At 41.9% G+C, this 243,793-nt stretch overlaps 2 protein-coding genes and 3 long non-coding RNA genes across 13 annotated transcripts; 1 reads left to right on the forward strand and 4 right to left on the reverse strand.

Moving 5' to 3' along the window:
• Window positions 1-120,544: 120,544 nt before the first annotated feature.
• On the forward strand, window positions 120,545-230,989 carry LOC146438834 (uncharacterized). Its single transcript, XR_014850514.1, has 2 exons — window positions 120,545-120,605; window positions 229,909-230,989. It is a non-coding gene; the product is annotated as an uncharacterized LOC146438834 (long non-coding RNA).
• Window positions 121,990-123,732, reverse strand: LOC146438835 (uncharacterized). Its single transcript, XR_014851204.1, has 2 exons — window positions 123,075-123,732; window positions 121,990-122,571 (listed from the first exon to the last, which is right to left on the reverse strand). It is a non-coding gene; the product is annotated as an uncharacterized LOC146438835 (long non-coding RNA).
• LOC146438836 (uncharacterized) lies at window positions 126,057-177,379 on the reverse strand. Of its 8 annotated transcripts, none has more exons than XR_014850511.1 (10): window positions 177,226-177,379; window positions 174,568-174,683; window positions 163,118-163,186; window positions 148,830-148,938; window positions 145,662-145,753; window positions 145,132-145,205; window positions 144,715-144,798; window positions 138,924-138,975; window positions 138,707-138,848; window positions 126,057-138,252 (listed from the first exon to the last, which is right to left on the reverse strand). It is a non-coding gene; the product is annotated as an uncharacterized LOC146438836 (long non-coding RNA). The 8 variants fall into 8 exon arrangements; XR_014850509.1 differs by having other exon boundaries at window positions 126,057-136,841; window positions 137,953-138,252; window positions 138,707-138,975; XR_014850512.1 differs by having other exon boundaries at window positions 126,057-126,425; window positions 126,731-138,252; window positions 138,707-138,975.
• On the reverse strand, window positions 187,724-209,151 carry HAO1 (hydroxyacid oxidase 1). The gene is made up of 8 exons (XM_085053968.1): window positions 208,969-209,151; window positions 202,472-202,623; window positions 195,692-195,947; window positions 193,229-193,404; window positions 192,675-192,766; window positions 189,992-190,150; window positions 189,687-189,756; window positions 187,724-189,313 (listed from the first exon to the last, which is right to left on the reverse strand). Exons 1-8 carry the CDS (start codon window positions 209,103-209,105, stop codon window positions 189,243-189,245), a joined length of 1,113 nt encoding a protein of 370 aa, XP_084910094.1. The 5' UTR covers window positions 209,106-209,151; the 3' UTR covers window positions 187,724-189,242.
• On the reverse strand, window positions 213,374-235,560 carry TMX4 (thioredoxin related transmembrane protein 4). 2 transcript variants are annotated; one of them, XM_085053969.1, is made up of 8 exons: window positions 235,338-235,560; window positions 225,586-225,701; window positions 222,382-222,427; window positions 221,630-221,758; window positions 220,830-220,875; window positions 218,996-219,097; window positions 217,262-217,325; window positions 213,374-216,840 (listed from the first exon to the last, which is right to left on the reverse strand). In XM_085053969.1, exons 1-8 carry the CDS (start codon window positions 235,520-235,522, stop codon window positions 216,554-216,556), a joined length of 975 nt encoding a protein of 324 aa, XP_084910095.1. In that variant the 5' UTR covers window positions 235,523-235,560; the 3' UTR covers window positions 213,374-216,553. The 2 variants fall into 2 exon arrangements, with proteins under 2 accessions (XP_084910095.1, XP_084910096.1); XM_085053970.1 differs by lacking the exon at window positions 235,338-235,560 and adding an exon at window positions 227,253-229,730.
• Between the last annotated feature and the right edge of the window lie 8,233 nt (window positions 235,561-243,793).

Consider the following 243,793-nt stretch of genomic DNA (forward strand, 5'->3'; position numbering starts at 1 on the left):
TGTAAGCACCTTTGAATTTTCGGCCCACTGTGGTGCTAATATAAATCACCTAATATAAAACACTGAGACATGAAGAAGATGAGTGAGTTTCCCAGGAGATGCCATAAATTCTGGGGCAATATAGGGATCTCAAAATGCATATTACAACCCAACTTGCTGAATGTGGAGAAATTAAAACAAGCCAAAGATTGTAGATTCCTGGTTTGCTGAATATTCACACTCCACTGCTTAACCCAAAAGCACAACAAGCACGCAAAAACCTGGTACAGTTCAGGTGTAGATACTCCAAGCTTTTACTACTCTGCCTCTAAGAGGTGCTTCCTAACAGAAATTTAATCTCAGTTTAAATGTTTTCACACGTCACTCCTCCAGCATGGCTGTAATTTATCACCTGTTTTCTTTCTTTTGTGCACAATATGTACAGCAAGCACCAAAACCACTTGTATTACTGAACATTCTGGTTTCACCTGAAATCAGCCTTTCTGAGCTCATCTTAACTGTGTCCTCGTGACTCTACATGAACTTCAAAGAGCAATTCAAGGACCACACAGCTCTTCCTGCAAACAAGCCAGTAGGACAAGAACAACCTCTACGAATAATGTCGTAGAGGCAAGACCACACAGAAGATTCCTTCAGTGCCCTTTGGGCTTAAAGATGTAGGGGGTCTGAACTTCCCGCTGCTGAGGCCGATTGGCGGCAGCTCCAAGAATCCCCCATGCATGGCGTGCGGTGAGCTCCATGCCCACATGGATGGGTGTAGAGCTCCAGATGATCTCTGTCGATCAGATACCTGCACTGGGTCTGCCCCAGCTTGCAACACACCCTCCTCAAAGCTCAACGGAGCCCAGAGAGAGTTCACACCCCAGTACCTGACAGGTTGCCAGCTAAGGCAGTCTCGTAGCCACTGGGAAAGCTTTGGGTCCAGGGGGCTGCTTCACAATAAGCTGGGGAGGTTCTACCCTAGACAATCCCCAAGGCAAGAAACAGCATCACCCCTTAGATGAGTGAAAACAAAAAACAGGACACACAAACCATCATGATGTCCATCTTTGGGAGATGCTGAAGATGCCCACAAGTGAGGGATGGAGGGAAAACATCTGGTTTAAAAGCCCAACAGTTGTCAGGTCACCAAGTAGGGTAGGGAGCCAATATTGAGGGAGTTGTGAACAGCTGAACTATGAAGCTTCACTAACAAGTACTTGTGGAATCATGGAAGAAACTGATGGAAAGTGAGAAGATCCAGAGAGGGGCTTTGTGACAGTGGTATATGCATGACAATTTTTGCACATAGTCCTATGCATGTCCTGCCTCTGGGCCTTCTGGTCAACAAACACATCTTGCTGGGCAGCAGAGGCTCCAGGCTTGGTGTTTGAAGACACTAGACTGTGAATAAAGACAGGTGCTTGAAGACAGGAGACTGGCCTGAATAAAGGAATATGGCAATTCACCATGTTTGTCTTTACACACTGCCAATAGGTGACTTGCAATTGTCTTAAAATGAGCAGTCACTAACTATATTTTTGTGATTGGTAATAGCTAAAAGTAGTGATTTGAAAGTTCACCACAGGCCCCATGTCTGGACTGTGGTCAGAGAAATTCAGACAGGAGCTGGGATGATTAGTTTTGGCCCAACACACAAGCTATAGGTACAGCTTTTTCTAGCATGGTCTGATTTTTGTCAAGGAGCTTATGGTTTGAGTTAATCTGCATTTTCTCATTGCCCTGGGTTCAAAGAAAATTTTCCTTTGTTTGACAATGGAATTTTACCCAAAGTGAAAGGAGGAAGTTGAGAGTGGAGAGAGAGTGTTAATATTCTTGAGAGGAAAGACTGGAAGTGGTGGAACAGCTCTGCTGGGCAGGTCAGGAAGAAGTACTGGCTGCTTAAGCTCAGGAATCAGAGGTGCATCCTCAGACACAAAAATGCCTTGCAGAAAATGTAGTTCCAGCTTAGTTGTATGCTTTGCTCTCCTGTATCTACCATGACCCGACACAATCTTTTCTTGCTGTTGACTTATTTCCCCTTCACTTTTCCCAGAGCATGGAAAATACCAATATTTTTACTATTTGTTCTCATTTGGTATACACTTGTTACTTAAAACACTCAAATTTGGTGATGTTAGATTTTTCTTCAATCCTTTCCAAGGCTGGCTGCAACCTTGCATAACCCCTGAATGAAACATAAAGGTTACTGATCTAACCTGCAGCCTTCCAGTACCTGAAGGAAGAATACAAGAAAGATGGAGAGAAACTTTTTACAAGAGCTTGGAGGGACAGGACGAGGGGGAATGGCTGGCTTCACACTGAAAAGGGCAGGTTTAGATACCATATTATGAAGAAAGCCTTTACTGTGTGGGTGGGGAGGCCCTGGCAGAGGTTGCCCAGGGATTCTGTGGCTGCCCCATCCCTGGAAGTGTCCAAGGCCAAGTCGGACAGGGCTAGGAGCAACCTAGAATAGTGGAAGGTGTCCCTGTCCATGGCAGGGGGATTGGAACTGGATGACCTTTAAGGTCCCTTCCAACCCAAACCATTCTATGATTCTATGATTCAACTGCTCGAATATTTCCTGGTAAGGAGCCCCAAAATAAATCACAACTCTTGCTAAAGCAAATTTCTCTGAAAATGTGTTTTTTCAAGTTGCAGCGTTTATGAAGAATGCTGACGTGAGCATTCATCTCTAGAGCCAGCTATCCTCAGAAGGACATGGAGTCATACTCATTTATTCCTGCTCCAAGAAACAAGCCTTCAGTTTTCCAAGTGGGTAGAGCTTTGAAAAGAAACTAGGAATCCCCGTGAATCTTCTGTGGTGCTCAAGCATGAGCTGCAGTTTGCATTTGAGTCCTTTGTCACTGAATTTCCTCATTTGCACAGAAGCCAAACAGGGCAGCCCCTGAGTGAGGTCCCTGCCAAGACACTGATTAAAAACTCACTCTCTGCACCTGCCTATTTATTTTACTACTCTGCACCTGTTTCAGAAGACTGGTTTCAAGAACCTCATTATTTCTCACTTGTCCCTGGCCTCATTCTGACAAATTTCATGGACAAAATGCCACATGTCCATTCTAATGACCATCACAACAGCTCCAGCTCTGAGCAGTCTTCAATAATTTCTCAATTTTTTTTCCTGCTCACCAAATATGTAATAATGAACAGTCCTACAGCAGGCTGAAAGTAGAGTGAATGCAACTTCTAGAAAATGAAATCTGCTTTTAAGAAACTAAATCAAAGCCAGGAGAAGATACAAAAAGAGGAAAAAAGAAGAAGAAAAAAAACCCCAAGAAGAGTATACCTGAAGACAGTGAGTGACCTTTTCAGGTTCTCAGAGTTTCTATCTAGAAATTTATGAATTCTGCACCTGGAGAGGCCTGCAAAGCCCTTGATTGTGTCTCAGGCTCTAATTTCTGTTCTGTATAAAAGGTAGAGGGATCCAGCATTGACTCATTGCTGATGGTGTTGCCTCTGGCCAGACTGGAGCCCTTGCTCAAGACAGTCTGGGGACAGACTACTGTAACTCCAGGCTTTCTTTGAGCCCTTTTCTTTCCAGCCCTCCCTGTAGGTTCTCCCTGACTGCCTTATCTGTTTCCCCACAAGGTGTACTGGGAGCTTGATGTCTTTTTGCTGATCAGAAAAAGAATAAAATTCCTTTTCTCCTTGGACCTGTGGTGTCCTGGGCAGAGGACAGCCCGTGGAAACAACACTCTTTGAGGTTGTTCTCTCAAGGCAATACATGGGAGCAGCTCTTGTAAGAGGTGCCATAAATCTGTTTTATGGTACAATTGACAAGAAATCAGTGACCACAGCAAAAAACACCCTGCCTAGACCTGGTGAGCATGAAGTGCTTCTTCACCCAGAAATTGTATACTTTGTTTTCTATGGTATTAGTTACACATGTACAAATATACTTCTTACAACACCACCTGTATCCATACAGGCGTTAGGATGTGAAGTTACAACCTTCCCTTTAAGATACTGTTCTGCTCCTTCCCAAGGAACCTTTTCACATTGTCGCTGCAGTATGGGAATGCAGGGTTGACAAACAAACAGGTATTTTAAAGAGATTCCAGCAAAAAATTTTAATGGGGAAATCAAACACTAATAGTTTTGTTAAGACAGGTTTTCCTTTAATCCTCCATCCAGAAGACATTCAAAGAGGATATTGTACCATGTGCATTTTCAGAGGCACAGCAAGGAGCAAATATTACCAAATTCTCACTGGTTATCCAGCTTAAGCAAACCATCTCCAGGAGAGAGCCAGCTGTGCCATACAAATAGAGGATTTATTTACATGTGTTGGTCCAGGCAGATGTGAAAGGTTCTGATCCAGCTAGCAAAAGCTCTAGTCTCATTAGTGCAAGCTCATATGTTATAAACCAGGACCAAACTCAGAGAGGAAAACTCAGATCTTGGATCTGTACCATCAAAGAGAGAACAAAGTTTACCCAGTGAGTCACAAGTCACAAACCAAGTGTGTATTAATCTTCCCCCTGACACATTTCTTCCACCCATCAGATCTAGCATTGTGCTGGTCTAACAGTGAGGATACATCATGTCATTCCACGACACATGATGATTCCCAGATGTTCAGAGAGCTCTGCTACCCAGTGGAACAAATGGGTGTTTACAGTAAAATAAGCACCAAATTTAGCAAAACTGAAGATGAAGTTACAAGTTAATTAGTGCAAGAGGGCCTAAGCCCCATGATATACGGCACTCATATTTCTTCAGTAGATCCAGAAGAACAAATTGAAAAAGAGTCCAACAATTGAATAGCAGAAAATCAAAACCAAAAAAACCCACCCAGAAAGTCACCCTGAGAGAAGCCAGAATAAATAACACCACTGCCGAGCTCTGATGTAGCTCCTCTGGTGGAGTCCCTGGTGATGAATAAAAGGAGCTCTGAGTCAGGTGCTTGTAAATACAGCCATATGTAGCACCAAATCAAGGAGAAAGAGAGTTTGGAGAGGAAATAGGGTCTAAAAACATCTTGGAGAGTCTGTGGACCTCTCAGCTGACTGTAAGAGCTCCTGATTCAGGCAAGAACATCACAAGTGTTTTTGAAGGTTATTTGCTCTTAAATTTCTCTAGTGGCATGTTAAGGAGCAGCTGGAGAAGGTGGACACCTACCTGAGACTGTAGAAGGAGATATGAGCTTGGGCCTCACTGACCTACACAAACTGAGGCAAAACACAGCTTTCCACTGGACTGCCTTGGTGCTGATGTTTCAAATCTAACATAAGGAGTGAAGAACGGCAAACTCTCAAACCAGGGACACTGCTAAACTCCAGTGAGATCAAAAATAACTCTCTTTTAAAGGCTATCCTTCTAAAATGCTCAATGTTCCCAAAAGTCATTACAGCTCTCCAGGTTTTCTGCTAAATCTTCCTTCCTCTCCCAGACATTTCAGTCAGTACTGAATGGAACCATGCAAAAAGAACCCAACCCACTCATTCTCTGGCACTTAATGTCAAACCCAGGGGGCAGGAGCAGCCCATGGATCCCATGGCACTCCCAGCAGTGGGATCCCAGAAGAGCTCACTGGAGACAGAGTTCACACAGAGAGCCAAATGCCAGCACTGTTCCTGGATACTTCCCTTATTCTGTGCTAGAGAACAAATTCATTTTCCATAAAGTACTAAATAGGCCAATTTTTAATCTGGCCTGTGGTGCTGAAAACAACCTGCAAAAAACAGGTGGCAGCCTCCTTTCATGCTAGCCAAAAGACAGATAAAAATAGACTTGAATTGCTATTGAAAATATGGTAAAACAATCCTTTTCCATCTGCTAAAACAAACCCTAGGAGTAAGTGATCTAACAGGTCCCCATAACCAGACACTGTGAGCGAGGCATTGCTGCTCATTAAGTAAGATGCATGTGACAGCAACTGATTGCCTCTATGTCTTGAAGGCATCAATCAGAGCCCAAAGCTGAGTGTGCACCTTTGTCCTTCACAAGTCCTGCTGGAACTCTGCCCATTCCTTCCTAAACGTTTAGAGCAGCATTCCCTCACAAGCAAAGGCCCTTCCTCTCCTGCCATGTCTGTACTCCCTGGCCATCCCGGTGTTAAATGCCTGGTGCCATCTCCTCACTTTGAAGTTGGCCACAAGTGATGAATTCAAGATGTAAAACCCCGGGCATTTGCAGAAAGGGTTTTTACAAAGCCAAGATGCCCTTCCATAGAGATTAGACCTGAAAGCTATAATTAACACATCCCTGCTGCTGTTATGACAGCCTAGCCCTGATCACCCACACTGATGTTTGGCTTGCCAGAGTGATCCCAAAGGAAGGGATCCTCAGCACTGTCTAATTATCCCAAACTTCAGCCTGTTGCTCAAGAGGGTTGCTTCTGTGGGTAGACTGCTTAAAATACCCCATGTACCCAGGCATGGAAACAAGGACTTCCCCTTAATCCAAACACAAGGAGTTTAATCAAGTCAGACTGTGACCTGTCCCATCCAAAAGGGAGATAGAATAGTTTTTGTTTAAACAAGGGGGAAAAAAAAGCAGCCAAATCCTTGTCTCATTTGTGGTAATGTAAATCTAGAATAACTGGATAAGTATAACCGAAGTTAAAGCTTTTATAAACAGGTATAAATCAGATCAGCTTAAACACATGCGAGTTTTTAAGACTCTTTGGCATCTTTTAAACCACAGTTTCTGGTTAGATGCTCTGTCAGGCTGAGTCCAGCCTTTCAGCTGCCTGTTATTTATGGGACTGTTCACAAAGCTGAGTGGTCACCCCACAGGACGTGTTTAAGATCCATTTGCATGACACTTAGCAGATGTGTAAACTGAAAGGCTGGCAGAAATTTGAGTGTGCACAACTGGATGACAGTACTGTCTCTTAAAAAATGAAGTATCAAATAGAGCTATTAAAAAACCAAAATTAAAAATCAAGATGTCCACCCCAGGAAATCATGATTTTTCATTTCTCATTGAGATCAAACATTCAGTGTTTTTTCCCCGTAGAATCAAAAGTTCAGAACATTTCTTTTTTCTAATTTAAACTGTTGAAATATTTTGACTGAAAATAAACATTTCGACATTTCCAAGTCAGAATGTATACATGTGGTTTGTCAACAAAATTAGGTTAGAAATTGCAAAGGAAGAGGTTTTCATGTGAGGTTTATATTGTACTTCCTGCTTTTTGAAGAAACAGTGCAATCATGTCCAGGTCAAAAAGTTAAGAGGTGCTCAAAAATGCTAACAATCAATTGCCCACTCTCCTTTAATCTCAGATCAGTTTTGAACTCAGATCAGTTTGGATTACCCCTGATTTTATTCATTATAATTCATCTACTTTTCCAGCTGCATAGGTAGATACAGAGACCTAGGCTACTGATGATTTTCATGTATGACCCAGGATTAGAAGTGAGGAAATACACAAAAATATTATTACCTTTGAATGTGTTTTCTTGAAGCTAAAGTTTTGTTTTCCAGCTTTTCAGGGTGAACACTGGATCCCATTTCAGATGGGATCTGTATTTACCCCACTTGGACATAGCTGAGAAATTTCAACATCAAATCAGTTTAGAGCTGTGTGAATTCCTTCCAGATACTACTTTTCTTGTATGTAAAAAGACTCAGAACTCAGGGAGCACCTGAATGACAACTCTGCTGCCACAGGGACAGGTATAGCAAAGGATCTGAATGAGCAAACTACTGTCCATGCAATTATTTTTAGCATTTCTTTGTTTTAACTGCAATGCAGAGAATAGGAGTTCGGGCAACAGAATATTTAAAATCTGTGCCCTAAATGTGGAATGGAACTGCATGGCCAGAATAATTAAATTTGTCTCGCTTTTATTTTAAACTCCTACATCTTGATTCTGGCAAGAAGCTGAAATGCCCAGAATAATTCCCTATTCTCAATATCTCTGGATTGCTTTCAAGCAAGGCAGCTGGAATCAAAATTATGTCCATCTACCCCTATATCTTACTAGTCAAAGCTTGTGTGAGTTACAGAAATTGTTGATGCTTGTGCAATCAAATTAAGATCATATTTTGATCTGAAAAATATAAGTGTATTTTATGACTTTGCAAAACTTAAATCAGAGGTTTTTTTAGAGAGATGCTTGTGTATAAACCCAGTAAGAAACCAAGACTATTTTTCTCTTCCATACACCTACCTCTAACCACCATGTTATTTAATATATATAACATATATAATATATATAATATATATTATATATATAATATATATAATATATAATATATAATATATATATATATACAATATATACAATATATACAATATATATATAATATATATATTTTCTATGATAATAAATCACATTTCTATAATTAATTGGTCCTTTGGAAATGGTGTCTTATCTTACAGATTCTCAAGCACCCATGAAAAGAAAAGAAAAGAAAAGAAAAGAGAAAAGGAAAAGAAAAAAGAAGAAAAGAAAAGGAAAAGGAAAAGGAAAAGGAAAAGGAAAAGGAAAAGGAAAAGGAAAGAAAAGGAAAGAAAAGGAAAGAAAAGGAAAGAAAAGGAAAGAAAAGGAAAGAAAAGAAAAGAAAAGAAAAGAAAAGAAAAGAAAAGAAAAGAAAAGAAAAGAAAAGAGAAAAGAAAAGAAAAGAAAAGAAAAGAAAAGAAAAGAAAAGAAAAGAAAAGAAAAGAAAAGAAAAGAAAAAAGAAAAGAAAAGAAGAAAAATTGATACCAGGTCTAGACTATAAGAGAAAATACCTGAAAAATATTGCAAAAAATACTGAAGATAGAATATCTTGTTGTGGCATCCTGTGTATCCAAATGAAAAGGTTCTGAGTCTCAGGGAGCAGCTGACACTGAGCATCACATCCTAATATCCAGCAGAATGGCCAAGCAACAATGAAAACATGCAAAATCAGGAAGCAAGTTTGAAAATGTAAGCAGTTGTTTTTCTTGTTAAGCATAAATTTCATGCCATTGGATTCTCAATTAATTTTCTATTGAGAGAACAACCGAGATCCAAATATTTGATGTAACATTCAAGTATTTTGTAACACAAGCAGTCCATACTTCTCTCATTTTTGCCTTTTACAAACCCTCATAATATTTTTCTCCTGTCAAGGGCTTGAATTTTCTGGATGGAAAGAGATGCTGCAGACAAATGGCTGAGATGCAGCATTTAATCTATTTGAAAAAAAATCACTCCAACATCAAAGATTCTTTGCTAAAATAACAATTAATTGACTCCATGGATACAACAATAAGCTTCCCCTTGCGCCACCATTGTGACTTTCAGATAATGGTAAATTTAAAATCCTTTCTAGCCAAGCAGTAGACCAACTTTTATGGGAGTTTGAACAGTTGCACAAAACCAAAAAGAAGCATTTTGGAGGAGAGGATAGTCCATCTCGTATCTTTGAAGCTTTTGGTACAGAAATAGCCACGGGAAGTGGAAATAAATGCAACAGATGAATATAATGTATGCAATACCCTTTAATTTGGCCCAGTGAATCCAAAGGAGTAACTTTAAAAGTTTAGGGGTTCCGGAAGTACACATGTTGGACACATAATTGAAAAGTCTTCAAGTAAAGCAGAGGATTGCACTAATCCAAACAGCCTCTGAATTTCAACTTGCTTCAACTCACTTAAATTCACTTCTGAGTTTGGTCCTGGGAATGGCATCTGCTACATAGTAGCTTATCTTCTTGGGGAAACTAGAAAAATGAGTGGTACTAGAATCACCTCAGAAACTTGTGTTTAATTCTAACAGTATTAAACATGTGCATGAGTGGAACAGCCTAAGAGATTCCAGAAAATGAGCAAACTGCTGTGGAAACGTGCGTTGTCTTTCAATTGTCACAAGGAACACTAATCCCAAAAAGCTGAAGCTCCCCATCATCAGGGAATAGGAGTGTCATTTGCAAGGGAGCAGCAGTCACTAAGCAAAGAGACAAGCGTCTTCAAGAGTTTGAACTTGTCCAGGAATGGGACTGTTGATGTATTTCGTGCAGCATCACACACTCCAGAGCCAGAATAAAACAAAGATCTGACATGTGGGTTCCCAGACAAAGTTCAAATCATCCTGCCGTGAGATACCTACATGGCATCACACTGTTTCCCTCATAGTTTGTCACTGCCTCCTTGCATCGTCCACATGTTGGAGAGGAAGGAAAGAAAGTGCCTGCCTGAAAGGGGAGAGGTGGGATAGCGCAAGAAGATCCAGGAACTGGATATTTATGATCCAGTTATTCAGTCTCCAGGAGAAGCCTGCAGTAGCAGCCAGGGCCCTGAGTTTAAAAACTGGATGAGTATAATCGGTCTAAGATTATTCTAGCATCCCATATCCTCACCCTAGCTGGAAGTGCCCTGACTTCATTTTCCCACAGGTAGGAGGAACAAAGGTTTGTCATATTAAGTTCGGAGCCTTTTGCCGAGCAGATGGATGGCCAACTTCCTGCTCTCTTAGGTAAGCAATAGAGAAAATTATACTGTAATTCAGAGAGTTTCAAAATGAAATGGCTTTTGGCAATGCTTAGACTTGTGCTAATACCATAGCAGTTATTTCTGTCAGCTTCAGAGTACTGTGCTGTGGCAAATTAATGGAAAAAAAGATGAGAGTCAGTTAATTGCTCTGGGATTTTCTCTCTGAATGTTCAGACTAGATTAAGGAAAAGGCCTTGCCCTTGCCTGTATGGCTTCTTATTTCCAATTGGTGTCACAGCAGTGCTGGCCTCACTGCTCCTATCAAAGGTCAGTCAATGTTTCCACTATAAACCTCCTTTACTGCAGATTTCACATAAGTGTGTGAGTTTAATTTACTCTGGACTGAATCACAGTTCGTCTTGACCTGGAAATGAAGGTGTTTTGATCTGCTCCTTAAATTTGTATTCTCATTTTGGTATTAACCTGGGACATGTTCAAAAAATATGATCTCTATCAGCCATTCTTATTTAAAAAGATTCCAAGCATAGATGCTCCCCTTTGGATAACTGATTCCTTCATAACACCAGCCAGTGGTTTCCTGATTCAATTCCAGAGCAATATTGGCAGCTTATTGCATGTTATCTGAGAAACTATGGTTATCAAGATTTATTATTCAATAGAGGGTGGGTCACTTCTGAAAAAGGAGAAACTGAAAGGAAGGTATTATTACTTGGAACAGTTTCAGTGTCCAAACAAAAAGTTATATTTCAAAATGGGCTGTGCACACAACCAGCAATTGGACACAGCACAATCCCCAGGACAGATTATGAAAATGATTTTTGCCATTGGGCAGGAAACAAAACAGCGCTGAAATCAAAATCCTGTATTCCCCAAACGTCTCTAGAAATTAAGCACTCAATGGGATATCTCCAGGGCAACAGATCATCCCTTTGTAAAATGAATAATCACCAAGGAATTATTTGTGAAGTCCCCTCATTATACACCCACACACATCTTCCTTCCCACTGAAGCAATAGCTCCCGCTGTCTATCTGTTGCCTCCCTCTATTGGGAAGAGGCCTCCTCCCCAGGTAGGAGAAGCCAAGTGCCAGCTCTGGTGGGCTATTCCCTGTTCTGCCTTAGCTGGGGCACACAGGACCGTACAGCTCCCTCTCCTCCCCAGGGCTGAAGCTGGTCACCTGCTCCCTCTTCCCCTTGTGGGCAGAAGAGCCAAGGGAGCCTTTTCTCCATCTAGAAAGGAGTTGCATTCAAAGAGGAGGAGGCTTACCAGAAAATTCAAGTTTGGTGTCATGTGCCTTTCCTTGAGCTGTGTAAGAGATGACAGTGGGGATACCTAAGAATTTGAAAATAGTTGTGTATTCCATGTTACAGTATAAAAAGCTGTCACAATTTTCAACAGGACAAATCAAAGTGTCTCCTGATCAGTCACATTTTTATTCTCAGGGAATTATTTGGTGGAAATTTTCCAATTTGTGAGGTTTCGCTCTGAACAAAGCAAAAGCAAAATTCTTTTTCCACGGTTATTTGCATTCTTTGCCCATCCCTATTTTCAGCTTTAAGTCTCTCCACACGCACATAGGTTTGCTCATCCACACCTGCACACCTGGTTCTCCGTTAGGATTGCCTTGGCATGGCCCCAAGAGCAGTGGATTTTGAAGCCAACACCCATTTCTCATGCAGAGGACAATCCCACACCTATGGCTATGCTTTCAAACTATCTAAATGCACACGGGGCATCTGCAGAGCTCAGTTGCAGAGGTGTAAATTTAGATTGTCACGACAATCTTGATGGAAATCATATTAAATTCTTACCGCATCAGGGGTAGGATTTGGTTTAGCTCAGGCCATTTGGAGGAGGTCAAACTAAAGGCAAAACTTCCTGTGTGGATTTTAGAGCCAGAATGGCCATGCAGGGACTTCTGCCATCAGGCTGCACAGTTTACCAGGTCAGGTGAGAATGGCCTGTGTATCTCTGTAGCAGTTACAAGTAAATTGCATTTTCATGCTCTTCTCCTCAGACCTAAGGATTAGAAACCTGATACTTCAAAACAAAACTGAATGAGCTGATGGCTCACAGGCTTCCATGAGCTGGCACCAGAGCTGCAGTTCAGGGAAGCCTAAACTTCAACATGGAAAAAATTCTTTACTCTAAGGGTGGTGAGGCCCTGGCACAGGTTGCCAAGAGAAGCTGTGGATGCCTCATCCCTGGAAGTGTTCAAGGCCAGGCTGGATGGAGCTCTGAGCAATGTGGTTTAGAGAAAGGTGTTCCTGTCCACATCAGAGGGTTGGAACATGGTGATCTTTAAGGTCTCTTCCAATCCAAGCTTTTCTGTGCTTGAATGATTCCATGTTTCTATGTTACAAACACTGACACAAGCACATGCTTGGATTGCAGGCAGCATCAACATGGTGATACCACATACAAGTAAGACTGGAACATGTTCAAATGATGGGCTGAGTTCACTCATTCACCTCTGCCAGTATCAATCCATGTAGCCATGCCTTCCAATCATAATTAACCAGTATTTTGCCAGTCTGACACCAAAGAGAGCTTTTACAGTCCAGCCAGTCATGGAATACCCTGGGAGGACACAAACACATATGAAGAAATGGGACTTTAAGCAGCGCAGCTTTGTGTGTCTCCACATTCATCACCCTCTGCTGGGACAGCAGGGAGGCAACTCAGGGAGAGTGGGAAGGATGAGTAAAGGGAACCATGCTGGAAGAGAGTCACTAGAGAAAGTATCTCAACCCAAAAGGCCCCCTCAGGGTATCCCTCCAAGGAGAATGAGGTCCTTTGGCTGGCACACTAAATCAAGCTCTCTATTCAGAGGGAAGAATTATTCACATTTAGGCTTGTTAGCAAAGCGGGCTCAGTCCAAAACAGAGGGACAGCTCAATAGTAAGTTGGATCTGCAAATATTTGCTTTAAGTGAGGTTTGGCTCCCATTACCCACACAGAAGTTAAGACTTTCTACCTTTTCCACTTTGACTGACCCTCTTACTACTTACCTCATCTGAAAGTGCATGACTCTTACAGGTCATTTTAAGGTGTGGGGGTATTTCATCCTCCATTTGGCAAGGGCTTCTCTAGCTTGTATTTCTGCATCTCTGCATTTATAGGATGGAAAACCCTCTCCCTCTGAGCCCATGTTGTACAAACAATGAGAAAACCTCCTATATTGTCCTAACCAAACAAGCTTGAACAGAGCCAACAAGATTTCAGTATAAGCTGTTTCTGTAGGTTAATTCTATTGCATAACTTAAACGACTGACAATCAGCTACAGAAGAACAAAAGATGTGTTGAACAAGAGAGGGGATCTTTTTAAGTCACACCACATCATTATTTGCTGTTTCAAGCTCAAATTTTCAGTGCCAGAGCACCGCAGAAACACGGGAGGAGACATAGATGGTCCATTACTGTCTCAGCTGAGTGGTCATTGTGTCCAGCTGCTAAGTGACTGATGCCACTGCTCCTTTTACTTTCCTGTCCATTTGCTAAGGGTCTGACATATGCCAAAGTTCCACTTATTTACTAACTTTTCAAATTGCAATAGGGTGTGCTTTTATTCACCTAAATTACCTCGATTTTCTTTTCCTCTTTTTTTTTTTTTTTTTCCAGATGGAAACTATCTGGAAAGGAACCCTTCAGCAAATAGAAAAACCAGTAACTTGTGGGATGAGTTCAGGACTGCTTGGGAAGAAGAGACCCAGGGAGCACACATTATTTATCTTGCTCCACTTTTTTCCAAATGTGTTTTTATATAACATGACAGGTTATCACTTCTTGCCTTTGGCTACAGATGGGTAGGACTGCAAACAATCAAAAGCAAATCAAGAACAGTCTACAGCAGACACACCATTGTATTGTCATGGCATCACTCCTACTCACTTCATTAGTCAAAGCACTCCCTTGGTTTGGTTACTTGGATGGAGTAGCTGGGTGGAGACGGAGTGTGTGGGTGGATGGCCCTTCTCCAGCAGAGCAAACACTCTCCTCGGGGGACGTCTCTTACGACAAGGAATTCCTCGTGACATCATGGGCTGCTTGACGCGGGAGTGATGTGCCCAAGCTGGAATAGCTCCCATTGAGTTTTATAACACAGCCAAAATAGGATGAGCAAATCCTACAAAGATAATCAATTCAGGGGCGTGGCTGTACTTATACCAGGATTTTTCCTTCCTGCCTTTCCCAGTGGTAAGATGGGTTTCAGAAATGCAGCTTCGACCCCAAGAAAAGCCAGATGCATATACTGATTGTGACTAACAGAGCTTTCCTTTTATTGGGTTTATGCACAAAATACCAAGTCAAAAGTTTTCCCTTTCAAGATCAATTAAAAGAAATCTCTTTCATATAGCCTCACAAAATAACCCAACAGTCTTCAAGAAAGGATGAAGTAGTTTTAAAACTAAGTCAAACGTGCTTTAGATCTTTAGTATTTAAAAAAGGGTTGGCATTTTCTTACTAGAAAAAAAAAAAAAGGAATGGCAAATTTGGGCTAAATGAACTAAGGAATTGTTTGTCCTGTCTAATTCATGAAAAACCCAAGAGACACTTACTCAAATGTTTCACATCTCAAAAATGTTCACACAGTGTACAGACCAGGCTGGCATCATCATCCACAGAAGACATCTCATCAAAACATAACACATTCTATAAATCACACAGTGAGCAGCACTATGGTGATGAGATATCCTTTTTGCACTGTTTTTGGTTAACAAAGCACAGCAATCCCTGGCCAGGACTACAGAACATGACAGGACAAGGCAGACCAGGGATATACGATCTTCTCTAACTCCTGGGTAGAGCATTAGGGGCAGGAGCTTTCAACTCCAGTTTTCTGTGCTTTACTTGGCTTAGAACAACTGACAAGGGCAAGTCCTACATACTTTTGTTGTTTTCAGTTCAAGCAATTGGGAAAGGACAGGTGACTATAGCTACACACATCTAAATGGGTAAAAAATATATCCTGCCATGATTAGAATAGAATAGAATAGAACAGAACAGAACAGAATAGAATAGAATAGAATAGAATCGTGTGATGAGATCCGACAAGCTACATTTCACAGGACCTGATACAAAAAACCAATCAGCTTGCCTCAAAAAGTTAAATTTTTGTTTTCTAGAAGAGATGCAATTAAGGAAGAACACACAGCTTTAGTGAGATGTCATAACCTGGTATTAGCAAAATAAAATTCCCAAATAAACCTGAGCCGTTATTTCAAGGGAAACATTGTACAGTAATTATAATTTAGTGAGAAACTAAGTTGAAACTGCAATTGAGAAAATTAGGGGAACATGCACTGTGGACACATCTCTGCCTTGGATCTGCTCACAAGGAGCTTGGTGAGATAGAAGAAGGAAAGATTTGGCTACGGGTGAAAAGAATTCCTCCTCCTGCACTACGAAACAGCCTGTAAACCCAAACCCAAACTCACAGTACGAGCATTTCCAATAATAGGCAAAATTACAACACACAATTATCTGTGTTACACAAGGGCTGAAAATCTCATTTGAAACAAATCCACAGGTTCCCCAGGAGGTGAATCTCTGCTGCGGTTCCTGCAATAGTTCAGGATCTCTCCCCAAGCATGAGCAGGGAAGGTCTGAACCCAGATGTCCCCTCTTTCCAGGACACCGTCCTCCCAGGTTGTATCCTACTTCTCCTTTACACCATGCTATACAAACACATCCTCCCAGGCCCCAGCACACCTTTCCCATTATTTGAAATGGTTTTCACTGTGGAGCACATGGGCATTCTTACAAACATGTGTAAGAGCTCCAGGGGCCGGGGGAGCTGCAGCCCCTGTGGCAGGCAGCAGGAACACAGCCAGCCCACCTGAACAGAGACTCGCCCTGAGCAATGCTTATTCTTAGATTAGATGCACACAACAGGGAGATCTCCCTATCTGAAAAATGCATATTTGGAGAGGTACACCTCCTGCCAAGGCTTTCCCAAGGGGTTCCCAGGTGCACCTATGTTAGCAGGGGTATTAGAGAGAAGGTGAAAACAAACTCTGGCATGGGAGAGAGGGAACACACTAAATTCCCCTCTTAATCCCTGATATTTAAGGGATCACTTTAAACCCTGCAGCACGAGATTTGTGATTCATGACAGCATATGTACTTTATTTGGGTTATTCCTATTATTCCTATCAGGGCTTCGTATTGTATTTTCTCCAACAGGAGCTCAATAGCCGATGAAAGCAGCACAGGTGACTGGCAATTTTCTGCGATCCTTTCCCCTCACAATCCCATTCCTCACTCTAATTTAATCAGGTGTTTTTAGCCTGCTATATCATGCTTTACTCACCAAGGCACGCTACACATAAGGCTCACCTACACACTGTGTCACTGGCATCTTAAATCACCCTTCTGGCTCCAGGGTAGCTCTAGGAGCATCAGCATGTACTGACTATCCCTAATTAAAATTCAGCAGCACTGGAGCAGATGAATTGTGCAACCCCATTGTTCCTGCTGTGTGGTTGCAGGCATTCATATAATCTTATTATGACTTTTGGGTGGTTCGCATACATATTTACACTTTAATTTTCTGTGCTGTAGGTTCAAAGAGGAGCGTGTGAAATAGTAATATATGGCTCTTGGAACTGGGAAAAGATTAAGAGTCTCCTAAAGAAAATACAGAGTGATCTGACATCACCATGGTGTAGAATTAACACTGGAGCAAAGCAAAAATTCTGTAAACTGTTCTGGGAAAATCTGTATTTTTTTTTGGAAAAAAGTGATGCCTTTGAAAATCTTCAGGCTAAATAAAGATTCTATTTTAAGCTCCAGTGATGCCCTGGAGCCCTTTCCACAATGCAGATACCCACCGTGTTTGCCACCAGATAAATCCAAAATGGAATTGCACTGCCCTCCTTGGGGATCTTCCCTGCGTTTCATTAGGGACCTACACTATCTACATCAGTCGTCAAATATCAGCAACTGGCAAAACGAATAATATTAGAAAGAAATATTTGGACCTATTTTCCCATGAGGAATTTTGCCTTAAGGAATCCATTAGAAAGAGGTGAAGGGAAAACATTTCCCCGTTTGTTGTGAAATCCTTCTCCAAAAGGATTTACATCGACAACCCAGGGATACCTCAAAATATTTGAAACTTTGCATAATACTTACAAAACAATACAGATGAGCAAGCTTTGGAAGATTACAAGGAAGTCTGGCTGCTGGTGATTCCCAGAAAAATGCTTTCATCCCACAAATACTGTTGAGGGAGGGATAAGGGAAAAGGAAAGATTCAAGGAACCTTGACCTGACAGGGAAAGAAGTCCCTCCATACATAACTGTGCTCAGTTAACCCACTGGCAACATCAGCCCTAGCAGCTGGCAAAGACATTAACAACCCCAACAAGGAAGAATGCTTGGATTTGGATCATCAGCATTATTAGTCACCTTTCCCTTTCAGAAAGTGTGCCCATGGCATCCTCAAGGTTTCATAACATGGATGGATTTGTGCTTTCCTCCAGTTTCCCCTGATGAACCCCAAAAGAAATGTGTACACCTCAGCATTAGCTCAGAAGGAAGATGCTCTGAGCTCTTCTTTTCATAGCTCACCTACACTGTTCCCCTGTGCATTTATTTACACAACTGTATTTACATTTCTATTTGAAGTGTATAATGCACATCAGGATTTAATGGCACAGACAGGACAAGAGTCAAAAAATTCCAACCTATTTCTCAACTACAAGGCTTTACTCACCCCAGCCCTTGGCTTCTCTACAAGGACCACCAACAGAGGCAACAGCTGAAGACAACTGCAGGAATTTTCTTTGGAATATGAACATGAGGAATTCAGCTGACACTGGAGGGATTCTGGACTGTGGGTTATACACCTGGCAGGAAGAACCAGCTATTTAGAAGGCTACCTCTGGGGATTTTCCCTTCGTTCCCTCACCCATAAATAAAAGCAGCCCATCACATAAGGTGGTGCACACCCCACATGGCTTCTTTCCTCTTGTCCCTTCCACCTTCTCCCTTTTAGTAACGTAGGAGAAGTACAGAGTAGCAGGAACAGCCGTGAATTTTCTCCTTTTTGTGGTTTAATGCTGCAGTGTGTGATCGCTGCTTTCTTTAGTCACAAGCTGGCAGGTACAGCTTCAACAAGGCTGCTGCAGTGGAAGTTCAATAGACAGTCTAAAAGGGGTGGCTGGCACCGATGACTTAAACAGAAAACCTTGTGTTTACTGGTCCAGGATCAAGGAAACCTTGCTGGCCTAAAGCTTTCCTATATATATTAACATACTTCATTACATAAAGTCCTTAACCATAATGAGTGAAACATTACCAATGGGAAATCCATAAAAGTCAGAATCCACAGAGTGGAATGTTTTGATTTATTTTTGCCTACCCTCTCCCAGGAGACAAAGCATAAACAATATTATACCTTTCCTTGAATTAATTATTTGTAAGCTTTTCCCCATCAGACTTCCCCCTTGTTGCAAAATAACATTCCTCCCTTCAGGAAAAAAAAAAAAATCTTTAAATTCCAGAGGAAACATCTTAGCACCTTTTATGTGGCCCAAAATAAATAGTCCATAACCCAGTAAAATCTTTATTAAGAATAATGGGCAAGGAAATGGCTAGAAAAATAATTTCTGAAAATCCAACAGCAGAACAAAACAGGAAAATGTCTGGGGTTTGCATCTGTATTTTACCAACATACAATTTCTAGTCCACTGCTTTCTCACCATATGAATATTGGGCTTTACTTCATCACACTAATTAAACCTTTTGGGTGTTAGAGGCTACTTTCAGAAATAAATATTGGGAGGATGTTTATGGATAGAGAAATATGACAAGGATGCTCTAAGTACAGAAAATCCAAATAAAATCAGTACTGAGGGAAACACAAACAAGCATCAGTTCTAATGCTTTCAAAATTTTTGAGATTTCTACATCATTTGAAGTTGCACAAATCACCAGTGTTCACAGTGCACAAAGAAATTCTCTCTTATCCTTTTATGTAAAGTACACATATAAGCTTTAGCTTTATAACAGAATTCTTTTGTACCATGACTTCAGAATTTAAAGTTGTGACAGATAAGCAGGCAATTTGAATGTGTTGGAAGGGTTTCAGCACAGCTAAAATATATTGGATGCTTTTTGCTTTAGAATGTGTAATTTCTCAGTACAGCTTTTTCATATAAAAGTATATCTTTTCTTTGATATTTCATGCTGGTTTTTTATCACATGGTTAAAAGTATTTTGAAAGACAGTTTTTTAAAAAATCCAATATTAACAGTGATTTTTTTTCTGAGACACTTTCAGAAAAAGTTCATTAAGATCTTTTCCTAAGACAAATAACAGTCCTTTTGTTTCACATTCTATAAAACCCAGGTCAGAGGAGAGAAGTGCTTCTAGTGGGATGTGCAACGTAGCACACAGGACATGCAGAACTCTTGACTGGAAGCTGAAGCTCATCTTGCTCAAGTAGGAAACACTTTTTTTTTTTTTTTTAACAAATGAGAGTAACTTCTCCTGGGTGTTATAATTCTATCATCACTTGGAATCTGAAATCAAGATTGGATGCCTTTCTAAAATATGCGCTCATGGCTCAGTCCCAGATTAATGTCTTTGATAGTTCTTTTACTTGGTAGGAAATAATATAAAAATAGCAAGGTCAAATTCTTTGCCTTGTTTTACACCACAGGTCAAAGTGGACAACCACAATTCCCTGAGGAACCTTGAATTCACTGCCATCATCAACAACAGTAATAATTACTGTGTGCCTGGGCTATTTGATTCAAATCCTGACAGCAAGCAGTGGAGAAGAGCATGAATTATCATCAGAGCACAAGCTGTTTGAGTCCTAACTCACTTCACAATTGAGATTTTAGGAATTCTCTCAGCTCTGATCTATTACTGTGGTGCAAAGCAATTAACTCCAGTGTTAGTATCGCAGATAAGGGTTTCTCTTTAAGCAGATATCAGGGATCTACGATCTATTTTACATGCAGCAGGGAAGACATCTTTTTTCAGCTGAATCTGGCAGGTTAGGTTCAGCTATTCAGAAGTCTTTGGAAGAAGAAAGATCATCATAACAGGCCACATGAATAGGGAGACAAAGCTGATGCTTCCACATGTTTCCAACAATGTACAATTCTGGCCAATTCTCCACTGCAAACTAAAGCAGAGGACAGAGGTCTGTGATATAAGATGTACAATGAATTATAAGTTCTGATACTTAATAAAACTCTCCTGAAAGTTGGCTTGTTACCCCTTCTGGAAGGGAGAGCTCCAAACTTGTGCTCCATAATGCTGCTCAAGGTGGGTGAATCACCTTTGAGTGATGTTAGCTCAGAATAACTGCAGTGACAGATTGGCTTTAATCACTGCTGGAGCTCCTCAGTTAGTGCTAAGATGACTAAGGCTTTGGCTCTGATTTACTGCTATCCTCTAGAGAAGATGAAGATTTTTAAATAGTGGGTATAGTAGCCGATAGGTGCTGAATGCTCTCTTTTTCCAAAGATTTATTTTGTTTTTCCCACATGGAAAACGTGGGCCATCAAAAGATGCTTCAGAGCCAGTGTTTAAAAATAAGTTAGCACACTGCCCACGTCCACTGTGGAAGGCAGTTTAAATAACTGGGATCATGCTAAAACTGCATGCAAAATCATGTCTATCACCCAGATTTCTTCAAAAGCTGACTGAGGAGACAGCTGAGGGCTTGGCAATATCATCATCTCTCTCAGGCCAGCACCTCTTGCACTGGGCAGAAGGCAAGAGTGTTCCCCGTGGATACCAAAGAAGATGCACATGTGCATCTTGCTTTGCATATTTCCTGCCTTGGATTTACAAAAAGAATGAAAACCCAGCCAAGTCATTGCCCCATAAAATTTGTTGGCCACGGGAGGTGCTGTACATAGCAGGAGATGCTCCAAGTCAGCTGCGGGTGCAGAAAAGCCTCCCCTGCTTTCTCCTTCTGGCAGAAATGGGGATGGACACATCATGGTGACAGTTTGTCTCTGCAGGACAACCTGCACACCCTCTCTGGCAGTCTGCTCTAGATTTTGCAGGAGTCCTTTAAAATCTGAGGAGTTTTTGTACAGCACTTTTTTCCCCCCAGGTAAAAGCTTTCCTTTTTCTAATAAATGTTAGACATGAGAATATCTAAGACTGACAGTCCTTCTTTTCCCTGAGGGCAAAAATGTGGGAAAAACTGCCCTTGTAGTTTAGAATTTTGGAAGTTTTGATTCTTTTCAGAGCGTCTGCTTTTTTCAAATTGTACACAAGGCCAGAAAATAACAAATTGAATGGCAAGGCAAGGAGGAGTAAGGAGGGCAGTACAAAAAGCCAATACAGCCTTTCAAACTTCTCCAGTCCTGGTTGCTGGGAATTGTGACAGACAAGGTCTTTTCAGTGCAAGTGCATGTTTCCAAGGTGGATCCCACAGCTCCATCCTAACTGTGTCCCTTCCAATTCTTGCCAGCCCTTGGCTTCCCAGCTGGCCAGTTCTTCCCTGTCTATGTTCCTCCTTTTAGGAAACGACTTTAATTTATTTACTGAGTTCAACTCATACTTTAAAATCTAATTTTTTACATTAAGAACTGTTTACATAAGCACACAAATGGTTTCTCCCTCACATAAAAGCCCTAAAACTGGTGGAACTGCCTAGAGTCCTCTGATACTCCTTTTCTAATCATATAAGCTGAGACGTGTCTCCTATGTTCACAGCAGCTTTTGAACCTCTTAATCTCAGGACTAAGAGTTTCACAAGGGTAAATCCTCTTGGCTCTGGAAAAACATCTCAGGGCTACACACATTTTTGGCAACACAGAAAACGCTCTAATGGCCAGCTGCAGTTCTGAACCTGCCATCTGCGGGGAGGATAAAGACTTGGGTGTTGTTTAGTCTGGAGGAGAGGAAACTGAGGAATGCATGTGACAAAGAGTCTTCCAATGTGTTGGAACTTCTAAGAAGAGAGGAATGATTAATTGTTCTTCATAGCCAGTGGAAAGAGGAGAAATCAGCATAAGCACTAGCAAAGACAACTCAGGTCAGATATTAGAAAAACATTTCAGCTGTGGTGATGAAATACTGGAAGACGCAACTTGAGAGTGTGGAATCTCCTCCACTGAGATTATGCAGACAAAATTTAGATAAATACCACTTCACAGGCAACTCAGAAACGTGGAATTTCCTCTGCTGGAGTTTTAAAGAAAACGTTAAGACAAACACCTGGTAGGCATGGCTGAGCTACACCTGATCCTATTTCATCCAGCTCAACAACTTCCAAGGCTCCTTCCAGTGACTCCATGATTTACAGGGCAGTGGTAAATTCTCATACAATGGGTCCACCCACCCCTCACTGCACGAGACGTTGAACACACACACACACTGTGGAGGAGCTCCAAGGAGCTAAATGTTAAAAAAGGAAATGGAAAACAAAATTGCTCAAGTATTGGTGCATATAACAAATCAGCAGCAGAAAGACAAGTATCATCTCTGGAATCTTAGAACTTCCAGTGCAGTCACCCAGTCACTGGGATATTTCCCATCAGGTGGTTCTTAAGAGACCATCCTTCATCAAAACCTGTATCAGCCCTATTATCTTCTTCCTCTCATTTTCCCTTTGCTTAATGAAAGGAAGCATATCTACTTGATGGCTGGAGTGCAATTAGCAGCATCCTGCTCAGCATGGCTGAAGTTGCCTATTTGCATTTTAATATTTTTCCTATTACAGACCTCCCTGTGCTCTCATAAAAAACACAGCCTCTAATCCCCTATTAACTGTATTTAGCAAACCTCAAGTGTTTCCTCCATTTGCAATCTGGCTGGGCTTCAGCCCCGAAGCAAATTTCAGGTGGCTGTGGTCTAAACATTAACTCTGGTCTGGAGCGATTTGAATTACAAACCAAACAGACTGTAAATGGAATCCTAAAGTGCAGTCAGACCTCAGTCTGGCTTTGTTCTCCTGAGCCTGCAAACCTCCTCTTGCACTGCTCCTGGGGCAGTCCAAAAATGGGTTGTTACTAGTGGAGAGGAAGCGCAGGTGTTACATTAAAAGACTGCAAAGGGAGCCATTTGGTACCAACAATATAGATTTATTACTCATAAATTTTTATAATTTCCTTGCGTTTTGTGATTAAAAACATATCATACTTTGATTTCCTAACCACCTTCTGTGTTTTGCTTCCAAATTTTTGACAGCCAGTTAATTATGAAGTTTTCAACTTACTTGCCCAAGTCTACCACACATGCATTTGCCGCATTGCAGCTAAAAGAATTCAGCCACAAATATACCCCTTTTCTCCAGCTGCAGCAGTTATGACATGACGAGTTCTTTAATTATTGACATCCTCCAACAATACAGAAGCATCATCTGTTATGCAGGAGGCTTCAGCTTCTATCCTCATAAAAAAAAATCTAAAAAAACCCCAAGGACCAAATTAAGCCTGTCTTAGTACCTCACTCAGACTGAAGACTTAGAGGAAAAAACATAGGAAGTGGAAAAGGCCTGTGATTTTATCCACACAGCTGGCATTTTGTGGACTGCTTTTAACACTATGCAAGAAGTGATCAGGTAGACTTTTGAATTACTAGACCCAAAGAAAAGGTTTGAATAACAAACTAGAGTTATAATTATTGGCAACAAATCAGCTGAACTTTCTTTGCAAGAAAGAGACTGCTGATGTGATAAAAGAGAGTTGGCACACTGGATGAGCAATCAGTGGACGTCTAAGACTCAGGAATAAATCCTAATAATTATAAGAGGTGTTAGTTTTATATTGCAGGCTGAAATCAATGGGACTTTTCATGTACTGGAAATCAGGCATGTGCTTCAATTGCTTCCTGAACCAGAGGCTGATGGCAGAAAAGGATAAGCATATGCCGACATATTGCTCCAGAGATACTGCTTATGGCCAAGCTTTGCTCCTGTGTGCCCTCAAAACAATCCCACTAATCTACCATGATGAATGAAGACTACTCCAAAATTCTTCTTTGCTAAATTTGACTAAAGATTTCCCTATTTGAGGTAAGACTTGGATAAGCTAAAAGTTCAAGTTCTAACACAAACTAAAGTCCCAATGCAGGGAAGGACAACATATGGAAATATGGCCAAACACCACACAGGAGGGATGCAAGTATTTATGAGCATTCATTTATGTCCCAAGCACTTCTTCCCCTCAATAGCCTTGATACACTTGTTTTGTTTGCTGTAAGCTGGCATTGCTCCTCAGGATATTTTATTTGTGGGAATGCACATGAAGCACCTGTTTCCATGCCCAGTGTGACTGAGCTAAGGTCTGTCTAAAAAAACAACTGGTTATTTGCTATTCCTTGCTCATTATTCCTTCTATGTCAGATGCTTAAATTTGATCTTGCATGGGTGGGAATTCTGCCATGCTAAAAAATGCTATGTGCATTTTCTATCCCAAAACATTATCCAGCACTAAAACACTGCTTTGCAATGTGTCAGAGTCAGCCATCCAAGTCATAGAAGCTGTCCTGTGTCTTCAAAACTTTTCCATGTCTTCAGGCAGGTGAATGCCAGGGTAGAGAACAGCCTCTGCCTCCCAGCTCTGCAAGCGCCACAAGGGACACACCTGTCACCTCTCCAGCCTGTCTTGGTGAAGAGCCCACAGACACAAACCTGACTTACTCTTGGGAAATCAATAGGAAAGCTCAGCAGTGAGGCTGGATGCACCTGAAAACCCTCCCTCTCAGCACACAAGAAAGAGTCAATGCTGGTGAAAAATCCATGTGTGCCTTCTCCTCCACTTGAGAAAATATTCTGCAACAGAGAAGTTTTTTTCCTGTTCAATCTCATGAACTACCTCTGGTAAGAATTGCCTGGAGGCTGTAGCCCAGAAGGAGATTTACATTTTCACATAAAGCAGAGAGGAGAAAAAAGCTGACTGCGCTACGCCCTTGTTTCTGTGCTTCAGTGGCAAAGCTTTGCTTAGGCAGCCAGGCTGAATGCCCTGGCTATGTCAGGCAGCTGAGACTCAGGGTGTTGACAGAGGAGGTCAGATCTTCTGGAAAATGCCAGTGTCCAGCAGAGCTGGGCAACGTGGCACCATGGAAAACGAAGGGACAAGGACATTTCCACAGCTGTGCCCCCAGCAAGGGCCTGGCACAACACAGCTCTGCACTTCCACAAAGACCTTGGCCTGGTTATGTTTTTGACCTCCTCTAAGAGGCTGGAGCATTTCTGGCCTCTGCTCTACACAAAAATTATTTAAGAAAAACGGAACAGAATTCAATGTGGTGCTGTCAGACACTTGATTAATATCTGCTTACGTCAGTCATATCCCTTTTCACCATCCTTCCCCATGGCCCCTGTGGTTACTGGCACCAGCATACTCATCACTTCCACACTGAATCCAAACACCAAGGAGCTGTGAACACAGAGGAAACACTTCTGTGCAGCCTGCCCAGTGATTCTGCTTCAGGCTCACTCTGCCCTTGTACAACCAAAGGGGTACTGTGATATTCAGAGGCACAACACTACCTTTTTTCTCCCTCTCTGTGGTTTCTGTGCTACAATTAATCTAATTTCTAGTGACCTGGCAAGAGAATGCTTTCCATGTAATTTGGCAATGACAGGTCAACGCGAAGCATTAGCTTCTACGTGCCAAGAAGTGGATTTTCCCAGCATGGCTCCAGGTGCTAACAACAGGATGCAATGCGACCACCAACACCAAAGACTCAGCAGTGAGAAGGTGTATTTTTAAACCATGGAAATAACAAGTTAAAGTAGGGTTTTGTTCTAGATTATTCCAGCTGGTTTAGGGCTCGACATTGCAGCTAATCTCTAGACCCATGCTGATTTTGCTATAATTTAAAATGTTTTATAATTATTTCATAATCCATTATCCAAGTAAAATTATTTTTAGCTTTGTCCTGGGTATGGAAGAGGACACGTTTCAGTTAGAGGCCCCAGCTGCAATCAGATACCTGGGGTACCAAGCACAGGCCAAGATACAGCCCTTTCTTCCAGCACCATGCAGGGAATTTGCCTCTGTGCCCTCCACTTCTAAAACATCATAAACTTATTACCTGAGTACAAACTGAAAAAAATCTCAGCCCAGACTTTTAGTTTAGCTTCTCTTGCTTAATGAATTGAGGTCTAAATAATATTTGAATGCATTCCCTAAATGCCTAATTATTTATTCTTTTGACATGCACTTGAGAGGTTATGTTTTATAGCCGTGTCTGAACATAATAGACTCCAAAATGGATTTTCTTCTACAGCTGTGTAAAGCTTAGGGATTGCAGGCCACAGCAGGTTGTACAGATATTTCCTTCAGGTTCAGTCCACAGTACTTTTGAATGCCCAAATTCTCTTCACATTTCGGGTTCAAGCAAATATTGGAACTAGTAACAAGTCCTTGATCTTGCAGAAATAAAACTAGTAAGCTGAATATTGCATTATTCACCTGCACCACCAGTGAGGGAAAGCTCCAGGTTGACCTAAATATGGCTGAGCAACCTAACAAAGCAGTTTAGTGGTCAAGATCAACATGAGTATTCGGACAAGTTTTACATCGCTTGGATTCCACTGTGATAATTATTACAAAACTCTTGGGTTATTTCTTTCCTCAAACTGAAGAGAAGAACTCAATTTTTTCACTTCCCAGCCACTTAAAAGAGCTGAGCTGATGCAGGCTGTCAGTTAATGGCAATGCCTCATAATGCCGATATCCACTGAGGTAAAGGAGTAAGTCCTAGAAGCTTTTCCCAAAATCTCCCTCTGCCACAGTGACAGCACTAGTTTTACCACAGCATCAGCACATACTATGGTCCAGCATAAATTTCACTGTCATTGGACATACCAATTTATTGTGGTCAATATTACTTACCTCTGACTCTTTTTTTTTGCTAAATAAAACCTACTTTTAAGGGAGGAAAAGGAAAAATGAAAACCAGCTATGGACATAATAGACCCCTTAAGTTCTTCTCCTGCCCCCTCCATTTTCCTTGCACCCTCACACTCCTTTCCAGCCACATAATACATCCGAAGTATTATACAGGTGTCTACTTAGATCTACTCAGAATTTCCAACTGACAGGTCTTATTTTCCAGCTGGAAAATCCTTTGGGTCTCCGTCATTTTTTCAAGAAAAACAAAAAACCTATTGGGAAATTAAAATAAAATCCTGTTGGTTATGATCATCTGGCTGTTCAGTGGAAAGACATAAAAGTCCCAATGGAACAGGCATGGAGCACTGGAAAGAGATAACACTAGAACCATTCAGATGCTAACAGCCTTCAGGGGAGCTCTGCAGGCTTTCCCAATCCTCTCCGTAGCTACAGTTCAAGTTGCCTCTTATTAAAGGCTTTGACTGGCGTCCCTGAGATTTGGCCATTAATTTTATTGGCCTGCTTCTGCCATCCACGAATGCAGTGTGATTCCCACCCAAACTGATGGAAACTCTCCTTTTGAAGTGCTCTGCAACAGCATACAAAGCTCTGCAAAGATATGCATGGAAGAACTTCCAAAGTGGACATCAGGGCTGGAGGAGGAAGGAGCAGATTCAGTCTCCCCATGGCCCACATGACTTTGCAAAGGATCCTGACAGCTACGGAACAGCCTCAATCATTGACTGCAGGAGCAGCTGAAAATGAGGCACAGGGAGAGTTCAAATGGGCAAAGAAAAAGGGTTCAGCTGCAGCAGCGCAGAACCTAAAGGCAGCTCTCCCCTGCTGCGGGGGGGAGGGCTGCCCCAGAACCGGAACACGCAGGATGGTCTCTCCTTGGCCACGAGCGATGGGACTGGTCAGACTGGGTCGTTGTGGAAGCGTCGCAGGTTTAGAAAGGCAGCTGTGCCATTCTAGGCTCCATGTGGTTTATTGGGATAATAAGTGAGGGCACTGGGGAGTGGGGGAGGGGAGAGGAGAGCCGAGGGGGGATTTTAGCTCCGTAGAGCCTAGAATCCAAGAGGCCTGGTTCCGGGTCCCGCTGGGCTTTTATTCGTGGTGTTAGGAGGCGGTCCTGGCTCACATCAGCCAGTCTGGAAGGGTCAAGGGGGAGGGATCGGGGAAAGGACACACGTTACAACATTCAGCTTGGCAAGGAAGAGCAGCCCCACAGAGCTAGTTTTATTGCCCTGAAATACTTCATGTCATCTTCATGATCACAAAATAGTTCGAGTTGGAAGGGACCTCTGGAGATCACCCAGTCCAACCCCCTGCCCAGGCAGGGTCACCTGGAGCAGGTGACACAGGAACACGTCCAGGTGGGTTTGGGATGTCTCCAGACAGGGAGACGCCACAGCCTCCCTGGGCAGCTGTTCCAGTGCTCTGCCACCCTCCATGGACAGAAGTTCTCCCTCATGTTAAGGTGGAACCTCTTGTGTTTGAGTTTATGGCCATTGCTCCTCATCCTGTCACTGGGCACCGCCGAAGAGTCTGGCACCATCCTTGGCATCTCTTTGAGATATTTATATGTATTCATATATTTATATGTATTCATATATTTATATGTATTCATAGATATTTCTGTGATCCACTCTGTCCTCTTTGCTCCAGACTAAGACTCAGTCTCTCCTCACAAGAGAGATGCTACAGATACCTCATCATCTTTTTGACCCTACGCTGGACCCTGACCAGTACGTCCTTGTCTTTCTTGAACATGCCCTATCCAGATCCTCAATTTGTAGTCTTAATTGTGATTGCAAAGGTATTTCCAGATCAGTTCTTTTCTACAAGGGCCCTTCACAGCACATACACTTTCCATAATACTATAACTGGTTTATTTAGGGTTATGGCCTCCTAATTGTAAGCAGCACCATTATGTTGGTATTCTGTAATGTGGACAACTCTCTTGGCAAAGGGATATCCCCTCCTCACAGGAAACAACTATTTCAGAAAAAAGGTGGAATAGAATAAATGAATCTGGATTGAGGGGATATTTGTTACCTGTAGCAGAAAAAGAGTACAGTATTTGTTTGTGAACAAAACCTAAAATTTTACTCTTTTTTGTTAAAAACAAGAAAAGGGCTGTTTTTTGTGTTGTTTTGTGGGGGTTTTTATGTATACTTAAATAATTTCAGTCCTTCAATTAAAGACTATAAATTGTTTCAAAGAACAAAACTTGGTAGGTTTTACAGGATATTGTCAACTGGGCAACAGATCTAGGGCGTTGGATATTTACTGGATTATGAAGAATTAAAATCTGCCTCAGTGTTGGAGCCATAGACACTGACAATGGGATCAGCATGGCAGGAAAGGCGTATAGAAGAAAAGAGGATGTGGTGTGTGGATTTAAAGATTTTGGCACCATTTTCAAGGTCTGCAATGAATTTATAAAATTTGTTTTATTACCCACATTAATGGTGTTGCTGAGTGAACTATTGATTTATATAGGTCCTCTCCAACAAATTTTCAAAAGTAAGTTTGGCTATGAAATACAACAACACCTCAATAAATCAATGACTTGTGTCAGAAGTGGAGGAGGGAGCAAGGAAGCTGTCATGGAACAGGTGCTGATGTTTAAAAAATAAGATTAATTGCTACAAAACATCACCAAATTGAAAAAAAGCTTTAATTCATCCGGGAACTGAGCACACAAAACCTTGTGGAATGAGCACCATTACCTAAAAGTTAAGAAATCCAAACAATAACAGTAAAAATTATTCTTTGATTCCGGGTGAACATTTGTAGAATAGGATGCAATAACTGCCGCAAGGGAACTCTGAGCACTCTTGACTCAAGAGACCACACTGATACGCAACCAGAGGCACAAAAAGGCTGATAAATCAGGACACCCCTGTGGGCCACTGACCCCATTCAATAAGCATTATGGACCAGAGCTGGTTTGGGGTTTTGGGTAGGGAAGTTACACAGGCATGGGCTGTGGATGGACCACTTGCTTTCAGAGCCACATGAGAGTTCTTGGCCAGCTTTTTTAGTGTGGGCCTGGCAAGCATAAGATGAGAGAAGCATAGATTGTGTCCTTTTCAGAGGTGTGGAATGAAGGGATAAGAAGGCAGGCCTGTAGATACATTGAGCACATAAAGTTATTTAAATGCTGTAAGAAGAAGAAGATAAGACTTCTTCAAAGGTTTTGAGGAGTGTTTAGGTTTCTAAATCCTTCAAATTTTCAGGAGAGCTGAGACTGTAAATCACTTCTGATATGTCCACAGGGTCACATGTGCTTTACAAAAACTCTGGTCTGCAGTGATTGCTCTATGTCATACCAGGAATTAATCCAGCTCTCCCAAATCCCAGCATAATACTTAGAACCAGTTTACTTACTGCTAAGACTACATCCCTCCTTCCTACCCTGAACTCAGCATGGAAACATTTCTAAGCTCTGGAGCCTTTGCAGCTTCTCGCTGTAATACCCCCACACTCCTGATACTTTCTGGTTCGACACCAGCAGAGGGAATGACCATTCCAGTCTACATCAGGACTGGAATATGGGCTTTTTGGTCCCATTAAACTTCTCAGATAAAATTCTTATTGTCCTGCTTCAATCCATTGAAGCTTTGCCTTGAGCTGTGCTGGTGCCAGGATTTCACAGTTCCTGTTTTACCCTCCAAACAATGGCTGTATCTCAAAGATTTTGGTTTGTTTTTTTTTTTAAACACACAGTAGAACAGCAGCAGCCACCACAAAGTTGGACATTTCACAGCCCACAGAAGGGGTCTGGCAGTAGCAGCTGGTGTTAACTGCAGAATTACAGAGGGGCTACTTAACAGGAGCTACTTAGCCTGGTACTTCATGCGCAGAGCTTTTTCCACCACAGACACTGGAAAAAGTGTATTTGCCAACTAAAATAATCCAGGCAGGTCCCTTATGCCCAAGCAGAGCTAAGGAAAGCAGCATCTAAGATCTTCCACAGAGAATCACAAAACCAGAAAATATTCCTGACATCTGGGATATTCAGGGTTTCCCGCCCTGTGGAAGTCAACACCAAAATGCCCATTGAGTCACAAAGGGTCAGGATTTCATTTTCAGATTCCACAAAATAGTCTTAGACTCCTTTGGCTCAGGATGAAGGACTGGAACAGCCAAGTAGGCAGCACAGTCTGCTCCTGAGTAAGAAGAATAGGCCAAATTCAACAATACTGAAAGCCCTGCAAGCCTCGTTTACATCAGGCCTGGACCAAACCCAATGCCTTGTCTTGTTCTGTGGCATTAAGCAAGAGCTGCTCTTGGATTTGTGATCCTCATTCACAGCACTGCTCCTGCAAATCCTGAGCAGGAAGCACAATTTTCCTACATGGCTCTTATTCCAGGGGCAAAAAGTCACTGGGATGCCACTCAATAGGGCCTTTTAGGCTTGGAAGACAAGAAATCTGCTAAGAAAACCTGTTCTATGGAAAAATCTTCATCAAGATATCACTTTTCCATAAATGAGTGCTGGAAAATTTTGTGTGGAAGCTGTGTTTTCTCCTAGGAATTGAAAATACCTTCTCTGCTGTCATTGTTCTCTGGTGGTCTGCTTAATGAGGTGCTTTTGCCGATGGCATCCCAAAGCACGCCATTCCCATTCATGGTGCTGAACCATGCTCTGGGTCATGGATCCCCAGGATGCTGACTCATTTCCTGTGCCACTCTCATCCCTCATGGCATCACATTGGGTCGTGCAGATATTGAGTGTCTCCCTTTCTGAGCAGCCTCCACTGGCACATGTCTGACAGGACTCCAAACACCAAGCAACCAAGACTGTGCAACAGTCCTTGGCTTTTTTATCTTCCCACTATCCTAAAGCACAGCAAAACCTGCACTACGAAACAAACATCTGGTGTTTAAGACAGAATTCATTAAATTCTGCCAACGCATCCACAGATATTACAGAGTACTGTCCGGGAACCCCACACCAAAAATTCTGCGGTTCGAGAATCCCAGAATCTACTCAGGTCAACGTGCATCTGGCCTAAAACAACTGAGTCCGTGGGGTTACTTCAGATTTTGTGGGTATGGTTGGGATTACTCTCCCTTGACCTCCCTAATTCAACTAGAAGTGAAGCAGAAATAGTCTTGGCAATACCAGGGATCAAATCTCAGCTGGATACCATAGAACTACATTAGAATGTCAGATACAGCTAAAATTATGGAAGATTAAGAAAAGGTTGAGACGACTTAGATAAAAAAGCGAATGAAATTACCAGGAAAGTTTTCTGAAGTCTTCCTCTTGGAAAAGAACTATTATTTAAATTCTTTGGTAGTATTTATTTTGCAGAGCAGTGCACAGAAACAATGGGCTCAGATAAAAATAATCAGGCACATTTTGATTATGCTTAGATAACATAATACTCCTGAAATAATTCTCACATTAACTGAAAACCTCCTGGCTCTGCTGGTATTAGTTTAACCTACATCACACAGACAAAAGATGCTGAAGGTTTTTTCTATTATGACATAAAAGCAAACAAGATAAAAATATTTGGCTTTGTCTTTCTCTGCCTTTTCTTTAGGGATCAGCCAAGATTATTTGTGTGCTGGACAAAGGGATGCCTGCACTGATGCTTAGTGTGTTGATATTTTTCCATAATGCTTAGAATGTCAACCAGAAGGATAGTCTTGTGAAATGTAACTCTATTTCCCAGCTTGGCAGCAGCACCCCCGTGTCAGACCTAGATTGCCCTCCCAGTTCTGCTTCCATCCCAAGGCTCTGATTAATGCTCCTGTTGTCTCTATCTCATCCATTTCAACTGCACATTTGGAAGTGGGGCTGCATGTCATTGAGAGTACACTACGGAAACCTCATTTTTAGACAAAGCTTCTGATTCCTGCTGGAAAATGAGTCACAATGATCGCAGACAACAAGCATCAAAGGAAAACATTAGCGGCATCCCAAATTTGGCAACACAAGTCCAGCTTTGTTTCTAAAAACCAGGAATGTGTGCTCTCTTTTGGAAACTGCAACAAGGTGCAGTGTGGTCAGGTTGGTAGCACAAAGAGAGCCCACAGAATTAGGTATCTTTTGAAATGATCTGCTGATGCTAAGGGGGAGAAACACAACCAACTGCTCAGCTGAGACAGCTTTGTAGAGACCAGCCATGCCCGATTCCCCAACACCTTCACTTCTGACACCAACCACAAAATGAATTGCAACATATCTCCACCTGGCTGAAGCCAAAGGCTTGGGCAGACTGGAATGAGTCATTGGTGTTACAGCAGCACAACATTATGACAACATAGCCCAGCAAAGTCCAAATTCAGGTAATCCCTAGGGGTGGAGAGGAAAGTCCAGGAAGGCCTTTCCTTTCCCTAGTAATTACCCTTAGCTGTGCCACTTCCTGTAACAAATAGTTACAGAGATCCATTTCTGTCCCTTCGGACCCATCACCTGCTCCAGCTCACACCGCAGCTAAGAGACCACCTTGAACTGTCTCTGTCAACAAACCACACCATGAAGACCCACATCAAGGATGTCCAGCTCCTGCCATGCTCCCCAGAGCCCCACCAAAAGACATTCCAATGCTCCCAGGAGGTCTGCAGAGCACTGTGCATCTGCACAAGATGGAGGGCATGCAGAAGGCTCTGCCTGGAGCCTCCCAGCTGGCTTTGAGGTTTTGCTGTGTTTCAGACAAGGATTCAGCCTTTCAGGTGCCTATAATAATTAGAACTGAACCTCTGAAACCTGTTGAGTTTCACCCATCTCTACACATGACCACCTATAAACAGTGCACAGAAACCTGCCAACATTAGCAGCGAGCACACAGGACCTGACTTGCTACAAACATTGGTTAACATTTACTTTTGCAGCCACTGAGGAAACCAACTATTCAGGAAAAGATCTCCTTTTTGTTCCTTGGAACTTTATTTTCCTTTGGAATAATTGATAATTCATGCAGTTCTACAATATTGTTGTTCAGGTTCTAATCAAACCCTTTCATTTTATCTTAAATAGCAGAGCTAAACTATAAACTCCAGCTACTCCTACCCTCAAATAGATGATTTCAAAAAGTCAGTAGTTAAAGGAAATTAGTACATGCTCTTATTGCAGATTTTAGCAAAACATCCAAGTAGAATTTTTAAAAATTCATTAAGCTTAATTTCAAAATACATTGTTTGCTAAACACATATAATTCTGTTTCTGCCAACTGGTCTCATAAGGAAAATCCACACATGCCTTTCTGGTTACCCAGGGAAAAAACCAACATGAAACACTTCTGAATCCATGGGTGGTATCTCACCAGTGAGGGAGAGACATCAGTGCTCACAGACAAGGAATAGTTGCCCTCTTGCAAGTGTGGTAGGTTCTGTTTTTCCAGCCTCGGCCTTTGGGTCTGAGAGTTACTGAGGATTTTCCATCCTGACTTTTGATTCAAATCAAGTCCAGATGGTACCACTCAGAGTCAGCATTATCTAGAGACTTTTCAGTGGCTGGTAGAGCTAAAAAGGTTTTGAGGTTAGGAGGGGTCAGTCTGATATCCTGAACAAGAGGAGCACACCCCACCATTCCTGCACCAAACCATTGCCAGACAGCCGAGCCACAGAAGAGCTTTAAAAAACACACCCAGTCTTGTTTGAAAGACCATTGGGGCAGCTGGACTAGACTGATGCAGATTACCAGATCCAGTAAACTGCATTTGCACTGTCTGGTATCGATCTTACAAAATTGGCTCTACTTCCCAGCTCTGCTGTGCAGGTCAGGGTCGGTCCCTTTCTTCTTGACTCCCTAAGATTCAAGTACACGTAGGGGAAACCAAAGAAAAGTATTAGAATAAAATGTTGAAGCTGTCTCTAAAAACCAGAAATAAATCCCTGTTTCTCAAAGTATGTGTGCTTCAATTTTATTTCCCCCTGTATTTTCCTTGCTCAGCTAAAGCAAATTCCGTCCTTATCATTTCCCACTTTTTCAGCTCTATTCTTCAGGGATTTTTACTTTATTTCAACCAGCTCTGAGGTTTTTGACTGTCTGACAGTGCTGAAAGCTACAAAATTTCTTTTGTGTCTTCTTGTGCTTGCCTCTTTCACTTGTGCAAAATTTGGTAAGCTTTGAAAAGTTACAGAATGATAAAAGCAAAAATGGCATGTGACACCACCCTCCATATGGAAATGGGAATATCAGAATCACCTAAACTGGCACAGCCATTTGCAATATCAAGGTATTTTTCCGTCAGCATAAGCAAAATCCACCAGGAAAGGTAAAAGAGATACTATTTCCTTTTCCTTTTGTAAGCACCCTAATTAGCTTAAGCTATTGCGAACCGTGGAACATTGTACTGATTTATTCACAAATAGTTTCAGAAGTCACAGAGATGACCAGGAAAAACAGACAGACTGCTTCCCTGGATGCTGTGTGCTACCAGCCTGGCTAAATAAAGGAATTACGATCCAGTTATTATAGTAATGGCTGTAGGCAGGGAACCAGAAAACGCTGGTACGCCAGTGGTTGACCCAAGGTGTCCCCAGAAGCACCAGCTCTGTGCCACAAATCCTGAGACAAGAAGCTGCAGATTCCACCATCTGAGCACCCAAACACCCCAGCTCAGACACGTGCTCACTACTAATGCAAACATCCACCTTTAAAATCTGCCCTCAGCCACATGCTACTGAAAAAACACTCTTCCATGATTTCATTCTTCCTGTTCCTATAGGTCATTATTTTCCACAGAATGGCCACCTCCAATCTTTTTAACTGGGCTCTATCCCATCTCCAGGATCTCTGCCCTCAAATCAGCCTGGTACTTAAGTAGGTACTGAACTTTCAAGGCAAAAATCAACTTTCTGAAATGATCCATTCAATATTCAACATTTGTACAAAGAAATGTAAGGACATTCAAAGTACTACATGACATCATAGCTTAGAGGCAGGACAGACCTCCAGCCACAGTTCCCTTTAGCTGCTGTCATGTGGCTACAAATCAGAAAGCACAAGATGCTCTGTTATTTCACTGTTAGTAGCCCTACTCCACTGTGCAGAGAGATTTAATTCCATCACAGTCTATATTCTCAGAGAAACAGATCCCTCCAACATGACAGTATGGAAATTCAGGATATTTAGTTATTTAAAAAAAAATACATTCAGCATGAAGCATTTCCCTCCTTATCGTAACAGAAGATTTAAGAACATACTTGATTTTCAGTGTATGCAGAGTCCCCGTGATACAACTGCTTAAATCAGTACATCTGTTTTAATGTGTTTATAATTCAACATTGGGATAAAAATTCATTCTGATGATTTAGGGTAAAATAGAAATTATTAATTTAAGTAAACTAGAAGCTGGATAATAATAGTAGTAATAATAATAATAATAATAATAATAATAATAATAATAATAACTTTTGAACTGATTTAGAAAGCCAGAGATTGGATAATGATTTACTAAGATTTCCCTGCTGAAGACAATTTATTATTCGCTTAATGATTTTGTGCCTACCTGGTATCGGGGAGGATAGACAGAAGGGAGCCAAATAATTGAGAAAAACTACTGAGTGTGACCGAGCATCCTGCCTTTGGACCCCAGAACAGGTTGGTTCTCAGGCTTGGACTTGGACCAAGAACCAAGGGAGCATGCGCAAGGGAACAGGGAGAAGAGTTCATCATGAGGAAGACTACTGATTTTGCCCTCATTAATCATTTGGGACCCTTGCCCACAATTAATCTGAAGACACTGCGCTTGCGCGAGCATATTTAAATGAACTTTGAACTCATTATAATACGAAGTGGGGATAGGTAATGAATATGTATAGGGGCTTTGTTTAACTTTATGCATATGTAATCTGTAACCTAATATAAACCAAGTGAAGTGCCGCTGAGGGTGTGCATGCTTTTGGAGGGGCTACCCCCCATGCACCCCAGCTGGTATAAATGCATACCTACTTCATAACTATCTGAGTTGTGGAGTCAATTCCGTGCCTCACTGGGATGAAATTTGGCAGAGACACTGTAAGCCTGGAAATCAATTTTTGAACCTTTTGAAAAACTTAGTTCAGCTATATTTGACTTTTCTAGAACATACATTTAATTAAGAGATTGCAGACATTTTCTTCTTTTGGTTCTCCTGTGATTTCAAACCAGCTTTGTTTCTCCAAACCCAAATTTGCTCTGTGATGAATTGAAGACTAAGGGTTTAACCAGTTTGAAATAAAGCTATAAAAACAACAACTGAAAAAAAGGGTCAACCTTGTTTCATCTCTGCACTTTCCATGAAACCAAAGCAAGGAGCAGTTGTGACAGAAATGCTGTTGGTCCCAACTCGTTTTTTATCCATATATTTGTGGAGCTGCTCCAAAGAGGGATCACCAAATTTGAGAGAAGACCTGGCTCAGCAGTGTGAGGGGCAGAAGGCATGGGACTAAAGGCAGGAAAACTGCAGGAGAGCATATCCCAGCTGAGATTCAGCTTATCTGACAGGATCTTTCCTTGGGTGATACATTGACTTTCTTTGGCTGCCTCTGCCATTAATTGAACTCTTGCTTGTGACTCTCAGGGTTGAACTGGACTCATTAAACTTTAGAAGACATTTGAGAGCAATGTAATTGTTTCTGAAGGCATCACCATCCGTGGTGGAAACACTGAAGGCAGAAAGCAGCTCCCCTTGGCCACAGCTGGGAGAACAGGCTGAGTCAGCAATTCTCCAGCGCTCCTCAAGACTTCCTCTGCCTTCAGGCACTAATTTGTCTGAAGACTTTTGTAAGGTTTTTGCTAAAAACAACCAGGAAGCCTATGAAAATGTGCTTTACTGGTAACACTTTCCATCTGTTCCCTGGGAGGCAACAGGCAGGGAATGGTGTGTTTGGAAACACCTCAAACTAAAGCGCTGGGGCTGCCAGGTCTGCCCGGGTTTTTTAACCGTGTGGCTCTCAGTGACTTCACTGAGGGAGCAAATTTTAAACTCCTACCCCTCAGAAAATGGGATTTTGGTACTCCTTATCTTACACTTGGCTTTCAGGCAAGAGTTTCCACAGAAGATTCCAATGACAAATGCAGTGCTGTAGGTGCAATATTCCCACCTGTTCCTTGGAGAAGCATCACTGTATACAGTGCTGGATATAAGAACTGCCTTGGGGTGGTGTTTTTTTTGGGGTTGTTCCAGAGTTTGGTTGGTTGGTTGCTGTGCTGGTTTGGTTTTGTTTTTTGTTTATTTGGGGGTTTTTGATTGGTTGTTTTTTTGTTATTATTTTTCTACAGTGATATACCTGCCTCTCCCCTCATTTACAGCACCATGTAATATCCAGCATGGAATAACTTTTAAAATTAGCCAGATCATCATCCTGGAGAGAAAAAAAGGCCAAACTCCCAAAAATTACCAAAAATATAGCATTTAAATAAAAACAACCCCAACCAACCAAGAAAAAAACCACCAAACACAACAATTTCAATGGCACACTTCATTTTACTAGCTATTTCATTCAATTTCTATTTTTATCCTGTTAGAGCTGATGAAACTTTTCTAAATTTTGAAATTTCACCTTTTTTTTTTTTTATTCTGGCAATCAAGGAATGTTTCAAAAAGGTCTTCAGGGAAAATATAAGCACTGAGTAACAACAACTCATGGAGCTGAGACTTCATTCTAGAAACAGGCAACTCAAGGACGATAGAGGTATTCCTCTAGTTCCTGTACTTAACAGAAGTATTTTGCTCTCATTAGTCTGTGTTTTATTTGCCATATAACCTTATTTTTATTCCCTATTGGACCTTTTCCCAAAGTTTTAAAGTATATTTATTATTGGAAATCTTCAGCTACTATCAAATATCCACAGCAGAGAAATGAGCTGACTATTAATTCCACTTCAGTGCTCTGTTACTAATTCACAAGTTTTTATCTTAACTGGCTGACTATTCAAGCCACATTCTTAACCTTCCTAATGACAAATGAAGGAAATCATATGGCTTTAATACCTAAAGAGCTGTTCAAAAGAAAACTAACATACACAGTCTTGCACCCAAAAGATAAGGAACTGCAGAAAGTAAAAGCTACACATCTTGCAGTAGCTGTACTTTAAACTAAAGCCATTTCTAGTGCCAAACTAGGCTTGAAACATAAGTCTCAGAAATATATTCTTTTTCCATATCACAGTATTTCAGCCAATTTTTACCAGCCAGAAATCATGGGAAGAACTATCTTAAACCAAGCAATGTTTTCAGTAGGAGCCAGCCCTCCAGCTGCTGCACAAGGTGAAGATACCACACTGTGCTTCACTAAGTTAATTCAGTTTGATGTTCAATACAGACATGGCTTTCTTATCTGCTCGGGAAGACTGGCAGAGCATGAGCCACGGGTTCTGTTTTACACTTTTCCTTGAAACACTGAAGGTCTTTAAGGCAGCAATGAAAAACAAAACACAAAGGAAAAGCAGTTGACCTGGGAAAAGAGAGATTTAGAGTAAAGAAAGTTGAAGTGATCTGTGCTAATAGCCAGGATTGACAGGAATCTGAGTCCATAAAATATTTGCTTAAAAGTGGTTTGGGTTGAACTTTTTTTTCTGGATTTGTAAAATTAGAGGGTGAAAGGAACAACAGATTAAAGAAGTCAATCTCCTGTGAAGCTCAAACCAAGTATGGATTCAAATCAAATCAAGGAGAATCCTTAGTTTGTCCCACATCCCCCAAAAAATAGAAGCCCCCTGGCATTATGGAGAAAATTCCAAGGCTTTCAGTACAAATTCCCCCAGACCCATGCCAAAGACAGAGAGACTGGGATGTTTGCTCAGAAGCAGCAGGAACATTAGCAAATGTGCGTCAGTCACCTAACATCCCACCTGGATGGATTGGCTGGAGCCAATTTCTGATGCTTCCAAGAGAAGGGAAAAAACCTCAACCCATCCACAAATAAACCAACAAATGAATCATGATCAACAACAGCAAAAACAATAAACAGAGCCATGTTGTTCATATGAAAGGAAAATAAATCCTCACTGGTTCCTGTGAGTCTCCTTTCTTGTGTTCTGGCTCCCTCAGCCAGAAGGTAAGTGCCACCATACAAACAACTACCAGCACAGGCTGCAGCACACCCTTGCAATAAGTTCACTGCAGCATCTCCTGTAGAGCACTCTGGGCATGTTTACAGCACATGAAAGGATCCTGGATCAACACATATTTATAAGATTGGTCTGTCTGAGATTCTCCATGAAAGAAAGCTTAGGGGTTTATTACATTTCCTGTGGAAGATTCGCACTTCCTAGAACTGTCTGGTTGTTGCATAAAACTTTTAGTACTTAGCAGTGCTCTGGTTACACAGGGAGACCATGCTCCAGGACATCAGGGCTTCTCCAGGACACAGTCATTCCCTGCATTTACACCTTCTGAATGGCTGATCTCTGCTTTTATTTCAAGTCTCCTCTATTTCTCCTCTCTGTGCAGTCACCAGGCCTCTTTGAACTTTGGAATCAGACTGAGTACATTAGGTAATCCACTGATATGAAATTCAACCCATTTTCTCCCACTCCTGTGATCCCCTTCACTTTTCCTAGAGTTTTTCTACTCCATTTCTCCTCCTACCCCTTCCTTCTCCCCACATTTGTTTTTAGGCTTATGAAGCAGGAAGGAGAGAAGGGAAAACAGAGGGGCAGGGTCAGCAAAGCTGAGGTCAGCCTTGACAATTTTCTGCAGTATGAACTTGTTGCTATTCCCTCTCTGCCGAGCTGGTGCTCGGGGCTCGGAAGGCTGCACAGTGCCATTGTCACCCTGCCAATGCTCTTTCCCCACCAGGCCAGTCCTCATTAATGAAACCCAGCTGGGCTCCACTGACCTTGAAGCAGGTACCCCAGGGCTTGCAGCAGCTCCTCCTTAGACATCAGCCTTGCTCAGCCCACTGGAGGGTGAAGGCAGCGACTGAGGGCTGGCAGGGCCGGCACGTACAGGCTGCTGAGGCAAGGAAAAGGCAGCCAGGGCAGTTGGCATTTCCCCCGTGTCACACTCCTTACCCTGCTTCCCCCAAACATTAGGACATGACATAGAAAGGAGTTACAGGCACCTGCAGCAGATGATTCCGCTTCAATAGAGGAAGCTTATATGATCTCAAGGTGAAGCACGGAATTAACTCCACAACTCAGATGGTTATGAAGTAAGTATGTGTTTATTCCAGCTGGGGTGCATGGGGGGATAGCCCCTCCAAAAACATGCACACCCTCAGCAGAACTTCACTAGGTTTATATTAGGTTACAGATTACATATGCATAAAGTTAAACAAAGCCCCTATACATATTCATTACCGATCCCCGCTTTGTATTATAATGAGTTTAAAGTTCATTTAAATATGCTCACGCAGGCGCAGTGTCTTCAGATTAATTGTGGGCAAGGGTCCCAAATGATTGATTACGACATGATCAATAGTCACCCTGTTCCCTTGCGCATGCTCCCTTGGTTCTTGGTCCAAGTCCAAGCCTGAGAGCCAACTTGTACCGGTCCTGGGGTCCAAGGGCAGGATGCTCGGTTACACTTGGTGGTTTCTCTCAATTATTTGGCTCTCTTCTCTCCATCCTCCCCGATACCAGGTAGGCGCAAATTCATTAAGTGAATAATAAATGGATTGCAGCAGGCATATCTTAGTAAATCATTATCCAATCTCTGGCTCTCTAAATCAGTTCAAAAATATTATTACTAGCATCCAGCTTCTAGTTCTTTTACATTAATAATTTCTATTTTACCCTAAATCAAAGGTAGTGAAGGAAACTAATCACGGTGGCTCTAGGAAAACAAATAAGCGCTGAACAGGTGCCAGCAGTGACTTAGCACTTCCGGTCACCTCGCAGTTCATTTCCAGTACAAGCTGGGAGGTGAATACAAGAAAGTTTTTTTTCCTGTTCTACATGTGTCACCCTGCAGAGGTCTTGGAAATAACAAAGTACAGAGGAGAAAGGAAGCAGCTGAAGTGGCATGTTCATGGAGTGAAGGGACGAGAGTGTTATCCTTCAGGATCTTGCAAGGGCAGCACACCCAGAGCCGTATCTCTGGGCACTGCAACCTCATTGCCAGTTCCAGGTGCAAGAGGTGAGCAGGTGGTTACTGTGGGTACACCAAAACATCTTCACACTGACCGTGGGGAGCCCTGCAATCAAAACCTTCTTCAAGAGTTAATAACGAGTTAGTTAATAATGCTCCGGAGGTTTGCACTGGAGAAAACAACGCAAATTATGGGAAGCCCGAAGTTTATCAGCAGATCAGTACCATGAGCAAGTCTCAAGGGGGCTGCTGGGTTAAAATCACCTAACTTTGAAATAAAGAAAACAAAAGCAAAAATATGAGCTGCACTAATGACCATAGATCTGGCATACAAATTGCAACAGGCTATTGCTGTTTATAATGTTGACCTTGCTTTTTTTCATAAATCCACTGTGAAGGACAGACATACCACCTACTGCCTCATCCACCAGACTAAGGACTGAAACTATTTTTGGCATTCGTTATGGTCCAGGTGGCCCATCTGGCCTGATTCACTTCACCAGTTTTCCTTTCCATCTGGGAATTTTGACCCTCGTGCTTTCCAACTAATTGTATCACATTATCTCCTTTTTGTTACCCACTTCCCTCGCTGCAAAAGGTTGCAAAAATCTCATGCGCTGTGTTAGAAAGTCTCAATTAACCTCTAACCTTGCTTCAGTGCATGCGGCTTGGGTTACTTCTCACACCCAACCGTGGGCCCATTAACACGTTGTCGTAAAACAAAAACTGTTTTGACGGGCTGTAATTGCTGCTAAGTGATGCCGAACAAAGGCGCTCTTGTCCCGGGGCTGAGTCCCGCTCCCAGCCCCGTTCCCCGGCCCGGGGCTCAGCCCCCCCGGATCTCTGTAAGCGCCGGAACGAAGGCGCTCCCCACCGCTATGAGCTGATGAAGGGGCCGCAAGACACCCCGCGAACGCGGCACTGCCCCCGCAAGACCCGCAGGAAGATTTGGGGGTGGGTTTTACCCCGCTTCCCTCTCCTGCCGCAAACATAGTTAGTTTATGTTAGCTGGAAAAGGTCGGAGGTGACCGAAGGGCAGGGCCCTTTTTGTTTTTAGGCAAGATAGTGGAATAATTGCTTGACGCTCAGATCTGCAGGTGCTTTATAAAGCTCATTTGGTGCTGGCAGCCCGCAGTGAAAGCTGATTTCCCTGGAAAACGCCGGATTCCATGTGACAGGGTTTATTTGCTGTGGCAGGAATGATTGTCCATTCATGCCATTCATCATTACGGTACCTGTTACAGTCAACACTTACTTGAGCCTCCAGTCCTTTTAACGCTTGCTGTCCTTCTTCCCAAGGCTGGGTATCTGCAGCTGAGGCAGGACCGAGCCTACACATGCAATTCCAAAGAGGACACAAGGATGCCAAAGGGGTTTGTACCTGCCAGCTCTTCTGCTGTCCCACCAGGACACCGAGCAAGCCCTCAGGGACAGTGACAGAGCCACAGGGCGCCCTGCGGGGACTGACGTGATGAACCAAGCCCTAGCCAGCCCGACTGTGACTCCAGGCACCCTGGGACAAGTTTCCTGGGCGAACCAGGTATTTCAGTCCCAAACCACCCCTCAGTCAAGCTGCAGGAATGGCAGTGTCCATTTTGCCAAGTGTGCTCAGCTGTAAATACACAGCAGTTTGTCAAACGTACCATGATAAAAGCCCCTATGCTGAGGGCAAAATATAGACTAAGCATTCCAGAGCCCTCCTTCAGGCTGAAGGGAGAATTTTGCTGGAACTTTGTTTCTTATGCCGATTCAAATTCACATTTCAAAGAAACTATCCAGAAGACAGAAGTGACACACTTCAATGCTCCCTGCATTGGTCTAAAAAGTTATTTTCTATTTTGTCCTCATTGTGTGCAGCTCTTGCATATGAAGCTTCTCTGGCAGACAGCCTGGCAGTGTCCTGTCCTTAATGCAGAAACTTCCTCCTGCTATTCAGCCTGACTTTTTAGATGCAATTTAGTCTCATCACTAATTGTCCTACCTTCCACCAGAACAGAATTATCCCTCCTTCTTCTGCAGAAGCCTGTGCACGGTAGAAAATCTTTTTTACACAGTAGAAGATCCTCCTTACATAGCAGCATCAATTTCCAGATCACAATCAGAAAACTCCTTGTCCTTTGCGCAAAACAGTGATGGTCAGCCCCTGTTTGTAACAAACACCACCCCATCTTTTTTTTAATCCCAAACATCCCCTCATTCCTTCAAGTGTCTAGTGGCTGTTATCTTTTTTTTTTTACCCTAAATAAAAGCTGAACAGCTTTAAGCATTAGCATTTCAAAGCAGCCTGCGCTTGGAAACGCACCAAAATAGCTATTCCAGATACTCTGGAATAGCCGTTTTGGTTAATTTCCAGGCATAGACAAGCCTTAAGATTTCACCTCCTGATGTTGCCTGCGAGGGGTTGCTGACCCTAAATCTCAGCACTAACCTCCTGTGCCTGGAGGTACCACCTGGCCTCTAGGAAATCAAACTCTCTCACAGCCAACAATTACAGCTCAGACATTTCCACATCAGTATTTCTGGCCTACTGCACTCATTACTGGTTTATATCTTATTTAGCTATTTATCTCCTGGCTGAGGAACAACATTTCTACATTATCTGAGCCCTGATTAATAATGCACAGATATTACCTAACCAGTGTCAACTGGCACTCCTCCATGGATCTGCACAGAGCAGCTTTAATTTCTATCAGGTGAGGATCTGGCCTGCTTAAGAGTGTGTTAACAGAAAACAAAGCCCAAATGTGTTTTATCTCCAGTGATAAATGCTGCATTACACAGTGCATGTAGCATGTACCTTCTCAGAAACCTGATCTTGGCTGTAGCACATACTGGGCACAATAGGTGGAAAAATGAAGATATGTACAAGTAGGAGCGGTTAGAATTGCCAAAAGCCGTCAGCTGAAGCCTGAATTTAGGCAATTAGTTATTGCCTGAGTAACAAGTGCCCAGATGTATTGGGACAGACAAAAAATCAGGTCTCTGGCCCCCTTTTGCAGCCAAGGAAGGAAGGCCCTGAAGAGAGATATTCACAGGTGAAAGCCAGGCACCTCAGAGCAATCCAGAGCAAAGATAAGGTAGTGCTGGCTAAAGACAGAGCAGGGCATAAAAGCGAGAACCCAATATTTCCCTGCCTGTTTTGTAGAGCTAATATATCCAGGGAAGCATAAGATCCAAAATACAGGTGCAAAAGAAATGGAAGGTGTGCAGCTCAAAAAATGTCAGTTTTCTGAATCAGTTAGTGAAGTTTAGCACCTAAAGTCACACCTAAATCCCCTCCTAGGTCTCATTTTGTGGCCATTGCAGGGTGCTTTCCATCAGTATTTCACTCACGAGCTGTAAAACCTGCCAGAGGAATGTGTACAACCACACTGTTCCTCCTCCCACAGGTCAGGGTTTGTACCTGTAACTGCAGGAGGAATCAGCCCCTGCAAATAGGACAGGTGAGTTCTCTTCCTGGCACTGCTGGGTATCCCTTTTCTGTCTGTTCTCACCTTTCTTTTTATATTGCAAAGTTCTCCACAGAGACAGAAGATGCAAATTTCTTTTTCAGGAGATCAATGTTACAGATATTTCTGCCATTAGACATTGAAATTTGCATAAACAATGCAGGGAAATTATTTATTAAATGCATTTTTACTCTTCAAGGAAGCACTTTTAGGAAGCTTTCCCCAGGGATAGCACTACGATTGAGGAGAAAAGGTAAGAGCAGTGTTTGATTCTCATATCCCAACTTTTGGCCTGTGTAGCTGCCCCTAGAGAGAATGTTCCTCTGCCCCTTTCACCCGTGATTCACCAGCATATTCCACTAAACTGCTGAAGCAAAGCCTATAATTAGGTTATTATCTTTAAGAGAGGAGTCTAATTGTAGGACAACAAATGCCAAGCACATGAAAGATTACTCGTGTCTTACGAACAGATGATGATACCTTCCAGCACATGCTCCTTTCTGTGTGTGGAAGGCTCGGGTGCCAGTTTCAGACAGGACTGGATCACTGACAGCTACTCAAAAAGACATCTGGAAGAGGATGATCTCATGTGGTGAAAAGGGACAATAAATTAACTACATGAACAAAATCATTTTCCCGGCAGCAAGGAAAAAATGAAAAATAATTTAACTGTATGTAAGTGGACTTCCAGTCCAGAGGTAGAAACATATGGGAATCAATAGCAGAGGCGGGAGGACAACTGCCATACAAAGGATGCGGGGAATTGAAGCAAATTAATAGCTGTGGGAAGATGAAACAAAGATGACTCAATTGTCAGGCAAATAATTTTGTTTCCCCCCACAGCCATCATTACCAGTTATTTGATACAGATTCCCATTAAGCTGCCTCAAAGTAGGTCAGAGAAGTTGGACCTATGGGTTGAGCAAGGCCTGAGGTAATGTGAGCTGTTACACAGAATGGCTCAGCCTCTGGAGCACAGCTTGGGATTCACCTCCTGGAAGGTATTTTGCAGACATGCAGCTTGAATTGGACTCCTAAACCCACAAACTGACAGGGCCCAGCTCTATCAGGTCTAAACTCAGTGAGAACTTCCAGGAGATGTGCCCTGAGGAACACAGTAAAGAGTGTCACACAGGACTCACAAACCAAAAGTGCTGGTTTTCTTAAGCTGTTTGTCAAAAGTTTGCCATTACCATCAGATAAAATGACAGTTAAAATGAGCCATCTTGACTTGGATGCCTTACTGTGGAGGTACTAGTTCAGGAATATATAGAATTTTTTTAATCAAAGCTATTAATTCATGCCCTGGATCAAGCAATCAGATGCAGGGTTTAAGAAAATTTCAACCCTTGTGGCAGAAGAGTGACCCATCCCATTTCTCAGCCCACTCACACATCTGCCTTGGTGACCTCCCGCAGCAGTAAGATTGACAGAATAACTAATATACTGTGTGAAGTAGTACAGTAAAGCCTTGCTAATATTCCCTTTGCTAATCCACACACCTCATAATTCACACGCAGAAAGCTGTGGTCTCTTCCCCCTTCTCTGCTAAGATTTAAATTGCTTTAAAGAGGTCTCACATTACTGAGAGTTCAGGAATATTACCAAATGTGCTCCTGGACATTTCTTCCTGTACCTGAAGGATAAACAGAAATCATCACAAACATTCACACAACAATGGACCGAACCCACAGCTTTACAGTCATTTCCACAGCTGTTAGAATGAACAATCAAAAGGGCATTGTTTCATCTTGTGTTTCCTATTTCATCTAAGCAAGCTCAGTTAGTAATATTATAGAAAGGCATAATCTCATTGTGAAAGAGAGAATTGACCCAACTGTAATGTTTCTGCCAAAATTGCAAAGGCCTCGGGAAAAGTCCTATTAAACACTTTCTCTGTGCAGAGTTAGTTCATGCTGTACCTTGAGTTACCACCTCACACAGGAGAGGAATTCTTAACTTTGGGATAGTTTGGAATAGACATTGGAATAGTGAGTAGATGACAACTTCTAGTTCTCTACTGTTTTCCCATAACTCCTGCTGGGAAGAAGGAAGGACAACAAAGTTTTCCTGGATCCATTAAAACACAGTTTGTAGAGCAGTCCAGGCCAGAAGAACTATCTTGAAAATGTGGGAACCTATGAATTGATTCTTTCATTAGTATTTACAGGAGAACTGTTGTGTCATTTCTGAGCCCAGGAGAAGTTCAGCCTTTGTCCTCCTGGCAAAATAAGTGGGTTACTCCTCTACCCAAGTTAAACAAGCTCACATCCCTTCTCCCCTCCTGGGAAGAAGCATGGAGAAGAACTTGCACAATCTCTTCGTCTTACTCATTGTGTGTCCTCAGTACAGCTAACCACAGAGCTGGGGACCACATCCAGGGGCCATAGCAGCCATGGAAAAGATCCTTCTGAAATCTATCGGAGTAAAACCTGCCAGACCCTCTGTGTTACATCTACCACTATATTAACTAGAAACTCACCAACCAGACACATGAGTTCCTAGCTAGTTTTGTTTCCTCAAGGTATGCAAGCAATTCAGAACCTGCTCTGATAGACGAGAAATTCTGCCTGTTTCTGCCAGCTCTCTTCCACCACATTACTGGAGCCCAATGAAACAGACCTTTCCTGCTGTGTCCGGCAATAACATCTGCTCTGTTGGCTGCCCTCACTTAGCTCCAGTAACCTTCAGCTTACAACTGCTTACTTAAATAACAAGCAAGCAAAACCTCCCAGCCCCCACTTTAATAATTAAACTAAATAACTGAAAATAAGTTGCAAACACTTTTCTGACATCATGTTAGCACTGTGCATTACAGAAGAACACTTGTCCTAAAGTTGAAATTTGGCTTTGGGGCCAAGTGCCTCAGCTCCTCAGTGGACTCAAATAAGTTCAGGCTGCTTCATCCTCAATTTCTTCTCTTGTGGCTGCAAACAAACTGCTGGGAGTCAACAGCAACTCCACCATATGTTGCATATGAAATCCCCCAGCACAATAATGATGTCAAAATACTGCTACTGGCCCCAAAACTTCTTTGCTATCAGTCACTCCTCAGCAGGAACAAGCTTCCATCCCCTTCTCTGGGGCTCATCCAGTTGTCCCAGGAATCAGGCTGATTTCCTTTTCTAAGCTTATGTATTACAGATGTCATAAAAGCAAGCTTTGTGTTGTGTTTTATTCCATTGTATAACCTCTTACTGGAGTCACTTGGGTCAGGAAAAGGGATTATTCCCCTCTAGAGCAGCTCTGTTGTTTTGACCCTGGTACATGAAACTATTTATTTTAAAATGAAAGCTAAACAAATAAATGAAAGGCAATGCAAGACCCAAGAACTTGTTCTTGTTTGTTTGTTCTTGAGTGTTGGAGGCTTTAATTTTTTGGGATGGGTGGGGAGAGAAAAAGGGTGAATGACTGTATTTTTATGGGAATATCTCCTTTTTCAGAAATCTGTAGTTAAGAAAGATCTTTTAAGCTAAGAAATCGAAAAAGAACTTCTGGAAGGAAAAATTACAGACTATCTACTTATGCAGCTAAATTCAGCATTTTTTCAGCTCAGAGTAGATTTTATCGAGAGTCAGGACTTCCTGGCAAACATGAGTGAATACAGCAGCATTCCAGCCTTGCCTGCTGTCTGTACTGGCCTTGCCACTTCGTACTGAAATTTCTGCAAAACACTCCTGATTGGGATTCCTGTGATCTACCGCTTACAAGCTGCTCTGAATCAGATTTCTTCCTTGAGCAATTTGACTCCTGTCAAGTTCAAATATGGATTTTCTCTTTAAAAAACAGTAAAATTGTTTGTTTTTCCTTCCTTATCCTCTTCTGCAGCAAAGCAGGTGAAGATTCAGAAAGATTCAGCTGAGAAGCCATTCAGCAAACCCGGGAGTGGGCAGGGATGAGCTCTGCCCTGGGCAGGGGTCAGATTTTCAGCTTGCCTCTTTGCCTTCCCCCTAAATCTCTGTGCTGCCTGTTAAACATTCCGTTTCTTCAGGGCTCAAACCATCCCAAAGAGAGCAGAGAACATCATCACCCTCTAGGTGCTGCAGAGCACTCCTGGAAGAGCTGCTCAGGCACTCACTGAGAGCAACTCAGAGGTTTTTGCAAGGTGTGAAGCAGGAATTATTTCAAAACTTGAAGCATCTGCCACATATTCATCTGTAATTGCTTCAGGTATAATCCATAAATCAATAATTCCTTAATCCTTCTTCTGTCATCAGACTACCCTTGCTGCCTAATCCTGCTCCCTGAAGTAACACATGGAGCTCTTTTGAATCACTACTACTGCCACAAACCTTGAGCAAGAGGCAGAGTGTACTGAGCTGGCAGAATTGGAGCCAGACTCAGGAATGAGTCTGATGGGGTCCAGGAGTTTCCATTCATGCTGGTGGGTGTGAGAGGGAAGATATCCCTTAGAGCTTCTTGGCATTTAGTAATATAATAAAACAAGCCATCCCTTATATTAGTGGGCACCTCCATTGGAAGTTCTCACATGAGTAGTCCTTTCCAGCTAATCTCTTCACAATTTGTCTCAGACCTTGAGCTGTGCCCTGTCTGCATCCACTCCGCCAAAGGGAAATCACACTCTTTGCAGCCCAGCTCTGCCTCTGGCCACAGTGAAGGAGCAACTTTAAGACTCTCTGCTTCATGACAGCCAATTTTATACAAACTTACTTTGTTCAGAAAAGGGCTTTGATAGAAAAGCTGCAATGTGATTAGTTAAGATGCAGAGTTCCTGTAACAGAACCACCAAGAAAGAAAAGTCAGCATCATTAAAAAGAACCTACTTCTGCTTCCCTGCTTATGAAGTTAGACCTTTCTCCCCAGAACACTATTATTTGTTTTATCAACTTGTTATATAAAAGCTGTTCCTCTTGGGGAGCACTGTGCACGCACACACACACACACACACACACAGAGAGAGAGAGATAATCACTAATAAACTGCAAAGCTCTGGATTTCACAAATTAATTCTGGCTTTATCTTGACAATCACGATCTGCCAACAAGTTCTCAGGTCCAACCATGACATTTTTGGTCCCATTAAAAGCAGGAATTTTAATACTTACATTGCAATTCCATACAATAAAGGCTGATGTTTAAAAAAATATTTAAAGTGAGCTGAAAAGCTTTTATTTTTTGTATTTATAAAGGAAATAATTGCTATTTTGCTTGGGAAATTAAGTTTACACACCTACCTAGAACTTAATTTGTTTCTCTTTTCTTAATACCTATAAATTGTATTTCACATATCTTCCTTTCATAAGCCCCTAAATTTGTCCTAGAGTAAATGTGTGCTTGTTTAAAGTAGTTTAACACAGTGGCTCAAAACCATTGGGGCTGTCATGGCAGAATTTTGAACTTCATGCTCCCAAGAAATGCATGGCCTTAACCTTGCCAAAACCCCCTGTTTTATGTCTAAATGGTCACAGATTTAATAATGGGCTGCAAAAAAGACTTGCCATTAACTACCTCCTTTACTTTGCTCCTAGTTAACAAAATACTTATGTCCACAGTGGATGCTGTAAGAATTGAATTAGTTATCTAGGATAATCTGCCCACATGAGCAAATGGTGTCCCACTAGGCCAATACAGAAATTAATTGTGGGATTCTTGTCAAATCCACATTGTTTCCTGGCGCATTTGCAAGCCACTCAATTAGACACCTTTCAAGGCATTTGCTGGTCTAAATGTAGCTAATTGCTCCAGTTCTGGCCGGGGATGATTCATCTCCCAGATGTCTCAGACCCCTCTGCAGCCCTGCTCAGCAAAGATCAATACATACACCCAGCCAACAGGATATTCCTGTGAACAGGGTATTTTTACTCATATGAGCCTCCCTTTTATATGATTAATCCCAAACAAGGAAGGTCTCCTGATTCATGCTCTTGACGCGGCAGCTCCTTTAGGTCTTGCTGGCTTCCCACACACGAGGGACTAGGCATGAATGCAGCCCCTTTGTCCGTACTCTCCAGGTGCAGCACTATTCACACTTGAGCCTGACAGCACAACACAACAGTTTTTATTTGCCACTCTCCTCTGTCAAGTATTCTTTTCTCTTGTGCCACTTCCTCATTTGTCCATATATCAGTGGCAAGGCTGGCCAAATTGAAGATGAATGAAGCACAAAGAAAGACTGTAGTTTCCACAGTGATGCTCTATGGGAAAGCAGCGCATGGTTTGGTTTTTTTTAGAGAGTCCTCAAAGGTCACTGGTAGCACTTGTAGCTGTGAGTCCCGGAAGGAAAGACCACAGCATTTGGTCCACTGGTTACCAGCTTTCAAGAAGAAATCCTCATGGGCTGAAATCCTCAAGAGCCATGGGGGAAAGGATGAAAAATAGAATAATCCTGACATTTCTTCCCCAGCTCCCTTTGTAGATGAGTAAATTCAGGCATATAGGAACGAGGGAAGCAGAGGCAGCTTGGTAATTCATTCCCCATGGAGTATGGCACAGAGTTGTAGGTGGGAGGTGTGTTCTTCCAGCCTTGGTGGATGGCTGCGACACAAAACTTTAACTCCATGTGGCGCAGCACCTTTGGCTACATAAAACCTCAGTGAGGCGTCCTCACTCCCCTGCTATTAGCTCAACCAGCCACCGGATGTCTTCATTGCTCCATGCCAATAGCCAAGGAACAGCATTACCCAGGAATGGGAAACAGGTCTCTTAAGGATGGGGATACACTAAATGACACCTGGAAGATCACAGCTCACTCACCAAACCTGAGTTTTAGCAGAAACCTATGTGCAGTGGTTGGACATAGCTTGAGGAACAGGTTTTTGTTCAACACAGTGCCGGCTGTCCCTGGAACCTTCACTTAACAGGACAGGTTGTCTGTGTTTCTCCATCAGCAAACTGGAATGCTGGATACCCCCCAGGGGAAGTGTCAAGAGAACTGCACAACATCCAGAGAGCATTTGGAATGCCGAGGTCCCTACTCCAGAACTGCAAGGATCCCTGTCAGGCCCTTGCCCGTCTGCAGTTCCCACTGTCCCTCTGCTGTTGAGTGCGTGGCTCAAGGGACTACAAGGGGGAAGAACTGTCCACCCTTGAGAGATGGTTCCCACCCAGCTCTGTACATCTGCATCCAGCTTCAGCAGTAAAAGAAAAGGGAGGAAAATGAATTGCATTTGAGTGACATATATAAATACATATACACAGAGACAGCTGCTGTAAGCTCTAGTTGTAGCATGGAGGTAGGCAAAGGCCAGCACTGAGCTGGACAGCACCACCATAAACATGCATAGTGGAAAGACAGCACATACCTACTGTCTCCCTGCAGGTCCCTGGAGTGTGTCTGTCAGTTAATTAATTTCTCTCAGTTTCTTCTTTTTCTCTCCTAGTAACCCCTCCTTTCATGTCTTTCCTTGTCAATCTTTTCTTCTTCTTCCACTGTTTCACTAGTGTTGGTAATGCTGGATCACACTCAAACCATCATCTCTCCCCAGGATCAGTGCTGGGCACTAAAAATTCCTCTATGCCTCCTGAACTCTATGTGAAAGAGGACAGAAAGTCTCTCTCAGCTGCCTGCTCATCCTTATCAACACCTGCCTCCATGGAACCTCACATTGCCAGTTGTTACTGGAGACACTTCAGAACAGTTCACAGGAAGGAACTACACCAGGCGGTGGTTCCCAGCTTTATTGCTTTCCTGCCCAGGACATGTGCTGCCAGCACTTGGCTTAGGCACACCTAGAAATGCCTTTTACAATCCTGTACCAGTCAGGTTTGTCAGGGATATACTCAGGTAGGAAAGGCTGAAGAGATGTAGCCCAAATACAACACTGAAGTGAACGCAGTTTCAGTAAAACATGGGTTTGGGATCTCCCAAGGCCTCAGCATAGCATATAAAGAAATTTATCTTTCTTATCAAAACTCTTCATGTGCTAGCAACTGCATATTTGTTTAAGTGCTTTCATATGGTTGGGTCTGTCTGACACAACAGCCATTCAAAGCCCCTGCTGACTCAGAACTTTCTTGGCAATTCCACTATTCCTTGGATCAATTCTGCCTTTGGGGGAGATGTAACACAGCACTGAAAACAACCCACTTAGGGTTTCTCAGCTGTTATTGACTCCTTTGGTATGTCCATTCCATTCACTCAAAAATTACTGCATCAGCAAAAGCCCCATCACATTTCTAATCTTTTCTATACCATTGTATTTAAGTCACCAGGATTATTTTCTTGGTGCAACAAATTAAATAAGCAACCTAGACACTTTTATGCAGTTTTCTAATAAATATTTGCACTTTTAGTGAGGTGGTAAGCCTGTCTCTTTCTGGCAGATGCACTATTTTCATTTCTAAAGAAGCTGAGGTCCCGGTGTCAGCAGACGGAGTACTCAGGGCAAGACTTCTGGCAAGAATACTGAGCACCTTTGGAAAGTTTCACATCCAAAAAGTCTGATATTTCCAGTGAGAATTCTATGGTAACAGCTTGAGTGGTCAAACACATGATATTTTAAATGTGCAATCATATTTTTAATAATAGAATCATGTTATTTAGTATGTTATTGCTCCACTGTTATCAAAGAGCAAGGGAAAATGACTTCAGTATGATACTCCTGAACACAGACTGCAGCTACTAATAGTAAAATAGATGCTGTGGTATATCTTAATTTTATTTTCTGGCAGCTTTTCTTTAATTATTTAACTTGTTCTGACTAATGATCATCTTATTTTCTCTACCACACTGTCAGGTTTTCAGGCATTTTCTCCTGGTTGCTATTTCAGATGGAAAGCTTTAGGAGCTCTTTTAAGCGCTCCAGAAAATTAAACATTAACTGAGTCTTTTGTTTTTGCTTTTAAAGAATAAATCTAATGAGAAGTAGGTCTAGCTGAACCCTGTTTCCCCAAGCATTATTCCTGAAGTCTGTTAGCACCTTGTATCTCTATTTTTCTCTTACCACTGTAGTGTTTACAAGGTCTCTAAGTATGTATTCACTTCCCAATTATGCCAAACAGACCAACTCAAACAGGAGATACCATTCCCAAATTTGAGCAAGTAGCTCTTTGGGGCAGCTATTAAAAAAAAAAAAAAAAAAAAAAGAGGAAAAAAACCCAAAACCACCAAAAACTGAACATCACTCAGATCCACTAATTCAAATTGTTTTTGGCTTACTTCCAGGCTATGTCTTAAGCTTTGAATAGGGACTAATGCAGAATACACACACAGAAGTTTATTATTCCACTGCTGCTTGGAGAATGTGTGCCAGAGAGAGCAGGGCAACATGTGTAAGGGGACAATAACCCCTTATAGCAAAGTTTTGCAATTTAAGATGAAAAGTAGGTGTTCTGCTATGCTGACAATTGTAATCCTTGTTATAACAAGCAGTGCTACAAATCCTTGGACACCGTCACTGGAGCTACACCCACGTATGATGCTGCTTGGGTAACACAGCTGTGGGGCTCAGCTGCTTCTGCTGGAAAACAGAAGCTATCGGGGCTCCAGGGTCAGCAAGAGGCCTGGGTTACTTCCCTGAGCTATCAGGGCTCTGGAAACACATGGCTGCTGTCTAACGAAGCCTGTTGCAAAGCCATTCCAGGATCCAATCCCTGAAAACAGTCCCTCCCCACATTGCTATTAACTCTTCTGAGCACTCAGAACCAACACGGGGCCTTTGTGGCTTTGATTTACACCTGTATTCAGATATAAGCCTTCTGGCAAAGATCCAAACATACCCTCTTTCATCTCTCTGTTTCTCCCTGGCATTTGATTTTCCACCTCCAAAAGTTTATACGGAAAAGCCAGAAATCACAGCAATCCAAGAGGAGAACCTATTTCTGATGGCAAAGAACCAGGCTAACACCTGAGAGTTATGGCACTACAGAAAACCAGACTACACCAGCAGTCTTAATGGAATAATCCCTCCTTAGGAACAGAGGGAAGCTTGGTTAAGGAATGTCAAAGAATTGTTAAGGAATACACTTCACCACGGAACTGGAACTCAAGTATTGAGCCATAGAATGAATTGCTGTTCCCACAGATGGGCTGTGGATGGGCCAGCTTAGCTTGGAAAAACCACCTGCTGTTCTGAAGACACAGCTCATGGCTACATCTTCCTTGTGGGCCATGAGAAAACTGAGGAAGAGTCTCAGCTGTGGGATACTTGGATAATTTTTTTCCCCCTAAAACTGAGCCAATAGAAAAGTGATTTGCAGCTGAAATCAAGGGTTGGTCTTGATCAATCAATCAAAAGGGACGTGGAGGATGATCACACTATTGCAGTTTACTAAACCTGCAATGTGAAAAAAACGAAGCTGGTCCCCTGACACAGGCTCCACATACAAAAATTCAGACAACATTGATTGCTGCAGGAAGAAATAGAACAAAATCATGGATTTTTACATAGTCAAGTTGATGAGATGCTCAGCAGAACTACAGTGTGAATTATCATATAATTGATACTAACATGATTATTATTCTTACAGGAAAATTTATTTGTGCCAACAAAATTGGTGTGTTTTCCCTTTCTTTCATAATTCCTTTTTCTTTTAAGAAATGTAATTACATGTCCACAAACACCATGCCTGCAAAGGGAGCATGCCAGAAAGCTGTCAGCCTTTTTACTCATCCTGCCATGCTGCCAGATGCAGAATGCATTGATTTTCTGAAACCCATGAGGTGTCTCATTTTGCTCAATTCTCCACATCTGTGTGAAGCCACACGTGCAGAAATCAACACAGGCACTTTGTTAAGGTGGCAGCTCATAAGATCACTCAGTTTAGTTCCCTTCCATCACAAGTCTCCTACATTGCTAGGCTAGAAAACAGCATTGAAAGAATGAGAACTACTATTTCCACAGCAGATTACTCCAGACCTACTGCAGCCACCTGAAAGGCAGGACTGCACAAACACAAGCATACAAAGTAAGAGTTTTGCCATTCCTGGATTCCTGTGGAACAAATCTGGAATTTTGCCATGCCTTTTTCATGACAATGTTTTTGCTATCTTCTACCACCTGCCACATTAGTAGGCTACCAGAAATGAAAACCTAAGTCATCTTAGGGTAAACTTTGTTATTCTTTATTAATGCTCTATAAATCAGTCCTGTTATAAATCAGGGAATGTTCATTAATCAATTCTCAAAAAAATATTTCATTTGGCTAAGAGTGTCAAATCATGAAAGTAACAAAGCAAAAATTAAAACCATGTGCTAGAAGTGGGTTCATGACAGCATGCTTACGTCAACAAAGCCTCGTAACTGCACAAATAATTACCATAGATCATGTTAACTTTCATTAAATAAAACCATGCTGAAAACCAGTAGTACAATCCTTATAAAGCACACATGTTTTCTAATACATTTGTGTACTCAGGGCAGCATTTTGCACTCAGTTAACTGCAAACTTGAGTTGCATATGTGTAAATGTGGGCAGAACTTTTCCTGCTGGCTTTCTATACACAGATATTTAAAAAAATATTTCTAGTAGTTTGCTTTGTAGACAGAACAATGTTATTTTCATTTTAAGACAGACTACATTGCTGAGTGAGAGAAACAGAGGACCAAAGTTCAGGGATATGCAGACTTCACTCCTTAGCCTGTTCCCATCCAGTTATTTAATCTTTGATAAGGTATTTGTAACAAAGTATTTAAACCTGATTGAGATCAGATCATCAGTTAGTGTGAACTGATTTGTCCATTAATTAAGAATATATTCCTTGTCTATATATGACCTGGAATCAACTGGGCCCTGGTTTCCTTAACACAAAGTTAGGCAACACTATCTACATTTACAAGAAGTCAGTAATAAAAAGCTGTGCTAAGAACACAACAGAAGTAAATCTTCCCAGAGAAGAAAAGTGAAGATAACATATCAGTTCCCTTTGCAAGATAACTCTGCCAGTGAGAGAGTATTTAGCTGGTATCACTGTCAGTTCTAGAGCATTAGAAAAGTATTTGAAAAAAAGAAACCAACACATTTGTCACACACAAGTGTAAAGCAGATCTGACCCCAGAGCTGGACTAACAGAACATCATGCTCACTTCCCTAGACGACAGCAAACCACAGGAACCACATGAGTTTCAAATTCCAGCCTGGACCCATTTAGAGGCCAGTTTTCTTCTTTTCCCTTGTTTCTGTTTACTGATATTTATGTTTCAGCCACTCCTAGAAGTTCTAAGTGATATCACAGTGCTGCTGAACTAGGCAACGTAAAAAATAAATACAGCAAAATAAAACATACTGAGGCAATCTCCAAGCAATTGGAAATTAAAGCCGACAAGACAGGAAGCAAAAGCTACATTATGTTAATTTTGCTTACCCCATGCTTAAGTCAGTGGAAACTGGAGAGAAGGTACTGATACAGGGCTAGGTGAAAAATACTAAAAATAATTTTAAAATTAGTTGAAATTTAGGCAACAAAACACAACCAAGTGATACACGTGTGGATCATCCAGGTGACAGCAAGCTGGGGTAACACAACTGTCACCAAGGCATGTGCAGCCTGATGGTACAGCAGTGCAATCCTTTGCACTGTTCCTCTTGTTGCAGGGATGTCCTGGATGCATCCTGCTCACAACTCTAATGTTTTCCAATCACAGTAGGTGCATGCCTGGTCCTTAGAACTGCAAGGAACACAGAAGCAAGCCCTCATAAAAAGGCTCAGAAGGCAGGGGGAAACAAAAAGAGTGAGTCTCTCCATATTGCTGCTTCTAGAACATCTTCATGTTTTGCCAGTCAAGCCTCTCAGGGCTGCTGGGGGCTGATCCATCACACTGGAAAGCCTAAGGCTGACTCCAAAAAGCAAAACGCCTGCCAAGCACAGGGCATGGACACCTGAGCATTGCCTCAACCTGTTTGTGCAAGTTTCTCATATTGAAGTTTCTATGCACTAATGGTTATCAAATGGGTGGCTGTTTAATTTACACAGCGAAGCCTACCCTGTGGAGCTCATACTTTAACTATTTTAAACAAACATTAGCTACAAACTCTAAAATGGGGCACTTACGAGGGCTTTTATATACATTCAGTTATCTAGGAAAAAGAAATAGAAAAGAAGATAATTTAAGCCTTGGCATGGATGGAGCTTCATCTCTGAACTTTAGCACCTTATGCTTATTAATCAGTTGTGGCCTGAATGTTGGCAGAATCAAAAAACATTCTGCCAGGATTCTGATCAGAGATAAACACCAACTGTATCTATAGAATAAACTCTGATTCGCTGCACAAAATTCAGGTTATGCAAAAGCCTCTCCTGATCTGCAGCAGGACAACCCGTCCAGTGTTGGGGCAGGATTGAAAGCCCCTGACGTGCAGGGAAAACAAATGCCTGCCCTGTCACAGGCCTGGTGCACATAGCACCCATTTGCTGATGAGCTGCATTGATTCTGTGAAGTGTCCCATGAAATAGGCCTTCAAAGCAGTAAAGAAAAATCCCACCCCGAAAGAGGACAACCACTGTGAAAGCTACAGAACCTTCTTTGTGTGTCTGCTCTCCCCTTCAGGCCAAGGCCTTTGCCATGAGCGCACACAGCAGGACAGAGAGAAGCTGTGGTTATTCCCCAGATCCTGTGGCCACTTCCCGCATTCACCTGACTCTGTATCTGTGTTCTGAAATTTCAGAGCCAAACTCAGTCCTTTAAATCACTCAGAACTTTAGGCAGGCTATTAAGGCAGCAAGATGCTGGATAAGCACAGCTACAAGCAGCCAATGTAGATCTCCATCACAGGGGTGACAGGAGAAGTCTTTGCTGAAAGTTTCCAGATAAAATAAGAAGCTGAATAATTAATCAGAAAGAACTTTTTATCTCCACTTCCCTTCCTTGCCTTCTTCACATTTTTTTCTAAAGGGAGGGGAGGGGAGGGGGAGAGGAGGAGGAGGAGGAGGGAGGGGAGGAGGAGGGGAGGGGGAGGGAGGGGAGGGGAGGGGAGGGGAGGGGAGGGAACATTAACATCTCTAAGGGATGTTGAAAAGCAGGCAGCAGTCTGTGCATGCACAGCCTAAAAAGTGTGAGCTCTAGAATGTCTCTGCTTGCACATTCACACAGCTGCCTTCTCTGTAATTTCCCACACACACTTCAAGAATATGACTAAATACGTTAAACTTCACTTTCCCCTCACCCCAGGGAAAATTGGATTTTTAATTAGAGGAAAATGTCTATTTTCCTTGAACATAGTAATTACATTTTTTCCCCCCCAAGTCACAAAGTTCATTTGGGAAAGTTTTACCTGAATGTTTTTGTTTGGCTAAATTGAGAGGGAGGTTGGTGGTGGAAATAAGTGAGGGCAAGGGGAAGTTTTTTCTATATTTTTATTTTGGAATAAAAATTTGGATTTCCTGAAAATGTTGAGATACAGAGTGTGAAAAAGTCTCAAAATTACACTGGAAAATTAATTCAAATTACACATGTATGTTAGTATTTAGTGAACACTTCCTTCCCCAAGGAGGGGGTCGGTCCATGGGATAAGCCAGCTTATTCTTCTCCTCCCTCAACTTGGCTGTAACTCTCCAGCTGATTCAAGCAAGAGCACTTGTGTGCTGAACTGCTGGATGGTTGCTAATGCAGACCGTCACTGATTTCACATTTATCCACATGACGCTTTCTGAGAGCAGCCTGACGCACAAGCTAAGCCTCTGTTTTAAAACCAAAATCATCAAGTGCTTTCAATTCAGGAGAAAGGAGTTCAGGGACACCAAACCCAGTTCCCCCAATGCTAGATACAGCTGTGTGACAAAGAGGGGAAAAAAAGGTTCAGTCCAGATCACTTAATCAACAAAATTAGTCTGAATCCAACTTTTACTGAAGGCTGAAGTACCACACACACAACAAGGGCAAAAAGGGCTTGTTTCTGAAAACATAACATTATTTATGGGGTGGACTTGCTTCACACTAAAAATCAGGGCCACTGCAGGTTCACAAAATAGAGACAATTTTCATCTGTTAGTTTATGTCCAAGGGGAATCTGTGTCACTGGAAGCCATATGATATTCCCAGGCATTAATCTTGTGTTCAGGACTTAACCTTGTTCACAGAATAACTGGATGTATGTTTAATGGAGAATCCCATTAGAAGGGGGGTTTATTAATGTTTTTCTTCCATGACTCCTGGAACTTAACTGCATGTTCAACACAAGTAATGAATGTGTTTTGGGAAGAAGATGAAGAAGTGGTCATGATATAATGATCGATAGGATGTAGGTAGCTAGGAGAACGGAATGTGAGCCAAAGACTCACTGAATCCAGCAGGCTTTGGATAAATTTAAGGTTAGACATGTATCTTGCAAACACGCCAAATAAAAAGGGCAGAACTGATCCTTTTATGGAGCAAACAAACACAGATGGAAGAGCCCTTGGAAGATGTTTGAGGGGTGGAGCTGTGATAGGAATAAAAATGGCATGGTCATGCAAAAAGGTCGCCCTCACTGATGCTCACTGACACCCCGTTTCATTTTAACAATGAAAAAAAGAGGGTTATGGAAGCTTTTCAATAAACTGAGCTTGTTTGGAAAGAAGAAAATGGCCACAGACCATATTATGATGGAAAATGTCCTCCCTATTAAAAAGAATGCTTAGTTCAGGCAGAAAACATCCTCAGAAATTGAGCCACATCTGCCCTGCCCTGCTCTTCCATGCATGCTGCTAAATCTTACCCATTCCATTTCCACCTGCACCTCAACTCTGCTTCCTCTTTCCCACTGACCCCTCAGATGTGGAAATAATAAAGGAGAAACGAGAAACTGCTCTTGTTTCCTGAACCATACCAGCTTCTTCTGAATTTATTGTTGAGATCTATTTTTTGGCAGGAATAACAAGAGAGGTCAAGCTGGAACACAGCTGCAGGTGTGCAGCTACAGCCCACACCACTGCTTTGTGTGGAGATAAAGGAAAACATGGGAGGGTTTAAACTGTGCCTGACAGGCTAGAGGCTCTTTTATCTCTCCTTGAGGGATGTTGGAGGGGAGCAGCTCAGCTGCTGCTCCACCAGATAAATTTTTCCGGCTGATTTCTGGGAAAGCTTTGATTTCTGATTTCTGGAGAAGCTTTGTATTACAGCTGATCCACACATCTGGCCATTTCTCCTCTGGTTTTCTTTGCATATGGTGTTGGAAAAGCCAACGAGAGCAAGCTAATCTGAAATCCAAACCAAGTCAGCACCAAGAAGAGACTAGAATAAGGGTTTGATATTTTCACTAGTACAAGAAAACAGAGAAGCTCTTCATGTTCAGCAACAAAACAAGTGCTGTGAGGGGTGAAGAAGTACTGACACTTTCACTAAAAAAAAGACATTGATATAAGACTTATATTTTGCTGATGTCTCACTTTAGGCCTTACAAATCCCATTTGGGAGTGGAGCAGAACTTGCACTAAGCATTTGGGAAATTTGTTATTTGGGAGAGGCAAAACCTGAAGCCCAGCAAGAAAATAGGACAACTCTGCCCAACATTTCTGAGGGGACAGCAGAGATCTCACAAAACCCGGTTACCTTTGATTCAATTTGTGACTGCAAACATATATATTTCCTTTCCACAGTTGCCTCTCAATGTCACCACTGCACAAATGTAGTGAAACGACTTTGCTCCCAACAGTTCCCACTTAGAGTTCCCACTTTTCTCACCTAAAAAAGTGACTGCAATACAAGAATTCAGTTTTGGGAGGGGAGGAAAAATCCCCAGATCCCCAGCTCTCCCAGAGAGCAAGTGCATTTCTGCTGTGTTTTTGGACTGGTGAATAGGACTGAACACTTTAGGAAATGCAGGCTACTTTATTTTCTTCAACAGGAACACAAGTCAAAATTCAGCTGTCTTTTTGTCTGCCCCAAAAGCCTGAAATTCAGACTGAAAGCAATAAGGGCACATCTGTACTGGTGGTGCATACATCATGGAGAGGGATCTGCCAACCAGGAGTGTATCCTGGGGAGTATATCCCAGTCTTTTTGTACATCTTACCCATCATCTTTACATCAGGCTCCAGCTCCATAAAATCTTTGCCTTAAGTACAAATTACATTCCAAGCAGGTGTACATCAAGTTTCTTTCTGGAAAAGTGAACTTGAAAGCATAATTAGGCCAGCCCTGCCCTAACTATTTGCCCAGTGACTTCAACACAACTACAAGCAGCATAATTCAGAATATAAACCAAATATATAAGTACACAGACTGGATTGTTGTGCTGTGCCTTCACTACAAGTCCCACCAAACTGCCATTTTTGTAAGTATTAGAAATACACTTTTAAGACCTTCTAGTTCCAGTACTCATTGCTCTGGTCTAAGAACAAATGTTGTCTCTCAGTTATTTAAATAACCCTTGCTCCTGAAGCATTCATGTCCCCAGAAGCTGCCACACTTTTTCTTGGCTGGGGAACCAAGACACAGACTTGTGATTTGTCCAAGGTCATATAAAAAGATATTAATAGAGCAAATTTATGTCATGGCCAACATCTGGTGTAGATTATTTACAAATAAGTTGGCTCTCTAAAAAAAATAAAATAATGGTTTTTAGGTTTGTTTACAAAGTCGTTTCCACTGTTTTATTAAGAGCACATGGGGCCATGCTTCCAAACAGCAGCATTAAAAATAGACTAGGATTCATGGTGGATGAAATTCAAGCTTTGGTTTTGATAAGCATCCAGAAAGTCAGGATTAGCCAAACTCCTTTGGTCAGCCAAGAATTTATAGAAAGACATTTATTATGGAAAGCTAGGGTACGAGAAACCTAAACAGAAGCAAGCCAGAGTCTCACAGACAAATCCATCTGCCATGTAAAGGTGGCCTGGGCTGCCAAGGCTCAACATGCAGGACACCTTACAGGAGTGAGAGGAAATCATCAGCTACAAGCACTGGAGTTAGAGCAGAGCACAGAAATCAGGTCAGTGTGAAGGGAGATGGATGATTTCCTCTGGGAACCAATTCCCATGGATTTTTGTCAGGCTGTGGTCAGCCTTTATCCACCGGTGTCTGGCAGCCTGACCACTGTGCCCAGTCATGGACAGACTGCAATGGCTCTAACACCAAATGAGCCCTTGCCTTGCTGGAATCAGTGTCAGCACTGCTGACAGCGTCAAAGCAGCTGTAAAAATCCTCTGTTTGGACACCAAGGGGTCGGACACTTGTAAAGAACAGTATGTGACTGACATCTTGCCACCAAAAGGCAGGAAGGAGAATGAAAAATGTCTAAGCATTTGATCTGAAGAATTCAAAGAAGGTCAAATGTACTTTATTACCCACAGTACCAAAGTACAGCAGATTTTCAGATGAGGATGTTGGATAAGGATTTGCCTTTTATATCAGCACTAAATTTTCCCTGTGAAATAGCCTAATTTGTCAGAAGCTGGAAATCTATAAGTCTAGCAAAGAGTGATCTCCAAGATGTCCAGGTCTGTTCCACTTCCATTCATTGCATAGGTAACCCCACCACAAAAATCCAGCTAAGAATGTTCACTGCTTACACTGGATTGAGTTACACTTTGTGATCTGAAGAAACTGGCCAGGTTACAGAAGGAGTAAAGGAAGAGTATCTAGTATTTAGGAATTAATTAAAAAATCCAGATTAAAAGAATGAGAGCACATGGAAAAATAGTAGAAAAGCATATGAAATCTGCCAAACCCAGGATTCAACAGGAAAGAGAGCATAACTGGGGAGTGTTCCTGAGCATGAGTGGGTGACCTTCACATAATAGCATCAACTGGATGCTTGCATTTTGATTTTCCATTTGATTTTCAAATAGACAGCAAAGGTGAAATGCTCAAATATTAACTTAGAAGGTTGGTAAAAGAGCTTAACCAAACCTCGCTGTGTGCAGTTTCTGGAGATTTTAACTACCTGTCTACACATCTGTAGGAAATGTGTGAGTTTACCTTGGAACCACAACCCTCTGTTCATAAACCTGGAACTAAGATGTACTGAAACAGCTTGCTGTCTTTTTAGGACTCTAACATTTAATCCTGTCAGACCTCTGCCAACCTGGAAATGGTTGGACCCATTTCTGTCACAGCCAGGAAGGATTACTGCATTCTTTCTCCTGAATTATTTTTACAGAAACTTCAGTTCACCCAAAGCTGAGGACCTTCCTGTGAGCTGAGTATCTGGCACTTTAAAGAATAAGGCAGATTTACCCACTGCAAAACCAGAACACTGATACCAGACTGCAGCCAGATGCTGTTCTGAAATATTTAATCAACAGGGTAAGGATCTCTCATAAACACTTTCTATTACTACTCTGTACCTTCAGATGAATTCAGGACTGAGATTTTTTTTACCTGGCACAGATGCTTTTGTGACTGTTCTCCACTCTATATCCATTTGTCTTCCATCACCATCATCCACATCCCAGCAAATCTTGCTGCTTCCAGGGTTCTTATTTGTTGCAGATCCTACTTTATCAGACTGGGGCCAAATCCACACCAGCTTGTGCATTATGTGATCAAACTGGTGCAAAGCAGTGATGCTCAAAGGGCAATTCACCAGCTGAAGTTGAGGCCACTTATTGGCAAAACAGGGCCAGGCTTTGAGTTTCATGTTTTAGAAAGTGGCTGTGGCTAGCACAGGTCTTTCCCATGAGAATTTTCTCCTGTGTTTTATAAACAAAGTTTGTATGTTATTAAAAACAGTGTCTCAAGATTTGGACAGTTCAGGCCTGGCCAATCAGGCCTAGAGGGAGGTTTCTGACTGACCAATCTGGGTGACCTCTGAAAAGTCTATATAAGCTGGAATCAAAATAATAAAGCTCTCTTTTCTTGCCACGCTGAGAATCCAGGTCTTTTTCTCTGCTAGCGGCTCAACAGTGACATCTGTTAACTTTTCAAAACAAAGTGTGACTTAATCCCCCCCTCAGATGATCTGTGGTCTATTCAACACAGTGAGAATAAATACAAATGATTTTTCCTTCCCCTGCTCTTTTGCCTCACCACAAAGGAACAAGTGTCCCTGTCATTCTCAAGGCCCGTGGGACAAAGTCAAAGAAGAGGGGAACTTAAAGCTCTGTTTATGAGGAGTTTAAATTTGTTATAAAAGTTGGTTCTGTCCACCTGGCATCATTTAAGCAAACAGGTGAATATCACTTGTTGAAAAATAATGGGCTTGAGACTCCATTCAACTCTAATGGTTTTACACTGTTATGACTCTGAACAGACACATGGGATGTTTATGCTCTGCAAATAAATAGAAGTAGCTTTTCTTTCAGCAAATACAATCTGTTTCACCCTAATGACCGATGTTTCCACTGCTGAAAGAAATCCCAGTCCTACTTGGCTAACCCCAGTATTAGTCAATAATGACTTTTAGAGTATTCAGTCAACCTTCTGGGAAAAACAATATTATGTATGGGTTTTGCCAAGGCAGAAATCATAAGCAAAAATATTGGACCAGCAGACATAAATTAGCACAGCTCCCTTGACAGAGGTTGCCCAAACTACATGCTTTGCAAGAGAAAAGAAATAATAAGTAAACTTCCCTACTAGTTATAGGAGACAAAACTGATGTTTCAATTAGCATATTAATCTAAATCATTGGTAGCAATAGTTGGGATGATTTCAGTTTTTTCTATATTTTTCTTTCAAGAGCACAAATCGCCACAGCTAATTTGAAAAATAACTCCACATAATACGCACACAAGAAAAAAATAAATCTGCTTTTAAGGTAAACAGGCTCTAATTCAGATTTTTGTTATCAGAATGGGACTCTGAAGTGGTGCACATAAAATTCAGCTTTTGATATGGTACTAAAGGCTACAACAGATGATGTTGGAGAAGACCTGGCCAAATCTTTACTCAGCTGCTGCAAATGTCTCTTCTGAAATGCCCAGTTTTTCCTGAAAGAAAGGACTGCTCTGTCCAGATGTGCCCAAAAGATGTCCATGGACAAGACCTTTGTCTGTAACCATCCCAAAGAAACTTTAGGTGAATTCACACCACACAACTGGAGAAGTGAAAAAATCAAAGACAAAAGCACTTAACTTCCATACATCAATCAAAACAGAAATATCTTTTTCAAAAAGCCATCTCCAATTTCAGAAAAAAGGAAAAAAAATTTCAAAACACAGAATGCACAAAAGCAGCAATCTTTGCTTATTTCTAATGAAGAGGTTGTGCCTCAATGTGGCCACCTTTTAAAATCTCTCCATCACAGAAACAACCATTTGCATTGATTGTAGGACCAACAGCCCTACAGGTTACCCAAAGATGATCACATCAAATTTTTGTGCTGGTAGAAATTTGTCAGATGTAAGGATAAAACATTGGGGCTCAAATCCCCGCCTGGAATAAATGGATTTCTGCGCACTGCCGAGCTCTGCTCATCTCAAGCAGCTGATGGTCCAGCCCTTTGAGACTCCACTATTGTTCCAAGTCAGCCCAGTTAGTTCATGACCTGCCTTGCTCTGACACCCCATAAACTTGAGCATTTCAAAGAAGCAATGACCCTACTAGCATGTCTACTGTCTCTGGTTACCCCAGGCCAACCCACAGCTGTTCCTCATCAAAAAACTAAAGGAATAAACCCTCCTAATAGCAACCCGAAAATCTAACGGGCATTTTTCCACTCTAAGCTTGCATATTTGAATGCTGATTTGCTTATCTCCCAGCCAGTGCTAATTATGAAGTTATTAACCTCTCCGTGAACTCCATTCACATCATAACCTGGTTTCTTTCCCTGCTGACATACAAAGGCATGAGGAACACTCAATTTAAGAGGTGGAAAAATCATCATAGAAAATGCTATTGCTGAGATACCTTGTCCAAAACCACTCTTCCCAATTTCTTTACAGCTGAAAAATCACATTGAAGTCAAAGATTCGCTGGTTTGTGGTCTACTGAAACAGTTTTTAAACTACATTTATTCACAACCCTGCTTATCCTGCTCATCCTGCTCACAGTAAATAAGATGAAGTAAGTGATAGAAAAACTTGCACACCAGTAATTGTGTCTTTTTAAAACCTCACAAAATACAGTCAGTTTGTGATCCTCTTCTGACCTATGACAGGGAAATCCCTACTTTCAATATACACACAAAGATGTCAAAAAGCAAACACTGCAAGTATAACAAATTTGGCAGAATCACCTCTTACCTGGCAGGTGGATCAGCCAGCAGACAGTGTGTGCCTCCAGGAGAAGGCTCAGGTCTCCAAGGAGAACTATCACTGCTGCCGGCAGCAGTCACCTGTATCACTTTTGGGAGGTAAGAAAAACAAAACAGCCTTTCTGAAGAACAAGTCTGACATGAATTTCATTGAAGTTCACAGAAATGCTTCCTATTAATTTCTGTGAGCTTTGGATCAATTCCTGTATTTGGCAACTGAAGGGATGCTCGTGCACTGGAGACAGGAGTAGCTAAAAATAAATCCAGTAACAGAACTGAGATCCTCTGCTTGTGTGGAGGCTCCCGGCAGAAGTGTTGCTGCAAGTATGTTCAGAAAGAAACATAAAACAAAGGCTTGCATTATTTCTGCTTAGTAACAGCAACATTTTTAACAATGTGCTCTTCAGTATAGCTTTAAAAATAGAGCTATTTTTTAGGTTTGCTCACCTAAAACTACAGGTAGAGGGCACAACAGGCAAATCCAAGCAACCAAACTATTAATTAGTGCAAGTTCCTGTGGTACCTGAGCTAAAATGTTACTGCAGAAGTTTGATTTTGTATAAGGATATGGTTGGTACCTGATGACACAGAAGGTCCTAAGACCACAAGGAAAGAGCTGCAGGGTTTTATCTCCCTAACCCCCAAGTCTCCAACACACGCAAGGGCAAAATTGTAACAGCTGGAGACAACACACAGCTCAAACTGAGTTTTGCCCATCATGACGAAATAAGTTGGCATCAAACACCGCAAAGCACCCAGAGGCTTTGCCAGAGCTACTGACTTGCGTGCAAAGTGCTCAAATGCTGCTCTGACACACAGCAAATAAAGCTGAAAAAATGACATCTCTGCTTGTAAAATTCAACCACATGGATTAACTCAAATATATTTAAATACTGCAGTATAACCTTTCATATAAGTTCAATTATATTTTCAGATGTTCCCTCAAATGATACCTCTAACACCTGGATCTCTTATTGCATTTCACCGAAGAAGAAAGAACAGAAGGGAAGATTCAAGGAGAAATCTTCTTAGCCTAACTGCTCACAACAGAGGTGGGGAACAAGTGAGAGAAAGCCCCTGCTTTATTTGCACAGATACAGACACATCTTGTTGCTCCCTTGCAGCACCAAAGTGGGGAGAAAAATCCAAACTCAGCAGCCAAGAGTTACTGAGCACACTGTGATTAAGGACATCTCGGGCTCAAGAGAGAAGTGAAGCAGACACAGAGTAGCAAACACCCTTCCCACTCTAGCACACAATTAGGAACAGGAGCAATGATAAAAATCTGCAGAATACAGAATATGCTCCTCCTCCCTTCCAGGCCTCCTCTGGAAAACCTCCACAAGTCACCAAAGTCCCAAGGATGGTCCACGGAGCATTGGGATGACTTCCCACCTGGATGTGCACCCAGGACTTAAATCCAGATATATTGTTCCAGAGAAATCTGGTTAAAATAAACATGGCAATACCCTCACTCATATAAACAACCCAAGCTGTTTATATGTCAAGTTCAGACATTCATGCCAGCTAGCCAAGGGCTGCAGGCACTGATTTTGCTCTATGGTGAAATCACAGTAAAGCAATAAAATTGTGTAACAGGGTTTTGCTGGATAGAACTGAAATGCAAAATTTCCTTCAAATTTTTTTTGTAAATGAATGAAAAGAAAAAGTTACAGCATCAAGCCTGACATAGCCTGAACCTCTTCAAACCTTTGAAGAGAACACTGACAATTTATATTTCAACTTTTGGTGGGAGGTAGGAGAAAAGGGGCCAAGTTAATGATTTCTCCAGATCTCCTGCAAAATGGTTTATTTGTGGTGGATTTCATTTTTTTTAAATTTTAGATTACAAAATTTTTCTTTTCAATCCTCCTCTTACACTGAACGGGTGTTCCAAAACTTTTATTTCTTTCTTTTTTAACCTGATTTATCAAAAGCTGCTGATCTGCTGAGCCTGGCAGATTGGAAAGGCAATTCACTAGTGAATTCTGACCTTTGCTCAGTGTGAGAACATATTCATGCATGTAAAGTCTCATGTATAGGCATATTAATTTACAATTCTTTGAATGACTTGCATGTATACCTTTCAAAACCCCAACCTTAGCTCTATGATGCAACTCCAGTTCTTACAAAAGACTAGAAGACATGCACAGAAGGCTGCAGAAGTCAAAAGTTCTATTAACTCCTTCCAAGCTGTAAATCTAAAATCCTGTGTTGTCACTACAGAGACTCTGTTCTTGGAGACCATGTAGTAAACAGGGCATATTGTACATGACATGTCATTCCTCAATGCCCCGCACATCTTCTCTGTCAGACCACAGAATGCAGCATTTCTTCCACAGCAGTTATAACTCAGGCTGTGGAAAAATAGTGACCTCTTCCACTATGTGACCAGGGCAAAAAGAAACCCAGCTTGGTTGTGTCAAATGCAAACTTTGGGGTTTGCAGACAAAGTTAAAAAAAAACATTCCTCATCAGCCTAAAGTGTTGGATTTCAAATAATTTTTGCTTTAAACCAGAAATCTTAAATTTTGGATTTGATAAAACTAAGTTTTCCAAAGGAATTAGTCTGTATTTTCACTTCTCTTCACAAATTTTTATGTACAAATTAAAAAGCCGAAAGTTCTAAGCAGGTAAAACCCAGGTTAGACACTTTAAATTTCCAAAAATATAGTGATAAAGCACTAAAAAAGTCTCTTCCATCTACCCAGTACTCTTAGCCGAGATTATTTACCATATTGTCCTAACCTTACATTGAGTGCATGAATTCCAGCAAATCTGTGATTCATTGCAGTAACTCGGTTTTGTTCAATGAGCACTTCAACTGCAGACTCAAAAACGTGCTAAGGCTTAAATCCAGAATGGAAAAAGTATTCTCTGTTTTCCTAAAAGGAGAAATAGAATTCTATAAAGAGGAATAGTGCTGCTTGCCTATGAAACATGGCATTTTATGCAGATACAGTCAGGTAGAATTCTGGCCTGGGCTGAATGGCCAGGCTAAGTTATCACAGCAGTGGGAGGGTGGAAGGAAACAACTGGTGCAGTGTTTGCAAATTTAAACTGAATTTAAACCCTTGGTCAACAACATTAGTCACCTGTCTGTGCTGATCCCAAGCACTGTACTGGGAGAACAGTTGGTTTTCTCATTTGTTTGTTTTTTGCAAGAGTCTTACCCAGCAGGGAGTGGGGGAGACCAATCCTAGAAGGGTAGAGACAGGCAGCTTCTCTGGAGGCAGTGCTGACAGCACACACTGACCTTCTGCCACATAGGAATTGCTTAGTTTGTTCCTGCCCTCGTGGAGCAAAGCTGCCAAAGTCAGGATGTTAAACCCACAGCTATCTGTCAAGAAAAGTTTGGAAGAAGTGCATTTTGGAATCAGACTTGGGCTGGGCAAGCAAAGATGGGGAAACTTCAAATACCATGAGAGAGGCAGAAATTGCGGCGCTGAGCACAGCTCATCTTGGAGTTTGTTTTAACTATGACTTGGGGGTTTGGCATTACAGTTTTATGGACAAAAAGAGCTGTCTGTACAGTGGGGAAGTGACAAGTAGGATAATATTGGAATGGTTTGTCTTGAAAGGAACCTTAAAGATCACCTTGTTCCAATCCCCCTGCCATGGGCAGGGAACGCCTCCCACTAGACTAGGTTGCTCAGAGCTCCATCCAGCCTGGCCTTGAACATTTCCAGGGATGGGGGAATCTGTTCCAGTGCCACCACCTTCACATCAAAGAACTTTCTCCTAATATCCCATTTAACCTACTCTCTTTCAGTTCGAATCCATTCCCCCTTGTCCTGTCACTCCATGCTCTTGTAAAAAGTCCCTCTCCATTTTTCTTGTATGCTCTCTTTAGATACTGGAAGGCTGCAATCAGGTCACCCCTAAGCTAATTGTTTTCCAGGCTGAGCAAACCCAATTCCCTCAGCCTTTCTTTTAGGAGAGGTGCTCCATCCCTCTAATCTAAGAAGTTAAATACATTATTTTTTTTTAAAGGCACATTCCATTTTGCTAGAGATAAGTTTCACACACAAAGACACACTAAGGGTACATTCCTTAGCCCAAATATAAGTATCTACAAGCTGTTTATCTCAGTGCTCCCACAATTACAGCAGAGAACAATAACTTCTAACTGACGTTTTACCTCCAAGATAGAGAATTAAAACAAGTCAGATGTGTTTAAATATTGCCCATATTTCCTGTTGATGATAAAGGAGGCCCAGGGGACTGGATCAGCTGTGGATATCTGCCCAGGCAATACCTGAAGGTAGGCAAGTAGAATTCAGTGACACCAAAAAGTCAGCACTGCTTGCATGTGCACCACCTCAGAGTTTGCACAGCTCAAGCACCAGTTTTCTCCTCCTCCACAAAAAAGACAGGATGAGTCAATGTGTCTTTCCAGGGGAACAGAGCATTACCTGCTCCCCTTCAGACTGCTCCATACATAGCTCCTCAGCACACCACTGAGGCAGGTCTTTGGCTCAGTCATGATCTCCTTGGCCCAGGATTTGGGTGAGGATTTGGCCATCAAAGCAGTAATGTGCCAACAGCAAAGGAAGTTAGGAATGCCATTGGGTACAATCAGAGCAGATTTAGTTTTTCCCACTTAGCTGTAAATACCAAAGCAGGGTGTACAATTCCAACTTTCTCATTCTTAAAGGGTTTAGGCTGGGAATCTGCTGTGTCCATGGAAACATCAGGAAAAAGGATTTCAAGTGAGATTTCTACTTTCTGCCACTTGCTTTATTGAGTCTTTTCACAATGCATGAGTTGCTGTTGGGTTTGTCTGCAAACAAGAACCTGGGCTTAATCCCACCTGTCAGGCAAGCACAGCAAACAGCTCCTCTTCCTTATTCTGCTCCAACCCCACTTTGGAGTCTCACATGGAGGCAATAAATATTTCTGGATTAACATCCAGGATACAGGTGGGTAGAATAGAAGCATGCACATCTTACCCTGAGGATGGGCTGACACAGTCTCTGCTTAGGATGGCTTTGTTAAAGCAGTCAGCAGGGTAGTTGGAAGATGAATAGTTGAAGAAACAGCTTCTTTAATATGATCCACGGGCAGCATGTGGTGCAACTTTCCCTCTGTTTCCCCCTCCCCGACAAGAATTCTTCATATCAAGCTGGTTTGGTGCTAAGTGCACATATCTAGGCGGCATTTCTCTCCAAAATTTGGATCCAAACACACATCAAAAATAACAGTTCATCCGTCACGGTTGGGAAGCATGTATGACAAGAAAATATTTGCCTTGCTCTGGTTTTGTGTTTGGTTTGCTGACCGCTTATATCAAAAAGCCAGAACAGCTTTTTCATCTTGCTGTAGTTTAGAAACATTTATAGGACAGATGGTCTAAATTTGTGGGTTTTATAAACTTAATGAGAATGTTAAAAAAAAGGCACATATGGGTACAATATTTTCTGGGGCTTCTTTGAGCTGGCCAAGAAGTAGCCCACTGCAGAGGGGAGTAACAATTTCATTGGGAACTCATTCCAAGGTTTACAAACAACTGAGAAGAGGGACTGCCACAGGCTTTCTTCACCTCAGTGGCAGTTTCACTTGCGCTGTGTGGTATAGGGAAAACATACATTTACTTATCCTTCCCAGCAAGTGAAGTTTCTTAAACATTGCCTTCACATAATTGCTGAATGGGCTGGCTGTGGTAGCTCAACAAAAGGCACAAGTGGTGCTCTGTCCGCTGTCCTGAAGGCTTGATCTTGGAGCTCCTTGCTGGGCCCAATGAAGATAAAGAGTTTAGCTATCAGTTCCTCTAGGATGATTATATTACTTTAGTCCTACATGCAGCTTTCTCCAGACATCACCCTTTAAAAAGGACACTGACAATGCAATCTGGTGTTGAGGTCAGGTCACAGCACAGGGAGTTGGGAGATCTGTATGGGGCCTCTAGTCGCATTCCAGGCTCTGCAACAAACTTTGGGCAGTCCAACGTGATTTTTGTCCTCAAGTGGGCTCCAAACAGAGCCACCATGAGCACAAAGGGAGGAAGGAGAATTCTCCAGGGAAGAAACAAGTATCCCAGTACCCCATCTCTTTCTCCACTTACTCCAAGACCTGGGGTATATAAGTGTCCCTCAAAGTGAAGAGATCAGTGTTTACAGAGTAAAATCAATCTGTAAGGTCACCTGAGAGCTCTATTTCCTCAGTATGAAACCATGAAAAACAGGCATCATCTTCTCAGGCTCTTTGTACCAGCCAGGCTCTCCATCTAAAAACTTAATCTCACCTGAAACACTTCAGGTTGAAATAAAGTAGGTTGAAGAGGTTTTCATGAAACAACATCCTTGGTATAAGACTGATAGTAAGAATCTCCTGTTAGGGAAAAATCCTCCTCCATCCAGCTCCCCAGGCTGAAAAAGCTAATTTCAAAGATCAGCTTCCAGTTCTCCTCTATGTGAGCTATTAAAATATTCATCAATGAAGTGTAATCCATCGAAACAGGCTCCATTAACTTAAGACCTTAATTTTCACCTTGGACAGTCCTCTTCTAATGAAACACACTAGGAGATACAAACCTCAAATTATTTTCAGTGAAACATTTCAGAGCATTGTCACATAAACTGTCATTTTTAGATTGTACATAAACACAACATTAAGAAAAAACAGGCAGCAATTCTCTCAAAATTATTGTCTAAGCCCCTTTGCAATCTTAGGTGTGCACTGTTTCATTTTACACCCAGCTGCTCCTTCCACAATCTTCAGATTCTGATTTTTCCTATTATTCTCTTTAAATGTGACAGCTCAGACTATGGTCAGGCGTGAATTTCCTGGTGAAAGAACTGTGCAATACTTTGAGGAAATCTTGAATAAATCCTTTAGCACACTAATTTCATGGGGAATTTAAATGACCAAAGTGTGCAGACTTGCTTTACCTTAGCTGGATTTCAGGCTCTCTTTTACCAATCAGCTGAATTGAAATCTCATTTATTAACAAGCAGAGCAAAAGCAGAACAGAGCAGTGCTGTGCCCTGGTCTGACCCCCAAGATTCCTTTGCACGTTATCAGTTCAAGACAGGATTGCTGTGTGTACAAAGGGGTCATTCCCAATGGTAAGTCATCTCTCGACGGGATCCTACAAAATCCAGCTATGCTGGGAGAAGAAGGAAGCTGTGATTACACAAAATCACCTTTTCACACAAGGCAGAAGCATGCCTGCCCCTTGCACCAGCTCCCTACCCACCCCCACCTCCCAATAACTGAAGTTCTCAACAAATGTTCAGCAAATATTTGGACAAACAGCCAAGGACTTCTCAGAACATCAAATTATTATTAAATCTTAAATTGTACTTTCTAAAAATAATTTTCTGCTGCTGTTGTTTGTTTGAAAGGAAGGGTAGTAAAATCCACAGATGTGTACAGTCATAAACCTTTAGATGAGACTAAATTTCCTTGATTTCCAACGATAAAATCCACTAATAAATGTGTACAGATGCACAGGCCTATTTGTTGTCCTGTCAAGTCAGGCCATGTGGAACAAAAAACCTAAAAGCAACAAGGAGAGGAACTAATGATGTAGGCTTGCCTCTGCCAAGATGCACTTACTGCAGTTCCTGTGACATTTAAGGAACATAATGATGGGACATTCCTTTTTAACTTTATTGTTTTGTCAAAAGCGGGGTTTTACAGCTGAAGATCACGTTCCCAAGATAGTCAATTAGGTTATGCAGATTTACACACACACTGTGATCTCTTCTGTGAAGCATGACCAGTTTCTTTGCTAACAGTCACTCACATTTGATGACAAAGATGGGTCTGGTGTCAATATCTCCCATAAAAAGCCTATTTTTAATTTTTTTTTTTATTATTTTTAATGCTTTCCATGAAAAGCTCTTTAGATCTTCTGGTGTATCAAGACAGCTTTTCTTTTTTTAATCTCCAGATAATTATTTCTGAATGTGCAAATATAGTTTTCAAGGGGAAAAAAAGCCCACTCTCTGGAGTAACCAAACACCAGATTTCCGCAGTATGAAAGCCATTTTAAGGCACTGTGGTGTGCTTCGTGGTTAGCCCTGCTTCTACTTAATTAGGGACCTAAGTTATAAGTCTACAGCTGCAGGAGAGCAGTAAATAGCTATTGCTGACTTCCTTATTGCCAATATGTACATCATGATTGTAGGGTGAAGAGCAGGGAGCTTTTCATAAATACTGCCTTGTGCAGCAACAGTACTTTGATGTCATAAAAATGCTGTTACATATTTTAAAGTCTTAATTGTGGTCCACTGCAGTGCTGTCAACTTCCTGGTGGAGCACTAACCCTTTCCATGATTTCTTGGGGATGCAGAACAGTTCTTTGCAGGTTTTGTAATTAATGCAACCCCTCCTCACTGATTGCAAACCACCAGGCCCCCCTATTGCACATGATATGCATGCTGGGGAGAGAGAGGAGAGGGGGGAAGGAAAGGAAAAATGCCTTACCCCTCCCCCCAGTGTGAAGGGTACTTGCCTACTCCATATTGTTCTGATTAACAGCATCCTCTTGCTTACTGTGAGGAACACTCCCCCACTAAACACCCTGGCCAGAAACCCCTTAATTCAGTGCCTCCCAGACAGTCCCCACATCAATGGTCCCAAATTACCCTCCATCTTTCACCAATCCTTGCTTCAATATTAAGACAAACCCTCCCACCTCAGCACATTCTGGCTTTGTGCATGGACTCTCCAGCCTCTCTCTTCTACCTGCATTCTTCAGGTCACCCAAAATTGAAAGCCTTCAAATTTCTTACCTAAGTTTTTTTACCACCCCATCTTGCTTCTATGCCCACTGTTGCCATCTCAATAAAACTTTTTTCAACCAGTTATCAGCCTTTTTGAGCCCCTCCATGTCAGTCAATTGCTGATTGCTACCCCAGAAATGCTGGAAAGCTGGCTGAAAAAGCCTCAAATCAAAACAAGCAAAACTAGCAAGAGCAAAGATTCACCTGGTGTCACCAAAACCACTTCTGTTCACAACGCAGGGCCAAGCCCTGCCCCAACTGCAGGGCCAGCTCCCCAGGGCAGTGGGACAGACACTGCAGTACCCACCAGCCTTCCTGAACTCACACCTGGCATGAGTTACTGGCTCTACACACAGCAACCTAATACCGAGTGCTCTCTCCTTGTCTGCAGCAACCACTCCTATACTCTGGGCTTTGCAGGTTGTCTGCATGACCACAGAAGTTCCTCCTGGCCTTCTCAGCATGCATTCTTCTGGAGATATCAGGCCATCAGCAAGTAAGAGCTCAGCCTCAAAGGAAAGCTTTCAGAAGTGGACAGGACACTGAAGAGAAGAACTTAGGTCCAGTCCCAGCTCTGCTGTTACCCTGATAAGCACAAAGACATCTTTTCATCTTTTCACGCTTTTCTCCACATGTTTGCACAAAGGTTACAAGAGCCATGGAGAGCAGCCCCTTTCAGCACAAGGTATTTGGCAGGTGTGGTTGGCAACATGTAGGGGATGGCACTTGCAAGCTCACGCGCTATTTCATGCGAGTAAATAAAAGCCACCTATTCTAAACTGAACAAACAGGCTGTCAGGGAAAGGTCCCAGGTTCTTCCCCTGTTGCCTGCAATCCATTCAGAGATCAAATATCACCTGCAAACAGGCTGCTGACCTCAGGTCGTCTTTCCACACATCCTTGTAAACAGAAATAAAGAACAATGCTAGAAACCACAGAGGGAGGACTTGCGTCTACAGAGACGGAATTTGTGCAGTGTCCCTGGTAAACACCAGCACTCTGGAACTTGTCTTGATGAATGGGGTTGTCTGATGGCAACCAATGGGGACTGATGATGAAACAGTGACAAATGGGCTTCCTCCCAGCTGGATTAGCTATTATTTGCCATCTGCACAGTCTGTCCCATGGAAACATATTTTGCAACATGAACATCAAGTTCATGCAAAAAAAAAAAAAAAAAGTCCATGTGTGACAAAGGCAGCTCCCAGAGCAAGAAGCCACTGGATTAAAGGCAGGAAAGAGGACAACAGCTGATTCCAAGGGAGCTGTAGACCTCAAGGAATGACCCAGAGAAGAGAGCGATGGCTTTAGTTTGTACACCTGCATTTACCAAGTCAGCAGAGCATCTGAGATCAGCCTCATTAGCTCAGTCTTTCGATAAGGGGAGTGGGGATATCACCAGTGAAAGGAAATGCAGGAGAAAAAGCTGGCCAGGAGAAAGGAGAAAAGTTAAGACAAATTTAATTTACTTCACAGTAGGGAGCAACAATATCTGTGAAGCCATTATAGAATGGCAAGGAAAGTAGGGGAAAATAGACAGATCCGTCACACAGGAGAAGAAAAAAAGCTTTGCTGGAACTGAATTGTCAGGCTGTTTCATAGTGACACCCAACCCTTTTGGTTTCGCTTCAATTCAAGCTGAGTTTGTTGGGTTTCTGGGTCTGGAAGCAGCTCTTCTGAAAAGCTACAAATGTCACCCCCAGAGCTGCCTCTGGGTGGGATGCTCCCATCTGGGAGCAGCTTAAGATCCCTACAGCAACACAAACATCTCCCAGTCCAATTACAAAGACAGAGTTTGAATTTCTGTTCTGAAAGGGCACACCAAGAATGAGCTTAGAGAACAGAGCCACCATCCAAATACTTTCCCCTTTACTCTTCACTGTCCTAAGGGGATTAAATTATATAAAAATGCAGTGGGATAAATTAGAGATTGGAGATAAATTTTAAAGTCCTGGTTAGCCACTTGGCACACAGTAGAATCCAAAGCCATACATCATCTCCCTGAAGAGATCCCATAGGATATCACTGATACTACAGGAGGCACTCTGATGCTACATCAGTAAACACGCACAGTGCAACAAACCCCCGAACAAACCTGGTCTTAGGATCAGGTATATTGTGGGCTGCTTGGAGATAAATGAAAATAAATAAAAAGCATATGCAAAAACCCCAAGAAACACCAGCAAACCAATACATTTAAATAAGTAAATAAATAAATAAAGTTTTCTGCTTCATTGACTGGCTTTATGTTTGCATACCCAGCATCACTGGATACATTTGCCCCAAGGCCCTTGCTGGAATCCCATTCTTTGTCAGCCTATTGAAAGTTCACCAGAGAGATGTTTTATCAGTAAATGGCAAACTATTGACTCAGAGCATAAATTGTCTTAGGCTTCATGCCTTAAGTAAATGACTGACCTTTCTTTCATTTCTAAAATCACAGTTCATGCTTCTGCCACAGTTTTTCTGTGTCACCTACTGGTCACTTGCTTTGTGTTCTAAGACTTCTGTGTATTTATAAACTGAGGCTTATAGTGCTTTTCAACAGAGTCTCTCTTGCCCGCTGTTTGTGAAGCTCTGGACTCCAGGAACCAGTCTCAATTTCAGAAACGTAGCATCACGCATGAGAGGCCACCATACCAGCTGGAGTCTACAGCGACAAATAACCCTTAAAAACAAATCAATCAAGTCTCTCTTATGCTGGTATATATTTTAAAGCCCATACAACAATAAATATGATTTAGCAGCCAGCAGAAGTGGCATATTCACAAAGCTGCACTGAAAGAGTTGTCTCTTCCACTTTCACCTTTTTCTGGGAAAAAAACCAAAACCAAACCCTTCCAAAACTCTTTTATGGGAATGAGAACCAAATCGAGATACAAAAGCCAGGAACACCAAGGGGGGCCAAACTGCACACTGTTTTGATGAATCATGTCAGAGATGGAGCTTGAAATAATTCTAAAACTTGTAAAACCATTACCAGAATCCAGATTATAAAAGGGTAAATCAGGCAAGCTGTCCCCATCCACAGAATAACCGGGGAGCAGTTTTTAGCACAACTAACATTATAACTGAGGCAGCGTTAACTCTTAGACTCCTGAAGAGTCATTGCACAGCAGCTCAGGCAGAAGTTCTATTTACAGTGGATGTGAGTGGGTACTTACATACTCCTTATATACACCTACAGGCATGGACTTGTGGATACCCCCAAATTACTGACTGACTCAGGAGGCAGCATTTCTGGAAATAATGATTCAGTGCCATGGGGTGGCTGCACGAATCTGTTGCCTCCCATCAAACCCAACACAGACACACGTAACCTCAGGTCTGGTATTTCTCTCTTTGGAAACATGCAAAAATGTTGGGAGTGTTCAAATATATTTAAACTGTGTAAAAGATCTTATCTGCTGTGTTGCATGCAGCACCCAGTGTTGGCAGGGTACCTGGAAATACCATTCCCTTGGATTTAATTACCAGAATCTATGTTTGTTTCATTCCCCCAAATGAAAATTATTTTTCACCAAAAAAATTTAAAACCCAGTAAGGTCTATAGGCAGCTCTTCATTAGCTTAGGTTTTACAACATTACGTTAGCTTGGGTGCTTCTTAAAACAGTCCATGTTAATCTAATCTCTCAATATGATTTCTAAAACATATTTATGATCCAAATTAATTCCTGCAAGTTCTCCCAACAAGCTTTCTTTTACCTTAGACAGTATAGGAGCATTTCCAGGCTGAAATCCCAGTTGAGTCCTAGATTCCTGGCATGTCCAATGTCTAGTTTTCAAAGAATGTGAAGTTCTGTCAGACACATGAATAGGAGGCATCAAAAGACTGGAGGAGAAAAAAAAAAGAAAGAAAAAAAGCTTAACTCCTTGAAGAACACACCAAAAAACCCATTACTTTAGGAAGACCACAGCAATATCTGTCCAGTTCTAATAAGTAAGATTTAGGATAAGAATCTAGTTTAGGAGGAAAAAAAAATTGTTGCAGTTACACCTGGGATGAATTTGGTTTTGCAGCCCACTTATCTGTAGTAAAAGTTAAATAATTCCCCTTAAACAGCAGGTTATCAAGCAGAAATCAGCAACACCTGCTATATTTGTACAATAACAATAACAAGCTGGGATACCATTCATTTATGGTAAGAAGAATGCCAAGTTTGCCAAGATTTGTTTTGGCTGCCGGTAAATCTATGTCTAATAGGCAAGTGAATGCATTTCATGGAAAATAAGCTGCACCTGGATTTGAGTCATACCTTGTCCCCTTGAAAACCTGTCATATCCTCCTACTTAAATGTCTCTGATACAATAAACACATGAGCGTAAACAAGGCCTGACTCTTTTGCCCTGTCTCTCTCTTCATTCCAGACAGGAAACATAAACCAGCTAACAGCCTAAGATGCATGAAACCATTTCTAAAGCTACTTTGGGCCATTTGTTTAATGTCATCCAGGATCTCTTTTGTGCACTGGACAATTTTCCAACCATATGTTTGCTTATTGTGTTACCTGCTGCCGCATTTCCATGCACAGAGAGCCATGTAATAGAAACTGGAGCCAGCCTAGTCCTCACAGAGGGTGACTGATCCTGCATCACTGAGGTAAATAGGAGCTTCAGAAGGGACGGTTGGTGCAGGTGGACTCATAAAATGTAGCTATGTTAATCTTCTTGCAGTGAAAACTATGTGAAAAATGTGGAAAAAATTGTATATGGACTGGAATAGGTATCATATATTATATGTTATACACATTTGTTACCAGCCACGACCTGAAAAACATCTAATAGCTTCCCTTTTAGGTCCCAGCATGAACGAAACGCATGTGGGTGACAGTGACAGCTTTGGAGGGGCTGCTGAATGAGGCAGCACACAGGCCATCATGAGCAATCCAGCCCCATATCCATCCCGGGAAGACAAGGGAGCAGGAGGGTGGGTAATGAGGCAGGGTGGTGCCTCAGCTGAGTGTGGAGTTCCCAACACCTCCAAACACCTGCATTCCTCAGCCTGGACAAGTCAAATCACTGCTCCCCAGAGCACGTGGCAACAGGGAAAGCAAGGCACTGGCACTCCCACACCAAGATCCCTGTGGAGGAATGTCAGCAACGCTTTCCGAAGTTTCTCTACCACAATAACACAGGTCATGCACATATTTGATATGCAGAACCCCCTTGCTTTTGAAAGGCCCCGCTCCCCCAGCAGTTAGAAAATCTCTCAGGCCTGCTACACATACAAGGATTGTTGCTGTATGAAAATTCCCACAACTATTTTAGCTTTTAAGTGTTTTAGTGGCATCATTCAGCCAATTTTCCCCTCTTTGCCTGTTACATGTCACACTGCAAGGCAGGTGCAAAGCTTGCAGAATTTCAAACTTTCACATTTAACATATTTTTCCCTTCATTTATACATTGACTTTTCCATACAGGATCTACGCATGTCAACACACCTGAAAATGGGTAACTAGATCCCTTTTCCACATTTAATGAGTGCTTCCTTCATTATTCTCCTTCCTGTAGGGCCACACAGGTAGATATAAAAAGGGAAAATTAAAATGACTCAAAGTCACTTTAGTAATCCCCAGACCACCCATTAGTCATTAGTGTTGCTCCTCCAGCAAATGCTCCATTTCAAGGGGTTCTCTTGTCACTTGCAATAATTTCAGAGTAAGACAGACCATAAAACCTCCTAGACTTGCTTGACGGAGGCAATGGGACACACACAATGGCACTCCAATAACTCAGCCTAAACACAGTGGCTCCCCAACAAATCACAACCACTGGTTAACACAGAACTAGAGTTTCCCACCCACCCCAATGATTTTTCTTAAACTCTCTGGCTCATTCCTCAATTCTGTTTTCTTTCCCAAACTCTTCAGTGGGTGGAAAGGACAATCAGACAAAACCAGTTTACTGAGTATTTCTGAGAAGAGATTGCCTGGATTGGGGTTGTGCGTGTATGCCTGACTGCTGAAGTAATGTCAGGGCAACCAGGGAGAACATGGTGACCTGGAAAAAAGCCTAACCCTCGGGAAGGGAATGTGGGTAGTGATAACAGGGTTAGACAAGGGACAGAAAGGGAAATGGAGGGTCAATTTGCTGATGTGTGCATGTTTAGGCAAGTAGTATGGGAAACAAAAAGGAGGAACTGAAAGCATCAATATATAATCAAAATTATAGGTTAGTTGGCATAACATATAATGGAGGAACTCATATGACTGGAAAAGTAACATTGAACATATTCAGGAATAGCAAGCAGGGGAAAAGAAACTCTGTTCAGAAACAGAGTAAACAGAGTGCACTGCTGGAGCACTGGATAGAACAGCAACGAAAATGGTAAGAACCACAGAAGCAGTTTGCTAAATCCTAAACTTGAAAGGTGACGGCGAAGAGGCTTCTTGTCCCCCGTGAAATTCTACTGTAAGATTACCCAAAGATGGATTTAAGGCATCCTGATATCTTTTGTAACATCTGCTGTACCTTTTGCAAGAGCTGAGTGTCCAGTGAAGGCAACAAGGGCCAACAGAAGCAGCTTGATCATGATTAGTGAGGAGCCAAAAGATAATAAAAGCAAAAGGCACTTTCAGTGATACTAAGTGCAACAAGGAAATCAGAGCAGAAGGAAGATCCCAGACAGCATTAACACTGGCACTGTTGTGTATCTACATGGAGATATGGATACAGTAATGCTCCACTTGGTTTTGGAAGCACAAAGTTGTGTCCCAGAAGAGCTACGATCTGGGCAAAGCTGTGGCATCCAGTTATTACCAACTCAACATTTTCCCCATGTCCTAATGGGAAAAGATCAAAAACTTACAAATGCAATGCTATAATTAAATTTTCATCCACAAATTAATTCCAAGAGGTGAATGATGAGTTTTGTCTAAATAATGTCCCAGAGGCATCTGGAGCAGTGCCTGCATTTAGTAGTAAAGCTTTTTCAATAAAAACTCTCTGCTCTGTGGCACTGAGTCACTCATAGTAGCAGAAGCTCACTTGCAATATCGCATATCACCATCAGTGACTCTCATATGTTCCAGGCTTTGAAGGCATGGCACTGATGGAGAAGCTGTGTTTGAAACTGTGCTCAAATTCTGGTGTTACAAACACTCACATGTACAGTGATGCTCATTCTAAATAATGTTAATTCTAAATGATCAGAGGATGTTCGTTCCAAATGGTCCATGGATAAGTTTGATGCTGTCACTCAAATTATCTCCAGGACCTTTCTCCTTTGCAAGAACTCTGCCACCAACTGCAATTAGTTGTGCCCAGTAAGTCACTTTTCTAAGAAAAAAAAGCACAAACCAATCAAAAAACTAGTGCCTGTCTCATGTAAGAACAGGCTGAGAGAGTTGCAGCTGTGCAGCCTGGAGAAGAAAAGGTTCTGGGGAGACCTTCCAGCACCTGCCAGTACCCAAAAGGGGCTACAAGAGAGGTGGAGAGGGACTTTTCCCAAGGGCCTGGAATGACACGACAAGGGGAGGGGATGGATTTAAACTGACATAGGGCAGATTTAGATTACGTAACAGGAAGAAATTCTTTACTGTGAAGGTGGTGAGGCACTGGAAAAGATTACTCAGATAAAATGTGGATAGCCCCACCCCTGGCAGTGTTCAAGGCCAGCTTGGATAGGGCTTTGAGCAACCTGGGCTAATGAAAGCTCTCCCTGCCCACAGCAGGGCAGCTGGAAAAAGATGGTCTCTAAGGTCTGTTCCAGTCCCAACCATTCTGTGATTTGAAGTCCAGGCAAGAAATTAATTTACAACCCACTAATACATTATCATACTATTTGCAGTATCACAAGCTGAATTCCTACAGCAGATCCATAGCAAACTTTGTTAGGATAGACCTGTCATCCATCAGCAGCAGTTAAAAACAGAGATCATGCAAGATGTTTGGTGGAGCAGACAGCAAACTGGGATCCTTTAGAGGGCAAATCACTGTAAATTATTTGATCTGAGATTGGAATAGCAAAAAAGAGCTGGTGATTTAACAAGGCTATAGAGCACAGGTGTAGCTATGTTAAACCTTTAGTGGAAGCTCAGATCTTTTCTATCTACCTGATGGTGGTTCTATAACATATGAAGAAAACATTTCAAACCAAAGGCAAGAGTCCTTCTGCCATGTAATAAAAGATTTAGTTTCTTTCTCAGGGGTAAATGTCACAGTGCAGGCAGTGGCCAGACCACATTTGTGCCTTTGCACACACGGCTGGACACGTTTCATTTTCTTGAGCAGCAGTTCTCTCAGGATGAACTGCTGTTGCTATGTCAGGTAAAAACCCTCCATAACAACCAACTATCTTCAGAAAAGAGCATCCTTGGAGCAGACTTTGTGGCCAGGATGCCTTAAAGTAAGCTTTGACCTTGTGTCAGGAGTTACAAAGACCATAATTATCAATGGCATGGCAACAACAGATCATTAAAGCTTTGAAAAATTAGTGGTTTTCCATGCATGCTGGTGACATGCCTTAAGCAGAGAAAGACTTATTTTGGAATGAAGCTGTCCACACAAGGACTTGCATCTGCACAAGTTATATGACTATAATTCCACTCAAATATCCCACAAAGATGAGCTTTTTGCAAACCTTTCCCCTAAAAGAATCTTTTTTCAGTCACACTTCTTCTTGCACCTTTTAACTCTTGCCACAGCAGAAGCTCTGCTTTTAGGGAGTGTGAGCTGTTGGTGTGTGAAGCACACCCGAGTGGCCCATCAGAGCAGTGACACACACAGGCACTGCTGGCTTGGCTCACACCTGAGCTGAGAGCAGGGGGAATCACAAAGCGACTCAAATCATATTGGAGGGACCACTGTAAAATTTCTGTACCCTGTGTAAGTCCTGGGTGGGTCACTTGCTCTCAACATCACCGAGTGCCCTTCTGTTAGTAATTAATTGACTCAAATAGCAAAGCAGAGAGGAATATTCGTATTTACACTTTATTCCACTTACCTATTCCAACATGTATTTGACTGGTGCTCAAAGCTACAAAGCACCCACATAGAAAAACAACAGCCATGACAATCTGTTGATATTCTAAACAGCCAGACACATCTGATAAAGTAAAAATTGCAAGTGTGCTGTCAGAGTTTAATCCCCTGATCTCCCCTTTTCTGTAGCTGGCACTGGTAAGAGGAAGGAATGATGGAGGAAGTACTCCAGAAGACAGCCCACATTCCCATAAGCATTTTCCAAACCCAGGTTATACTGGAGTGTTGCACGTACCTTGACACAGACCAAGGACAAACAGTAGCACATACAGAATGGAAAAAGCAGACAAGCCTTCATAACCTCTCCTGCACAATTTCATCCTTAAGAGGCGCATTTATTCACACAATTCACTGCCATAGCTGAAGCGCCGCTCTAAAAAAATTTGGCCCTCATTGTTTTTTGATGGACTGCCTTTTCAATTATTTTTCTTGCCTTTAGCATCCATCTTAATACTCTAACAGCTGCTTAAATGGTCAAAAAAAGTGATCTTCTGTAGAGCTGGTTGGAAAGTGCTTGATTTTTCCTGGGCAAAACTTCAATGGAAATACATAATAGTTTTCATCTCAATTTTTCAAAGGAAAATTTCAATTTTTTGGCTGAAACTCAAATACCAAAATATTTCAACCAAAACCCAAAATATTTCCATTAGGAAATGCTACTGCATGGTGACCTGGGAGACGGAATTCCAGACTTCATGCTCTCATTCCCTTTATACCCCGTGATACAGCTGATTTCCCTTTTTCCAGAAGAAAGCTGCTGCATCACTGAAGTTGTATTTCCTAATTCCTGGTGGGACACACACTAGTGAAATGAATGGGGATCTGAGGCTGAAGAATACCAGCAAATTCCCACACTACCCTTTCCGATTACACAGATGGAAACATTTTGGTTTTCATGAAAGGTTTCAAGAAAAAGGTTTCCCTGGAAAGCAAGCCCTTTTTCAAGGTAAGCTTAATTGAAAACTTGGGATTTCTGTCAACAGGCAGTTTCAGGACAGCTATTTTGTTTCAGATGGTTGAACAGATCATGCTGTTGAGCAATTTTCCAGATTCCCAAACAGCTTGAGTGCAGTTAGCTACAGCAGCCAGACTTCCAAATCTTTCTAGAAGACTTGGGCACTCCATTTCTGAAGGGGGGGGGGGGAGGGGGGCTTTGAAATGGACACCCCAATCCCACAGCCTTTGACAGCAATCTGGGCTGGTAAGAGGCATCTCACAAGGCACTGAGTCAGTGCCTTTGAGAATTAGTGACTAAATAGCTTTCTGAGTTAAGGAAACACCAGCCTGGCTTTACTTTGTGGCACACAAAGCTGCCAGCAGAACTCAGAGCATCCCACACTTAATTTTTGGATGTAAAGGATGAATTTACACCTTTGATGAGACTCTTGCTTCTTCATGCCACTGCCTGGCAAGCTACAGGAGGTGTGATCCCCAGAGAGAGAAGGGGTACAAGCATTTATGGAGCAGCAGGAAAACCAGACAGCATAACCTTGGGCATCCAAGGGCTGCAAGGCTCCCCAAGGGAAATGCTCCCTGAGAGTCAATGATTTTAGTGCACCAAACCTTTCCTTGGGCTCCAAGTGAAGCCCAATCTTGGCTCCCTTCCTTGGAACAGAAAGGGGAAAGGGCTGGCAGATACCTTACTGAACTCACAGTTGGGTTGGATTTGGGCATCTCTCCTTGAAGACCTGTCTACCACTGAGACCTTCTGTCTATGGGCTCAGCTCCTTTTCCTTCAAGCTGCCACATCACGGGCCTTTGTCTGCTTTGCCTTTCCAACCAAAGGGCCTTGTTATGGTTCTGAGCCTTACCAAGCAATGCAGAAAAAAATTACTTCCCAAATCTGCTAATCAAATCAGTTTGACCAGCCAGTCCTCTGCAAAAAGAGGATTTCAAGTACCACGTCCAAGCACTGGCCTGCCTCCAGTGTCATGTCTCCAGCTGGGAAAAATCTGGTGCCTCAGAGGAAAGCAAATAAATCCTTCCCAAGTCTTACAGGCTGAAACCCTGAAACATGAGATTTGATTACAGCATTCCATTTTAAAAGGGTTAGGAACACACTGAAACCAGAATGGATCTTCCTGTTCTCCCGAAGAAGGGAATGGATACTACCACATCCCAAACAGTTTTTCTCTGTAGCCAGATTACAGCGCCAGTGTCCTTCAGACAGACACGTTGAGTTAGCTTCCGTTGCCTGATATTTCAGCCTATTTTGGGTGCTGGGCAAGGGAGATGGGTGGGATCTCGTCTGCTGGCTACTGGCTACTCCAGAAGGACACAAGTACCTGCACTTCTATTTCAGAGCATCCTCAGTCATTTCTCTCTGAGACCCTGGATTTCAAGCACCTTGCAGAATTTTCTGTCTGCAAGAACCCAAATCAGGTCCTCAATCTCACTCTGAGGACCTTAAATGCTGATAAAACAAATTTTAAATTCTTTTTTTATTTCTTAATTTGTTCCAGGGCTGAGTTACATCACTGTTATGAAACTTCACCTTCACCCCAGGCTGAAGTTGTCTGATTTGACCAACCATTAGATGTCATTCTAAATATCAACAAACCAGAACCATCCCAGCATCCTTTCACATGTAAACATTGACAGGACACTCAAGGCACCTCAGATCCAGCCGTGGCAGCTCAATGAACTTACATCGAGAAGCCCCATGCTTAGGCTTAGGCTCATTTTTGAGAGGCTCCCTGAAAATTAGTCAAGTGAATCCTTTCTGATGAAGGAACACAACCAGGCTCTCTCGCAAGTCTTGGTGCAGCACAGAGACAAAAGCACTGCTTTTTTTTTTGTTTGGGTTTGATATAAACCCTTATATACTTGTCACAGAATGGAACTGAGACCAGAGGTTGGAAGCTTCATAAAGTTTGGATGTTCACTAGAGTGGAAATTAATTAACTGATATAGCTGACACTTTTAACTACAACAAGTAAAGAAATATCTTGCATTTTTTTTCACACATCACAATCTTCTCACTTCCAGCAGATGGTTTTTACTAACCTTAGACTAATTATTGAAAATGAATATTTGAATTTCCAACCAGACTGATTTAGGGTTGAGCAGGGCTGGCACAAAGGGGGTAAAGACAAGGAAAGGAGCCAAGTCCAGGCAACACTGCACCACCTTCTGGAGCCTGAATATGCAGCAGCCAGTGATAACTTCACTGACTGTTCCAATTACCATATACTTTTGAATGGCTACTCTATTTCTGCCTGTTGCCCATATTACTCTTCTACTTCTAATATTTCTTCTTCTAATAGAGCAATAAACATTTTTTTTTATCACTACCAAAGCAGTTCCTTATGTACCAGTTTAGATATCGTGGCAAACACTCAGGAGGAGCATGTACATATCCAAATGATATTAATGATCAATCTAGAAATTAAATTCATATGCTAATATAATTTGTGGTATGATCCTGCAGTTTGATGGCTTCAGCCTTGGATATCTTTTGTATCTGCAGTTGCCCAACTGTACTTCTTTGACCATCTCTCCCAGGGGAATTCTTGAAGTACAATCTGGTCCAATCTGCCCTTAAAAGCAAGAAAATATTCTATTAACCACTCCAGCTAGGCTTCTGGAGAACCAGTCAGGATAGTCTTGAGCCACAAACACAAAATTTTGCATGGATTTCCCTTACAGAGAGCAGATTTCTGAAGCTCTGCAGAGCTTGGGGACTAAAGCTCTTGACCCCTGCTCCTACCAGGAAAAGAACCTGTGGCCAGCTTGGACACAATGGAGGTTCTTGATGGCCATTTAAGGAGCAACACAAGCCTTTGATAACAATGACCACGTGTGTGCCAACAGGACCATGCACATGCTGAAACACTGTGTGCATGCTGAAATACCTTGCTGAATCAGGGCCACAGTAAATGCATTCTTTTCATAGAAACATTTTTCCGTGGATCTGATCCAAAGCCCACTGAGGTCAGCAATAGTCTTGCACTTCAATAGGATTTGGATCAGACCCTGTGAGCATTTCCAACTAAAACCAGCGCTGGAATTTGTGCATGCCCTTGCATTGAAACAATTTGAGTCTAGTTCATTGTAAACCCTAAACTCAAATACTCCTCACCTCTGGGAAAGCTGGGAACACAAGCTGGATCTTTACTTTGCTTTCAAAGGCCAATTCAAAAAAGATTCCAAATCCAAAGAGCACAAGCCTTCAGAACATTGATACCTGAATGAGGGGTTTAACTTAAAAAGAATTCAATTATCTCTGAGGAGGGAAGTTTCACCAGTTCTTTCATATAGCACTTCAGGTTAAGTATAAAAACAATAATTAAAAACTAGCTGACAAGGCATCTGCTGAGGAATGCATTTCAGGTTCTTCCTACAAAGATAAGAGTTCTATTTCCTAATAGCTATATAAATCCATAAAGACTGATCTATAATTTCACTGATAGATCACCACTGGAAAAAAGAGAGAAATCATAAAAGCATTCCACCTGTATTGCTGGCAGATGGCTTATAAATGTCACACAGACTTAGACCTACTACTGGCTCATACAAGAGGTATTAAATAAACTGCTGAACATCTGCTGGTAAATACACAGCAAACAAGAATGCAACTTAGAGCCAAACATCTGGAGAGTGTGGGCCACATCTCTGCTCATAAACTAAGCAATGTTTTCTGCTAATCATTAACAGAGTTATTGATTTTAGAAGTGTATCACACAGCTATAATTTTGTCAGAGAGTAGACCACATAAGTTGTTCTTTTTCTGGTTGTTTCATTTTGTCTTATTCCAAAAGTCCATAAATTGACGAGCGGGACAAAAATTATAATTGACATCATCTGTGGGAAATATTTCATAAAACAACAGGCCCAGATGTAGGATTAAAGCCATGTGGTAGTAAAATACCACACTGAAAAAAGTCCAGGTTCCATGATTTCTTATGAAAACAGATGTGCTATTACTCTACTCTACTTGTTTTTCAATGCTTTTTACTCCAAATAATTCTCTTTTTTTCCTCTCTTCATTTTTTTTTTCAAAATTGCACTAGGGAGAGATCATAAATTGATTGCAGATGGTAACTTGTACTTCAAAATCCTGACTGTCACAATCTTTGAAATAAAAATAAATGAAACATTTTGTGAAATTATATTGAGCCGTGTTAAAAGTAATGAAGATTATACAAACATATGTCTTTTTGTCGTTTATACAGCACCTTCAGGCATGACAACCCGATCTATTAGACAATACTTCTCTCCCTGGGAAGTAGTTATTTTCCAAGTGCAGGATGTACTGAAATACAGAAGGTAACATATAGTCTGAAGACTCCTTTATCCAAGCCTCATGATGGTTGGAACCTCCTGCAACACAGAGCCAGGAATGCACATCCTTGATTCCCTCACATACAAAGAAGTAACATGGAAACAAGGGAGGATAGTTCCATGCATCCTGCTTTGTACATCATTTCATGTGAGTACATTCTTGACAAACATATTGTATAAGAGATCTGTGAAAGACAGAGGCTTGTATGGTTTGAATCATAATTTGTCAGTGCTGTGCAGAATGGCAAACAACTGTATTTCTTCCTAAATGACTTACTAACATATGGAGCCCATTATGATGCCACTAATTACAATTCATTAAGTTCTGAATTTACGCAGTTTCACAATGGAGTCAGAGATTCTCCATTTTCCAGTTATCAGAGATTTTGCAAGACATAATAAAATAGAGGTCAAAGTAGATTCCCACCCTATCACTGTAATATCTTCATGCAAATGCCATTTCCAATAGCACTGAGGGGGTTTGATGCTGATTAAAAAGAGATTGATTGAGGTGCCTAGTGTTAGTATTCCCAAAGAAAGAAAGGGGAGGAAAGACCCAGATACTCATTTGGAAAAGGAGATGTACATGTCCCAGTATACTTTGGGAGAAGCTGTGAAAGAAACAGGAACATTGACTCAGTTAAAGTGTTGCCCTTTTCTCAACTCACATAAAGCAAGACAAAACCAACAGTAGCAGGCAATGGGAAGAGCCAGAATAGAGGATGTTTGGGGGCCCCAAAAATCATGAAAAAAACCCCAAACAAGAACCAGGAGCAAAGTCAATGCCCACAAAACGATGGCAGAGCAGTCTGAGAAAGAGCACTATTTCTTCTATTAAAATCTTATATCCAAGTGAGTTAACAGGAATCCCTCCATTATTTTGTCTCCCAGGCAAACCCTGCAGAGATGAGCAATCTTTGCCATCTGGCTCTGGAAACTCCACATCCTTGCTGTGAAATCTTTGCTCAAAATCCAGCTCTTGGGGCATCCCTTCTTCAGTAGCAGCAAAACTTGGGCTACTCTTCACACACTAACCCAGAATCCTTCTGCCAGAAACACCAGAAGTAGCAAGATGGTTCAAGATATGGAGTGCACACTTGTATCTAATATGATATGTGAGAGTTTTCAGAGACTGAAGCAGTGGTTGAGGGAGAAGGGGTGGGATTGAACTGCTGCTCAGTTGGCTGGAATAAAGGCTTTCAAGCAACAAGGGGAAGGCTTGGAGGAAGTTCAAATAAGGCTCATTTGCATTTTGTAAGAGATGCGTCTGGAATCCCTTGAAGCCTGGTACTCTGGAGCATGGAAATTCACAGCTCCAGTAAAGCCCCCATGAAGGGACAGCAGTTTAGCACTCAATCTTCCTCCCTAAAGAGACACAGTTTGAATCCTCAGTCAAGAAACTCCATTCCTCATACTGCCTGGTATTTTGACCTGCAGGCTCAAAAGCCTTGTGAGCTGGATGGGAAGATTTAAGGCAAAAGAACAAAACTAGAAGCTCATGGAGAAAGATTGCAAGGGCTTTGCAGGCCAGGTAAGCAGAAGGACTGCAGCAAGAGCTCTGCATGCACAAATATTTACATGGGCATCTCTCTGTGCTCTCTGCAACTCTATCCAACCTCTCACTCTCCTCCCAGCTTACTGGGAATGACATTGTGGATTGCAAGCAGCATCACTGCACTCATCAAAAAAGAAAATGATTGCTTTGAATGCTCCTGAACACTTTGTTTTAACCCATCATGACCTGTGTGCTCTGCCTTACGCCACCTCCCCTCCCACTCCTCTCCAAGGAAGCTTTGCTTAATTGAACTCACTGAAACAATGACCTTGACCAGAATACTTATTGATTGTATGAAGTTTTGGGATCAGCAGTGAATACTGAATATATTATTACTACTTTTCCTCTAAATAGTTTGTGGTTCAAAACAGACAACCCATTCTTTCTCAGTTTGCAATTATTTCAAACTGAGGTTGGCATCTACCACCAACATTCAGAAGACATCTCCTCATTAGAAACCTATTTTCCAATTTAAAAAAGGTCATTAAGAAAATAAACATTTAAGCATGTAGTGCCCAGCTTAAACAAAATGGCACCCTTCAGAAAGGGGGCACCTTTCTGAATATATCTTTAAATCCAAGTCCTACTTAAGGCTGGGACCTGTCAACGCTTAACTTTGATCAGTTTCCAAGCCTGCAGGAACAGTCAAATAGTATTTATCTTACCTACTTACCTATCCCCTCTCCAAGACATAATTAGCCCCATAAAATCTTCACCAGGGACATGATATTGTGAAAATCAGAATGTAACAGGGTTGGTTTGGCTGGGTTTTGGGGGATTATTTTTTCCAGTATGATTTGGGCATTGTACTTTTAAGTTATTCTTGTTTAATCAGTGATAACACCTTGGTATCACCTGAAAACCTGCATATCCTGGCCAGTTGGCTGCATCCACCACAGCAGCCCAAGAAAGTAAATCAGAAAAAATCAGAGATGATGAAACCAGACATGATCCAGAAGCTGAGGAAAAGAATAGAAAGAAAATGATCCATATGAACACAAAGCAGAGCAGAGGAAAAACCTAAATTAAGATCTTGATCAGCTGACTCCTGGCACAGTTATCTATGTGACAACTCCAAGAACTATCTCATGTTTTCCCATAATGGCTCAGGGGGCTGAAAATGTTGCCCAATGGAAGGTCTCACAGTGCTGCACATTGAGTCATACACAAACCAGAGGAATATCACATTTATTGATTTAGCTGGTGCATTCAGGGACTTGAAGGCTGTATTGACCTTTTTTATAGCAGCAGTTTTATCCTTTCAAAACCTGTTGCTGTTCCTGAATGAGCCAGCAACTTTTCCCATCCTTCCAGTCTTACTCTCACACACTGGAAAAAGAAAGGATATGTTTTAGAGAGATTGAAAAAGCCAGAGAAACAGAACAGTAAAGAAAGGATGAAAATGGAAGTTTGTTCCTAAACCAAGATTTGACCTTCACTTGAAGGAGGCTGCATTTTTCAAGTCTCCATTTATTTTCAAGGGTTTCCCTGTAGCACATAAAAAGCCTAGAAATACATTAATTTTTCAAACAAAACTTTCCTGACCTCACATTGGATGGCCAAATGCAGTCAATAGGCTGCTCCTACATCCACAGTTCAAGGCCTTGCCTCAGCTGCTACCTCACTCCACAGCTTGCAGCAAGGAGGGAGTGAGAAGAGGCTTCAGAACTCGCTGGGTACTGCAATCAAGATTCTGTTTCATCATCACTAAGCCTGCTGGTATTCCTGCCACAAGCCAAAACCACCCCACTGAGCTGCCTAAAAAAGGGGTGGTCGGTGCTAGAAGAGGATTTCAGACATTTGAGACAGATGAAAGGAAGCCCATGGCCATTAGCACTGTTGGAGACACAATTGTTATTATTAACACCATCTGCAACATGGACATTGGAGCTGGAGACCACCAGGAGCAGCCTGGAGTGGGTGGAGCGGGGAGGAAACGCACCACAGTAGCAGCAGCCACAAAATTCAGGATCAATAGCGAGGAGGATGGATCCAAATAGGATATTGTTTGCTGAGCAGCCATACGTGCTCATGGGCATTTGAAGCTCTACACACACTTTACTAGGAACAAGGGGAAACAACAATTCTTTGAGATCTATTTCTGCTCTGAATTAAGTCCAGCCATTGCAACAAATCATGCAGAGATTTGTGTCTATCAGCAGCTAGTCAGAAGTCTCAACAGCAATCAGCAAGAGAAAGTGACATTAGCAGACTCTGTAGCAAGACAAGGCTCTAGCACTGAAAAATACATTCAATTCTACTTAAACATCCTGGTATCAACTGAGGAAGGCAGAAAACCAAAACAAGACACAACATCGCATGTACAATTCACACCAAGGCTAGGCTGCACACAAAGGAGCACACAAACACCAGGGCTCGTCTTTCAGGCCTTGGGAGCTCTCTTTTGCAACAGAGCAGCCCCTGAACTGCAAACAGAAACATGCATCTGCCCAAACTACAGGAGCCAGTGGTGGCAGGACAGAGAGCACAACCATCAAAACCAGCAGTGCTGCCAAACACTCCCATCTCCTTCCTTTTCTAATGCTAGCATTAAATGCATTACCCCTGAAGAAGGGCTAATTATGGATGACCCCACTTTTTTCCATCCTGACATTGGCCTCAGCAACACCCACAAGATGATGGCACTGAGATCCTCACAGCTCAACCACAGCTCCCCACAAGTTGCATTTCAAGCCACAGCAAATATCAGCCCTTAAAGCCTGTGGGATGACCTGACTGATAGGGCAGCTAATAACACTTGATGCAAGAATGCTAGTGGATGTTTTGCTGCCAGATTTCGGCCTGGAAAGGCCTTTCTCACTCTCCAGTAAAAGAGCAGGCTCTAGGAAAATGTGCTGCAAGTCCAAAGTAAATTGGATGCTACAGATGCTGAAAAATTTTATTAGTGTCTTTTCTTCAGAACCAGCTCCTGAAGGAAGGAAAAGGACCTGGTTAGAATAGGCTGGAGGATATCAGTCAGTCACAGGAATCTATTATTTATATTTGACTTCACTTTATCAGTCACTCCCATGAGATCTTTCTGCACCTTTTAAAGCTGACAGCTTTACTTGTGACTGCCTGTATAACTTGGTATCAGAGGCAATTAATCTCACCTTGCTAGTCATTCTGTTTAGATCATGGATGATAGGCTAAACTGCACAAGTCTTGGAAAAAAAACCTTCACTGGGCCATCAAGACCTCCCAAAAAGAGCCAAACATAAACAAGAGGCCTATATAAATAATGTCTCGTTTTAGCTGGCCAGTCCTACCAGGTCTTCCATGTCAAAAGCCAGAGCTAGAATTTACTATGTAGCAAAGAAAAATCAGGAATTATAATTTTTTACATATGATGAAAAAAAAAGCATAATGCGTCAGTTTTGACATACAACAAAACTTGTCATTGGCAGGGGACCGATGTCATTTGTTACAGGAGTAATTTGTGTTCTTGTGTAACAACAGACTCTAATGGGAAGCACACTCATTTGCTCCATCCCCGATTGCCACCAGCAGTGCATTTGCATACAACCACCAGCATCCTGACTCCTGCCCAGAGCCAAATCACCTGGGCTGAGTCCTCATTGTCCCCTCATCCCACTAAACATCCTCCCTCACATATGGACCAGGAATGAACACTTCTCACTTTATTGTCTGGCAAAACAACTCCAGTTAACTGACAGGGTCCTTGAGGCTGTTTCTAAGCTCATTCCTTTTATTAGCTTTTAAGAAATACAAAAGCCTGTGAAGCCATGCACTGGATGTCCTGCCAAGAGTCCCTTGGTTTTGAGAGCCTCAGGCCCCTTCTCAGAGGAAAGTTCCCATCAGTCTCATTGCTCACTGAACCTAACAAGACACTTCATGATTTAAATATCACCAGCAAAGTTTAATCCAATCTAGTTCACATTTTCCTGATCCAAAAAGAAGCGGGCAGCCATGCAAAGAGTAGTTTCTTGGAAGTAACTTGAAGAAATAATTTTTCACCCATTTCACCTGATGCACGGCTAGCAGTGACTTGGTTGTCTAAATGCTCAGGAAAGTTTTCTGGAGGGTTTTCTTGAGGTAACTTTTCCCCATCACCGACTGTTCAGCAGCACTGAGCCTATCGGCAGTAGCTACATGGGATCTGCTGACCTACTGTACATTCCTTTTCAAGCAGCAGCTTTTATTTCACCACTAATAGATCAGGCAACAGAAGTACTCACTCAGTGGTGGTACCCATATCCTCTCTAAAGTTTATCAATTCCACTAGTTTTCATATCCTAACGGAGCACAGTACAATTTAACATTTCACACGGTTAAAGCTTGTCAGCCTAACTCCAACTCAAGAACATTTTAAGAGAGCTTTAGCCAGTTGCTGAGAATTACATGCTGTTGCACATGGAGATTCAAGCATTTCACAGAATCACAGAATGGGTAAGGTTGGGAGGGACCACAGTGGATCATATAAACCTCCATGTGTGCAGGATCAACAAAACCATTAGAACAACAAATAGTTCAATATTAGAAGACAGTTGTAAGAAGCAAAAGGATGCTTAATTCTGGTTTTTGAGAGGTTCATCTTCTAAATATATACAGGAGATGAAAACCCCTTAAGAAAAAACTGCTTAGAGTAGAATAGATACTCTTCAACAGTACTCTGCCTATGAGCACACCAGCCATGCCAAAGCAATTCATCCTGGAAATACAGCAAGAGAATTTGCTGTTGTATGAACATCTCAACAGTGAAACTTTGTGGCAGTGATCCCAATACACTTGCAGATCACACCTTTTTTTCTGTGCAAACTGGGCCACTGAAGGGTTTGCTTGTGCAAGATGCACAGTCCTTCTATGCCTTCTATTTAAAACAAGTCTAGTAGAGCATAGCAGATCAGAGAAGTATTATTTGCAGAGGGAAGAAAATAATTCTTTTTTCTCTTCCCAGTTTTGCAGTTAGTTGCAAAGACTTGCAGTTATGCACTCCATTCATCAAACTAATAAAAACAACTAAATGTTCTCTGGTTAACCATCTGAGAACATTTCTGACCAGACCTTTCATTAGCACTTTACACCCCTTTTTCTTTAGGACATGTCTGTTTTCACATGATAAGTTGTTATACATTTCTAATTTGCTGGCAAGAATTAGAATCCTTTTTCTTTGATCTTCCCACCTATGTCAAGATCTATGAGACAAAATATCATAACTGCTCACATTAAGTGTAGATCTAGACCACCTATAAAGCAAAGAAAAAGCACAAAAAGCTGAAGAATTGTCCACTGCTGGCCCACTGCAACTCTGTATCTGTGTAGGATCCTGTCAGTGTAACATTCTCCCTTCTGGAACGCAGCTCATGGGATGCCTTCAGTGCCTGCAAAAAGTATCAGTCTTAAGTATTATTTGCAGTTTCTATGGACCATTGAAAGTTTGAACAGGCAGCTGGAGAAGCCCCTGGAGATGTTTTCTTTCTAGAGTTCTTTCTTTTTCTAAAATGGTCAGCTTGCTTACATATTATCCATCTGAAAAGTCATGATATTTTAGTCAATGCTGGAGAATTTCAAAACAAAAAGAGCTTATACTTGCATGATACTATACACAAACTCACATTTCCAAATGTGACTATAGCTTTGCATTAGTATGCAAAGTATTAAAAAACAGCAGGATATAAATCAGCATCATACATAAAGTTCAGCAAGAGGTTCACTGAGTAATTATCACAACAACAATTAGTGCCCTGTACAGACCAACTGTGTGCTGTGGGAACTGGAAGAGGCACTGGCAGCTTTTCACCTGCTGGCCACTTTCTCAACTCAGTCAAAGGAGAGAAGAGACTCACAATAACATCCAGGGTAATATGGGGAAGTTTAAATGCCTAACTTTCTTCCGAGGTATTCCTTGGAAGCAATCCTTTAGCGTCTTTAGAGCTGGTTGCCCCAAATCCTAAAGCTGAAAGGTCCATCTGCCCTCCAGTGTTCAAGCAATGCTTTGCTAAAACAGCAGCACCATCCCCAGACTGACAGATGCTGCTCGACTGAGAGGATGATTCCTTAAAGGATGCATTCAGCTAGAGGACCATGTCTTTACATACTGGGGTCCAAAATGCAGAGCTCTCTCTCCCCTCTGAGCTGTCTAGAGTCCTTTCCAAGCATTCCCATTTTGTGATTGATTGTTTTGCAATGATTTTTTTTATTGCATTTGGGACAGGAAGGTTTTGTGGTTTTCCTTTGCTTTGTTTAAAAGCAAAAATCTACTGTCAATTAACTTATTTTCATTATCTGCTTGCCAGAGTTAACTCTGAACAGTTTCTTTTCTTGTTTTGAGTTAAAAAACTCTGCAAACACCCTGGTAAGAGCCAGTATGTCAAACACATTGCAACTAATTTTTAACTATCAGTTTCCTACTTTGAATTTCTTTTACCCGTTTGCAAAGCATTTGGAAGAGAGCAACACTGAAGCACAGATGACATCATTAAAAGTAAACATTGGCCAGGATACAGTACAAATACCATACTGTAGCATCTGCTCTAAATTTAGGGTACACCACAGTCAAGTCAATAGCATGGGTTGATATTGGTTTACCTTTTAATGAGATCCACAGTCTTCGTAAAAAAGTGGCAAAACAACATGTGACACTTTTAGTTTGTCAGTAAGGTATTGCTTCTTGAATGCTAACTATCTGGCCCAGGCTCAAAATTAACTTTTAGGCAGCCTGGATGCATGTTTCTCCAGATCCCAGTCCTCCCAAGCCAAAAGGCAGGCAACATTAGTCAATTTATTAAGCTGGTGACAGCCCCTCTGCACACTGATCTGCACTAGCAGTGGCTCTGAGTAGCCCTTAGTTTCTCCCAAGAGGGACAATGAGCCAGCATTTAATGTCTACTTCCTCCTCTGTCCCAAGGTTTGATAACTGTGGAAGCAGCAAAAAGCACAGCAGTGCCTTAAAACAATCCCACATATAGGCTAGAACATTAAGCTCAGGAGTGATTTAGGAATGCTACTGCTGGGGGATTGGGGAGAAATAAATCATTAGATCTTATGTTTCAAATGTATTCCTGAAATGCAGCCCATCCTTGAGTCCTGCCTCTGATAATACCTCAGGGTGTATTGCAGATCTCAACAGTTTTTGAAAGAAGCCTTTTTGCCTTCTCTGCTGGTAAAGGCACAATTTTCAGAGCCCCATGGAGAACCAGACATGCCCATTCCCAAGGCAATCCTGGCAGGAACATCTACCCTATTGCTTTATGAAGACTAAAACCTTTCTCCCCAGGTGCTACACAGGCACACTGTAAGGGCCAACAGCCCAGTGGTATCTGCTTAGCTCCTTAACAAAGCCAAAAGTGCAAGAGATGTCTATGATCACTACACAGATGATGCCTTTCCCTTCTGGTAGCGTGGCCTTCAGAAATACAGGTCTTCTGCTTCCATACACCAGAGCTCATCTTCTCAATGCAAACACTTAATGATTTACATGCGCAGAGGTAGAAAGCAAACATTTTCTGTTTACGCACGCAACTAACCATCAGTTTGACTTCTGGCCACATACAAAATTTTGCTGCTTTACTGCCCTCAATCAACACAACATAAAATATGTGCAGAAAAATTGCTATTCATAGCAAAACAGGAGTTGCCACCTAAGACCTTTTGTTGACTAAACAGCCAGTCCATTATTTTCTTCCTCATAGCTATTCCCTGTGCATTTCAACTGCTCTGTTAGACAGCTCTTCAGGGATTAAGGAGTAATGTTTCATTTTTCACTGATCCTTAACAAAATACAGCAAAAGTATCAACAATATAACAGAAGGGGTGCTGTCATTGTTCCAAGCATATTATATTTTAGACTAGCTGAATAACCTTTTGGGAGCCAGAATGCTGATTCGCACATAAAACATTACATTCTCTTATCCATTAAGCCAAATTTATGCAGAAATGCCTTCCCTGTTTTGGTATGGGGTTTGCTCATCTGTAAAGAAAGGGACTTTATTCTCAACTGGGGGGTAAGATGAGCTAAGAATCTCATAATATTTTTCTTCCCGTTACAGTTGGCCAGGCCACTGGGTACCTCAGTTACATGACCCACAGCATTAGGTAAAGCTATACTGTCTCACCCACTCCCTCCCATTGTGTGTCACTAGCAGCGTGCAAGAACTCAAAATGGAATTATTTTCCTTCTTTTCCTCCCGTGGGGGTTTACAGTCCCATCTGGTTTCAGCAGCAAGTATTTCTTAATAAAATATGCTGCAGCAGAAGAGAGAGAACTGGAGCAGGGAATGCAAATGACCCAGTAGTTCAGATCACCATATTCCTTCCTTGATCAGAGTGAGTCAGGGGGTCACACCACCCTTTGCTTTCACCTGCTCACAGCCAGGTCACAGTCCCAGCTCATGTCATTCAGCTAGCAGACCACTGCTGCATTTGTGCAAAGGCATTGTTACATCATCTGTACTTTGTGTACATGCTCATCCTAGACCAGGACCCAAAATCTATTTTAAAAGTTTCAGGTGCTTTCCTACCCTCTCTTACTAAATAGCACATTTTTGAAAATTATTTCAATAGGAACAGCTACTCAATCATTAGGCCACTGAGCTTTTGAAAATCTGCTCTGAGTCACTTAGAATCTAATTATCAGTGGTATTTAAACCATCATTAAGGTTTAATGAATTAAAAATAAATCATTAAGGGAACAAAAGATGTTTTCTGTAAAGATTCATTTTTGCCTCCAGATTTGTTTCATCAAGCAAGCAGAGGGTGTTGGGATCTCCACAAATGCAGGTCATGGGAAAAAAAGCAAATCTCATACTGAGCAGCAGAGCATCAGAAAACACTTAGAAATGTCAAGGCCTGAATAATTATCCAACAAAAGCTTTTACATAATTTGTGTCACCACACTTAAATTTAAGAAAAACTTCAAGGACCTCAAATATTTAATGTGTATTTTCCAGAGTGTTGGAATCTGGATAAAACTTGCAAGGAAGAGAAGAAAAAGTGGTCCAGTCACCAAGCCAAGGCAAACTCCACCGGGGAAAAAAGCTCTAGTCACATATTCAGGCTTTACTGCATGCTAAAAAGCTAACAGCACAGGACACTCTTTCCCTGTGCTGCCAGCAATCTTCCCATGCATTTCAAAACTATTGTGATTCCTGTTCAGAACAACAAATGGGAAACTTTAGCATTAGCCTTACACTATGGTATATGTATTTGCATTTCACAAATGCAGGAGAAACTCCCACTAATGCAGCCTTCACTGCAATTCATATCCCAGGGGGCTCCTGCACATATTGATCCTGTTGTAATGAAAGTCAAGATGGGAGCTTTACCGTTGGTTTCAGCAGCGTTGGATCAAGTCAACTGAACTACTGCAGAGGCTGAGGCTGTCCATGTCCTCAACTGCCTGGGGAGATGAAAGGCTGCTAGGACCAGCACTGCCACCTCTAATTATCCTGAGGAGTACCATTCCATAGGAATCATTCACCTTTCAGCAGCAGGGCCTATGGATCACTTCTGTCACAACCCAGCCCTTTTTAGTGGCAAATGGTCTCCATGCCCGCCCTCTGCCTAGGGGAGAATTTAATTCTCCCTTTGAGTTTGGTAGCAAGACATCCACTTTCTCACAGACCTTATGGGAACCACTAAACAATTTCTCATCTGGGGCAGGCTTGGCACCCTCCTCCCCATCAAATCCCCCTGCAAATGACCATTTCCATTCTTTCAACATGAAGCATAAAGGAAACAGAGACTAGGACATATATAAGAATAGACCCTCAAACCAAAGGCATGTGGGTTTCATTCTGGAGAAATTATTCTGAAATTCCATGGTTATTGTTGTGTAAATGCTGTCACCTCAAAAATGCTCTCAAGGTAAAGAGCAACATAAAAAAAAGAAAGAAAAAAAGATCCAGCTATTTGACTCCAGCTAGGTTTACAGAGACACATTTACTCCAAGGTCAGATTCAGCACTGATAGAAGCTGGAACAAGAGCCTCTGGCTATTGCAGTTATTAAAGATGATGGACAAATGCCCACCTTTCTTTGCCAAGAAGAGGTGTCATCCTGTTTTTCCCAGAATTGAGGAAAACCTTTACCTGCTCAAATCCATGTGGCATCAGAACTTCAAGGCACGTGCTCAGAATGAAATCTTCACTCTCTTCTCAGATTGTCAGGGTCTGGCACAAAGCCTAAATCACTAGGGAGACAGTTCTTCAAGGAACAAGGAAAGAGTAACTCTTTAACTGCAAAAGATACTGGAGCTGAACCTGGCCAGGCCACTGAACATTGCTCAGCTGCTGTTTTCTCATGGTAATACCAGAGCTCCTACTAAAAGGCAAAAACTTCTCTCCATTGCAGTTCTAATCAGCAGAAATGTGATCAGTTCTCTGCCCAGCATGAGCTGTCTCTCCCCACATCTGTTGCTTCTCCCAGCCCACAGAGAAAGAGAGAAGAAAGGAAAAATAGTTCATAAAAGAAAATGAACCCAAAGCTGTACAACTGCTGGTTTAGCCCCACCAGAGGGGCTTTTGTCTAGTTTTACAGGGCCTAACATGTGTTCGATCAACATCAATTTCTGAGAAGTTCTAGATGGAAAACAATCAGGTGTTATCAACAGTATCACTGGAGCAACATCAAAGCCTTGTCTTAGTGCATGAGCCTTGATGCTCCCCAGCCGCTCCAGACAGACCCCAAGGAAAAACTTCAGAATCTGACAGAGGTTGTGAGACACCTCTGAGGTTGTGAGACAGAGAAAATTAGCCAAGCAGGTGCCTAGTGTGGAATGTTTCTAGAAACTCCTGCCTCAGCACTGAGATATGTAAGAACAATTAAAAATAAGAAAAAGACTTTTTTTTTTTTTAAATTAAGATTGCACTCTGTAAAAAATACTTTTCCTAAAACTAAAATAGCCACAAACAAGAATTGTGGAGATGGTTTGTCCCACAGCTGTTTGTAAGGAAGCACTCCACACAGACGCTGGCACTAAGCCCTGCTGGACACAGGATTATGCCCACGGCTGGAGCTGATTTAGAAGAAACATGGATCTGTTTCTTCTAAATCAGAGGAAGACCATACAAATTGAAACCGTTCATGAACTAGGACCTCGTGCAGAGGTCACAGGCCTTGCTCCTTAGATACAGCCACAATTAACACTGCCCTGACAGTTGTCAGGTTCTAAGACTCAGTTTGACAGCAGGGCTGTCCCAGCCCTTCTCCCATCTCTGAACGGTCCGTGTTGCTTCACTTTATGTCACTGTTCTACCTAGAAACAGAGGCAAAAGGGCAGGAACAGCAGGGTATCAGACAGCTCTGAAACCTCTCTAATGGCTTGATGGCCAGATGCAGAAAAACATGCACATTTTATTTCACATGTCCCTTCTTGGACATGTGAAACTTTTGTGTGGAAAAGGTTAAATGTGGTTTGACATTCTACTGATAGCCCAGGAGATATCCCTAAGTATGGAGGGAGACTTCCAACGAAAGCTCAAGAGCGATAAGACATCCTTTGGAGCTAAGCAACACATCTCACTCTGCCATGTGTCTCCCATCTGAGCAGCTTAAGCTACACAGCAGATTTAATCAGTTCCAGCTGGGACATTTCCTGTCTCCCCATAAGCTGCATTAACTCACTCTTTCTTTCTTTTCTTTCTTTTCTTTTTCTTTCCTTTCCTTTCTTTCTTTCTTCCTTCCTTTCCTTCTTCCTTCCTTTCCTTCTTCCTTCCTTCCTTCCCTTTCTTTCTTCCTTTCTTTCTTCCCTTTCTTCCTTTCCTTCCTTCCTTCCTTCCTTCCTTCCTTCCTTCCTTCCTTCCTTCCTTCCTTCCTTCCTTCCTTCCTTCCTTCCTTCCTTCCTTCCTTCCTTCCCTTCTCTCTTTCTTCTCCCATTCAGAGGATCTTAGAACATAGATAGTTCTCCCAAGCATCCAACAAACAACTTTACCTCTCGTTCCTACCATTTTGAACACTCCAGTATCACTCATGGCTGGTGCAGCACAAGTTTTAACTCTGGAACTTTATACAGTTGGGCAGCTACAGGTGTCTGATCCAAGATGAAGTGGACTAGAAAAGGACCTTTCCTGTGCATCACTTAATCACTAGACTTTTCTTCTCTGCCCCAAGATACATCCCCAACAACAGAAGTAACCTATCTTAGTCAGAAACTCTACCCTTCACCTACATCTGCTTCATGTTTCTAGGGTCCAGTACTCCAACAATGTTTGCAAGACAGGCCACCAGAGAAGTAGGCATACACTTCCTGTGATAACTAGCCAAAAAACAAAGCAGGGCATAATCACCTCTCTGCTCCCAAGGCACATGTTACAGCTGGGATGCCTACGAAGCTGGTCCAATCAAATCACACAGGGAATTCACAGGACAGGTATCCAAACGGAGCAGTGCCTCACCTTTCCCAAAGTTAATATATCTTATGAGCCTATCTGGCTTCAGGACTAATATTAATAAGCTGTGCCACTCACTCTGACCTCTCTCTGACCACTAATTCCTTCCTATTCTTACTTCCCAACATGCATTTGCCAGATTTCCCCCATGCCGACAGGATATACCGAAGTGGTAATCAACTCCAGCTGAGGTGCCTCCTGCTTCCTAAAGCCTGCCTTGGCTACACTGGTATTTGTCCCAGGGTTTATCCACATACCAAGGCAGCACAAACCCCATGACGCATTCCGACATCTCCGGGGGCTCTGCAGCCATGCCGACATCCCAGGGCCTGCAGAGGACCGCATTTTAAAATAAACACAACTTTGCTTACACTGTATCCTGATCTTTCACCAGGGGCTTGGGCTCTGCCCAGGAGGCAGACAGAAAGACTCAGCTGGGCAGAGAGACAGGCTTGTGGTTGAGGCCCTGGTCTGGGAGTTGACACAGCTGGGACTGGACCCTGCTCCCCTGCCATCTTCCTCTGTGACCTTGGACAAGTTGCTGGTTCCTCTGGGACTGAGCTATCTCCTCTTCAAAATGTGATGCAGATCTCTTGGTGCACTTTTCCTGTAGGGCTGACCAGGAATTTAAGTCAAAGTGGGACTTTTAAATTGCATTTTAACCACAGTTCCCAACTTTTAAGCTGGCACTAACTCGTATAGATCCTCTGGCCTAGACATTATAACTTAAATGGATGACACTGCTAGAAGGGAAATCTGCCTTGGAGGACAGGACTGGAGTTCCAAATTAAATTAATTAATTACGTGGCAAAAGACAACATCCAAGAAAATTCAGAAAGTGCAGTATCTTTGCACTGAAGTGGGAATACTCATTTATGGCCAGAAGAAGAGGCAAGGACTGTGCAGAAGTTCTGGCTGCATGAAGGGAACCAGACTTTTGAATAAAAAAAGTCATAACCATCATCCTGGAACATAACCAGGAGTAAAAACTGTGAGGCATATGAAGTGCCCACTTCATTCAGCTTTTGCAAGACCTCAGCTGAATAACTGTGCCCTGATTTGGACCATTTAGAGAAATTCCAGAGAAGAGTCATGGAAAGGGTCTGAAGTTCAGAAATCATGAGCTGCCAAAAAAGACTGAGAAACTGGGGTTGCTTAAAGACAAGAGAAATGGGCTGCTGAAAAAAGAGGAAAGAATTAATCCATGGTGGTCAGAATAAATAGAAATAGGATTAAGTTACACATATTCAGGAAAGCATTGGAAGTAAAGGAGTAGTGAAGCACAAGAGTGTTTCTCTTGGACAGAACATCCACCATTAGGAGAATTAAGGACAGGTTAAAAGAAAATCTGCAAAAAGTGACATAGTTCAGTTTGATCCTGCTCATAGTCAGAGGATGCCCTAGAACAACTGCATCCCTCTCAGATGCTTTTTTTTTTTTTTTGCTATTCTTTAATTTCTGAAGAGATTGGTCACCTATGGAGTCCACATCATGGATACATTCATACAATAGATGTACCTGAAAATTCTCAGGGTTTGTGTTTTCCTCAAGTCTGGTTCCGGACTCTGAATTTTGAGGAAGAGTTTCACCACAAGCATGTTCAAGATGGGTGTTTTACTGTTACATCACACCTTCCAGTTATTTTTAAATGTTTGAAAAAACAGGTTTTGCCTTTTGAGCACTCTTGCTCAGCAAGACGTCTATGTAACATAAGAAGATTTGAGGTATCCATCATATCCACAGGTGTGCCCAGCACCTTTATTTTTTAAGGTCACATTGAATGTTTTGCCGTAATGATCTCACGGTAACAAACACTGAGTTTCATTCAGAACTGGCTGATGAATCCATAGAAGGAGACACTGATTAGTGATTTTGTAACACCTTTAACAGAAGTTTTCCAGAAAATCAAAGTTTTGTTTTGGTTTTTTTTTGGAAAAATCTAAGTTAGATAACACAAAGGTTGGACAATTTCATTGAGTTACCAACATTAAAAGACCCCAACTCAAAAAATTAAAGACTCCACATACCTGGATCCCAGGAGCGAAATCTAGGTTTTAATACCTAATAAGTGCCCTACGTGTGAATTTTGAAAGATAAATACATACATAACCATTGCCCAGTTACCAAATTACTGAAAGAGAGATCTCCATAGTTTTAATCCAGGGAAGTATTTTTCAAGCACCAAACCCAACAACTGCTTTATTCAGCAAGTGTGGGAAAATAGGGACAAATGTCATTAATTGTGCATTGCTATACTGCAATTCCCATGCCACGGAATAAAACTTTTTAAGGTAGGTATGTTATGGAGGCAGAGATGAGATGGTTGCCTCTGCAAATACTTGAGGCAGGTGTATTTATAAAGAGACAAACCACACCTCCATGCCAGGGTTAACATAACTGCAGCCAAGCCTGGAGAAAAGTTGAGCTGGGAGCCCACAAATCTGGTTATTGCTCACATGGAATTTATATTCTTCCTGTCAATGATCTGGTTACTACTCTACCACTCTTACATCTAGACACTCACACATTTTAGGCATCTATCAGAGAAATTGCTAGATTGTGACAGAACAGCAAGCGATCTTCAGGCAAGTGCTGAGAACACGTGTCTGCACAAGGTGCTTGGAGCAACAGAATAAACCCTGTGATAAAACAGCATGAAAGAGTGTGTGTGTGCAATGTTCCTGCTTCCACCAGGAGCCACCAGGAGTCTTGCACACAGATACTGAAAAACAAACTCTCACTGTTAAGAGGCATAGCCTCACTGCTGAACAATCACAGTTCTCTCACTGTAACTCTCCCAGCTTCCTCCTGTGCTCTTCCTTCATCCATAGCTTTTAGACTCCCCAAACAGGAGGAAAAACCATCCCTTGATACCCCCGGCAAAGCCCAGCAGCAGCAGGGAAAGCATTTCCTGCACTGTTGCTATTGAACCCAAACTGCAGCAGTCAACTCATTGCTTAAGCTCTGCTTCAGCATTCCATTTCCACGTCAGTTCAATGACTTTTGGGAGACCGCTGTGTTTCTATTGAAACAGTAGAATCAAGAAGACATGTTGACTACATTATTAATGCCACTGTGAAGATTCCATAAGGAATCCAGAACAAAACTGAACCACACACCAATGCATCTTGACAGCTGCAGCTACATTGAGAGCAGTCATGTTTGTAGAGCACCAGCAAGATGATTTCTAGAGGCAGAAAAGAAATAGCCCTATTCAATCCCAGTAGAGCATAAAGTGCATATCTGGGAAGCAAGCAGAAAATCAGAAACACAATGAAAGAAGCATAATTCCCAAAGTAAACTGAGGAAAATGGAGCAAGCACCCCTTTTTCAGGGCATCATAAATAACAACCCCTCGGCTCTGCTCTTTCCTTCCCCATTTAAAAGAAACAAACATTTTAAAGTTGCAAAGTGCAAACTAACCCTGTAATCAAAGAGGGCCTGGGGTGCAAAGGCTTGGATCAGGACTTCTCTCAATACAGAAGTTCAGGCAAGCTTGAACATTTGGGGATCATTTTTGTTCATGTGGTTTTTTCATTGCCCTGATCTTCAGTTCCCTAAAAGGTAAAGAGAGGAGCAACTATTTCTGGTTCTAACTATATGACTTAGTTCTCAGAAAAAGAGGAGAACTTTTGGGAAAGGTCAGTGCTAGGCTGTGTCTGCTGTGGCTGTAAAAATGCCTCTAGCCATTTATATGGTTTACATATAAATATTTACTGGGTTTTCAATCAAAAACAAGTATTTACTATTCTAATTGCAGCAGTACTTGGCAAACACACTAGTCTGCAAATACAGACCATCTTCCTAACGAAATACGTCCTCGTCCACTGACGTTAAGGATGGTGAAAGAAAAACCCTCTCCTCTGAAGACTGACTGAGAGTTAAGAGTTGTTAAGTCTGGAGAAGGCTCTGGAGAGACCTTGGAAACCCTTCCAATGCCTAAGGGGGCTACAAGAGAACTGGAGAGGGACTTTTGAAAGGGAAATTTGCTTCAAACTGAGAAAAGGTATGTTTTGATTTGATATTAGGAAGAAATGCTACATCATTAGGGTGGTGAGGCCCTGGCACAGGTTACCCAGAGGAGCTGTGGCTGCTCCATGCCTGGAAGTGTTCAGGGCCACGTTGGATGGGGCCTGGAGAAACCTGGTCTAGTGGGAGATGTCCCTGCCCATGACAGGAAGGTTGGAACTGGATGATCTTTAACGCCTCTTCCAGTCCAAACCATTCTGTGAATGAATTTGAATGAATCCCTATTTTATGAATAAGGGATGATTTTTACAATTTCATTTCCATCCCTGAATGCCAACCAACTCAAACAGAATAAGATCTGTTTAGTGCAAGCTGAAACGCGGCTTTGACTGCATGTCATAAACTGATGGAAAATTTTGTTTTCCCACTCTGTGCTCTATGGCTGAGGGTGCAGAGAACACAGTAGTAGCTTCCAAAACATCAATATGTTAGAGAGGAAACCCCCACATGTTTTAGTAACCCACAGCTACAAAAATTCAGTTGAAATGGCAAGTGCTCTGATCTTTAATTGACCATGGCAGATATGGAAAGCTGGAGAAAGTGCTACAACAGTCAGACTGAACTAAAAAAGTTCTGCAGTCATTTTTGTTCTAGCTAATATTTCAATACAGAGGAAAAGCTTGAGAGCTTCTCCATTCAGAACATCTAACAACAAGTTTTGGCTATGGAAGACTAAACTATTGATTTCTACTCTGGAATACTTCAATACAGTATCTTTACACATTCAATACACAGTAAGGTTTAATTTAAAATGATCACTTTTACATAAGTAATGGAAGGTAGTAATTAGGAAGTAATTATGAAGAATTAACTGCCTATGCATATTCATAGTCATAGGTGAAAAAGTAAATAAAGAATGTTCAGCAACACATACAGACAGGTCCCTGATCATCTTAGGCCTTTTATTTTGCGACACAATGAGGTCTCCAGGCTTTAAAAGCCTCCATTAAATTCTTTAGAAGAGTGACCTGAGCTTCTTAAGTAAGTCTGAGACAACCCTGAATTAAGGCATGTATCAACCTAATCAATATATTTTCCAGTGTAGGAAAAGGCACACCATCCATCACCAATAATGGAATTGTGCATTAGATGTTTTAGGCTGGACAGCCGCAGATTTCTTCCTTCCTTCATCTCACCAGAGAAATCCCAAAAAACCTGAGCAGAGAGAAGGGGAGGGAGTTGCTCACTTTGAATCATTCAGTACCACAAACCTGATGACTTGGACTCCAGTTTGGGACAAGTGTGTCATGAGACCTGTTGAAAAAAGGTCTGTTTCAAATACACACACCCATCTGGATGGTCCTTTTGGTTTTGTCTTCATTTTAGGTTTGGTTTGGCTCTCCTGGCGCTTGTTATTTCACTTTTCAAAAAAAGCTGCCAAATGTGGACAGTGGGTGTGTCTTGTTGACATCTTGCGGTCTGCACAATATGTTCATTTTGCTGATTGTCAGGGCAATATGATTAAGACCTTACAATCATGGGAGATTTTAGCCTGTGACATGTGTTGAATAGCAGCAGTATTTGTTGAACAGCAGCAATTTAGCCTCATTTCAACAGTCAAGGATGACCACCTCCATCACTCTCTTTCCCAAACACCCTCCCTCAGCCCCCAGCTGTATCATTTGTCTGGGTCCTCCTTCACCAACCATGATGAGGCACAGCTCCAGTCAGAGCAATACCAACAGCCAGACTGAGCTAAACTAAAGGTCCTTCCAGCCCAATACCCTGTGTCCAGCCAAGGCCAGGAAACAGCTGTTTAGGAACAGAAACAAGGCAAGTGAATTATCCTCCTTGTGGTATAGTCTCCGAGTAATCAGCAATTTAAGGAAATATTTCCTGATTTCCAGAAGTAGACTGCTCCCACAAGACTATGTGAATCCAAGACTTGGTGTTCCCTCCTAGCCAATTGGCAGAGGTTGGATCTTCAATCTGTCAACCCTGAAACACTGCAGAATAGGCCAAATTCTCTGTCAATAAAAAAAAAAAAAATCAGTGATATTTCACCAGTGTGAAAAATGTTAACATTATAGGAGTTCTTTGGAGTCCTGTCTTAAAATGAAAGCATCCTAGGGCCCAGTTCTTACATAGACGTAGGATCTTTAAATCATAATGGCAATAAGGAAAAGATTAGAAGAAATCCTGAATTTTCTTTGGCTGCCCCTGAGGAGCCTTAGCCCAGGTTTGAAAGAGGTTTCGTTATCAATTTAAATGCTAAGAGATAACCCCTAAACATTAATCTCCTTTTAGACACCACACATTGGACACAGTACTAAGGAAACCAAGGTTCAGATGTGAGTATATGAGACATTAAATTAAAGTGTTGCAACTAACTATCCACATGGCTAAAGTGATTTGCAGCAGCCATGAATACAGCCAAGCACTGATAGGAAGAGTAGCAGACATGGTAAAATGATATGTGTGGTATAACATTTATTAATCTTTTCAAGAATTATTTCAGTATAAATTACTTCAGTGACTCAGAAAATCCCTGCCAAAATAGTGTAACATATATCACACACCACACAGAGAGAAAGGGACCAAGGTATGGGATACTCTTATTAAAATCACAGCATATTTTAAGTAAGAAGGGACCTCTGGAAGTCATCTACTCCAACCTCCAGTTCAAAGCAGGTGTAATTAGACCAGGCTGCTCAGGGACTTGTCTAGTTGAGTCTTGAACGTTTCCAAGAAATTCCACTATATTTAAGTCATGATGTTAGAAAAATCATTCAATTTAAGTTGCAACTGTCAAACACTATTATTCCTCCATTACAGCGTGCGCTTTACATTTACTACTTCCCACCATTTCTGTTTCTTATTGCTGTTCTGCTGAGATTCCAGAAAATTATTTGATGAAAAAATTCTTTTCTGAGGCCTCCCTCAGCTTCTGGAGCTGACATGAAGGGAAGAAGGACAGGTTCCTACCTCAGCATTCATCACTCGAGCCAAAATATTTGTTAGAAAAACCGTAAAATGGGACAGTATGTGTATATACATTTTTAGTGAAGGATACAGAACTTCCTAATGGACTGCACATTTTGGGATAGAGCACCATCACTCTGGAGGGGCACAGGAAGAGGCAGGCAACAGCTACAAGATAGCTTGAAACTGCACTCCAGCCCATCCACAGCCTGGCTCACACTCCACCCTAGAAGTTCCTCAGGCCTTTATTGAGATGTTATTGGAAAAACCTTCCTTTGTCTTCAAGTAGATTCTGTGATCTGCAGGCAGAAATGATCTCCTGCTCCAATCAGATGTTTGTGGGACTTCATCTTAACAGACCACAATATTATTGTGATAAAAGCAAAAAAAACAACAAACCAAAGTCCATCAATAAATCCTGGCCACTCCTGAACTCCAAGGAGACAAGTCATGAAGTCATTTCGGACAATAAACCAGCTTCTGGACCCACGCACACACTGCTCAGTGTCCCTGCCAATCCAGAAAGAAACAGAGTAACTTTAAAAAGTTCTGGGTTGGATGAGCAATTTCTATCCCCCTGTCCTGTCCGAACAACAATCTGTTTCAAAAGGAGAGATCAATTGCGTCAGGCATCACTCAGAGCAGGCAAAACATCCCTCGTATTTCCATTTCCAGTCCTAGACATTTGACCACACAACATAATTCCTAACGCTCCTTGGACTGTATTTCTCATCACTCTGCAAGCTCCATTGGTTGGGAGGGATGACTAAATACCAGTGGGCAACAGCAATTAAATGGAACAAAGAGAAGAGATCCTATAACTTTAAAATGCCTCTCCCATTTTCCTTGAACTCCCACCCCTCCCTTTTATAATGAAGGGAAGGGCATCTATGAAGCAGAAGCCAAAAATTGATTTAGCAATCTATTGCAGATTTGCAACAAAAATAAGGTGAAGGAAACACATCCTCAGCTCAGTATGTGAAAGGCAGGGAAGGATTTTGATGCTTCCCCAAGCACGGAGACAAATAAGGCTACTCATCACTACTACTACCATCACTAGTTTGAGTACTCAAAATTTTCCAGTCTCTTATTTCACTCAAGTTTCCTAATATGTGGCTCAAAGTCTTGCTCAGGTGAAGGATTTCACAGAATATCCTGAGCTGGAAGGGAATCTCAAGGATCATTGAGTCCAGCTCTTTACTGAATGGCTTGTACAGGGATCAAACAGAGACCGAACCCACAATGATCAGAGAGAAGGGACTTTTTCAAGGCAAAACAGGATTTTTTGTGGAATAACAATCCCTTGGCCATCACTTTGCACATGATGATGACAAGCCACATTTAATGCTCCAGGAATTAAGTGTATCTCAATTAACCTGGCTAACTAAAGAAAAATTGAGTTTTACATCCTAGAACAAAGGATTTCAAGCCATTTCTTCTGGTCACTAAAAACAGCATGTCTCGACATTTGTCTGAATTCTTCAAAGTGCAACAGAAATGAAGGTCAGGCATTCAACACTTGCAAACTCATCTGGACCAATAAATGTCTGCACATTTTAGTGAACCTGTTTAAAAAGCATGTCTAAGTGATGTCACTCTTTCCCTGAACCTGCAATATCCCAGGATTTACAACATCCTCCTTGTACTGGAATCAAAGCACCACTGCTTGTTCTGATAAAAGCTTTAACTTCACAGACATTACCCCGACAACATGCCATCAGTTTAACAAAAGGCTCAAATATCAGACTGCATCACAAGACTCAGCCTCATGTTTCCTTCCTGCTCAGCTACAGCATGCACTCACTGGTGAGCCAGAGGCAGAGGGCACACAGAGCCACATAGAGCACTGGCAGGTTCGCCACAGCTCTGCAGGGGTTATTTATGGTTATTTATGTACCGGCTCATATACATGTACATCAAATAAAGCCACTCAGTGCCCATCATCCCTGCCAAGGGTACTGCAGACTGTGATATTATCCCAAAAAAGACTTTGGGCTCTAAGAGCCAACACAGGCCCCCTAAGACTCCCTCACCATTTTGAAATACTTATTAATGCTGCATTGCTTCCAGGAGCTGAAGTGGATCTCATCTGGGAGCCATTTATAGACAGGTAACAGCAAATGGGCTAATTAAGACCTCTGAAAATCTTCAAAGGAGAATTTTCTTGAGGAAAAAGCAACCTCTCATCTCTCACCCAGCCCAAATCAACAGGGTTTGGTTTCACTCCTTGCTGCTGCCTTCCAGCTGTACCAGGCAGAGCAGCAAACTTGGCAAGCCTCATTCCTCTCTCTCCAGAGACACTCTGGAGGACCAGGGCTATAACCACATTGTCAAGTCTTTCATTTTTACTCCTTGCTCTCAGTAGTCTCCCTTTTTGCAAGGGGAAAAAGTTCTGAGATATCAGGAAACCTTGTGTGGAGCAGCAGAACTCCATTCCTCACTTCTTCCCCAGGCTATTTCCTTTTCCTCAGGAGGCACCTCCACAGCAGCAGCTTTCATCCAGGCAGCACTCTTCAGTTTTACATCATCACCCTATAAAAGGTCTCTACCTCAAGCTCAGAAGTGCTCCAGCTCCCTCTTATAGAGCTGTATATTCCCAACTCAACCTTTCCTCAGCTTACAGCTCTCCATAAAAGCAGCATCAGCATGCTACTTATACAGCAGCCTTTCCCTACAAACCCAGCTCCTTCCTTGCTATAAAACCTAATGCAGGTATGGCCATCTGAGCAGGGCTGGCCACCCTTAAAAGGTGCAAACATGTCCCACGTCCTATCAGTGACTACAGGAGATTTGCTTTCAGATTGCACTAATATACCTGCAATAAGGATAAGGGGGGAAAAATGTGTATTTGGGTATGTTTTAGGCAGCCTTCTGATTCACAAGAATCACAGTTATTTTTGGAATGTTCTTTACTTGAAATTTAAAAGCTCCTTTATTTAAGAGCAGTGAAGAATCAAGAACAAACACAACCAGCTGAGGGAAAACTAGGTAGTGATGAACAAGGTGTTTTTAATTACGTGGAACTGGGCTGAAGTAGCCTGTTTTAGCACTTAATTAAAGGAGTATCTTCCTCGTCTTGCAATGTGGACTGTTAATATGGCATTTGCCGACAAGATGCAGAAATCATGTGTTCCCTATTTATTGTACCAAGAGGTTTGATGGATTGCATTGGAGAGGGCTAATCTGTGTGCCCTAGGCCTGGGCTGGGCTGCCAGTGCTGCTCATCAGCCTTCTCATGGGCAGGGCTGTATCCTTAGGGCCCCAGATAGCGACAGTAAGGAACTGTTCGAGCCATTCTTCCCCTTTCTAAGAGGTTTGGTTGTCTCAAAGAAGTGTGGAAAGGGCTTTGTCACTCACAGGGTCCTTGCCCAGTTGAGAGGAGTGGCACAGTCACTGCAGACTGCCCTAAAGTCTCTTCCCAGCTGTCAGATGCAGCTAAACTCCAAGCCTCCACCTCCTATTCCACTTAACAACAGCAGGAGCAATAAAGGGAATGCTTGGGATTTTAAAGGATTTATTTCTGCTGGAAGGTAAAACAAGGAGGCAGAATTGTAATATATGTTTAATTATGGCACTCAAATCGAAGCTTAACTGGAGCTGATACAAGTCTTTTCATTGACTTCTCTTGGCAATGAATCAGGCTCATCCTTACATGAATTCCTTGTTTTCCCTTCAGATCCCTTAGCAGCCTTACAGCATTAGAATCATGTGTGCAGTAATATCTTTACCTATACATGATCAGTTCATGCTCCCATTAAGGAAATGTAAATGATGAAAGGTGGCAGAATAAATTAGACTTTCTGCATATTCCATAACACAGATCCTCTCTGTAGCATCCTGTTCTCTTTCTGGATGAGAATGTTTTCTCCTATAGCTGCTTTTTCCCAAAAGGTAACTCAAACTGGCTGATCAGTGCATAAAGCAGGACAAAATCTTTTATTCTTTGTGTGACTTTTAAACCCAGGCTTTCAGGTATCATGGCAACACAAATACTATCTGTGAATATCATCTTCCTAAAGCAAAGAAAAGAAAACATTTAAGGTTTCAGTGCTCACAAACAACCTTCCATCATCCTGGCAATTTCATTTTATCTGGAACATCCTGCCTACATATTTCAGAAAACACAGAATGAGGGAGGACAGAAAATATTAAGAGTTCACGAATTAATTTTTGAAAGTTCTTTGCATCAGAATGGAAATAATTTTCCTTCCCCCTCCTTTTGCTCCCTCTACCACCACATGCTACAGTATTGTCCATCTCGTTGCACTTTGTATTTGACCTCTTGGTGAATGTCAGGAAACATCATACACCTAATTGTGAGCACCTGCACAGCTGCAGGTGTGAGGGGAAACACTTCATTGAGTGGGTCAAGGAACTCTCTGCTGATTTACAGTATTATCACCTGTTATAACCAGAAAAAGCAGCCTGTGTTCATTGTTGATGCAATGGTAGAGGGACATGTCAGAAATGCTACTCGTGGTAGTAAAGGCGGTTACGGCTGCTTCATTTTGAAAAAGGAAGTAATATGTAGTTTCAGGACTGTCTGCTTGGCATTATCAGCAAACTTTGTTCTCTCTTTTGAAATCTTCCACTTTTCTGCCTCGACCTAGACTGAGGGGAGTGCACACACACATTCACTCTGAGTGCATGGGACACACTGCACTGCCTTCAGCAAAACTGACCACACAAACCATGTGCTGTCTATAGTACATTTTCAGGGCTTTTTCTGTTCAACTTTTAAACTGGACTCATATGAGACTCTCCCCAGCCAGACACCTCATTAAAGCTGACAGATTTACAATCCCCAGCTTGCAGTTTCTGGACTGTGTGTGGCCTTGGCCTTGGCCAACTTGCGAAATCTTGCATGCCACCATTTTCCAGTTGTAGAGTAGGAAGAAGAATCCTCCTTACCTCCCAAACACAGGCTTGCTGCTCAGAATAAAGCACTAATATTTCAAGGAGGACCTGCCTGTTATGACACACCCCTCCACTGATTGTAACAATGGAACCCCAACCACAGCTGGGGCTCCTAATAAAAATAAATTAGTGCTGCTGTTGTGAAAACAAATAAATAACATTAATAACTTCAGGAGAATTCTGTCAACAACACAGATGATGGACAGGGCTGTCACAGTATTTATTTACTACGTTTCCAGAAAATTTTGCTGTAGACATTTTACCTTCTAAAAACAGCCATGCTAGAGAAATCTCCCTAAAGACCAGTCTCTGTCTCCCCACACAAACTGCTGAGAACCCTCTGGAGAGCTGCTAGTGAGATATATGCACTGTCTGTCAGTGATGAAGGAGTCAATTCAACCCCACGATTCAAACAAATGCACTTTAAGAGTATCTAATGTTTACATTGGCTTTGTGTCTCCAACACTATTTTGAGAATGGTCTGCCTAAGGCATTTTTCTCATTTCCAGACTGAAAGGTACTTTAACGGGGCCATGCCTGCAATGGTTTAGTTCCTGTGTTGGGCTCCTTGCCGAGGCTTCCACCAGCCTGTTTAATGGCAGAGCTTTCCAACTGCTCTGCACGGGGTGATATCTGGATTTAAAGGACTCTGCATTGATGGTGCTGCGTGGTACCGTGTGCTGCACCCTCCTCCTGTCCCCAAGCGAGAGCAATCAGAGCTAGGCAGAGCAGGGAAGGAGTAAGAAAAAGCAATATTTACACAGTAAACTTTCCAAGCATTCAGGAGAGAATGGCTTGCAGATGTATATGTTTAAATGACATTTACACTCCCATTGTTTCCTTTAACTTGGTGCTCATCTTACTCTGAGCTTCTTTGGATGAAAAAAACAATACTGCTGAGAGCTGTGTTCTTGGTGAGAAATAACACCCTTCCCCTTCTCTCTCAGATGTACTAAGTGCTATGGAAAAAAAAAATCAGCATTGTGGAACTGTGTGTTTAGTGGGGAGGTATCCCTTAGATACATGAGCACAAGTCAGTTATGTCCTTTTCAGCCAGGACAGAGGGCAGAAGACTTCATGTAGCTGGTACAGGGGTTCAGATCAGAGCTGGCACAGCATTTTAAATCACCCACTCCAATGCTCCAGAGGGAAGGACAAAAAGTAAGAAAATCTCAACACGATGCAATATTCAGGCCCATTTTCCCCTTGGCAAAAGCATACAACTGAACCAAACCTTCTATTCTTTCTTTTAGAAACTGGGAGTCCCAAGATTTCTACACTCTTCCCTTCCTCAGTAATCTTGGTCATACCTAATGCCCTAGGCTAGGCAATAAAAAATAGCCTCTAGCAAGTTCTGGTAGACAAAATAAAAGCATTTAACTTCTTCAGTTGTTGGCTGCTTATTTTTTGAATACCACTGTGGATACGGGACATTGCAGTGAATATAAGTCGTATCACCTTGACAGTGGGCCAAGCATCAGGAATCAGCACTGCAGGCAGCAATAGCTCATCAGTGGAAGCCAATGCCAGAGCTAAGGGCTGTTTTCTTCCACATGTGCAGCCAGGAGGACTAGGGGAAATGCCACAAGACACTTCCAGTTTCCTCTGTGTTAATGCTTTTGTTCTACACAAATAACTCAGATGTGAGGGCTGACAATCAGCAAGTAGAAATCAACACTTCAGCAAAGGTCACTGGGAAAATATAATGCTATCTTTTCCATAAATAATTAAGATGTTTTACAGTCAAAGTCCAGTCTATCACTCACCCAAGCCAAGGACTACAGAGGCTTTTTCAGGCTTTGCTACACCTTTGCCATTTCTTAAAATCTCCACAGAAAAATTCTATTTAATTTACCCAGTGGTCTCTTCCCAGATGCAATGATACTTTGGCATCCCACTCTGCAACATCTCTATCTTTGATTGTCTGTCTTGGATACTGGTTTTGTGGTTGAACCACAAATTTTTTTTCATTTCCTATGATTGACATATGATCTGAGCTTGGCAACAGCAAAGGGACATGCTGCATAACACATCATCAAGAGAAAACTGGCCCCAGACAAGGAATTTCTATGGACTTGGTCTGACTGGCAAAGAAGTTCAGAATGAAAACATCTGACATGGAGAGAACTCACCCTGTGAGATTAATGTGAAGGTAGGAAGAGAAATCAGACGTCTATTGCAATGCAGTACTACATCTGGGGTACTTTGCACTCCTTGGGGCTTTGCCAAATTGACAATCTGCACACCAACCCCATCTGAAATACTTTGTCACCCCAAGAGGCACCTTGTTGCTGCCCTGCCCACAGCAGGGAATAAGTCCCAGCCCACAGTCCTGCTCAGGCTTCAGCTGAAGACTGAAATATGGGCTGAGGTGTGTCCTCCCATGGTGACATGTGAGATCTGTCTGACCTGAGAAGGAGGATGAGTGATTCTGCTGATATTTCTACTAACACAGCTCCCGATGCAGTCTGCTCCTCTTGGTGCCACATCAAAATCATTGCAGAATTATGTCACAGAAACCCAGAAGTATTAAGTACAAGATGGTGCATGATTACAAACCAAAATATGACCTTGACCTCTAAAGCCATTCCTTTCACAGCTGAGGAGGCTTTTTATTACACCCATCCAAAATCAGTATCACGCCATGTGGATCTGAATTACACGGTGCCAATGAGGGAGGAATTGTGCCCTCTGAATCCAGCAGACCTAACTCTTCAGGGTTGCTTTTATTATATGGGTTTTTTTCAGATACCTTTGCATATGCACTTGCAAAACAGCAAGTACCTGGTACAGAGAAAGCAGTAATATGCTAGGAATCTGGTTAAATCATTCCAGTGAAGAACATTCATAGGTATGTAATTAATAAGCATCAGTAGTGAGAGATCACACTGGATTCACTGCAGATCAATATTTCTGCACACATGTGAACTGTTGAAAGTACAGTGCACAACACAACTGTGTAACACAGCAGAAAACCAGCTCCACTGGGTTCGTTTTACAAATTCCAAAGGTTATTTTTCACCAAAACCGTCTTCTTATTCTTTTTTTCATTTTAAATGAAACTGTCATTCACTGCAGGGCTGAATGAAAATGATCAAACTGCAGTCACTGAAAAGACTTCTGTGCATGTTGGATTGGATTCTACTGGAGTAGCTTGAAGCAAATGTTTATATATACTTCTAGTGAGTTTATTTTCTTAGGGTGAATGAAAAAAAACTTCTTGGAGCAGGGAATGGAGAAAATCAGCTTTCCACAGAAACCACAACTGAGAAGAATTTGATAACAGTTCAGAATAAGGAGCACTACGATATTTTAGTTTCACTAAAGACTTATCTTCCTTCAGAAATTTCTCACAGCTTATATTCTTAAAACAGGTTACCCACAGGTTGCCTTCATGTGAGCACACTGAAATACTGATTTTAGCAGAGGTATTTTGATGTTTCACCAGCATCTTGGGAAACCAAGTCTGAGCTATTTTAGGCAGAAGTCAAAGCCACTTCATTTCCAATGCCTCAAGAAATAACAGAGCAGCCAATTATTTCCCTCTGCCCCTTATAGCACATATGAAATTAGCAATATCACCCAATCACATGTCAAAGCCGCAAAACCACTTTCTAAATATGTTCAATACTTAGCCAAGACTGCAAACATACCAGAATGAAGGAAGCTCAAGAGGAGTCATGCTATGTCCAGCACTTTGCCCAGTTCCAATAATTCCATCATGCCCATACAGAAAATAGGCAAGTATCATGTGGCGTTGGCTGATAACAAGTAAAATATATTGTGGTGGTTTTGACTGGCCCAAAACATCAGCAAGGTATCTTTAACATCTAAAAAAAATTTAAACCCCTCAGAAGCTGTTGTAGTAGGCCTGAGGAAGTGTCTGAGGGGTGAAGAGTGGCACAAAGATGGCTCCTGTGTGTCCTGAGTGAAAGTTCTGGAAGTTTTTACATCTAGTCCAGCAGAGCCAATCTCTAATGGCTCTGAAGGTGATGGACATGCTGCCGGCCAAGGCTGGTCCAATTAGCGGTGCTAGTTACACCTCTGTGGAAACATATTTAAGAAAAAATCAAAACAATGTAGGCACACACTTTTTTGTAGCTAAAGGAGGAGGAGAAGGTGAAAATATGTGAAGGGAGAACAGCATGGAGATGCCAAGGTCAGTGAAGAAGGTGGGGGAGGAGGTGCTCCAGTGCTCCAGGCACCGGAGCTGAAAACCCTCTGCTAGCCGTGGTGAAGGCCATGGGGGGAGCAGGAGGTTCCCCCTGCAGCCCATGGAATCCACAAGGATGCAGAAATCCACCCACAGCCCACACCAGAGGAGCAGGTGGATGCCTGGGAGACGTTGTGATCCAGTGGGAGTCTCATCTAAAGAGTTAAAGTTGCAAAGGCGCTGCACGGGAGAGAAAGGCCATTTCCTTGTTCCTGGGATGGAAGCAGCCTGGCCTCAGCTTGGGAGAGTCTGCACCTTATGGACAAAGAGACTCATGTTGCAGCAGAATTTGAGCAGGATGTTGCTCATGAGATCGGACCCATGCCAAAGAAGTTCCCAGAGGACTGTCTCTCGTGGGAGGGACCCCATGGATAAGTAGAGGACCCCTCACCCTGATGGACTGACCAGAGAACAAACCCCTTACCCTGACCCCTGCCCATGTTATTAGTTTGGAAAGAGGGAAGGGAGCGGAGAGACTGCTTCTTAAGAGGGAGGGGGTGAGAGCAGAGAAACTAGAGAGAGAGAGAGATAAGTAGGGATAAAGAGTACTTGTAGTAGAAGAATTGTGGTGATGAATAGATTTATGGACCTGCTCTGTGGACTGAGAAAATACCCCACACACCCTGCCCCCCTACCTGAGCTGTTGGTTGGAAGGAGGAAAGGGGGTGAATAAAAAATAGGTTCGTAAGAAGGAGGGGGTGAGTGAACAAATGGTATCTGAACTGCTTATTTTTACCTCTCATTTATCCTCCCACTCTGTTAAGTAATTAAATCACTTTGCAGCTTTAAGTATAGAGCCTGTCTGCCCTTTCTTCCATGCGTCCTCCTACCAGTGTCCTATCTCACTTAACTCATGAAATTTGTGTGTGTTTTTACAGTTTTTTTTCTTTCCCCTCCTGGCATGTCTGCAGCAAGAGAGAGCCGGGGTGCCTGGAGTTTAGTCAAGGTCAAACCCCGACATATATGCTCTGTGAAGCTTCAAGGACTGATGTAGAGGGTTTGGTGTTCTTTCCTAATCCTAAAACATCTTTTCACCCTTCTCTGTAAGGCACATTATAGCATCCTTGCTCAGTTCTTAACAATTTGTCCCTGACACAAGAAACAAGGAAGGAAACTGGACGATCACTTGACCAAACCCTGTTGTTTTCTACCACTGAAGAATTGCTAGCATTTGGGATTTGTCACTGAGAGGGAGGCAAAGAGTGGGCTCTATCTTGGCATGTCAGAAGAGAGAGACATCAGAAGGAGCATGGAACTGTTTGGGTGATTTGGATTGGCCAAAAACCCATGTCATCAGGTGGATGGGAGGAAATTCCAGTGCAGAGTGAAAATCTGAGAAATAAGAAAATGTCATTGAAATCAGTTTATTTTAAAGAAATAATATTTATTTTACCGAAGATTGTAGAACAGTTGGTGCAAATGCCTCAGTTTCTGTGACCTCTGTAACAACTCTGAATCCTGCTCTCATACACTCTCTTCAGGAAAGGAAAGTAAAACACCTACATGTCAAGTAACTCCCAAATGTTTCATTTGGTTCTCATTGAGAGTATGCAAAATGCCCAGGGAAATGAGTCCCAAACACAGATGGGACCCAGAGGAGTGACTATAAACCGAAGAATAACAAGTTAGAAAACACCCCAAAGAAGTATTTATCCTCTTGAAAAATAAGCAGTAATTACATTCTTATTTTTCTGAAGGAAAAAAAAAAATAATTGCCACAGAATTCTCACCAGGAGAAGAATTACATCCAAATACTTTTTTGGATGTCAAAATCCATCTTGGTAAATAAATTAATCCCTTCTATGGCCGAAGGTGGCCAAATAGCTCTGGGTGTCTCACAGCATCTGCATCGCTAAAACCTGCTTTTCTTGCCAGACATCCTCACTCATAAAACTGTGAAGTATCAGAGCAGCCCCTGCAGTGCAATTCAGACACCATTCAGGTCCTGGGGGAGAGAATAAAACAGGAGAGGCTTGGAACTATGGGTCCCATGGGACAACACCACAAACCAGATGCAGAGATTTATTTCTATTGTAATAAAATCCCATTTTCTGATGGGGAAAGATTTGGTCTGGATTGTCTTTTCTGGCCTCATTTATTGTTTGAGTACAAAGCTACAGGAGGAATCACATTCATTTGTTTTAATACATCAGAAGCCAAAGGGAATGCACCATTGGTCTAGTTTCATTTCATCTGTTTAAGAAAACTTTTTGTATTGTCAATGAAGTATCAAGTCTTGATTTGTGCCAAGTTCATAATAAAATTGCAGAGCAACAACACTTCTGGTTTGGAAATATGGTCAAAGGTGGGAATGACAGGCAAGAAGAGACATATCAGCAAAGTCAAGACCATGACTTGAAAAGCAAAATAATAAGTTAACAGCCCTGAAACCACAGCTCTCCATGAGTTGTGCACAGTGTGTGGAAGGACAGACTGGTTTTGACTAACCTGCCTCACCCTGCCAAGGAGTTATTTCTCATGAAAACTCCTCAGAGCTTTTCAACCCACAAAAAACCTTCCATTATATTATCATTTCATTCAGATTTGGAACTGAGACAAACAGGAGTTTGTCCAGTCTTCTTCAACATGGAAATTCTGGGGAAAGTTGCTCAGCTCTTTTTGTCAGCTGTTGTGGAAGATAAATGATTGTCTAAGCAGAAGCATGTCAGGGCTTCCTCTGGGGTGCTTTGGCTGAGATCAGCTTGAGGATTGTCCTCCTACCAGGCAGTGTCACAAAGCACCTTTGTGACTTCTGCTGGACAGCTCCAGAGGGCCAGAAAGGAGAGAGACAAAAGTGGGAAAGGTGGAAACAGTGGTCTGTTCACTAAAGACCCACATGCAATCAGTTCTGGTGCTGCTAACTGTGACAACACTGAGGAAATCCCCCTGTTTCCATGAGATCCTGCAATGGCTGGGCAGCTTCTTTACAGTCAGGCTGAATTCTGCAAGTAGGCTCTAAAAAGTTCAAGTTGTTCCATGCATGCAGTCACAGACTTTGTAATTTGTTCATTTATTTTATAGTAAACAATATGCTTTCTCAGTTGTTTTCTGAGAAAACAACTGTTGCAGAAGCTGCTTCTGTGTGCTTCCCTCCCTGAAGATCATGACTAGCTGTCGCTGTTGAGCAGCTAGCAGAGTAATGAAGGCACCAGTTCTCAGTGGCAAGAAGGAATGACCTTTATTGTTTTGATTTCATCACATATATAGAGTTCTCAAAAGCCACCCAGATTGGTCAGTCAGAAGCCTTCCCCCAGGCCTGATTGGCCAGGCCTGCACTGTCCAAGTTCTGGGACACTGTTCCAACAACATCCAAACATTATCTTTATTTACAAAACACAAGAAAACTTCTCATGGGAAAAACCTGTGCTAGCCACAACTAGCCATCACATATTTCTCACAGATTGTCCTCCTGGATTATCAGTAACACTCTGTGTAAAGGCTTCCTTTGATAAAAAATGATCAAGCAAATGGGCAGCACAAAGGTGGTTTTATCAATCCATACTGCACATCCCTGCAGGAAATAACCCGATGCTTTTTCATTGGGATTCAGTGAAGGAGAACTATTCCCAGAAGCTTCACACAGCAGACTGGATACTTTTCAAGGCCCCTGTGCCTGTGCCTGCCATGCACACTGCAAGCTCTGCCATCAGTGTAGGCAATCCCTCTATGTGAAAAAGTGCAGCAAAAGGACACCAAAATCACTTGGACTTTGGGCATGGTTCAGCTCCAGAAACCGCTGTGTTCAAATTTACCTTCTCCAGGGTATTAATCTGCCACCTAATCAGCAGCTGCTCTAGGTGAGGATCATCTCTATTTATACAAGGCATAGGGAAAAATATATAGGCATGGCCAAAACTGCACATGCCGAAAGGGACTTCCTTATTCAGTCTCCCCCAGCCAAGGATATCCCCAGTGTCAGCAAGCTGACATTGTTATTCATGTTGGGGACCTTCTTAGACCTTTCTGCCTTCTTCAAAATGATTCTTCTTTCCCTTGCTGACAAACCCTTTTCTGAGATTGTTTTTCAGCTGCGGAACAAGCAGTGAGATTTACTTGTTTAACAGCACTGTACACACACAAAACCCCAAGCCATTTGCACAGTCCACCTTCTCTCCTTAAGATCTCTTTCAAGGTACCCCAGGCAGAACCTCACCATCACAGGGTACCTTGAGGAGAAGCTGAGATTCCACTTGCAAAGTAGGATGCAAACAGGAGAGAAGCAAACCATGGCACCACTCTGTAATATCCTGGATAACACAACAATACTACAGATAACATGACTGTTCTCATTAACCCTCCTCCTCTATTATCCACATCACAGCCATCTCTTTCAAAGGGCAGAGTCTAAACAAAGCTGCTGGGTCTGTCCTTAGGTCAAGAGGCTACTTCTGGCACAGCAACTCTAGATGTCTCTGATTTGGGCATTCCCAAAATAATTTCATCTCCTCTTGGCCTCTGCTCCTGTCACCACCCGAGTGCAAAACCTCTGCTGTTTCTATGTGATGCACAAGGAACCCTGGTATCAACTTCTCTTGTGATCATCACTCAGAACCAGGAATCCAAGCCACCCCAGCATCCAGCCTGGAAACTGACTTGTTACTAGTGACTGACCCAACTTCAGAAATAACTTTTAGTCTCTACTGGAAGTCCCAGGACTATTTTTCAAAGGATTATTTTCTTTACACACCCACTTGCATGCTCAGAATATAACATTCCTTCCTATCAAAATCTGGGCTGGGCTCATAACCTTCCAAACAAATCATTTCCAAGCTTCTATTAATCATTTATTTTTCATCTCTGCCATAGAGATTATCCCTCCCTAGTAATTTGAACCTGGATGACATGGAAATTTTGAATAGATTTAATTTCATTTTTGCTCAGCGAGTGTCCTGTCCATGGCTGATGAGAAGGTGGGTGAGTTTTTCCAAAGTGAAAGATGTTACATACTCTTTTAACTTATTTCAACATGTGCATCCACTGATGATGCCACTTTCCCAAAGCAGAAGGCCACTGAGTACTTATTTTTCAATCACAGATGTCCCAAGTATTTGCATGGAACATACACTGTAGCAGGATGATCTCTTGGTGTAACTAGTGACACTGATTATATTTAACTGTTTTTTCCAGATCTTCCTGGTGACCAAAATAGCTCCAAGCCAAAGATTTCACACGAAGAATGCAGGATGTACTTCACATAACCCTGTGAAAACACAGTGCCAGTATCTAGGTGCATAGAAACCCGGATTCTCAGCATGGCATAGAAAAAAGGACCTTTATTATTTTGAATCCAACCTATATAGACTTTTCAGAGGTCACCCAGATTGGTCAGTCAGAAACCTCCCCCTAGGCCTGATTGGCCAGGCCTGAACTGTCCAAATCTCGAGACACTGTTCTAACAACATCCGAACTTTGTTTATAAAACACAGAAGTTCTTATGGGAAAGACCTGTGCTAGCCACACATATCCACCTTGCCATTCCCTGAAATCATTAAAACACTGTGACATGAGTACCCCAACCCTCTAGGCAACACATCACATGACAGATTAAATCCTTGTCTAGGGCAGAGAGCCACTGGGGAAGTTAAACTATTCAGTGCTTTTTGGACATTTCCTGCTTCCTTCCTCACAAGTTGACATGAGGCCTTTAACAAGGCTGGAGCTCTGGAACAAAGATTAGACTTTATCCTATACAAGAAATACTCTCAGAGTTTTATTATATTCCAATCTGTCACTGTATTCAGTTGCCATGATTCTACCTTCCCATCCTATGCAGTAGCTCAGACACATTTTCCTCATCTCCTGGAAACAAAAAATAATTTTGTAGAACATGGATTTCTGTCTCTCTTCCCAGGTCCTTCTATAATACTGACACATTTTCAGCACTATTTCTGCCAGGGCTGTCACTCCCCGGCACAGGTTATCCTGTGCTAAGCACTGACACTCTCACTGAGAGTCTCTGGAAAACATTTGCAATTCCTGCAGCAACGTACTGAACTCATATAAGAATCTCAAGTGACTTTTAACGTTAAATTTCTTACAGCTGTCCTTCAGTCCCATCTTTTGGCATTCCTGATATATATCAATATACTGACACCAGTACTTACTCATCAGTGGGGCAAATACTTTAGGAGCAGATGACAGCACTGGCCAGACACAGTTGGCTTTGTACTTCCCATAAGATGCAAGGGGTTTTCCAATTTAACTATGAACACTGTGATGATACCCTTTCCTACCCAACTAAATCAGTCCCTGCCTTGAGAACATAAGCAACCAGGACCTCAGATCAGGTACTTCAGACTATTAATATTACCCTAACAATTACACTATCTAAAATTTCAAACCTGTCTTTTACTGTTGGTCTTTGTCAGAGGTTATGGATAATTATCCAATTTGTATTTAGTGCCTTCAGTCCCTTACTGCCTAGGAGATTTTATTTAGTCTCAAGATCACTGAAAGTATGAGTTTTTTGATCAAGAAGTAATTTCTACTGCTTTGAGCCACATCCACTTCCCCTTCTGCCAGCAATTGTCTCTGAATTCTTACATTACTATCTCCACAAACTGAACTACACTTCTAGGATATTTCTAAAAGGAAAATATCCAGCTCATCTCTTTTAGCTCCACCACAGTCAGAGGGGCATGGCCCAATGTCCACAGCAGCACTCTCTGCAGAGGCTATTTGCAAGATGTATCCCTTCCATGCCAACACACAAAGCCACATCCTTGGACTCCTAGTGGACTGCTTCCTCACAGCCTCGCCATTCCTGCACCCAGTTCTGGGCTGCAGCTGCTCCTTCCTAGTCCCTGCTGGCCTTCCCTGCCTCACTCCAGCAAGTGTTAGGTGGCAGGAGGAGCAGCTGGTCAGGCAGCCACAAGGCCACTGCTGCTGTTAGCAGAGAACATGAGCCCATCAAGCCCCATAGAGACTGGCACAGCCAGGGGCAGTGACAGTGCCTGCAAAAGTCACATCAACAAGTGTCCTGTGACTCTTCTGGGGGTGATCCAGATGCTGCCACAGCCCTTGCATAGCTCCCCATGAGCCAGTTACTGTCTCAATATGGTGCTTTAGTGTTAAACCCCCATCCCATGCCAAGATTGACTGAGCAGATTGTTCCACAAGCGTGAGCTCTGCAACCCACACCCCATTATGCCTTCTCAGCTGCAACCACAGCCAGAGGTCACAAGCCATTGTAACAACCACCTTCCCCAGGAATCTGTCTCATTCCTGGAATCACTGTCAGAGCATGTCTTGGGTTAGGTCACCGCAGTTCAGTATGGCCAGCCTGAACAGGAGGGCACAATTTCAAGCAGACTGGAGAAAAGACAAGGAGATGCTTGAGGGTGGTTGGTCCCAGTCATGAGCACTTGACAGGGTGTCAGGCTCCAGAACTGTGTCACAGCTTTGTGGTCAGGGCTGTGCCCCAGACAGATTGACAAGAAAATCAGAGGGTCATTTAGCTAATGTCCCCATTTGCACAGAGACACAAAGTACACTCACTAATTCAGCTGCCAACACTTGTGCTGGGCTGCTGGCAGCACTGCCCTGTGCCACATCAGGGCCTCTGCTTGTGGAATCGTCTGCCAATGTGGTCCATGCATCTCCTCTCCTGACAAACCAACCTTTGCTCTCAGGTAGCAACTTACTGTGGCATTTGGTGCCTGGCAGGTGTCTGCTTGAACAGATATTACAGTGACCTGAACTGGCATAACTTCCATTCTTAATCCCAACAGCTCCTAGAGTTTGTGAGACTTTTACTCTTCAGCACTGAAATTCCGCTGCCTACATTATCTGAATTAGCTGTAAAATGGCTTCTCCCCCAAAGCACACAGCTGGAGTACAAATCTGCTCAAAACATCACCCAAACCCTGTGAATTGCCATCTGCCATCCTGAAGTAGAACCTTGATTCAAGTCTGAACTAGAACCACTTTGAACCACTTTGAATCTGTCCTGCTCTGAGCAAGAGGTTAGACCAGATGACTTACAGAAGACCCCCTGCCGTCAACGCTGTTCTGTGGTCTAGACAAGCAGAGGTTAAGTTGTAACTCTATTTCTGCTCACAAGCAGATAAACCCATCCTAGAGTTATTGACAGTCCAAATATGAGCACCAAGTTGGAAAATACTACAGTTACAGTGCAGCTTCCACATGATACTTCTACCTACATTTGGACAAGTAGATCTAAACTCACCTGCCTGTGCTCGAAGAGTTGTGCCCAAGTAAATAAACCCTGGTTCTCTTAGCAGCTGGATAGAACTGCTTCCCCCATGGTCAGGACACAGCACAAATAGCATGAACCTCCTGACATACATTTGGACTTGTATTCCTTTAGGCATTAGGAAAAAACATTACTTTTCCTCTTTTGCTACAATCTTCCCATCCGTAGAATGGGAATAATTACAGCAGCAAGGTACAACTTTTTGCTGTCTATTGATACATGACTTCCACTTTATTTGCTAATGTCTAGATCTGAATGAATGTGAAGGTTCTGCACAATCTTCACTCAAAAACTTCTTTAGGATACATGATATTTCAATGCTGACTTTTTTGTTTAAGCAGGCATTGCAAATAGTCATTTAGCCCTGGAAAACCAAATCTTTCATTTAAATTACGAGAAGTGCAACTTCTGGCTGGTTTTGCATACAATTAAGTCTAAAAATCAGAAACTGATTGAAACATACTTTTATCTTTGAAGCTGTTCTGGCTTGGAAAAACTCAGAATCTCCAAATTATATTTTCCAAAAAAAGTCCTGCCTTGTCATCTTCTTAATTGATTAGGGTTTTTTTCAGCTGTTTTTCATTAGTACCATAAGGAAAACAACCATGAGCTGTCAGTCCTTTATATTAATCTGGAGCCCACTGAAGGTCATAGCATCCTTCCAGTACCTGAAGGGAGCCTACAAGAAACATGGAGAGAGACTATTTACAGGGGGAATGGATTCAAACTAAGACAAAGTAGGTTTAGATCAGATATTCGGAAAAAGTTCTTCCTTGTCAGGATGGTGAGGCACTGGAACAAGGTGCCCAGAGAAGCTGTGTATGCCCCATTCCTGGAAGTGTTCAAGGCCAGGCTGGATGGGGCTTGTAGCAACCTGGTCTAATGGAAGGTGTCCCTTGGCAGGGGGGTTGGAATGAGATGGTTTTTAAGGTCCCTTCCAACCCAAACCTTTCTATGATTCTGTGATTCTACAATTAGAGAACTACCTGACTGAAAGCTTAGCAGGTTCACTTTAAGTGGTAACTTTTAAGTTGTTTTTGCCAAAAATACTTGGGGATAATAAAGGAATCTGCCTGGTAAGATTTTTAGGGACATCTGAACCTTGAGCAATGCACAGGGTAGGTGTGAATAAACAGCAGCAGATACATATATCATGCTGTATAGTGATGGAGCTCAGTAAAGAGGTTTTAATTGCTACTGTGCTTGAGAATACTAAGCCTTCTCCAAAGCTTGTGGTAAACCTGGAGAGGATTTCACTTGTTCTTTTCATTAATTACATTGCTGCCAGAGTTGATACAGTTTTCTCAGAATTTAAATATCAAAGGAAAACATGTTCCTGTCAATGCAGTAAAAAGCCATATTTAAAAGAATCAAGCCTCGATGTTCTGTGTTATCACTTCTGCAAAAATCTGAGTGATTTCAATGGTATTTTCAATTGAATAAAGAACATAAACTAAAGCCCAACCTCATCTGTGTGTGGATTTTTCCCCATAAATCTTTTGTTTGTTTTAAAGCAGTTGTTAAACATGTAAGACATTTGATTGATTAAAACTGACTTCCCAACAGAAAATAGTTTTAACAATCTTATAACCTTGTTTGTTAGCTGAAGAATAAGGTGAAACAAAAAAATCTCATGACAGGCCAAGGGGAAAGGCACAAATGGAATGGGATATAAAAGTCCACTAACACATTAAAGATGTATGAAAGGATGTGATAGAATACATCTGTGGTCAGCTGAAGAAGCTTTGAGTGGAGATAATTTCCCTGAATGATTATGTGATAACATTCTTCATCCCAGTACACAAAGCTCAAAGTTAGGATTCAGATTTTTGGTTTTTTCCCTGCAAAGGCAAAACATTTCCAGGCCTTTTAACAGTCATCAGCTTGGTTTTTCAAAGGAGTACAAACAACCAATTAGTTGGAACAGGGGGACCAAGGCTAGAACCAGAAAAAGGATACAGGCAATTAACTTCCATTTGACCTAAATGTTGTGTCAAAATTCATTGTCAGATGACAGCTCATCCCACAGGTTTGTAACACTCTGTTACCAGCTCCTCTGTGTGTCCAAATGTGTTTTGCCAACTGTGAATAGTCATGACAGTGACTCACAGGACGTGTTACTCACAACTGACACTGGGACACACACTGAGCTATTTCTTCTTGAATAATGCAACCAGAGAGGTTTGAATAGCTACACCCAAAGGAAGGAATGTCAGAAAAAGGGGCACAGTTGGCAGAAGAATAGATGGGCCAAAGTCAGCGTAGAAAAAGCTGATTATTCATATCATCAGAGCTGCCTCTTTTACTATCTGTGAAACACAGTATTGTCCATCATCAGGCAGTTACCACCTTAACATTCCTCCAGTTTTCCTGTGCTCCGTTTTGCCTTTCCACCATGAAGGCTTTCTTTCACGTTGACAGATGTGCACCTAAAAAGCTGGGAGAAGAGAAAACTTCCTGCTGGTCACCATCAGTCCCCTGGTATGTGCAGCAAACCTCCACCTTTGATAGGGAGCCTGCTGACTCCTGGCAGCCATGGAGCTGATTCAGGATCTGTGTCCCATTTGTATTATGACGGAGTTGGAAATGAGAGTAGGTATCACAGGCATCAGCAACAAAGTTGTGCAAATCAGAAGCACTTAGGGGAGAATTCCTGCTCTAGAGGAGCAGTTCTTGTCTTTGGCTGTAAAATCACTAAGACAAAGTCACAAGGTCAGACACCTCCTATGTTAGAATCAGTGGATTCATGTTGCTGTCACAAGAGGAAAATGGGACTCAGGATCCCCCCAAGAAACATCTACATCTCAGCAAGAATAAGCAGCTGCTAGTTTGGCCTTTGGTCTCACTTTTATTGCCAAGCATATAAAAAGAAATGTTCCAATATTTTATTCCTTTTTTCCCCCAGCTGCTGACTCAAGTAACTTCCCCCACCACTATCCCTTTTTTGCTAGCTATCCCATAAAGCCCTACACAGATAATAGCCTGATCTATAAAGTGAGAGCAGCCCCCCCAAGTCACCCAAATGTCTTAAGAGCAGGACATTCAATATAGTCAGCCCAGATTTAGTGAATTATGTTTTCACAGAAAGAACTGAGTATAAAGCAGACAGTGCAGGACAACAGCTGCACTAATGAAATCTTTAGTTACACCAGATGTCAGCTATGAAATATAAAGGAGAGACACTTGCATCTTATTTTTTTCCTCTTTTCTCTGTTATCTGTGCCCTGCATTTTATTGTTTAAATGAAATTTCTGAATCATCAGGAGATTTTTGTGGTTGTATAATGGCTGGAGCCCATTCCTACCACCCTTGAATTTCACTGCAGGCATCTGGCATGAGCAGCAGAGCTCTGGAAGGAGTCCTATGGGTTTAAGACCACCAAAGAGACACAGGCTGTAAAAGAGACACAACTACAGCTGGAGACCAGTGAAAAGGAAATATTATCAGTGGACATTTGTGAAGTCCTTTTTCTTTGGTCTGACTGTAAACCAGTATCAAACCTACTTAAGTAATGAAGATTTCAAAGTTCAGCTTCAATAAAACCAGCTTATCCTTACATTTAGGACAGAGAGGATCATGGAGAAAAGACCTAAGCAAGGAACAGTCAGTAGCAGTTAAAGAGTGAACAGTGTTTCTGCAGTCAGCAGAACATGTAAGCTACAATGGATAGAGAAAGACAATTTTCATTGGAGGCACATCCTTGGCGGCTTAGGTTGAAGGAGGTGAGAAGAAGCACACAAGAGGTACTAACTCAGGAGGTAATTCTCATTTCAGACTCAACAGAGAAACAGTAACTGTCCAAAGGAATGACAATGCATTTCATTTCAGACACATAATCCAGCAAGAACCCAAATAACGTGCTTAAAAAATGTTTGTGAAACATTTGTAGGAGATGGCCAGAATATTTTTCACTGAGCTTTCCTTCATAAAAGGATGAAATTCTGTTAAATATACAGTGGAAAGAGATTTTGATGGTAGTGTTCCTAATATGTAGGCAGGCTCTCTAGTCCCTTTCAAGAAAAAAGAATTTGATCAAAAACTTCAGTTTTTCAATTTGAAACAGAAGTCCTTGTTTTTTGTGAAAGCATGTAAAAGAACCACTGGTTTACGTGGACTTGCCTTCATTCCAAGGCAGAAAAAAGAAAAATTTCAGATACCTGGAAGCTGTCATGAAATGGAGATGTCATTGCTGGGACAAAGAAGAAATAACTCCAGAGAGCACAACCTCACCCTACCCCACTATAGCCTGCAAGGAGGAATCCCATGAAATCCCTACTACTTTCCAGCCAACTTGAGAGTTTACCAACTTCTTTCAAAAACCCACTGGGATTGATTTGTGTTTTGGCAAAATGCATAGTCATGTTCACACAGGTGAGAGAAGGAAGAAATGCACTTTTCTTTTTTTTCCCCCACAAAAAAACTAATTTTGGAAAAAACCAAAGGATTAAAAAGACAAATCAATTTACAGAGGCTGCTGCAGTGCTTCCAAAAATGGCTATGTAGATTAATTAGTCCAAATTATATTTTCTTTACTAGAATATTTCAGCCTAGCTGTAGCTATTGGCTCCAGAAAGGGGTACAGGTGTGCTCCTTAAAGACCAGTAATACCCGGTACAACAAAATAGTGATTTGCACAGGTTCTCCTGACCTTTAAAAGCCTTCATCTATGCTAAAAGGCAGCACTACAAATTCATCTCATATGAGAGAGAGCCCAATAAAATAGAGGAGGATCATGGATGAATTATTCCTCTACAGGACATTTGAGTGATCCTAAGATTAGTAAAATAAAGTCCAACATCTTAGAAGAGTACTCTCAAACAGATTAAAAAAAAGTCCTCAAATGAAAACCATGTTGATAATAAGTGGCATGCTGGTGCAAATATTCTGCCTAACTTCTTCTGTGCAATTAAAGACTGTGTTGAAAAGCAAACTTCTGCTTTGCAAAAGACAGATAATTTAGACCATGCTTCTGCATCCACATTCCAGAGTCTTTGGCTTCTCCATGAGAATGTGAATTAGGAACAGCAACTGCAGAGGCAACTGTGACAGTAGTTGTATTGATGGATACCTGGCCATGAGAAGTCCATTGAGTCCTCCACCTCTCCAAATCCAGGCCTTTGACCCAACGGAAGAATGCAAAGATCCCTCTGGGGCCTGGCTGTAAATATCACCCAAACATTCTCAAATACTTATTCAAACACTGCTTTAAAAAACCTTCCATATTCTAAACTTATATAGGACAGCACTGGATCACAGCTCCAGTTCTCTAATCCTTAACATTTTGGCTAGCAAAACTTCTAATCCTGTACCAAAATGTAGTGTCCAGAAAGTATTAAGCATTTAACTTTTATATGTTCTTACAGTTTACTTAAGATTAACGTAAGCATCGCTTCTTATAAACATTTACATACTTTGACTCTGCTAATAAAGTGTATCCTCACCCTTTTTTTTTTTTATTGGGGAGCTATAAATTTGTAGAGAGAGAAAAAGCCTACAACAACAATGGGGGCTGTGTGGCCCAAGCCAAAGGAAATCCATATATGAGGAAACAATGGGAAGTTGGCAAAAGCAACATGAAGAAAAAGGGGAAGTTTATTGGATACACACAAAGAAAAGACCACCCTATGTGTGGTATATATTTGTGCTAAGTCTCACATATTTTCTGTGATTTTTTTTTTACAAGGTTCTAAGCTGTTTTTTATGAGATGAATAAAACACACAAGAGCAAAGTCTCCAGCAGTTAAAGGGCAGTAGTAGATGTCTCTGCTACACATTTCCTTCTAATAGAATTCCCATTCACTTTCCTTGAGCAAGTCAACACCGTTGTTGAAAAAAGTTCTTTGAAGAACAATGACCCAAATTATCCTTTCCCAAAGGAAAGAGGCATTCAAAGCTTGGAAATCTGCCTCCAAATATATATGCTCAAAACGCACTGCTGAGCAAATTAAGTGCACAGTAGTTCCTGACAAAATCCTGTATGATCCTGAGCTCAAGCTGGGAGACTTCAAAGGGCCTCCAGCAGAAACATGGTCAAAATCCCATGCTGCCTTGAGCTCTCCCATGGGAGTTTGCTCAGTTTACCCTGGACCTGCAATTTTCCCTCATTTGAATCCAGGTAATTGATTTTATGTCTCATCTGCAATTTTGAAATCATGTGCTCCCCCAATATTACTGAGTGGTCTTGCTCCTGTCTTGCGCTCTCCTCATACCATTTAACATCTCTAATTTGAATCACCAATGACATTCTCCAGCCCAACTCCTATTTTTCTGCTTTTCTGTTTTGCTCTTCTGCTCTCCCCTGTTTTTGAGGGCAGCCTTTAGTTATGCACATGGTTAAATTCTTCTAAGGATGTGGTAAATCCAACAGGCTTTGGTTACTTCTCATAAGGCCTCGAAACCTGTCAGTGGTGAGGGAAGGATGCTGGCCTCCAACGTGTGGGAGAAATGACTAAAATTAAGCACATGACAAAAATTAACAAAAGAAAAAAGGAAGCTTCAACACATGGAAGGAATTTTGGTGGAACAAATAAGATTTGCTGGACCCTTCTCATATGATTCAATGACTCTGTTGTTACACGGCAAGTTGCAGTAATGGAAAACAGAACAACAGTTAGAAGGTGGGAGGTAAATGGAAAACAAAACAATATGTTACCTTGCAATGCAAGAGAGGTGAGGGTTACATGTTTACGGTGCATTAAAATGCATCACTCATTTGTCAAGATAAAATCCATCTTAAAACCCTTTCATTCTTGTTCTCTTGCATTTAAGGTATTAGCAGAATTCTGCATTTTACAAAGTCATCCAAGATCTACTCAGAAGAAAAGATTGCTGTCTCTTTTTTGTCCATGAATCTTAAGATTCACAGAGTTTGAACAGCAATTCAACTCTGGCAAATATCTCCAGCAGGTTCAAGGTGCTGTAAAATCAGCTAACTCATGGTTATGAAGAAAGCATGTCACCATATTTCCTGACAGGAGGGTCTCAGCTATGAATGCAGCCTTAATTTTCTACAGCAGGGTTCATTAGCTTTGATTTTACTACATTTGTACCACTTTACTGCTTACATTTCACACCACTGTGTTAGTAATTCTTCATTATTTGTGGTTCATGTAAAAAAGATTTGGCTCTGCCAGTCAATGATACTAAACTGCAATCAGAACTTTCACCTTAAATGCAAAGGCAAAGATTTCTACTTGTGATAGTAGGAAAAATTTTTTAAAAATCATTGAGAACTGAAGACAAAGGCCCTAATAAGTCACCGGGAAAAGCTTGGCACTCCTCTTATGAGGGATCCTAAGTGCATCCAGTTCCAAAATTCTTAAAACAACACAGAATGAGCCACCTTCAAGTGAAATGGATAAGAAATCAAATGAAATAAATCAGTGGTAATACTGTGGTTTTCTGTTTTTAAATATTTAAGCTGGTATTGCTATTTAGTGAGTCTGGAAAGACAATTCTAGAAAAATACAGGATAGCCATTCTTATCCTGTTGTGTTTGTCGAGTTTGTCACTGAGCTGCTGGATTTGGTCCTCTGGAAGCAGCTCTTCCACAAGTTCATTACACTGAGTGTAATGAGTGTGCTGCAGTTCTGCGTCTGTTTCTGCCTTCCCTGTTGCATTCCCAAGGCACCAAATCTGCAGCAGACACCCCTCCTGGCAGGACAAAAAGTGGCAATGAATGCAGAAGAGCACACAGCTTGAAGGATCTTTCATCTTCATCTTGGAGATGGACAAGCAAAACAAACGAACAAATCATGTTCTGAACACAGTCTCTCGCCTGTCATTTCTCTCTAATGTCTTTTCTCACTCCTTAGAGTCTGGCCAGGCAGCTCAGCCATGCTCTGAATTTGAACAAGATTTCTGAGGAGTGTACACAGGTTCTTGCAGCTCATGGTGTCTTTAGCTTGCTCTCAGTATTTTCTGCCCTTCCATGGCCCCATGCTCAGAAGCTGTGCTCTTCCACAGAGCAGGAGCTGTGTGGGTTTGTTCCAGCAGGAATTCTGTAAGGAAACAGAAGAGCTGAGCACCACTGTGCCAGCTGGCATTGGCGGTGCTGAATTCACACCTTAGTTTCATGTATAGTGAAGGTGAAGGAAGGAAAAAAGCAGAGCTCTTAACCTGAGATCCACAAGAAGCCCTGTGCAAAGCTGTTGATTGGAGCAGGGTGTGTGAAGCCCTGCCTGAGGCTGGGTACTCAATGTACAGGTGCAGTGCAGCTCCTCTGTGGAGCAGAAGGTCAGACTGAAGTAATTTCTTACTGTTATGTATTGAGTTCACAGTGCTCTGTAAGGACTCTAAGTGCTCTACCTTAGCTAATTACTGAATAAAAATATGACCAAGCCACAGCAGAGATGGTATTTCTCATTCTTAGCAAAGGGTCTCTGACCCCTCCTGTGTGCTTTCTGATCCTACCCACTTGCAGTGTCTGGTTCAGAATGAACTGCAGAATGGAACAGAGGCTCTTGCATCCATTCAAGATTTAAGAACCTACAGAGCCCACTTAGCCCACTTCACCCAGTGAAGCCTGCAAAGGCTTTTCCATTGACCTCATAAGAAGCTGGATCAGCCCCATAGGAAAGGCTTCAGCTCAGCAAATATAATTTCATGCCATGATTGTACTTGGTTTGTCAAAGAGATTAATTCCAGACATGGTGGGTTAGTCAAAATTTGGATTTCCACTGCACCCACGCAAAATGAATGGTGAGAGGTTTCCTCCTGTTCCTCCTTCCCTGCCCAGCAGCACTGCCACCTGCAAGAGGACAAACCTTGAACTAACACAGACACAGTTATATAAACCAACATTCCAGTTAATAGTCACTTTGGAAATTCCCAAGCTATGAGCTGTCATGCAATCTAGAAACTGTGGTTTCCAGACATGAGCTAAAATCCCAAACCACTGCACAAGGAGTCATTACAAACATTTCTGTCATTGTTTCAAAACAAAGCTTGTAGTATTTTAATGCCATGACCACAGGAGTTTGTCTGCTGCAGCATGTAATGGCTATCCAGTGAGTTAGGAAAGCAGTCGGGCTTCCAGCCCACTCCCACACATTGACAAGTCTTTTGGGAATACTGGGAAAAGAGTGCCACAGTGGGACAGCTATAGCTTACCTAGGGCAGTAACAATAATATGCAGCTGATGAGAAAGACTCCCAGGAAACACTTGTGACACCAGGATCAGCATCTGCCCAGAAAGGGGAGGCACACGCTCTCAGTCTTCTTCAGTGTCTTGTTAAGGCTTGTGTTCCCACCTTGCAGCCAGGATTAATTCTCCCTGTTTCTGTAGCCAAGCTGTGGTGCAATCAACAATGTTAAACCCTCTGGATCTTCAGGACAGCAAGCACAAGCACCTGTGCACCCTGGTGTGGCAAGCACAGACCTTTCCCATGAGAATTCTTTTCTCTCTTCTTCCTGTGTTTTATAAACAAAGATAAAGTTTGGATGTTATTAAAAACAGTTTCTCAAGACATGGACAGTTCAGGCCTGGCCAGTCAGGCCTAGGGAGAGGCTTCGAACTGACCAATCTGGGTGACCTTTGAAAAGTCTATATAAGTTGGAATTAAATAATAAAACCTTCTTCTTGATGCCACACTTTGAACTTGGATCTTCTTTCTCTGCTAGCGGCTCAACAGCGACACCCTGGAGAGGGGGTCCTTGTCTCTACTTTCTGAACATTTTCATCTCATCTTAAAACTCAAGAGATCACAATTGTTCACACACAGAATTTTATAGCCACCAACTGTGACAGGCAGATCTGCTTTGATTCCTTTTGCCATTTTTTTTCTGCATCTCACCTTCTTAGGGAGTTTCATCTTCAGTGTTAAAGAAGAACAAGTTCCACTTTGCCATCTGGAGTAACACTCACCTGAGACAAAGGCTGCTGTGACAAGGACTGTCATTTGGCTTTCCCCTTCATTCTCCTGTAACTCAGTGAACTCACAAGTCTCTTTGCAGGAATTCCATTTCTGATGTCCTCCCTTAACAACTGGCTTCCTAAATTGTGACCTCTGAGAAGCAAGGAAATTATGACATTCTGGATGGCCATTTGAAATCAAGCATGGATGGGTGAAATTATCACATACGTGGTTTTTTGCCTGATTATTATTCCTAGCTTGAGCCAGGAAAGCCAGAACCCTGCAGAAATAATACACCAAGGTAAAAAGGGAAGGGCCAGAATAGAAGAAACTAATCCAAGAACAATTATTTTGTCTGTTCTTTCTGAAGTAATAAAATACAACTAAAATTTTCTCACATTTAATTCCACAGGAGAATGCACAAGTCTGCAAAAGTAAAAATACCCAACTATTTCAGCCCACAAAGATTCCAGGAAAGTGACAAGATTTTGACTGAGTCAGTATAACACAAACTATTAACTTGCTGAAGTTTCAGGACATAGAGAGAATTCCAAATTTTGCTTGATCAGCTGAAACAATTTAGGGAATAAGTGTCTCTAATTTTATTGCCAGAACTTTAGCAGAGAATTTCATGTCAACATTAAGTCGAGATAGAGCTGTATAATAGAAGACATTATGAGTGCTCTTTCATGGCTTTCCTAGTAAGGTGATACTAGCCTTGGAGAACAAGGCATCTTTCAACTTTATAGAAATCTGGAGGCTAAAAGAATGCTAAAGATTTTAAATAGATTCAGGATAAAAGTAGGTTGAAACAGAAGCTTTACTTATTTTTGTATTACAGCTGCTTTTCTCACTTTCCCCTTCCCAGGTCAGTTCTTCCAGATCAGTTTGCAAAGCTGAATTAACTTTCTGCAGGGCAACACTTCCAACTTACACCCCATATATTTTATATGCTTTCATATTGGAACTTTTTTCAAAGACTTACGACATTTTGTCATGCCAATTTGTGATGTTTGCATTTACCTAGAAAAAGCAATTAAGATCTGCTTGGAGGGGATGGATCCTCATGTTTCATTCTGTTTAACAGCAAGAACTCACTAGCTGTTAAGTGAAAGACTGAATATTCCACAGCCCAACAGGGGCTACATAAAATGGTATCTGTAATGAAGAGCTTTATGTAAGTTATGTCCCTATAAAAATGCATCACAAACTGAAGAAAGCAGATTTTGGCAAGTAGCATCATCCTTAAGGAAACTTTTGCTGACTATGCACAGTCTCACTGGGATGGATGTGGTTGACCAGTAAGCCCAGTCCAGTCCCTGACAATTGTCCCTGGTTGGAATCTGCAACTATTTAATTCTTCTCCTACAAAAATGACAAAAATGCTTTAAAGCTGGAGACTAGAATAATAAAACCATCTAGGTTTCTACAGAGAAAGTGTCTTCTGGAGGATCCTTTGATATGCTCTGTTTATTGTTGCAAGCAGTTGTAAACCACAGTCTATTTTGGTTTTTGTCTGATCCAAGTTGCACATCTGGCTGTCAGGGCTAGTGTCAGCTCAGTGGGGGACTCCTCCAGAGATGCGTGCAGGAGAAATATGTGTATTCTGCAGCACCGTGTGCAGGTCTGGGATTTCTTTCCTTCACCTTTCAACCTTACACTGAAGGAAGGCTCTTAAGTAAAGCACAGTGGCTCAGTAATGACATCCAAGGTTTCCAGCTAAGCCCAAAGCTCCCTAGTACTCACAAGACTTCCAGAAAAGCTAGCATGTCACTTTGGTCTTTGGTAACCACTTTGACCAAAACCTTATTTGTTTTCCCATGTCCAATCAGATAGCACATTTTAGTGGTCAGCTCTACTGTTTTGCCCCACAGGTCCTGTGGAAATGTTGGATGCATGGAAGGACTTGGAGTGTCTCAAGATTAACACATGGGAACAGCCCACAAACAGAAAATAGTGAGCTGCATCACAGAGACATCAAGTACTATTTCTAGAAAAGTATTTACATCCTTGAAGTATGTAATTTAAATCTGAGTCCCCAACTGAGAAACTCAGCTTGAGAAATTTGAAATGAAGTTTGCAAACCTGCACATTACCTCTAACCTTCACATTGCTCTAAATTTCCTGAGCTCTCATAGTACTCCACAAAGGCCAGAGTCCCACTACCCACACCCCCTCAGTGTGCCATGAGTACAGCATAATTCTGGGAACTCCTTTAGAAACAAAGATGCTGATTTCTAAGGAGAACATTGTTGGCTTTGAAACCTGGGCTATTATATTCATGTTTAATACATGGACTTGGAAAATGGAATTAGATGGAAAATATAATTTGAATGTGCTTCATTTAGTTTTGCAGTTCCTTGCAAACCACATAATCTGTTTGGGGTCTATAACACAAAATTTGACCCGATGACCAGCAAGGCAGAATACTCAATACTTTGTGTATGTACAGATGAGCAGTAAATAGGCCCTTTCTTTCTTATGAAGAAGGGTTCTTCAAGTGCTTGATATATAGTGGTATTTACTTCTGTAAATAGTTGTAACTCCTAAATTTTGGACTGTGTTTGAACTATCTTCTTGTAGTTACCAGTAGAAATTAATGTCTTCTATATTCAGAGATGAAAAGCAAAACAAGTGACACATTGTGAAAAATTTCAATAATACATCTTGAAAGTAAACCATGGAAATGGCAGAGGATAGTGCCAGCACCAATGGCAGGGTGCAGTATGCTCTAGACATCCCAAATTCTCTCCCATAAGTGCAAATAGAGAAAGAGTGCACAAAGAATCTCTGTTATCCTTTGGATACTCTGCTGAATGTTATAGGAAGTTGCACCATGCTAAAAGACATCTTTGAGTACAGATTTGCCATCCCTCTGGCAAGGAACACCTCAGTACTGAGCAATCATGAAATCATTCATTAATTCACGCCAAGTTAAGATGAAGTGCAAATAATAGGATGTATTAATAGCATCTGCAATTGATGATGCACTTAGATGTTTGCAAAAGATAAAGTGGAGAAATTATAGAAAAATTCTATTTAAACGACAAAATTGACTAGATGAGGGTTTTCTACCCTTTAGGCTACTACCAGTGACAAGAGAACTATAGAAACGTAAACAAAGAAACACCTTTGTTTCTCTCTGGTGTATTGAACCTGGGACTGCCTCATTCCTGCATTCCATCAGATGAGTTTCCCAATAATATTGCTGCCCAGGGGTATTTTGTCAGGAGTTCACATTGAGAGACATTAAGGCAGCACAGAAATTTCTCCCTACAACTTGGCATTTACCCTAGTGGAGACCAGAAATAGGAACTAGATAGTGTTCCCCCTACCCTCTAAGAATTAAACATGATCCCCAGCAGCTACTGCTTCCCTTTGGAAGCCTGTTGCTCATAGGAAGGGAAGGCTGGTGGCATCTTGATAACATTTTTGCACAATATGTTTCCACTTCAGGATAGAGAAAGCACATGATCAACCACAATACTCCTCCTCATTCCCAGAGAACCTACAAAGAATGATCCTGCTGCTCTGAAGGACTGCAGGTCACCGTCACAACCTAAGACTTACATGTGGGACAAAAAAAGGTCCAACTTGTTTTGATTTTTCAAGATATAAGCTGCATCACGGGGAACTGAATGAGCTTTCCCACCTGTGAAGTTCAAGGAATAGAAACACCTAACAGTGGAAACAGGGTATTTGTCAGTGCAAGATGAACAGATGAAAGTGTTTGGTAAAGCACCTTCATTTAATATCCTTTAAGTGCAACATAACAGATTTAACTGACTTGCAGTAGTCTCTTGGACCCTTTGGATCTGTAATCACCTGCCTAAAACCAGACCTGCTGAGGAGAAAATGTTAAGCAGAAACCAATAATTCCATTTTGGCATCAAAGCCTGGAGACAGCATTCATCCCAAGGAATATAATTTGTCCAGGGATTACACTGCTTTGCAAAAAACCTTCGCAAAAATCAGCAGAAGATGATGAAAGGGAAATGAAGAGAGGTCCAAATAAAAAACATTTCCTGAAACACTGGAAATTTTAATTTTCCCTACAACATCATAGCTACTTCAGCAAAATTTTAGCTAAGAGAACAGCTGTGTTAAGTAAGACTCAAATTAGAATGGAACCTCATTCACTCCATCAATCCTTTTTCCCCTGTGGTTTGGCTTTACCATCCTAAGATGTTACTTTGCAATGTAAGGATGAAGCAAAATCCCAGCAAAAGTGTAACAGAGACACTGCCAAGACTAGCAAAGTTCAATGAATCCTGAAGCTTTTTCTGATCCAATTCCAGCTTATGGCCAAGGCTTTGCAAACTTTATGGGCCATCTGTAGGCCTAAGACAATTTATGTCCTCTGTAAACTGCATTTTCATGAAAATGAAAACATGCATATTTATAAACATAAACATAAAATTTATGTTTAGCGAAACTTCTCATACCCTGTTATATTTACCAAATCAACAAAAGCAGGTGTCTTTCTCGCTTCCTAATATATGGTGACCTTTCATTGTTCTACAATGCATTTAGGCTTTTTTAATGTTCTCTTTTCTGTCTCTTCCTGACCTCCTCTCTATCTCAGCAGAGAAGCAGGGAATAAGGTCCATTCAGGATACAGTAAGAAACAACCTGGACGTTTATGCAAACCACAAGCCAAAATGCCTGTGGCCTGACAAAGTCTGGTTAATATTTTTTTCCAGGTTTTGACTCACATTCGAAGTAAAAGTGACAAAAACTCTGCTGAGAGAAGTCCTTTCTTTTAACATTCCCTTTCTGACTTTGTGCAGGTGTGAGCTTCAGATTGCCTGGATATCCCATGCACTCAAGGGTTTGTGTAACACAGCAAATAAAACACGACACATCTTGTTTCTGCTGAAGTAATCTCAAAGGGGTCAAAATCCTCAGCTATAAAGCACAGGGTGACACAGTTTGTGTGCATTGCTCAATACAGGCCCACACTCAAAATTCTTAAATGTTTCAACAGAACGGTAGTTTAGTTTTATGCTAAACTGGTAGTTTAGTTTTATATTAAAATCAACAGTCAGAATGGAGTTTACATTTTTGTTTTTCAAGCATGTCTCCCCTTTCCCTAGTGAATATTCTGCTTTCAATTCCAATAGTTTTGGTTTAAGGAACTGCAGTATGTAAATGCAAGGAAGCCTAGTTCAGTCAAACATGATATTTATTGGCATGAGGGTGCCACCTATTGTCATGACAACTGATGTGAGAAGAACTTCAGTAGATGTTTTTGGAACACATTCCCCTACTTTAGATCCCTTCTAATTCCTTAGATGATTCCATTTTGGCAAGACGATGTTTCCGTGTAACATACAGAGTCTGTACACACAGGAATTGCTTGTTCCATTATGTGTTAATGCTGTGGAATATGGTGACTGTAAGATCATACAAGTATCAAGTATAGCCATCATACTTGACCCTCAGAAACTGGTCTGCTATACCCATCACTAGGATAACAAATCAGGTCCCCAAAGCCCCTGTATTTAGTATTTTAAATACAAACATGTATATGGCGAAAAACGTATCTAGCACTTCACATTTTTCATGATTGCTGAGGTTTTAAACCTTCAATATTTAAATTCTATTAGGTACACAGTTTGGAGAGGCCAGGGAGAGGTTTAGCAGTGAAATAGCAAGAGAACAATTCTACTTAAAATCTGAAAAAAAGCACCACTACTCCACCTCTGGAATTCTGTAGTGGTTCCCAAAAGTACTGTTCCATTTCTTTGACCACCAGCAGTCTTTGTAACCATGCAAAGTGTAGTTCTCAACTATAAAAGTGATTCTAGCTTTCTATATTGCTGACATAACACTAACAACACACCAGTCTTCTTTTAGTCTTTTAACTTTGTAGTTGAATTTTCAGTTTTCCAGCAGCTCAAATTATTAAATATTTCGTATGGAAACTACTCCTAAATATGAAGGGAAACTAGAAGTTGTATAAATAAGTGCAGTGTATGAAGCGCAAGCACAGTAGTTAATTTTTGTGAACACTCACCTTTATACAGCGATCAGAAGTTAAACCACCCAGCTGCTGCTTCAAGGAAAGAAACACCAATTTCCAGGACTGCTGTTTTGAGGCCTTTTGTGTTGACCAAAAAAAAAGCAGAATAAACACTGTACTGCGAGGCAGTAAATCCATATCTGCTTGTTTTGTTGGGGTTTTTTTAACACCAGCATTATCTTTAAGCAGATCTGTGGAGACTGCAAAGGCACCAAGACACCACAAAGCTGGTCCTTCATATAAAACAGGCTCACTGGATTGCTGTCCCTAGGATATTCCAAGTTTTTGTATTCTTCAGAGGCACCAGGATACAGATGGGTCTATGGATTTGTTTGGTTTGGTAAAGATTCATGTTAGGTTTGAATTTTCAGCTTAAGGCTCTTGGGCTTTCCTACCCCAAAGAAAACTTACCAAATCTGAAGTGATGCAGGGCTGTCTTTTCCTGGGCAGGTAGAGAAAAACAGACCATCAAAGGTAGAATCAGCCTGGAAAATACAAAGAACACTGCTGTTGACATGCCAGTTGATGATCATTTGAGTAGACATGACCCTAAAAGACCACAGTTCTCAGTTTGAAATGCCAAGGCTGTGATTAGTGTCACCAGTTTTTCCTCCCAAACCTGAATCCCAAAGACCAGCAAGACTTCGGTTCTTACATGAGCCATAGTTACTCTAAGTAGAATATTTGTTTGAGCTTCATGTCCAGCATGCAAAGAAAAAGAAATTGAAATCTTCACAGTAGCAGAAGAAATAAGAAAACACTATCATAATTTGGCTGCTATTTGAAAAAATAATTTAGATTTTTTTTAAAGCCTTTTTACATTAAAAAAGGGGGGGGGGGGGGAAGGAGAGTGAAAAAAAGAAATGCCTAATTCCAGGTTCATGTTCCCTCAAATCCAACTGAAAGTGGCACAGTTACGGATAAACTGTAACAATTCCTACCTGTGAACTATGATCTTTTCTTCACCTATAATGGCAGGTGAGACACAAAATGAGTCTGGGACAGGACCCTCTTCACAGTTTGGAGAATATTTCTAAGGCAACAAAAAAAACCCACTTAATTTGTTTTGACTAAGCAGCAGCAGCAGCAAACACACATTTCCTCAGCTGGTAACACCTTCAATGAACTTGCTGATTTGTCACCGATCAACACATTAGATTAAAGGCCTGTTTGTTGTATCCTAAAGGAGTGAGTTTAATAAAAACAGCTGTTGTAGTAACACACCAGAACCTTTTAATTTGAGGAGCTAATGGGACTCCTAAGGCAATGCCAAAGGACACATCTTCACTGGAGAAGCTGCATTGCTCCTTTGCAGCCACCTCCCCACCACCTCCCCAAATCAAACAGGGATTAAAATAATCAGATTGAGAACTTTGTCTCGATTCCTTCCAACAGATAAACTCTGTGCATGCTCTAAAGAGTCAAAAATTGATTTCATTTTTTTAAACCTTGATAGAATAAGAGTTTGTCTGTGCATTTCCATCTTCAGAGGTGTTTCCAGGTCAAAAAAGAGCTGAAAGATTCTGAGCCTTGTCTCTCACCATCTTACAAGAAGTCTGTACCCATGTAACGTGTTTAAAGTTGTCTCCCCAGCGGCTCAAGTGGCTGCAATGGAATGAGCCAAGGGAATTAAGACTGATTTACTTCAGGCAATTCTTTCAGGAAGACTTCCAGCTGGTGTCCCAGGTAGAGGTACAGAGAAAAAGGACCAGTTCAGGTTCCCAGAGGCAACAAGTGTCAACCTCACTCCTGAAAATTTTGTAAGAGATGAGAAAGCAGTCCACCTGCCTTTGCCTATGGCTCCATATAGCTCAAACATCTGCTGAAAACTCAGCAGTGTCCCCACTTTCTGCCTCATTTTCTGCTTTGACAAATACTTGAAATTCCCAAAGAGGCTGACAGAAAGGTTGATACACCCACCCCCCCCACCCCATTTACACCAGTAAACCCCTCTAGGTTTCTTCCCTGGAAGCAGATAGAGGTGACCACAGTGTAGAACAATAGGGAACAAAGATATTAAACAAAAATATTCAACGAAGACATTCATAGAGGTCTGTAGAGGTGTGGCAGCCCAATGCTGCAGATCCCGAGTCCCCAGGGCTGGCGGTCAATGCAATCCACGAGGAGGCCGCCGAAGATGCCATCTCCTGGGACTCGGAGGAGGCTGAGCTGTGAACCGCCCTCTCCCTCCCCTGGAAAGTTTGCTCTAAGTTTATTGGGTTAAAGTTATGCTTCCCCGCCTTGTCCCCTCCCTTGTTGCCTCCCCTTGCTCGAAGGTTCTGTTGCTGCGCTCCCTTCATTGGTTTTTTGTAGTCCCCTCCCCGGTTACTGTTCATTTGCTCCCCCGCTTGTCCCTCACATTGTTCCGGAGCCCCGTTGGCTCCGCCCCTGCTATCCCGCCCCCGGAGACCCCGTTGCTTCCCTTAAAACCTTGTGCCCCCTTTGTTCCTGGTGTGGTGTGGCCACAACCCGAGACCCGTCGTGCTTCGCACCCGGCATCTCTGTGGTCTGCCCCACCCGGGAGCCTTCCAGCACACCCCCGCCTGCCTCTCCTACAATAAACCGTGCTCTGGAGACTCCCACCCGCCTGGAACTCTCTTTGTCTCGGGGGGCAACCAGCGACTCCACCGCGTTCCTGTCCGGCGGACACCGGCCTCTGCCGCGGGGTCCCACCGCCCATCGGGCGACCCTGAGACCCTGAGGTCGATAGGTGCTGCCTCTGGAGCAGAGGAGAACAGCGGGGAGGGCCGAAAGCCCGGGCCCCGGCGAGGTCCCAGAGACCAGCCAAAGCCCCGAAAGCCCATTCCGGGCAAGGCGACCAGGATCACACTGGACTTAACACTACAGAGGTCAACTCCACAGCTTTGCTTGAAGGGTCACTAGCTTTTTAAAACAGCATTGTGCATTTAGGTTTTAAAAATCAATAAAGGTATATCAGAAAACAAATTATATTGGAATTTATCCTGGCATAACTGGATCCACCTTGCTGAACTACGGAGTTATGTCACGGAAAATACAACTGTATGTGCAGAGAACACCCTAAAGCTGAGCTCAGTGGTAAAGCTCTATGTAAAGTCACAACAGCACAAGGTGCTTGCTCAGATGGACGGAAAATGCTTTAAAACCTTTGCTTTAGGACACTTCCCCTCTGTAGTGTGCCTGGCTACTTTACTCCCACCACCCAGAAAACTACACATCCTTTGAACAGAATTAAATAGTCTTTGTGTTGCAGCTTATAATTAGCAAAAACACTGAAGGAAGGGAAAAAAATCCTAAACCAAAAATAAGCTAGCCAGCAGCACTTGGTAAGAGATCCATGTTTATTTATAATTCCCTCTGTTGGCAGCTAAATGCATATTATTGTCAGGTAGTGTCCATGAGTGTTTTGCTTTATCAGTACTGCCAGCTCTTTCTTTTCCCCATTTTAAATTCCATTTTCCTCTTCAAGAGAGCATGGAAAAGAACACACCAAGAAAGCAAAGATGGACTCTGACTCTTACAACATTTCCATCCCTTGACGTTCAACATGTCGTTGTATATGATTGGGTTTTCGTTTGCACTTAAAGTTACTGTCTTGGCAAAAGCCAGCTTGGAGCTGGCTAGTGAAAAATCTCTCCTTCGCTCTATTTTGCCTCCTTGCCTTCAAAAGCCAAAAATCACAATGTGCTGTACAAAGGGCACACTCAGTGGCTTCAAGTAGCCTGCCTTCTCCATTTATTTGCACTGTATATTCTGCCTGGAGTCTGAGCATAGCCATCAATTCCCCTCCTTGTCTGGTCTTTCTGCTCGACTGACACAGCAGCATGATTGACACTGGCCATTGTCCACACCAAAATTAACAGACATGAAATGACACCAGAGAGATGCCTCTGTCCAACATTTCCAACTAGAGAAGGGGAAAGAATAGTCTTGCCCTAATTCCTGACTGAAAATGTGACCACAATGCATCTGAAAATTATGACCACAGCTTGTCTCTCATGTAAGTATCACTTGAGAGCTGAAAGCCACCTGGCTGAGAGCCACCTGGCCAAGGACCTTTTACAACCAAAGAACTAGAAAGAGTTGTAAATGATAAAAATGCAGTAATAATCAATGGAACTGCACCATACCTGCATATGTAGAAACTGTAATAAAATCCTGAGCTCCCTATAGACAGCTTCTTCATTTCTGTATGCAACAGTCACACTCTGTGCTCCTTCTAGGTCTGTGTACAGCAATCTGACATGGGAGAAAGAGTGCTCCAGTTTACCTTTGTTGGACTTGCTCCATGTCCAGGAGCCAGTACCTGGCCTATGTGTCAGGTATGTCCACAGAGCAGGGCCAGGGGAGCATGAGTGGCAAGGGAGGCAAGAGATGCCCCAATATGGATGCCCAAGGGGCAGAATAAACATTCCCATTGGGATGTCTGACACTGGCTGATTCCCTGCTAACTGGCAGCATACAGAATCTATGTACCATCATGATGGCATTCATTTTCAACGGGGAAGTTTTCCCTTCACAATCTAGAAGTAAGTTCTAGGAGAAAGGCACAAAGGAAGAGCTACATACCAGTGTCAGTGCTAATTTTAGTAAAGCCTTTGTTTGTACTATTCACTGGATACATTCCAATGCTACTAAAGACAGAAACAATCCTTCTTTTTACCATGCCCAGGTATTCACTTGGGCTCTAAACATCAAATACATCAAATTATAACATCAAATAAAAGCATCCACATTGGGTTTGACTTTTGCTGCTCCCCAAGTCAGCCATAAAACTGGTCCCAGTTGGAGGTAGAGGAGCCCCACTTAGCAAAATCCCCTCTGTCTCCTGTTAGGTATACTACAACCTTGCAAGACATGATAAATTTTCTTCACATAAACGGTGAATAATCTGCTTAGCAGTAATAACAAGAAATGCAAACACTTTCTCTGCCAAAGGCAGACTAATACAATGCTGGCAAGCCCATCTCCCCACATTAGTTTGGGAATGGTTAAAAAAGTATAAAAGTGTAACACCAGTGGACAAAGCCCGTAGCATGCTGTACAGCCAAGAAGTAATATTTTAATTCATGTGGGGAAACATTTTTGTGCGTTGTGGAGACCAAAACTCAGCTCTAAAGCCCCATGGGAGAGCTGATCTGGAAAGGCTGGATAATTCAGTCTTCATCGCCTCATGGAGCTGGAGCACAAATAGGTGACGTATTGTGTGTTCTGGACTTCTCTTTGGAAAACTGGGCTCTGAACCACAAACATTTGTACACAGTCTCACCCTCTCACCAGGGCCATCATCTGTTTAAAAAACATAAGTGCAGGAAATTTGGTGTGACAAGAGGATTGTCACACTCATGGGTTTTGCTACTTACTCTGATACTGGGTGGGCATTTTCCAAAAAAAAGGAAAAAACCCAAAAAAAGGGAATCTTGAGGATTTCCTTGTTCCTTTTAGCTCCACAGAGCTCGCAGTTCCTTTAGTCCACAGAATTACAAAGAAAAACTTGGAAATATGAAGCCTAAGTTATTTTTGCTTAAAAAATATTTTCTAACTGTCTTTACTTTTGAAGCCTTGGTCATAATGTTGCAGAGATCATCTTGTCATTTAAGAACCACTAGAAATACCAAGACTGTAGATTGTTCCCCCATGTATTCCATGGGTTATGATAAGAATACTACATTTATCCAATCCATGTATTATTATTTATGCAATATTTTTTTGTGCCTGGAAAGAACTTCCATTTCTCTATCTGTGGAACTTTTTTTTAAACAGACACAATGAGAAAAAGAATTAAAAACAAATCCCCTGGGGAATTCTCTGTTTTCTTGAGTATTCTATATACTTAGACCAGCCAGTTCAAATTGTGCAAATTGTTTTACATATACACAGTTGCACTAATGAGTAATATGGATGTAATTCAATAGAGAAACACAGTGCTGATTGACAGCCCACTTTTCATGCCCTGTGTGAATTGCAAGCTATATGCAAAAAGAACATTTGTTTAAAGCAAAGAAATTACCTGCAGATTTTTAACATCCTCTGTGGCTCAGCAAACACAAAGACTCTACATTGGTAGTCTGGCATTCCCCGGATTTTGCAGTTTCTATGCAGTGCTTCTATGGAGTTATCCTTCTCCAGAAAGTACCACACTAATGACTTTGCCTGCTTGTTCCTGCCAAGTAGTAGCTGGCAACTGAGGAACACGCTTCTGTGAGCGATTGACGATATTTTTACCCTTAAAACTACATTTTCTACAGTAATTTAGTTGACCAAACAAATCAGTATGGGAACAAGAACATCAGTTTGGATGTTTCAGCATAACATCATAGCAAACAGGGACCTGCACATACAAATCCAAGCTAATTCTGGAGATTCTCACTTCATTCCTAAACCCTGTAAGCAGCTCCCAGCATTTAATACCTAGCCAGCAAAACATCTCCCTTGATGAGTTAATTTCCGGGCGTTGTAATAAGACTATTTTTTAACCACAGAAAGGGAAGCACAGCCTGTGTGCAAAGGGATCTTTGAGACACCTTTGGGATACTGTGTTACCTGAGAGGCCCCTCATACAGGAGCCTACACTGGAGCAGCGCTGGCAGCATGTGGATTACCTGCTTCCCATGTCTTTAACCCTGCTGTGCCAGGGACTGGCAGGAGTCAAGCTTGAGCAGCATGAGCTGCAAGAGTCTCTCCAGGTCTTGGGGCATAGGTAAAACTTCACTGAGCAAGCAGCTCCATGTGCTTTAGGACTTCCTCATTGCAGAAGTGTTCCTTCAGGACACTTCACTAGGCATTACCAATATCTCCAATAGCTATAATGAAGAATACCTGCCTACATCCTCTGCTTCTTTCCTAGGTGGATGGAAGTCCAGGTGATCTTGCCAGGTTTCAGTAGTATACATCTCCTCTGGGCTGGCTGGATCAAAATTACCTTGTAAAAAAAGTCCCATTTTTTACCTGGTCACACCAGCTTTAACAGGCTCTACCACTTACTGAAAGTCTCACTGTAACTGATTTGGTGTTTTCTCCACAAATCCTCAGGCATTTGAGAAAGATGGTTATCTGAGCTTTCACTTCTAGACTTCTACCTTGAAATTCAAGTATATTCTCAAATTTATAAGTATTTAGATGGGAGAAAAATCTCATGCTAATTTGGACCTGAACCCTGCAACTGCTTTCACATCTGCTTGTATTTACTAGCATGCCATTCCCTAAAATGAGTGGATTCCAGCAAGCTGGTGTTAGTGGCAGCAAGCTGAAGCCTGCTCCAAACTGTTTGCAGGATCAGGGCTTTCTCCTCCTGGAATGCATAATTTTAAAGGAGCACAGTTTTCAAATAAGGCATCAGCATTCAGACACTGACACACACTGGAGACTCTTAAATGCTTCTTTTATGTAACTAAAGGTCAAACTGAACCTCAAAATGTGGAATTTCTGACATCAAATTAAGTAGCCCACATTAAAAATTGGGCCAGTGTTTAATTATGTCTGGAGAATACATGAGTTCGGCTGAGACAATTCACACTCACCTCATGTGTTTCTCAGTGTTTTCGATGGTGGAACTGAATAAATATTCTTTTGCTCCACAGATGCACTGGATCAAGGTTTAGCTTGTAACACATAAAAAATAAATCAGCTCATATTTCCTTGACTTCATTTTTCCAGCTTTGTCATTCTGTCTAGGAGCACACTGCACAGTCAAGCCAGGCATGGCTATGCATGTTAATAACCCTTGGAACACTACAGATATTTCTGTGCAAACCGCTTTTTATTTTTTCCAAATAAATAGTCAAAGTGCACCTGGTGAAAGATACTTTTCTTTCTCTCTCTCTCTCTCTTTTTTTTTTTTTTTAAACTAAAGCCTGTGTTTCAAAAACCCTAAGTGGAACCACAACTGTGGCGCTGCTTTTCAAATCAAAAGGACAGTACAGACTTTACAGGATATGGCTCCCAGCCGGTTGTTTAATGCTTGTAGGTCAATATACAACCAACTCAGCTTCTGCTGCCTAATTGACAAACCACATATCAGGCACAGGAAGGTTAACAACTGAGCTCTCTTTCACCTAAGATCCTCCGTTGACTCTCTGGGCCCTCAGCCCCCTTTTATTTTATCATTCACGAATATCTACTGTGAGCTCCCTCCAGGCACAACAGACAAACTACATACCTGGAAAAAAGGGAGAACCCTGGTAAAGCAGTGAGTGTCTGGTCACTCAGGAGCCAGCCTAGCTGTTCATCATGCTCCTCCATTCAGTCAGCCAAAGAGGTTTAGACCCACTGCTCCCAGTGTAAATTATTTGTGCATGAATGAACCAGGAAGAATTTCCTCCAAAATATTTTTGATTAATGGAGCCATGACACCAAATGTCAATGCATCACCAAACACTCTTGATATAACCCAGTTCCCTACTCCAGCTTGTTTGTCAATTGCCAGTGTTTTAAGGTATCTCTTTGCAAAAATAAGTGTTAAAAATCTTTGCACAAAAATGCTACCCAAAACACCAAAGAGGCAGCCTTCCTTTCATTGTGGTTTTTTTCCCTGGTATTTTTCCTTGCCTGTTTAAAGGAAAAAAAACCTACTGGTAAGGGAGTTTTTCTGGAGGTGGACAATGAAGAAGAGCAGAGAACACAGATATCTACCAAGACCACATGCTCCCTACTGCTCAAGAAAATCCCCTGATTATATCACCCCCTCTGTCCCTCCACATCATGGCAGTCACATGTAAGGGAAACCCATGGAACACCACCAGACCTCAGCCAACACTGCAATAACTTAGGATAATGAGATATGCCTCAGACTAGATACATCAGCAATAACAGGGCATGAGAAGCTACTAATATTATTCCACTCAATATTCCTGTCCAGATTCTTGGGGATGCTGCCCCCACCACATCATCATTGTAATACCTTATATTTCACTCTGACAAAGCTGCAGTGTAAGCACAGAGGTTTCAATTCTGTCTTTGGCCATAAGGCACCCTATAGTGACATAAAACATCTCTGTGTGTACTGATCTCAGTAAAACTGAATGGATAACTGTCATCTGGAAGAGAAATCACTTGGTGAAGACTAGCAGCTACTTCTGAGTATAGTATGCTATTCTGAGTATATATATATCCAGTCCACAGTTAGTCCCCTCAGGGTTGAGTGCTGACTGTCTGAATGACTAAACCCTTATAATTTATCCATGAGTGTGATGTACTCCTCCTTAGAAAAAGACACTGAGTAGATCCATTAGCAGCACACACAGCTGCTTCCACCTGCTTTTTGTTATGCTGTTGTTCTACCAGCTGTTGCTTTCAATGTTTTGAGGTGTTTCTGACCTTTGCTGTGTTTGACGGTGCTGAGCTTAAGTGTAAAGACTGTGCCCATCTAACAGTCTCAAAGTGACAGACTTACCTCTTCCATGTAGGTGCTGCACAGGACATGGATAGTTTTGCATGGATGCAGAGTCTGCGACCGTGGTTCTATTAGTCTAAGTGAAATAATCTTCCCTGTATTGATTGTGAAAGGAAGATTCCTCTTGGGCCTCCTCTCCTGCTACTAGTGTACTAGTACTACTGATGGAAAAGATCAGAATGGCTCTGTCTCATTGTTCCACCCATCTCTTTCAGGCAAAACTGTCCATTTGTTACCCTCAAAGGCCCTTGAAGAAAATTCTGAGGATATCACCTTTTAGCTAAGACCTCATCATGTGACTAGCACAGGTGTGAATATGTACCAAAGCAACAGCAGTAAATCAGCCCATGCAAAAGAAGGCAAAAGCAGATACAACACTGCAAAAGCAGCCCAAACAAATAAATACTCCTGTTTAAACATTTGCTGAGAACTCACAACATGCAAAATACAACAGACAGACAATAGAAGCTGGGCTTTGTGTCTAAGCTTTTCCTTTACCTCAAGAGACAAACCCTTGTCTGCTTGATGCTCTCTCTGCTTCCCCCCCAGTCCTCAGTTTTTCTCTACTACATAGAATGGTGTCTTTAACCAGGTCAGCACAGTACAAAGGGCACAGATATGGGAGTTCTAACTTTCCATCACAATGATTTCTGGCAGGAAAATTACTTCAGCTTTGGAAACACACATGTATCTTCAAAGATTTGAGGGCCAGTTGCTGTTTCTGCATGTTTGTTTCTTTCCGTTATGTGACATTGAGAAATGCAATTCCTCCTGTAAAGGGGGGAAAATTCCAGTATCCATCATTTTGAAGGATTACAGTCAGTGCCATTAACTTGTGAATGCAGCTCTAGCCTAAATTACATTTTCTCTTAGGGCACTCTGAAAGTGAAACTGAGCATGAGGCTTGAAATTAAACTGGATTGGGAACAGAAAGCCTGGGAATCTTCCCCCTTCCCATAAAGTTATTGGAGCCATTTTACTTTGCAGTAGCACTGTATAATATATTTCCATTGGCCTGCAAGACAAAGCTCAATTTGTTTGAGTAGCTTGAAGAAACTGAATTGTTACAATTCACAAAGTTAAGTAAGAAGTTCTTTTGAGTTTGGTGTTCACAAGCCAGTTTTAACCTCTCTTAGTTTAATTTCTCAGGTCTTCACATACTTTTGAGCAATTTCATTTGTATAAGGCTGTGCTGGTTTTCTTCAGAATGAATAGGCAGAACTGTCACATCTATTTCTGCACCCATGCAGGACAATACTTTTTTCATCTTTGACATTTTTCACAGAACCGAGATTAAAAACTTACAGTTCCATTTTCAAAATAAACTGCAGACAAGATTTTCAGAAGTGCCTCTGCATTTCTGCTCCCTCTGAAATCAACACTCAAAACCTCAGTTTTCCTCTCCTGTAATTACAAGCAAACCCATAAAAATGTAAACTGATGCACTGTTATCTTCTCTAGCCTGTAGACAGCTTGAAACAATGTCTGAGGGAGGTGAATTCCTGTCTCTCATTCTGGAGGAGTAAATCTGAAACCAGAAGTTGACAGTCTGTGTCAACATTGTTAACACTTTCCCAGTTGAGGATGTCAGCAGAAATGCTCAGCTGAAGTTCTGCAGTCTCCCACTTTTTCATTCAGTGCCTTAAAAAGCCCTACCTAAAATCCTAAAACCCACCATCTGTCTCTGCAACTCTTACAACCTCCAGAACTCCTCCACGATGGCAATCTTCTTCTGCCTTGTTCCTCTTCCAAGGTCCTCCTTGATGCTACCATGCCTCAGGCTGATGCATGAGGAATGCCAAATGTCCAATAGAAGAAAGAAAGACCACAAAAACCTTATTCCCTATGAACACCAAACTCCCAAACCAGACAGGAAATAAAAATGACTGAAAGACATTTATTTGAAGCTTTTTCATTTGAAACCAAGTTCAAGATTTATGAAAGTATAAGATACGACTCGGGGGGATATTTGAGGTTGGCCAGACTGGATGCAGAACTGTCGTGCTGGGAAGGTACCACTTCCACAAAGGACAGCAGAGCTCTGACACACTCTGTTAAGCAGCTAAGCAAGAATTCTTGATGCTCTTCCTCAAAAACTAAATAGCTTCTAGCTGGACTATGTAAAGCCACAGCACTGTCCTCAGATGTACTCTCCCTAGGATTTCAGAAGTTCACAGGTTATAAATACAATTACATCAGGATACTTCCTCTACTTGGACAGAAAATTTTGTACTGCTAAACTTCCTCCTTCTCAGATTGCCCACTTGACTTTTATGCCATTCTTCCTGCCTCTTACTAAGCTGACACAGTGCCACAATGGTAGCATTAGAAGGGCTTCTGCTGTCACGCTAGAAACAATTTCACAACCCTAGTCTAGGCAGATTTACAAGCAGTTAAGAGTCTGATGATTTCAGTGCATCACATACTTGGTAGGATTTTGGAAACATAATCTATTTGTTTTCATTTTAGCTTTTTCCTCTTTCTTTTTCTTTTCCTATCATTCACTCTCTCCAATGCATCTGCTGAAATGTAAAGCAAATCTATTTTATGTACTAAGCTATTTATATTACAGCTTTTTCAAACCCCAGCCATCAGATAAATATTTGCAGATATTCTGTGGTTTAATTAATTGGCTCTGGGCTGCTGCAAGCGTGTACACAATGCTGGTCTATTTGCAGCAGAACACCACTAAGCCTGTTTGTTTCTTCTCTTTTGCATACGTAGTATTTACCATTACCTGATATACCAGATTAGGAGTGCTATAGGAATAAACTGATTCTGGCCATGAAGTTTGCAAGTAACTGTGTAGATCTTGTTCCTCACGTGTCAGTGGTAATTCATGAACATTATGGCCAGCCTCGGTCAACACATGCCATTTGCAAATACATAGATTTCTTTTAAAATTGCTGAAAACTGTTTTCTTTCAAAACTCCTTTCTGAGTACTCAGAGAAGTTCATTCAATTTAATTAATGTCATTTAAAGGATGCCCAATGCAAACACAGTTATTCTGGCCACTGTTTCCATATTTGGACCAGTACCCCACTTCTATGCATTTTTGCCTCTACACTGATTTTGCAGGGAAGGACAAGGGGGAGGAGTGGAAAGGCTGCTGTTACGAAATTTTAAATAACCAAAAGGTCCTTTGGCAGTTTCCTTATTCCCTGAAAAATTACTGCATTGCCTGGAAAATTAAAAAAAAAACTGATCTGTAACTGCAGTGGAAACCACTTGTCATCTATTGTCCAGCTATGAGAAATGTTACTTTTCCTCTTCCAGACATGCTGCAAGGAGCAGTCCAGCTGAACGCTTTGCAGGGACTGGAAGGCCACTGGGGACTGAAAGCAATCATCTACCCTGGCTTCCTGTATGACACAAGCCATGGAATTTCAAAGCCTATAACTCCTGCTGTAGCAACAATCATGGTCATCAGAAAGACATCCACTCTTGATTTAAAGACTTCCAGTGATGGAGATCCACAATGTTCCTGGATAATTTTTTCCAACCTGGTTAAATAAGCTCATTGTTCAAGATGCAGTCCTACTCCTGGTTTGAACGGATCCTCCTTCTTCTGTTTGTTGGCTTCTGTTACACCTTCATCTGTCAGAGCAGAGCAAACTCCCTAGTCACAATCTTTCACTGTGACAAAATTGTACACAAATGAACAAGGCACTTCTCAACGTGAAAAGCCTGATTTTTTTTCACCTTCTGATGCAAAGGAGTATTATTTATTTACTCTAGTTTATTTTTCCCTTTAAATAGGGTATGGAAATAGTCTCTATGCAGAGACTGTGTCAAGCTTTACCACAAGGAGAGCTGAGATCTGGTTCAGACTTTCCAGCCTTTAATACTACCATTACTACTATTTCAAGAGTTAAGAACCCCTCAGTATCTTCAGCTCTATCCACCATACTATAACAGAGCAGATGAAATACCAGTAAAAAGGTCTCATTCATCAATATCAGAGTGACATGAGACCTGCAAACATTTGATCCCACTTTCAGGAGACATCACTCAATGCAGGAATACCCATACTCTACCTAATACTTTGTATCTCATCCTATTTGGAAATTAAATTGCAAAAGCAAGAAGAGGCTGTTCATTTTCCCAACCTTTTGGACAGGAATAGAGTTGAGCAGTATGATAAATTTCTTTGGATATCTCCATCTCTTCTCTTCTGTTTGTAAGTAGCTTGAGATATTTTCAGATTTATTTGAAAGGACTTGTGAACTTCTTTTCCATTTCCCTCTGGAAATAACTTACGAGAAGTTTGCTGTTGACATTTCATTATTTAATTTAGGATGCTGCATTGTGTAAGTTGTTCACAAAAATTAGTCATTACTATTTCTGTCCCATGATTGGTTACTCTGACTAGATCTGCAAGGGTCAAATTAGGAACTTGACACGGAAATAAGCAATGTTTCAGTCAGTGCTTGAAAAGCCACAAAAAAGATCCTGTGAACGTTACACAGTCATTGCTACAGGAGAGGAGATCAAAGAGCAGGACAGATAAGCTCTGGGGTGTCACTGTAAGTTCTGGTTGGAAAGAGACAAGCAGCAGACCTGACTATGCAGCTGAAATCCCACTTCTTCCAGCACCTTCCTGGTTGCTCCACCACAGATAGTTGTTAAATTGTAAATATTCTTGCTGATTCATGCACATTGATGAAAAAATGGATGCCAAGACATTCTGACCAGGCCTGGATTGAAAGTCACCCTTATATCACCTGCTCAGGAGGGACAGGATGGGGACAACCAGCTGGCACTCTTAGGAGCAGCATTTAAACTGACATTAGACTTACTCAGTGACACCTTGGTAACTCACACCCCTAGGACCAAGGGAACAGAGCCATAAATTACAGTCACTTCCTTCTCCTTCCTGAGAGTTTATAAATTGAGGGTATTACCCCGTATTTCTTACATAGATGTACCCTTTAAAGATAGCACTCTTTCAACATTTCAGGCTTATTCTGGGACTCTCTTAACTAATGCCTGAATCCAGTTCAAATCCAGTCCCAATGCTGACATTTGTGCATGCTTCTATCCAGTATTTTCTCAGGCAAAACTCCATTGGCTTTCCAAAGCATTTTGCTTGAGCAAGAACATCAGGTTTGACCTTTCAATTGCAGTGACAATTAATAACAGCTCAAAACAGAGATTTTTCTTTTTTTTAACACAATAAAAAAATCCACTCTATTACAGGATGTTTGCTGCCACTGCAGCTCTCTTCTCCCAAAATAAACAGAAATGAAGTGCTTTTTTCCAAAGCTGCTTCAACATCTCCTGAAGAGCCTCTACAGAGTTCAAGAGCTATTAAATCAGCACCTTTCTGAATGCCCATGCTTCCATCAAATTCAGCAGCTGATTCAGTCTCTGATTCCTATGTATGTAAATATGCAGTTATAATTCCTATACATACATATATGTATATATATATAAACCAGCTATACATACAAGTACCTCTGTGAGGGAGAGGGAGTGAGAGCTCAGCTCCCATCCTGTCCTCTATCCATTCAAAAATGTTTTTTTCCCCTTTTGACCTTAAGACAAGCAAGGGAGATGGTGTGGTTTGGAGTCCAGTATAATTTATCTCCTCTGTAAATCTTGTGAATTGCTATCTAAACAACTGTTCTGTAGAGCAAACCCTTTGACTAATTGGTCCCACGTGTCATAGGGCCAGGTCAGATAGGTGCCTCTTTCCTGACTTCATGAATGTGAGAGAGGCCAGCATAAACTTCATGCCAAATCTATGTTTATTTAATTACAGTATTAACTACAAGTGACAACAAAACCTGCCACTGAAAGGAAGAAGGTGACTTTATACTGTGGAGGAGACCAGGTGAGTAACTGCAAATGTATGAGCTAATCCATCATCTCGTTCCATTCATTTATCCAGTCACACTTTTTTGTTTTTTAGTTCTGACATTTAAGTCAGACTCTACTTTCCAAAAGCTCCCTCACCTTTCCAGGGCTAGAGAAGAAATACTGAATTATGCCCAGATCACCCAGCTTACCCCAATGATAGTTTACACAGTTGAACAAGAGCCACTTTACAGCCACTTCCTTCTCCTTCCCGAAAGTTTATAAATTGAAGGCATCTTTCAGACTTGCCAGCTCTTGAGGCGTGGGTAAAATCTTTTCCCCTTGGAAGAGAAAAGTAAAATCTCCACTAATTTCATTCATAGCTAGAAAAGCTTAGAAACGCAGCAGTTCTGAGTAGTTTGGGGTTTCTTTCTATCCACATCCTCTCCCAAGCTTGCTTTAGAGTGCAGCTAAACCTCAGATGAGAGCTCCACTCCTAAATCCATCTCCTTGAGATCCATACTACTAGGGAAAGAAAGCTGAACCTGTGGAGAAAACATTGCCCAACACCTCAAGCCCTGCTGTTAAAATACCTGTTAAAAGACCTGTTTCTGCTGTGCTTTTTAATGTTATTTTCCTGGTCTATTTTATGATAACACATTTTGGTAGCACCTGGGTGATACCCTGATGCATCAAATTGACCAAAATTAAGAGCACTCACAGTGCCCAAGAAAGATGGGTTTCTATCTGCCCTGTCTTTGGGATTTACCAACTCTGCTTTGATACAATTTTTTCCCTAAGTGCATTGATCTGTGACTTTAAGATAAACTGACTTCATGTCTTTTTGTTGCTATTTAGTACGAGGTAGATGGGGTTTTGGCAGGGATGTCAGCACCTAGTACAGAAGAGCTTTAGAGACCATAACCTCTAGTTACTTCTATAAAGGCATTGTTCAAATTTTGGAAATCAAATCAATTTAATTTGGTTATTTCTATCTCCCCTCCACATTGCACTACAAGAGCGAGCTGGCTGGGGAAGAAAAGGATTTTTAGAGCTGACAAGTGTTACAGTGAGGACAGGCTTGCTGGACTGATGGACTTACAGAAAGCTCAGAGTGCCTAAAATACTGCTAAATCAACATCCAGTCTGAGATTTTCTTCTTGACTCTTCTATCTTCCATTCAGACTATGTTCATCTTTATGCTTGCTGCCATTCTATCTTTTAATCTTTTACCAGCTCATTGTAAATCTTGATATCATTCTAATAACAGAATTGAATCATGCTAAGACAAACATCTTGGCAGGGCCAAGAGCTCCAAAACAGGAAGTCTTTAAGATAAGTCCGTAGCTCAGAAAGTATCACACAGAGGCCCTAGTAACTCCCGAGCTGTAGAATTACCAGTTTTGCCAAAAGCAACAGATTTCCTTCTGATCTCAGAGCAACTGTTTCCACACAAATCACACGTGGAGACATTTTATAGGGGTTATGTTATCCATGCCTCTTCTGTTTTCTCCTTGCATAGATTCTTGTATTTTGACACTACTTCTCCTCCCTTATAAATGACCTTGTAAATTAAACTTATAGCTTCACAACTGGGGTCAGATCAGTACAGTTTGCTCTTGTTTGGAATATGGAATAGGAAGGAGTGTTCTTAATGGGTTTAAGATAGACATTACTGCTTGGGAATGGAAACAGACTCCAGTAATCACTAGAACAACAAACTGGGAATTAGGAATCCCTTATTCCATCTTTGGCTGGCTGGGTGAACAAATCATGAAGTCTTTCTGTGGCTCCAGTTCACCCATCAGTAAAGAGGAAATTCGATCATTTCTGCCCTCTTTAGAGAGAACTGATCTGCATTAAGCACTGACGTATTGACATAGAAATGACTATAAACACATAAATCTAGGTCTCAGTGGTAAATGGTAGTGGTTAAATCAACTCCCTGTTCAGGAGAATGACTCTGAGCCCAACACTCCTGTCATGCTATGGGCATGTTGATCCTTACCCATGCACTACTTATCAGATACATTGCTGGGGCTGGCAGGCTTTGCTTTGTTCCCACGTGTTCAGTGTGCTTTATCCATTTCCTACAGGGAACACAACGAGTGCTGCAGATACAGTAGTATTGCTCCCTCTCAGAAATGGAAAAACAGCCCTAATAAAAGATTATGGCAACCACTGTACATGTTGTGTGCCAGCGTGTAAAAGGCTTCAGGAGAAGAGACAGAACATTTGTCCAACTCTTCCTTAAAAGACGGTTTGCCAAACTTCATGTTTACACCCTTTCAGCACTTAAAGGTGCCTAATTTCATATATTGCTACTGGCTGATTAATGCTATTCATCACTGGGAAGTTATAAAACAATCCAGTAAAATATCTGATTGTACAGACACTATGCAGAGAGAAATGCTGAAACAGAGTGTGAGAAATCAAGAGCCAAAAATATTTGTTAAGTGAAGAACTCAACAGACACAAAGTGCCTGGCAGTTTTGTCACCGCTAGTGACAAATCCAGATAATGGCAGATTCATAAAAAGCTGAACACATTTTTTTCTCAGTGTCTTTCCCATCCTTGTTCCCACCCCTGACAACTGCAGCATTTTGGCTGCCATTTTCCTGCCACAGGAGACAAAGTTTAGCAAGCAGGACACAAGATCAGGAGTCAGCACACTTGGGCTTTACTCTTGGCTATGCTATGGTGACCTACTTGGCCTTTACCATCACCCCATGGAAACATCCAGCACCTCTGTGAGTCTTTATTTTTGTTCCTGCACTTTGCAAGTCCTATGAGCAGAGCTATCCCTACATGTGCAACACGTGCAATGTATAACAAATCCCCAGTCCTGGCCAAGGGCCTCAAATACTAAAATAAATCAAATTATTGTTACTAAATGTCAAAAAATGCACTCTCAGAAAAATCAAATGGCTGGCAGAGGACCTGTAAAGAAATGGGTTGGGTTTTTTTTTTCCATTTTTATTCCTCTCTCTCGTTCAACTTTCAACTTTATATGTTAATCCTACAAATATTCATCCAACAAGTAAGAGTAATTAATTTCTTTTCTTTCAGGCCTAATAATGGAGCTGTCCTTACTCAGGTAGTCTATCCACTTTCTAAATTAATAACTGCTTTTTAAAGACCCCCATCATGCCCAGCGGTTAACAGATCATGCAGTTTACACTGATAATAGACCAAAACCAAAACAAAAATGAAGAGCAGTCCAGTACCTTACATCCTTTTACATGTTCTTCTCCTGCTTTCTTCTGCTAGGCTTCTTTAGCTCTTGTTTTCAGTGCCTCAGAATAAAAAAATGAAACACTTAAAACCTGTATGAATGAAATGGCCAAAATAATAAGGAAGAGATATCACATGACTCATTGGAAAATTCAGTTTCATGACAGTTACACCTAAAAGTTCAAATCAGTCCTTAGAATACACCCTGCAACATGACAGGACTGTCTGCATGCTGGAAGCTGTTAGCACTCAAGCCAGGGTCAGTTTGGTGCACATTTGGAGGAAAAATGAAATATTTGCAGTCATTATAATTATTTTCACTAACTCAAATAGAAGTCGAGACATATTGTAACTAACCAGGGGGAAGCAATAGGCAGAATGCAGATAAAACACTCAACGGCTGCAGGCACACATTGATTATCCACAACCCTCTACATTTCATCACAGTGAATATGAATAATGTGTGTTCATTTCACAAACCATATCAAATGGACAGGCTTGAGTCCTTCTGCAGTGTGGAATATGGGGCAGCAGCACCAGCACCCTGATCCTTAGACTGCTTTATGGCTGACTCCTGGTTAAAGCTGGACTAGAAATAAACAGGGCAGAAGGCATCTGAAAAAATACTGTTCCTCAGCAGTGAGGTCATCTCCTACTCAATCAGCTAGTAGGTAAGTTGTGTAACAGGAAAATCCAACTTGAAATATTTCAACTGCCAAAGATTATGAATTCTTTGTTTTGCTTTGGAAACAAATGCACAGTAGAGACCAGAATCACAGAGCAAGGAAGACAAAACAAAGGCTTTGTTTGTAAGGGGACAGAACCACTGCTCTCTGGTTAGGGATGAGGTTGGCTGATGTGTTTTCCATAATAGCCAATTGAACAATATCAGCCCTCAATCCCAGCCAACTACTAATCTGCTGAATTTATTACCTTTGGGTTTTCAAATTAAAATTACCATCTGTAACTCACGTGGCAAACAGCACAGAACATGTGACAAGAGAAAAAGAGCACCTCATGACAAGGTGGGCAAATTCCAGTTGTTTTGAGAAGCCCAAAGAACTGGGATACTGCATGTTGAACATTTTCCTTCTGAGCCAAAAGAGCAACAGCTTAATGAGGTTATTTGTTAAAAACCTCTCCGTTCACCTCAGTAATGGGCTGTGCAGCCCAGGTCTGGAAATGTAGTTGGTTTGACCAAAGTGATACTAGCAACTCAACAAAGCCAAATTGCAGAGGAAAAATTACATGGTAGCCAGAAATAATACATATGCAAACAGAGATTTCGGGGGTTTTGTTTTGTTTTGAAGAGTTCTGTTCTCACAATCATAAACATTTTCAGGACAACAAAAGCTGATGCAGTATTGCAGCTATGCTGTCTGAGGCGGGTGAACTCCCAGGCCACGGAGCACAAGGTTTTTGGAGTTCTGCAGGCCCAAAATGCAGGCCCAGTGTAAACCAGTATTTCTGGTCAATCAAGCTGCTGGTGGTGATTTTATGGTCTCATTCCTATTATTTCAAGCAAGGCTGAGGGCTGGAACCTTTTTACTCCTTCATCACTACTCTTAGACAAGTGAACTCTATAGAAAAGCAGTCTGCAGAAAACAGCAGGTCCATTCATCTCCAGTTGAATAAACCTACAAGGTATGAAATCCACTCAGGTACCCACTTCATGCTCTCAGTCTGACTGGTGCCAAACCACGTGTTTGATAGGACTTCTGCACAGAAATGCAAATGGACCTGGGCTTAGTGTACATGTCACACTGCACATGCACACAGAGGCGTAAACTACCTGCAAAATGATGCAGAGTAAAGCTGGCTTTAAAATGTGTTTTGAGAACAAGTCTGTTGCCAGAAATACTTTTTTATTAATGTTTTGTCCAAGTGCCTGCAAATCATATTGGTGAATATTTGAATTAATTTTCCAATGAGTGTATCGTACAGCAAGTGATCCTACCTTACCGAGCCCTGGAGAGTAGGAGTCTTAGGTGAAAAATGGGGTTTTCTACCCCTCCCATACCACTGCTTCCAGTTCATATTTCTCAGTACAAATAAAACCAGAGTTGGACCCCAAACATGCAAGGTATTGTACAGAGAGTCCACACTTACAGTCCCCTGTGCAGGTATAAAACATTGACTAAGGGCAGCACTCTCCTTGTACAGTCAAAGGAGCTGGGTACATTCAAATGACATCAGTGGGATAGGATGTAGGCGCTGATCTCTCTTTGCTCTCTAGGAAGAGATTAGCTTGGACAAAAACATTAATTTTTTTCAATCTTTAAGGGTTTTAATGATGACTAGAGCTAGATAAGAAAAATCCCATGTGTGAAGCTAACATAAAGACACTTCATATCCTCATTTTGCAAAAGATAACAAGCAAGGCTAAAAAAAAAATCAATCCCTTGATCAAAGACAAGTAAAAAGTTATTAGAAAATCTAGAAGTCAAAATAATTTTTTTTAGTTCAGCCCTTTGTTATGGTGAGTTAGGCAGGAAAAAGGCTCTCACTGCTTTCCAATATACAGCAGTGGAAAGACATAATTGACTTATTTCACTTAGTGATTCCTTTCTATTTCTCCTTGAAAAGAGCACTGTCTCCCTTTTCCTTCTTCCTGACCAAAGTCAAACACAGAAATTTAGGCTACTTTTCCTGTTTTCTTAGCATTTATTCCTCAAGACATTGTTTATGTTGTTAATTACACTATAGCCTGACTTTTCAACTGAGATTTGACTAAGATTTGCAACCAACTTGAATTAATTCAGTCAAGGTCTCAGACATTACCGCTTCCAGGCAAGAAGAAGAAATCATATGAGAGTTTTTACAGGAAGGAGGTTCAGGTTTTTTGTTCACGTTTTTTCCACGCCTCTAATGTGAATGTTTCACATAAGTTTTTCTCTATTTCTGTGTTTAACAGGTTAATTTCATATGCAAAATATCTTCAGATAAATAATTTTTCCCTATATAAATAGGAACATTAAGATAAACAACAGATAAAACATTTTGGTGGTCTTTTTGTGCATTATAGTTTAATTCCAAATTTTATCTAAATGCAGTTCAGGATGATGAACAAGTAAATAGTTAGTAGGTAGCTAGTGAAATTAAATATATTTTTCATCCGTTTCTAGCATAATTCAAATTCTACCAAATTCTGATGGTTAAGAGTCCTAATGTTCTGCTAAATAATGTCTGAATATACACATAGGGATAATACTATAGCAAAAGAGGTCAAGACCAAGATAAAAATTGAGTAGAAATACCAGTGAGTATCAAACTTTCAAAGATTTAAAGGTAGCTATAAAACAAGGCTGAAATGGCTTATTCAGCAGGTTGTTGATGATATTAAAACCAGAAAGGAGATCTTTTCCACCCACTGTTTTCCAGCAAGCAGCACAGACTCTCAGGTGTATAGCAGAAGTTTCCTGTTTTCTTTACTCCCCAGAGGTAGAGAAGTACCTCTGGGGTTTTCTTCCCTCAAGAAAAGAACCATATTAAGAAAATACAGTTCAGAGGCATCTCAGCAGTGGGCTCCTGGTCTACACATCTTTTTCTCACTCCATCTCTGGTGTTTTTTGATCACGTGTACAAACATAGTTGTCCTTCCTCTCTCATAAACCTAAAGACTCTCTCTTGTCTGTCATGCTGATTGAACTATCTGCCCTGCAGCAATCACCCCCAGTCCCCAGGAAATCCCAGCAGGAGGCAGAGGAACTTTTTCATTGCCACTGCCAGTATATCACATGATTTTGTTGGCTGCTGTTTGTTTGTAGCTGCTCTGTGAAGCAGAGAGAGTTACTGAGATTGACATTTGTGTTTTTAAGTTGCCATTAACATAATGGAAATGGTGTGTAACTCCCCTGTCCCCAGCCATCAAGGGGCTGTCAGCCTTAGTCAGTGTCCCAACGCCCTCTCACTCATCCTCCTTAAAAGCAAATGAGTAGTTCTGCATCTGTAGTTTCTTCCAGAGGCAAACACAGCAGGGTCCTCCTTCCCTCTAAGTCGCCCTCATCCAGAGGTTTGTGTTTTAGTAACCTGAAACATCCTGTAAAATCTATCAGGATTAGTTTCCAGTATAGAAGCATTTGTATTTGATCCAAGCCAATCAAATCTTCCTCAGATACTAAGCCCCAGGGATTAAGGGAGCACACCCAACATATTAAGCAAAAATGACCTTAGTGCGGCTACTACATTCTCCTTTTTGACCCCTTTTGACACAATTTTGGCTGAGACAAGACAGAGAGTTAAAGCTATTGTGAATGGGCCAAAAATAATATAGCAAGAGAGTCTCTGATGTCACCAGGATGTTAACTGCTTAGACAAAAAAGCAGCGTTTAGATGGAACTGGACATTTTTAACATATTAGTAAAAAGGGCTTTTTAGTAGATAACATTTTGCTTTCAAACTCATATTTCAGTCTTTCCCAATGGAATTAGTAACCAAATCAACGGGTTTAGGAGCTCTCATCATTATCAAACATGAACCAGAGCTTACAAGTCGTGTATGACCTGACAGTCCAGAGGTTTTGGTGAGTAAGAAGGTAGATCACAGAAAACCCAAGAACAGGAAACTTTCAGTCTAGTGTTGATGGAAAAGCTCTGGATTAGATGGACGCAGCACTGAATAACTCATTTCAAAGCAAACAGCTCTACCAGAAGTTTCTGCTCCTTTTATGGAGGAAAGGCTGAAGATGTATGATGTAAGAATCATTACATTAACCTGCAAAGTCTTGTTTTGAGTTATATACAGCAAGAACTGTGTTTATACAGCTCCACAGAGTGACTTCCCCTTCTCCCATCCACAGGTTCCATTGACTGACTGACTTCCTCAATTTCAAAACCCAGTACTTACTATTACATCAAAATTGGTTTGATGCTCAGTTCATCTACATGGCCAGGCAATTTAATGGAATTTCTGGAAGGCCACAGATGCACAATACTTAAACAATTCAGTCCAGTCCTCTGTCAAAATCACTTTTTCTGTGCAGCCACAGCAAAGAACTACTTTTTCCACCAGTGGCAATTTCAGAAACGTCCAGATGCTGACAATTTAAAAAATGGTAAATCTTTTCAGTGGAATTAAAATTAATCCAATCCAACATTCCCCATTCTCCAGGAGGGATCTTAAAACTGGAACATCACACATAAGCATGAGCTTCTCTTGCTGGCAGATATTAAGGGGCAATAAATGAATGGCTCAGAAATGTATGTTCCCACAACCAGTTATCAGACTGTGTGAGGGTGTGCTGCCTTGGTTTCAGTGTTATATAGGATCCAGGTGAAGAGGTGATTAATTTTAATTCTGACCACTGAAATGCAACACAACTTGTCAAAGAAAAAGGAGATTAGGGTAAAAACAGGAGCTGATTTCCTTGAGTGAACTTAGACTTGATTAGATTTCTGAAAATATAATGTAACACTAATAACAAATGTAAACTTTGACCAAAGTTAGCTCTTTAATTTCCATTGGAATAAAGGCAAACAGATGTCTCCATAATAAAATGAACCAAACAAAAAATATTATAAATTGGACAAAACGTCCAAATCTCACTAGGGAAGTTGTACATTCAGTTCCCATTAATATTAATTTTAAACATACATTTATGAAAACATGTGTCATCGGCCGCTACAGCTCAGCTGATGAGTGGCAACTTGGTAATTTGAGGCCAAAATCTACCAGAGGCAGCCTCTTTGTGCTGCCTGATGTTTAAGAGAATGTGGATTTCAATTGATATTAAGGGAGCTAAAGGTTAAAGAATAAATATTTAAAATAAAGCTGACAAAACTCAAGATACATTCGATGAGCAGAGTCCTCCTCACTCTTTCTATTTTGCATAAAACTGCTCTGGTTACCTTTAGGCTCTCACTGAGCATGCTCCTTATCGCAATGATGCAAGAACCCCAGCTCTGCCCTCTGTCTGAGGCACAAAGGAGTTACTTGAATTCAAAAGAATCCAGTCCTATCTAAATCGCAACTAATATCACAGAGACACTTCAGTCACTCCCACAGAGCTCAGACCAACACATATTGACAAAACTGGGGAACAGGGAGAGATAAAAGAGTCTTCTTCAATGCCTTGCCTGAGTCCTTATGAGAATTTAACTTTCATATTCATAAGAAAACTCAGTCAAACAGCCCAAATCACTAAATGGCCAGATGCTCTTCTGGTGTGACTTAGTAAAGCTCAAACCCACGTACTCCCTAGATTTTCTAATAACAACTCAGGTACAAGACATTTGAGATCTGATTCCTTATTCTAGGTAATTATTAGATCCATATTACCATATACTTACAAAAATAATTTTTTTATTTTAACAATATGGCAAGATTTTGGTCCAAGTGAAAAAAAAGGCAGGGGGTGGGGGGAAAGGTGATTTTTTATTTTAAAACCTCCATGCTATTTTTCTGGTCTTAACTTTGTGGTTTACTGACATGCCATATATTCCTAGATATCAGATGCTGAGAAATATCAGATCACATTGAGATGTAAATTAACTTGATTTTCTTCCCAGATCTAGATCACCTGGCCTAAGCCATAATTACTAAAGCCAATATCCTGTTCTATCATAAAGGTCAGTGTTTGCCGATTACACTGATTTTTGCCATACTCAGCCTACAAAACTTGCTTTAAAACCTCTGAGAAAACACACAGTCTGCTTGGAAATGCAGAAATGGCATACTTGGCTGCCACTTCTCTGAACCCAATTTATAGATTAATTTAAATATTCTGGATATTTAAATATCCTTGTTTCAAATCTCTCTCCACTAGAGCACAGCAATAGTGCAGGAGGCCTTGGGGTGGGAGAGACAGTGGGACCAACACCATGGTACAACTGAGTGACTGGAAGCAACACAGGGTTATTGTTTGGAGGAGGGAAAGTTTAGTGCAGAAAGGGAATGGAGGGCAGCCTGGAACAGAGATTGGTGTCAAGGGGGAATCCTGCTGCGAGGAATGTACCGAGCCCAGAAACTGTCTCTGGTTTTATTACTATTTATAATTATAAATAAATGATGGTAGGCTTTCAAACTTTCCTTTCACAGCGAAATCCCAAGGTCATGGGAATCACCAACACCACAAATAGATGAGTGAGATGAAGACACAAAAACCTGCAGCTGCACAGGGCCTGTCAGCTATGGGCTCTACCATTCTTTCACCCCATGTCCCCCTCCTCCCAGTGCTCCTCACCTCCACTGGACAGACTCGCTGTGCGGTGGGCATCACCTCAACACTAAATTCCAGCAGCAGTGGAAAATTCAAGAGTAAATCCAGGTTCACCATGCACCAGGGCACCAGGCTTGTTGCTTCCCTGTGAGATCCTTTGGGTTAATGGAGACATTAATTTGAGCTCTGCTCTCTGTGTTGATGGTGATACAACTGTGATTGCTGTGAGGCTCTTTGTCATCAGCCAAGGCTGGGATGGGAGCCCAGCACAGACAGCACATCCTGAATAAGAGCCGTGCCTGGAAGACCACTTCAGCTGTAGCCCTCGCAGTGTCAGGGAAGAAAGGGAGTAGGCCAGGAGAAAAAGAGACATCTGCTCTGAGTGATGGCAAAGAGAGAGCATTAGGAGAAAACAACCACGATTAAGACAGTTGGGCTTCCTTGATGGACTGTCTCCTTCACCGTCCATCACCTTTCAACCTTTTTTCCTGTAGATCCCTATTTTTTATGATATTCACATCTTCCATCATTTGCACTCCAAGACTTCCCCAGACAGCCAGACCAATCCAAGAAAAGATTCTCCTGCCATGTTCTGCTTGCTACTGTCCTGGCCACTTCCACATCCACCAGGGTCCACTCCACCTTCCTCCTTCTCTGCCAAAGGGAGGTCCAGCTGCCACTCAAACCACTTACATCTCCCATAAACTCTAAAGAGTTCTATCTTTACCAGTATTCAAATGTGAAAAATTATTCTACCGGAAATTTGGGAGCCATCTAAATTTAAATGAGAGTAAAAGCCCAAAACTTGTATAACTTTGCTATGAATCAGTTTCATTCTTTACAAAAACAACCAGAGCTTTTTTTACTGCAGGTTCTCAACAATGACAGCTGTTAGATCACATAGCTCAACACAACGTCTCACATTATGAGAGCTATTATAGATAACAGTAAATTATTATTGAAAACAAGGTATTTTGTGGGTGCTTCCGCACAGCACAAGGAGTCCTGGAATGAAAATTGCTTGTCTAAAAAAGAATTTGAATTTGGACAGCTTGCCATGAACACAGCCATATGCCAGTCCCAGGGTGCTCTGCCTGCACAAGAATTACTGAAATAACTTCACTGTCATTTGGGAAGCTCATTAAAAAGCATTTTCTTTTGAGTGTGTGGAGCTGGTAAGAAACTTTTCCATTTAAAACAGCCTGTACATCCCTCAGTATGGTCCCCTCCAAAGCAGGACTTTGCTTTCCACAGAAAGCTGCAACTTTTCAGCACAAAGGCTAAAATACACCCAGCAAAAAGATTTTCAGCTTTTCAAATGACAGAAATTTCTCAGAAAAATAAAATGTCTCCAACATTAGCACCAGGTACAAATTGCCTGAAACCCCAGGACTAACTGGGCCACTGTTTCCTACTGTAGTCATTCCCTGTCTAGAGCACTAATCCCCAGCTGAGCCTCCAGTTAAGAAACCATAACACGCACCATGAATAAGCATTAGAGTTGAGTGCAAATTTTCCTCAGATTTCTTCCTTTGTACATGACTAACCAAGATTAAGGTAATCTTAAGTTATAACTTTATCCTAATGTCTTTTTTTACAATGCAGGGAGAACAGACAGTTAGATTCTAGTGGAAACATTACTCCAGCCACAACCCTCACCAGTAAAGGCACACATGCTCCTTTTCTCTGATCTGTCCTGAATGAAGCAGTTTACCAGCAGGTGCCTGTGATTATTTCATCCTTGGACCTGCATGCAGCTATGAACCAACAACTGACAAAAATATCACCGCAACCGGCAATTCCTAATTCAGTGTTGCCTTCTGTCAGAAGGACCTTTTTACAGAAAAACTGCAAATGAGGTTCTCAGAGACAGATTAAGGATCAGCATCTCAAAACTGTTTAAGCACAGGTAGGCACTTAATGGTGCTCTCAAAGGTCCCTACAGAGGTTAAGGATGTAACTCCATTTGGTAACAAACATTTAGAACTCCTAGATTTCTACAGAAACACCAGTGAGGTCACAGAAGCCTTCAGGAAGACACAACACCTTCTACTGAAACTAACATAACACTACGTAATTCCATATAAGTTAATGTAGTTCAAAAAAATAATTGTAGAGGCCATTTCCACAAGAAATAAAAACACCTATCTTCTGTAATCTTGACAGGTAATGATGCTGAAACCTGTACACAGAAAAGCAGTGTGATCTTTCTTACATGACCAAAAGCCTAAAAACACTGGGAGTCAGTAGATACAGAAGGTGACATTTGCTGTAAAATTCTGCTGCAGAATCAAGGCTTATGATAACAGAGTTTTTGTTTCTGTGGCTACAAAAAAGCAGATTTAAAATGTGAACTGGACTCAGAAAACAATTTTAATTTTGTCAGGACTACAGATTTTTCTGTTTAATTCCATGTTCAATGCCCAGTTGTAGTCAAAGAGAAACAACTCTGTATCTTACTGCCTTACTGTTTGTGGGAACATGCAAGGAGCGGCGAGCTCTCTCTGTACTTTCCTGTGTCTGACGTACTTATTCAGAAGCACCATTCTCTCCATTTTACAGCTAAATTCCCTAATATTTTTTCCCTCTGTTCCTTAAAGCAGGGTTTGGAAAACAAAGTCCCTAACTGTGCCATCTGCAGTGGATATGCCATCTCAGCAGTCAACAACCTGCACGCTGGCCGGGTGGCAAACACCACCTAAATGCTGCCTTCAAACATCTCTCAGTCTCCCCAGAGAGCCTTTTACTCAAACCAGATAAAATTCTGGGCACAGAAAGGGCCTGGCTGAGGGAGGGGAGGAGAAATAATATGGGATTTCCAGTTTCTTTTTCAGTCACTATGAAAATATCCTTTGAAATAACAACCTTTAAGGTGAAAAAACATTTTTACTGCTCCAAGATGTGATTCTTATGGTTTTTTTCATTTTTAAAGCAGAACAGAACTCATGCATACTTTGGTCATTTGAGAGCCCTGGCAGGTTTCAGAGAGGTTCAAAACTATGGGATATACAGTTTTATCCCTCTATCTGGAGCCTTGCTGCTGGGAGACCTCTGAGAGCTGAAGGGGCCTCTCCTGGGCCCCTACACAGCGTCCAAGCACTGCAGCACCAGAGAACTTGGAATTGTGGATGGTACAATTAAATCCAGTTCTCACTTCCCAGACACACAAAGCCCAGCCATGTCACAGCTGAACTGCCTGAATAAAATCTGGGCTTCTCAGAGGACACAGGACCTTCCTGTAAAAGTACCAAAGCCTTAGCTGTGACATTGGTTTCTTCCATGTGAGCCAAGAGCTGACCCATCCATTACCACAAAGGACACTTATTTAATGTTGATGGAGAAGGAAGTGTACCACCTACTGAGTCACCCATGCCACATCCTAACACCTGGCTGTGGCCTTGCTGGGCTTCCACTTAAACATGAATCTACCCCGAGCACAGAAGCAGAAAAAGTCTGTAACAAAACCTCAAACCACACGAGACTTTCCTGGATGGGAGGGTATACCGTGATCTCCTAAAGTTCATGGACAGAAGAAAACTGAAATTCATCTGCTTTTCTTTCTCCCACTTTGCAGGAGTTACAACTGTGCACGTCACATCCCAAAGCAAGGTATAAAATTAAGTTTCCTTGAAATCAGTAATAAAATCCTGGCTACGATTTATTTTTTCTTTTAAATTGACTGCATAAAATTATAGCCAAATCTGGCAAGGTGTTAGAAGCCTCATCTACCACTTACCTTAACCACCTCTGAAAGTTCATCCAAATTATTATCATTCTCACAAGACTTTTAAACATAAAATACAAGGGTTTTTTTAAGCTAAACTACAGACATTTCTTACAAATTAAATTCTCACCCGCTGGGCAATGAATCACTCACCATCCACAGTACACCCCATAGTTGATAAACAAAGCAGTATTTGCCAGTCCATTGCAAAACATGGTAGGACTGTATTTTGGGAAATGATTCCTCACTAAAAAAACATTGTCCAGTGCAGTACAATGCTACACAAATATGATGCTACATCCTGTGACTGGCTCTGAAGTAAGCACAAAAACAGCCACAAGACATTGTGCAGGCAGGAGGAAGCACACTCTCTTCCAGGGAACATCAGCTCATAGGTGAGCTCACTCCCCTTTGGTTGGTCCTCAGTCAGACCACAGCCCCTTTAACACCACACTAATGACCTCTGTCCCTTGGCAGCTCTCCCAAAGTCAGCATGATCCACCCCCCATCCTTCGTAGGTACTTTCTCCAAAACATGGTTTCCACAACAAAATCAATGCTTACCTACCCTAGAGCTTTGCCTCCTTCTGGATCTTTCACCTGAAGAAATCAGATAGCTCCATTCTTGAGCTCAGGTCCCAGAATCATAAATGTGAAGTATGAGAGGAATAACAGGTAAGCTTGGGAAGAGAAAAAGGAAAGATGTTTCTGTAATTAGCATCCTTTTTAAGTCTGAATTTCCTGCCTCTTTTAAACTAATGTTTGCAATGTGTAATTTTGAAAAACCTTAAGTGCTGGAAGTATCTGCAATAGCTCTCCTTCAAGTATCAAGAGCATCCCCCAAATTATACAGAGTATCAAGAGTATCACCCAGTTTGCTGTATCATTGCACCTGAGAGAACATGGACAGTTTCAGAAGAAAAATCACGTAAGTTCATACAGCCAATAAAATTGCAACTAATGCTTCAGGGGAAATGAACTTAAGCTTTATGGGACACTTACTGAATTTCCCCATAACATTCCAATTTTCTCATAGAATAATAATTTTTATTATCATTCAGACAGCTATATCCTGAAATATAAATGTGACAAGTTAAACAAACTATTTGTCCTATTGCACAGAGCTCAGCTTCTTGAAGTGCTCAAGGCCAGGCTGGATGTGATCCTGAACAACCTGGTCTAGTGGAAGGTGTCTCTGCCCAAAGCAGGGGGGTTGGAACGAGATGTCCTTCTCAACTTAACTATTAAAGTCCTTCTCAACTTAAACATTCTATGATTCTGCAGATCCTGCATATGAGGGGCCCCTGCAAGAGTCCGTCTTTTCACACTCTGATTTCCAGCTCCTCAAACCATTTGGAATAGAGATATCGACAGGCACATCAGAAAAAAACCCCAGAAAAATCACCTCACAGCCACCTTATCCTGCAAAAGAAACACCAGCATCCATTTCCACACAGACATGAAACCAAAGTCTGCGTCATACATCAAATCCAAGAGTCTGGCAAGGAGGAAAAAGTGAGATTACTTGGCAGGTTTTGTCTGAGCCACAGCAGGAGCCTCCAATAGCGCTGCAGGCTGTGACTCCATGATGCTGTTTATGAAACCCACCTTCTACGTGCTAAATCAAAACATAAAGACTACAGCAGAGATCTCCCAATTTTATGTTTGTAATAGGAATGAGCCACTTAAACACCTTAGTTTTCTCTAGGCTATGGACTAACTTCAGTGGCTTTGGATGCAAAGCCAACCTGGCTTCATGTTTCAGCCTGACGCCTCAGACTGAATTCAAGTTGAGGAGATGAGGCTATCACGTCAGCAGCACTCTTGCTTAATGTTTTGAGTCATATTGTATTAGTCACAAGACACAGTAATTGTCCCTCTATCCTTTTTCCCTCATGAAGATGAATAATCTCTCTTATGGGACAGGTTTTCCTAGGTGCTTTTGATTAGAAACAAGTGGGTCACCTTCCCAAAAAGCTACTGAGCAGATAAAAAATCCAACCAGAAGCCTATACACACAGACACACACACACACACACACACGACTCACAATGATCAAATAATCCTGCAGTGAAAAGTTTTGCTATTTATTTGTGAAAGGAACGCAGGTGGTCTCAGTCCTGGGAGCTGTAACTGCTCATGCAGTTGCATGATGCAGTATTTGGAGTATCACTGGACAAACCTCTGGGTACAGCCCCACACTCCCTGGATGCAAATCACTCCAGGTCCAGCAAGGCCCCTCCACTTGCTCCCCTGCTGTCCAGTATATCATGCACAGGTTATCCTTCTCATCCCACCTGGTTATTACTTTTTTTAATTTAAAAAAAACTGAGGGCTTTGTCACGTGCAGCCTCCACACTGAAATAACTTCCATGGTTTAGGCTACAGCAATGAAAAGACAGGGAGCAGTCAGGCTTTGCTTCTGTCCTCAGCTCACTCTGGTGCAGTTCGGTGCCAGAGGGATCAGGGGAAAGGCTCCACACTCTAAGTGTGTTGTTGCTTTTCCCTTCCACTTCTGCAATATTAAGCTATACAAAAAAATGGGGGAAAAAAGTTCACTGTGCACAGAATGCCCCAAGAGCCCATGAGCAGGATATGCCAGGATTGTTTTTTAAATAATTTTTCAACTTTACAGCTCGGTAGTATAACAAAAACAGCTGTGCAGGGTTGTCCTGTATCCCTCCCTAATCAGTGCCTTTCAGAGCATTCACTCCCTGATTTGTGAGCATTTGTGCCTTTCCTCCCTGCTGGCTGCTGGTGAGCAGCTCCTCGACATGACAGCACATCATGGGTTTACAGGTGCTGGTGGGACAATGTAAATGTTTGAAGAAGTTGCCTTTTTTCCACATAACTTTTCCTGTAAAAAATAAGGCATCACTTCCACCCCAGTCCTGGTTCACCCTGCCCTGTTCTGCAGAGCCTGTGCACTGAGTATGCCCTGCTTGCAAGGTGTTTCTGCACCTCGCTCCAAACTCCCCCCTCTCTCCTCCCCTTTCTTTGGCAGGGTTTTCATTATTTTCCCCGCAGAGGCTACAGGCAGGTGGTGGAGGTCACAATTTGGTGGCGCTCAGCACCCTGAGAGGGGAAGTACCCCAAGATTCTTGCTGGGCTGGCAGCAGGGCTGGACACAAATTCAGAATTATTTCTTGGGAGGTTGAGTGGTTTTTGTTGTTGTTGTTGTTGGTTGTTTGCTTGCTTTTTTTGTTTTGTTTTGTTTTTTACCTTTTTATAGAAAAACTGGCCTTTCCCTACGCCCCAAGCACCTCCATCACAAACCCAGCGCTGACCAAAGCCGCGGGCAGCGAGTCAAACACGGCCGCCCGCCTTGAGGGGAGCCCGCCAAAACTCACCGTTAGGGCAAAGTGCCGCTGCCTCATGGCTGCCTTGTCGCCCCACACCCCTCCCCAGACACCTTCCCCTCAGCCCTAAGGACCCTTCCCCACCAGAAACTTCTTGGGATATTTGGAAATAACGATGGGGACACTGGCTCGCCCTCGGGAGGGAGTGCCGGGCTGCCGTGGGGGGAAGGCGGGAAGCAGTTTCCTTCAGGGGCTGGGGGTAGACAGAGGCAGCCGCGTGTAGATCTAGCCCAAGTTTTCACTTTCCAGGGAAATAAATACTTGGTGTATTGCAGCACCATCTGCTGGTTGCTATAAATGGGACACAGAGGGATCTCCCGACGGGGTGGAAAGGAATAGAAGAAAGTTGAGAGGGCGTTTTGTGTGGTTTCTTACCGGTGGGCTTTTCCTGAAGGTTTTCCTTCCTGTAAAGGCATTGAGGTGTCTCTAAACAAGCAGTATGAGAAAATCCACCAGCCAGAGAAACAGCAAATTAGTGCCAAGATTAGGGATTTTTTCTGAAGGCATGCAATAGTCAAAATCCAGTTTTTTCTAATTCCTGTGATGCAGAGGCTGGTGAATCTGCAGGGCACCTGGGGAGGGATTTTCTGAGGTGACCAACTGGTTGTGGGCACTTTTATTTTTTCTGTACATCTAACTCAGGCTGCCTGCCCCTTTTTCTTTGTTTCCATTTCATGAAGCCCTACAGCTCTGACCTGTGGTCCTGTGAAGGGGCTCAGCCCACCCACCCGCAGCCACCATCACTTTGCTAAGCCCTTGCTGCCTTCAGTGGTTCCTTATTCCAGCCGCTTTCCTTCCTAGACTTGATCCATCCCAGCGCTGAAGTCATGTTGGTAAGCTTTATTGAAAGCTGTTCCTTGCTGTTAATTTACAGCCTGGTGAAGGCAAAAGGAAGAAGTTGGGATTTTTCCCATTTCACTGGCTGATTTGAGATAATACAAATATGAAGAAATACATTACTTTGAGATTAGGTTATATAGAGGAATGACACTCACCTCTTCTGCTTCTTTAAAATTCGAGTAAAATACTAATTAAACCATGACTAAATAAAAGAAAACTGGTCCACCGTATAGAGTATTTGAAAAGAAAAAAAGGCTTCTCTTTACAGGGCCTAGCAAACGTCCAAGGTTCAAACAAAGTACGAGGTGCTAACGAACAGAGTCTTGACAAACCTTGTTTTCCTGCACAGGGGCTCAGTACATAATGATTTCATTCAGCAGCTACTGTTCAAGCATGGAAAGTGTTGGTAAAGAAATCCCACAGAGATCAGACAACCATTTTCCTAACTTAAGCTTCCCCCTCCACTCCTCCCCCGTTTGCCTTTCGGGCCTCTGCCAGTCATAACATAAATATTCATCAGCTGATATTTGCAGTAGCTGTGAAGTTATGAATGAGGCCAAACACCTTTCCCTCCTGCCCCATCTGCAAAATGGCAGCTTCTGGTCTTAGCTCATGGTCAAATGACACTTTCCAAAATCCCCAAAGTGCACTTGCAGGCTTTTCAAATTCAGTCAGGCCTTTAATGTGCAAAGCAGAAATGCTGTCTACCTAATATTTACCCTGGGATTACTGAAAAAAAAAATCTATATATATATTACTTTGCTATGCTTTAAACTTTGCGATGCCTTGACGTAATAGACAGAAGTGTTGGCAGCTCAAAATGTTGGTTGGTTTATTTCAGGGGACATGACTGCTGCAGGTTTCCTTTCTGAATCAAATACCAGACACTTGAACCCTTTGTTGTGCAGAAAAGAGAAACGGCTTTTATTCTTAATGCAGGTTTCTTAACCACCTGAGTGCTGTCAGAAGGAGCCACATGCACTGGGAAGCACTTTTAGTAAGACTCCTTTAAGCCTGTCTTAAACCCTGGATCCTGAAAAGTGGAATCCCCACTGCCTGTCATATGTGTTTTCTCACTGCAGGTTAGTTAGGGGCTGCTGTTTTAGAAATGTTCCATTCTCACAAAGCCTGGAATTATGCTCTCAAACCTACCATGGGTCAGCAAGACAGCCAGATATCTGATGTAGCTACACCAGCAAAGTCAAAAGCAGAGATGTCAAAGAAACTAGGTGACATTGCAGAGCTTTAATGAGTCTTATTCAATAAGGTATCAACACTGGATCTGAGAGGATTAAAAATCCTAAATGCCCAAAGACATTAGTAAGTCCTGATAAAGGGTCTCAGCACCATTCAGGATCAGGGAACTGGAACACCTTTTTGCAGCTTGGGTTGCACAAATCAATCATGTAAACTGTACTATCTTGTCTGATCCATCTATGTTCAGCCATGAATAAAAAAATGAACACCCAAAAGCATCACCTTCCTAAAGGAAGGTGATAGACTTAGAGGTTTTAGAGATGTTGCAATCATCTCATTTGATTTTGACCAGAGCATTTCACCCAACAAGTCTCCAAAACCTTTTGGCCAGAATAGAGCATATCTTCAAAAAAACCATCTCTATTTCATATGAGAAATAGATGCGGTAAAGGACATTTTACCCCATTCCTTGAGAACATTCTAACACTCATAATCCTTGTTGCTAAAAAAAAGAGCCCCTATGCTTTGTTTTTAATAACTTCAGCTTTCAGCCGCAGCATCCTGTATGTCTTTTTCTGAGATGAAAGAGCCTAAAAATCATCTCGCACCTCCAAACCAAGACCAAGTACTCTGTCCATCTTTTTCTAATCAGCTGTGTCCACTTCTTGGAATACTTGCTCTGGCACAAAGTCTGCTACCTACGGGCAAAAAGCAGTTTCATCTCTGTGAAATCAGACCCAGGTTCAGTGAGGAACCTCAGGCAGCCTTTAGCTAATATGAGAGCTTTGTTCTTCAGAACCACTCAGCTGTGGTTCTGTGGACATCAGCTGTGGACATCAATGAACTCCAAAAAGTCCTGATCAGGGCAGGAAAAATTATAAGGCAGATGTTGAACCTTAGCATGGTTTCTCTGCTTCCACATAGAAGTAGCCGATTGGGGTGTGCACATTACACATAAGATCAAAAGGCACCCCCTTAGCCAGACGTGCAAAGTTTTGTTTTTCAGACCTAAATCACCTGCTGGAGTGGACTTGGGATAACTTGATTTGGAAAATTTTAATTCACAAATAGAAAACATTTTACTAGGAATTTCTGCTTTCTGCACTAAACATCCCCTAAAGTTATTCTCTGACTGGTTTTTTGCAGCAAATTATACTACACCCAAAAATCCAAAGTTCTTAATAGGCTGATGACACTGTTTTCATCAGCTGTTTACATACTATTATGCTGCTTTAAAGCATCTTGTTGGGGCAACAGAAGTGTCTTTGTGACAGCACAAGTGAACAGTAATTAATTGACAAACTTCACTCAACATACAAATATTGGGATGAGCTGTTCTGGCATTTACCGTGATGACATGGCACAGCAGGATGGACTAACTATGGCCATCACTGCAAACAAAAACAAGGGGGGAAAGATTAATCATAGTGACAACACCTTACACCCAGTGAGGCAGTGGGAATAAAATCTGTGCTAATTCCAAGTAGAAAAGGAAAGTGAAACTTCAAGGAATTTCTCCATAGCCATTTTCCCATGAGAGTGGGAAGGTGAGAATGAAAAAGACTAGCTGAGGATGCTCTCTCCTGCATTCCCATATATAATTATTCATAGTAATGGATATATTACTTTTCCTGTATTAATAACCAAAAAGCTTCTCAGAGGCAATACAAATACTCCCAGGTAAATTATCCAGTACACAAATTCAGAATGGAATGATTGTGCTGCAACCACAGCTCTAGAAATCATGGCAGCAGCCACAGTGTTGGCTGAGACATGCTTTATGTTGCAGCTAATGTCTTTGCTCATCACGTAGTACTGAAGATTTCCAAACACATCAGTAAACAGCCACACTAATTAATAAATGAGCTCAGGGGCTGGATGTGCTCTACAGTTTCTTGTTCTTTGGATGCTTTCTACATGCTCTATAATAACTTGACAATATGCTCCCATCCATATCAAGAAACAATGGAAAAATGATTGAGAATCAAAAGGAATAATTTTTTTAATCTTTTTATCCTTATGGTAAAAGGGCCTTTCTACAATAGATCAAAAGTATGGTTTTATGCTTGCAAAGGGAACACGTACATCCAAACCCAACACACTTGAAACTGATAGAAAGCAGAGCACGCAGATGGTTAAACTGTCTGGGTCGATGTTCATTATCATGCCAGCGAATTATTTCAGTCGGGTGTGGTTTTGTAGTCTGTTATGCAGCAGTTACAAACCTACACATAACTACTTGCAAGTGACTATCCCTACACTAACAGAATGATGACTGTCGATGCCAGAAGGTCTTCTGAGTGTCTCTGGCACCACTGAATTACCAGAACATAAGATGGAGCTGGAACTATCAGAGATGTCTCTTAGGCCTGCTCTACAGCTGTGGTAGTCTTCAGATTAGCAGGGAGCGCACAAAAAGCAGAGGTTGGGCAACTGAATCTGTTTAAGCTGTAGTTTATTGATAAATAACACAGAGAGTGAAGTATGAAATCATAAAATATTTGGCTTATTTTTACCTAAAAGTGTGCATGTCCTGCACTGGGGCTGTTCGTCTTCCCATTCACAAAAGATAGGTTGCGTAGAGCTCTGAGCAACCTTGTCCAGTGGAAAGTGTCCCTGCCCATAGCAGCAGGGTTGGAACTAGGTGAGCTTTAAGGTCCCTTTCAACCCAAGACATTCTGTGATTCAGCTCTGTACCGGTGCAAGTTTGTCTGGGAAATACCAGTAGCATTTAGAAGGTAACTGCACAGGCCTTGCTGAACTAAGAGCAATCACCATGGCCTCACTGCAGAGCTTGCTGCTTTCCTCCAGCTGTGGCCTCAAAATTCCTGATAAAAGTAACCATCAAGCACCTCACAGGACAGATGCAAATCCCACTAATCCAATACTGTAAACTTGATGGGATACACACAAAACTTCCAGTGAAACCTATGAAGACTTTGGTGTCCCTTGGGAAGAAAGGGAGAACTGAGCCTCTAGGTTCACTTGAAGGTCTTTGTCAGTCTGTTTTCTAGATTCCATACCATGGCTGTGGGTTGTGTGTGGAACTGGATTCCTCTGCCACGAGACTCAGTGCTTTCTCTGCTGGCATAAAGTGCTGCTGAAGCACCACAGTCCACCAAAGTCCCACCGATGCAGCTCCATTGTCCCATCTGGCAAACCTTCAACTTTAATTTTGGATAAGGGGCTCTTGAAAATGGAAATGAGCTCTTACTTCTCACCAAAAGCCCCTCAGCAACACCCACATCTGTTCATATCTCGTTTCCAACTGTTTCCAAAGGGCAAAGACCTTGCCCTGAGATTCCAGGCCTCTCTTTTATTCCAGGTTCCCTGTGAGATCAAACCCAAGGACATCACAGCCAAGGCTGGTGTGGACATGGCAGTAAATATGGAGGATACAACAAGATGCAATGCCACAGCAAAGAGGAGATGGGTGCTGCCACCCCAGTCCTGCAGCCATGAACTAGGAGCTGTGGAACAAACTAACCAGTAGGCACTAAGGAAATAAGGTGGATTAATGCCAACTCTTACTCTTTATTTGCAGACATACTCTGTTGGTCACAGTCTTAGGCAAGCACAAGTTCCCTTTTCCTAATACAAATTTCTCTTTTTGTAACCCTTTCAAAGAGCTTGCCAGTGGACTTTCTTATATGTGGGACACTACTTTAGTTGTTCCAGGTTCCTGTGTAGACACATAAGCTTGTCAAAGGATTCCCTTTGTTTATACCAAATTTTGTAATTTTTGCTGTTCTTAACTACCTGTTGAGAAGGCTGCAGGTGTGTAACTCCTAAGTCATTGACAATTTGTATAAAAACTATAATAGAGACCCCCACCTACACTCTTCAACATCTGCCTTTGATAGAGTATGTGAACAGACCCAGAGGAAGGAAGCTTAGATATGGGAGATTATTCTTCTATTTTAATTCCCATCTCTGATCAGCATTCAGGTCTCATCTGTTAGGAAGACTGTTTATCTCACATCGATGCTAGGTTTCTAGGTCTAATAACAGCACATGCTGAGCTAATTTGCTGGCCATACCAGGTAGGAATGTGTACAATATATATCCTGATTTTGTGTAACAGCTCCGTTTATGTCATGTCACCTTATTGTAGGTCCTTCACACCTTCCTTTGAAGTCTCAGTGACTGTTCTTGAAAATTAGACTTGTCTCACATGAAATTGTCTCACATGAAATAAACTTAACGGCGAATACCTGGTCTGCAGGAACACTTTTAATGACCACTAAGTGTTTAAAATCCACTACTTTCAGTTCTCCTAAAAGGAAAACCTAATTAAACACAGTGCACAGAACTAAAGGAGTTAGTATACTACTAAAAGTGCATGGGGAAAAGTGAACTGAAATCATGGTATGCTATCAAATTATAGAAAATAATTTTTTCTAAAAATTATAGAAAATAAAGCAAGAAATAGGTCTTCCATTCCCATACTGCCAAACCACCACAATCATCTTTTGCTTGGCAAACTGGCAGAGTCTCAGTTGTATAAGGAGCTTCACCTTCTGTAAGGAAAAATATACAGGTTAAAGGCTCTTTTCTGTGCTCCAGCTCTGCCTCTGCTCTAGTCATCTGTGGGTCTTCCCCATGGTTGCTGAGTATTTGTGGTGTGTGTGTCGTCCCGCCCAGAGTTACCTGCCTTAGGGAGGTAGTGGAAGGGAAAATTAGGGGATTTAGCTGGGGGAATCAGTTTGTTTCTGCCCCCATTTTAGAGAGAGACTCTCTTCCTGTGCCTGTAAATTTACCCTTCTGACTCTGTTGACTAGAGACTGCTGCCTGCAGAAAAGCATCTCTGCAGTGCACAGAGCTTCCTCGACCTTGACTGGAACTTACAGCTGCTGCTGCCATAAAATAATAACCAATATTAATCACTGTCAGTCTAGTTATATAAATTCCCCTTGGCTGAATAATCCAGCTGTATGCACCTCCCAGCCTTCCACACCACAAAGGTGCCAACTGATTACTCAGTCTGGTTAATTACCTGAGCACCCCGCAGGATTGTGACAGAGACCTGATGGTCTCAGGGCATTCCTCCCTGTGCTCTTGGACACAATTCATCCTGCCCATCTGAAATGATCACTTAGGAGCTGGAAATCCCTAGGGGGGAAAAAGATCTTTGAAGTTCTCCTGGGATAGCCTCTGAGTGCCCCTTGCAGCGCTCCAGGCCCTGGAGATACACAGGGCTGGCCCTCAAGGGCATTCTTAAGTTGGCACATAACCAATGTACTTATGCAAAGGAAGAAGCTGAGCTACAATACAAAGGCATCTGGAGGACATGTTCTCAGTGCAGAAAAACATCTTTGTTATGAATGTAACATATGTGGTACTCTTCCTCTGTTTGGCAGGAGATAAGAAAAACAGAAGCAATACAAAAATGAAAACAAAATGGAGCATATAAGCATCGTGAAACAATTACAGTGCTGTGTCTCATTAGGATCTAAATCTGGGATTGCCAGTCTTGTTTTAAAAACAGTTTTGTTCAACACCCAGTGACAGAATTTAAAAGCTGACATATCTTGCTGTATTGTGGGCCGCTGTCACAGCTGGTGTAAATCAGTATAAACTAATGAAGTCAATGGAACTTCTCTGATTTACACTAGCTGAGGTTATGGCTCAGTAAGGTTAGGCTTGCTTTCTAGGAGTGTTCAAGGAAGCCAACTTCTGTGTGTCCTGTGATGAAGTGGTTATTTATAATGGCCTTCAGTGTGGTTTGGAGCCAAATTTCCACATCAAAAGTAGCTTTATAAGAGATATCTTTACAGTGAGGTTCAGTGCAAAATCATGACTTCAGAAGCCAGCTTTCCTCATGCACTCAAGTATTTGATTTCAGCCTGAAAACCATTTGAGAAGCCAAGAAAAGCAGAGCCATTGCTGCCTACTTCCCCAGCTCTGCTTCATCTTTGAGTCGCCTGCATATCCAGCAGGCCCTGACCTACACTGCCCATTTATCAAGGCGACTTACTCAAAGTGTCTGTTTATGTTCAGAAATTCCCAGTAAGACAGACAAGTTTCATGCTTAACCTGAAAAATTGTGGATGGAGGTGGAGTTCTTACCAGTTCCAGAGCTATTTGTTTGACTTGGCCACTAGTGAAAATAAAACACAATAACGTGTCCCAGAGTCACGGCAAGAGGTGGAGGTCACAAGAAAACAGATCACGTCTTTCACAGCTCCTCAGCTCCAATGCTCTGAATTATGACTCCTATTATTTACTTACTGGATTCTCCACCCTGCATACAGGCTCCAGGCATTCAAAAGGCAGTAGGTCTCTGCTTCAAAGGACTGACAGACAAGTGAGAGAGGAAAATCTGTCCTGAAGGTATGGTAACCTCCTCCTCCACATTTGATCTGAAAGGTCAGATATTCTCACAACCCTCGGCTGACTCCTGCCATCTGCCGAGTCATGCCTGCAGTCCTGCACTGCTGTGCTCTCCTCTGCTGAATTAAACTGCCAGACTCTCATGGCAAAGATGTTCCCAGCGCAGCCAGACCTGCTCAAGGCGGACTTTTCTAGAAGGATATTTCTTTTCTTTCTTTGGAGGATCCTGCTCCCATCATGTCCAGCCTTGATGTGATATATCAGCTGTCCAGAAAACAGCACAGGCTCTTTCACTGACTTTAAAACAGATTGATTCTTTAGAACTTAGTGCTAAAAATGCATGTCTTGGATCCAGTTGTTGGGATTCCAAACCAGGGCTGAAGCCTTTCCAAACCTCCTGAGTGGTTTCTACACATCCTGTGGAGAATGCCACACTCTTCCACACACTCTTCAGTGGGTTTAATCCTCCATGAGCTCACTGGGGCTAAGGAAACAACTTTGTGGGTATGCTTCCAAAAAGGGAAACTTCTGAACTGCCAGCAGCAGAGAAATTCACACATAGACTGAGCACGAAATGCCAGTATGTAAGAGCCTGCCTCACATCTTAACCTCTTGGGAGGTATCACTTTCTCCTAAAAAGCACATCATCCTCCTGCTCTTTCATACCCTCAGGTTTTGCTTTTGGTGTCTTCTCTCTTTACAACATAGCTGATAAATATTCTCTCATTAAGAGCTGCAATCTTCTTTTCCAGGTTCATGTTCCTGGTCCATTTCAGGAGGTGGTTAGAGAACTCCATTCAGATCACTCACCAGCCTCCCAAATCAGTTGGCTTTTTTTCTCAGTACCCAGAACACCAGTTGAGTGCTTCCTTTATGGGTACAGAAATATCCCTCACTGTTCTCCCCTTATTAGATTTTTTCTCTGTAGGCCTTTTTGCTTTGCATCTATGGCTTAAGATGGAGCCAAGGTCAAGACAGAAAGTAATTCCACAATTAAATTTTTGTTATTTGACATTTGGATAGGCAGATATACTAAAACATCATAAATGCAAAATATTTCTATTCCCCTCTACTTCTGTGCCTTGATCTAAGGACTATGACTAATTGTTCCTAAGAGTTTGTTGGGTTCACTTGTTACTTCAGACAAATAATTTTCTACTTGACATATTTCACAAAGACTTTTTATTTTTTGTTATATTACTTATGTTCTCCGCAGAAACACTCTCATAGACCACAGAAAGATCTATTGCCACCTGTTCTGTGTGCCCCAATTTTTTTTCTCAGCTTCTCTAGGTGAAGCAAGTGTGGGAATAGATTTTTTTTCTTAGCCTGGACCTTATGCAGCTTTTTAAATGGTTGAGCGCACTTGGTCTTTCTGCCTTTTAACACAAACCAAACAGAATTCTTACCTTTTTTTTTTTAATAATTTCAAAAAGTAGTTGTGTTTGGCTGTCTCAAAATCAAAAGAAATTCTCTTCACTGAGGAATATTTTAAAAACAGTGCTCTACCAGGCATTTCTGTCAACAGGCTCATAGCCCTTCAGTGTTTGCCTCTAATTTTGGTTTTTAATGCATGTCTATTCCTACTGGGGTTGAACTGGAAAGCAGTCAGACAATTCTTACATAACAAGCAGGAAAAAACAATGTAAACCCCTTATCCCCGAAGAACTAGAAACAGCGAATTACGCACAAGTAACGAAACTCGTTTCCTCACCATCAGAACTTCTACTGAATCACACAGAACTTTCCTCAGATCTGGTTGGGGCAAAGACAGGAAACTGCATCTTCTAATCTTTAGAAATAGATCTTAAACATGTAAACATAAGATATTATGCCCCGATCTTTTAAGTAACATTTATATTATCTCAAATAAACAGTCTTTCCAAAGTTAGTCTGTAATTGACATCTGACACAGTCCACATTGCAACAGATATGATAAGTGCAGTAAACAGCAGAAATTATGCTCCTCTGTGCTCTGAGAAACATTCATATTTCCTTGCACAGATAAACTTTATTTTGTTGCTATGCAACTCTCACACAACAGACCATATTCTGCAGTAAATAAGAGTACAAATTTTACAACTGGAGGGCAAGCATGTGGCCTTTTGGGTTTTCTCCCCATTTCGACTTCCAGCCACAGCTTTAGTTCACATTATAATATTCCATCATTTCATTACAAGGCTGCCTCTAAAGCTCCGTAAGGGATATTTCAAACCAAGCAAAGCAGGAGAGTCAGAATGCATGAGTCCTTCTGATGCTGATGGGAAACAAATGGTGGAGATGGTGATGTCAGTGAAACCATGGAACTAAGGGTTTTTTCTCTTTTTAAGTCTTCTTTAAAAATTAACATTAAATTTTCACAGCAAGATATTCAAAACCTTTGTGGCCTATCCCTGCTCCCTGCAACACTGCAAGGGAAGGGAGACAGGTGAAGAGCTACCCTCAGTTTTACTCAAGATGAGAACAGTAGAGTTGTACCTCCTTTGTTCTTTACAGTTACAAAATTTCTCCCGAATTCCATGGATATTTGGATTGTTTTGAGAACAGAGGCACAGATCCTGCATGCCTGCATCCTCATCATAAGCAGAGTAACCCTAAGATTTACCTGCCTTAAGGGTGTGCCTGGAAACTAAATAGAACTGCTAGGCACTTCCCAAGTCATGGGTTAATGCCTCAATTATTCAAGTTTTTCTTCTGCACATGTCTGAAAATTCTACAGACTCTCCCAGGCAGCATCATCCTTCCCTTGCCACTGTTAGCAGATGAATCCAGGTGAAAAATGTGACTTGGAGCTCCAGGTGGATGCTGCTGGCACAGTTTGGGGTATAGGGATTTGCATTAGCCAAGGACCTAACCTGTATTCAATGCACATATATAACAGTTGTCTGATTGCAGAGGGGTTTGTGCCCCACTTAAACAGCAGAATTTTGCTGTTTTAAACAGCTCTATTTTGCTTTGCTCTTTGGTTCCTTACAACTAAGAGTCCTCTGGGCTCCTACAGCCTACGTGCCACAAGCCCAGATGCTTACAAAGTCCTAGGACAGAGTCACTTGGGAAAGGACGCTCTGTTCATAAGAAAGCAAGATTTAATCTCTACAATCTGCAGTCTAGTTTCTCTAAACAGTGTGCAAGAAGTATCTTTTGCATTTTAAATTTCAGCATTTCTGTTTGCTATCGAACATTTCTGTTTATAGTTTCACATTAAGAGCTAAATTACTCCCAGGCATGGAAATTAGTATCAGCATTTGTTGCAAAATACATTGAAGTTTCTACATTGGTCTTGTATAAAGGCCCATCTCTAATCACACCTCCCAGCAGAGTTTTCCTTAAGAGCCTAAGAGATTTGGAAACACCTGTTAAATTTGCTTTGAGTCCTTTCTTCAACAAATGATCTCCTACAGAGCAGAGCGTTCCCTCAGTCAGGATTGCAGGATGAGGCCCACAGGGGGAATGCAGTTGGATTTCATCTTGAAGCACAACAGGCAACGCATTAGGCAAGTGTCTTCAGACCTAAATCTTGGAAAACAATACTCGACGTCTTCGTATCAGTGTCCTGCCAATTTCTTCTACTCTCCGGCATCCTGGAGGATAGGTTGCAGATGAGTTGAAACCCCTGATTTTCCAACCCACCCTTAGGCCTTTTGTTTTTCGGCCTCATAAAAATCTACATTCTGTCAGATGAAATCCACTCCTTGGCAACCAAAGATTTGCCACTACTTTCTATGGATTTATTGCTCTCGTTGTGAAAAAAAAAAAAAAAAAAGAGGTTTTTACTTAATCTACTCAGTTCCCCATTTATAAGGCAGGGATAACAAGACCTTTTCCCATTTCTCCACAGATTAACCTGTTTATATTGCAAATATTCCCCTCGTATAAATTGCTATAGCATCTTGCCTGGGGCAAATGAAAGCTCTGAGAAAGTGTGATTATGGAGAGGAAATGCTGATGTCTCACCTGTCAGTGCCATTGCGAGGCGAAACTCTTCCTTCAGCATCTGGAGAACTTCTTTTGCTCCTTCTTCACCCTGGGAGATTAGGAGACAATGTGAACTATTATGTGTACATATATGTGTGTAGTTATAGCCATGTATACATGTGCCAAAAAAAGTTTTATGCACAAACATAAATCCTGAGTGTTTGTCATAGCAAATTTTACATCAGATGATCTGGGTGCACAGAGACACCATCACACACACGTACATATAATAAGGCTAAACATGGAGTCTCAGGATCTAAAATCATGAGCTTCTCTCAACTTACTTGATAAGCCAATCCCCAGAGGAGAGGTCTTCCAATGAAAACAGCTTTGGCTCCAAGGGCCAGTGCCTTGAGAACGTCTGTGCCTTTTCTTACACCACCATCCAAGAACACCTCCACCTTCCCCTCCACAGCCTCCACGATTTCAGGCAAGACATCAATCTAAAAGAGTGAAACCAGAAGTACAGTGTGGCTGCTTCTGAAGCCCAATTTATTTTTTGAGTGAGTTCTTACACATAGGATCCAAGCTTTAAAGCAACTTAATTAGCAACTGCATGCCTAAATCTATACCCAAAAAACACAGCTTTGTATTGAGAACCAGCAGTGACTTTGCAGGGTAGAAGGTACATACAAAGGTCAAATTTATTTGGAGAGTCACAGAAATAGAATGAGAACTTGCAGAGTCTCACAAAATGGCCATCTGATCCCATTACATGTATCTGACACAAGTCAGTATCTGATTTTTATGCAGAATATAAGAAACAGCTAACACTAAGGAGGCCTTGCCATGGAATTACCTCCCAAACTTCCAATCTTCACTAGTTTGGGGATGAAATTGAAACACTCTCACTTTTTAAATAATCATCTTTGCTTCCTTGTTTAAATTTACCATTCATTTATCTCAAGGGCTAGCTCAGGAGCCCAGAGGCAGGCACTGTACCTATAGACAAGGAGTAAGAGAAACATATCCCTGTAGGAACTTAGAGTTCGCTGAAAAATTTGAATTAATGTATTTTCCCTTTTGAAAATGCATCTGATTACACAAATGACTGTAGAGAAAAACTTTTTAATATAGGAAAAAGTTAACTTTCCTCTAAGTTTTGAGCAAGGTGGGAAATAATTTCTTTTAATGCACATGTTTGCTGCTTTCACCAAGCTCCACTTACTTCCTTTCTCTACTTATCCCTTACACCAGTGATACAAGTAAGGGGGAAAAGTATTTTTTACTGTTCTCAAGTTACAAGTAACCAGGGAATTAAATAATTCCTCTTGCCACGCAGGAAGTCCCAATGAAAGGATGAGTCTCCTCAGCTAAAGCTTGGAGCATTACTTACAGGGCAACTTTTCCTATAAGGTCACCTAAATAGCTCCTATTCATGAAAATCAGGAAAGGGACACCACCAGAAGCCAAATATTAAGGAGACTGGAAACAGTGTGTGGAAGTAAGACAAAAGACACACAAATTCATGTCTTTCAAATACGGATGTAATTAATTTCCTTTCTAATGGATAAAAATGACTAGAAGATGGGGGGAAAGACTTGAAAGTGCAGTTTGTTTTTAGATTTGAATTAAAATTTTCTTGAAGTTTGGCACTTGCTGTGATTTTCCCCCTCCCTTTGGTTTTGCTCTCTTGCCAAACATATTTTGGCAAGATAGATATTTATATCTATTTCCATATACAGAGACCACTTTCTACATCCTGACAAACCATACCAACATTAAAGTGCTCTAATAACTAAAGCATGGTGCAAACCATAATTAAAACATATATTTCCTCCATGTGTAACTAGACACTAGAAATATTGACCAGCTTGGATTCACATCACGATCTGAAACCCCATGAAATTGAAGCAAATAATTATGTTCCTAAATCAGAAACATTTAACATGATCTGATACAGATACCTTGTAAAAACTGCATTGTGAAGTGCTGCTCTTTGTACCATAAACTCAGTTCTCCTCTGCCTTGCGGTGTTGCAAAGGAGTAACCCCTAATATGGAGTTTGCAAATTTCTATTCTACTGCAGCTATCAAAAATTAATTTGTACTTTTTGAGCTCTCTCATTCCTCAAAATGACATCCTTATATATTGTTCCTGTTGTATTACCTCACACACAGGCTTGCCCAAGATTTTTAAATACACTCAATGAAATTGGGGAATACACTCCCAGGAGGTGACAAGAGGACCTGTTTCCCTCTCCCTTCAGGGAACCAACATGGAAAACAGGAGGTTTTTCATTGAGAACATATTGGAAATACTCAGAGAGGCACAACTGTGCTTTGGTTCTCCTCCCTTTCATTCTCCTTTTATTTGTGCAGCTTTCCCACACCAACTGAAGCAAGATGAGTGATGACTGGAATTTTGGGGTTTTTCCTTCATCCTGAGCACATACTTTTTCATTTGCCTTTACTTTTTTCTTTTTTTGCCGACCGAGAAATTCTCAAATCCCTTTTACCTTTGGAAAAAGCATGGGGTAGCACAACAAGGAAAAGGAAAAAGGAAAAACTGTAATTTAAGCACTCTCTCCCTTTTCCAAAGGTGAAAATATTGAAAAGGAGAAAAATGGAGAGTTTCATTCTGCCTTTTGCTGTTCCTTAACTGTAATTTTTCAGAAGCCTCCAAAAATGATTTAAAAAAAACCCAACCCTAATAAACCTTCCGTGTGCTGCAAATGGCAACAAGGGTTTTTCAAAAAAGAAAGAGAAAGAAGAAATGAAAGAGGGGACTGGAAAAAAATTTCTGAAATATTTTCCAATTTGATCTACCAAGGAAAGGCTGTGTCTAACTCAGGGTATGATGTGACATACATAGAGAAGCAGAGAGAGGTTATTGCTAATGGCTTAAGGCATAGAACATATATTCCAGGTTTTTCCTCCAGCTTCCACATGTTCAGAGAAAGCAAATAAGGAGCCAAAAGGCAGAGAAAATTAGAGATTACTGGAGCAGATTGACATCAGTACTTACAGTAGCAGGGACCCCATCGAGCTGTCGTGCTCCGTGATTTGATACCAGGATCCCATTTACCCCAAATTTTACAGCTTCTTTGGCATCATCAGCTAGGAAAAAACCCAGACAAACAGGATATGCCCTTCCATAACTGGGAGCTTGAAGACATCACAGTGAGGGAATCACTAAAAAAACTTTTGCCAGCTCATGCAAAGTCACCTTAGGGCTTCAGCCTTCCAAAGCCACACCTCGAAACAGAAAAAAAGTTTTGTCTTTAAGTAATAAGACCAGAAAAGTAATTTGCAATGTTGGAGCAGAACATTTTATCCCTTTGGATCAACAGCCACTTGGGTTGGTAGCCTTTATTTTCTCTATTATGTTCTAGAACTCATCAGTAAGAAGTTACTTTGCTGATTGGCATGATTCCATTAATGGTAGCATTGGTGACAACACCAGGCACTTATTTAAGCAGCTGCTTCCACAAACACCTCCCTTGCTGGGTTCCTACCGGTGCATGAGGAAGTGATAGTTCTGCCCTTGCCTTTCCCCCAGGAAGCAGCAGAGCTACACACCCCTGAGGATCCCTTTCACCACGATGGGCAGCGAGGTCAGGCCCCGGAGCCACTTGATGTCCTCCCAGTTGACACTGGCATCGATGGCCTCAGCCACATACACAGCCAGCCCGCTGTTTTCTCCGAAGTCTTTCCCTGAGGAAAATGCCAGGTCACTGCTGGAGAAGTTTTTTAATCTAAAGTGACAAAAGACACAGAAAAATAGTCTGAGGAAGATTTACTGCAGCCACGACTCAGTCCCAAATGCCTGCATTCAATATACCTGTGTTAAAGCTTTGCTGCATTGCAGGGCAGGAGCAAAACCAGCCCATCCCAGTGTGTTAGATCCCAGTCCTCAGTGAGCCAAAACCCTTGGCTGACAAAGCATTTGATAACCAACATAAGCATCGGATCTTTAATGTCCCTTCCACCCCAAACCTTTCTATGTTTTGTGATAATGTTAGGGCAAGTTTCTCTGGTCCACGGCAACAGTCTGACTTCTATAGCAAAAGAAACAGGGTTGGGTTTTGTTATTTTTCAAATCCAGGGAATTCAGCTATGAGAGGAATAGGGGATCAGGTAGGTGGAGGGGAGAAGGAGGAAGTGGAGTTTTCTTAAACTGCATGAATTAGATGGATGTGCATGAAGCCCTGCAAAGAATTCAGAATTTTCATCTGTCCAATAAGGCCAACAGCCAGCCTGTTTATCTTGTGTCCCTTTTGTACGTTCCCTTGTAAAATGTAGCAGGGAAAGGAAGCTCATGTGAAAACATTAGCTATGATTTGGGTTTTTCAGCTACAAATCCATCTCACAGGTTCTGGTACACTCATGTCCCACATGAGACTAATTACCCTGCTCTTTGGAAACTGTGTCCTGTTCCACGTTGGGCTATTTAATACTCACATTTCATATTTTGGGAAGTGCATGAGTGTTTTTGCATGGAACCTGGCTGGTTTCACTGCTGATTTCATGCCTGCAACAAGCAGCATTTCACACGGCTTTTCTGTTCAGCTCCAGGCCCAGAAGCAGATGAGAAAGGAGCGGGCTCTCAGCAAGATCCAGCTTTTCAGCTGTTGGTTTGTGGAGGGTGGGGTGCCCGGAGAAAAACAGAACCATGGATAAGATTATATAAATAACTGTTGTTTTTCTTGGCCTGGGAAATGCAGATCAACACTTGGATGAATGTTGCCTTACATACATTTTGGAGCACAATGGCACCTTGTTGTTGCTTTGAAACTTTGTCGGAAACCCGAAGCCAAGAAAAAGTTATCACGCAAATGAGCAGAGCCCCGTGTTAGGAGTGTTTCACTGCGGCCTCTGCAACAAAGCACTGCCCAAGCGGTGCTCAGAAACCTGGAATGATTCACTGGAACCTTTAAGGATTACTCCGATTTCATATGATTTCATACAGTTCACTCAAAACCTTGTTATGGTTTGGTCAGGTGGGGTCAAAGTGTTTTAGAAATGCTCTACCACTTTCGTCAAATGTCTTTGGACTCACATTCAAAAGCTCTTCAACCCCAGGCCTTGAAATTCCATTGCCCCTGAAAAATAAGCTATTTAAATAATTCTTTAATTGTTTTTAGGGTAAAAGGTCAGTATGTATTGATAATGTGTCAAACACAGATCTTCAGCTCCAAGTCCTGGGTGTCCTATCAACTGAAATTCTTCCAGCCAGGCCTTGGCTGCTAAGCCTGTGCCAGCACTTCAACATATGTTTATCAGGGCAGTCCCTACAGTCTATCAATTCATGTTTACAAAAGGCCAGGCAAATCAGCACCTTTACAAGACTGTTGTAAGGTTAAAATTCTGGTTTAACTGTGAAAATTGAATTCCTCTTTGGCCCTGCAGTGGGGAGGAACTAGAATTAGTGCTGAAGTCAATCCTGAGGCCGCAAATTCTGAGATACAGAAAATATCCCAAAACACACTTTGGGGTAGGAGCTGCTCTCATGGACAATTTAGAAAGACTGATACCCACGTTTCTGTATTTGAGTAAAAGAAGACTTGAAGTTGCTCAGAAAGGGACTCTGCAGTCAGTAGCCCTGGACCCAGAGGAATGTCATAGGACACCGTGGAAGGAACCATAACATTTTTTAGAAGGGAGTTTTGACCCACTGAGTCCAGGCCCCTTTCAGAACACAGCCAACTCTGCCGCTGGATCTCAGTTCAACATCAGAGCAGGTCACTCTGGGCTGTGCCCAGCTGAGGTTTGAAGATAGGCAAGAATACATTGACACATACATAAAGAAATGTCCCATGTCTCACTTCATCAGCCTGCAGTCTCACATTGCTTGGCACAAGGTCTTTTACACTCTGCAAACAGCAGGAAAGCTTAGTTTTGACCCAAAGCAGATCCCAGCCCAAGCAAGAAATACATACACAGCTCCACAGGGCTATTGCCCGGGACAAATTTCTCCCCCATCAGCCCATGGTGTCCATGGCACTGTCCCACTCCCAGCCCACAGCCCGCCAGCAGATCTACCTGAGGTGTGGGGGAAGCTGGAACTTGTTGCGCACGTCAGCGACGCGCCGGCCGAGGTACGGGGTGTCCACGGTGACGAAGATCCCTCTGTATCCGGCTCGCTCTGCGCGCCTCACCAGGGACTGCGTGACCTGCCGGTCCTTGTACACGTACAGCTGCAGCCAGCGAAGGCTGCCCGGAGCTGCCTCAGCCACCTCCTCAATGGCAGAGGTGGCCCAGGAGCTCAGCATCATCCCTGTCCCCACAGCCTGGCATGCTGGAGGAATACAAAGTGATAGTCTCTAAACAGGAGCTTTAAAATAATGCATTGAAGGCTTCCAACGTTTTAAACACTGCCACATTGCCTCCCAAAAATCACCCTCCCCAGGGGCGATTGCCAAACCCAGGCTGCATCAGCTAACCTCATAGAGATATATTTTCATGAATCTGTCACTTATTGTAAAATAAAGGAAAACACGACGTAAAACTCAAAAATATTATAGAAAGCCTTATTTGCCTTGGTCTACCACAGAATGCATATTTTTAATGTAAATGGACCTCTGCTTCAAAACATCATCCCCAGCCCATGGAGGAATTAAAAAGTGGTCTTTATGACAACATTTTATTAAATAAGGATTACAAGCCTCTTGGAGTGGAAACTTATGAACAGCTTATTCAAACAAATTGGCTACACCCTCCCAGGGCCACCAGGCAGTTTTCCCTCATTGGAAATATGGTAGCAATGACCCAAACCTCTCTAGTTCTTAGTCATTTCATTCCTCTCCTCAAAATTATGGGACACAGTTCCCTCTATATCAGGAATGAGTGAGAGGGTCGCTAACCCGGCAATTGCTAAACCCTCACATCAGATAAGAGAGAAATGTAAATGTTATGGTTCAATCTGCCTTTAGGTATCCATTTATTTCCATTTTTTCATTTTATTCCCAAATCTACCTCTACAGCCCTATGGTTGCAAAAGCAAAAATCAAGTTAGAAACTGCACAATAAAATTTTTTTGGTGAACTGAAGATTTAAATCATATATTATCATATCCTTTCAACTCAGCTACATGTGTAGAAATAGAGAAAATAAGGCTTCCCTCTTATTTAAGATCAGATTTAAACAGTTTGGTTCAATCAGAGTTCAGCCATCCCAAATGGGGTTATGGCATTTCCATGCAAGAATGCTTACAAAATTCCCCTCATCTCTCCTGTAAAGTTCACAACTCTCTGGTGAAGCACTAGCTCAAAACACACAGTTTAGATCTCTCAGGAAAATCCAAAGTTCACAAACAAAATTTTTCAAAGTTTTAGAAATTCCCCATTTTGGTTGATCTGTGCTTTACCTTGATCACTTTAAAGCTTATTTTGACAATTTTCTAGACTTTTGAAACCATGAGATACAGAGGCCTGAAGTGTTGCCAGGTTTGGTTGGGGTTTTTTTTCTACCTCAAATCAGGTTTTTCTAAAAATACACTCAACTTCTCACATATTTAGCTGCAATAGAAGAAAACAGAAGCAATTCATTTCCTCTAACAACCTTATTTTACACTTCACTTTTGGGGTGCTGCAAAGTAGTTATTTCAAATCCCTCCTACTACAGCCATATTCCCCCAGGGTGCTCTTGCTGCAATATGTGACATTTGCCAGAGTTTAAACATCAGATGTTTCTGTAAACCAGCCTTTCCTCATACCATTTCAGATTGCTTTTAGTTGTTTGTTTTTTGTGGGGTTTTTTTCCAGGTCTTCTTTTAATCCTGAGCATTGCCCAAAGGACACAGTCACCCTTGTACACCCTGCAGGCTCCTTATGGGGTCCACAACAGCACAGAGAGCACAGCTTCATCCACATACAGGAGGCTGGGGAAGTCCATGAAATCACAGAATCTATTCCTAATGAATATCTAATCCAAACCTGGCCTCTGGCAGTTTGAAGCCATTCATTCTTGGCAAACTCAAGTATTTTACATAACAACAAATGGGACAGCAGCCACTTGGGAGCTCCACTGGGGAACAGTGCAGCAAACTTTTTTAGCCCTTTTTTCATCCTGAAGCCTCAGAGTATCCTCACCCCACCTGATGGGGCACCACTCCATTACGTGGTTTGGGAAGGGTGTGGAATTTGTCCCTGTGAGCAACTCAGAGGCAACATTCTTCAGGGGGGACACTGGAGAAGAGCCCAGTTCAAGCTTACACATTTTGTCAGAGCTACCTTGTATGGGAATGGGAACTTGCTTTTTTCCTCTAGCTGGGAAAATTCCCATCATTTCCCTTTTAGGGGCATCTCCAAAGCCCAGCAGCCAAACGCCCCACTGCAGGCATTTTTCCCCTGAATCCACCAGTGAATCCACTGGCCCCAGGCTAAGGGCCAGAGGACTTTCCTTGGGTTCAACACAATGTCCTTTTGGCACAGTGGTATTTCTCAGGAGCTGCATCTTCCAAGGAACAGAGCTGTTTAAAGAACTTAAAGTTACTCTCGGGACAAACCACACTTGGCTGAGAGATCCCTGTCAGCCTTCCCTCTCTCAGCCCTTACAAAACCCTGCGTGAGAGCCATGCCTGCCATCCTCCTGTTGACACAATGCATTTTGTCAGCTGTGCAGGAAGGCTGGAGGGGAAGGGACATGTGGCCAAAACAGATCTGGGATCTGGCTGGCTCAGGAGGGCTGGCATGCCAGGCTGCCTGTGCACGCTTGCAGCACAAAGTCCCCCAGCCATGCCACGCTCTGGGAGGAATCCAGACCAGGTCAGCCCAAGCCACATTGTCCCATGTGAATATTGTCTTCTCCATGACTCTGGATTGACAGTCATTTTCATACCTCAAAATTTAATTTTTTTGATCACCACATAGATAACAGATGAGTACAAATCCTGCTGTTTTCACTGTGGCTGAGCACAAAATGTAATAGATGGCCAAATCTCTCCTTCCCAGTCACAACCATGAAACCCGAATTTTGGCGCTCAGCAGCCTCAGAGAGAGCAAAAGCAGAGCGGCAGCCTGCTAAGAGCCAAAGGAACAAAGGTGTTGCTCCCTCTCTAGTGGGAATGACAGAGTTGCCAGAAGCTCAACTAAAATGGGGAAAAAAGCTTTTCAATCAATATTCCTGTTCTCCATTTGGCAAAGCAAACAGTGCAGTCACGTTGCAGGTGATGGTGAAACCCTCCCTGCGTCAGCAGCAGCTTGGAGAGTGGTTGGAGCACAGCTGCAGAGGGCAAACACAAAAACTTCAGACCTGAGCAACCGTCAGTGACACTTTTCAAAAGACCTGGCCAAGAAAGCAGTCAGGTTCTCAGCCTAATTTTCAGCCATTTATGGAGAAGCCAGGCATTGCAATGCTGCTTTGGGGAGAAAACACAGGAATTTAAACTACTCAGTAAGTGCAATGTGGAATAAGCAGGATTATAAAGAGAATAGAAATCTCAATAAAATAATGCTGCAAATTTCTTTATAATCAATTAAGCTTGCAAAATATTGCTGTTTCTTGCTAAGCAGCTGGATTGTGCACAAGATTTTGAGTCAGTGTATTCGAGGTGGGTCCTGTTGACACAGGGATCATGTTGGTTTGCAAGCACTGCATGAAGTCAGGATGGCAAAGGAGTGTCTTGGCATGGAGGAACAGTGAATCTTCTGATGGACAAGCAAGGAAAAATGATCACATAGAACCAGAGGGATTCTATTGAAAAGTGATTAGAGAACAACCTTTTGCTCTTTAGTAGCTAAGATTATTCATCAAATTTGGCAAATACTTTTAGTCAAAGAGGTTGAAATTGGAGTGGGAAGGATGAGAAAAAAACACCTAAGTCAAAATGTCATGTCTTGATCTTTTGAAAATGGAAACGTTTTCTCCTGAGCTAACACTTTTGTTTCAAAACAGAACTATAGCTAAAAGCATTAGCCAGTAGGAAAATGAAATAAAACATTGTATTTTGGATCAAATGAAACATTTCAGTTAATCCAAAACAATTTTCCTCCCAATTTTTCAGTTTCTACTGAACAGAAAATCCATTTTTTGGAAAATTGCCATGTACGCTGATGAACTACAACTAAAATGCCAGGGAATATACTTGAAGGAAGACCTAGAAAAACTGGGATAACTGCCAAGGTGCATGAAATTGTTTCAAGGACATGAGAGCTTTCTCTGTAAGGAAGGACTCCTGGTATATTTAGACATGTCAAAGAAAACTGAGGAGCTGTCTTTACAGCCTGCATAGACTTTTTTAAAATTCATTTATTACAGTCTAGCTAACATGAATACAAGTAAATCCAACACCTGGATTTGAGGCTGTGCAAGGTTTGACGATGTATTGCAGTTTATTCTGCCCAGAGTGGGTTACTTAACTTTTGGGATAACTTATATTGTTCTTGGCTGGCCTGTCACCAGCAACTTTTAAATTTATAATTGGATGTTTTTCCCAAGAAATATCCTTTACTAATGCAAAAGAACTATCCATGTTTAAGGTGACCTGACAGACTCTGCCCTGTTCTGGGAAGGTGCACACTCCTCTCCACCAGTTTAGTTGCTGCAGGAGAGCATCCCTCAGGAAGCAGCAGCCCCCAAAATCCTGACAAGCCCCAGGGCAGGGGGCCGTGAGGGCAGGGAGTTCTAAGGGACACCATGACATGCTCATGTCCCTAGAGGGGACATTTGCCCCTGCAACACAGAGGCAAACCTGCGGAAGAGCAGAGCAGTTCCAAGCAAGGTGCTGCTCCTCAAGGAAATTCCTTTGTGGGACCAAGCAAGGGAAGGAGCTGTCACTGCTCCCTGCACCACCCTGCTCTGCAGGGCAGCATGGTGTGAACCCAAGATTATCTTTGGGGGTTCAAGCCCAGCCAGGCAGTCTCGTGGTACACAGGGATGCTCCTTTGGGAGCTGCTCTGCCCCCAGCACGAGCCAGGGCACTGCTGGGAAGGGGCAGGACTCAGACCATGCTGTGCTTCTCAAGGACCATGCCCATGCAGAGGCACCACCTCATACAGCACTTCCTGCACACCTGAGACAAAAAAAGCCAGGCTTATGGAGCATGCCAGGCTTTGCAAAAGCCACAGGACTGTGGATCAAACTTCCTTGGTTTGTGCAAATTGGTGCAGCTGAAGCAGAAGCTGAATTAAAGCAACCAACAGTTTGCTCACTTAAACTCTGTGTTACCTCTGGAATATAAGACAAGTTGGATGTGGCAAACCCCCTGATCCTGAGTGCCCCAAGTTTAAGGGAACCTTTAAGCCAAACGTGTACTTTAGAGCTAACTCCTGTCATCTTATAAGGTCAACCCAAAAGCTTGGCACTGAGTGCCCTGCTCCACCTCTAGCAGCACAAAACCAAAGCCACTTTTTCTCTCCCCAAAAATGCTAATTCAATACAGAGGGTGTGATCTTAATAATGTTCTCCTTTGAAACCAATGAAAAATTCACCAGCTGAAATGGATGTGTTTACTGAACCACATATTCCAACTGGTGCCCGTACACCGAGATCCCCCAGATCAGACACCCAGGAACATTAAATGCAATAATCATGTGCTACAGTTTGAAAATGCAAGTGCACAAAAATCAGGAAATTCCAGAATTAAGCTTTTGCCACAACTATAACTCACCCCGGGTACTCAGCCTTACTGTACCACTCGACTTTGCACACCACTGTGGATTTATGCCTTAAACAGTGGCCGTGCTACAGCGCCAGTGGGAATTTTTGCTAAGAAACATCCTGAATTTGGTGTGTTTCAATTCTCGCTCTTACCACTGCATTAACATGCTTGCACTTCACGCGGTAATGCTTCCCAGTTTCCTCCCAGCACAACCTGGCCCAGAATTAATGCGCGGGAGCTCCCGAAGGGCGGGAAGCGCCAAGGCTTCCCAAGGTGCTCGAGCGCCATCGTGTGGAGCACGCCGGCACGCACAAATAGGGCAAAAAGCGTCCGCTTCCCAATAAATCTCTTGGGAAGGGGAAAACCGTAGCTCCAAACGTACTAGAAAATTGGAGAGATGTGTTTTTACAGACATGGCTACAGGAGCTGTGCTGTAATCCATCCCCATGCACATCACAGCGATGAGACCTAAGAACAGCTCCCACTGCAGGGCTGAGAATTAGACTCACTTCACACCAGGATCTACTGCATTTGGTCATGGAAACACTGTTAGATGAATAACCCAACCATGCACAGGATTATTTTATTGTTTTTTTAAAATATCACCGATTTAGGTTTTGTATCCTTTTCCATTCAGCACTGGAGCATGGAAATGCACAGCCCACACCTCTTCCTCAGATTTGGTGACATTCTGCAGCTTGAGTTACGTGAGTGGGAGACAGTTCTGCATCTGAATTCTGGTTAATATCCTTTCTAAGCTGCAGCCTTTGTATAAAGCTCAACATCTTTGTGCAGCCTCTAGCCCAGAGGAGCCCTTATCTTGCTGCCTCCCTGGGATGCTCTCAAGAGCTCTCTTCAAAGCAAGGATTTTTCCCAGGCCAACAAAGGCCTCTGAATTTCTAGAATCAATTCACTAATAGGAAGAGTGTTGCTGTGGCAATATATATGGTTGTATAGAATGTGTAGATAGATATATAGATGCAGTTTTCAATTTTATATGTAACAAATTATTCCCTTCTTGCATACTTTATTTCCTGCTCTTGCTTCATGGAGAGAGAAGCCACACTCAAACTAGTGAAACAGTAAAAAACAAACCCAAAAATCAGCCCGGTTACTCTGAGCAGCAACTCAAACCCATCCAGGAGCAAGGAAGCAAGCTGGGATCCCCAGGCAGCAGGCACAGTGCTCACTACCCTGCTGCAGGGGGACGTGGCAGGGCTCACCTCTGGCTGTCGCCGTCTCTCCGTGGGGATGAGCCATGCGCTGCATGGCGGTGGCAGCGACGCACACAGGCATGGTGACCCTCTGCCCCAACACTGAGGTGGACAGGTCCATCACTGACACGTCCCTGAGCACCCGGGGGTACAGCTTCCACCTGGCACAGACACAAAGAAACAGAATTTCAAACGGCTGCAGCATCAGGGTCATTTACAGGTCCCAATGGGCAAGAGCAGGTTTTCCTGCTGTCACGTGGTGAAAGCTGCACTAGGGCTGGAACAGAATCCCAGATCCCACCGTGTGATCCAGAGCTGCAGCAAAATTCCTGCGAGGCACTAAACCTGGAGGGAGGGGGCAAGGAAAGACCAAAGAGCAGGGAGGGTAAAAGAGGCACAGACTCCTTGAACATTATTGGCTGGTATCATTTGAAAGCAAAGACAGAAGCTGCAAAATAAAAAGGTTCATGGTGAGTCTCAGTCCCCTCAAAAGCCTTGGGGCAGATCTGGGTGAAAGATGCTGTGCATAAATGGGAAAAGTCATCAGCCTCCCTGAGTCATCCCTTCTATGGACTAGGGAAGCAAAAGAGACAGAATTTTTGGACAACACAAGCCTGGCCTGCATGCTTGGAACTCCCTTTCTCAAAACAGAGCAAACTAAACCACACTTAACCTGAAATTACAGTTTATTGCAATCAGGCTGGACACCACATGTCTGCACATACAGAATTTCTTTTTCCCCCAACAAAACAGCGTCGTGAGATTGCGCTCCCTATTACAGGATCAACTAGACACTGCAACATCCAAAGTTTTATGAAGAGGGTTGCATTCCTGGGGACACCTGTGCAATGGGACTTTTCCCTACCATCCAGGTGTTTTCACAGCGCTGCCACCACTAGAAGCCACAAGGAGGGGAGCAATACCTGGAGCTGGCTCTTACGAGCTCAGCCAACCCAAAGCCTCTCTGCAAGCACCAGCCTCTCACTGAGGCCTTCCTCTCTCCATAAGGGCTCCCATGGTTCCTGAACTGTAACTCCAGAGAAGAATTAAAAAGGTATGGTCTAATATTGCTGAACCTGACCAACTGCTCAGCACCAGAATGCTCAGAGACTGATAATATTATAATTACCAGCATGGAGATAGAACCAGGGCCACTGTTACCCTCTGACAGGGAGTAGAGGTGTATTGAGCTTTTGTATTGAAATGACAAGTCAGGGGGAAAAAGAAAGACAAAGTCTCTCTATTTTATAGAAAGATCAAGAGACATTTTCCCAAGAAGCCTGGGACAGGGCCAGGATGAGACCCACCTTTCTGAAGGCCCAGAGCACAGGGCTGTGCCAGCTCTCCAGGAAGTGCTCCCCAGGGAGGAGAGGGACAGTTGTGATGCTTGGAAGGAGATGTGTGGCTGTGGAAGTCAGCTGTGCTGCTCAGTGCCAAGACACACACGGCAAGAATATCTCCTCACACTTGTTTTCATGCCATTGTACTTGTTATTTTTCGGGGAGGTTGGGCTGAGGGTGGGACAAAGAAAACATGGATTCTTTCTCCCCCTTTTTTCCTAATCCTCATTCTGAAGGCTTATGATCTGCTCTGAGGCATCTTTTCCCAGCAGACAAAGAAAACAAAAATCCCTTTGTAACCTTGGTCATTTACACAATCAAACCCAAAAGCATAAAAAGATGTGGAGAATCTCCCTCTTCCCTAACCTCCTGGTTTCTCTGACCTTCCACTGCCATGTCACAGCCGGCCTCTGAGGGTCAGTCCTGTGATACAGCAACAGGGGTTGTGCTTCTAGCTGGGAAAAGGAACAGAAGCCAAAATCCTCCCAGCAGTGCATGTAAGAAAAATGATGTAGTCCCAAGCAGCGATAGCTTATTAGGTCACATACTCTCAATTAACATCCAGTCAGTGCTCCTGACTCAGGATTCACTGGGTCCCACAAAAAGACCAAACAGGTTCACTACCTGAGTATCAGCTTCCTTTAATAAAACCTGATCTTGCTTTGGAAACTCAAGTGTTTCCAGCTCTGAGTCTGACAGACATTTGAAGCCAGGCATTTTCTGGACAAGCTGTAGGGAAATGTCCTTAACAGCAGCAAGGAAACCCCAGGAGCAGCATTTCCCAGTCACCACGGCACATGGTCATTCGGCTGCCACACAGCACCTGCTTCCTCCAAGTATTTCAGTGAAACATTTCCTGCATATTTTGGAAACAACTTGGATTTTTTTATTTTATTTTAATTCATCATCTCCTCATCGCCCACTTCTTTTTCCAGCCAAGTCTACACTTGCGTGCTGCAACCAGCAACTCAGAATGAATGCATCCTTCTTACCAGCTGGAAGTGGGAGATGCTGCAGTGGGGAAGGCAGCAAACGTTCCCGATTTAGAAAACTTCAGCTAAAAGCTGTTTTGAAAGGATTAAAGGGAAGGAAGGGGGATTAATCTTTTGGGGTTTCTTTCCTTTTCTCTCCATGTTCAAAAAATTTTTCTGATTATAAATTATCTTGCAATGGGATAAGAGGGAAGTACTGTCTGCTTTCAGCTGTGAAAAACATTGAAACTTTCAAACTGCAACACATTTTCAAGCAGCTCTTCTTGTTCCCCTCCTGAGTTGTCCCAAATAATCCCCTCGCGCTGCAGGGCAAGCAGCGCACTTGGGAAAAGACCGTTCAGGCAAAGTTCTCCGTTCTAATCCCAGCCCCATTTGCTGCCCTTCTGTCTCCTACAGTGCCACTTCCCATCAGAACGAGCAGGGGCTCCTGCTTGTGCCATGCTAAACAACAGCTGCTTTTCCCAGAGGAAAAATGATCTCCCCTTCCAGGATGTCTTGCCATCCACACTCTTCACGGTGCTCTGGGAATCTGAGGTGAAAGACATCACAACAATGCAACTAAATTATTATTCCAAGCATTTCTTTCCTTTTCTCCCCCTACCACTTCCCAGGCCTTTCTGACCCAGTCACTCTCAGTCTTGCTTTTTCAACCAATGTTTAAACTACTTCGGTGGCCATTTTAATGCCTTTAATTGCTACAAGGTAACACCACGTTTGCAGAAAGCTTGCGTTGACGCTGGCACTGCTGAAGCAGCAGCTGCTCCTTGCAATTGACAGAACAAGGCAGCTTCTCCCAAGGCCTCTGGGAATTCCGAGGTGGAGCACGTCAGGGCGCATTAGCAGGAGCCTGTTCCTACACACACCAACGTCCCCCTTCCTTGACATGCCGAGAGGGGAGACTCCAGACTGATTCCCTGAATGCCATTGAGCTAAGGGCATCCCGACCTTGTCACGAAAACTTCTCCATTCAGGCCCCTTGGTTCCGTGACAACGGATTTCAGAGCCAGACGGGGCTGGGAGAACACTCAGCATTCCAGGATGCAGGGCAAACCCGAGGTGAAGGCAGTCAGACACCACAGGGAATGACATATGCTCTGACATCCCAAATCATCTTTTCTGGCCTTAATGCCTTACTTATGCCAGGGCTATTTGAGAGCTAGGAATAAGAAATACTTACCAGCCTCAGCAGGAACACACTGATGTCAACATCTGAGTGCTGGTTCTTCCCTCAGTCCCAGAAGAACTGGGAGCCAGTGGAGAGTCACTGCACCCGGTGTTGAACATCCTAAACACTGACCTTGTGGAGGCAGTTTATACTCTGGTGTCTGATTCTACAGAGTGCTTGACGGTCAAAAGGCCAAGACATTCATTTTCTAATCCAGTGAGTATGAATTGGGCTGCTCCAAGAATTGCACGGGGTGCTCCAAAGATATTGTAGGATCCAGCAACATGACCATCCATTAAGGTGAGCTCTTGATAATAATATTAATCCTTAATAATAATCACTTATTTATTTATCCAGAAATAAAACCATCTGTTTGCCAAAAAGAAAAGAACTCACGAATGAGCTCAACACTGGTTTTCCTCCCTCACACCAGGAAATAATAATCCTCCACCACAAAGGTACAGGCTAACAATTCATGCTTCTGGTTCAGTTTTGTGCTTTCTCTTCCAGTTAAACTGAAACTTATACAAATATTTAATGAACAGCAAATTTTTTTAATCATGTTGAACCTTGCAACTAAGCTTCTGACAGGGGAAATCAATGGGAAATGAAGCTGAACATACCCCTACCTTGCACAAAATTATCTGACTTGGTGATCTTCATGACTCGAGGGTGTAAAGTCCATTTGACTTCATATTTACCCACAAGCTGCACTCAGGAACAGCTGAACTCAGAAACACCGGGACAGTGTGAGGGTCAGAGTGAGCAGCACTTCCCTGCCTGTAGCAGCTGAGCCATGCTTCTCCCAACATCATCCAAGGGAAAGAGAAAGATTTTTCGAAGTCCATCGTGTCCAATAGTCTTATAAACCAAAACATTACCAAGTCTTTATAGCAGGTTTCTACCTTTTAGAGATGTATTCCCAGGAAGCCGTTGCAAACATGGTCTAATGACTGTTACTGACAGCATCCCACATGCTGAGAAAATGGGATCTTGTTTTCTTTCAGACAAATATAAAAAGGGAGGGAGAACAAACACACCTCCCATTCAACCCTTTCATCCCCACACTGCTGAGGGGCAGGAACCCAGCACTGGGGGACGTTCAGCCACACCAAATTTCACTGATTTCTTTTAATGTCTCAGGCCATTCATGGCACTGCTAATGAACATCTCCTTCAGTTCCAGGCTGCCTGCAAATGCCACAGCTTTGAACACCTAAAACTGGAGGTTTTTATTAGAAATATGGTGGAAGACACAGGAAAGTGTGAACCCCACAGGCAAGCAGCCCAATGTGAGGTGGGCTCTTATCAGAGGAATCCATCCCTGTGGCAGGGAACAGCTTCAGAGCAGAGCTGCCTTTATCTCCCTGCCAACACTCAGCTCTGCTAATGCCAGCACAGTGAGGGACATACCCAGCTCTTTGTCAGCCTGTCTCTGACAGCTTTAGATCCAACCTCATCATGATTAGCTCCAGCAGTTACAAGTAAAATGTTCACTGCTCCTGGAGTTTATTGCCTCCAAGTACTTCCTTGGAGTGTCCTTTCCTAATGTCTCATTTTGGTTTTATGAGGGCAAGTAACATCAGAGCATCTGGAAGCATTAAAAAAAGATACAATAAAAACTAGGTGAGCACTACTCTATCCCTTCCTGCTCCTATTTACTCCTCAGAGCAATCTTTTGGCTTATGCTTGAGCATGGAAATTCCACGTGATGGAATTTTGAGATGGCAGCTTCTGCATGGAGCTAGGAGGTCTGGAATAAGCAGTGGAGGTGAGTTGTCTTCTCTTGACATTATAGAGCTTTTCTATATGTGTCCTTAAAATTAAGGTTCTGAGCCCATTTCTGCAAACTGACCTTTGAGATTCTGCTAAATGAATTATCACTGAGTGTTCTACAACACTTGACTTTCATGAGATTTCCAGCTGAATTGCCCATAGCCTATGGAAAAGTGACTGGAGCAGTGAGTAGGATTGCTGCTCTGCAGCAGAAAAGCAAAGCAGGGAGGGAGAAGATAAAATGGGAAAATTGTGGTTTGGCTTGTTAGACTCAGAGGAATTAAAGACAAAGCCTCGGCAATGACAAGTGCAGGGGGTTAAATGTCTGCAACACAGCCCCCAAAGGCAGGAGACATTAGCAGCTGTTTGAGCAGCTCGATGGAGCTCAGCTGGGCTGAGGGCAACAGCCTCCAGCTGCCTCCTTCCCTCCGCCCTGGCTCAGGGACATTTGGGAGTAGGGAACCAACTGATGCCATGTGAGTTATGACATTTCCACTGAATCCTAAAGCAAGTGCCGACTGACCTTGTGCTGACCTTGTCCTTCTGAGGCTAAGGGTGACCTGAGCCCAGGTTTGACAACAGTTCAGGGGGGTCAGTCGAAGTCAAGACTGGTTAATAATAGTTCCCATCATTTACAGTATCTCCTGGTGAAGGGCTGTCCTTCTGATGGAAAACCCCTGAGCACAGCTGGGCCACCCAGGACTGAGCCCTGGCTTTTCCGGCTCACCCCAGAGCTGGGAAATGCAACTCCTGCCTGCAAGGCCCTGCAGCTCTGGTCTGGGAATGCCATGGAACTAATTCAGTTGAGGAGAAATAAGCAAAAGGCAAAATTGACTCAGGACCTAAAAAGTACAACGCCACCACAAAAACTCCTTGCTGGCACTATAACCCAAAATGTAGAAACTACAGTTTCATTGGCTGGTTAAATATTGGAGCTGAAGGACTCGTGAGAGAATTTCTGTTAACAAAAGAACCCAAATTCAGGCAAAGCTAAAAAGGTGCTAATGGATTTTAGGGACTGCTTTTTGACAGAAAATGTTAGGTGGAGGAGTGAAAGGGGAGAGAGAGTTGTCCTAAAAATCAGTTCATTGAGAGTCTTTTTACTAAAATAGAAAGAAGTTGCAGAAAAATTTAGTTTTGTTCACACAAAAAAATTTAAAATTGCTTTACATCTACCAATAAAGCAGAACTTACACCCCCTGCCTCCCACCCCAGCCTTCAATCATCCTCCTACCTGGAAAATGCTGCGACATTATCTGCCAGGGTTTCCTGGTCGTCCGCTCCAGATCGGTAATAATCGTACACAGATTTGGGCAGAAAGGTTTTAGCATACTCCTCAAAATCTGCAATGCACACTGGCTTGCCAGACATGTTTGCAGATCCCACAGAGTTAGTTTATTCCCACTTCCCACTCTTTTAAACTCTAGCATTTTGCCTGTAAATCATTAATATGGGACCTCATCAGGACTCATCTACATTCGCCCCCCCAAAAAAAAAAAAAATACACCCACTTCTTGTGTCATATTGGACTTCAGCACCATCTTTTAGTTCATGTGCTCAAGGCCAACCTAGAACATAACAGAATAAAATATGGTGAAAAGAAAGAAAATTACTAGGCAAGGAAAGAAAGATGCAGTTAAATCTGCAATGACAGGAATGTACATTCCTCTTTGTCATCCAAAATATCCAGGAGACTGAAACCAGAGAGAGTTTGTTCAAACCCAAAAAGCAAAATCTTGATTTAGATGATTTCTAAAAGCGGGTCCCAGCCTGGACATTTAGAACACCTAACATAGGTGAGATTGCAGTTATTTGCATTAAAATCCTGGATACTGAGGCCAGTTGCAGGGACCCAGCTCCCAGGCAGCTCAGGCATCAAGACATCCTTGGGCAAACAACTCCTAATTTTCAGGTAATTCTATCTCCACAACCCAGCGAGCTATAGTTACTCTTTAAATGTTAAGGAGTCAGATGCACTCACCAGCTGGAAATAAAATCATCAAAGAGATGACTCTCATCCAAAGCATAACAGACTTGGTTAACATTTCTTGGTATCCCCTCAACTTAAATTTTAAAAAATATGCATTTGCAACAGGTTTACAGTAATTGTTTGACAGGGAAAACTTACACGTATATCACATGTGTAAGATTCAGTTTTCCAGCTGCAGACTGCACATTAAGATCAATTTACACACAATTACACCATGAGGCATTTATCACATATCAGAGTCAGAAACAATTCAAATGCAAACTGCTTTCACCTTGGCATTTCACTGTGCTCACAGCAAAAAACTGGGGACACATCTGCTTGCATTTATTTAAAGTTTGCATCATCTGTGCTAAAAACAGGTATTTATCCTGGAACCTGAGACAGCAAGTGCTGCATGATAGCTGAACATTTTACCATGCACAGCTGAATTCAGCCTTAATGAACTCACAGGGTTTTAATGTTAGGAAGTTGCAAACATTTCTGAAGGCAACAATAGCACTGCGCCACTGTTCTTCTCTACCCCTTCTATAATGTCTATATTCCCTTGAGAATTAAGTTCTTCAAAACTTCCCACCTTGATCTTTGTCTCTTCACTTATTTGCCTCATTCACACAATACTGGTGATTTACTTTACTGGCCATTATTTGCCACTCAGGCTATAAGTTCCTCTTCCCTCCCCTATTGTGAAGTTATCCTTTATGGATCCTCCCAAACGTGCCAGTCATACCCCTAAGCCCCTCTGGGATCATTGAATTCCTGCTGCAACCCAGCCAGCGTTCCTTGGGAAGCTCCTCAGACCTCAGGGGTCCAACTGGAACTGGAGCCTCCAGCAGGATCCACCACTTTCCACTGCTGGCCAGTTGCTGAGCTGGGCTGAGGTGGAAGGTGCCAATATCAGCACAAGAGAAACAAAACTAAGCAAAACATGGAATTTAATGCCAAGGTCTCCCCAGCACATCTGACACTAATATACAGAGCTTCCCCCCAAGAAATTGGCTACTCATTTTAATCAATCTCTCTGGATGAGGTTTTCTCTGGCTGCTTAATGAGGCATCAGCTGTCTGACCTTTAACCCTGGAGCAAAGGAACAGCATCTGACTGAACAGCAAAGAGCTTGCCTGAGCAGCCATGCAAACCTCAGTGCCACAGCTGATGTCAAAAGTCCCAACAGAGTCAGGGTAGTGTGAACATCCCCTCCCACATCTCATGCTTGTCCCTTGTTCCTTTGGCAGGAACTACAGATGGAGAATGGTGTCATCCCTGGAGCTCAGCCGAACTAGGCTCTGCTAAGGAAATTTTTCACTGCAGCTCAAAAAGGTGAATCACAAATTCCAGATGAAAAACCCCACACTAAACACACAGATAACATTTGTGGCTTAGAAAGCACTACACACAAAAGCCAAAAAGCCTTCAGAGGAAAAGTACTACATGTTTGTCCTTAGGTCTGTTATTTGCTAGAAAGGGAGATTGTGCACAACATTCCAGTCTGGACCTGTGTCCTGCTGCAGGATCAGAGAGACAACACCAACAGCCTCCTGTCAACACACGAAAACCTCCGTAGGGGGAGGATGACCCAGCTGGGACTTTCTCCCTTCAGTTAACTGCAGTAAAGATTAACTGGAAAAGTTAACTGCAGTGTATAATTCAAATACTTTAATGCTCAAGCCATTGCACATTTCTCAAGACTGTTGTGCAAAGCTGTTTTATCAAGTACCTTATATGAGTGAGTTATTTTGGCTTCTGAATTCCCCATGAACAATTTCTCCACATAAAGTCATAAAATATCTGTTTTCTAGAGTATTCTTGGACAGTATCTCATACCAGTCAAAGCTGGACCAACTCACTTTGTCTCCTCCAAGTCAGTGAGAAGAACCAACAAAAAATATGTGTGGGATTTTTACCCCAGCAGCCATCTGGCAACTTCACCTTGGGAGTCAAAACCAATGGATGCTGCAGGGATGAGTACAGCTCCTTGGCCATTCAGCACAGGCAGTGAAAAGGTGACTGGAACAGGCTCCTGATGTCTATTTTGGGAAGTCAGCTGGGAAGTGTGGAGACTGCTGGGATGGCAGAAGAGTGAAGCATTGAGCAGAGGACCAGTTCTCCTGGGAGGAGCTGGATGATTCCGAGTATAATGAAACCAATCCAGGGCAGATTTACAAAGGTCTCAGTGTTACTTTTGTCCCCCCAGCCACAGCAACAAAGGCATAAAAAGTGCCCTCATCAAGGGTGATCTTTTCATTTCCTGATATGGGACTGACACTTGGAATGGCCACTGTCCTTCCTGCATCCTCTGCAAGCAAGAGAGGCACTGGCACAGCCCATGCCAGGACAATCTGTGGTGCCCAGGTTCAGCTCCCACACTCCCCTGGAATTCAGATTAACAGATGTAAAAGTCCGAAGTACCAGCAGGCTCCAAGAAATTGTAATGAGCCATAATAAAAACAACCTTTCCACATAAAATGGAAATTTAAATGGAAATATTAGGATAACTAAATCCCCATTTGTTCCCTGTATGATTAAATACAGAGCTTTCCTTTCTCCTCAGGAAAGATGAAGTGACAGTAAAGCAGTTTTTTTAAGTGTTTTTCTAATGGGAGAGGAATGAAGATGTTTGGTTAAAAATAAGCAATCACCGCAGTGCTCCTTGGAGTAAAACAACTTACTCCCCAGTAGGGAAGGGAATTACAGCACACACTACTAGGCAGCTGCATTCCCAGAGCTGGGAGTTGCCACTGGTCCAGTTCCAGACAGAAAGAAGCTTTTCTATCACTTTAGTTTAGCCACCAGAGAGTGTCTTCAATACTTCCGCTACAAAACTAGAGCTTGGATTTGATTATTTGCTTAAACACAATAATTTGCAAAACCTGATCATTTTTTGCCTGTAGTATTCTACATGCTGTTTTCATGGAGAAAATTTCGTATTCTCACAGCACAAAAGGGAAAAATCAGCACCTGATGAAACAGCAAACAAAATGCTCACAAGACTTGAACACCACCCCAATTTCCCCTTTGTATCAGGAAATGAACACAATGGAAAAGAAGAAAACCAAAGTGAGTCGCAAATAGCCCAGGTCCTGCAGCTGCTCTGTTCACAAGGAGAGGCAGCTCAGGTAACTCACCAGAGTATAAATCCAGGTACCAGATGCTGGAGCTGTTCACACCATCCATGGAGGTTGCAGGGATGATGGTTCCTGGCAGTCACTTCTCCCTCTTAAAGCCTATTCCCACAGCACTGCTGTGTTTCACAACCTGAAGATGGGTAATTTAGAATTGTACACTTCTCCTTGCTGACCTCCAAATCCCAGAGGGAGTTAGCACAGCTTTGGTAGAGGCAGGGGATTTCTCAGGGAGGGGAAAGAACTACCTCACACAGAGGTAAAGCTTTTAAGGGCTCAGTTATCTTGTTCTGCCCAGCAGCATCTGAGCCCCAGCTACATTTTGTACCTCTGAGAGCTCTGGGTTCCTGCAGAGAAACCCTCCAAAAGCAAGCAATTCACCAATGGCTTGTTTTAAAGAGCTTAAGGAATCATCACAAGTCACAACCTCTATGATTAGTGGAAGATCAACATCATTAAAAAAAAGTCTTTTGTTAATAACACAGATGAGCCAACTCCGCACCGAGGAAATGAAAATTACTCCAAGCAGGTCATAAATACAAAATTTATGTGGCATTTCAGTAAAAATATGCATAAGTATAAATTTGCAACACTTCCATGTAACAGACAACCCTGTGTAACATTTCCAGGAAGAAAGCCCACACAACATGTGCCACCCCCATGGGGCCAGCAGATACAGAGCATTCCAAGACACACATACAAGTTTCACACAGATCCCAAGGACAGGAAGTTTGGAATGCTGGATGGATTTCCAGCCTTTTCATAAGGAACCCACTGGATCTTTTTAATGACTTGCTGTTAAGCATTGCCATTCCACTGGCACGCAGCCCAATTGATATTTAAATTGCTTCTCAACAATCTTTAATTTTGACGCACAGCTCTAGTTCACAAGTCTTAAGGCCCTGTCCTTCCTCAAAACGTTTTGAACAGTGCCAGCAGCAGCTTCTCCAAAGCCCTTTTGTCTACACTGAGGTTGCAAGAAAAAGTTCCATTTCTTTACAATAAATCCTAACAGAACAGAGGTAACAGAACACCCAGATTGCACAAAAGGTTGATCCTGACTTCTTGGAAACACGCCAAGTTTAACACTATTGTAATAGTCTAATTAGCGCTACGCACATGATTCAATTAAAATGTGTTTTAGTGGAAAAAGTCCTGAAAGATATATTAACATAACACTTGCACTGCACAGCTAATAGGTTTTTTTTTTAAACACAAATTTAGCCTTTACTGTGTTTGCTGCTTCTGTTTTCCAGACAAACATTAGTCAAAACTGAGTATCTCCAGTACCACACTACAATAATTTTACTACAAATGTAAAATCAAGTTGGAGAGATCAATGGTTGCACAGTATCACCCTTCCCATGAAAAGCCTTACTCACAATTTAGTGATCTTTGTAATAAGATACACCAATACATGTCAAATATGGTCAAACCCAGTCAGCATTAATATTCCCTATTTATTCATGAAAACACAAGAACAACAATGCTCATCCCATGCTCAAGAACCCTTAGAAGCCTGATCAAGCTCATTTCCAGATTCACAAGACACATCTAAACTGCTGTCACTTGCTGCCTGCTCTTCAATGTTCTTACACTTCAGTCTATTATGATGAAAAGCATATCTTCAGTTTAAATAATCCAGACCTGACTGTAACATGCAACAACAGAGGAAATGTAAGCAGAGACTTCAGACACACCAAACAAAGAGGCTTCTGATCTCTCCCACAGCATCTCACAAATCACATGCCTTGTAGGACAAAGTGCCACTTGTGAGTTTGTTTGCTTGCCAAATCCAAAGACGCTGAAGGGAAACCCAATTCTTGTGAGAACACCTTTTTGTCTTCTAAGCATACAGTTCTTCCCTTCAGACTGCAGTGGCCACAGAGTTTTCTTAATTTTGCAGATAAAAGTTTAACTTTCAAAAAGCTGCTGCGTACCTCACCTACTGCTGAATTCTGCTGCCTGCCAGCTTTCCAACTGCTCAGTTACATAGGACAACACCCAAACAACACAAACTGTTCTTAAAAAAGTGCAATGTATAGTTGTTATCAAGTCTATGTTTCCACCTAAGTGAGAGCACGTTTATAGGTGTCCGCTATATGCAACTCAAGCTCCAGACTGGGAGTATTCCTCAAAAAATTTCATATTCAGGATATGCAGTATAATTTTTTTCTTTAAGCAGCTCTAACAGACAAATGCAAAGTTTCTACCATATAGCTCCAAAACATAGTATGTAACAGAACACAGATGGGGAAGTTGAGCTTTCTTAGCAAATATGTTCTTTATGAGCATTAAAAAACAACAACAAAACTGCTTTCAACACAAATTGGCCCTATTAATCTCAGTCTCAAAGGAAACCAGCATTTTGCACTTGCAACTTGTCTCTTCTAATGAGAGATGAACTCAGCTCTGACTACTCTTCATTCTTGAAGAACAAGATGAAATTCATGCATGTCAGCAAGGTTTATGCAATACATACATATATATATTTTAAAATAATATCAAGATTAGAACACATCTTACGCTCATGGTCATACATCAACAAAGCAGGAACATACAAAATCTCACTGAAGGTATTCCTTACCAAAAAAGACTTACATGTTAATCCAAAGGAGTGATACACTGATATGGCTAATGACCCAAGTCTAACCACACCTAATGCTGTCTACCTGACAAGCCATTTTCACTTTACACAGTTCAACACACACACTTTTATTCTGATATAAGTAGTAAAACCAAAAGCTTCTCCCCACTACCCACCTGTGTCCCTCTCTGTTCCCAATGTGATGATTCCAAAAGTAGAAAAGTGATCAAAGGTAAAACCCTAAGTGCCTCTTCAGATAACATTACTAAAGCAGCTTGAGTTCAAGAAATATACAACTTACTGACTCCAAAGTGAGTATTTCCTGCTACAATCTCCTGGTGGGAACAAATTACAAAAGGTCATGCTTTGGCAAAAATTCCCCCTGACCAAAATAATTTCCTTGAAACCTTTTAAAAGTTCCCACACATTTTAAACATGTAACTGCCACTCCCTGACTGAGGTCTTCCATTATTCCAATTCCTTGGGTCACACAACTCAGCTGACAAGTGACAAGCTCAAGCTGACAAGTGACAAGCTCAAGCTGCACAAACTGATACACCAAAAAGTGAGCTGCAGGATCAACTTCCACAACAAATACAAATAGAAATGGAAGAGAAAGGTGGCTCTGTTGAAAGTGATAAAAACAAACCCACGGTACACAACATTTTTGATAGAAGACCATTAAGGTGCCTCCATTCACTAGTGAATGGTCTCTGTGCTTCTGTGGCATTTGGGAACAATCAACATTCAGACAGAAAAGTCACAGTCCTGCCAAGCTGCTGTGGAGTTAAAAGTCCTGATCTTGCCCAGGCCAGTCCTTAGAGGGACACAACACACAATGACCATTTCAGAGCTGGCGAACTGAAGCTGACACCCCCTTTTTCTCTGAGAGGACACGGAACAGATAAGACAGTGATTTTGATTGTCATGGCTGAAGTCACACAACACACAGATGTGCTTATCAAAGAAAGCAAGTACTAAGCTTAAAAAAAGAAGAGCCTGCTGGCAGAGCAGAGATTTTGCGTAAACAGCAACGACAAATCAAGTGTAAGCTCCAGCTTCAGACCCTGAAGGGGTCTGACACTTCTTTGGTCCAAGCGTACAAAATACTCCACTGAGAAAACTATAGTTCCTTCTCAGCCCCCTGGCTTTTCCGCTGTCTCACTGTGCTTTCAGTCTCTGATTCAGCTAAAGGTTGTTCACTTAAGTCTTCAGTTTCTTCTTCCCCTGATTCTTTTCCAAGTGCTAAATCCTCCTCCGACTCATCAGCACTTGAATTTGCTGCATCTTCTCCCTCTGAGAGATCTTTCACATCTGCAGCCTCTTCCGCATCATCTGCAGAAAGCTCTGCAGCCTCCTCCGACTCTTCCGACGCCACCTTCTCCACATTATCCTTGGTAATTGCTTCTTCTAAACAAAGCAGAGACTGAAGTTAGACTGAATCTCACAACAATGGCTTTAAAGTTGCACCAGCAGGTACATATTCTGAAATACTGATGAACATTATTATTGATTAGGATTATTATTCTAACTGGGATTGGAAACAGATGATCCTTAAGGTCCCTTCCAACCCAAACCATTCTGTGTTTCTGTGACTGAAAAAAATTCCTTATTTTTCAGTTATTTCATTAAATCTTCAGTAGATTTGTCCTCCACTTTCATTTCTTCTTCTTGCATATCACGCTTTCATGTTGTTCCAAACCAAAGACAAACCAATTTTACTTGACTCCAGGATTACTGGTTCACAGCGAAGTTCTGAACAGTGTATTGCCCTCCCTCCTACGAATTAACACTTTAAACTACACCATCTCACCCACTTCAGAATTCTTACCAGGTGTTTCAGCTCTGTATTTTGACTTGGCTGGGCAGAAGCAGTCTGAAATCAAAACCAGGATCTGTGGAAAGGAAAAAAAGACATTAATTAGCAATAATAAAAAAAGGCATTTATTAGCAACTGCAAGAGGTCCTGCACTCATTCTTTTTAGACAGATATACTCAAATTTTTGAAAATTGTATTATCTTGCTTAGAGATAAGAGCTAAATAAAAACATGAAAAAAGTGCTTTCTCAGTGTGTACTAACCAGAATTCCCTGTTTTCTACTACCCATTTTCTGCCTCCTACTTTCCTAAATTTATTCAGTACTGACACTGCTTGCATCTGAAGAAAAGCTCAGAACACAGTTGGGAATTTTTACTTTTTGAAAATCTATGAAAAAAATCTTGATCAAGGTTTTCTGTATTTTGGGATGTTATTCCATTCCTACCCCTGGCTTCCAAATACAGATGTGTGTTCCACCTTTTGTGCTTGTTATTTAACCAGCCCAGTGCAGAACACGGGCAATCAAAATGCAAAGAACACATTTGTGCCTCACTGTCACTTGCTAAGAATAGTGCAAAGAAAAAGAGAGCTGACACCATGTGAAAGAAATATATTTTGAAAGCTTTTTGGAAAGAACTGAGAGATTAACTTCTCATTTTTTCAGCTTTTTCAGTTTGGAGGTTTTTTTAAGTGAAGAACTAAGAAGGAGAGTTTCCTTCAAAACATGATACTCACTTGCTCCTAGTTACACTACCTTGATTTGCACACATTTGGTGAAAATCTACCATCCAGAAAATGCAGCTGTCGAAATTGGATAATCATAGACATTTTCTTGTACACAACAATTCTATACACATCAAGTATAAAAACATGAATTTGCCCAAATTCAAATTTCACCTGCATTGAAATCACTTCCCAATATTACTGAGAAGTAAACTCAAAAAATTTTTCTTTATTTCACTAATATTTGGGCTGAAGGGCAGAGATCCAAGCTCCAGAACCAACGTTTCTTTATACTTCCTATGATGAATAGTGACTTAGCAGCAGGTTAAACCAGTTACCAGCAGAACTGTTTAAACTGTCCTTGCAGATGCAGAATGTGCTTGTAGAACAGGCAACTAATCTGAAAGAACTTAAATCCCCAAATCTTCAAAGGTTTTAAAAAATATTTTCACCCTTTGATTTTGAGTAACAGTGTGGCAGCACCCTTACATTGCTGACTCCCACAAAAACAATCCCTCTCTGGCTAACAAAAGTCTCTCCACAAAACCTGTGTTCTTAGAAAGTTGGAGTCTTGACCAACTTTGACCACACACATTCAACCCTTAAGCAGAATAGTCTTAGATAAAGAAAGGTCAATACAAGAATCACTTGTTTAGTGGATGGACTAGGCAAATCTAAATTGAAGCATGGATTTCCTAAGAAGGTGATCTGATTTGTACTGAGGGCATTGTCCAAATGCTTCTTAACCACTGACAGGTCTGGGGCATCAACGACCTCTCTGGGCAGCCTGTTGCAGTGTCTGACCACTCTCTGCTTCCTAATGTTCAGTCTAAACCTCCCAGATACAGCTTTGAACCATTCTCACACATTCTGGGCATCAGGGAAGAGATATCAGTATTTAAATACTAACTAAATGTATTATTAAAACTCATATCTTATGAGTAAAGCTGGTTTTATTTTTTTCACAAGTTAATGCAAAGCAAGAGTTCTAGTTAACTGAGAAAAACAGTAATGTTTTCTTACCAAACCCAGGAACAGACCAATCAGTAAGGTAGCTAAGATGAAGACGGCATAGGAAATCCAAACATGAACTCCAAGAGTGCCAGTGAGGTAGTTATGAATTTGCTGGAAATGAGAGGAAGATACTTAACTTCATACCTAAAACCACTTTGGATTTCTACTGCCAACACCATTATATAAATTGCTGTCTTATTAAGACCTTTCATTTAACAGTATTTATACTTAAGTCTTCTCCTTTTGACACCGTTAGATCTTAGGCTTTTTTACCAACTTGTTCACATTAAAAGGCTTTTCAAGCAGAGGATGCACAATTCCTTCTTCCTAAGACACTCAGCATTACAGATGCTATACACAACCTTACTGCAGATGGATGTATGAGGAGCCTCAGAGCTTGCAGCAAGGTATCACAAATTAAGCCATTTCATTCTTACTTAAGCTTTTCAGCTCTTAGAAGGAGCCACACACTCTAAGCATACACTGAATAAATTATTTCACTTCTAAATTTAAACATAAGAATCCAAATACAGTATAAATCCAAATCCCAAACTTTAGTTTCTCAAACCTACAAATTCAGCTGAATGAAGAAGCACATTGAGTCAGACGAGCTGGTAGGAAGTCAATTACGACATTAAATCTCTTTCAAAACAAACCACAACCAACATTTACAAGAGTTTAAATATGGAAATTCCAGTCTTTTTTTTAATGTCAGAACATCTTCTGATATTTATTAAAGCATAAGCAAGGACAGCAGAGCAGGAAGAGTGAGGAAATGTACCGCTGAAATACTCTTCCAAGTGGAAAGCAAATTAGAGGTTTCTTCCCAGAACAGTTAATCTTTCAGGATGGAAACCATGAAGAAACAGCACTATTACACAGCAACCATGGAAGTGAAACACCAGAAGGCTATAAAAAGTAAATATTATCCAGTGAAAGCATCAAATATAGACATAACTCAGAGATCTGTTTGATTCTGTGTTAGTCTGATGCTTAGTAGAAGGAACACAAACTGTTCAAACTCTCAACTACATTTCTTCTCTGGAGCATGTCATAATAGTAAAATATTCTCCTGCAATCAAATACAGTCTCTCAATCTCAGTGATACTCAAAGATTTTAAGAGGATATTTCCAGACCAAAATCAGAAAGGCCTGAAAATTCTCCATATTTGGATGCCACGGAAAAACTTGGATAGCTCCCAAATGAAAGCATCTTGAAATATTTTAAAGTAAAATATGCTTTTAATATTTCAAATCACACTTCAGCGTAGCTAAGCATTTCTCCTTTACTTCTGATAATTACACTATTATCCAAATCCATCATGTTCCTATGCAAATGGTGTTGTCAGTTTGAACCCCAGATGCAGAAATTATTACTAAAAATCCCCTTGCCCTCCCTTCTCCTGTGCAAGACACAATGAGAACAAACTGCAGAGGAACATCATTTACACCTCAAAATTAACATGGAGATGATCTTTAGGAATAGTATGAAGTGAGAATACCTGGTAGATATTTAATTTATTCCTGCTGTCTTCAACCATTTTTGCAGCAGCTCTCAAAAAACTACTTTATACACTTAAAGAACCTCTCCTTCCAACCAATATTTTCATTATTGATGACAATCTTTACAATAAACTACCATTTGTGGCATAGTACCTTAGCACTACAAACTTATAGTGCAAAGATATCATACACAGTGATACACCCAATGCACACTAAATGTAAGGTAAAATTAACTCACACAAAAGGATAACAAAAATATTCAGTTACGTTTTGACTTTTAAGCATAATGATTATTCTAAGCATAAAAAGGGAGTATGGGAAACACTACACAGTTACTTACCCTGATCCATCCTGAGAAGTGAAAGAGCCCTGCCATGCCATGCATCCTGGAGAACAAGGGAATGGAAGGACATGTACATAGCAGCCCTGTAGCTCCTCTCCCCATTCCTAAATATCCTACAGCTCTTCCTCCTTCTCACATAAAAAATAAGGACCCTCTCTGGATCTTTGATGTGAACTTACACATAATGGCTTCAGCCAGAATGAAATGCTGGCCACTCACATCTTTGGCTCATCCATTGTGTCATGCAAATTTTCTACACTATTTCTGAGCAAATCCACCTCTCTGAAAACAGATTCTTATATATTCTGTAAGCTCCATACTGTTTGGCATTCCAAAGGGGGACAAAAGACTCTCTTGGAAAGAAATAAGAAATCTTTAAAGCTAAAGGCTGCCCAGCAGCCAGAAGCCATGAAGTAATAATCTACATAAGCACACACTTTATTCCAGGACTCAGCAGATATTGGAAGTGCCACTTTACACAATACTCAGTGGCTGTATTTTTTCTGTTAATCTCCTTTCAAAGATGACATATACAAGCCTTAGCAGGCACAAACATAAGCAAATGCAGAAAATAAACAGCCTTTAAAGGTGAGAAACCGGGAAGCAGGCTGTCAATGCTGATTGCTTCTGCAAAGCCTGAAAGTCTAGGGAATAAAGGCCTTTTGTCTTTAAACTGTCAACACAGGACAGTTTATTATTGAATAATAATAAACACAGGACAGTTTATTATTGAATAATGAGCTTATTGAATAATGAGCTATAAAATATAGTTCTTGTTAATAAAAACAAAGTGTTACATTATAGAAGATGGAGACTTCCATCCTGGTACAGGCTCCACAGCTTCCCATTTCCTTTCTAAGATGTAACCTTGAAGATCTTCCAATGTCCGCGAGCCGCGGTATCTGCGGAACACTCCATCATTGGCACTACAAAACAGAAACACCCATCAACACAGAGAGCCCCTAAACTCTGGGGTAAAAAACCTAACCAGAACCCCCACACAGATTTCACTGGCTCAGAGCTGAATGTTGTGTAACTGTAACCCATGATGGAAAAAAATCTCAATTTTAAAACAGCAGGAGCTTTTGCCATTTATAAAGCTGCTATTTTTCTTATATATTCACTGACACTACAATGAACACACAAAGCACATGAGGTTAACAACCAAACCATTTCCAAATACAACTCAGAACTAAAAGTGCACAGGTATATGTATTTGTTTAAATATATGCACGACTCATAATACTCTGACTTAATGACGAGCTCAATATTTTAAGGATAATATCATCTTATTGGGGAAGAGATACAACAAATGTCTTCTCTGATCCATTTTTACTTGTATCAATAACAGGGAAACTAAGTAAAGTTACTTAAACTAAAGAAAAGCCTCAGATAAGGATTTTATCATGCAACCAAAGCTCCATAATCTGAGCTGAAACCAAAAGTCAGTATTTGTTCATTTTCCCCTACATTTCAGAGTTAGAAATTAAATCAAGTGACAAGTAGGAGTCAACACCTGCAGTTGACTCCTGCAGTATGACACACTTACTGGTAAATTGTGGGAAGTGTTGTGACAAAGAAACGACCACTCAAGCCTAGAAAGGGAAGAAAACAACACCAACAGTTCAGTAACATTGAAATTTCTCAGCATTCTGACTTATCTATAAATACCTGCAGATCTGTATTTTAGACTAGAGACCAGCAGGCTTCGCAGCTTTCACCATTGTTTTGTAAATACAGGTTAACAGTTTGTCTTCAGATATGCTACAAACAGTAACAGACAGCAAATATTGGTAACAAATTAAGGAAAAATGTTTATTTTGAAGAATGTTTACCGAGATGCAATTTTCCTCATCAATAGATTTGTCTCCTCAGTATTCGAACCCAGCTGAAGTTTTGGACCAGCCCAGCATTTGACACACTCAGAGCCCATTAGAAAGGGCTGAATTCCTACAGCCAGCAATTTCAGCCCATATAAAGTACCAGTGTAAAGAGCAGTTATTTAACTTTGCCCTTTATAAAATTCTGTGAAAATCTTTCGGGAAACGAAGGCCTTATTCTGCCTTCAATAAAGCAAACAGCTCTAGGCACCAGGATTAGCCATGGAGAAGTACTGTAGCAAGAGAGTTTCTGCCTTTAGAGACAAAAATGAGCCATACTGAAATAAACCTGGTATTTTTAAAAGTTTCAGTGGTAATGCTTTCCCTAGTTTGAATTTCTCTATGGAATAGGCAAGAAAGGATTGTGGCTTTTTTTTGTTTGGCATTTTGTTTGAAGATATTTAAAGCAAATCATCTTTAAAGTTCCAAAAAAAAATGCTTCTTTACTTCAACTTTTCAGCTTTCTGCCTTTATTGCTACGAGAGGCAGGGTGATGACAAACTTTCTGAAACAGCTAAAAGCTGTGCCAGCACCAGGAGATACAAAGCAAACAAACTCACAAGTGTAACAGCAGAATTAATGCAGTAGACAGCACAGCTGCACAAGGAAAACTAGGTGGAGAGTCATATAGAACGTAATTAGCTTAAGAACAGAGAAAGTCATGGGAACACTGAAAGACTCTGAAGTTCTTACAAAAGGCAGTCAGGTAAAGTAAACAAAACTCAAACCTTTTACCTGTGGCCTATGCTAGAGTGAACACCTCAGAAGCAACACTGAAATCTAGAAGTTATAAAATGCATCTAAGCATCCCCAACACTTTAGATGGAGGCTTGTTGGTTATCTAAGGCACCTCTTCAGACTGGTGAAACCAGATGTGAGTCAGCTACAAAATTTAAGAACACAATAAATTGTTTTGGTGCCTGTTTAACAGAAACTTGAATTGGCTACAGTTAAGCATCTGCCTCTGTTTGCAAATCAAAAACTGACATACACCCGTTATGAAATCAACAGCTAATCAAGAATCATAAAAAATAATCTTCTATTTGCACATGCACACCCCTGAAAACATACAGAGAACAGATATGTCATCTAAAACTCCAGCTGCTTTCATCCAACAACTACTCAAAGAGGACACAGAAGGTCTAAGAAGTCTTGTTTTAAATTCACAGGTAATTGTTGTGAGTGAGACCTTAAAAAAGGCACCACAAATATACAGAACATAAGGATCCAGAAGCATGTCCACTATTTGCTTGTTCCACACTGAATGTTTCAATGGAGAAGATGAGGCATGAGGAAGCACTTTACGGCTGAGACATCAAGTGACTGAAATCTGCTGTGAAGCCTTATTAAGGCTCTGGTGGATTTATTCTTCAGGCATCTCCTGCAATTAAGCATCATGAATGGCCATTTTCTCCTGTTGGTTTGGGAAGTGCAATTTTATGTAACTCTGCACTCATCTCGTGGTGTTCCCCTAATTTAACATATTTTGACTACTTTCAATTCAATGAAGGGGTTACATAACTAAGACTAATTAAAGTACCATTGTGGAAGCAAGAAAGGAGACAGAGCACTTAAACACAACAACTGAAAGGCTGATGCAAAGCCCACAGTAAAAATACCTCAGTAACTTTGGAAAGCTCCATAGAAACCCATATTTCTTCCAAATTAAATCAACGTCAAAGGTCAAATACATAATAAATGTTTGTTTCCCAGTTTGAGCACTCCTGAATTTTAGAATTGCCTGCAGCTTCCAGTGCCGAACTGGATATTGTAGGTTTATTACAGGTGCTTTGGTACCAATTCATAATTTTGGTCAGTTCCTTGACTCACAGAAGTTACCCATGCTTAGGGGTCAGGACTCTCAGCAACATTAGAATTTCAAATATTACATTTACATCTACTTAAAAAATGTAATATTCAAACTCATCTGTTTATTACACTGTGTAATCATTAGTATATGCAGCTTTTATAAGAGTTTTTGTATACTTGTGAACTTTTATCAAAACATGAACCTCCACAAGGTCTAGAACAGCTGGCATTTTCTTATCAACTTAGATTGCTGACTCAGAGACAAGAGTTTTGATAAAGTAAATCTGTTCAGCATGTTTTCAACTATTAAAATGAACACATTTTCCACATACTTTATAAAGAAAAAAAGAAAAATCAGTAAAGTTTGACCTTCTTATCCTAACATCATCTCATCTTTCTGTCTTTTGATACTGCTGATAAAATCCTTTATCCCCTCAAAGCCAAAACGAGCACGAAGCATTCCCAGGAGATGCAGAGATTTACTCAATATTAATACTGCTTGTACAAAGATACATTCAAAACTTTGAAGAGAGTCACCAAAGGAACAAATGAGATTGCACTCACGCTTCTGTGAATGGCTAGGAAACTGTTTTTGTAAGCATATTTGCATATGTGCATCACCAACAGGAAACAACAGTAACAACTGTAATCTGAAGCACTACCACAACCATACCAGTCAATAAAGCAGCACCATGGTGGAAACAGTTAACACTGTTAATTAAAGGAGGCTCCCTCTACCACACCCTGAAATTCTCCTAACAGGAGGCTACAGAGCTGGAATCTTCTGCAGGCTGGAGGAGAGAGGAACGAGACAGGCAACAGCTTTTAGTGAAGAAGATTAAAATAGAGAATAAGCCTCTTTTAATTCAGTATTAAGCCAGATCACCACCCTCCCAATTCTTCAATCCTTCATATTGAGTTTATAAACTTCAGTTCAGAGACATGAACTGTATGGAGAAACAAACTGTGGATAACATTATTTTGACTTTGAAGCCTAAATAATAAGCAAGTGGTACTTATATTGAATAATTCCTGTTATTAAAACATTCTGTTTCATACTATACCTGGTTCTTGAGTGACATCCACTTTTCCAACAGTGATCCCAAGCCATTCGCTCTCCTTTGCAAAGCTCTCCCACGTTGCTTCAATCTGCTGACAAGCTGGACACCAAGGAGCATAACTAAAGGGCGAAGACAGGGTAAATATTTTAATACTCTTACACTTAAAGACATTCAGACTCACTTTTTTGTGCAGAGAAAATACAAACATATCAATCACAAAGGAAAAAACCCTACGTTTTTTCTTAATCAAGTTTACTGAATGAGATAATCACGGAGTTTTTATCAATCCTTATGTTCCTCCCCATCAAAACAAAACGATTTCCACAGATTTAAGAAATTCATATCCAAACTCCTCACCACTTGTGATTTATTCTATTTACATAGGAAGTAAGATCCATTTTCATGGCACCTACCTGAATTATTGAAGCCAGACTGTCCTCTAAAGCAGTACCCTTCATCGCAACATTTTGTATTGATTTCCCACACCTCACAACTTCCCAAAATTACATTTGCCTTGGCCCACTACTCCATTCATCACAACATGCCCTTTCTGATAGCAGTCATTAAAGACTTAAAAAGAGCACACATCAAATTCCTATTGTTCATACTTATCGTCTTGGGTTTTTTCCCAAGATTCATTCCAGCAAAACAGGATAATATGTTTCAAGAGTTGAATTTTTTACACACCCAATTGGAATAATTAAACCAATTTTGCAGCTGCTGGTAATATCTTGACACTTGGCAGTTAAAAGGACACAATTTAAAAATATTTGTTGTATTTAACTGTACTAGAAATTAATGATTCTAGCTATGAAAGACCATATCTTCTCTTTTTAAGTCAACATCAGTCTATGTGAAAGCATCTGAAAAAAGGACATAAATCTTATCCTGCAAAGAGACAGACTCTCGGTGTCTTTCAAAAAGATGCTGAAAATAAGTCTCACATGCAGCGCTGTTGTCCATTGTGCTGCTGGCCCACAGAGAGCTTTTAATAAGAGTCTGACAGATACTGTACTTTACAAACAGGATTATTTTATTATAGTAGATGGACTGATAAATAAGAAACTGCAAACATCCATTAGATAATGCAGCCGACATTGATCTAAAATGAATGACAGAAGTTCGACTGTTTTCTAAATCCAGGTTCTCTAGATGTGTCAAATTCACACCATGACATTTTCAAGATTAATCCTTTAGCCTGTTTAATCTGTTCATGAAATAGAAATTCAGACCCTATCGAAATTTATATTCACATTTGACATGCATGAGCCTTTCTCCTGACTGAAATGAAGTGAAATATTCAATACACATGACTAACATTCATATGATTAAAAATATTTCCTTTAGTTCAAAGCAGCATTAAAATCTCCCCATGTCACAGCTCAGCAGTAACAGGACATAACAATGAACTTCACAAAAAGCTGTAGTTGTTGGCTGCCTAATTTTTAATATCGTTAGACATGGGATGGCAATAGCTCCATACAATGCTACAAGATCCAGCCACTCCAGCTGAACACTGGCACAGACAATCAGGATTAAAATATTTGCTTTACGTTTCTGAAATTACACATCCAATTTTTGCCAGCCAGGAAGCACCCTGTTCCCCACATGTTCCAGAGAGAACTTCCAACAGTCATCAGATTTCTGCAAGAGTTATCACTGCTGTTTACCTCAACACCCTCACTTTCCTGAAGCTTTCATGTCTGCGTTTGTTATGCAGCATTTGAAGCACCAAGGAATTCATTACTGCCTCCTGCAAATAACTAAGAAAATTACATTACCAAAGCTTTATTGTGTCTCTTTCTCAGTCATTATTTTTACTCAGTCAGTATTTTTACTGTAAGAGAAAGTGTAAGGGGAGGTAAGTTACTGAAGAGTAAAATATCTGACACTTAGGAGATCTTTATCAAAAGTTTCAAAAAGCTTTCTGTACCCTGAAGAACTGAGGTTTAAGGAAATGCTTTATTTCCACATGGGCTTCTAATGAATCCTTTAGAATTGTGACTGATTTCTGCAGAAGTTATGGTACAACTACCATTCTTATATTCCCCAGAAAAATTTAATCTGTGGGAGCAGGAAAGCAGATCCTCAAGTCTGCTGGGGAACCAGTCTTTTTTACTTTTCAAGTCACAGAATGAAAGAACAGTTCACTGGCAAAAGCAGATGTAACTAAATTTCTTCTGCTACACTCCAGACAGGCCAGGAATTAATTAGCACTTTGTCAAGACCACCAAATTTAGGGCTGTTAGTCCCATTTCTTCTCCCTATGCATAAGGGGATAGCTCTATTAACTTGTAGGGCACAGGGTGCAGCACAACCAAGTGTGTCAAAAGAATAGGTCTTTCCAAGTTAAAAATCAAAGTGCACTGGAATTTAAATCAAGACTTGGGGACTTGGTTAAGGAAAGAAAGTTTTCAGTAGCCTGTTACACATTAAAAGGCAATTTGCTGATTTTCATCATTCAACAATCCCATTGAAAACACCACATAGCTAAAAATGACACACTGCCAAAGTATTCACTGGAAGCAGGTATTGCACATTCCTCAACACACACCTCACTGGTGAGGTTTTGAGACCGCTCACATAGCACAAAGTTTTACAACTGAAATGCTCACACACACACGGGCAGCCCTCCATAAATAAGGCAGTCAACATCTATCACTGCAACAATTGACCTCAGTGGACTGAAATCACTATTTCCAAGTATCCAGGTGTTTTCTCCTGTTCCTACCCCATTACAATACCTAAAGCTTCTTGCAGAGGGCATACAGAAAACAATTGAAAAGCAAAGTTTGAAGCTCTCAGACTCAGACTTTTTTTTTTTTACTTCTATTTATCTCTGATCTAAAGTGTAAAAGAAAAAGTTTTGGCTTTCAAATTCCAACAACTTCATTGGGGCAATACAAAAAACCCACTCAAGTTAAAACCAGTTTGAGCAAAGGTGCCATTCAGCCATACCACCCTGAGAAGACCAGCAAACACAGAATGACTTTGCTAGAACATACTGATACACAGTTAGCAGCCCCAAGCCACTTATCTCTCTGCTTGTACCTGCCTGGCTACTGAAATCACCAATTCACTCGTTTTCAAGTAAATTTAACTGACTCCTTTTATCTGGCTTGTCACTACCATTATCAACAATATTAGTGAACGGATAGAACCTTGAGTACCATTCCACACTTTGCTCTGATGGCAATTTCACCAAGTTGGAAGAACCTAGGAACAAAGGAAAAACAGCTTATGGATACAGGCATGAAAGGATTTGCCGAAGAGGAAACATCAAAACTTCTTAAACCAAGCTGCTTGATGGAGTTCAAATTGGGAGTACTATCAAAATTAGACTGAAAATGTTGAGACAGTATCCAGCAGAATGGTAAAAGCAATATCAGAATAAAATTCTTATTTTTATTCTTTCAAGTAAATTTGTCTAATTTCTACAGATTTCACAAGCATATATACATATATATATATACATATAAATACAGATAAGTCTTGAAGCAGGATAGGCAGCTTTATAATTTCAACAAAAGAAAACTTGCAGAAGATCAACTGTGTGGTTTTAGTGACTTTTCAAGTGAGCAGGTGGCAAACAAATATGCAGAAGTTAGACCCTGTCATTTACCCAGATCTGTATCACAACAACATATGCCCTGAAAGCTGACAAGAAACTTTCTGCAGAAGGTCAAACCCCTCTAAACAAGACAAACTTTTTTTTTAAAGAAGGAGAACCTATTTTTAAAATAGACAATCAATCAATGAAAAATTACGTGAATTATTCTAGAGCTTCAGCAGATTAAGTTCCAACATTCTACATACTTTTATGTCCCCTTCAGCAAATGTTTTGTTTTCTTTCCACTACAAAGGGTATTTCAGCATCACATTTTTGCAGGTTTTGTTTGGCCAATGCACAGCACTAGCTGTTGTGGTGGTTTTGATTGGCCCAAATTTCAGTAAAGTATTTTTTGACATCTGGGAGAAATTTGGACCCCTCAGAAGCTGTTGTGATAGGCCTGGGGAGGTGTCTGAGGAGTGGGGAGTGGCACAAAGATGGCTCCTGTGTGTCCTGAGTAAAAGTTCTGGAAGTTTTTACATCAAGTCCAGCAGAGCCAATCTCTGATGGCTCTGAAGGTGATGGACATGCTGCCAGCCAAGTCTGAGCCAATTAGAGTTTCTAGTTATGCCTCTGTGGAAACATATTTAAGAAGAAATCAAAACAAAGCAAGCACACACTTCTTTGTAGTTGGAGGAGGAGAAGGTGGAGGTAAAAATATGTGAAGGGAGAACAGCATGGAGATGCCAAGGTCAGTAAAGAAGGTGGGGGAGGAGGTGCTCCAGTGCTCCAGGCGCCGGAGCTGAAAACCCTCTGCTAGCCGTGGTGAAGACCATGGGGGGAGCAGGAGGTTCCCCCTGCAGCCCATGGAATCTACAAGGATGCAGAAATCCACCCACACCAGAGGAGCAGGTGGATGCCTGGAGAAAGCTGTGATCCAGTTTGGAGTCTCATCAAAAGAGTTAAAGTTATAAAGGACTTGCAAGGGAGAGAAAGGCCTTGCTCCTGGGATGGAAGCAGCCTGGCTTCAGCTCGGGAGAGTCTGCACCTTATGGACAAAGAGACTCAAGTTGCAGCAGAATTCGGGCAGGATGTTGCTCATGAGATTGGACCCATGCCAAAGAAGTTCCCAGAGGACTGTCTCTCGAGGGAGGGACCCCACGGATAAGTAGAGAACCCCTCTCCCTGATTGGACTGACCAGAAAACACCCCTCACCCTGCCCCCTGCCCATGCTGTTGGTTTGGAAAGAGGGAAGGGGGGTTGCGGCTAGCACAGGTCTTTCCGGTGAGAACACTCTTCTATGTTTTATAAACAAAGATGAAGTTTGGATGTTTTGAAACAGTGTCTCGAGATTTGGACAGTTCAGGCCTGGCCAATCAGGCCTAGGGGGAGGTTTCTGGCTGACCAATCTGGGTGACCTCTGAAAAGTCTATATATATTGAAATCAAAATAATAAACTTCTTCTTTCTTGTCACACTGAGAACTCGGGTCTTTTTCTCTGCTAGCGGCTCAACAGCGACAGGGGGTGAGCAGAGAGACTGCTTCTTAAGAGGGTAAGGGGTGAGAGCAGAAAAACTGTCTGGAGAGAGAGAGATAAGTAGAGATAAAGAATATTTGTAGTAGAAGAATTGTGGTGATGAATAGATTTATGGACCTGCTCTGTGAACTGAGAAAATACCCTACACCCTGGCTCCCTACCTGGGCTTGTTGGTTAAAAAAGAGGAAAGGGGGTGAATAAAATGGGTTCGTAAGAGGGAGGGGGGTGAGTGAACAAAATAGTGTATGAAAAGTTTATTTTTGCCTTACATTTATCCTCCAACTCTGTTAGGTAATTAAATCACTTTTTGCAACTTTAAGTTTGGAGCCTGTCTGCCCTTTTTTCTTCTGTGTGTCCTCCTACCAGTGTCCTATCTCATTTGACTCACGAGATTGATGTGTATTTTTGCAGGTTTTTTTCTTGCAGCAAGAGAGAGTCGAGGTGCCTGGCGTTTAGTCAGGGTCAAACCCCAACAGCTGTCTTTTCAGTTATTAAATAAAAAGTTTGGTCACTTCCTCTGGACTCACCCAGCAGAGCTGCAGAGGCTTCAAAATCAAGCTGGAGTTTTGGCAACTGGATTTTCATTCCCCTGGTTTTTGGTTTTTATTAGATTTTGGGTTGTTGGGGTTTTTTAAGAATAGGACAAAGAAAAGCCTGGACACTAACAACTAAGAGACTCAACGCTCATAAGTGAAAGGAAACTCTCAATCTTATTGAACTCTTAACCTAAGTCACAGTAATTTTTAAATAGCTTAGCAAATCCCTTGGGATTTTATTTACACACAGTATTTCAAGCCCACTGATTAAAAGCATTAAACCATCTAAAAACCAAAACATTCAGCTTCATTTTTAACACACTCTCTTTAAGCTACAGACAAAAGTGCTAGTGGGAAAGCTGAACCCTTGCAATCATCTGGCCAATGAGATAGCAGGGCAATGTTTAATGATAAGTGACAATGAAAAATAAAAAGTATGGGCCTATACCATATGTATAATAAGCCAGCCTTGGAAACATGACTGTTACTCTGGTCTCCTGATTTCCACCTGGCTAGAATTAAAATGGACAATTAAGAGATTCTTTTTCAGGTACACACAGCAATAAAGTTGTGCTGAAACAAACCGGAACCAAAACATTTATCACCCTTTGCAGGAACAAGCACATAAAGTACAGCACATGCACCAAGAGCATAAATAATTCCTTTTGTAACCAGAGGCATGAAGACAACAAGTTCATTGATGGCTTGGATTTTGTTTTTTTGTTTGTTTGCTTGTTTTAATTTACTTTAAAAAAAAGAGGATGTTAAGATAAATTGAGCTTGGGACAAATTCTGTTTACAGATGCAAAATGCACTTTTAAGTAAGCAGAAATTAGTTTTCTGTGTTCTGAACAGACACAATATTAAAGACAAGAAGAAAACTCCTCATATTAATGAACCATTATCTCACAGCTACAGACTAGAGATAAGGAAATAGGGAAATTGCTTAACACAGCTCAGTCCAGTATCACACCCATGGCACTCCAGCCCAGACCTGTGTACTACAATAGTAACAAGAACCAAAAAATGTTGCAATGTCTGGCAGATACAGAACCTTCTCCAAAACCTTTATCAATGAAATGCAGCAGTGCTTCCAGGGACTGCAATTTTTCCAGCTACGAATAACCAAATATTCAGAAAAAGCCAGGCAAGTACACACACTTCAGCTAGGAGGGATGAAGGAAGAAAAATCCCATTTCTGCTACAGATCCCTCACACAAATAATTTCAAACTTAAGTTTTTCTATTTGTGCACCTGGGAACAGCAAAAAGGTGGAATTACACAGCTCCCAAATAGAAAAACTGACAATAAACAGCAGCTGTACCTATTCCAGCGTAGGAGGCTTCAAAAGAGCAGGTGATGAAAATAAATCTTTTTTTCATGAAGATGTAATATTTGCATTAATATTATATACATATTATATATATATAAAGGATATGTATATATACATAAAGGACCCCTGTCTAGATCACCAGCTCTAAACCAGATAAAAATCAGTAGAAGCCAAAATCCATCAGCACAGAAATTTCTGCAAGAATCAGATTTGTCAGTGTTTGCTGTTCTCCTCATTGAAGCCACTTGGGCTGAAAATTCTCATACAGAGTTTCTGCCAGAAGCCCAGTCAGGGATATTTAGGCAAGAGGGATGCAGCTGATGCCAATGGAAAAGCCCACTGGCTGTAAGATACTCCCAAACCCTGCCCAAGCTCCACTCCCAAAATAAAACTTAATTTTCCCCCCTTACTTCTCTTCTGGTATTTTGGGGATGAGGGCTGGGGAGCAGGGATGGGGGAAAACCCGAACCAGATTATTCTGGAAACATTAAAAAAAAATAAAAAAATAAATCAGTCCTAGAGCTCAAACTCTCACTAATTCCACACCAGCAGTATTGAGTTTGCTTCCTCATTTCTCCTCAGGAGAAAAGCAGAAAGCACCAATACTGCACCACAGAAAATAGTGTGGAGGCTCGAGGATCTTTCACTTTGAACACTCCATAAAATTAATTACAGTCCAATTTAAGCAATGCAGCAACACTTACAATGCTCAGCTAACACTAAAGCTAACTCTGCCACCATTGCTATTGCCAGCTACCTCTCAGTCCAAACCAGTCAGCAATTTTTCAAGTGGAGTAAAGACTTGCAAAGGATTTCAACTGTTTTGCTATCCCAACCACTTCTGATTTCAGTCAGATCCTCGTTTTTTTCCTTCCTCAGAGGCATGTGCCTCTAATTATTTAAATATTTTCTCTTAGAAATAAAAACCTTGAGTCACAATAAATAATCTTCCCCCTTAAAAATCACCAACCTGTGTACAAATCAGTAACTTTCATACAATTGCTTCCACATCGGACTAAGACATCCCAAGTGAAAAATCGTCAATTTAAAACATAACCTCAGAGTGGGAAAAAACAGATTTATCTTTTTCCCCACCTTTTACCTCACAATAAATGAAGACAAATCCAAAACCCATTCGAAACCTTAATTATAACAATTGGCATCCCTGTGTCACTATCAGCTATTTCAAGATAGTTCCCACCTATTCACTAATTAACACCAGGGTCCAGTAGGATCCTGAGCACTAAAGCCCTAAGAGTACTAACAGTCCATCCTGCTAAGAAGAGACAGGAGACAAATTCAAGAGCAAACCAAAATTTTAAGTAGCTAGCTAAGTATTTAGGAGGGAGCATGAGTTCAGATGTTCAAACTGTTTCAAACTCAAGCACTTGCAAAGAGTAGCACACATGCCGCAATAAAATCCTATTTCATAGCTGCACAGCCCACAGGCACCACATGACTACACTGCCTATTTGAACTACTTCTTTATTCATCACTGTCTAAAAAAAAACACCCTCAAGCTCCTTTTCCCCTTTCTAAACACAAGCAGGTGAGCAAGACTCTGACCAAAAAAAAAAAAAAATCCCATGCATTTCAAAAACAGTGTCATGTCACAAGCAAAGTCACCACATCACTACAGTCAGTCAGAAGTTAATGAAATCTGATGCATCTCCCTTGAACGAGCTCAAGTCAGCTTGGAGTGCAGGCAGGCTGGGATATTATGTAATTCTGATTTGTAAGCCTACTCCTGCTAAATATTCCATACCAAATTCAGGCTTCTTGGAGCTCACACAGAACCCACTGCCAGCCCCCAATGGGGGAGAAGGATAAGGAGAAATGCTGGGCACTATTCCCCATGGGGAAGCTGGTTGGAGTGACCCATTTAACCTTGGACACTCAGACAAGAACCTGAAGGACAATAGCCACACGGAATCATGGAATGGTTTGGGTTGGAAGGACAACTTGAAGGCCATCCAGTTCCATCCCGGGCCACGGCAGGCCCACCTTCCACTAGACCAGATTGCCCCAAGCCCCATCTAACCTGGCCTTGAACACTTCCAGGGATAAGGCAAGCCACAGCTGCTCTGGGCAACCTGTGCCAGGCCACACCACCCCCACAGTAAATAATTTTTTCCCCAATATCCAATTTAACCCAACTATATGTCAATTTGAAGGCACTCCCCCTTGTTCTGTTATGACACGCTCTTGTAAATAGTCTTGCTCCATCTTCCCTGTAAATTCCCTTCAGGGAGGGGAAGGCTGCCACTAGGTCACCCGAAGCCTTCTCTTTTCCAGGCTGAACAACCCTCATTCTCTCAGCCTTTCTTGATAGGAGAGGTGCTCCATCCTTATGATCAAGCTGGTGGCCTGCTCTGGGCTCAGTCCAACAGGTCCCTGTCGTTCATTCCACGCTCTTTAGTCCCCGCTGTCTGGAGTGACCCGTTTAACCTTGGGCACTCTGTGCCCACGCAGGACGGGAAGCTGCGGGGCAGCTCACTTTGTCTGCCATGCCAGCCCAGGGCAGCGTGTGGCTGCGGGCGGGCAGAGGGACCGCGGGCACCACCCGCCGCCTCCCTCACGCCGTGCCCGGGCAGTCACCGCCGGGCCGGGGGAGCTGCGCGGCCCCTCTGCAGGGCGGGAAGGCCGGCCTCGCCCCCTTCTCCCCACAGCGGGGCTGGAGCCACCGGCCATGCCGCCCCTCGCGGGGAGCTCCTCGCAGGGAAGCCCTCGCAGGGAACCCCCCTCGCCCCCCCGGCCACGCTGCCTCCGAGGCGGGCGGGAAAGCGGCCGCTACTCACAACTCCAACATCCACTGGCCCTGCAACACCAGGCTCCAGTTGGAGCCGCACAGCACTCGCACGCTGGTCCGCGGCTCGCCGGGGCTGTAGAAGGAGGAAGAAAAGCAGGCGGCGGGACCCAGCAGCGCTACGAGGAGCAGAGCACACGACAGCCGCCGCCTCTGGCGCCAGCGGCACGGCGCCATGTTCGGCCCGCTCGCCCGCCCTCAGGAAGTCGGGGCGCCAGCGGCCGGCGCGGGGGCGGTGCCTGCGCGGGGCAGGGGCGGCTCCTCTGCGGCTCCTCTCCGTCTCCCTCTCCATCTCCCTCTCCGTCTCCCTCTCGCTGCAGCCCCGCCCGCCGCCGCCCCTCACGGCGGCACCCGTGCGGGCACAGCCCCGAGGGCTCCAGAGCCGCAATTCCGCTCCCACAGCGCCTCAGGGCACCCGCTCCGGCTGCTCTCCAGCGCGCTCGGTCACGTTTTCTGACCTTGCTTGTATTGGGGCGCGCATAGCTGGGAGGCGCGCTCGCCGTGCTGCGGGAGCTGGTTAAAAGGGGGTAATGGCTTCCCTGGCGTGTTGAGAGGCACCAGCTCTGCCGGGTCATGTTAAAACATGTGTTCCCCTTGCCAAAGGAGTGTCACGGAATCACAGACTGGCAGAATGGTTGGGGTTGGGGTTGGGGTTGGAGTAGGCCTCAGTCCAGCCCCCTGCCCAGGCGGGGTCGCCCAGAGCAGGGGACAGGAACACATCCCGGAGAGTTTGGGATCCGTCCAGAAAGGAATACTCCATGGCCTCCCTAGGCAGCCTGTTTCTGTGCTTCGTCAACCTCAGCGGAAAGAAGTTCGTCCTCGTGTTGAGGTGAAACTTGCTGTGTTTTAGTTGATGGCCATTGCTCCTCATCCTGTCGCTGGGCACCACTTGTCTACCCCAGGCAGGCAGCCCATGCATCCCAATGCATTGTTCACCCCATCCCAGACACATCATTCTGTGTTTTCCTTTGACTTCCATGAGATTCTTCTCAGCCCTTTCTCTTTGGCTTGTCCAGGTCCTCCTGAACAGCAGCCCTGCCCTTGAGTGGAATGATTGCACTCTCAGTTATTGGAAATCAAGACAATCAACTTCATTAGTTGACCTGGTAAATTGACCAGGAAAAAAAAATAAGAGGAGACTGCTGTACAGGTCTGGCTGCTGCCTTCTCTGATATGAAAATCCTTGTTTGGTTGAAGATTATCTCAGCTTGGAAGTAACTCATGCTGAACAATTTTCTAACAGTTACTGCAAAACAAAGTTGATAAGCCTTGTTGGTAAAACATTCACACTTTTTTTCTCAGCAGAGGAAATAGTAGCATTTACCACCTGTGAATTTTTTTGCACTTTACCAGTTTGTTTTATGAGGCTCCTTTGCATCACTCCCATATTTCCCCATAGGATTCTGTGCTTGATCAAACCATTCCTTAGAGCCCAAGTATTGGTCTTACCTTTATTGGCACTGAAGCAGACTCATGATTAATATTCGGTGACAGAACCAGAAGATGCCCCAAGCACCACTCTCACTATGCAGAAATGGAACCATGACAGCAATTTTCCACTTCTGTTACTTCTCAGGAGTAATGAGACCTCTCCCTATGGCTGATCCATGTATTCCAACAGTACCAAGCTTTACCAAAGAAGAGTTTTGCTGACAGCTTCCCTGCACTGCAGAGAGACCTGACTTTCTGAGCCATCTTGCCACTGTGACTAATGCCAGGTGAGGATTTATAAGAACCTCACAGAACACATGAATCTTGTAATATTTTCCATGCTATACAGGAACTTACAGTCTCTATATTACAATTTTTCTAATCTTTCAGTGGTTTGTAAAAAAAAAAAAAAATCTTTCCCTAATTTATCATTGCCTTTCCTGAATGGTTTGAAAATTGAGTGTGGTGTTTTAGCAATGTTTAGACCTAGGATATGCAGTGAAGAGAAAAAAAAACAGCAGCAGAGTTTACTCGGGAAGACACAAACATGGCTGAAGTTCCTTTGTACAGAAAGGACTTTGTTTGGTTTTGTTTCTGATGCTAGGAAGAGATTGGGAAACTTGAGGGAAACATGCTAATCTTTCTAGAAATCCTCTAGGGAAAGGGAAAAAAGTGATTGGCCAAAACAGAGAGAGGTTTGAGGTGTGCTGGAGACAAATTAAGAGAATTTATGTGACAAAGAGTTGATATGCAAAAGCGAAGGCTGAGGAACATTTTATTTGGTGGTGGTACAGGGTGGGGAATAATTATAGTTGTGTCATTAAAGAACATGCAAATGAAGGCGCTGAGAAGGAACAACATGTAAAATGATGGCTCCAAATAAATGGGAGTGTTCCTGTGAATTCCAGAGAACAAGGAAAGAAAATATATTTTATAACTAATTTATCAGTAATTTCTAGCCACATTCAACACAGAGGAAGTTTGCATTTTAGGCAAACGCTGATCAGGAACAAGGCAGAGTTGGTTTCATTCCTGAAACAGAATAGGGTGTTCCTAAATCAGGGGAGACATGTCATAGAGCTGCTAATCCCTGTGAAGTAGGTCAAGCTTGCAAAGATGGAGAAGGTTGAACCTGATTAGGAACATCCATTAGGAAATGGATAAAAAGAGAAAGCAAGGAGGGCCAGTTAGAGAAAACAAGTGTCTGGGCCAGACCTTCTCTTGCTTCTGTGATCACTTCAGTTACTCTGTTCCTTACGTAGTTTGCTGTCGTTTAGCTTCGGTGGGCTTCTGTTAACCTGTACTTCTTCAACCTTTACACTATATATGTGTGTGGTGCTCTGTTGGCTTTGCACAGACCTTGAGAGCTACAGTTTTCCAACTTCCAGATTCCCACTGCTGTTACAGAAGAGGTTTAGGAATCAAGCTGTCACTTTAAGTTTCCACAGCTTTTAATAGAAGTGTATCCATGAACCCCAGGTAAGTTTTGGACAGCATGTGATTAAAAAAAAAGAATTCAAGTATGTAAATGCTTGTTTGCTTTAATCTTGATTGTGAAATATAAAGTTCAACTATAGTATGGAAACAAAAAGTGAACCTACATGAAGGGAGACATGCCAACATGTCTTTCTCTGGTTCTGTGACACTCTGCTCACAAATATTTCTGTGCTGGAGTGATAATTTATCTTGGTAACCAGCCCTTGCTCTGCACAGAGGGCACCACCAAAATACATTGTTTCCTTGACTTCCCCATCAGTAATTTCATTGTTTCTCTTGAAGGATGTGAGGAACACAGTGCTTTATGTTCTACAACTAGTTTCTCTATAGGGAGGTTGGACTAGATAACCTTTGACAGGTCCCTTCCCACTCAAACTATTCTGTGTCTTTGTGTTCACTGAACTAAAATTTTGCTTCCCCTGATAGTGTGGTTTTCTAGTGGAAAAAGAAGGGAGTTAAGAACTTAAGAGATTTTATGTGTGTGGCGCAGAGAATGAAGTTGGAAAATTCTTTCTGTAACTTGGTTCCTATTGGGTTTATTTTCTACTTTATTACATGTTGTCCTATTATTAGTTTGTGTGGGTGTCTCATGGTAAGGAAAGGTATTCCAGCATTCTTGACATGTTTTCTTTCACTGTGTGCCGTGATGCATTCATGACACTGCCTAGAGCAGAATAAATTACTCCAGCACTCATTTTCCTAAAATACACTTGATGTCACCATCTACGTAATTTTTTCCAGTTCTCTACTGGATTTCCAAAACTACTCTCCTAAACTTTGGGAATTTGTTCTTGATGGATTGTTGTAAAGCTAGAAAATAAGAAGTTGTCATCACACAGACAATAGCAATAGCAATGTTGATATTTCCAATTTTCATTTGTACATGCATCTAACAAAATGACACAAATAATAGCTGCAATGTATTTTTCACTATGTAAATGCTAAAAGAGGTTTATAACTTAAATAATGTAGTAGAGAGTAAAAAAGATGTGGCCAAAAATAAGTATTCAATGCATTTTCTAACATGGGTTTATTAACCATAAAGCTTGTTATATTTGAGGAGAATGGTTTAGTTTAGAATAGATAAATCAATAAATACACAATACTCTAACTGTTGGGAAGCCACCCAACATGGGAAGTCAACCCATGGCTCTGCTTTTGCTATCCAGTTAAAATGAACAAAAGCTTTTAGACAAAACTTCAGCTTTTGACCAGGAATGTTCATATCTGTCCTTCAAAAATAAGGGTAAAAAATCCATTGGAATATTAGAAGACTATACATAAAGAGCTTTCTTGTTCATATGGGTCAAATTAATGTGAATTTAATGACTACTCACCAAAAGGTAGGTATGTAATGACAGGAGGAAATCATATTTATAGGGTACTGTCCACATAATATATCCAGTTGAATTTTATATTCAAAAACATCTCTGACTAACTTTGAGTTTTGCTGTCCTCCAGAAATGTGAAGAACTAGTTGTCCAGCCAAGATTTGAAGATAAGTTATCAAGGGCATTCAGCATTAAAAAATATATCTTATTATAAAAAAAAAACAAACAAACAAACAAAAATCACCTCTCACTTTTATGTTTCTTATACAGGGAAGTTGATGTGCACCAATAGTTCTTCCCTGTCGCTGTTGAGCCGCTAGCAGAGAAAAGAACCGAGTTCTCAGTGTGGCAAGAAAGAGGAGATTTATTATTTTGATTTCAATATATATAGACTTTTCAGAGGTCACCCAGATTGGTCAGCCAGAAACCTCCCCCTAGGCCTGATTGGCTAGGCCTGAACTGTCCAAATCTCGAGACACTGTTTAAAAAACCTCCAAACTTTATCTTTGTTTATAAACCACAACGGAATGTTCTCATGAGAAAGACCTGTGCTAGCCACACTTCCCTACCTTCCTGAGTGATTCCTCTTGATCTTGTAGTATTAAATAACATTACAATTAAATATTTTAATAACATTTTTTCAGTGTTATTAAATAACATTGAAAAATCTGCTTTTTTACCTTGCCTGCATGTCCAGCTACAGAAGACTGTTGGCTGTAGAGGTGGACATTGTCATACAAATGCTGAAACAGAAGTGCACAGGAGTACAATAGTGTTCAGTGTACTTCCTGCAGCCAGAGGTATCCACAACCTCCAGGGAGCAGGGATAGCAGGGAACACCTTGTCCAGGCAGCATGAATGCCTCCATGGGAGCAAGAGGAACAGTGTGCTTGCTGCCTCTGGAAAGGTGACTGCTCAGCAGGGGAGCTGGCACAGAAAGAATGAGTGTGCAGCCTGGAGGGCAGCCTGTTCCTAGTGCAATGTATCTGTGGTGGTACCTTCACTCTCTTCCTAGGTTCCAAAGGGAGGGAGAGGAAGTCATTCCCAAGCCTTATGTAATCTCCAGTCCTGTAAAGAGGTGCATGCTGGGGGCTCCCTCTCCCCACACCGCACTCCACCATGCAGGCACGCCTCCACACCCGTATCTTTGTATAAGGCAAGAGAGACCTCCCACAAGATCATCTCCCACCTCTACTGTGCATCTGTTCATTTTCTGCCTGTCAAGCCTTTTCAAAGTTTGAAAGATCTCACAAGAGATAGGAGAACAAGCTTTCAAGTTTGAGTGCATCAGATCTGGACCGATCTGATATCAAATGTGAATTTTTATTGCTTGGCTTATTTTTCTTACCTTTTTTTTTTTTTTCAAAGTGGAAAAGAGAGAGAACTGCTGTGTAAAGAATTGTTGCTTGCAATATATTTTTCTCAGCAATAAAAATACCTTCAAGACAGCAGTGCAATTCTCTTTTTAGACTTGACACCTCCAAAGTCTGATATATGTGGCTCAGTTAGATGAAAAGGTAGGTATTACTAGGTTTCTATTAGATTATGATGCAAGCTCAAGCTGGCTAGGTTCATCAGGCAGTAAATCTAGTGCAAACAGCTGTGGCCAAATTTTGCTCCTGTACCTGTTGCTGTTTGTGCTCAGTATTCCTTTGGATCCCTTCTGTCAGTTGTGAGAAGGGCATGGGTGAACCTGGGCAGGATTCACAGTATAACCTGTCATTGACAGAGTAATTGGGATTGGGCTCCCAGATTGAATCAGAAATAATTCTGAAGGAAGAAGGGTTATTCTTCCTTGCACAATACAGAAATCCAAAATTCAGGCTTCAATTACACAATTAAGACTGTTATTTATGTCATTGGTACTATTTAGACATGGCTTTTACCAGCAGTGTCTTCTTACTTCAAAAATAACCTTTTTTCAGCTCATTTCTGGCAGCCACATGTTGTGTTAAAGAAGTGAATCAAACGGTGTTAGTCAGGCACACCTGGAGATCTCCTATTGCCCTCAGCAGGGACTGCACAAGAACTGGGTATCCAAAAGCTGCCCTGGTAGCTGTGAACACAGCAAGTGCTGTTTCCATTCCAGGCAGTGTGTGGCTAGCACAGACCTTTCCTGTGAGAATTCTTTCTCTCTTCTTCCTGTGTTTTTATAAACAAAGATAAAGTTTGGATGTTATTAAAACAGTTTCTCGAGATGTGGACAGTTCAGGCCTGGCCAATGGGCCTAGGGGGAGGTTTCAAACTGACCAATCTGGGCGACCTTTGAAAGTCTATATAAGTTGGAATTAATTAATAAAATAGCTCTTCATGCCACACCGAGGACCTGGACTTATCTCTGCTAGCGGTTCAAGAGCGACAGCAGTGCCACAGTCTCACTTCAGGAATGCCAAACTAATTTTAAGCCTGCTCTGACTGCTGTAGGAGCTCAGCAGTGAAACAAAGGTACAGATTTAAACCCAGGCTAAGCTTACAGATGTCCCGTGGCAGGGAAACTGCTGTGTATTCTGTAACACACAGAATAGATGCTGTAATTTTAAAGGTTGCAATACATCAAGACTTCCTGAAGAAAGAATTAAAGCCTACCTGGCAAGATGGCAGTTTGAGAAAATGGAAGCTGTTTTGTCATAAGCCAAATTCTTGCTTGTAGTCAATTTTTGGATAAGCACCTCAAAGACATATTGTAGCAGAGCCATAAATCCAGATGCCACTGCATGTAGTTCTCAAGCAAAGCTTCCAAAAATACCAAACCCTTGCAAATATCTTTATTTCTTAATCTGAATTTAGTGCTGAATTAAGCAATTTCTGATGAAAGCAGCAGGACATACATGAAACAATAAATGTTTTCCAATGTATTCCGGTATCCACACTACCTTTTCAGAGTTTGTAGCCATTCTCTCCCACACTAAGAAAATGTCTTCATCTAAAAGCAGTGAAAAATTATATTTCTGTCCCCAATCTGAACAATTAATGGATATTCTGGCCTGATATGTATTCCACTACTTCTGAGGCTCTTATGGGTACAGTCTTCTCTAATAATTTCCAATTTTTAGAAAGTAATGTTCATCTCCAGGTATTTCAAAACAGGTATAAAATGCTCATCTCCTGGACCTCCTGTTTAACCAGACCTCCTGTTCCTTTCTCACTGACCTGTGCATGGTATGGACCAAGGAGAAGTAATGCTCAGCCTCTTTTTTCCTGGCAACAATTGAAACAAGGTAACAACTACACAGGATGTTGCAGGGCACTGGAAAAACCTACCTGTACAAAGAACCTTATTGAAATATCCACTGAATGTGAGAAATGCAATTATATAACTATATTGGGCAATACCTTTGCCACTGCAATTCTCCTTGCTCTCCCTTTCCCAGAGACTGTTGAAAATAAGTTATTTGAAAGAAGAATTACGTGCAATATCATCTGAGCATAACCCAGCACTTACCTTGCATCAGTAGTGTCCAATAGACATCTCAGGCCATTTATTCTTGGGACAATGATCTCAAATTGTTCTTGGAATTTTAGGAACAAAATCACTTTCAGTTAGAATCTAAAATCAGTGGGGTGATTTTATGATAAGTCAGTTGAATGAAATTTGGAGTCAATCCAGAAAGTTTTCTATACTGCAGCATAAAGCAGGTTGAGTTCAAAATTCTAGGTCCAGAAAATACCTTTTTCATAACCAAAAATCTGGGTGAATGAAGAGCCAGCTGAACAAAGGTGATTTTATTACCAGGCTGCAGCATTCCTATGAAATGGAATGTTAAGATTGCTTACATGTCATAGTAGTTTATGCAGTCACAGAACTATCTCTGCTCTAAAAGAGATGGTGTATTGTCTTGCATGGGAGACAGGAGCTTTATGAGTTTTTGCAGTTTGCCAGGCTTTAAGATAGCTAGTTCTCCAAGACTTAGTCCCATTCGCAAGATTCTTTGATATTTGGCCGATTAGTCTAAAAATACCATTTATTAGACACAGAACATAACAAACATACAAACATAGAACAGATTGACATACACAGACACACAATGAATGCATAATTGCAACACTATAATAGCTAAAATGCAATTATGGGGTAAAAGCTTGCTTGAATTATAAAAATAATTCAAAAAATGCAAATTAAGAAATGCTTGCTTGAACTATAATGCAAGTTAAGAAAGGTACCTATAAGTTAGCCAGAATAATACAATTT

This window comes from Lichenostomus cassidix, chromosome 3, assembly GCF_008360975.1.
Source record: "Lichenostomus cassidix isolate B80296 chromosome 3, HeHo_3.0, whole genome shotgun sequence".
Taxonomy (NCBI): Eukaryota; Metazoa; Chordata; class Aves; order Passeriformes; family Meliphagidae; genus Lichenostomus; species Lichenostomus cassidix.

What these genes read in the sequence shown, in the direction of transcription:
- HAO1 (XM_085053968.1), bottom strand. Translation starts at nt 209,105, where the DNA reads ATGTCTGGCAAGCCAGTGTGCATTGCAGATTTTGAGGAGTATGCTAAA. An exon ending in AGAGACGGCGACAGCCAGAG is followed by an intron (nt 195,948 to 202,471) that starts GTGAGCCCTGCC and finishes GTATTCCTCCAG; the next exon opens with CATGCCAGGCTGTGGGGACA. An exon ending in TCTGGGGATTGGCTTATCAA is followed by an intron (nt 189,757 to 189,991) that starts GTAAGTTGAGAG and finishes CTAATCTCCCAG; the next exon opens with GGTGAAGAAGGAGCAAAAGA.
- TMX4 (XM_085053969.1), bottom strand. Translation starts at nt 235,522, where the DNA reads ATGGCGCCGTGCCGCTGGCGCCAGAGGCGGCGGCTGTCGTGTGCTCTG. An exon ending in GGCCAGTGGATGTTGGAGTT is followed by an intron (nt 225,702 to 235,337) that starts GTGAGTAGCGGC and finishes TTCGCCCTTTAG; the next exon opens with TTATGCTCCTTGGTGTCCAG. An exon ending in GGATGTCACTCAAGAACCAG is followed by an intron (nt 222,428 to 225,585) that starts GTATAGTATGAA and finishes TTCCCTTTCTAG; the next exon opens with GCTTGAGTGGTCGTTTCTTT.